Consider the following 288,358-nt stretch of genomic DNA (forward strand, 5'->3'; position numbering starts at 1 on the left):
TTTTTATAGAGTTTCTTGTTTGTAGTGCAAGTGTGCTCATTGCAGTGTCGCTGGAGAAAACATAAACTACAAGTTTTAGTGTTGCAAATAAGTTATTTTGAGAACGCAGCCCCCTTCAACATACATTTGGCAGTGGATACAGCAATTACAGTGCAGTCCACTTATAACGATATCGAGAAAACCTAAAAATATGATCGTTATAACCGGTGATCGTTATATCTGGACTGCCGCCAAAAAATCGTCGCCGGACGTACCTTTTGTAGCCCCAGGCTTCATTTCGCTATTTTCAACAATTAATAAATATTGTAGATAGTAGGATGTCAAAAACAAGACTATTTCTTACTCCGAAGGACGCATCACGGGTTCGCTGAGGAAGAGAGACTGACCGACGGCGGGGTGGGAGCAGTGGGAGGAAGAAAGCACAGCCAGAGGTACACAGCCGGAATGCCAACGAGGCCCCGCCCCGATGCCGCCGCGCCGCTTTGCTTTTCGCTTTTTTTATTTTCTCTCTCTTTCCCACTTTCGTTCGGCAAGCCGTTGTAGAAGGCGGGGAGCCGCGGAGCGCGGCGCTTTGCTTTTCGCATTTTTTTTTTTAAATTATCTCAGCCTCTCCGCGGTCGACGCGCGGCGAGGCGCAAAACGTGACACAGCTCGCGCCATCTGTAGCGCGTCGCGCCAACTCGCGATGCTCTCCTCGGCTTTTTGAACGGCCGGGACGCGCTGCCGGCGCTGTGCTGCAGTGGCGGCAGATACTACGTACTCGCCTACGCTAACTTTTCGTCTTGTCTCGGCATAGTTCGTTTCAGAGGAACTTATCAATCTAAATGTTACGATTATTCTGAATGAAACATGCCGTCCACGGCAAACTTTTCATCGTTGTATCCGATATGCGGTGGATAACATATCGTTATATATGGTTTTTTTCCCCATAGCCCCAATGCATAAAATGAGACTGTTAAGTCGACCCATCGTTATAACCGATATATCGTTATATGTGGTATCGTTATAAGTGGACTGCACTGTACGAACTATTTTTGTCATTTTATAAATCCTCCAGCCCCTCCACAAGGTTCAATTGAAAAATAATTTGTCTCTCATTAGGTATTTGTGCTATCGCCTCGAAATTTTTTTGGATGCATGGTGAGGCCATTCTTAGTGTCTGTGCCGATTTTCATCATCATCCGACCAGAAACAAGAAAATTCGTTCTCAGAGGCACGTCCCCCCTTAACCGTTATTACACCTTTATTGTTCTTATTCATTAAATGAAGGAGAGTGGTATGACGCTGATGTTGGCTTGTGCCCCACTACTGATTGAAGGTAATGTTGCTTCCATCACATCTACTCGAGTCAAGGAAAGCATCAAGTCAAGCGAAAGCCAAGTAAAGACTTTCTTGTTTGAGTGAATTCCGAATGCACGATCCAGTGCCTAGACATACAGGGTGGCCAGCGAACGGTTTTGCAGGGCAAGCGGTCCATTTTTTACTAGCCGACACTGCCTGCGTTGGCCTTGTGAGAGGAGAGAAGGGGAGAGAAGCGAGTTTTGCGGAAGTCTTCCTGGGCCGGCACAAATTGTGTGCATGCGGCACGACACGCGAGCATGCGCAGTGGGGGTGTGGACGGTGCAGTTGCCAAGGCGCGACATTGTGTAATTAAGAAATGATCCGCATTTAAAACTAAGCTTTAGGCAGCGACACTCAGCCTTGCCCAAAAAACTGGTACAGACTAATTGTATGTTGCTAATTGTATGTAGGCTAATTGTATGTTGTTCAGCAGCGTTGGCGGCCACCCACCACGGAGCCCAACGAGGGGACGCTACAAGTTTGCGGATGCTGAAACCTGCAGACGCCAGCCGTACAACGCCACTATAACCCAATGCGCCTAGACCAAGGTAGGCTATTTGCACAGGGTTAACCCTAGCCGCCAGGAAGTTTGGAAGTAAACGGAAGAGAGTAGAAGACAGGACAGATAAACAGTAGGAGATAAAGACGAAGATGTAGGGAGAAATAGATAGGAAAAGGCGACTGCCGATTTTTCCTGGGTGGGTCAGCCCAGAGGTGCCGTCTACATGAAGCCGGGGCCAAAGGGGTGTGTTGCCTCTGCCGGGGGGCCTTAAAGGTCCAATCACCCAGCGTCGGCTCAACCCCCAGGATCCCCTTTTCCCCGGACACGGCAAAGCCACGCACGGCTAGGCGAGGGAGGGAGCCGAAACCCCCCCGTTAGCTCGGGTCCGTGGTGTCACTACACACCAAACACTTACTTGCGCAGGCGCCCCTGCGGGCAACGATATTCAGTCAGCTGTGGTAATAAAATATAGCATCTATCCTTACACGGTCCGCTCGATCACGCATACCTGCAGTAAGGGAGGCAGCGGTTGCAATCGCCGCCACGCTTTCTGCGGCTGCGAGGTCTTCCGCAGGAACAGCGTTGTCCGCCGTCAGAATCACAAGGGGCGTTATTGTTTCCTGGCTGATCATTGGAGTATTATAGCTGAGCTCGCTTATAACGAAACTAAGCATGACGCGGCATCCGTTTGTTGTATCCCTAAGTTTGTAGTAAATGAAACCCAGATTTTAAAAAATGTTGCGAGTGAAAACACAAACGTTTTTTGGCTGAAAATGTTCGTGATGCACGTGTTTCCAAGAGCAGAAGTGATAAGGACGGTCTCGAATTCATTCAAAATGGCAGTGTGCTCGTTCACTGAGGTCCGTGCCATAAGCTGCACGAGGCCCTGGCTCCAAAGTTGCGTGTTCTCACAATCCGATTCCTCCAAATCCCTCTCTCCACGTACTTCATTCACGATGCCCCAATCCATGCACGGTTCCGCAGTGTCGGCATCATCATCGACCGTAATTAAACAATCGCAACAGATGTCCAACCCGCTCTCCCAGGTCGGAGTCGACGACGCACTGCCACAAATCGCCGCCGTAGTTTGGAAGTTTCAGACTCGGCATCGGGCCCAATGTCGACGAAATCGGCCTCGCAAAAAAAGTTTCGCGCGCATGTAGTCGTCACCGCCGCACACGAAATGTTCACCATCTTCACAACTGAATGCCGAGACTCCCGAAACGACAAGTTGGCTGCTAGGTGGTCAACAGCTATGAGCAAGCACTCCGCAACGTGGCACCTAACGCGCGGATCACGCTCAAGCCAAGTAGTCACACTTTTGACGTTTTGTTGAGCGGCAGAAAAAAGCGTGCTAGTGCTCCCAACGGCCATCATGACCACACACGCCCGACACACATGACGAAACGCGTGGAACAGCTCTGGGCTCGTTTCTAGTCAGAAAACGAAACTGATTCAAGCCAGTGTGGCAGGCGTCGCGGAGCGGCGGGTGGAGACTGGCAAAGGGGTTGTGTTCAAGAGAAAAGAGGAGAGCAGACTTGTGAGAGAAGGGCAAGAAGTTGCGATAAAGAGAGAGGAGGATGCGGCGGGAGGGTGACCTTGAAAATCAAAACACACGAGAAGGAGGCAGGTTGGGTAGCTTGCTTGAAAGGTCCGCGAAACTCGCACGTAGAAAAACTTGGAAAAAGTGCCTGCGCGTGCAGAAGTTAAAATAAAGCATGGCCGCCTGGATTGTGGTGCTCAGCAGTGTTCGAAGAATCGGCGGTCGTGCGTGGCCTCAAGAACTTCAATATTTCGCGATTTGCTCCGCACAAATTAACAGCAGTTTTCGCGCTTCCACACGCGAACGGAAGGCATGGTGAGTCAAGTGCGAAGTGAGGGAGAACAAGTCCTGAACACGAAACGAATTGCAAATTCGCTGTAACCGATCAGCGCCACTGATCTTGTTCCTAGTGGTACTTCAAACACTTTGTGGATGAAACCTTATCGAATTTTCTATGCACCCACAACGTGGCCTTAAGGGAACAGGTGCAGTACTGTGTGTGCCTTTTGTACCGATGAACCGGCTTTCAACCACGGAGCCATTACGATATTCACATATTCTGACGCCCATTGGCAATGGACGCTTGTATGATGCATTATTACTGCAATATTTCATGTTGCATTGTGAAGCATGTATACAGGATGCGTGTGTTTCTGAAGTACAAAAGCTACTTTCACTGCATTTCCAAGCAGAGGAAGTTCTTTTCAATGTTTTAACAAGCTAAGGTATGGCCGTGTGGCAGAACATCCGCTTGCCACGCAAACGACTCGGGTTCAATCCCCAGTTTAGCCCAAACAACCCTGGTTCGGTCTCCACTCTGCTCCAAAACTTTTTATCTTCATTTTTTTATTTGCATTGTTGTGGATTTTTCGGTCAGGCATAAGATTTTTCGCTCACAACCAATGACGCCGACACATATGCCAGAATTTCTGCAAAACAAGCTCTTTAACGCTGTCACGTTAAAATGTGTTCTGTCAAGTAGGAGCTTTGCTTACCAAGAGATAAGCAGTGAAACACGATTCCCAGTACAAAACCAATATTATTAGAGGCAGTTGTTCTATTTCAGCAGTATTACAATTTGAAGAATTTCATTTAATGAGAGTCTACTGTATATCTCCATGCGTAGAAAACATTTTTCATCTCTCAGCTCACCCATTGGCTGTTTGCTCCCTCTTTATTTTCTTGTGATGTTCCTTTCTGTTCTGTCACACAACACACACAAAATAGCACCCGAACTAGCTAGACCAACTTGGTTTTGAAAGAGCACGACTTGTGAAAAAAAATGCACACCTCTGGTGTCCGTTGCAGCAAGTTCCCTGCAAGATAGTGCGGGAGAGAGCTCCTCTTGCAGGGTTGCACGACTGGCCTCGTCCAGCTCAGAAACGGCTTGATGGGGAGGTGTCCTACGGAGGAACCTCGAGCACCCTGAAGGTCCCGCCTGGTCGCCTATGTGGCTTGGCCTGCGGCCGAGGTAACCCTGCGGCACGGGTGCACCTTCGTAGCCCAGGCTGCAGCTGGGGGAACTGCCACCAGTGGTTGACAGTGAGGGACCTAAGAAACCGTTGGTGTCTGCATGCAAAGGGTGGAATGAAGCGTTTGATGTATGCAGTCTTATCAATGCGGCCACTGCAATTTTACATACATGAAGTATAAAAACAAGCTGCTCAATAAGTTGCCCTTTTGTAGTGTTGTGTGGTTTTCGTGTTGTATCTCGATATTGACATAACGGTGGCGACCAGTGAACCACGCAAACATGAGTGCTGGGCAGCCACCCAAATTAGGAGGTGCGGATGGTATCTGGCCAACGTATCGTGTTCGCCTGGAGGTTTACTTTGAAAGGCATAACATCACAGATACTGTCGAGCCCACATATAACGGCCCCACTTAAAACAAACTTTTGCTTAAAACAAACAATATCCGCGTGACCGTAAAAATATACATTGGTTCAATGGCACAAAATCGCACTTACAACGAACGTCTCCCAGCGCCACTGATCGGTTACAGCGAACGGAGTCAGCGGTGTGCCGACTTCCCAAGAAAGCAATTTCGACCAACGATCAGGCATCGGCGACGTGCCCATACATTCTTATTGTGAAACGCCGATTCTGCCTCCGCGCCCCTCTAGTTGCTGCTCTCCCCAACCGCGTTTTGTTACGCACCCCTCCGTCCTTTGTCCCCCCACTACTTTGAGCGCCCTGCATCGCCGGAGGAGGCCTGTGTTTTCACACTGCCACCAATCTTGGGAAGACCAGTCCGCCACGTACCCCATTTTTGATGGCTGGTACTGTCGTTGACATTGCCGGCCTGGAGTGACCAGACCATTTGCCGAAATTATCGGCTACTGACTGTATCCGATAGTCTGCGTCTAGTGCACGTGCGTACGCTACCCCACAGATTCTGACAATTTGCTATCCGTTCCGTGTTTAGGATTTGTCCTCGCTCCCTTCACACTCGACTCAGCATTCCCTTCGCACGCGAGCGGAAGCGCAAAAATGGCTGTCCATTTGTGCGAAATGAATCGAAAAATATCGAAGATCGTGAGGCTACGCAAACCCGCCGGCGCAACAAGACGATTTTTTTTATCACAGCCGCCGATTCTTCGAACGCCACCGTGCGCACCGAATGTGCCGGCCATGCTTTGATGGCTGCGCACACTGGCACTCTTTTAAAGTTTCTCTACAGGCGAGTTTCGCGGACCTTTCAAGCGAACTACCCAACCTGCCTCCTTCCCGTGTCTTGGTTTTCAAGGTCGCCCGCCCGCCGCATCCTCCTCTCTCTTTATCGCACGGAGGAAGGAATTTTCATTCCCCCTTGCTTAATCGCAACTCCTCGCCCTTCTCTCGCAAGTCTGCTCTCCTCTCTTGATCACAACCCCTTCACCTGTCTCCACTGCTCTGCGACGCCCGCCACGCTGGCTCGAATTAGTTTCGTTTTCCGAATGGAAACGCGCCCAGAGCTGTTCCACGCGTGTGCGCGTCTTGCTCGCTCTTGGTGTGTGTGTGTGTGTGTGTGTGTGTGTGTGTGTGTGTGGTCATGATGGCCGGCGGGAGGACGGCGACGTCTCATGTCCACAGAAGCTATCGAGGGACCAGTATTATCCAGTGTGGATGCAGTGGACAGGATACCAAGGTTAGCGAATTCCTGGCGGACAACAGCCTGGATCAAGGCGACAGCTGGCGTTGAGGCGTCGGGCAACGTGGGTTTGATGGCAGCCGGGTAAGCGGCCTCGAGTTCACGTCGGACGATGCGCGTCACGTCTTCGGTTGTAGACGGATGACAAGGAGTGGCTTCACAAGACGATGTTTCCGCGGTGTTGGGTAGGCGCTGAAACTGCTGCAAAATGCGTCGACTCTTCGCCTGCTCGAGACGGCGGCACTCTTTGATCACGGCGTCGATGGTCGTTACGTTGGTAAATACAAGCAGGCTGAACGCATCGTCGGCGATTCCTTTTAAAAGGTGCGAAATCTTGTCGGCCTCAGTCATGTTGGGATCGGCCCTTTGACACAACGCTAAGACGTCTTGAATATAAGTCAAGTAGGGCTCAGTGGAAGTCTGTGTACGTACAGCCAATTGCTTTCGGGCATCAAGCTGTTGACCAAACGGGTTGCCAAAAAGGTCGCGGAGCTGTTGTTTAAACATTTCCCAGCTTGTGATTTCGTGCTCGTGGGTCTCAAACCATGTGCGAGGGGTCTTGTCAAGATAGAAAATGACATTCGCAAGCATAACGGTTGGGTCCCAGCCATATTGCTTGCTGATGCGCTCGTACATGCTAAGCCACTTGTCCACATTCGCGTTGTCTTCTCCAGTAAAGGTACCGAGATCACGGGGTTGCGTTAGGGCGACGTACCGGGTTGCTGTCGTTGCTGAGGTAGGTGGCGAAGCCGTATCCTCACCCGGAGCCATGGTAGCAGACTTGAGGCGTCCACTGCGTAGCTCCGTTGTCAGAAGAGTACCCAGCACCTCCACCAAAATGTTACGTGGAAAATAACAGTTGTCAGTCCGCAGCCACAACGCAGCTCACCGACAACTTCCACTTCTTCACTCTCAGTCTGAGGCACCTTACTTGGGTATGCCCCACTATGCCCTCTTTCAGTCAGACGAAATCACGTAACAATATGATAAACAGTCCGAAAATCGCCTGCCCAAATTGCCTGCCCATAAGAAGAGTGAGACACAATGTAATCACTATCACGCAATGGTGACAGACCACAAGCTTGTCTAGAATGCCTTAGTGCGCGACTTGTGCTATGTGCGTTGCAATTTGTTGCCCTGTGAGGTACTACTAGTGCTTTCTCCCTTTTATGAACGTTGACGTCGAGCGAAAGTAATTTTGCATCATAACAGCTATGTCACACTCTTATGCGAGTACAAGCCTGAGACTGTGAGTGTGAAAAAGACAAGATATCAGTTGTATGTTGAGTAGGCAAAGTTTTTACGAACCCAAAACGTGAAAATATCAGCTTTTTGGCTGGCTGAAGCTACTCTGAGTCGCTGGACCTCAACCAGGTAAAGACCCCAGATACGTACCCATGTGATCGGGGCTCATGTAGCATGAACTTCAAGGAGAGTAAATTTTCCATCCTAACAAGACATCCTCTCTCACTCGCTACTTTTCCAATCATGAACCTAGGGGAATACAAGTTCATATTTTGCACTCGTGAATATCAGAGTCAATGTTTGATTCAAGTGAAGGTGTTTTTTTTTCCTTTCGGATGAAATCTGAGGGTTGTAAGATTTGAAGTTCGCATGAAACTGGGCTTTTGAATACTTTATTTCTATGGGGAATATTGTCGAACTAAACCGATTCATCGTAAAGTGCCGGTCGTCGCCAGACCGGGGGACGTATAATCGACATTCGACTGTATTGTGATCTTGGTTGGATAAGGATCACTTGATTCCGATCGCACTAAGTTGCGATATACCGTATGATGAAGCCACGCAAGCTGGGACAAGAACTTTCCACCTGAAATTTTTTTTAAAGAAAATGTACTGTGTACTGGGTGAAATTGCACACACAAGCCTGACAGACAAAATACCACTCCCTAGTGTGCCCAGTGCAGGTGTCTTGATGGCACAGGGAGCGATGCCTGCCATCGTCAGCTGTTGATGCGCTGTGCTATGAGGCCATGCCAGTCAATGGACAATCTTTCGTGAGTCTCCTCTTTTTCCCCTGATTATGAATGAGATTGCTCCCCCTCCCCCCCCCCAAAAAAAAAACAGAAAAGAAATGTGTCTTCCATGCAGGAGCACAATATTAAAAAATTTACACATGATGCGCCACTGATTCCGTCTGCACAACTTCTACGGCACTCGCTACAATGGATGACAGCACCGCCTTTACAGCTGTGGACATTGCCTAGCTCGAGAGTGCACAAAGATGGCAGACTATAGCCAATTTAGAAACCATGGCGCGACCAAGCGATATGACTTGGATTACATTTAATTTCCGATAGATAGACTTTGTCTAGCCTGTGATATTTCATGAACACCGTTTTGTCAACACAGCTTGCTTTCATTGTCATTCTTGAGCAAAAGGGGCGTTTGAAATGAGCTAGAGGTTGTTACACAGCATTTCCACGGATAACAAGGAGTTCAGGGCATTCAACAAGTTTCAAGGGTCCTGGAACTGATATTGTCAATATCAATGATATTGAAGAATTTCAAGGGGCTGTGCGAACCCTGAGCAGAGCAAGCAAAAGTAAATCGACTACAGAAAGAAGGCTTAGAAAAAATGTAGTGTGTGTCACTGAGATGGCTTTACCAAAAAAAAAAAAATAATAAACAGTGAAACCTCATCACGGTTCATTAAACAGTGTGTTATATGACTATCGATGCATATGAAGTGTTTAGTTCTTAAACAAAACTTATTGTAAATAGAAAAGGCTTCTTTGTCCCTCTCAAGGGTAGAACAGTGTACATAGGTTTGGGAGTAGTCCTAGGAGCAGGCAAATGTGCCTTTTGTAGCAAGCTTTGAGGAGCCACAATGGCCTTCTTGAGCAGTCAGAGAGAACAGTCAGAGCATATGTCGCCCCATTTCACAGCACATAATAAGCAACATTTGTCGAATGCTTCATTTTTTTTTTAACACTAAGGCGAATTGTGCAATAACCTTATTATTGTTACAGCAATATCAACACACTCAACGGATTTCTGCAGTCGCTGCTACATCCCATGTCATGCCAAAACTGATAACATGCCATCACCCATCGTATACACTACCCACAGAGAAATGCTCTCGTGCAGGGGTGATGAACACAGCTGAAACAAAGATAACATGCCATCACCCATCGTATACACTACCCACAGAGAAATGCCCTCGTGCAGGGACGATGAACGCAGCTGAAACAAAGATATTACTAGCTGGCCCAGCTTTAATGCTCAGAGGGCACATGTAAACACCCCGCTTGGGAGGATTGCTGTCCAAGCAGAGAGGAAACAACCTGCCAGTCTTGAACAAACACGAAAAGACGAAAGGGAAGGGGTGAACTTTGCTTCTAAAGGCACTGGCGTGCGTCCTAGTTCCCAACGCACTGAACCTAGCGTTTTGTTCAGTGTTCCCAAAAGCAAGTACAGATGCATTACCACACTTTCCATATTTCAATTTTCCTCCAATGGAGGGTATTGAATTCAGGGCAGAGGGCATTGCCAAGGTCATTGACTCCCTGAAGTGTTCTTCATCCTGCGGTATTGATGGAATCAACGCAAAAGCACTAAAAAGTACAAAATATGCGTGCAGTGCAATTCTTTGTATTATCTTTCAGCATTCACTTGACACAGGTACAGTGCCAAATGATTGGAGGACAGGGAAGGTCATTCCAGTCTTCAAAAAAGGTGACCGGTCTTCCCCTGGAAACTACCGTCCAATTTCCCTCTCCAGCATATACTCCAAGATCATGGAACACGTCATCTACTCTTAAGGGGAGATGCGAGTCGAAAAATTGCGTTTTTAGCGAAATTTCTCGTATTTCTGATTTTTATTGCATTTTAATCTTCAAACCTTCTTCCATCTGTGAAAATTTCAAAACTAAATTCGAACCGCAAAATGCAAAAAAAAAATGTGTATGAAGGCATCGCGGTGGCTCAAAATTTCGTGAATTTGCGCCGATATTGGCCATCTTTGACTGCGCGCTGCTCCCCGTCGCAGTGCCGCCCGCCATCGCGATCGGTTGGGAAAGTTGCGTCCGGCCTTCTTCATACAGCTCCAACGACCGCCAGTTTCGTACGTGGGCAAAAAAAAAAAAAAAAAACGAGGCCTTTTTATCACGTGGTTTGAGCGGTTTGAAACGCACGGCACCCTAAGCCGCATCGCAATTGGCTACCGAGTCATTGTCAGCTGTGTTGGTGGCGGCCATCGGCATTTGGTCCGTCTGTTTTCTGTGCGTCTATGCATATTTCCGCGATGACAAGCCCGAAAAAGTGCAACGTGAGACCGCAGAAGTTTCGAACGAAGCACAAGTTCAAGGGAAGGCGGCGTAAAGCGCCCCGAACGATGGCGACGAACGAGAACGCGCCTACGTGTGCTAGGCCTGACGGCGGCATCGACGAGTGCACGAGCGACAGTGGCTGCGATGAAGGGATTGACGCTGCGCTTTCTTTCGTCAGTGCTTCGAAAAATAAGCTCGGCTTCTTCGAAAAAGACGAAAGACAGCGCGATGAGGTTTGTGCAACGACAGTTTTGTGTGACACCCTCTTGCTGACGGCACTTGTGGCAGGTGGGGCATGCCCTGCTTGTGGTATTCAAAAACTTTCCGTTCGAGAGCCGGCAGAAAAGCGCAAGGGACTTTCGTCGCTCCTCAAGCTTCATTGCGAAAACAGCTAATGCTCAGCGACTGTTCTTTCGTGCTCCTATACGTCACTGCATGTTACGGCGGACGGCAGCAGCCCAGTGAGCCAACGGTACGACAGTGGGAACTCCCGAGATAGTTTCGCTGTAAATGTGAAGGCGGTGGTGGCTGCACGCAATGTCGGCATTGGGCATGAGCAGTTGTCGAGATTTTGTTCCATTATTGGACTCCCAAAGCCAATACACCACCGAGGATTTTTTTCGATAGCAAAGAAGGTGCACACCACTGCCATGGCAGCTGTGAGTGATAACTTGCAGCCGATCCAGAGAGTTGACGAAAGAAGTAGCAGGCGAAACTGATGTGGCTGTTATGTTCGACGGCACTTCGCAGAAGAGGGGCCACAAAAGCCACAACGGGATTGGCGCAGTTATCTCCTTAGATACTGGCCTCTGCTTAGACTTCGAGGTCATATCAAATTACTGCCTGACATGCAGTAGGCACAAAGATATGGGCCCAGACGAGGAACTGTGGCAGGCATTCCGAGGCCCAGTCTGTGAAAACAATGCAGACTGTTCCTCCCATGCCATGGAAACGGAGGCTGCGATGCGCATTCGGCAGAGAAAAATGACTTATGACACCCCACTGCATTTCAAGACATTCTTGAGTGACTGTGACAGCAAAGCATATAGTGCAGTTGCAGAGTCAAAAGTCTATGGTGCTGTCAATATAGAAAAAGAAGACTGCACTAATGATGTGGCCAAGAGACTTGGCACCGCGCTACGGAAGCTGCATGTGCCATTACCACGAGGGCAGAAAATGAAAGAGCCAGCCATTCAGAAGCTCCAAACATACTATCAGATTGCCATAACAAGCAACAGGGGGAGTGTCCGGGATATGTACACTACAGTATGGGCTTTGTACTTCCACTCATGCTCTACCGACAATGCTGGCAGCCACAAGTTTTGCCCTGCAGGAACAGAGTCGTGGTGCAAACATCAACGCGCTGAAGCACTTGGTGAACCTGCACCACGTCACACACCTCTCCTGACAAAAGCACAGGGATTGGCTGTTTTGCCCATTTATAAGCGGCTAACGGATGAGAAGCTCCTTGCTCGATGCATCAAAGGGAAAACCCAGAACGCATCGGAATCCCTGAACAGCAAAATTTGGCTACTTTGCCCCCAAGACTAAGTTTGTCTCCCGAACGGTTGTCGAGACTGCCGCAGCTATGGCAATCCTGTGGTTCAACAAGGGTCATGCTACTTTCGAGCACATCCTGGAAGAGCTCAACATACTGCAATCTAGAGATCTAGTTACTTTCAGTGATTCCCGCGATGCGAGGCGCATCAAGAGATTGTCCGAGCGTCTGCCAGCAGAAGCAAGGGCCCACCGTCGTCGTGGAGTGAAAAGGGCACGGCTAGAGGAGAGTGCTCGCAAGGACCGTGAGGGCACAATCTAAGCTGCAGGACAGTTCTAGTAACTTGCAGTGCTTTTCAAAGTTCTGTTGAACATTATGGCCAAAGATTATGCATTTCTAAGAACTCTGTGATAAAAAAAAAGGTTTCACACTTTCAAATGCGTTTTTCTCCTTTTGCAGTTTTGTGTGATCTGTGCTTATACACGCTAGTTCGTATACTTAGAATGGTCATACCTCTATGAAATTTTGCACATAGCATGATGAAGGCCCATAGAGTGCAAGTATCTATTCAGATTGTCTGTGCTGCTTGATTATGTTTTTCAAAAATTACATAACATTGAAAGCCCTTGGCAACTAGAGGCATAGTAAATTTTTCTATTTTATTACAGTCGACTCCCGGTAATTCGAAGTCGCTTAATTGGAAGTTCCGGTTAATTAGAAATGAGCAAGTGGTCCCATCAGTTTTGCATGCAATCGTATAGAAAAAAATGCTCGATAATTCGAAGTTAAAAACCCATAATATTGGTTAATTAGAAGTTTTTCAATCGACAGCCTCGTCGCGACCGTAATTTTACAGTAAAATGAGGAACTTTTCATATGCCAAAACATCTGCCGGACCGCGCTGGTGTTTTCGTCATCACTACTGTCCGCAGCGCCACAGATCTTGAAGCGGCAATCTTTTTAACGCTGACGAATCGCATCGGCGGCATCGACCGACTCTTTAGTTGACTTTTGTCGAGACTCGAGTGTGTCACCGCGTCACCCGCGCGCTGGGTTGATTCCACACGTGTTTCCGCGCTTCTAATTTTGAGTGTTGTGGTGGTGACGTACGTTTGATAATGGCAGCTCGTGGCCCTTACCGAATGCTAGACCTAGCGACGAAAGTCGAAGTCTTGAAGGAAGTTGACCAGGGAGGCACCGCCAAACAAGACATTGCAAGAAAGTACGGCATTAAGCCTAACACGCTGTCGACTTTCATAAAGAATAAGCGCTCAATATTGGATGCGTTTGAAAGTGAAAAATTCAAGACATCGCGGAAGCGGATGCGCACCGGCGCCTACCCCGAGTTGGAGGAAGCACTGCTGATTTGGATCAGAGAGGCACGAAACAACAAACTTCCTCTCAGTGGTGAGGTCGTCACGGCAAAAGCGTCATCACTTGCGGAAATCTCGGGCATCAACGACTTCGCTGCTTCGGATGGGTGGCTTACGCGTTTCAAACATCGCCACGACTTGATTTTTAAAAGCGTGTGTGGGGAGAAGGCGTCAGTCGATGAGGAAACGTGCCCGACAAGGAAAGCGGGCAAGCTTCGCGAGTACCTCGATGAATACCAGCCGGCAGACATTTTTAATGCAGACGAGCTGCGCTTTTTTATCGGCTGCTACCGGACAAGACACTGACATTTAAAGACGACGACTGTTCTGGAGGCAAAAGAAGCAAAGAGAGAGTGTCAGTGCTAGTCGCGGCAAACATGACTGGCTTAGAACGGTGTCGCCTGTTTGTGATCGGGAAGGCTGCCAAGCCTAGGTGCTTTAAAGGCGTGAAGACGCTTCCTGTGGATTATGCCTTGAACAGAAAGGCGTGGATGACATCCGATATATTTAAGGACTGGATCACCAAACTCGACCGCAAGTTCGCGCAATCAAGCCGTAAGGTGTTGTTCCTTGTGGACCAATGTAGTGCCCACATGAACGTACCTGCCTTGAGTGCCATCCGTCTTGTGTACCTGCCTGCAAACGCGACGTCCGTGTTGCAGCCCATGGACCAGGGCATAATAAAAAATGTGAAGGTATTGTATAGGCAGCATCTCGTCAAGCGCATGCTTTTGTGCATGGACAACTCGTCGCAATACGAGGAGAGTTTGCTTAGTGCCATCAACACACTAGCGCGAGCTTGGACCCGCGTGAAAGAAGAAACCATCGCCAATTCTTTCCGGGCCTGTGGTTTTATGGAAAACTTGGGAGATGCTTCTCCTTGTGCGCCAGTGGAAGTGCAAACAAATGAGCTCGACGACGGTAGCTTTCGCGCCGCTGTCGGTGATGTCCGTTTTGATGAGTATGTCGCTGTAGACAGCAACGTCGAAACATGCGGTCCACTAACGGACAGCGAAATCGTGCAGATGGTTCGGCCCCATGACTGCATTTATGAAAATGACGATGATGACAACGACATCGGAAATGAGCCACCACCGAGGGCTGCCGATGTAGCTGCGGGTCTTGCTCTTGCGCAGCGGTTTTTTGTTGGAGAACACAACGCCGAAGAAGCACTTCGACACGTGTATTCCTTACAAAACTTGCTAGCCGCAGCCAGATTCAGCAAGCAGAAGAAGATGACAGACTATTTTTCCTAAAAACTGTCGCGCTTTTAAACCAATAAAAGTGCCGTTTTTAGTGCTTTTTGCTTAATTCGAAGTTCGTTTAATTCGAAGTTTTTTGCGGTTCCCGTGAACTTCGTATTAACGGGAGTCGACTGTATTGTATTTCACCTTTTTACACACAAAATTAATATAGTTTTTTGCACTCTACAGTTCCAAAGGATCATAGTCAGCTATATCTGCATGCTTTATCTCAAATTTTTATAGGTCAGAATTGTTGCATAACAATGGCCATATTTTGCAGTATCTGACCTGCAGAAAGAAAACCGAGCAATCTACATGAAAATAAATGACATATTTGAAAAGAGGAGAAAAAACTCTATTAGCATGCCAATTTGTGTTAAATTCAGACTCTTATTAAAGAAAATCGTTTTTCGGGTAGCATTTCCCCTTAACACCAAGAAATGTACCTTTGCTAGCAAGACAATCAAAGTTCTCGGCCACCTTGTCAGCAAAGAAGGAATTCGAGGACAGCGGCAAGCTTCTCGGGGTCGGGCCGATTTTCCTCGTCCACTACGTCAAAAGGACCTGTGCAGCTTTCTTGGGTTATCTTCTTACTTCCGGCGCTTCATACGTGGTTTTGCGGAACTTGCGTCTCCGCTTCATCAACTCCTCGCAAAGAACGTCCCCTTCATTTGGTCCGAAGACTGCGAAAGCGCTTTCACGGCATTGAAGCAAGCCCTCACGTCGGATCCGGTACTGTGCCACTTCGATTCCACCCCACCCACCATCCTTCACACCGACGCAAGTAGTCTTCACACCGACGCAAGTAGTACGCAATTCGTGCTCTTACCGCTCCAGAAAAGAACTACACCATCACCGAGCAGGAGTGCCTTGCTGTTGTTTGGGCAGTGCAAAGATTCCGACCATATCTTCACGGCCGTCATTTTACCGTCGTGACCGACCATAACGCCCTATGCTGGCTTTCATCTCTGGAAAACTTATCGGGTCGCCTTAGTCGCTGGGCGCTTCGCTTGCAGGAGTATGATTTCGATGTCGCCTACAGATGTGGGAAGAAGCATCCCGATGCTGATGCTCTATCGCGCTGTCCTTTGCCCAGCGGAAGAAATTCACCATCGATACTCCAAAACGACAGCACCTCCAATCGCAGCGCTAAGTTCACCTGCCACCCTATCCGTCCTTGTTTCACAACAACGTGTCGACCCATACTGCCGCACCATTGTTGACCGCTTGACCGGCTCTACTACTCCTCCAAACGCCAGACTCCGTCGACAACTTAAAGCATCACCGACAAGCTTAAATTGTTTATGTCGCTACATTTACCACATCGATGGCAACTGGCAACAAGTGGGTACCAGTCATCCCACGTTCTCTGCAACGTGTGGCAACAAGTGGGTACCCGTCATCCCACGTTCTCTGCAACGTCAAGTTCTGGAAGCCTTTCATGATGTTCCAACCGCTGCTCATCTAGGCTACCACAAGACTTACGACGAAATTTGAAGTCGTTTTGGCCTGGCCTCTCTTCAGCCGTCGCTAAGTACGTCGCCTCCTGTGTTTATTGCCAACGGCGAAAACGACCGACAACTGCTCCGGCTGGCTTCACGCAACCTCTTCCTTGTCCCGCCTCACCTTTTGAAGTCGTTGGAATCGACATGTATGGCCCTCTCCCTATATCATCCAATGGGAATCGCTGGATTGTCACGGCAGTCAACCACCTTACCCGCTACGCAGAAACAGCTTCTATACCATCTGGGACTGCCACTGAGATCGCCGATTTCTTTCTTCGCCACATCTTTTTGCATCATGGAGCTCCACGCATTCTCCTCAGTGATCGTGGCAAAGTCTTCCTATCTTCCATTGTCGAGCAAGTTTTGCGTGCCTCGAACACTGTTCACAAGACCACTTCTAGCTACCACCCGCGGACCAACGGATTGACTGAACGGTTTCATCGGACACTATCGGACATGATCGCCATGTACATTCACCCCAACCACACGAAGTGGGATGCAATTCTACCCTTCGTGAGATTCGCCTATAATACGGCTGCTCAACGCACTACCAGCTTTTCTCCCTTATTTCTCGTCCATGGTCGCTCGCCGAGTTTCACTCTGGATGTCTCTTTCCTTTTGGCCCCTGCTCCCTCGACGGCTCCTTTCTCTGAAGAATTCCTATCTCGTCTCGCACACTGCCGTCACCAGGCCCGTGTTAACACCGGCCTCTCTCAAGACACTCGAAAATCTCGCTACGACTCGTCTCGCCGTGTTGCGAGTTTTTCCCCTGGTGACGAAGTTCTTCTATGGACTCCACTACGCGTCCCCGGCCTATGCGACAAATTCATCAGTCGCTTCATTGGGCCATACACGGTGGCCGAACAGACATCTCCTGTAAATTACCGCGTTTCTCCTCTTAGCGCCAGTCCTGATCATCGTTGCCGAGGAACAGAGATAGTGCACGTATCTCGTTTAAAGCATTATGCGCGATGCATTTCATAATACTGTCAAGCGACCAGGCAGCCGCTTTCACCGCGCGGGGGGATTAGTGTGAGCGCGACAAGCGAATGACTCTTTATTCTCTTTGTAATCATCATCACCTGCACATCTTCTTCATCTAAAAATATCACCAGCGTGATTTAGCTCGAGCCTGGCCGAATTATACCGGTTCCTCACAATATTACTAAGTATTACGAAATTGGAATGTGACGGTTGTTCAGCTGTGCAGGGTCTAACTTTCAGTTAGAAACAGGCCGTATTTCAGCTGGTTCAAGCTGCAATAAAGCCTTCGGCTGACAATATGCAGCTCGAATTAGGCTTATTGCCTGCTTTGTTGCTTGGAGGTGTGCTTCATGTCGGCGAGTTACAAGTTGGCTGACAGCCTGCAACACTGCGCTGGAACCACCAGCTACTGGTTCCATCAGCTACTGGTTCCATCAGCTACTGGTTCTATCAGCTGCTGGTTTCAACACCTGCTGGAACCACCAGCTACTGGTTCCATCAGCTGCTGGTTTCAACACCCGCTGCCACCACCAGCTACTGGTTTCTTCACCTGCTGGTTCCATTACCTTCTGGGAATGTGCTAATAGACCAGCACTGCTGGCAGCAATAGCCAATCAGCAGGATAGTTTCACCTGGGTCCTGATGGTATGTGAAGCTCTGCAGGTGGTAACTGTCCAGAAGCTTCCACCAACCTTTACAGCAGAAATATTTGCATCCCCGTACGAGATGCTTGCTGCGATTTCTAACCAAAATACAGCTGCTTGCATTAGTTCTGAAAAAGCTTGACAAGTTTTTAGAGCACGAAATTGGATGACATCAGAGCAAAAGCTCATTTATTTAAATTCAAAACGTGCTTCAGTGTTCCTCAAAAGCGAGCAGCCATTCCGATTACTTGCAGTGCAAAACATTTCAGCCGGTCATCGCTAGGAACATGGTTGACCAGAACGAATGTTATACGAAAGATGTCCTCTCACCATGAGGTGGTCCCTGGCTGCGACGCTGGTCAGGACTAGCTGCCTCGGGATCCTCGGCGGGCTTGGCTTGCTCGGGGGGGCTCTCGAGGCGCCTCCTCTTGCCCCTGCTGTTCTCCCCACCGCTCGAGCAGCTAAGGCCCACCGCTGGAGCCTTGGCGGCTCGAGCGTTCACCGAGGCTATGCTGTGGGAAATGAATGTGCACATTTTTCTTTTTCTGCTTAACTCCGCTTGAGCAAGTGAAAGTGCAATGGCAGAATTTTGCTCTTTATAAACAGGCTCTCTCTCTTGCACTGGGTTTACTTAGCGATAATAGATACCAAGTTTAAGGTCCGGCCCAGGCAAATGACCAGCTTTAGAAAAGTACAGACGTAACATTTTCTGGAAGGAGCAAGTTTAGCACAATTATGCTAGCATGGCTACCATGGTAGATAAGTTCCTACCACACAGACTAAAACAGCATCAACATAAAAATGCCGAATGTTTTTAGATTTGAAAACAAGGATTGCGTCAGCTGCCCACTGCTGATGCAGAGTGCAAATGACTTCATTGCGGTGGCAGTCCTCTTGTGAGAACCGATCTACTTAAATGGGAGGCTACCCGGGATACCTAACTTCTACGAGCTAAGCTCCCTAAGGCGTGGATCTGTCCATTCCTTGTATGTACCTTACCGCCTATAGTTTCACCTTTGCAAACTGCCCACTACTTCGTACTTGCAAAGATCCCACAACACCCCATCACCAATCGACCACTTCATCAACCATGAAGCCGTTATAATGAAGGCGGAACAAAAGCGACATATAGCTACCACTTACAAATATTAAAATTATTTGTATAAACATATACAGTGTTTATCACGTCTTTTATGATGTAGTGGGCGATATTGGCGGATGGTTCATGGTTTAGCGAAGAAACCCTCCAGTACTTCACCCCACTCATCATTCACTCCTTGGATATGCGGCGATTTTTTTATTTGCTAAGATATCTTTATAAAGCTTTTGGAGTATGTTCATACAATAACTGTTGTGTAGTGTGACTGTGGCCGCTAGGTTTGGCGGCAACAGGAAAGACAGCTACGAACATGTGATGTGTGGCCGCTCCACCTGGCGGCGTTGAAGTGGTTCCGAGTTGTTTTTGATACGCATGTGGTCAGTTGGTGTTTGCCGGCGGAGTGTGGCCTGGCGTAAATAAACGTTCGAATTCCTCAACCCACAACATGTAACACTGGCGACGAGGATGGGATTGGTCGGCATGATGTCCAGCGCGGCAATGGAGGACGGGCGGAACCCCGGACAACGGGAGGCCTCCAGCAATGGCTCCCTCGAGCAATTCAACTTGTCACAGCCGGACGAGTGGGAAGACTATGCTCAGCGGTTCGAATTCTTCCTGGAGGCGCAGGGCACTGCGGACGCTGGAAAGAAAAGGTCGACGTTTCTCAGCCGTTGCGGGGCCGCGACGTTCCAGTTGGCCAAGGCCCTCGTCGCGCCGGACCAGCTGAAAGATACGCCGTACGAGGACATCATCGCTGCACTTCGAAATCATCTTTCGCCGAAACCACCGGAATTGGCGCGGCGATACGAGTTCCATCGCAGAGAGCAAGCAACCGGTGAGTCCGTCGCTGCATACCTCGCGGCTCTGCGAACGACTGCACAGCACTGCAACTTCGTTGACCTTGATAAGGCACTCCGAGACCATTTCGTTTTTGGCCTGAGGAACGATAAAGCTAAACGGCGCATTTTGGCGAAAAAAGAAGTGTCGCTCGCCTGCGCCGTCGAGGAAGCTACCGCCGCTGAGGCCATCGACCGTGAGACCAGCCAGTCGCGACTAAATGCAACCGCGCAGCGTACCGAGCCAGTGCACCAGGGAACGGTCGCCGACTGTGGAGAAGACCAGGACGGCCTCAAGGAATGTGTTCGTCAGTTACGTGCAGACACCAGTCAACGCAGGGACGCACGACTGGGGGGCGGATCTTGTGCCGGTTGTGGGGGGCCGCACGAGCGCCGGTTGTGTCGTTTCCGTGATGCCCAATGCCGAGGTTGCGGAAAAACAGGGCACATAGCCAAGGTCTGCCGGTCTCAACGAAAGCGGGACCGCCGTGAAAATTTTGAGACAAACGGCAGGACGGACAATTCGCGGACCACTCCGCGTGCGAGTACCTCGTACTGCGACAACCTCACGGAGACAGCCATCCACGATGTGCCCCAGCCCGGGACAAAGAAGATTCACGTTGCTGTCGAAATCGAAGGTGTGGAATGCGAGATGGAGGTGGACTCGGGATCCACGTTTTCGCTCATCTCCGAGGCTACGGCCAGGCAAATCTTCCCGAATGGGTGCATCCCTAAGTTGAAGCAACTCGGCGTCGTTATGAAGGACTATCAGGGAAACTGCATAGCAGTGCAAGGGATGGCCACAGTTACAGTAAAATTCAGGGGTTTTGCTGGCCCACTGAAACTTGTCATTGTCAAAGGGCAGCGTCAAAGCCTCCTTGGACTAGACTGGTTTCCAGCATTAGGAATTAAGGTCAGCGGAGTGCATCGCATGGACGAACTGGCCACGGCATTTGACAAGCTGTTTGAGGAGTTTGCTGTTGTCTTTGACGGGGGACTAGGGACCACCTGTGAAGTTGGCCTTGAACCCGGAGGTGGTGCCAGTCCGCCTAAAGGCAAGGAGGGTGCCCTTTGCACTGCGCCAAAAGATCGATGCCGAGCTGGACAAGCTGCTACAGCAGGGTGTTCTGGAGCCAGTGGACTGCGCGGAGTGGGAAACCCCTATTGTCACACCATTGAAGGGAAATGGAGACATCCGCATCTGTGCAGACTACAAGTGTACCATTAACAAGGCCCTCCAGCAGCATGCATATCCGGTGCCGGTGGTCAGCCACGTATTGGCTTCTCTCTCAGGCGGAACCATTTCTGCAAAGCTCGACTTGGCCCAGGCTTCCCAGCAGCTGCCTGTCACCAATGAGTCTGCAGCAGCAAACACATCGTGGGGCGTTCAGGGTACGCCGATTGCAGTTTGGTGTCAGTGTCGCACCCGGCATCTTCCAAAATCTAATGGAAACCCTCCTACGTGGAATACCAGGTGTAATCCCATATTTTGATGATGTGCTAATTGCAGGGGCGTCAGGTCAAGAATTGCTCTCTCGCCTTCGCGAGGTCCTTCGCCGTTTCCAGGATGCTGGGCTGAAGGTAAAAAGAGAGAAGTGCCAGCTGGGTGTCGCCCAAGTCGAGTTCTTGGGGTTTCGAATAGACGCCGAGGGCATCCATCCGACCCCAGAAAAAACACAGGCCATTCTTGGTGCACCTCGCCCGTCAAACAAGACCGAACTCCAGGCATTCCTGGGACTGGTGAACTTCTATCATGCGTTCTTGCCACACAAGGCCACTGTTGCGGAACCACTACACCGACTTTTGGACAAGAAGGCCACCTTTGTGTGGGGCCAAACACAACAAAAAGCGTTTGAAAGCGTGAAAGAACTCTTGGCATCCAATCAAGTCTTGACGCATTATGATGAGAAGCAACCTCTCATCCTTGCCTGTGATGCGTCCCCATACGGAATAGGAGCTGTGTTGAGCCACCGATTGCCCGGCGGCACAGAAGCACCGGTCGCCTTTTATTCAAGGACCCTGTCGAGTGCAGAGCGAAACTATGCACAGATCGATAAGGAGGCACTTGCCGTGGTTGCAGGCGTGAAAAAGTTTCACGACTACCTGTTTGGCCGGCCTTTTCAGATCCAGACGGACCACAAGCCACTGCTCGGGTTGTTCACGTCTGACCGCCAGACACCACAAATGGTGTCTCCGCGGATGCTGCGCTGGTCTATCTTCCTGAATGGATACCAACATACGCTGCTCCACCGGGCTGGGAGGCACTTGGGCCATGCGGACGGCCTCAGCAGACTGCCCTTACAGCACCAGGGCCACGATGACCCCTCTCCCGCAGAGGTTGTCATGCTCCTGGATGCGCTGCCAGAACCACCCCTCCATGCAGCGGACATTGCCACCCACTCTGCCAAAGATCGCACCCTTTCACGTGTTCTTAACTGGGTCTGGAAGGGGTGGCCAAGGGGCAGCATGGGCCCAGAGTTTTCTGCCTTCACATCAAGGCAGCACGAAGTGACTGCCCACAAGGGTTGCCTGCTCTGGAGTGACCGTGTGGTGATTCCACAAAAGCTGCGGTTCCGGATGCTGGAAGCACTGCATTCTGGGCACCCTGGTATTACCCGGATGAAGGCACTTGCCCGCAGCTATGTGTGGTGGCCAGGCATGGATGCTGCCATCGAAGAATGGGTCCGATGCTGCTCCTCTAGTCAGGAGACGCGGCCAGAGATGCCTCGAGCACCCGTCCACCCTTGGGAGGCGTCTCGGAACCCATGGTCCCGCCTCCATATGGATTTTGCCGGTCCCTTTCAAGGGCAGACCTTCTTAATCGTCGTGGATTCGTATTCAAAGTGGCTGGAGGTCATCCCAAGATCCTCTATGACGTCACAGACAGTAATCAGTGCATTACGGAAACTGTTTGCCACGCATGGTCTCCCAGACACCATTGTCTCAGACAACGGAGCTCAGTTTAAGTCCACAGAGTTTCGAGAGTTCCTGGACAGCAATCTGATCCGCCAGGTAACTTCGGCACCATTCCACCCATCTACGAATGGCCAGGCAGAAAGGATGGTACGAACTACCAAGGAAGGCCTATCTCGCATCATCCAGGGGAAGTGAGCACGGCGCCTGGCAGATTTCACACTGCAGCAGCACGTAACCCCACACACGACTACGGGGCGATCCCCGGCCGAGCTCCTGATGGGCCGCAAGTTGTCAACGATGTTGGACCGCCTGCACCCTGATCGGGCCCCAGAGAAGTCCACACGGTTGGCAGATTCCCCGTCCAAACCACGCACGCTTCAGCCTGAAGACCCTGTCTTCGCACGTAACTATGCTCAGGGGCCTCTGTGGATTCCAGCAGTGATCTCCCGTGCAACCGGACCAATATCTTATGAGGTCACGGCCTCTGATGGTCGAGTACTGCGCAGGCATGTGGACCAACTCCGTCGCCGGGCGGTCGGGCCTACCCAAACGGCGGGTGCAGAACTGGAAAGACCGCAGCCTGAAAGACGACCGACGTCAACGTCTACCCCTGAAGGCTCGAGTTCTGTCCCGGTGGCCCCTGAGGGCTCGAGTTCGGCCCCTGTGGAGCCAGACGCACCGGGGGAGCAGCCGACTCCTGTGGTTAGCAGTGTGCCCCCACAAGAGGGCGGAACCGTTCCACTGACTGTCCCGTTTTGGGAGCCGTTGCGAGCGGACGCGCTGCACATGCGCTCCTGCCTCAACTTTCACCAGAGCCCTATATTTCGACCGGATCTTCTCGATTTCTCCCGCTTTGCATTCGGGATGGTCAGCCGCCCACTTTGATCTCACCTGACTGTCGCTAGCCCGCCGGGATCAGTACCACGATCCGTGCTGTTTTCTTGTGTGCCCGTCGGAGCTAGGCCTACGCCAGGCCTCGCCTCCGTGTGGTCACCGCTCGCCTAGCCATGGAATACCGCGTAGATGGCACTGATATCGACGCAACCGAACTCGGAAATGGGGAATGGGAGACCGTCCTACGTCTCCGAAACAAATACCGCCCTGCGACGGCTGACAACTGTCTCCAACGCCCAGCAAGCTTGATCGGCCAATTGGAAATAAGTGGCAGCGACGGCCGCCGAACCGTTGGAGAATCGCAAGATGGGACGCCGACACCTTCAAGGCCGTCTCCTCCACCAGCTCCTCCTCGCCATTTACGACGCGCGCCTCTCCCGCAACTCCCGAGGGGAGACTTCAAGGTCGTTGTCCGACCCCGCGGCGGTTTGGACGTAACCAAGCAGACCCCTCGCACGCTTCTAACAGCGATCTCCTCTACGACAGCAGTTTCCCTGCAGGAAGCCCTCACCAAAGACCAGTTGCGGCTACATCCGACCAACAATACCTTCACACTCAGCACCCCTGTGGAGGCTCGGGCGCGGGCTTATGCCGAGCTCACTTCCATCTCTCTCGGCGCTAGCCGCACAGATGTCACCGCCTACCTCGCTCCTCCCGACGATGCCGTGCGGTGCATTATTCACATGGCCTACAATGATGAGCCACACAGAGAAATTTTGGAGGGACTTGTCCCCTACAGCGCGGACCTCCCAATAATTGATGCTCGACCATTTGGGAAAAAGCGATCCCTCCTCATCACCCTGGCCACCGGCCCTCTGCCCAAAGCTATCCGCTTTTGGGCGGGCATCCACACATGTTTCCCCCATCGACCGAAAGTGGAAGCGTGCTACAACTGCCGCCGCATCGGGCACCGCCAAGACGTTTGTCCGGCCCCAGCAAGCGGAAGATGTCATAATTGCGGCGATCAGCATGTTCCAACAGAGCCTCCAACCTGCCCACCGAAATGCATCGTCTGCTGGGACGGGCACCACACCGGGAACGTTGAATGCAAGTACCGCTACGCCCGCCGGCCGCCACACACGACCCAACTAGCGGCCGGACACCAGTCCAGATCCCAGGAGAAGAAACAACCAGCCCCTCAGAAGCCATCGCGCAATGCATCGCGCTCCGCCTCCCGTGACCGGAGCCTCAAACCCAAGCAGGACCTCACCTGGGCCGATCGAGCACAAAAATCGCCGCCAGCCCCCGTCCAGCAGACTCCGAACCACAACAACGATGGTGAGATCCGGGCCCTGCGGGAGGAGGTAAGCCGCCTTAAAGCTATAACACAGCGCTCACTAACCCCTCCCACCCCTTCTCTCATACCTTCACCACCCACTACTCAAACGCATGCTAACATCCCTCCCCATCCTCCACCCTCCAAAAAACAACGCACTGATCCCCCAACCCCCACCTCCGGATCGATCGATATCAACGCGAAGCTGAAAAATCTGTCCGACCAATTCGACATGAAGCTCCAGGAACTTGAAAGTCGCATCGAAAGTAAATTCAACGCCCTTATCAGTGACATAACTACGAAATTAGAGGCACGGATAGAACAATGCATGGAAACTATTCTCCAGAGGATGGTTTGCCTTCTAGAGACACGCCTCACACAGCTCCCTCCGCTTTCCACCCCCTTTCCCCTCACAGAACAACGTGCCGCCACAGATCCCCACACCTCTATTAACGAGAGTCTAACACCGCTCATACATCCCCCTACGCTCCATTATGGCAGTGCGGGCCAATAATAATTCCATTCATATCATAACATGGAACTGCCGTGGCTTTCGGGGCAAGCGCGCGCCCCTGGAGCTTCTACTTCCTACTCTCTCCCCAACGCCCCAAGTCCTTCTCCAAGATACTGCCACACAGGCCACACTTCCTAGTTACAGCTCCACACACTGACACCACAAACGCACCCAGAGCGTCTACCCTTGTGCACCGTGCTCTCACATACAAGACACATTACATCACATCAGACACACCCTGTGTAATAACAGAAATTATCCACCACACACATACCATCCCCTCCATATTTATTGCCAACATTTACCACCCCCCATCCCAACCGATGGCCTCGCTGGATTCCCTCTTCCGGGAGCTGCATCGACTGGCGGGGAAACATCCCTTGCTAATCGGCGGGGATCTCAACAGTCAACATACTGACTGGGGATACTAAACAACTACACATAGAGGTCGCAGGCTTTGGCTGCTCATGCAGAACCTCCAACTCTCCGTCCACAACAACTTTCAGACACCTACACGCATAGGCAACAGTGTCAGTATGGACACTAGTCCGGATCTGGTGCTTAGTCGCTCCCTCCGTACTGTCACATGGACGAGAACACAGCACACAGTGGGCAGTGATCACTACATTATACAAGTCACTGTCCCGTTCAAACCACCCCGGCACACATACATGACACACAAACTCATTAAGTGGGACGCTCTTCGTGCTGCGCGTACCACCCGCGCAGACAATCCCATAACCGACATCAACGACTGGGTGGAATCTCTTCAGACTGACATTCAACATCACACGCAACTAATTGAAACCACCACAGACACTCCAACACTAGACAACCGACTCGCTCACCTATGGGATGCCTACCACAGCCTTCTAGAGCGGTGGAAACGGGGTAAACATAACAGGACGCTAAAGAAACGCTTAGCCACTCTACAATCCCAAATCCAAATACATTCGGAGGAGCTGTGCCGCTCCAATTGGGGGCAGGTATGCGACAACATTGCTGGCAGACTGACCACCAAAAGGGCGTGGCATCTCCTCCGACACCTCCTCGACCCATCGCACACGAACACCACTACCCAGCACCACGTCACCCGGCTTATACACGCACACATGGACAACCCCAATGATCTTTTGGATACACTCCACGACACCTACACATCGCCCGGCATACCAACTTCTCTTCCCTCATACACAGGACAACCGAATGCCGAACTCGACACAGATATAACCGAGGCGTAGGTCAGAGCCGCGCTGTTGACTCTCCGCACTAAATCCGCACACGGAGCCGACTTGATTACCAACACAACACTCCGCAACCTGGATGACAAATCGATCACTCGCATCACGGAGTACTTCAACCAGTGTTGGAAGGAAGGAACGCTTCCCCAGTCCTGGCGTCACGCGAAAGTAATGTTCATACCGAAGCCCAACAAACCACTTACACTCCAAAACCTTCGCCCAATCTCATTAACTTCGTGTTTGGGCAAGCTTTTCGAACATGTTGTACTGGCGAGGCTATCACAGCATATGACAGACCGTGACTTATACCCTCACAGCATGGTTGGCTTTCGCCCCCATTTGTCCACTCATGATGCCATGCTACAAATCACTCACGACATCTTCGACCCGCTCATTCCGGGCCACACGAAGGCAGTGCTGGCTCTGGACTTATCCAAAGCCTTTGATCGCGTTGAGCATCATGCGATCCTGACAGCACTTTCTCCACTGAACGTGGGTACACGTACGTAGACTTACATTCAGGCCTTTCTCGCAGCACGCACGGCCGAACTTCAGTTCGGCCCGCTCACCCACCCAACATACACACTAAAGAGTGTCGGCACCCCTCAAGGGTCCGACACTCTCACCTTTCTTGTTTAATATCACCCTCATCCCCCTAGCTCGACAATTGGCAACTGTTCCTTATCTGAAACATACCCTATACGCAGACGACATCACGCTCTGGTCTACCCATGGCAGTGACGGTGACATACAGGACACCATCCAAAAAGCCGCCAACCTAACGCAAAATTATGCAGTTAGCGTAGGACTAACCTCTTCTCCAGAGAAGTCCGGACTGCTCTGCATCCGCCCCAAAAGCCGCAACTCCCCCTCCCCACCCATCGTCATCGAACTGGATGGCAGATCGGTACCAGAGGTCGACACCCTCCGGATACTGGGCATGCATATCCAGAGTGATGGGAAGAACACAAACACAATCCGGAGACTCAAGCAGGTTGCAGGGGCGATCTCGCACCTCATCCGCCGGGTCTCAGGCCGTTACCGAGGCATGAAGGAGGGCGACCTATGTCGCCTTATTCATGCCTTTGTACTCAGCCGTGTGCTCTACTGCACCCCCTACCTCCAACTCTCTCGCCGCGACACTGAAACATTGGACGCCCTCATCCGTCGGGCATACAAAGTAGCCCTCCACCTTCCCATAAGTACACCTACCGATCGACTTCTCAAGTTAGGCCTTCACAACACTATCGGGGAACTTATAGACGCGCACCGCCAAGCACAACACCTTCGTCTCACACAAACCGACACTGGTCGGCATATTCTACATTCTCTTGGAATCCAGATACCCGCCAATGATCCCACATTACTCCCCATACCAAGACCCCTGCACCGCGAACTCCTCATTACACCACTTCCCCGTAACATGCACCCCGACCACCACAATAAACGTCGCAGAGCTCGCGCTAAAACTCTACACCTATGTTACGGCGCCGAACCAGACGCCGTATGGGTAGACGCAGCCTGCGTGGGTGATGAAGCGGTCGCTGCCGTGGTGGATCACAATCTCTCTCCCATAGGTACACACACACTCCCTCCAGACACGTCCCCCGAAGCTGCAGAGGAAGCTGCCATTGCCTTAGCAATCGTAAACACAGAAGCACGGTACGTCTTATCAGATTCCAAAACCGCAATCTTAAATTTTGCACGAGGCCGAGTTCACGTCCCTGCTTTTTGCATACTGGATTCGCCCGCTGCAACCCCACCCCGTGAAGTGGAGTTGATTTGGGTGCCCGTGCACTGCGGGAATCCTGGAAACGAGGCCGCCAACCTCTTAGCCCGAGGTTCTTTAAACCGGGCTCCCGCGGCCTCCGATCTGGGATTCACGAAGGACCGCGCGCACACTTTCAGCGAGCTGACTCAGGTCTATAGGGCAGCACGTCAGCTATATCCTCCACCGCACAAGTCCCTGAGCAACCGACAGGCAACCCTCTGGCGCCAGCTACAAACTCACACTCTTCCCTCTCCTCTCATTCTATCGCACTATCACCCCCTTTTCCTCACCTCAGCCTGTACCCTTTGCCCTGAACCTCATGCTTCTGCTATACACATCCTTTCTCACTGCCCGGCGGATCCTCCCCCGCGGGCCCTAGAGCACCTAAACACTTGGGAGGATTGGGAGAACCTACTGCGCTCGGAGGACCCGGTTGAGCAGACCATGGCGGCCGACCGGGCTGCCAGCGTCATGGACCACCACCAAATGAACGCTTGAGCGCAAAGGGGTCGTGCGGGGGCCCGGGAGCCTGCGTGCTCCAAACTCCTCTGTTGAATAAAGTTTTTCTCCTCCTCCTTCAGTGGAGGCAAATGACGAGCCTTTAGTGCCACCACTGTGCTTTCGTCGCTCGCAGCGTGCTCGGGGAACCCCGCACCATCCAAGAGACTACGTACTGGCCCTGGCTGACTGCTGAGTTCAAACTTGGAGGGGAGGGGTGTTGTGTAGTGTGACTGTGGCCGCTAGGTTTGGCGGCAACAGGAAAGACAGCTACGAACATGTGATGTGTGGCCGCTCCACCTGGCGGCGTTGAAGTGGTTCTGAGTTGTTTTTGATACGCATGTGGTCAGTTGGTGTTTGCCGGCGGAGTGTGGCCTGGCGTAAATAAACGTTCGTGTTCCTCAACCCACAACATGTAACAATAACACTAAAGAAAGTGCACATTTTCATAAAATTCTGTTCAACGGTTGTAGAGTTACTGAAGTCTAGCCCAATGGCTCACAAGTGTGCCTGATAAAGAGCCGGCACAAATCCCTTAATGTAACAGCTTGCAAACTGGGCTAGATTCACAATGATGGGGCTACTTTCACAAAACTGGGCAAGTTTCGTGCTTTTTTACAAAAAAAACGTGACTGCAGATGCACTGCCATGGTCATATATAAGAACACAGCAATGTGCAACTTTAATATTGCTAACATCACACTGTGGTTGCAAACTCTAGACTCTAAAACACTGACACAAGCAGCGAAATCGGTAAAGTCTATGTTGCACAAAAAATTAGGACTGTGGCTCGCCGTATACCTGAGCTCTGATTGCAAAAAAAAAAAAAAAAAGACTGAAAAGCTTTTTATCAGTGTTCCTCGGCAAGTAAGCTAACACTGAAGAGACTCCTTGCAGCAGGAATTCTGTCGAGGAGAGCATGCCACTCATCATTGCTGATGACTAATGCGCATGTCTCGAACCCAACAACACCTCGCCCCCACTATACATGAAAAAAGCTTTTATGTAGACAGGGCCACACACAACCTCGTGCCCACGAGTTGCCATTGATGGATTCATTAAGAGCGTGCTGTGGTGCTTTCCTAATTTGTATCTGCCAGCCCTATGATCACCTTTACATTCAATCAGTGGGAATCCCAAAATGTGCTCACGGTGAGAAATACTGTCTTGGCACTGACTGGGCAGGTGGAGCTGCCTGTAGGGTGAACAGGTTCACGACACTACCCTGAATAGCAAGCCATCTGGAAGAGCCTGGCCTTCCAGATGAGGCGCTCGCGCCAGGCGAGGCATTCCTGTGCATGCATGATGGGCTGCAGAAGGCCAATTGGGTGACAGCACGGTCAAAGCAACCTTTCTAAATAAAAACACTGCAAACTATGAGAGCACTAAGTGCACTGTTTTTTATGCTGCACAAACCAACACATACCGTACCATTTCCAATTATTAACAATACGGAATGGCGATAAAGTGGTCAAAAAGTCAGCACAGGCTCTAAGTTGCTATAAGTGGCTGGCCAGTACAGAAAGGGCTCATTTCTTTTTGGAACTACATTCCTTCCATGCCAATAGCAGAAATGCCATAATGCAAGCCATCACACAGGATGAACATGCCTCTCAAGAACTCACGGTCAGGACAAGCTGGCAGGCAGCCTTACGATCCTTCTTCCAGAACGAACTCCCACCAAATGTACTGGTTTAGATCACTACTTATGGATACCATAATCTGGCTACGTTAGTAGGGCAACTGCCAGCCCCATGTTGAGGCTTCGGTACCTTTATGTTCACATACTTCCCAGGGTTGGCCTGTAACTTATCGGCCCACAGTGGACCACGCCGAATGCCATCAGGAATGAAGGGCCTACCTGGAATCCCTCCAAATAGCCTGACAGGAGCTTCGTAAACTGCCTGAAGCTCTCTGTGCTTGCCTAAAGAGTGCGATTGGTTTTCAAACACACTCCCTGCCGAATTACTTTACATTGCACAAAATACAACAAACTCCAAATAGACCTCATCGCCAAGCGTACGGTTCCATACCAACTCTAACTGGCACTGTCCCAGAGCCAATATTCCACAACGTCAATCACTCCAGTCTAACATACATGGGAGGCCTCGGTTAAGAATCTGGGCGAAAAAATCCTCTTTGACCATATACTAACCATCTAAGGGGAGGTCAGTACAGCCTCACTCTAGACGTGTGGCGGTTTGGGCTGATTGGTATGACATGACGATAGTTATAGCGCGAGAACAGAAGGACGACAAATAGTCTACTTCTTGTCCCTTTGTCGTTTTCCCGTTGCCGCGCTATAACTATCCTCACTCTAGAACTCAAACCCAAACAAGGCTTTCAAAATAAGTTTTTTTCTCTCTCTCCACAAAAATCTGAAAATAATGAAGCCAGATATGATATAGGGCACATTAATTGTACAGTCTAAATATTGTTTCGCAATTGGGATATGAGTGTGCGGAAAGTAAAGTAGAGGAGAACATCAGTGACCATGCAACCTTTGGCCTCGACTAACACTACCAGGCTTGCAAGAACATAAATGCCATATAAAGTGGACAATTACCATCATGGCCAGCGCTTGTAATTTACCACACCGACTAAACCTTGGAATTGGGGCATGCACAAAATGGCTGCCTTTCTAGCACGGGCGCTTGAATGAATGATAAAATGAAGGTTAAAGTGGTGGTACAAACCAGCTGGGATTTTCATTTTTGAGCACTTTACAGCTGCGAAAATTTCCATCTCAGAGCAGATTAGAGCAGCTAATTTTGCATCTGGAAGCACATTAAAGCAGCCAACTTCACATCCTCATTAATATGACATACATGAAACTGGCTGCAAGTGCGAAGTCTCTTCCATGGACTTCCCCAAATAATGGTCTTTAGATTATCATACCTGAACACCCGAACCTGTAGATAGGTGGCCAAAACTGCACAAGCATTCTTCTGTCTCTCTCTACTTTCCCATCTCTCTCACTGCAAAAATGCATGCTCACGACAGGGCACGAACTATTTTCTGCGTCAGAGGCGTGCGAAGGCCTGTCCTGTAAACAGTGCCCTTTGTTGGAGTCACCATATCTACGCTGCAACACATGCTTTGTTTTAGAAAGTTTATATTTCACCACTTATCCATCCTGTATTCCCTTGCGATCAGAGACAATATTTGTACATACGGCAAAATTCAAACTCGCTGTTGTAAAGCTTGCCAAGAAAACAAGAGACTCCACCAAGCCCTTCATCGTGAAGTTCTTAAGCGGCCCTGCAACACTTTTGGAGCATGGTCAGAAAAACCTGCCGATTGGAAGTAGAGGCTTCCCAGAACACGCGAGCCAAATGTTATAGCTCATCACGCGGCCTACAATTCTCAATAAATTAAAAAAGTCAGTTAAAAATTGCTTTCTCTTCCTTCGACAAATTATGAAAGACGCTCGAAAATCGCACATGGCAAGTCTATTTATCAGCCGTTGGCCGATTTGAACATGGCACACTCGGTCGTTATAGAGGTCGTCGCAAACGGCAACGACTTGTCCACGGGTGCAGGGCTCAAGGTCACGAAGCGCGCGTGACATACCTTGTTTGCCACTCCACTTCCTCCTTGCTTAGCTTCTAGCACTTTCCTCGGGAGGAGAAAAAAGAGGATGTGATTGCAGCGTATGACAAATCTTTGTAACTCCGCTCGTACTGGGTGGATTCTTAACATTTTTGCGGCATTGAATTTCTGAGGCAATGAGCTCTTCCAGTGAATTAATTTCATGATGACTCAAAAAAGTGTTTCAGAGCCCCTCAAAAGAGTGATTTTGCATACGAGAGAAAGCAGAAGAATGAGTGCTTGCTAATACAAGTTTCCTACAACTAACCCTTTTCAACTATATGTGAAAGCTTAGGTCCTCTTGTGTCGCTGTGTCATTGGACCTGCTTTTTCCTAGCATTGTCAAGAAGAGCTTAAAAACAATGGGGCACACAAACATGTCTTACCAAACCAATAACGATGCGCTTTGCACAGGCCACTAAAGCTGCCACGGCGATTTTCAAGAAGGACCTTTGTCAGCAATTCCAACTAGGCCATGCATAAGCAGGATTTCACTGGTTAAAGTACGATTTATTTTAGATAAATAAAGAAGTACACTTTGTATAGCTCCAAATTATTTTTTATAAAGTATGTAACAGGTGCGGTAGGACAAAAAAATAATTGTGAATTATTTCGAATGCATGTACAAAGTGTGCGTAATTTTCACACCCCTTTAGAGAAGGTCTAAAATTGCAAAAACAGTATGCAAATAAGTACAATGATTAACCTGTTTCTACTGACAATAAACATTTAGCAGAATTTAGCACTAATCGCACTGCGCCTTCCTCGTTCAGCCAGCACTATTGACAACTTCCCATTCAGTCAGTGTGAAGTCAAAATATGCCTACGTGGAGCAAGCAGAGCTCAGCATGCCCGGCGAGGGTCCTGGGCCAAACACGGCGGCAAGACGCCTCTGAATCCTCGGGAGTTCTTCCCGCCACAGCCGCAATGCGAGTGCGTCCTCCCGCCGCCGCCGTGAGAGTGCGTCCTGCCGCCGCCGCCGTGGGAGTGCGTCCTGCCGCCGCCGCCGTGGGAGTGCGTCCTGCCGCCGCCGCCGTGGGAGTGCGTCCTGCCGCCGCCGCCGTGGGAGTGCGTCCTGCCGCTGCCGCCGTGGGAGTGATCTACGCCGCAGAAGGACAATCGGATGACAAGGTTGTCAACCAATCTTCTCAAACAAAAGCCCTGTAGACTACATGACACTAACATAGAGAAATGGTTTATTCTATTTAGCAATCGGTACATTACCACTCCTGATAAGAAGCAGTATAGTACAGTATTAAAGTAGTCAAGAAGTTAGCACATGCTAAAACACAGCTGAATGGTATTGAAAGAAGAGATTTGTGAGGGCTCATTTTTTACTTTACCCAACCATTTTGAAAGCAAGCAAATCGCAGAGCAATAGAAGGTACAGAGAATGTTAACTGTACTGTGTAATGTTAAGTGTACTATGTTGACTGTACAGAGCTAGATGGCATTCAGCGTAACGAAACCAGATTTCTGTTCCTTCTACATGCCTTCCCGCTCTCTCTTCTATTACACAGCTTGGCAAAAGCGATCCCTGCGCCACAGGTTTTATTTTTCTTCAAAAAGAATTGAAAGCAAATTTTTGTACATTAAATACTATGACTATCTACTAAATCTCGTGAAAATAATTATGGACAAACAATTATAAAGAAAAGAAGCTTGATGAATTGTTTGAAAATGCTTGGGAAAGTTCTCTCCTCGTGGTACTGTCAGCTCTAAAAAGGTGAGTATGAAGTAAGAAATGTTTCAATTGACATCAGCAAGCAGGTGGCGTGCAAGTACAGCAGGCCATTCATTACATTGCATGGCCACAAAAAGCCTTTATCGCCACGACAGATTTCATGTAGTCTATGCCCATGCTCCTTTCGTATGCTGTCTGCAAGCCGCTAATAGTGTCCAGTGTGTTTCTTTTTTTCTGCTGATATACTGTCATACACCGGCTGCTTGACCTTACACCTGTGTCCCTACATTCGCGAAATAGAAAGTGTCGGGGTACCAGCACACTCTGGAGACTACTCGCCTGAATGCTCGAGTTTTTTTTTTTTTTGTCAATCGGACAGGTGAGTCATTCATTTCAGGGAGGCTTGCAAGATATGAGCTGGTCTGTTTTCACGACATCCCCAATCATCATAAACTAGAGTGGAGGGCTTACTTTCCCCCCTGCACAAGTAAGTCAACCAAGGCACAGGAATGCATCGGAAGAAACCTGCAGATGCAATTTTTCCAGCCCATATGTGCTGAGAAACATATCACCGGAAGATATTAAGCCAAATGCAAATGGTGCCACGGCCGGATACTATGCGTGATTGTTTCCCCGGGCAGTGGGAAGTTGTTGACCAGCTCAGATCCAGTAAGACAAGGGTCGTGGAATGGGCAACACAGGTTGCCATGAACAACATGGAATCATCTGCACCTGCCTTCTAATGAAAATTTTCCGTCGAGCCTTACTTACACCAGCAGACCACTACGACACTAAAAGCAGCTGTTGTGGTACAAGTATAGCTTTGAACCACTTTCCTATATTCGAGCCACCCATGCACGCGAAGCCGCTCGTGGTCGCCTTCTGGCCTCCCAAGAAAACCAACAGCGTCGATAAGATCAAGGACACCGCTATGTGCACTTTTCGCCCGGTTCGTTGGTTCTGCTCTGGTCTCCGACCGGGCAGGTTGGCCTGTAAAACTGCTGACTCAGTACACAGGACCATACAAAGAGCTTCGTGAGGCGACTCCCGTCACTCATGAAATCGCTCCTGCTGCCTCGTCGTTTTCATCCACCCCTCGAAACAGCGAAATCATACATGTCACACATCTGAAGCAGTACCACTCTCCCACTGACGTCCAGATGCGCCGGTACGGCGCCTTTACCGACGGTAGTTCTACAAGTAGGCTGCCACTGTGCAAATTGTCAATGCACGTATGTATCCGACGAATGAAGGTCGCTTGCTGCTCGAGCGACGAGCCAGACTGGCCAGTGCTGCAACCACTCTTGCAAATATATTTTGCAAGTAACGTGGGCATTTACAACACACTTCTTCATTACCTTTACATAACCATCATCACATGGTGTTCCTCATCTTCATCGTTGGTGCATATAACCCTTGAGTCTGTTCCGTGCCTCGATGCGACAGTTTTTGGCAACGTCTACCAGGCCTAAAAAGGCGTGTAAAGGACTACATCTCAAGTGATGGAGGTTACTCCTCGATTCCCTGTCCCTGCTCACCCGCTTTACTTCTTGGAGCTTCACTCAAGTCGTCGTTTGGGCTACGTGTCCACCAGCACGCCAAAGGACGAGCCCTTAGGTGCTTCTCCCTTTAACCCTCCAGCTACGACTGCCACAGCTACTCACTCTTGGATCGTCAGTTGACCCCCTTGCGAGCCCCCCCTGTTTTCTGGACTCTGAAATGAGGACACGGATTGGCTACACCAATATGACATAGTGAATGCAGCGAACTGTTGGGTCGATCCACACAAACTCCGCCACATATCCTTTCATCTTACTGGCATGACGAAGACTTGGTTTTTTAATTACCAGATCGACTTTCCCGACTGGGACGTCTTCAAAGAACATCTGCGACAAGACTTTGCTAGTCCAGCAGTTCGAGCCAGCCTGGCAAAGAGAACTCTTGATGGTCGCAAACAACTACGCGAGTTTTATACCGCATATATCGAGGATGTTCTCTCTCTTTGTCAACGCGTCAACACCTTCATGACCGAGACAAAGTGCACCATCTGTTCAAAGGCATAGGTTCTCTTGCCTTGAATGCTTTGGTCACAAACGACCCAACTACCGTTGCTTGATTGACGTTTTATTTTATTTATTACATACTGCCAATACCTTTAGGAATTATTGCAGGAAGGACACAAACTATAAACAAATAAGGAAAAAAGACAAAAGGAAAAACACTGCGAAATAACATAAGTGTTTTTTTCTTTTTTCCCCTTTTTTTGTGCTGAATGGCAAAGTTAAGATAAACAGGAAAATTCACATTAGCTAAACATTTATACACAACTGTGAAATCTGTTTAGTGCTGACACAATATATCAATATACTTGCGATTATACAATCATAGTTACACATTAGTACGTAAGCTTTACAAAAAATACGAAAAAAAATATACATTCTATGCACAAGTAGTGGAATGTGGGTAGCAGAATACCAATAGTAGTACACATCGCTAAGGAAAAATGCGAAATATTTGTAGTTTTATGTTTGTGCATCATGTAAGTAATTTTCAAGTAGTGATAAAAAGGTAGTTAGTGAGGTGGTATTGGTAGTAGTAGAAGGTAAGTCGTTCACTGTCGTATGGCTAGCGGAAAGAAAGTACTTAAAGCAATTTGTATGAAAGCGTTATTCATTTAGGGTGTATGTGTGCTTTAGTAGAGTTATTCTTGTGTCAGAACTAGAGATATACCGTATTTACTCACATAATCCTCGCACTTGCATAATTCTCGCACCCCCCACATCGCCCTAGAAAAATACGAAAAAAATTTTTTCCTCGAGTAATTATGGCACCCCCGAAAACTGCCGCAATAATGTCTGCTCGTTCCAGCCACTGATGATGATAGCGCGCGCCATTTGGCGCCATCTCTTAAGCATCAAGCGTACTATTGCACGGAGATTCAAACCAATCCAAGCCAACCGAAGTGGCCAGTGCGCGTTGCGGCGTGTTTTGTATGTTGCGTCGGTTATCTTGGCACGTTATGGGGCGATACTGAAGCCACACGGCTGCTTCAAGTTGCAAGTGATAGATCATACGCTAAACAACGGCAACAGGGCCGCCGGTAGGCCTTTCGGAGCCTACGAGTTTTGTGTTCGCTACTGGTGACGACAGCTGAAAGCCACCAAGACGCGTTGGGCCTGCCGTATGCCTAAAGCTGGGTTTGATGGTAAATTAGAAGTGTGGCAGCTTGGGCTAGTTGGTATGGCATGACGATAGTTATAGAGCGAGAACACAACGACGACACAGAGACAAGAAGGACACGAGCGCTAACTTCCAACTGAGTTTATTTTTATTGCGCAGAGCACGAAAATATATAGAGGAGACAGTAACCATTTGATAAAAACGATATGGCACAATGAGCAGAACACGAGTAAGAAAAAAAAAACACAAAAACAAAGGCACCGAAAAACAGCAAAGAAAAATCTAGAAGAAAACAAAACAGAAAGGTAAAGATGATATAACTACCTGCCCGCACCGAAACCTTCGAGGAACCTGCGTTCCTTCTCGGACAAAGCCACGGAAGGCTTGCTAACACAAGGCACCTGTTCGCGTGCCATCTGCGCGGCCTCGACAATGACTCGGGTGCTTTCATCTCCGTGTTTGCACAGAGTCGCTGTGTCCCTTTACCTCTACTCAGTGATCTTTTATTGGCAAAAATGGGCAAAAAACTGCAGGAAAAGTTAGAAGGCTCGCATGTCGTCAAAATATTCAGATACGTGGACGAGTTCTTGGTTCTTCTAAATTGTAATTCTTCTATGTTTCACTCGTTTGCGACTCAAACTATAGGTGTATTCAAGATTGTTTAAAGCCTCTTGTGTTGACACATGAAATGCCCGATAATGACAAGTTACGCTTTTTGTATTTAAATCTGGTTTTTAGCTCACAGGACATCTGTTGGTGTTATGAACCACGTGCGCAGAAACCTCTACTTCCCTTTTCTTCCGCTCACAGTAAGATAGTTAAGCGAGGCATAGCACAAACCTGCCTTGAGAATGCTTTAAATAGGTCGTGCGCCCACAATATCTCTGCGAGCTTCAAAGCTCAAGTTTCCCGGCTTAAGGCTTCAGGTTTCCCCGAGGCGTTTATCGCGTCTGTTGCCGAGACGATCCTGCGAACTAATAAGGAAGAGCAGAGGAAGCGACAGAATCTGAACAACACGGATACAAAACGTGAAAGGATAGCCGTGATTCCATACATACGCCAGATGTCACACAGGCTCAAAAAAATCGGAAAACAAGTTGGAGTTCGTGTCCTGTTCTCCGCACCATGCAAATTAATCAGCCTCACCAAATCTACAAAGCCCCTGAAAACGCAATCATCAACGGAATGCAGAGTTCAACATCGAAACAGGTATGCGGCCTGCTCCCGGGAAGTTGTGGTGCTTGTTATGTCGGAACGACCGGAAGGTGTCTGAACGATCGGCTGAGAGAACACGCGAACAATTTTAGAAACGGGAAAGATGGTTTTCTTGCCCAGCACTGCACTGAGTGATATTGTGCTCCCCTCTTCAAGAACACAGCGACGCTGTACAAACACAGACATGAAAGCACCCGAGTCATTGTCGAGGCCGCGCAGATGGCACGCGAACAGGTGCCTTGTATTAGCAAGCCCTCCGTGGTTTTGTCCGAGAAGGAACGCAGGTTCCTCGAAGGTTTCGGTGCGGGCAGGTAGTTATATTATCTTTACCTTTCCGTTTCGTTTTCTTCTAGACTTTTCCTTGCTGTTTTTCAGTGCTTTTGTTTTTGTGTTTGTTTTTTTTCTTACTCATGTTCTGCTCTTTGTGCCATTAGGTTTTTATCACATGGTTACTGTCTGCTCTATATATTTTCGTGCTCTGCGCAATAAACTCAGTTGGAAGTTAGCGCTCGTGTCTTTCGTGTCCTTGTCTCTGTGTCGTCGTTTTGTTCTCGCGATATAACTATCGTCATTGATGGTAAACTTTATTTCTTCAGAAGAAAACTTTTCAGAAGTATGCTTCAGCCTCGAGAGACTGTGGTTTCATTTTCAAACTATGAAAACACACCGTTTGATGTAGAATAGTGGAAATAGAGCAGGCTGTAGCACTATCGATCATTCAGCACAGCTGTCACATCACTGCCTTCTGTCACAGCCCTTGCGCTAGATGGCAAATGAGCTGTAGCACTTGACGCATTATCGATAACAGATTTCTATAAAGAAAAACTATAGAATACCATTGAATGTTCAGGTATCTCTAGCAAACACATGAAAAGTGAAGCAACATCACTGCAAAATAAAATAATTTAAAAACAATATGAAAGAATACATACGGACAGTCCTGTACAGATGACTCTGGGCTGCAATGGCGACGCCCACACCAGCGCGACGACGGCCGCCCTAAGAAAAAGTAAGACCGCAAGTTCAAGATGCTAAGCTGCACTGAATGACGAGAATGCTTTGACGACATGTAAAAAAAAACGCATTACATGATGTCCAAGCAGCCAGCTTTTCTATTGTTTGAAGAGGTCAATTTCTTTGTTACTATACAGGCGACACCTTAGGTGCATTAGAGTTGCTGACCACAGGTGCCGTGTCTCTGCCTTGCTATTCCAGGAGAAAGCGAACAAAGAAAGGCAAGAAAGAAAAAAGGTCGTGAGTATGTTCTACACTAGACTGTACAGACACAAGCAACACTGTAGTATAGACCACAAATGATGCTGGTAATTGTCTACAGACATAGCTTACAGCTACTAATGCACCATTCTAAAAAAATTATCAGTGAATTAACAAGGCACAGATACAGCCATAGTCTTCATGAGGCAAGCCGTCCTCATCGAAGTTGCTAGTTGCACCCGGACCACTGGTGGCACATTGTGTTCTTTGCACGGCAGCCATAACGCATAAGAAGGATCTGCAGCAATGGTGAATACACAGTGAAATTTCAATGCAACAAATCTCAAAGAACCGCTAAATATTATCCTTTATTGTGAAGTCTTTTTAAAGAAAGTAATAAAAATTTGCACAAAAATAGTAAACATTAACTCATGAGCCGCATACCCATGCTGTGTATACATTATCGAGCAACCACATTATGCTCAAATAAGTGCGAAAAAACGAACTCGAAGTAATACAGAACCAGTGCACGTTTATTTGAAAAAGAGGGCAGTCTATCTTGATGTGAGCAGCTCGACTGCTGGAAAATAAACTATTACGGTAAGCAGGTGCGTCCTTCTTGCGCACTGCGAAATGTTAGCAGTTAATACGAATTCTTCACGTTGGTTTGCGTGCACTGTTTCAACGTAGTCTTTACTCTCGTCGCAGTTTCCTTACCACAATGGATGATACGGATCTTATCGGTCATTAGCTAAGCTCGCATGCACGCTTTGTGGAAGCACTGTAGGTTGTGTGAGAGTTTGTACAGCATGAGCAAGTTATTATCAGAGACTTCAACCAATAGGTCTCGTATTGCATTTTTCACCGTCTAAGCATTCCTCTCGTGCCGTTTCCGTAGCTCATCTTGAATGTTCAACCACCAACAAAAAGGCTAGAAACCAGCCCGCATGTCAAGCTGCCTGACAAAAGCAAGGATGACGGGGTAAAGGCTAACTTGAAAAGCAAGTTCCAGACGATGATGATGACAACAGGGCTATCGCACAATTGAATAGTGCAGGCAAAGAGAAAAATGTCAGCATTCTCATCATGACGAGAGTGGCAGCTACGGAGCTGGGCATAATGTTAACAGCCGTGAATAGCTTCTTAAAGTCGTTATTCATCATTTTGGAGTGTTCTGAAAATGTAAGGGAGACAAAAGTCGATAAATTATTCTGAAACATGCAATATTCTGAAATTAGTAGTGGTGAAACATTTTTACAATAAACCAATGGACATTTGGAAGGGAATTTTCGAAAAAAAACATTATATTGAGGATTGCTATGACGAGATTCGACTGCACAGTGTACTATTTTTGGAGAAGTGCTAAAGGTTGATAATTTGAACAACCATGAAAAAAAGAAGATTAAAATGAAGAATCCACAAAATGAAAGTAAGCTCATGCTATGGAGACAAATAACAAAGAAGTAAAGTAGATCACCACCAAGGAGCCTTTGCAACAAGGTAATCAAGCCTGCCTCCCAACACACAAACAGCAGTATACAAAAATTCAAAAGCTCAGTTATTACGAAGTTTTATAAGATGTCCATGAGCAATACAGTAATTTGACAATGAAAAGTGGCAAAGGACTTCATACTTTAGCCAACAGATGATTCATTGGCACAGTCATTTCCCTTCTTCCTTGTGTAATGTGTTTTGCAAATTTTACTTGCTCTATTATCGCAGCAGCAGCTCAATATCTTCTTATTTTCCAGCATTGGTTTACCCTTGCACTCTGAGCACTGGGTGGGTAGGTGCCCATTTGTATGCATTTCTTTTACTGAGAAATCATGTTCACACGTGCACATGTTGGCACATCTTTCCATTTGTGCCACACAACTTTAGCCACATGACAAATGTATTTCATATACCCCTTTAGCACTGCATTCTGCATATGATTTCGTGTAGTGCTTCTTGCACCCTGTTTTCGTGGCCACCTATGAACGTGCACAAGACTGCAAGCTCCTTAAGCATAAAACTTCACCTCATGTCCATGTCGTTTCCCAACCTTCTTGTGGTGGTACAGCATTGTATACACATGGGCCACAACTATATATGTCTTATCGACCTTCACCCTTCGAGAAGGAACATTAGAGTTTCTGGCCTTCGACAAAGCCCCTGCACCCTCGTAGCACAAGCACAGCCAAACTTTTTGAACTGGGCATGCGCAAATGGGCATTGTCTAATACTGCTACAACAAAATTTTCGCCACGATGAATAATTTGCGATTCCCTGTCAGCTGCCCATCAAGTACACAGTTCGCCGGTGTGCCGCCGAGCTGGTGGGCTCGGCAGCACACCGGCGATGGGTCATCCTAACCCACTTGACTTCTTCGCTACGCAGTTCTTCGTGCTGCCCTGGATCCTGATGCTACTGCAGAACTTCGACTAGCCTACCCGGTCTCCACTACCATGCGGCGCTGACCACCTGCCTGTGAACGCGTCACCTCGCCATAACGGGGTGCGCCAGCCCGGCCTGTACTGTGCACTGGAATGCGCGCATCACCGCCAAACGCTCTCACTACGGTTGCCTCGTGGTCATCAGCTGGCATCTTGGATTTCGGGCACGCTATCTTCCGACAGCGCCACCGTTCCTTGGAGCACCAATATAAACCCTGGGCAGACGCTCACTGTGCCTAGTGGGCTCGGCGGCACACCGGCGATGGGTCATCCTAACCCGCTTGACTTCACTACGCAGGTAACGAATTACCACTGCCTTTACGCTAAGCGAACTGGATGCCGATCATTACTTGTTCTGCTGAGCCCACGGCGCTCCATCTCTGTAGTTCTCGATTGTGCCAAAATGCTGTTGAAATTGATATTAGCAGGTGATATTGAGACTAATCCTGGACCTAGGAATGAACACTGTGTGGTGTCTAGTGACATGCTTGATATACTGAAGACATTGCAATCTGGGCAGTCGGCCATGCTTGAGCAGTTAGGTTCAATCAGATCAACCCTTGATGAACATGAAAAAACGTTCAATGACCTGAGCTCGCGATTGACCAAAATAGAATCCGACTTACTATCACTTTCAAATGTTCAGTCTCAATTTGAAATCATTGAAAGTGTTGCCACTAACAGCGCTGCTCAGGTAACTAGGCTGTCTGACCGGATTAGCCACATGGAAAGCACATCCCGAAGGCGCAACCTGATCTTTTACGGGTTCAGTGATGTGCGAAACGAGGCGTGGCATGTTAGTGAATAACTGGTTACTGATCTCTGTTACAAAAGCCTGGGCATGACTATTCGAAGTCGTGACATAGAACGTGCCCATAGACTCCGAGCTTATCGTGAGGGGAAATGGCGACCGATAATAGTAAAATTTGCCCACTTCAAGGATAAAGAAGCACTCCTTTCGTCTAGCAGTAAACTGAAAGGCACAGATTACGGCATCAGTGAAGACTTTGCCCCGGAAATTCGTGTAGCCAGAAGGCGCCTCATCGAATTTGGAAAAGCACAGCACTCCCCGTTTAAGCTCCGTTATGACAAGCTTATCTGTGGCAGAAAAACATGCAGAGGGCATTGTCAAGGTCATTGACTCCCTGAAGTGTTCTTCATCCTGCGGTATTGATGGAATCAACGCGAAAGCACTAAAAGTACAAAATATGCGTGCAGTGCGATTCTTTGTATTATCTTTCAGCACTCACTTGACACAGGTACAGTGCCACATGATTGGAGGACAGGGAAGGTCATTCCAGTCTTCAAAATAGGTGACCGGTCTTCCCCTGGAAACTACCGTCCCATTCTCCTCACCAGCATATGCTCCAAGATCATGGAACACGTCATCTACTCTTAAGGGGAGATGAGAGTCGAAAAATCGCGTTTAGCAAAATTTTTCGTATATCCGAGTTTTATTGCATTGTAATCTTCAACCCTTCTTTCATCTTAAAATTTCAAAACTAAATTCGAACCGCAAAATACAAAAAAATGTGTATGAAGGCATCGCGGTGGCTCGAAATTTCGTGAAATTGCGCCGATATTGGCCATCTTTGACTGCGCGCTGCTCCCCGTCGCAGTGCCGCCCGCCATCGCGATCACTTGGGAAAGTTGCGTCCGGCCTTCTTCGTACAGCTCCGACGACCGCCAATTTCGTACGTGGGCAAAAAAAAAAAAAAACGAGGCCTTTTTATTACGTGGTTTGAGCGGTTTGAAACGCGCGGCACCCTAAGCCGCATCGCCATTGGCTACCGAGTCGTTGTCAGCTGTGTTGGTGGCGGCCATCGGCATTTGGTCCGCCTGCTTTTCTGCGCGTCTACGCATATTTCCGCGGTGACAAGCCCGAAAAAGTGCAACGCGAGATCGCAGAAGTTTCGAACGAGGCACAAGTTCAAGGGAAGGTGGCGTAAAGCGCCCCGAACGTCTGTGACGAACGAGAACGCGCCTACGTGTGCTAGGCCTGACGGCGGCATCGACGAGTGCGCGAGCGACAGTGGCTGCGATGAAGGGATTGACGCTGCGCTTTCTTTCGTCAGAAGCTCGGCTTCTTCGAAAAAGACGCAAGACAGCGCGATGAGGTTTGTGCAACGACAGTTTCGTGCGACACCCTCTTGCTGACAGCACTTGTGGCAGGTGCGGCATGCCCTGCTTGCGGTATTCAAAAACTTGCCGTTCGGGAGCCGGCAGAAAAGGGCAAGGGACTTTCGTCGCTCCTCGAACTTCATTGTGAAAACAGCGAATGCTCAGCAACTGTTCTTTCGTGCTCCTATACGTCACTGCGTGTTACGGCGGACGGCAGCAGCCGAGTGAGCCAACGGCACAACAGTGGGAGCTCCCGAGATAGTTTTGCTGTAAATGTGAAGGCGGTGGTGGCTGCACGTGCTGTCGGCATTGGGCATGAGCAATTGTCGAGATTTTGCTCCATTATTGGACTCCCAAAGCCAATGCACCACCGAGGATTTTTTTCTATACCAAAGAAGGTGCACACCGCTGCCATGACAGCTGTGAGTGAAAACTTTCGCCTGCTACTTCTTTCGTCAACTCTCTGGATCGGCGCAACTGATGTGGCTGTTATGTTCGACGGCACTTCGCAGAAGAGGGGCCACAAAAGCCACAACGGGATTGGCACAGTTATCTCCTTAGATACTGGCCTCTGCTTAGACTTCGAGGTCATATCAAATTACTGCCTGAAATGCAGTAGGCACAAGGATATGGGCCCAGACGAGGAAGTGTGGCAGGCGATTCCATGGCCCAGTCTGTGAAAAAAATGCAGACTGTTCCTCCCATGCCATGGAAACGGAGGCTGCAATGCGCATTTGGCAGAGAACATTGACTTATGACACTCCACTGAATTTCATGACATTCTTGAGTGACGGTGACAGCAAAGCATATAGTGCAGTTGCAGAGTCAAAAGTCTATGGTGCTGTCAATATAGAAAAAGAAGACTGCACTAATCATGTGGCCAAGAGACTTGGCACCGGCTACGGAAGCTGCATGTGCCATTACCACGAGGGCAGAAAATGAAAGAGCCAGCCATTCAGAAGCTCCAAACATACTATCAGATTGCCATTAACAAGCAACAGGGGGAGTGTACGGGATATGTACACTACAGTATGGGCTTCGTACTTCCACTCATGCTCTACCGACAATGCTGGCAGCCACAAGTTTTGCCCTGCAGGAACAGAGTCGTGGTGCAAACATCAACGCGCTGAAGCACTTGGTGAACCTGCACCACGTCACACACCTCTCCTGACAAAAGCACAGGGATTGGCTGTTTTGCCCATTTATAAGCGGCTAACGGATGAGAAGCTCCTTGCTCGATGCATCAAAGGGAAAACCCAGAACGCATCGGAATCCCTGAACAGCAAAATTTGGCTACTTTGCCCCCAAGACTAAGTTTGTCTCCCGAACGGTTGTCGAGACTGCCGCAGCTATGGCAATCCTGTGGTTCAACAAGGGTCATGCTACTTTCGAGCACATCCTGGAAGAGCTCAACATACTGCCATCTAGAGATCTAGTTACTTTCAGTGATTCCCGCGATGCGAGGCGCATCAAGAGATTGTCCGAGCATCTGACAGCAGAAGCAAGGGCCCACCGTCGTCGTGGAGTGAAAAGGGCACGGCTAGAAGAAAGTGCTCGCAAGGACCGTGAGGGCACAACCTATGCTGCAGGAGAGTTCTAGTAACTTGCAGTGCTTTTCAAAGTTCTGTTGAACATTATGGCCAAAGATTATGCATTTCTAACAACTCTGTGATAAAAAAAAAAAACTTTCAAATGCGTTTTTCTGCTTTTGCAGTTTTGCGTGATCTGTGCTTCTTATACACGCTACTTCGTATCTTTAGAATTGACATATCTCTATGAAATTTTGCACATAGCATGATGAAGGCCCATAGAGTGCAAGTATCCATTCAGATTGTCAGTGCTGCTTGATTATGTTTTTAAAAAAATACGTAACATTAAAAGCCCTTTGCAACTAGAGCCATAGTAAATTTTTCTGTATTATTATTGTATTTTACCTTTTTACACACAAAATTAATATAGTTTTTTGCACTCTACAGTTCCAAAGGATCATAGTCAGCTATATCTGCATGCTTTATCTCAAATTTTTATAGGTCAGAATTGTTGCATAACAATGGCCATATTTTGCAGTATCTGACCTGCAGAAAGAAAACCGAGCAATCTACATGAAAATAAATGACATATTTGAAAAGAGGAGAAAAAACTCTATTAGCATGCCAATTTGTGTTAAATTCAGACTCTTATTAAAGAAAATCGTTTTTCGGGTAGCATTTCCCCTTAACACCAAGAAATGTACCTTTGCTAGCAAGACAATCAAAGTTCTCGGCCACCTTGTCAGCAAAGAAGGAATTCGAGGACAGCGGCAAGCTTCTCGGGGTCGGGCCGATTTTCCTCGTCCACTACGTCAAAAGGACCTGTGCAGCTTTCTTGGGTTATCTTACTTCCGGCGCTTCATACGTGGTTTTGCGGAACTTGCGTCTCCGCTTCATCAACTCCTCGCAAAGAACGTCTCCTTCATTTGGTCCGAAGACTGCGAAAGCGCTTTCACGGCATTGAAGCAAGCCCTCACGTCGGATCCGGTACTGTGCCACTTCTATTACACCGCACCCACCATCCTTCACACCGACGCAAGTAGTCATGGTCTCGGTGAGGTACTCTTGCAGCATGACAAAAACTCACGCGAACACGTCGTTGCTTACGCAAGTCGTGCTCTTACCGCTCCAGAAAAGAACTACACTATCACCGAGCAGGAGTGCCTTACTGTTGTTTGGGCAGTGCAAAGATTCCGACCATATCTTCACGGCTGGCATTTTACCGCCGTGACCGACCATAATGCCCTATGCTGGTTTTCATCGCTGAAAAACTTATAGGGTCGCCTTGGTCGCTTCGCTTGCAGGAGTATGATTTCGATGTTGCCTACAGATCTGGGAAGAAGCATCAAGATGCTGATGCTCTATCGCGCTGTCTTTTGCCCAGCGGAAGCAATTCACCATCGATACTCCAAAACGACAGCACCTCTCCAATCGCAGCGCTAAGTTCATCACCTGCCACCCTATCTGTCCTTGTTTCACAACAACGTGTCGACCCATACTGCCACACCATTGTTGACCGCTTGCCCGGCTCTACTACTCTTCCAAACGCCAGACTCCGTCGACAACTTGAACAATTTAAGCTCGTCGGTGATGCTTTATGTCGCTACATTTACCACATCGATGGCAACAAGGGGGTACCCGTCATCCCACGTTCTCTGCAACGTGAAGTTCTGGAAGCTGTCATGATGATCCAACCGCTGCTCATCTAGGCTTCCACAAGACTTACGACAAAATTCGAAGTCGTTGTTTTTGGCCTGGCCTCTCTTGCGCCGTCGCTAAGTACGTCGCCTCCTGTGTCCATTGCCAACGGCGAAAACGACCGACAACTGCTCCGGCTGGCTTAATGCAACCTCTTCCTTGTCCCGCCTCACCTTTTCTAGTCGTTGGAATCGACTTGTATGGCCCTCTTCCTATATCATCCAATGGGAATTGCTGGATTGTCACGGCAGTCGACCACCTTACCCGCTACGCAGAAACAGCTTCTATACCATCTGGAACTGCCACTGAGATCGCCGATTTCTTTCTTCGCCACATCTTTTTGCATCATGGAGCTCCACGCATTCTCCTCAGTGATCGTGGCAAAGTCTTCCCATCTTCCATTGTCGAGCAAGTTTTGCGTGCCTCGAACACTGTTCACAAGACCACTTATAGCTACCACCCGCAGACCAACGGATTGACTGAACGGTTTCATCGGACCCTATCGGACATGATCGCCATGTACATTCACCCCAACCACACGAACTGGGATGCAATTCTACCCTTCGTGACATTCGCCTATAATACGGCTGCTCAACGCACTACCGGCTTTTCTCCATTTTTTCTCGTCCATGGTCACTCGCCAAGTTTCGCTCTGGATGTCTCTTTCCTTTCGGCCCCTGCCCCCTCCACGGCTCCTTTCTCTGAAGAATTCCTATCTCGTCTCGCACACTGCCGTCACCAGGCCCGTGTTAACACCGGCCTCTCTTAAGACACTCGAAAATCTCGCTACGACTCGTCTCGCCGTGTTGCGAGTTTTTCCCCTGGTGACGAAGTTCTTCTATGGACTCCACTACGCGTCCCCGGCCTATGCGACAAATTCATCAGGCGCTTCATTGGGCCATACACGGTGGTCGAACAGACATCTCCTGTAAATTACCGCGTTTCTCCTCTTAGCGCCAGTCCTGATCATCGTTGCCGAGGAACAGAGATAGTGCACGTATCTCGTTTAAAGCCTTATGCGCGATGCATTTCATAATACTGTCAAGCGACCAGGCAGCCGCTTTCACTGCGCGGGGGAATTAGTGTGAGCGCAACAAGCGAATGACTTTATTCTCTTTGTAATCATCATCACCTGCACATAATCTAAAAATATCATCACCAGCGTGATTTAGCTCGAGCCTGGCCGAATTATACCGGTTCCTCACAATATTACCAAGTATTACGAAATTGGAATGTGACGATTGTTCAGCTGTGAAGGGACTAACTTTCAGTTAGAAACAGGCCGTATTTCAGCTGGTTCAAGCTGCAATAAAGCCTGCAGCTGACAATATGCAGCTCGAATTAGGCTTATTGCCTGCTTTGTTGCTTGGAAATGTGCTGCATGTCGGCGAGTTACAAGTTGGCTGACAGCCTGCAAAACTGCGCTGGAACCACCAGCTGTTGGTTCCATCAGCTACTGGTTCTATCAGCTGCTGGTTTCAACACCTGCTGGAACCACCAGCTACTGGTTCCATCAGCTGCTGGTTCTATCAGCTGCTGGTTTCAACACCCGCTGCCATCACCAGCTACTGGTTTCATCCCCTGCTGGTTCCATTACCTCCTGGGAATGTGCTAATAGACCAGCACTGCTGGCAGCAATAGCCAATCAGCAGGAAAGTTTCACCTGGGTCCTGATGGTATGTGAAACTCTGCAGGTGGTAATTGTCCAGAAGCTTCAACCAACCATTACAGCAGAAATATTTGCATCACCGTACGAGACGCTTGCTGCGATTTCTAACCAAAATACAGCTGCTTGCACTAGTTCTGAAAAAGCTTGACAAGTTTTTAGAGCACGAAATTGGATGACATCAGAGCAAAAGCTCATTTATTTAAATTCAAAACGTGCTTCAGTGTTCCTCAAAAGCGAGCAGCCATTCTGATTACTTGCAGTGGAAAACATTTCAGCCGGTCATCGCTAGGAACATGGTTGACCAGAACGAATGTTATACAAAAGATGTCCTCTCACCATGAGGTGGTCCCTGGCTGCGACGCTGGCCAGGAATGGCTGCCTCGGGATCCTCGGCGGGCTTGGCTTGCTCGGGGGGGCTCTCGAGGCGCCTCCTCTTGCCCCTGCTGTTCTCCCCACCGCTCGAGCAGCTAAGGCCCACCGCTGGAGCCTTGGCGGCTCGAGCGTTCACCGAGGCTATGCTGTGGGAAATGAATGTGCACATTTTTCTTTTTCTGCTTAACTCCGCTTGAGCAAGTGAAAGTGCAATGGCAGAATTTTGCTCTTTATAAACAGGCTCTCTCTCTTGCACTGGGTTTACTTAGCGATAATAGATACCAAGTTTAAGGTCCGGCCCAGGCAAATGACCAGCTTTAGAAAAGTACAGACGTAACATTTTCTGGAAGGAGCAAGTTTAGCACAATTATGCTAGCATGGCTACCATGGTAGATAAGTTCCTACCACACAGACTAAAACAGCATCAACATAAAAATGCCGAATGTTTTTAGATTTGAAAACAAGGATTGCGTCAGCTGCCCACTGCTGATGCAGAGTGCAAATGACTTCATTGCGGTGGCAGTCCTCTTGTGAGAACCGATCTACTTAAATGGGAGGCTACCCGGGATACCCAACTTCTACGAGCTAAGCTCCCTAAGGCGTGGATCGGTCCATTCCTTGTATGTACCTTACCGCCTATAGTTTCACCTTTGCAAACTGCCCACTACTTCGTACTTGCAAAGATCCCACAACACCCCATCACCAATCGACCACTTCATCAACCATGAAGCCGTTATAATGAAGGCGGAACAAAAGCGACATATAGCTACCACTTACAAATATTAAAATTATTTGTATAAACATATACAGTGTTTATCACGTCTTTTATGATGTAGTGGGCGATATTGGCGGATGGTTCATGGTTTAGCGAAGAAACCCTCCAGTACTTCACCCCACTCATCATTCACTCCTTGGATATGCGGCGATTTTTTTATTTGCTAAGATATCTTTATAAAGCTTTTGGAGTATGTTCATACAATAACTGTTGTGTAGTGTGACTGTGGCCGCTAGGTTTGGCGGCAACAGGAAAGACAGCTACGAACATGTGATGTGTGGCCGCTCCACCTGGCGGCGTTGAAGTGGTTCCGAGTTGTTTTTGATACGCATGTGGTCAGTTGGTGTTTGCCGGCGGAGTGTGGCCTGGCGTAAATAAACGTTCGTATTCCTCAACCCACAACATGTAACACTGGCGACGAGGATGGGATTGGTCGGCATGATGTCCAGCGCGGCAATGGAGGACGGGCGGAACCCCGGACAACGGGAGGCCTCCAGCAATGGCTCCCTCGAGCAATTCAACTTGTCACAGCCGGACGAGTGGGAAGACTATGCTCAGCGGTTCGAATTCTTCCTGGAGGCGCAGGGCACTGCGGACGCTGGAAAGAAAAGGTCGACGTTTCTCAGCCGTTGCGGGGCCGCGACGTTCCAGTTGGCCAAGGCCCTCGTCGCGCCGGACCAGCTGAAAGATACGCCGTACGAGGACATCATCGCTGCACTTCGAAATCATCTTTCGCCGAAACCACCGGAATTGGCGCGGCGATACGAGTTCCATCGCAGAGAGCAAGCAACCGGTGAGTCTGTCGCTGCATACCTCGCGGCTCTGCGAATGACTGCACAGCACTGCAACTTCGTTGACCTTGATAAGGCACTCCGAGACCATTTCGTTTTTGGCCTTGCCGAGGTTGCGGAAAAACAGGGCACATAGCCAAGGTCTGCCGGTCTCAACGAAAGCGGGACCGCCGTGAAAATTTTGAGACAAACGGCAGGACGGACAATTCGCGGACCACTCCGCGTGCGAGTACCTCGTACTGCGACAACCTCACGGAGACAGCCATCCACGATGTGCCCCAGCCCGGGACAAAGAAGATTCACGTTGCTGTCGAAATCGAAGGTGTGGAATGCGAGATGGAGGTGGACTCGGGATCCACGTTTTCGCTCATCTCCGAGGCTACGGCCAGGCAAATCTTCCCGAATGGGTGCATCCCTAAGTTGAAGCAACTCGGCGTCGTTATGAAGGACTATCAGGGAAACTGCATAGCAGTGCAAGGGATGGCCACAGTTACAGTAAAATTCAGGGGTTTTGCTGGCCCACTGAAACTTGTCATTGTCAAAGGGCAGCGTCAAAGCCTCCTTGGACTAGACTGGTTTCCAGCATTAGGAATTAAGGTCAGCGGAGTGCATCGCATGGACGAACTGGCCACGGCATTTGACAAGCTGTTTGAGGAGTTTGCTGTTGTCTTTGACGGGGGACTAGGGACCACCTGTGAAGTTGGCCTTGAACCCGGAGGTGGTGCCAGTCCGCCTAAAGGCAAGGAGGGTGCCCTTTGCACTGCGCCAAAAGATCGATGCCGAGCTGGACAAGCTGCTACAGCAGGGTGTTCTGGAGCCAGTGGACTGCGCGGAGTGGGAAACCCCTATTGTCACACCATTGAAGGGAAATGGAGACATCCGCATCTGTGCAGACTACAAGTGTACCATTAACAAGGCCCTCCAGCAGCATGCATATCCGGTGCCGGTGGTCAGCCACGTATTGGCTTCTCTCTCAGGCGGAACCATTTCTGCAAAGCTCGACTTGGCCCAGGCTTCCCAGCAGCTGCCTGTCACCAATGAGTCTGCAGCAGCAAACACATCGTGGGGCGTTCAGGGTACGCCGATTGCAGTTTGGTGTCAGTGTCGCACCCGGCATCTTCCAAAATCTAATGGAAACCCTCCTACGTGGAATACCAGGTGTAATCCCATATTTTGATGATGTGCTAATTGCAGGGGCGTCAGGTCAAGAATTGCTCTCTCGCCTTCGCGAGGTCCTTCGCCGTTTCCAGGATGCTGGGCTGAAGGTAAAAAGAGAGAAGTGCCAGCTGGGTGTCGCCCAAGTCGAGTTCTTGGGGTTTCGAATAGACGCCGAGGGCATCCATCCGACCCCAGAAAAAACACAGGCCATTCTTGGTGCACCTCGCCCGTCAAACAAGACCGAACTCCAGGCATTCCTGGGACTGGTGAACTTCTATCATGCGTTCTTGCCACACAAGGCCACTGTTGCGGAACCACTACACCGACTTTTGGACAAGAAGGCCACCTTTGTGTGGGGCCAAACACAACAAAAAGCGTTTGAAAGCGTGAAAGAACTCTTGGCATCCAATCAAGTCTTGACGCATTATGATGAGAAGCAACCTCTCATCCTTGCCTGTGATGCGTCCCCATACGGAATAGGAGCTGTGTTGAGCCACCGATTGCCCGGCGGCACAGAAGCACCGGTCGCCTTTTATTCAAGGACCCTGTCGAGTGCAGAGCGAAACTATGCACAGATCGATAAGGAGGCACTTGCCGTGGTTGCAGGCGTGAAAAAGTTTCACGACTACCTGTTTGGCCGGCCTTTTCAGATCCAGACGGACCACAAGCCACTGCTCGGGTTGTTCACGTCTGACCGCCAGACACCACAAATGGTGTCTCCGCGGATGCTGCGCTGGTCTATCTTCCTGAATGGATACCAACATACGCTGCTCCACCGGGCTGGGAGGCACTTGGGCCATGCGGACGGCCTCAGCAGACTGCCCTTACAGCACCAGGGCCACGATGACCCCTCTCCCGCAGAGGTTGTCATGCTCCTGGATGCGCTGCCAGAACCACCCCTCCATGCAGCGGACATTGCCACCCACTCTGCCAAAGATCGCACCCTTTCACGTGTTCTTAACTGGGTCTGGAAGGGGTGGCCAAGGGGCAGCATGGGCCCAGAGTTTTCTGCCTTCACATCAAGGCAGCACGAAGTGACTGCCCACAAGGGTTGCCTGCTCTGGAGTGACCGTGTGGTGATTCCACAAAAGCTGCGGTTCCGGATGCTGGAAGCACTGCATTCTGGGCACCCTGGTATTACCCGGATGAAGGCACTTGCCCGCAGCTATGTGTGGTGGCCAGGCATGGATGCTGCCATCGAAGAATGGGTCCGATGCTGCTCCTCTAGTCAGGAGACGCGGCCAGAGATGCCTCGAGCACCCGTCCACCCTTGGGAGGCGTCTCGGAACCCATGGTCCCGCCTCCATATGGATTTTGCCGGTCCCTTTCAAGGGCAGACCTTCTTAATCGTCGTGGATTCGTATTCAAAGTGGCTGGAGGTCATCCCAAGATCCTCTATGACGTCACAGACAGTAATCAGTGCATTACGGAAACTGTTTGCCACGCATGGTCTCCCAGACACCATTGTCTCAGACAACGGAGCTCAGTTTAAGTCCACAGAGTTTCGAGAGTTCCTGGACAGCAATCTGATCCGCCAGGTAACTTCGGCACCATTCCACCCATCTACGAATGGCCAGGCAGAAAGGATGGTACGAACTACCAAGGAAGGCCTATCTCGCATCATCCAGGGGAAGTGAGCACGGCGCCTGGCAGATTTCACACTGCAGCAGCACGTAACCCCACACACGACTACGGGGCGATCCCCGGCCGAGCTCCTGATGGGCCGCAAGTTGTCAACGATGTTGGACCGCCTGCACCCTGATCGGGCCCCAGAGAAGTCCACACGGTTGGCAGATTCCCCGTCCAAACCACGCACGTTTCAGCCTGAAGACCCTGTCTTCGCACGTAACTATGCTCAGGGGCCTCTGTGGATTCCAGCAGTGATCTCCCGTGCAACCGGACCAATATCTTATGAGGTCACGGCCTCTGATGGTCGAGTACTGCGCAGGCATGTGGACCAACTCCGTCGCCGGGCGGTCGGGCCTACCCAAACGGCGGGTGCAGAACTGGAAAGACCGCAGCCTGAAAGACGACCGATGTCAACGTCTACCCCTGAAGGCTCGAGTTCTGTCCCGGTGGCCCCTGAGGGCTCGAGTTCGGCCCCTGTGGAGCCAGACGCACCGGGGGAGCAGCCGACTCCTGTGGTTAGCAGTGTGCCCCCACAAGAGGGCGGAACCGTTCCACTGACTGTCCCGTTTTGGGAGCCGTTGCGAGCGGACGCGCTGCACATGCGCTCCTGCCTCAACTTTCACCAGAGCCCTATATTTCGACCGGATCTTCTCGATTTCTCCCGCTTTGCATTCGGGATGGTCAGCCGCCCACTTTGATCTCACCTGACTGTCGCTAGCCCGCCGGGATCAGTACCACGATCCGTGCTGTTTTCTTGTGTGCCCGTCGGAGCTAGGCCTACGCCAGGCCTCGCCTCCGTGTGGTCACCGCTCGCCTAGCCATGGAATACCGCGTAGATGGCACTGATATCGACGCAACCGAACTCGGAAATGGGGAATGGGAGACCGTCCTACGTCTCCGAAACAAATACCGCCCTGCGACGGCTGACAACTGTCTCCAACGCCCAGCAAGCTTGATCGGCCAATTGGAAATAAGTGGCAGCGACGGCCGCCGAACCGTTGGAGAATCGCAAGATGGGACGCCGACACCTTCAAGGCCGTCTCCTCCACCAGCTCCTCCTCGCCATTTACGACGCGCGCCTCTCCCGCAACTCCCGAGGGGAGACTTCAAGGTCGTTGTCCGACCCCGCGGCGGTTTGGACGTAACCAAGCAGACCCCTCGCACGCTTCTAACAGCGATCTCCTCTACGACAGCAGTTTCCCTGCAGGAAGCCCTCACCAAAGACCAGTTGCGGCTACATCCGACCAACAATACCTTCACACTCAGCACCCCTGTGGAGGCTCGGGCGCGGGCTTATGCCGAGCTCACTTCCATCTCTCTCGGCGCTAGCCGCACAGATGTCACCGCCTACCTCGCTCCTCCCGACGATGCCGTGCGGTGCATTATTCACATGGCCTACAATGATGAGCCACACAGAGAAATTTTGGAGGGACTTGTCCCCTACAGCGCGGACCTCCCAATAATTGATGCTCGACCATTTGGGAAAAAGCGATCCCTCCTCATCACCCTGGCCACCGGCCCTCTGCCCAAAGCTATCCGCTTTTGGGCGGGCATCCACACATGTTTCCCCCATCGACCGAAAGTGGAAGCGTGCTACAACTGCCGCCGCATCGGGCACCGCCAAGACGTTTGTCCGGCCCCAGCAAGCGGAAGATGTCATAATTGCGGCGATCAGCATGTTCCAACAGAGCCTCCAACCTGCCCACCGAAATGCATCGTCTGCTGGGACGGGCACCACACCGGGAACGTTGAATGCAAGTACCGCTACGCCCGCCGGCCGCCACACACGACCCAACTAGCGGCCGGACACCAGTCCAGATCCCAGGAGAAGAAACAACCAGCCCCTCAGAAGCCATCGCGCAATGCATCGCGCTCCGCCTCCCGTGACCGGAGCCTCAAACCCAAGCAGGACCTCACCTGGGCCGATCGAGCACAAAAATCGCCGCCAGCCCCCGTCCAGCAGACTCCGAACCACAACAACGATGGTGAGATCCGGGCCCTGCGGGAGGAGGTAAGCCGCCTTAAAGCTATAACACAGCGCTCACTAACCCCTCCCACCCCTTCTCTCATACCTTCACCACCCACTACTCAAACGCATGCTAACATCCCTCCCCATCCTCCACCCTCCAAAAAACAACGCACTGATCCCCCAACCCCCACCTCCGGATCGATCGATATCAACGCGAAGCTGAAAAATCTGTCCGACCAATTCGACATGAAGCTCCAGGAACTTGAAAGTCGCATCGAAAGTAAATTCAACGCCCTTATCAGTGACATAACTACGAAATTAGAGGCACGGATAGAACAATGCATGGAAACTATTCTCCAGAGGATGGTTTGCCTTCTAGAGACACGCCTCACACAGCTCCCTCCGCTTTCCACCCCCTTTCCCCTCACAGAACAACGTGCCGCCACAGATCCCCACACCTCTATTAACGAGAGTCTAACACCGCTCATACATCCCCCTACGCTCCATTATGGCAGTGCGGGCCAATAATAATTCCATTCATATCATAACATGGAACTGCCGTGGCTTTCGGGGCAAGCGCGCGCCCCTGGAGCTTCTGCTTCCTACTCTCTCCCCAACGCCCCAAGTCCTTCTCCAAGATACTGCCACACAGGCCACACTTCCTAGTTACAGCTCCACACACTGACACCACAAACGCACCCAGAGCGTCTACCCTTGTGCACCGTGCTCTCACATACAAGACACATTACATCACATCAGACACACCCTGTGTAATAACAGAAATTATCCACCACACACATACCATCCCCTCCATATTTATTGCCAACATTTACCACCCCCCATCCCAACCGATGGCCTCGCTGGATTCCCTCTTCCGGGAGCTGCATCGACTGGCGGGGAAACATCCCTTGCTAATCGGCGGGGATCTCAACAGTCAACATACTGACTGGGGATACTAAACAACTACACATAGAGGTCGCAGGCTTTGGCTGCTCATGCAGAACCTCCAACTCTCCGTCCACAACAACTTTCAGACACCTACACGCATAGGCAACAGTGTCAGTATGGACACTAGTCCGGATCTGGTGCTTAGTCGCTCCCTCCGTACTGTCACATGGACGAGAACACAGCACACAGTGGGCAGTGATCACTACATTATACAAGTCACTGTCCCGTTCAAACCACCCCGGCACACATACATGACACACAAACTCATTAAGTGGGACGCTCTTCGTGCTGCGCGTACCACCCGCGCAGACAATCCCATAACCGACATCAACGACTGGGTGGAATCTCTTCAGACTGACATTCAACATCACACGCAACTAATTGAAACCACCACAGACACTCCAACACTAGACAACCGACTCGCTCACCTATGGGATGCCTACCACAGCCTTCTAGAGCGGTGGAAACGGGGTAAACATAACAGGACGCTAAAGAAACGCTTAGCCACTCTACAATCCCAAATCCAAATACATTCGGAGGAGCTGTGCCGCTCCAATTGGGGGCAGGTATGCGACAACATTGCTGGCAGACTGACCACCAAAAGGGCGTGGCATCTCCTCCGACACCTCCTCGACCCATCGCACACGAACACCACTACCCAGCACCACGTCACCCGGCTTATACACGCACACATGGACAACCCCAATGATCTTTTGGATACACTCCACGACACCTACACATCGCCCGGCATACCAACTTCTCTTCCCTCATACACAGGACAACCGAATGCCGAACTCGACACAGATATAACCGAGGCGTAGGTCAGAGCCGCGCTGTTGACTCTCCGCACTAAATCCGCACACGGAGCCGACTTGATTACCAACACAACACTCCGCAACCTGGATGACAAATCGATCACTCGCATCACGGAGTACTTCAACCAGTGTTGGAAGGAAGGAACGCTTCCCCAGTCCTGGCGTCACGCGAAAGTAATGTTCATACCGAAGCCCAACAAACCACTTACACTCCAAAACCTTCGCCCAATCTCATTAACTTCGTGTTTGGGCAAGCTTTTCGAACATGTTGTACTGGCGAGGCTATCACAGCATATGACAGACCGTGACTTATACCCTCACAGCATGGTTGGCTTTCGCCCCCATTTGTCCACTCATGATGCCATGCTACAAATCACTCACGACATCTTCGACCCGCTCATTCCGGGCCACACGAAGGCAGTGCTGGCTCTGGACTTATCCAAAGCCTTTGATCGCGTTGAGCATCATGCGATCCTGACAGCACTTTCTCCACTGAACGTGGGTACACGTACGTAGACTTACATTCAGGCCTTTCTCGCAGCACGCACGGCCGAACTTCAGTTCGGCCCGCTCACCCACCCAACATACACACTAAAGAGTGTCGGCACCCCTCAAGGGTCCGACACTCTCACCTTTCTTGTTTAATATCACCCTCATCCCCCTAGCTCGACAATTGGCAACTGTTCCTTATCTGAAACATACCCTATACGCAGACGACATCACGCTCTGGTCTACCCATGGCAGTGACGGTGACATACAGGACACCATCCAAAAAGCCGCCAACCTAACGCAAAATTATGCAGTTAGCGTAGGACTAACCTCTTCTCCAGAGAAGTCCGGACTGCTCTGCATCCGCCCCAAAAGCCGCAACTCCCCCTCCCCACCCATCGTCATCGAACTGGATGGCAGATCGGTACCAGAGGTCGACACCCTCCGGATACTGGGCATGCATATCCAGAGTGATGGGAAGAACACAAACACAATCCGGAGACTCAAGCAGGTTGCAGGGGCGATCTCGCACCTCATCCGCCGGGTCTCAGGCCGTTACCGAGGCATGAAGGAGGGCGACCTATGTCGCCTTATTCATGCCTTTGTACTCAGCCGTGTGCTCTACTGCACCCCCTACCTCCAACTCTCTCGCCGCGACACTGAAACATTGGACGCCCTCATCCGTCGGGCATACAAAGTAGCCCTCCACCTTCCCATAAGTACACCTACCGATCGACTTCTCAAGTTAGGCCTTCACAACACTATCGGGGAACTTATAGACGCGCACCGCCAAGCACAATACCTTCGTCTCACACAAACCGACACTGGTCGGCATATTCTACATTCTCTTGGAATCCAGATACCCGCCAATGATCCCACATTACTCCCCATACCAAGACCCCTGCACCGCGAACTCCTCATTACACCACTTCCCCGTAACATGCACCCCGACCACCACAATAAACGTCGCAGAGCTCGCGCTAAAACTCTACACCTATGTTACGGCGCCGAACCAGACGCCGTATGGGTAGACGCAGCCTGCGTGGGTGATGAAGCGGTCGCTGCCGTGGTGGATCACAATCTCTCTCCCATAGGTACACACACACTCCCTCCAGACACGTCCCCCGAAGCTGCAGAGGAAGCTGCCATTGCCTTAGCAATCGTAAACACAGAAGCACGGTACGTCTTATCAGATTCCAAAACCGCAATCTTAAATTTTGCACGAGGCCGAGTTCACGTCCCTGCTTTTTGCATACTGGATTCGCCCGCTGCAACCCCACCCCGTGAAGTGGAGTTGATTTGGGTGCCCGTGCACTGCGGGAATCCTGGAAACGAGGCCGCCAACCTCTTAGCCCGAGGTTCTTTAAACCGGGCTCCCGCGGCCTCCGATCTGGGATTCACGAAGGACCGCGCGCACACTTTCAGCGAGCTGACTCAGGTCTATAGGGCAGCACGTCAGCTATATCCTCCACCGCACAAGTCCCTGAGCAACCGACAGGCAACCCTCTGGCGCCAGCTACAAACTCACACTCTTCCCTCTCCTCTCATTCTATCGCACTATCACCCCCTTTTCCTCACCTCAGCCTGTACCCTTTGCCCTGAACCTCATGCTTCTGCTATACACATCCTTTCTCACTGCCCGGCGGATCCTCCCCCGCGGGCCCTAGAGCACCTAAACACTTGGGAGGATTGGGAGAACCTACTGCGCTCGGAGGACCCGGTTGAGCAGACCATGGCGGCCGACCGGGCTGCCAGCGTCATGGACCACCACCAAATGAACGCTTGAGCGCAAAGGGGTCGTGCGGGGGCCCGGGAGCCTGCGTGCTCCAAACTCCTCTGTTGAATAAAGTTTTTCTCCTCCTCCTTCAGTGGAGGCAAATGACGAGCCTTTAGTGCCACCACTGTGCTTTCGTCGCTCGCAGCGTGCTCGGGGAACCCCGCACCATCCAAGAGACTACGTACTGGCCCTGGCTGACTGCTGAGTTCAAACTTGGAGGGGAGGGGTGTTGTGTAGTGTGACTGTGGCCGCTAGGTTTGGCGGCAACAGGAAAGACAGCTACGAACATGTGATGTGTGGCCGCTCCACCTGGCGGCGTTGAAGTGGTTCTGAGTTGTTTTTGATACGCATGTGGTCAGTTGGTGTTTGCCGGCGGAGTGTGGCCTGGCGTAAATAAACGTTCGTGTTCCTCAACCCACAACATGTAACAATAACACTAAAGAAAGTGCACATTTTCATAAAATTCTGTTCAACGGTTGTAGAGTTACTGAAGTCTAGCCCAATGGCTCACAAGTGTGCCTGATAAAGAGCCGGCACAAATCCCTTAATGTAACAGCTTGCAAACTGGGCTAGATTCACAATGATGGGGCTACTTTCACAAAACTGGGCAAGTTTCGTGCTTTTTTACAAAAAAACGTGACTGCAGATGCACTGCCATGGTCATATATAAGAACACAGCAATGTGCAACTTTAATATTGCTAACATCACACTGTGGTTGCAAACTCTAGACTCTAAAACACTGACACAAGCAGCGAAATCGGTAAAGTCTATGTTGCACAAAAAATTAGGACTGTGGCTCGCCGTATACCTGAGCTCTGATTGCAAAAAAAAAAAAAAAAAGACTGAAAAGCTTTTTATCAGTGTTCCTCGGCAAGTAAGCTAACACTGAAGAGACTCCTTGCAGCAGGAATTCTGTCGAGGAGAGCATGCCACTCATCATTGCTGATGACTAATGCGCATGTCTCGAACCCAACAACACCTCGCCCCCACTATACATGAAAAAAGCTTTTATGTAGACAGGGCCACACACAACCTCGTGCCCACGAGTTGCCATTGATGGATTCATTAAGAGCGTGCTGTGGTGCTTTCCTAATTTGTATCTGCCAGCCCTATGATCACCTTTACATTCAATCAGTGGGAATCCCAAAATGTGCTCACGGTGAGAAATACTGTCTTGGCACTGACTGGGCAGGTGGAGCTGCCTGTAGGGTGAACAGGTTCACGACACTACCCTGAATAGCAAGCCATCTGGAAGAGCCTGGCCTTCCAGATGAGGCGCTCGCGCCAGGCGAGGCATTCCTGTGCATGCATGATGGGCTGCAGAAGGCCAATTGGGTGACAGCACGGTCAAAGCAACCTTTCTAAATAAAAACACTGCAAACTATGAGAGCACTAAGTGCACTGTTTTTTATGCTGCACAAACCAACACATACCGTACCATTTCCAATTATTAACAATACGGAATGGCGATAAAGTGGTCAAAAAGTCAGCACAGGCTCTAAGTTGCTATAAGTGGCTGGCCAGTACAGAAAGGGCTCATTTCTTTTTGGAACTACATTCCTTCCATGCCAATAGCAGAAATGCCATAATGCAAGCCATCACACAGGATGAACATGCCTCTCAAGAACTCACGGTCAGGACAAGCTGGCAGGCAGCCTTACGATCCTTCTTCCAGAACGAACTCCCACCAAATGTACTGGTTTAGATCACTACTTATGGATACCATAATCTGGCTACGTTAGTAGGGCAACTGCCAGCCCCATGTTGAGGCTTCGGTACCTTTATGTTCACATACTTCCCAGGGTTGGCCTGTAACTTATCGGCCCACAGTGGACCACGCCGAATGCCATCAGGAATGAAGGGCCTACCTGGAATCCCTCCAAATAGCCTGACAGGAGCTTCGTAAACTGCCTGAAGCTCTCTGTGCTTGCCTAAAGAGTGCGATTGGTTTTCAAACACACTCCCTGCCGAATTACTTTACATTGCACAAAATACAACAAACTCCAAATAGACCTCATCGCCAAGCGTACGGTTCCATACCAACTCTAACTGGCACTGTCCCAGAGCCAATATTCCACAACGTCAATCACTCCAGTCTAACATACATGGGAGGCCTCGGTTAAGAATCTGGGCGAAAAAATCCTCTTTGACCATATACTAACCATCTAAGGGGAGGTCAGTACAGCCTCACTCTAGACGTGTGGCGGTTTGGGCTGATTGGTATGACATGACGATAGTTATAGCGCGAGAACAGAAGGACGACAAATAGTCTACTTCTTGTCCCTTTGTCGTTTTCCCGTTGCCGCGCTATAACTATCCTCACTCTAGAACTCAAACCCAAACAAGGCTTTCAAAATAAGTTTTTTTCTCTCTCTCCACAAAAATCTGAAAATAATGAAGCCAGATATGATATAGGGCACATTAATTGTACAGTCTAAATATTGTTTCGCAATTGGGATATGAGTGTGCGGAAAGTAAAGTAGAGGAGAACATCAGTGACCATGCAACCTTTGGCCTCGACTAACACTACCAGGCTTGCAAGAACATAAATGCCATATAAAGTGGACAATTACCATCATGGCCAGCGCTTGTAATTTACCACACCGACTAAACCTTGGAATTGGGGCATGCACAAAATGGCTGCCTTTCTAGCACGGGCGCTTGAATGAATGATAAAATGAAGGTTAAAGTGGTGGTACAAACCAGCTGGGATTTTCATTTTTGAGCACTTTACAGCTGCGAAAATTTCCATCTCAGAGCAGATTAGAGCAGCTAATTTTGCATCTGGAAGCACATTAAAGCAGCCAACTTCACATCCTCATTAATATGACATACATGAAACTGGCTGCAAGTGCGAAGTCTCTTCCATGGACTTCCCCAAATAATGGTCTTTAGATTATCATACCTGAACACCCGAACCTGTAGATAGGTGGCCAAAACTGCACAAGCATTCTTCTGTCTCTCTCTACTTTCCCATCTCTCTCACTGCAAAAATGCATGCTCACGACAGGGCACGAACTATTTTCTGCGTCAGAGGCGTGCGAAGGCCTGTCCTGTAAACAGTGCCCTTTGTTGGAGTCACCATATCTACGCTGCAACACATGCTTTGTTTTAGAAAGTTTATATTTCACCACTTATCCATCCTGTATTCCCTTGCGATCAGAGACAATATTTGTACATACGGCAAAATTCAAACTCGCTGTTGTAAAGCTTGCCAAGAAAACAAGAGACTCCACCAAGCCCTTCATCGTGAAGTTCTTAAGCGGCCCTGCAACACTTTTGGAGCATGGTCAGAAAAACCTGCCGATTGGAAGTAGAGGCTTCCCAGAACACGCGAGCCAAATGTTATAGCTCATCACGCGGCCTACAATTCTCAATAAATTAAAAAAGTCAGTTAAAAATTGCTTTCTCTTCCTTCGACAAATTATGAAAGACGCTCGAAAATCGCACATGGCAAGTCTATTTATCAGCCGTTGGCCGATTTGAACATGGCACACTCGGTCGTTATAGAGGTCGTCGCAAACGGCAACGACTTGTCCACGGGTGCAGGGCTCAAGGTCACGAAGCGCGCGTGACATACCTTGTTTGCCACTCCACTTCCTCCTTGCTTAGCTTCTAGCACTTTCCTCGGGAGGAGAAAAAAGAGGATGTGATTGCAGCGTATGACAAATCTTTGTAACTCCGCTCGTACTGGGTGGATTCTTAACATTTTTGCGGCATTGAATTTCTGAGGCAATGAGCTCTTCCAGTGAATTAATTTCATGATGACTCAAAAAAGTGTTTCAGAGCCCCTCAAAAGAGTGATTTTGCATACGAGAGAAAGCAGAAGAATGAGTGCTTGCTAATACAAGTTTCCTACAACTAACCCTTTTCAACTATATGTGAAAGCTTAGGTCCTCTTGTGTCGCTGTGTCATTGGACCTGCTTTTTCCTAGCATTGTCAAGAAGAGCTTAAAAACAATGGGGCACACAAACATGTCTTACCAAACCAATAACGATGCGCTTTGCACAGGCCACTAAAGCTGCCACGGCGATTTTCAAGAAGGACCTTTGTCAGCAATTCCAACTAGGCCATGCATAAGCAGGATTTCACTGGTTAAAGTACGATTTATTTTAGATAAATAAAGAAGTACACTTTGTATAGCTCCAAATTATTTTTTATAAAGTATGTAACAGGTGCGGTAGGACAAAAAAATAATTGTGAATTATTTCGAATGCATGTACAAAGTGTGCGTAATTTTCACACCCCTTTAGAGAAGGTCTAAAATTGCAAAAACAGTATGCAAATAAGTACAATGATTAACCTGTTTCTACTGACAATAAACATTTAGCAGAATTTAGCACTAATCGCACTGCGCCTTCCTCGTTCAGCCAGCACTATTGACAACTTCCCATTCAGTCAGTGTGAAGTCAAAATATGCCTACGTGGAGCAAGCAGAGCTCAGCATGCCCGGCGAGGGTCCTGGGCCAAACACGGCGGCAAGACGCCTCTGAATCCTCGGGAGTTCTTCCCGCCACAGCCGCAATGCGAGTGCGTCCTCCCGCCGCCGCCGTGAGAGTGCGTCCTGCCGCCGCCGCCGTGGGAGTGCGTCCTGCCGCCGCCGCCGTGGGAGTGCGTCCTGCCGCCGCCGCCGTGGGAGTGCGTCCTGCCGCCGCCGCCGTGGGAGTGATCTACGCCGCAGAAGGACAATCGGATGACAAGGTTGTCAACCAATCTTCTCAAACAAAAGCCCTGTAGACTACATGACACTAACATAGAGAAATGGTTTATTCTATTTAGCAATCGGTACATTACCACTCCTGATAAGAAGCAGTATAGTACAGTATTAAAGTAGTCAAAAAGTTAGCACATGCTAAAACACAGCTGAATGGTATTGAAAGAAGAGATTTGTGAGGGCTCATTTTTTACTTTACCCAACCATTTTGAAAGCAAGCAAATCGCAGAGCAATAGAAGGTACAGAGAATGTTAACTGTACTGTGTAATGTTAAGTGTACTATGTTGACTGTACAGAGCTAGATGGCATTCAGCGTAACGAAACCAGATTTCTGTTCCTTCTACATGCCTTCCCGCTCTCTCTTCTATTACACAGCTTGGCAAAAGCGATCCCTGCGCCACAGGTTTTATTTTTCTTCAAAAAGAATTGAAAGCAAATTTTTGTACATTAAATACTATGACTATCTACTAAATCTCGTGAAAATAATTATGGACAAACAATTATAAAGAAAAAAAGCTTGATGAATTGTTTGAAAATGCTTGGGAAAGTTCTCTCCTCGTGGTACTGTCAGCTCTAAAAAGGTGAGTATGAAGTAAGAAATGTTTCAATTGACATCAGCAAGCAGGTGGCGTGCAAGTACAGCAGGCCATTCATTACATTGCATGGCCACAAAAAGCCTTTATCGCCACGACAGATTTCATGTAGTCTATGCCCATGCTCCTTTCGTATGCTGTCTGCAAGCCGCTAATAGTGTCCAGTGTGTTTCTTTTTTTCTGCTGATATACTGTCATACACCGGCTGCTTGACCTTACACCTGTGTCCCTACATTCGCGAAATAGAAAGTGTCGGGGTACCAGCACACTCTGGAGACTACTCGCCTGAATGCTCGAGTTTTTTTTTTTTTTGTCAATCGGACAGGTGAGTCATTCATTTCAGGGAGGCTTGCAAGATATGAGCTGGTCTGTTTTCACGACATCCCCAATCATCATAAACTAGAGTGGAGGGCTTACTTTCCCCCCTGCACAAGTAAGTCAACCAAGGCACAGGAATGCATCGGAAGAAACCTGCAGATGCAATTTTTCCAGCCCATATGTGCTGAGAAACATATCACCGGAAGATATTAAGCCAAATGCAAATGGTGCCACGGCCGGATACTATGCGTGATTGTTTCCCCGGGCAGTGGGAAGTTGTTGACCAGCTCAGATCCAGTAAGACAAGGGTCGTGGAATGGGCAACACAGGTTGCCATGAACAACATGGAATCATCTGCACTTGCCTTCTAATGAAAATTTTCCGTCGAGCCTTACTTACACCAGCAGACCACTACGACACTAAAAGCAGCTGTTGTGGTACAAGTATAGCTTTGAACCACTTTCCTATATTCGAGCCACCCATGCACGCGAAGCCGCTCGTGGTCGCCTTCTGGCCTCCCAAGAAAACCAACAGCGTCGATAAGATCAAGGACACCGCTATGTGCACTTTTCGCCCGGTTCGTTGGTTCTGCTCTGGTCTCCGACCGGGCAGGTTGGCCTGTAAAACTGCTGACTCAGTACACAGGACCATACAAAGAGCTTCGTGAGGCGACTCCCGTCACTCATGAAATCGCTCCTGCTGCCTCGTCGTTTTCATCCACCCCTCGAAACAGCGAAATCATACATGTCACACATCTGAAGCAGTACCACTCTCCCACTGACGTCCAGATGCGCCGGTACGGCGCCTTTACCGACGGTAGTTCTACAAGTAGGCTGCCACTGTGCAAATTGTCAATGCACGTATGTATCCGACGAATGAAGGTCGCTTGCTGCTCGAGCGACGAGCCAGACTGGCCAGTGCTGCAACCACTCTTGCAAATATATTTTGCAAGTAACGTGGGCATTTACAACACACTTCTTCATTACCTTTACATAACCATCATCACATGGTGTTCCTCATCTTCATCGTTGGTGCATATAACCCTTGAGTCTGTTCCGTGCCTCGATGCGACAGTTTTTGGCAACGTCTACCAGGCCTAAAAAGGCGTGTAAAGGACTACATCTCAAGTGATGGAGGTTACTCCTCGATTCCCTGTCCCTGCTCACCCGCTTTACTTCTTGGAGCTTCACTCAAGTCGTCGTTTGGGCTACGTGTCCACCAGCACGCCAAAGGACGAGCCCTTAGGTGCTTCTCCCTTTAACCCTCCAGCTACGACTGCCACAGCTACTCACTCTTGGATCGTCAGTTGACCCCCTTGCGAGCCCCCCCTGTTTTCTGGACTCTGAAATGAGGACACGGATTGGCTACACCAATATGACATAGTGAATGCAGCGAACTGTTGGGTCGATCCACACAAACTCCGCCACATATCCTTTCATCTTACTGGCATGACGAAGACTTGGTTTTTTAATTACCAGATCGACTTTCCCGACTGGGACGTCTTCAAAGAACATCTGCGACAAGACTTTGCTAGTCCAGCAGTTCGAGCCAGCCTGGCAAGGAGAACTCTTGATGGTCGCAAACAACTACGCGAGTTTTATACCGCATATATCGAGGATGTTCTCTCTCTCTTTGTCAACGCGTCAACACCTTCATGACCGAGACAAAGTGCACCATCTGTTCAAAGGCATAGGTTCTCTTGCCTTGAATGCTTTGGTCACAAACGACCCAACTACCGTTGCTTGATTGACGTTTTATTTTATTTATTACATACTGCCAATACCTTTAGGAATTATTGCAGGAAGGACACAAACTATAAACAAATAAGGAAAAAAGACAAAAGGAAAAACACTGCGAAATAACATAAGTGTTTTTTTCTTTTTTCCCCTTTTTTTGTGCTGAATGGCAAAGTTAAGATAAACAGGAAAATTCACATTAGCTAAACATTTATACACAACTGTGAAATCTGTTTAGTGCTGACACAATATATCAATATACTTGCGATTATACAATCATAGTTACACATTAGTACGTAAGCTTTACAAAAAATACGAAAAAAAATATACATTCTATGCACAAGTAGTGGAATGTGGGTAGCAGAATACCAATAGTAGTACACATCGCTAAGGAAAAATGCGAAATATTTGTAGTTTTATGTTTGTGCATCATGTAAGTAATTTTCAAGTAGTGATAAAAAGGTAGTTAGTGAGGTGGTATTGGTAGTAGTAGAAGGTAAGTCGTTCACTGTCGTATGGCTAGCGGAAAGAAAGTACTTAAAGCAATTTGTATGAAAGCGTTATTCATTTAGGGTGTATGTGTGCTTTAGTAGAGTTATTCTTGTGTCAGAACTAGAGATATACCGTATTTACTCACATAATCCTCGCACTTGCATAATTCTCGCACCCCCCACATCGCCCTAGAAAAATACGAAAAAAATTTTTTCCTCGAGTAATTATGGCACCCCCGAAAACTGCCGCAATAATGTCTGCTCGTTCCAGCCACTGATGATGATAGCGCGCGCCATTTGGCGCCATCTCTTAAGCATCAAGCGTACTATTGCACGGAGATTCAAACCAATCCAAGCCAACCGAAGTGGCCAGTGCGCGTTGCGGCGTGTTTTGTATGTTGCGTCGGTTATCTTGGCACGTTATGGGGCGATACTGAAGCCACACGGCTGCTTCAAGTTGCAAGTGATAGATCATACGCTAAACAACGGCAACAGGGCCGCCGGTAGGCCTTTCGGAGCCTACGAGTTTTGTGTTCGCTACTGGTGACGACAGCTGAAAGCCACCAAGACGCGTTGGGCCTGCCGTGTGCCTAAAGCTGGGTTTGATGGTAAATTAGAAGTGTGGCAGCTTGGGCTAGTTGGTATGGCATGACGATAGTTATAGAGCGAGAACACAACGACGACACAGAGACAAGAAGGACACGAGCGCTAACTTCCAACTGAGTTTATTTTTATTGCGCAGAGCACGAAAATATATAGAGGAGACAGTAACCATTTGATAAAAACGATATGGCACAATGAGCAGAACACGAGTAAGAAAAAAAAAACACAAAAACAAAGGCACCGAAAAACAGCAAAGAAAAATCTAGAAGAAAACAAAACAGAAAGGTAAAGATGATATAACTACCTGCCCGCACCGAAACCTTCGAGGAACCTGCGTTCCTTCTCGGACAAAGCCACGGAAGGCTTGCTAACACAAGGCACCTGTTCGCGTGCCATCTGCGCGGCCTCGACAATGACTCGGGTGCTTTCATCTCCGTGTTTGCACAGAGTCGCTGTGTCCCTTTACCTCTACTCAGTGATCTTTTATTGGCAAAAATGGGCAAAAAACTGCAGGAAAAGTTAGAAGGCTCGCATGTCGTCAAAATATTCAGATACGTGGACGAGTTCTTGGTTCTTCTAAATTGTAATTCTTCTATGTTTCACTCGTTTGCGACTCAAACTATAGGTGTATTCAAGATTGTTTAAAGCCTCTTGTGTTGACACATGAAATGCCCGATAATGACAAGTACGCTTTTTGTATTTAAATCTGGTTTTTAGCTCACAGGACATCTGTTGGTGTTATGAACCACGTGCGCAGAAACCTCTACTTCCCTTTTCTTCCGCTCACAGTAAGATAGTTAAGCGAGGCATAGCACAAACCTGCCTTGAGAATGCTTTAAATAGGTCGTGCGCCCACAATATCTCTGCGAGCTTCAAAGCTCAAGTTTCCCGGCTTAAGGCTTCAGGTTTCCCCGAGGCGTTTATCGCGTCTGTTGCCGAGACGATCCTGCGAACTAATAAGGAAGAGCAGAGGAAGCGACAGAATCTGAACAACACGGATACAAAACGTGAAAGGATAGCCGTGATTCCATACATACGCCAGATGTCACACAGGCTCAAAAAAATCGGAAAACAAGTTGGAGTTCGTGTCCTGTTCTCCGCACCATGCAAATTAATCAGCCTCACCAAATCTACAAAGCCCCTGAAAACGCAATCATCAACGGAATGCAGAGTTCAACATCGAAACAGGTATGCGGCCTGCTCCCGGGAAGTTGTGGTGCTTGTTATGTCGGAACGACCGGAAGGTGTCTGAACGATCGGCTGAGAGAACACGCGAACAATTTTAGAAACGGGAAAGATGGTTTTCTTGCCCAGCACTGCACTGAGTGATATTGTGCTCCCCTCTTCAAGAACACAGCGACGCTGTACAAACACAGACATGAAAGCACCCGAGTCATTGTCGAGGCCGCGCAGATGGCACGCGAACAGGTGCCTTGTATTAGCAAGCCCTCCGTGGTTTTGTCCGAGAAGGAACGCAGGTTCCTCGAAGGTTTCGGTGCGGGCAGGTAGTTATATTATCTTTACCTTTCCGTTTCGTTTTCTTCTAGACTTTTCCTTGCTGTTTTTCAGTGCTTTTGTTTTTGTGTTTGTTTTTTTTCTTACTCATGTTCTGCTCTTTGTGCCATTAGGTTTTTATCACATGGTTACTGTCTGCTCTATATATTTTCGTGCTCTGCGCAATAAACTCAGTTGGAAGTTAGCGCTCGTGTCTTTCGTGTCCTTGTCTCTGTGTCGTCGTTTTGTTCTCGCGATATAACTATCGTCATTGATGGTAAACTTTATTTCTTCAGAAGAAAACTTTTCAGAAGTATGCTTCAGCCTCGAGAGACTGTGGTTTCATTTTCAAACTATGAAAACACACCGTTTGGTGTAGAATAGTGGAAATAGAGCAGGCTGTAGCACTATCGATCATTCAGCACAGCTGTCACATCACTGCCTTCTGTCACAGCCCTTGCGCTAGATGGCAAATGAGCTGTAGCACTTGACGCATTATCGATAACAGATTTCTATAAAGAAAAACTATAGAATACCATTGAATGTTCAGGTATCTCTAGCAAACACATGAAAAGTGAAGCAACATCACTGCAAAATAAAATAATTTAAAAACAATATGAAAGAATACATACGGAGAGTCCTGTACAGATGACTCTGGGCTGCAATGGCGACGCCCACACCAGCGCGACGACGGCCGCCCTAAGAAAAAGTAAGACCGCAAGTTCAAGATGCTAAGCTGCACTGAATGACGAGAATGCTTTGACGACATGTAAAAAAAAAACGCATTACATGATGTCCAAGCAGCCAGCTTTTCTATTGTTTGAAGAGGTCAATTTCTTTGTTACTATACAGGCGACACCTTAGGTGCATTAGAGTTGCTGACCACAGGTGCCGTGTCTCTGCCTTGCTATTCCAGGAGAAAGCGAACAAAGAAAGGCAAGAAAGAAAAAAGGTCGTGAGTATGTTCTACACTAGACTGTACAGACACAAGCAACACTGTAGTATAGACCACAAATGATGCTGGTAATTGTCTACAGACATAGCTTACAGCTACTAATGCACCATTCTAAAAAAATTATCAGTGAATTAACAAGGCACAGATACAGCCATAGTCTTCATGAGGCAAGCCATCCTCATCGAAGTTGCTAGTTGCACCCGGACCACTGGTGGCACATTGTGTTCTTTGCACGGCAGCCATAACGCATAAGAAGGATCTGCAGCAATGGTGAATACACAGTGAAATTTCAATGCAACAAATCTCAAAGAACCGCTAAATATTATCCTTTATTGTGAAGTCTTTTTAAAGAAAGTAATAAAAATTTGCACAAAAATAGTAAACATTAACTCATGAGCCGCATACCCATGCTGTGTATACATTATCGAGCAACCACATTATGCTCAAATAAGTGCGAAAAAACGAACTCGAAGTAATACAGAACCAGTGCACGTTTATTTGAAAAAGAGGGCAGTCTATCTTGATGTGAGCAGCTCGACTGCTGGAAAATAAACTATTACGGTAAGCAGGCGCGTCCTTCTTGCGCACTGCGAAATGTTAGCAGTTAATACGAATTCTTCACGTTGGTTTGCGTGCACTGTTTCAACGTAGTCTTTACTCTCGTCGCAGTTTCCTTACCACAATGGATGATACGGATCTTATCGGTCATTAGCTAAGCTCGCATGCACGCTTTGTGGAAGCACTGTAGGTTGTGTGAGAGTTTGTACAGCATGAGCAAGTTATTATCAGAGACTTCAACCAATAGGTCTCGTATTGCATTTTTCACCGTCTAAGCATTCCTCTCGTGCCGTTTCCGTAGCTCATCTTGAATGTTCAACCACCAACAAAAAGGCTAGAAACCAGCCCGCATGTCACAAGCTGCCTGACAAAAGCAAGGATGACGGGGTAAAGGCTAACTTGAAAAGCAAGTTCCAGACGATGATGATGACAACAGGGCTATCGCACAATTGAATAGTGCAGGCAAAGAGAAATATGTCAGCATTCTCATCATGACGAGAGTGGCAGCTACGGAGCTGGGCATAATGTTAACAGCCGTGAATAGCTTCTTAAAGTCGTTATTCATCATTTTGGAGTGTTCTGAAAATGTAAGGGAGACAAAAGTCGATAAATTATTCTGAAACATGCAATATTCTGAAATTAGTAGTGGTGAAACATTTTTACAATAAACCAATGGACATTTGGAAGGGAATTTTCGAAAAAAAACATTATATTGAGGATTGCTATGACGAGATTCGACTGCACAGTGTACTATTTTTGGAGAAGTGCTCAAGGTTGATAATTTGAACAACCATGAAAAAAAGAAGATTAAAATGAAGAATCCACAAAATGAAAGTAAGCTCATGCTATGGAGACAAATAACAAAGAAGTAAGGTAGATCCCCACCAAGGAGCCTTTGCAACAAGGTAATCAAGCCTGCCTCCCAACACACAAACAGCAGTATACAAAAATTCAAAAGCTCAGTTATTACGAAGTTTCATAAGATGTCCATGAGCAATACAGTAATTTGACAATGAAAAGTGGCAAAGGACTTCATACTTTAGCCAACAGATGATTCATTGGCACAGTCATTTCCCTTCTTCCTTGTGTAATGTGTTTTGCAAATTTTACTTGCTCTATTATCGCAGCAGCAGCTCAATATCTTCTTATTTTCCAGCATTGGTTTACCCTTGCACTCTGAGCACTGGGTGGGTAGGTGCCCATTTGTATGCATTTCTTTTACTGAGAAATCATGTTCACACGTGCACATGTTGGCACATCTTTCCATTTGTGCCACACAACTTTAGCCACATGACAAATGTATTTCATATACCCCTTTAGCACTGCATTCTGCATATGATTTCGTGTAGTGCTTCTTGCACCCTGTTTTCGTGGCCACCTATGAACGTGCACAAGACTGCAAGCTCCTTAAGCATAAAACTTCACCTCATGTCCATGTCGTTTCCCAACCTTCTTGTGGTGGTACAGCATTGTATACACATGGGCCACAACTATATATGTCTTATCGACCTTCACCCTTCGAGAAGGAACATTAGAGTTTCTGGCCTTCGACAAAGCCCCCGCACCCTCGTAGCACAAGCACAGCCAAACTTTTTGAACTGGGCATGCGCAAAGGGGCATTGTCTAATACTGCTACAACAAAATTTTCGCCACGATGAATAATTTGCGATTCCCTGTCAGCTGCCCATCAAGTACACAGTTCGCCGGTGTGCCGCCGAGCTGGTGGGCTCGGCAGCACACCGGCGATGGGTCATCCTAACCCACTTGACTTCTTCGCTACGCAGTTCTTCGTGCTGCCCTGGATCCTGATGCTACTGCAGAACTTCGACTAGCCTACCCGGTCTCCACTACCATGCGGCGCTGACCACCTGCCTGTGAACGCGTCACCTCGCCATAACGGGGTGCGCCAGCCCGGCCTGTACTGTGCACTGGAATGCGCGCATCACCGCCAAACGCTCTCACTACGGTTGCCTCGTGGTCATCAGCTGGCATCTTGGATTTCGGGCACGCTATCTTCCGACAGCGCCACCGTTCCTTGGAGCACCAATATAAACCCTGGGCAGACGGTCACTGTGCCTAGTGGGCTCGGCGGCACACCGGCGATGGGTCATCCTAACCCGCTTGACTTCACTACGCAGGTAACGAATTACCACTGCCTTTACGCTAAGCGAACTGGATGCCGATCATTACTTGTTCTGCTGAGCCCACGGCGCTCCATCTCTGTAATTCTCGATTGTGCCAAAATGCTGTTGAAATTGATATTAGCAGGTGATATTGAGACTAATCCTGGACCTAGGAATGAACACTGTGTGGTGTCTAGTGACATGCTTGATATACTGAAGACATTGCAATCTGGGCAGTCGGCCATGCTTGAGCAGTTAGGTTCAATCAGATCAACCCTTGATGAACATGAAAAAACGTTCAATGACCTGAGCTCGCGATTGACCAAAATAGAATCCGACTTACTATCACTTTCAAATGTTCAGTCTCAATTTGAAATCATTGAAAGTGTTGCCACTAACAGCGCTGCTCAGGTAACTAGGCTGTCTGACCGGATTAGCCACATGGAAAGCACATCCCGAAGGCGCAACCTGATCTTTTACGGGTTCAGTGATGTGCGAAACGAGGCGTGGCATGTTAGTGAATAACTGGTTACTGATCTCTGTTACAAAAGCCTGGGCATGACTATTCGAAGTCGTGACATAGAACGTGCCCATAGACTCCGAGCTTATCGTGAGGGGAAATGGCGACCGATAATAGTAAAATTTGCCCACTTCAAGGATAAAGAAGCACTCCTTTCGTCTAGCAGTAAACTGAAAGGCACAGATTACGGCATCAGTGAAGACTTTGCCCCGGAAATTCGTGTAGCCAGAAGGCGCCTCATTGAATTTGGAAAAGCACAGCACTCACCGTTTAAGCTCCGTTATGACAAGCTTATCTGTGGCAGAAAAACATGCAGAGGGCATTGTCAAGGTCATTGACTCCCTGAAGTGTTCTTCATCCTGCGGTATTGATGGAATCAACGCGAAAGCACTAAAAGTACAAAATATGCGTGCAGTGCGATTCTTTGTATTATCTTTCAGCACTCACTTGACACAGGTACAGTGCCAGATGATTGGAGGACAGGGAAGGTCATTCCAGTCTTCAAAATAGGTGACCGGTCTTCCCCTGGAAACTACCGTCCCATTCTCCTCACCAGCATATGCTCCAAGATCATGGAACACGTCATCTACTCTTAAGGGGAGATGAGAGTCGAAAAATCGCGTTTAGCAAAATTTTTCGTATATCCGAGTTTTATTGCATTGTAATCTTCAACCCTTCTTTCATCTGAAAATTTCAAAACTAAATTCGAACCGCAAAATACAAAAAAATGTGTATGAAGGCATCGCGGTGGCTCGAAATTTCGTGAAATTGCGCCGATATTGGCCATCTTTGACTGCGCGCTGCTCCCCGTCGCAGTGCCGCCCGCCATCGCGATCACTTGGGAAAGTTGCGTCCGGCCTTCTTCGTACAGCTCCGACGACCGCCAATTTCGTACGTGGGCAAAAAAAAAAAAAACGAGGCCTTTTTATTACGTGGTTTGAGCGGTTTGAAACGCGCTGCACCCTAAGCCGCATCGCCATTGGCTACCGAGTCGTTGTCAGCTGTGTTGGTGGCGGCCATCGGCATTTGGTCCGCCTGCTTTTCTGCGCGTCTACGCATATTTCCGCGGTGACAAGCCCGAAAAAGTGCAACGCGAGATCGCAGAAGTTTCGAACGAGGCACAAGTTCAAGGGAAGGTGGCGTAAAGCGCCCCGAACGTCGGCGACGAACGAGAACGCGCCTACGTGTGCTAGGCCTGACGGCGGCATCGACGAGTGCGCGAGCGACAGTGGCTGCGATGAAGGGATTGACGCTGCGCTTTCTTTCGTCAGAAGCTCGGCTTCTTCGAAAAAGACGCAAGACAGCGCGATGAGGTTTGTGCAACGACAGTTTCGTGCGACACCCTCTTGCTGACAGCACTTGTGGCAGGTGCGGCATGCCCTGCTTGCGGTATTCAAAAACTTGCCGTTCGGGAGCCGGCAGAAAAGGGCAAGGGACTTTCGTCGCTCCTCGAACTTCATTGCGAAAACAGCGAATGCTCAGCAACTGTTCTTTCGTGCTCCTATACGTCACTGCGTGTTACGGCGGACGGCAGCAGCCGAGTGAGCCAACGGCACAACAGTGGGAGCTCCCGAGATAGTTTTGCTGTAAATGTGAAGGCGGTGGTGGCTGCACGTGCTGTCGGCATTGGGCATGAGCAATTGTCGAGATTTTGCTCCATTATTGGACTCCCAAAGCCAATGCACCACCGAGGATTTTTTTCTATACCAAAGAAGGTGCACACCGCTGCCATGACAGCTGTGAGTGAAAACTTGCGCCGATCCAGAGAGTTGACGAAAGAAGTAGCAGGCGAAACTGATGTGGCTGTTATGTTCGACGGCACTTCGCAGAAGAGGGGCCACAAAAGCCACAACGGGATTGGCACAGTTATCTCCTTAGATACTGGCCTCTGCTTAGACTTCGAGGTCATATCAAATTACTGCCTGAAATGCAGTAGGCACAAGGATATGGGCCCAGACGAGGAACTGTGGCAGGCATTCCGAGGCCCAGTCTGTGAAAACAATGCAGACTGTTCCTCCCATGCCATGGAAACGGAGGCTGCGATGCGCATTAGGCAGAGAACATTGACTTATGACACCCCACTGCATTTCATGACATTCTTGAGTGACGGTGACAGCAAAGCATATAGTGCAGTTGCAGGGTCAAAAGTCTATGGTGCTGTCAATATAGAAAAAGAAGACTGCACTAATCATGTGGCCAAGAGACTTGGCACCGCGCTACGGAAGCTGCATGTGCCATTACCACGAGGGCAGAAAATGAAAGAGCCAGCCATGCAGAAGCTCCAAACATACTATCAGATTGCCATAACAAGCAACAGGGGGAGTGTACGGGATATGTACACTACAGTATGGGCTTCGTACTTCCACTCATGCTCTACCGACAATGCTGGCAGCCACAAGTTTTGCCCTGCAGGAACAGAGTCGTGGTGCAAACATCAACGCGCTGAAGCACTTGGTGAACCTGCACCACGTCACACACCTCTCCTGACAAAAGCACAGGGATTGGCTGTTTTGCCCATTTATAAGCGGCTAACGGATGAGAAGCTCCTTGCTCGATGCATCAAAGGGAAAACCCAGAACGCATCGGAATCCCTGAACAGCAAAATTTGGCTACTTTGCCCCCAAGACTAAGTTTGTCTCCCGAACGGTTGTCGAGACTGCCGCAGCTATGGCAATCCTGTGGTTCAACAAGGGTCATGCTACTTTCGAGCACATCCTGGAAGAGCTCAACATACTGCCATCTAGAGATCTAGTTACTTTCAGTGATTCCCGCGATGCGAGGCGCATCAAGAGATTGTCCGAGCATCTGACAGCAGAAGCAAGGGCCCACCGTCGTCGTGGAGTGAAAAGGGCACGGCTAGAAGAAAGTGCTCGCAAGGACCGTGAGGGCACAACCTATGCTGCAGGAGAGTTCTAGTAACTTGCAGTGCTTTTCAAAGTTCTGTTGAACATTATGGCCAAAGATTATGCATTTCTAACAACTCTGTGATAAAAAAAAAAAACTTTCAAATGCGTTTTTCTGCTTTTGCAGTTTTGCGTGATCTGTGCTTCTTATACACGCTACTTCGTATCTTTAGAATTGACATATCTCTATGAAATTTTGCACATAGCATGATGAAGGCCCATAGAGTGCAAGTATCCATTCAGATTGTCAGTGCTGCTTGATTATGTTTTTAAAAAAATACGTAACATTAAAAGCCCTTTGCAACTAGAGCCATAGTAAATTTTTTTGTATTATTATTGTATTTTACCTTTTTACACACAAAATTAATATAGTTTTTTGCACTCTACAGTTCCAAAGGATCATAGTCAGCTATATCTGCATGCTTTATCTCAAATTTTTATAGGTCAGAATTGTTGCATAACAATGGCCATATTTTGCAGTATCTGACCTGCAGAAAGAAAACCGAGCAATCTACATGAAAATAAATGACATATTTGAAAAGAGGAGAAAAAACTCTATTAGCATGCCAATTTGTGTTAAATTCAGACTCTTATTAAAGAAAATCGTTTTTCGGGTAGCATTTCCCCTTAACACCAAGAAATGTACCTTTGCTAGCAAGACAATCAAAGTTCTCGGCCACCTTGTCAGCAAAGAAGGAATTCGAGGACAGCGGCAAGCTTCTCGGGGTCGGGCCGATTTTCCTCGTCCACTACGTCAAAAGGACCTGTGCAGCTTTCTTGGGTTATCTTCTTACTTCCGGCGCTTCATACGTGGTTTTGCGGAACTTGCGTCTCCGCTTCATCAACTCCTCGCAAAGAACGTCTCCTTCATTTGGTCCGAAGACTGCGAAAGCGCTTTCACGGCATTGAAGCAAGCCCTCACGTCGGATCCGGTACTGTGCCACTTCTATTACACCGCACCCACCATCCTTCACACCGACGCAAGTAGTCATGGTCTCGGTGAGGTACTCTTGCAGCATGACAAAAACTCACGCGAACACGTCGTTGCTTACGCAAGTCGTGCTCTTACCGCTCCAGAAAAGAACTACACTATCACCGAGCAGGAGTGCCTTACTGTTGTTTGGGCAGTGCAAAGATTCCGACCATATCTTCACGGCTGGCATTTTACCGCCGTGACCGACCATAATGCCCTATGCTGGTTTTCATCGCTGAAAAACTTATAGGGTCGCCTTGGTCGCTTCGCTTGCAGGAGTATGATTTCGATGTCGCCTACAGATCTGGGAAGAAGCATCAAGATGCTGATGCTCTATCGCGCTGTCTTTTGCCCAGCGAAAGCAATTCACCATCGATACTCCAAAACGACAGCACCTCTCCAATCGCAGCGCTAAGTTCATCACCTGCCACCCTATCCGTCCTTGTTTCACAACAACGTGTCGACCCATACTGCCACACCATTGTTGACCGCTTGCCCGGCTCTACTACTCTTCCAAACGCCAGACTCCGTCGACAACTTGAACAATTTAAGCTCGTCGGTGATGCTTTATGTCGCTACATTTACCACATCGATGGCAACAAGGGGGTACCCGTCATCCCACGTTCTCTGCAACGTGAAGTTCTGGAAGCTGTCATGATGATCCAACCGCTGCTCATCTAGGCTTCCACAAGACTTGCGACAAAATTCGAAGTCGTTGTTTTTGGCCTGGCCTCTCTTGCGCCGTCGCTAAGTACGTCGCCTCCTGTGTCCATTGCCAACGGCGAAAACGACCGACAACTGCTCCGGCTGGCTTAATGCAACCTCTTCCTTGTCCCGCCTCACCTTTTCTAGTCGTTGGAATCGACTTGTATGGCCCTCTTCCTATATCATCCAATGGGAATTGCTGGATTGTCACGGCAGTCGACCACCTTACCCGCTACGCAGAAACAGCTTCTATACCATCTGGAACTGCCACTGAGATCGCCGATTTCTTTCTTCGCCACATCTTTTTGCATCATGGAGCTCCACGCATTCTCCTAAGTGATCGTGGCAAAGTCTTCCCATCTTCCATTGTCGAGCAAGTTTTGCGTGCCTCGAACACTGTTCACAAGACCACTTCTAGCTACCACCCGCAGACCAACGGATTGACTGAACGGTTTCATCGGACCCTATCGGACATGATCGCCATGTACATTCACCCCAACCACACGAACTGGGATGCAATTCTACCCTTCGTGACATTCGCCTATAATACGGCTGCTCAACGCACTACCGGCTTTTCTCCATTTTTTCTCGTCCATGGTCACTCGCCAAGTTTCGCTCTAGATGTCTCTTTCCTTTCGGCCCCTGCCCCCTCCACGGCTCCTTTCTCTGAAGAATTCCTATCTCGTCTCGCACACTGCCGTCACCAGGCCCGTGTTAACACCGGCCTCTCTCAAGACACTCGAAAATCTCGCTACGACTCGTCTCGCCGTGTTGCGAGTTTTTCCCCTGGTGACGAAGTTCTTCTATGGACTCCACTACGCGTCCCCGGCCTATGCGACAAATTAATCAGGCGCTTCATTGGGCCATACACGGTGATCGAACAGACATCTCCTGTCAATTACCGCGTTTCTCCTCTTAGCGCCAGTCCTGATCATCGTTGCCGAGGAACAGAGATAGTGCTCGTATCTCCTTAAAAGCCTTATGCGCGATGCATTTCATAATACTGTCAAGCGACCAGGCAGCCGCTTTCACCGCGCGGGGGAATTAGTGTGAGCGCGACAAGCGAATGACTCTTTATTCTCTTTGTAATCATCATCACCTGTACATCTTTATATCTAAAAATATCATCACCAGCATGATTTAGCTCGAGCCTGGCCGAATAAACCAGTTCCTCAGAATATTACTAAGTATTACGAAATTGGAATGCGACGATTGTTCAGCTGTGAAGGGACTAACTTTCACTTAGAAACAGGCCGTATTTCAGCTTGTTCGAGCTGCAATAAAGCCTGCAGCTGACAATATGCAGCTCGAATCAGGCTTATTGTCTGCTTTGCTGCTAGGAGGTGTGCTCCATGTCGGCGAGTTACAAGTTGGCCGACAGCCTGCAACACTGCGCTGGAACCACCAGCTACTGGTTCCATCAGCTGCTGGTTCTATCAGCTGCTGGTTTCAACACCTGCTGGAACCACCAGCTACTGGTTCCATCAGCTGCTGGTTTCAACACCCGCTGCAACCACCAGCTACTGGTTCCATCACCTGCTGGTTCCATTACCTCCTGGGAATGTGCCAATAGACCAGCACTGCTGGAAGCAATAGCCAATCAGCAGGAAAGTTTCACCTGGGTCCTGATGGTATGTGAAGCTCTGCAGGTGGTAACTGTCCAGAAGCTTCAACCAACCATTACAGCAGAAATATTTGCATCACCGTACGAGACGCTTGCTGCGATTTCTAACCAAAATACAGCTGCTTGCACTAGTTCTGAAAAAGCTTGACAAGTTTTTAGAGCACGAAATTGGATGACATCAGAGCAAAAGCTCATTTATTTAAATTCAAAACGTGCTTCAGTGTTCCTCAAAAGCGAGCAGCCATTCTGATTACTTGCAGTGCAAAACATTTCAGCCGGTCATCGCTAGGAACATGGTTGACCAGAACGAATGTTATACGAAAGATGTCCTCTCACCATGAGGCGGTCCCTGGCTGCGACGCTGGCCAGGACTGGCTGCCTCTGGATCCTCGGCGGGCTTGGCCTGCTCGAAGGGGCTCTCCAGGCGCCTCCTCTTGCCACTGCTGCTCTCCCTGGCCTCAAGCTTTCGCTTCTCAGCCAGGTGCTGCCCCTGCAAGAGCTGCCGGGCATGGCTTCGCAGGAAATAGCGAGGCAGCTCGCTTCCTGCATCAGCCTGGCCCACCGCTGGAGCCTTGGCGGCTCGAGCGTTCACAGGGGCAGCGCTGTGGGAAATAAATGTGCACATTTTTCTTTTTCTGCTTAACTCCGCTTGAGCAAGTGAAACTGCAATGGCAGAATTTTGCTCTTTATAAACAGGCTCTCTCTCTTGCACTGGGTTTACTTAGCGATAAAAGACAACAAGTTTGAGGTCCGACCCAGGTAAATGACCAGCTTTAGAAAAGTACAGACGTAACATTTTCTGGAAGGAGCAAGTTTAGCACAATTATGCTACCATGGCTACCATGGTAGTAAAGTTCCTACCACACAGACTAAAACAGCATCGACATAAAAATGCCGAATGTTTTTAGATTTGAAAACAAGGATTGCGTCAGCTGCCCACTGCTGATGCAGAGTGCAAATGACTTCATTGCGGTGGCAGTCCTCTTGTGAGAACCGATCTACTTAAATGGGAGGCTACCCGGGATACCTAACTTCTACGAGCTAAGCTCCCTAAGGCGTGGGTCTGTCCATTCCTTGTATGTACCTGACCGCCTATAGTTCCACCTTTGCAAACTGCCCACTACTTCGTACTTGCAAAGATCCCACAACACCCCATCACCAATCGACCACTTCATCAACCATGAAGCCGTTATAATGAAGGCGGAACAAAAGCGACATATAGCTACCACTTACAAATATTAAAATTTTCTGTATAAACATATACAGTGTTTGTCACGTCTTTTATGATGTAGTGGGCGATATTGGCGGATGGTTCATGGTTTAGCGAAGAAACCCTCCAGTACTTCACCCCACTCATCATTCACTCCTTGGATATGCGGCGATTTTTTTATTTGCTAAGATATCTTTATAAAGCTTTTGGGGTATGTTCATACATTACCACTAAAGAAAGTACACATTTTCATAAAATTCTGTTCATCGGTTGTAGAGTTACTGAAGTCTAGCCCAATGGCTCACAAGTGTGCCTGATAAAGAGCCGGCACAAATCTTTTAATGTAACAGCTTGCAAACTGGGCTAGATTCACAATGATGGGGCTACTTTCACAAAAATGGGCAAGTTTTGTGCTTTTTTACAATAAAACGTGACTGCAGATGCACTGCCATGGTCATATATAAGAACACAGCAATGTGCAACTTTAATATTGCTAACATCACACTGTGGTCCCAAACTCTAACAGCAATGTGCAACTTTATATTGCTAACATCACACTGTGGTCCCAAACTCTAGACTCTAAAACACGGACACAAGCAGCGAAATCAGTAAAGTCTATGTTGCACAAAAAATTACGACGACTGTGGCTCGCCGTATACCTGAGCTCTGATTGCAAAAAAAAAGGACTGAAAAGCTTTCTATCAGTGTTCCTCGGCAATTAAGCCAACACTGAAGAGACTCCTTGCAGCAGGAATTCTGTCGTGGAGAGCATGCCACTCATCATTGCTGATGACTAATGCGCATGCCTCAAACCCAACAACACCTCGCCCCCACTATACATGAAAAAAGCTTTTATGTAGACAGGGCCACACACAACCTCGTGCCCACGAGTTGCCATTGATGGATTCATTAAGAGCGTCCTGTTGTGCTTTCCTAATTTGTATCTGCCAGCCCTATGATCACCTTTCCATTCAATCAGTGGGAATCCCAAAATGTGCTGACGGTGAGAAAGACTGTCTTGGCACTGACTGGGCGGGTGGAGTTGCCTGTAGGGTGAACAGGTTCACGACACTACCCTGAATAGCAAGCCATCTGGAAGAGCCTGGCCTTCCAGATGAGGCGCTCGCGCCAGGCGAGGCATTCCTGTGCATGCATGATGGGCTGCAGAAGGCCAATTGGGTGACAGCACGGTCAAAGCAACCTTTCTAAATAAAAACACTGCAAACTATGAGAGCACTAAGTGCACTGTTTTTTATGCTGCACAAACCAACACATACCGTACCATTTCCAATTATTAACAATACGGAATGGCGATAAAGTGGTCAAAAAGTCAGCACAGGCTCTAAGTTGCTATAAGTGGCTGGCCAGTACAGAAAGGGCTCATTTCTTTCTGCAACTACATTCCTTCCATGCCAATAGCATAAATGCCATAATGCAAGCCATCACACAGGATGAACATGCCTCTCAAGAACTCACGGTCAGGACAAGCTGGCAGGCAGCCTTACGATTCTTCCTCCAGAACGAACTCCCACCAAATGTACTGGTTTAGATCACTACTTATGGATACCATAATCTCGCTACATTAGTAGGGCAACTGCCAGACCCACGTTGAGGCTTCAGTACCTTAATGTTCACATACTTCCCAGGGTTGGCCTGTAATGCTCGAGTTTTTTTTGCCAATCGGACAGGCGAGTCATTCATTTCAGGGAGGCTTGCAAGAGATGAGCTGGTCTGTTTTCACGACATCCCCAATCATCATATACTAGAGTGGAGGGCTTACTTCCCCCCTGCACAAGTAAGTCAACCAAGGCACAAGAATGCATCGGAAGAAAACTGCAGATGCAATTTTTCCAGCCCATATGTGCTGAGCAACATATCACCGGAAGATAATAAGCCAAATGCAAACGGTGCCACGGCCGGATACTATGCGCGATTGTTTCCCCGGGCAGTGGAAAGTTGTTGACCAGCTCAGATCCAGTCAGACATGGGTCGTGGAATGGGCAACACAGGTTGCCATGAACAACATGGAATCATCTGCACCTGCCTTCTAATGAAAATTTTCCTTCGAGCCTTACTTACACCAGCAGACCACTACGACACTAAAAGCAGCTGTTGTGGTACAAGTATAGCTTTGAACCACTTTCCTATAATCGAGCCACCCATGCGCGCGAAGCCGCTCGTGGTCGCCTTCTGGCCTCCCAAGAAAACCAACAGCGTTAATAAGATCAAGGACATCCCTATGTGCACTTTTTGCCCGGTTCGTTGGTTCTGCTCTGGTCTCCGACCGGGCAGGTTGGCCTGTAAAACTGCTGACTCAGTACACAGGACCATACAAAGAGCTTCGCGAGGCGACTCCCGTCACTCATGAAATCGCTCCTGCTGCCTCGTCGTTTTCATCCACCCCTCGAAACAGCGAAATCATACATGTCACACATCTGAAGCAGTACCACTCTCCCACTGACGTCCAGATGCGCCGGTACGGCGCCTTTACCGACGGTAGTTCTACAAGTAGGCTGCCACTGTGCAAATTGTCAATGCACGTATGTATCCGACGAATGAAGGTCGCTTGCTGCTCGAGCGACGAGCCAGACTGGCCAGTGCTGCAACCACTCTTGCAAATATATTTTGCAAGTAACGTGGGAATTTACAACACACTTCTTCATTACCTTTACATAACCATCATCACATGGTGTTCCTCATCTTCATCGTTGGTGCATATAACCCTTGAGTCTGTTCCGTGCCTCGATGTGACAGTTTTTGGCAACGTCTACCAGGCCTAAAAAGGCGTGTAAAGGACTACATCTCAAGTGATGGAGGTTACTCCTCGATTCCCTGTCCCTGCTCACCCGCTTTACTTCTTGGAGCTTCACTCAAGTCGTCGTTTGGGCTACGTGTCCACCAGCACGCCAAAGGACGAGCCCTTAGGTGCTTCTCCCTTTAACCCTCCGGCTACGACTGCCACAGCTACTCACTCTTGGATCGTCAGTTGACCCCCTTGCGAGCCCCCTCTGTTTTCTGGACTCTGAAATGAGGACACGGATTGGCTACACCAATATGACATAGTGAATGCAGCGAACTGTTGAGTCGATCCACACAATCTCCGCCACATCTCCTTTCATCTTACTGGCATGACGAAGACTTGGTTTTTTAATTACCAGATCGACTTTCCCGACTGGGACGTCTTCAAAGAACATCTGCGACAAGACTTTGCTAGTCCAGCAGTTCGAGCCAGCCTGGCAAAGAGAACTCTTGATGGTCGCAAACAACTACGCGAGTTTTATACCGCATATATCGAGGATGTTCTCTCTCTTTGTCAACGCGTCAACACCTTCATGACCGAGACAAAGTGCACCATCTGTTCAAAGGCATAGGTTCTCTTGCCTTGAATGCTTTGGTCACAAACGACCCAACTACCGTTGCTTGATTGACGTTTTATTTTATTTATTACATACTGCCAATACCTTTAGGAATTATTGCAGGAAGGACACAAACTATAAACAAATAAGGAAAAAAGACTAAAGGAAAAACACTGCGAAATAACATAGGTGTTTTTTCCCCTTTTTTTGTGCTGAATGGCAAAGTTAAGATAAACAGGAAAATTCACATTAACTAAACATTTATACACAACTGTGAAATCTGTTTAGTGCTGACACAATATATCAATATACTTGCGATTATACAATCATAGTTACACATTAGTACGTAAGCTTTACAAAAAATACGAAAAAAAATATACATTCTATGCACAAGTAGTGGAATGTGGGTAGCAGAATACCAATAGTAGTACACATCGCTAAGGAAAAATGCGAAATATTTGTAGTTTTATGTTTGTGCATCATGTAAGTAATTTTCAAGTAGTGATAAAAAGGTAATTAGTGAGGTGGTATTGGTAGTAGTAGAAGGTAAGTCGTTCACTGTCGTATGGCTAGCGGAAAGAAAGTACTTAAAGCAATTTGTATGAAAGCGTTATTCATTTAGGGTGTATGTGTGCTTTAGTAGAGTTATTCTTGTGTCAGAACTAGAGATATACCGTATTTACTCACATAATCCTCGCACTCGCATAATTCTCGCACCCCCCACATCGCCCTAGAAAAATACGAAAAAAATTTTTTCCTCGAGTAATTATGGCACCCCCGAAAACTGCCGCAATAATGTCTGCTCGTTCCAGCCACTGATGATGATAGCGCGCGCCATTTGGCGCCATCTCTTAAGCATCAAGCGTACTATTGCACGGAGATTCAAACCAATCCAAGCCAACCGAAGTGGCCAGTGCGCGTTGCGGCGTGTTTTGTATGTTGCGTCGGTTATCTTGGCACGTTATGGGGCGATACTGAAGCCACACGGCTGCTTCAAGTTGCAAGTGATAGATCATACGCTAAACAACGGCAACAGGGCCGCCGGTAGGCCTTTCGGAGCCTACGAGTTTTGTGTTCGCTACTGGTGACGACAGCTGAAAGCCACCAAGACGCGTTGGGCCTGCCGTGTGCCTAAAGCTGGGTTTGATGGTAAATTAGAAGTGTGGCAGCTTGGGCTAGTTGGTATGGCATGACGATAGTTATAGAGCGAGAACACAACGACGACACAGAGACAAGAAGGACACGAGCGCTAACTTCCAACTGAGTTTATTTTTATTGCGCAGAGCACGAAAATATATAGAGGAGACAGTAACCATTTGATAAAAACGATATGGCACAATGAGCAGAACACGAGTAAGAAAAAAAAAACACAAAAACAAAGGCACCGAAAAACAGCAAAGAAAAATCTAGAAGAAAACAAAACAGAAAGGTAAAGATGATATAACTACCTGCCCGCACCGAAACCTTCGAGGAACCTGCGTTCCTTCTCGGACAAAGCCACGGAAGGCTTGCTAACACAAGGCACCTGTTCGCGTGCCATCTGCGCGGCCTCGACAATGACTCGGGTGCTTTCATCTCCGTGTTTGCACAGAGTCGCTGTGTCCCTTTACCTCTACTCAGTGATCTTCTATTGGCAAAAATGGGCAAAAAACTGCAGGAAAAGTTAGAAGGCTCGCATGTCGTCAAAATATTCAGATACGTGGATGAGTTCTTGGTTCTTCTAAATTGTAATTCTTCTATGTTTCACTCGTTTGCGACTCAAACTATAGGTGTATTCAAGATTGTTTAAAGCCTCTTGTGTTGACACATGAAATGCCCGATAATGACAAGTTACACTTTTTGTATTTAAATCTGGTTTTTAGCTCACAGGACATCTGTTGGTGTTATGAACCACGTGCGCAGAAACCTCTACTTCCCTTTTCTTCCGCTCACAGTAAGATAGTTAAGCGAGGCATAGCACAAACCTGCCTTGAGAATGCTTTAAATAGGTCGTGCGCCCACAATATCTCTGCGAGCTTCAAAGCTCAAGTTTCCCGGCTTAAGGCTTCAGGTTTCCCCGAGGCGTTTATCGCGTCTGTTGCCGAGACGATCCTGCGAACTAATAAGGAAGAGCAGAGGAAGCGACAGAATCTGAACAACACGGATACAAAACGTGAAAGGATAGCCGTGATTCCATACATACGCCAGATGTCACACAGGCTCAAAAAAATCGGAAAACAAGTTGGAGTTCGTGTCCTGTTCTCCGCACCATGCAAATTAATCAGCCTCACCAAATCTACAAAGCCCCTGAAAACGCAATCATCAACGGAATGCAGAGTTCAACATCGAAACAGGTATGCGGCCTGCTCCCGGGAAGTTGTGGTGCTTGTTATGTCGGAACGACCGGAAGGTGTCTGAACGATCGGCTGAGAGAACACGCGAACAATTTTAGAAACGGGGAAAGATGGTTTTCTTGCCCAGCACTGCACTGAGTGATATTGTGCTCCCCTCTTCAAGAACACAGCGACGCTGTACAAACACAGAGATGAAAGCACCCGAGTCATTGTCGAGGCCGCGCAGATGGCACGCTAACAGGTGCCTTGTATTAGCAAGCCCTCCGTGGTTTTGTCCGAGAAGGAACGCAGGTTCCTCGAAGGTTTCGGTGCGGGCAGGTAGTTATATTATCTTTACCTTTCCGTTTCGTTTTCTTCTAGACTTTTCCTTGCTGTTTTTCAGTGCTTTTGTTTTTGTGTTTGTTTTTTTTCTTACTCATGTTCTGCTCTTTGTGCCATTAGGTTTTTATCACATGGTTACTGTCTGCTCTATATATTTTCGTGCTCTGCGCAATAAACTCAGTTGGAAGTTAGCGCTCGTGTCTTTCGTGTCCTTGTCTCTGTGTCGTCGTTTTGTTCTCGCGATATAACTATCGTCATTGATGGTAAACTTTATTTCTTCAGAAGAAAACTTTTCAGAAGTATGCTTCAGCCTCGAGAGACTGTGGTTTCATTTTCAAACTATGAAAACACACCGTTTGGTGTAGAATAGTGGAAATAGAGCAGGCTGTAGCACTATCGATCATTCAGCACAGCTGTCACATCACTGCCTTCTGTCACAGCCCTTGCGCTAGATGGCAAATGAGCTGTAGCACTTGACGCATTATCGATAACAGATTTCTATAAAGAAAAACTATAGAATACCATTGAATGTTCAGGTATCTCTAGCAAACACATGAAAAGTGAAGCAACATCACTGCAAAATAAAATAATTTAAAAACAATATGAAAGAATACATACGGAGAGTCCTGTACAGATGACTCTGGGCTGCAATGGCGACGCCCACACCAGCGCGACGACGGCCGCCCTAAGAAAAAGTAAGACCGCAAGTTCAAGGTGCTAAGCTGCACTGAATGACGAGAATGCTTTGACGACATGTAAAAAAAAACGCATTACATGATGTCCAAGCAGCCAGCTTTTCTATTGTTTGAAGAGGTCAATTTCTTTGTTACTATACAGGCGACACCTTAGGTGCATTAGAGTTGCTGACCACAGGTGCCGTGTCTCTGCCTTGCTATTCCAGGAGAAAGCGAACAAAGAAAGGCAAGAAAGAAAAAAGGTCGTGAGTATGTTCTACACTAGACTGTACAGACACAAGCAACACTGTAGTATAGACCACAAATGATGCTGGTAATTGTCTACAGACATAGCTTACAGCTACTAATGCACCATTCTAAAAAAATTATCAGTGAATTAACAAGGCACAGATACAGCCATAGTCTTCATGAGGCAAGCCGTCCTCATCGAAGTTGCTAGTTGCACCCGGACCACTGGTGGCACATTGTGTTCTTTGCACGGCAGCCATAACGCATAAGAAGGATCTGCAGCAATGGTGAATACACAGTGAAATTTCAATGCAACAAATCTCAAAGAACCGCTAAATATTATCCTTTATTGTGAAGTCTTTTTAAAGAAAGTAATAAAAATTTGCACAAAAATAGTAAACATTAACTCATGAGCCGCATACCCATGCTGTGTATACATTATCGAGCAACCACATTATGCTCAAATAAGTGCGAAAAAACGAACTCGAAGTAATACAGAACCAGTGCACGTTTATTTGAAAAAGAGGGCAGTCTATCTTGATGTGAGCAGCTCGACTGCTGGAAAATAAACTATTACGGTAAGCAGGCGCGTCCTTCTTGCGCACTGCGAAATGTTAGCAGTAAATACGAATTCTTCACGTTGGTTTGCGTGCACTGTTTCAACGTAGTCTTTACTCTCGTCGCAGTTTCCTTACCACAATGGATGATACGGATCTTATCGGTCATTAGCTAAGCTCGCATGCACGCTTTGTGGAAGCACTGTAGGTTGTGTGAGAGTTTGTACAGCATGAGCAAGTTATTATCAGAGACTTCAACCAATAGGTCTCGTATTGCATTTTTCACCGTCTAAGCATTCCTCTCGTGCCGTTTCCGTAGCTCATCTTGAATGTTCAACCACCAACAAAAAGGCTAGAAACCAGCCCGCATGTCAAGCTGCCTGACAAAAAGCAAGGATGACGGGGTAAAGGCTAACTTGAAAAGCAAGTTCCAGACGATGATGATGACAACAGGGCTATCGCACAATTGAATAGTGCAGGCAAAGAGAAATATGTCAGCATTCTCATCATGACGAGAGTGGCAGCTACGGAGCTGGGCATAATGTTAACAGCCGTGAATAGCTTCTTAAAGTCGTTATTCATCATTTTGGAGTGTTCTGAAAATGTAAGGGAGACAAAAGTCGATAAATTATTCTGAAACATGCCAATATTCTGAAATTAGTAGTGGTGAAACATTTTTACAATAAACCAATGGACATTTGGAAGGGAATTTTCGAAAAAAAACATTATATTGAGGATTGCTATGACGAGATTCGACTGCACAGTGTACTATTTTTGGAGAAGTGCTAAAGGTTGATAATTTGAACAACCATGAAAAAAAGAAGATTAAAATGAAGAATCCACAAAATGAAAGTAAGCTCATGCTATGGAGACAAATAACAAAGAAGTAAGGTAGATCCCCACCAAGGAGCCTTTGCAACAAGGTAATCAAGCCTGCCTCCCAACACACAAACAGCAGTATACAAAAATTCAAAAGCTCAGTTATTACGAAGTTTCATAAGATGTCCATGAGCAATACAGTAATTTGACAATGAAAAGTGGCAAAGGACTTCATACTTTAGCCAACAGATGATTCATTGGCACAGTCATTTCCCTTCTTCCTTGTGTAATGTGTTTTGCAAATTTTACTTGCTCTATTATCGCAGCAGCAGCTCAATATCTTCTTATTTTCCAGCATTGGTTTACCCTTGCACTCTGAGCACTGGGTGGGTAGGTGCCCATTTGTATGCATTTCTTTTACTGAGAAATCATGTTCACACGTGCACATGTTGGCACATCTTTCCATTTGTGCCACACAACTTTAGCCACATGACAAATGTATTTCATATACCCCTTTAGCACTGCATTCTGCATATGATTTCGTGTAGTGCTTCTTGCACCCTGTTTTCGTGGCCACCTATGAACGTGCACAAGACTGCAAGCTCCTTAAGCATAAAACTTCACCTCATGTCCATGTCGTTTCCCAACCTTCTTGTGGTGGTACAGCATTGTATACACATGGGCCACAACTATATATGTCTTGTCGACCTTCACCCTTCGAGAAGGAACATTAGAGTTTCTGGCCTTCGACAAAGCCCCTGCACCCTCGTAGCACAAGCACAGCCAAACTTTTTGAACTGGGCATGCGCAAAGGGGCATTGTCTAATACTGCTACAACAAAATTTTCGCCACGATGAATAATTTGCGATTCCCTGTCAGCTGCCCATCAAGTACACAGTTCGCGGTGTGCCGCCGAGCTGGTGGGCTCGGCAGCACACCGGCGATGGGTCATCCTAACCCACTTGACTTCTTCGCTACGCAGTTCTTCGTGCTGCCCTGGATCCTGATGCTACTGCAGAACTTCGACTAGCCTACCCGGTCTCCACTACCATGCGGCGCTGACCACCTGCCTGTGAACGCGTCACCTCGCCATGACGGGGTGCGCCAGCCCGGCCTGTACTGTGCACTGGAATGCGCGCATCACCGCCAAACGCTCTCACTACGGTAGCCTCGTGGTCATCAGCTGGCATCTTGGATTTCGGGCACGCTATCTTCCGACAGCGCCACCGTTCCTTGGAGCACCAATATAAACCCTGGGCAGACGCTCACTGTGCCTAGTGGGCTCGGCGGCACACCGGCGATGGGTCATCCTAACCCTCTTGACTTCACTACGCAGGTAACGAATTACCACTGCCTTTACGCCAAGCGAACTGGATGCCGATCATTACTTGTTCTGCTGAGCCCACGGCGCTCCATCTCTGTAGTTCTCGATTGTGCCAAAATGCTGTTGAAATTGATATTAGCAGGTGATATTGAGACTAATCCTGGACCTAGGAATGAACACTGTGTGGTGTCTAGTGACATGCTTGATATACTGAAGACGTTGCAATCTGGGCAGTCGGCCATGCTTGAGCAGTTAGGTTCAATCAGATCAACCCTTGATGAACATGAAAAAACGTTCAATGACCTGAGCTCGCGATTGACCAAAATAGAATCCGACTTACTATCACTTTCAAATGTTCAGTCTCAATTCGAAATCATTGAAAGTGTTGCCACTAACAGCGCTGCTCAGGTAACTAGGCTGTCTGACCGGATTAGCCACATGGAAAGCACATCCCGAAGGCGCAACCTGATCTTTTACGGGTTCAGTGATGTGCGAAACGAGGCGTGGCATGTTAGTGAATAACTGGTTACTGATCTCTGTCACAAAAGCCTGGGCATGACTATTCGAAGTCGTGACATAGAACGTGCCCATAGACTCCGAGCTTATCGTGAGGGGAAATGGCGACCGATAATAGTAAAATTTGCCCACTTCAAGGATAAAGAAGCACTCCTTTCGTCTAGCAGTAAACTGAAAGGCACAGATTACGGCATCAGTGAAGACTTTGCCCCGGAAATTCGTGTAGCCAGAAGGCGCCTCATCGAATTTGGAAAAGCACAGCACTCCCCGTTTAAGCTCCGTTATGACAAGCTTATCTGTGGCAGAAAAACATACGTTTTTGATCAGGCTAAGCAGTTGGTTGTCGAACCTCAGGCCTAGCAACGGGCGCAAAAGCCACGAAGACCGAATCAGAGTGTTAAGCATGATCTCTCACTGCTTTACACTAACATTTGCAGCTTGATGCCAAAACGCGATCCGTTATACACCTTGATCTCTTCTTCTAGCAACGTCATTCTGTTGACGGAAACGTGGCTAACCTCTAACATACTTGATTCTGAGATTCTTCCTGATCTCTCAGATTTTGATATCTTTCGCAAGAACCACTTTGATGATAACCGTGGGGGCGGTGTGGCGATTGCCACACATCGCTTGCTTAAGTGCTCTGCTGTAAATGTTAAAAATTCTCTGGAAATGGTTTGGACGTGCTGCCATGCCACTTCACCGCACATGTTAATCGGCTGTTGCCACCGTCCACCATGTGCCGATAGCTCCTTTCTTTCGTCTTTTCACGAAGCATTGTTAGAACTAACAACAACGTATCCCAACACTCCCGTCTTATTATTCGGTGATTTCAATTTTTCTTCAATAGATTGGAGTAATGTTGCGTCATGTCTTGCACAAAATAACATGGGTGCAGAATTTGTAAACATAAGTTTGCTTTTTCGCCTCTCACAGCTGGTCATTACACCTACCCGAGTAACATAACACTCATCAACAGTCTTGGACCTCCTTTTCACGTCACATCCCGATAATGTGCCCCCCCCCCCCCTTCTTACGTATATCCGTGGTTTTACTGACCACAACGTCATTCATGCAACATTTCCTTGCAACATCTTAAAAAGCAAGAAATCTAAAAAAGTACTCACGCTATACGACAAAGCCGATTATTCCAGCATCAACCGTGAACTTTCTGTTTTTTCACGAGAAACTTGCCCTTACATATCGGCAGCATTCAACTGAGAGCATTTGGATACTATTCAAAGCCAAAATGCTGCGTTTAATGAATCTTTACATCCCAACTATCGCTATAAATGAATAAGCCCGTTCCCCCTGGTTTAACAAGTCTTTGAAAGACCTAAGTAATAAAAAAAGAGATTATTTTGAGTTGCTAAACGAACTGGTTCATCCTCGGCCTGGCAAAAGCATAATAAGGACGTTAAAGAATACAACTCAGTAAAAGTACGCGCCAAGCGTGACTACTATTCGACTACCATACCAAATATGCTGCAGTCTAACCCGCGCTGTTTTTGGAAAGCGATTAAGCCTGATATTAAAAGTGCTATTTCACTACGTGATAACATGGGGACGGACACCCATTGCCGATTCCGAAGTTGCCGACGCACTGAATCTAGCGTTTTGTTCAGTGTTCACAAAAGCAAGTACAGATGCATTACCACACTTTCCATATTTAAATTTTCCTCCAATGGGGGGTATTGAATTCAGGGCAGAGGGCACTGTCAAGGTCATTGACTCCCTGAAGTGCTCTTCATCTTGCGGTATTGATGGAATCAACGCGAAAGCACTAAAAAGTACCAAATATGCGTGCAGTGCGATTCTTTGTATTATCTTTCAGCACTCACTTGACACAGGTACAGTGCCAGATGATTGGAGGACAGGGAAGGTCATTCCAGGCTTCAAAAAAGGTGACCGGTCTTCCCCTGGAAACTACCGTTCCGTTTCCCTCACCAGCATATGCTCCAAGATCATGGAACACGTCATCTACTCTTAAGGGGAGATGCGAGTCGAAAAATCGCATTTTTAGCAAAATTTCTCGTATTTCTGATTTTTATTGCATTGTAATCTTCAAACCTTCTTTCATCTGTGAAAATTTCAAAACTAAATTCGAACCGCAAAATGCAAAAAAATGTGTATGAAGGCATCGCGGTGGCTCGAAATTTCGTGAATTTGCGCCGATATTGGCCATCTTTGACTGCGCGCTGCTCCCCGTCGCAGTGCCGCCCGCCATCGCGATCGGTTGGGAAAGTTGTGTCCAGCCTTCTTCGTACAGCTCCGACGACCGCCAGTTTCGTACGTGGGCAAAAAAATAAAAAATGAGGCCTTTTTATCACGTGGTTTGAGCGGTTTGAAACGCGCGGCACCCTAAGCCGCATCGCCATTGGCTACCGAGTCATTGTCAGCTGTGTTGGTGGCGGCCATCGGCATTTGGTCCGTAGCATGTCTGCGCGTCTACGCATACTTCCGGGATGACAAGCCCTAAAAAGTGCAACCTGAGACCGCAGAAGTTTCGAACAAAGCACAAGTTCAAGGGAAGGCGGCGTAAAGCGCCCAGAACGACGGCGACGAACGAGAACGCGCCTACGTGTGCTAGGCCTGACGGCGACATCGACGAGTGCGCGAGCGACAGTGGCTGCGATGAAGGGATTGACGCTGCGCGTTCTTTCGTCAGTGCTTCGGAAAAGAAGCTCGGCTTCTTCGAAAAAGACGAAAGACAGCGCGATGAGGTTTGTGCAACGACAGTTTTTTGCGACACTCTCTTGCTGACGACACTTGTGGCAGGTGGGGCATGCCCTGCTTGCGGTATTCAAAAACTTTCCGTTCGAGAGCCGGCAGAAAAGCGCAAGGGACTTTCCTCGCTCCTCAAACTTCATTGCGAAAACAGCTAATGCTCAGCGACTGTTCTTTCGTGCTCCTATACGTCACTGCGTGTTACGGCGGACGGCAGCAGCCCAGTGAGCCAACGGTACGACAGTGGGAGCTCCCGAGATAGTTTCGCTCTAAATGTGAAGGCGGTGGTGGCTGCACGCAATGTCGGCATCGGTCATGAGCAATTGTCGAGATTTTGCTCCATTATTAAACTCCCAAAGCCAATGCACCACCGAGGATTTTTTTCGATAGCAAAGAAGGTGCACACCGCTGCCATGGCAGCTGTGAGTGAAAACTTGCGCCGATCCAGAGAGTTGACGAAAGAAGTAGCAGGCGAAACTGATGTGGCTGTTATGTTTGACGGCACTTGGCAGAAGAGGGGCCACAAAAGCCACAACGGGATTGGCACAGTTATCTCCTTAGATACTGGCCTCTGCTTAGACTTCGAGGTCATATCAAATTACTGCCTGACATGCAGTAGGCACAAGGATATGGGCCCAGACGAGGAACTGTGGCAGGCATTCCGAGGCCCAGTCTGTGAAAACAATGCAGACTGTTCCTCCCATGCCATGGAAACGGAGGCTGCGATGCGCATTAGGCAGAGAACATTGACTTATGACACCCCACTGCATTTCATGACATTCTTGAGTGACGGTGACAGCAAAGCATATAGTGCAGTTGCAGGGTCAAAAGTCTATGGTGCTGTCAATATAGAAAAAGAAGACTGCACTAATCATGTGGCCAAGAGACTTGGCACCGCGCTACGGAAGCTGCATGTGCAATTACCACGAGGGCAGAAAATGAAAGAGCCAGCCATGCAGAAGCTCCAAACATACTATCAGATTGCCATAACAAGCAACAGGGGGAGTGTACGGGATATGTACACTACAGTATGGGCTTCGTACTTCCACTCATGCTCTACCGACAATGCTGGCAGCCACAAGTTTTGCCCTGCAGGAACAGAGTCGTGGTGCAAACATCAACGCGCTGAAGCACTTGGTGAGCCTGCACCACGTCACACACCTCTCCTGACAAAAGCACAGGGATTGGCTGTTATGCCCATTTATAAGCGGCTAACGGATGAGAAGCTCCTCGCTCGATGCATCAAAGGGAAAACCCAGAACACATTGGAATCCCTGAACAGCAAAATTTGGCTACTTTGTCCCAAGACTAAGTTTGTCTCCCGAACGGTTGTCGAGACTGCCGCAGCTATGGCAATCCTGTGGTTCAACAAGGGTCATGCTACTTTCGAGCACATCCTGGAAGAGCTCAACATACTGCCATCTAGAGATCTAGTTACTTTCAGTGATTCCCGCGATGCGAGGCGCATCAAGAGAATGTCCGAGCGTCTGACAGCAGAAGCAAGGGCCCACCGTCGTCGTGGAGTGAAAAGGGCACGGCTAGAGGAGAGTGCTCGCAAGGACCGTGAGGGCACAATCTAAGCTGCAGGACAGTTCTAGTAACTTGCAGTGCTTTTCAAAGTTCTGTTGAACATTATGGCCAAAGATTATGCATTTCTAACAACTCTGATAAAAAAAAAAGGTTTCAAACTTTCAAATGCGTTTTTCTCCTTTTCCAGTTTTGTGTGATCTGTGCTTCTTATACACGCTAGTTCGTATACTTAAAATTGACATACCTCTATGAAATTTTGCACATAGCATGATGGGGGCCCATAGAGTGCAAGTATCTATTCAGATTGTCTGTGCTGCTTGATTATGTTTTTCAAAAATTACATAACATTGAAAGCCCTTGGCAACTAGAGCCATAGTAAATTTTTCTATTTTATTATTGTATTTCACCTTTTTACACACAAAATTAATATAGTTTTTTGCACTCTACAGTTCCAAAGAATCATAGTCAGCTATATCTGCATGCTTTATCTCAAATTTTTATAGGTCACAATTGTTGCATAACAATGGCCATAATTTTGCAGTATCTGACCTGCAGAAAGAAAACCAAGCAATCTACATGAAAATAAATGACATATTTGCAAAGAGGAGAAAAAACTATTAGCATACCAATTTGTGTTAAATTCAGACTCGTATTAAAGAAAATCGTTTTGAGTAGCATCTACCCTCAACACCAAGAAATGTACCTTTGCTAGCGAGACAATCAAGGTTCTCTGCCACCTTGTCAGCAAAGGAATTCGGCCCGACCCCGAGAAGCTTGCCGCTGTCCTCGATTTTCCTCGTCCACTACGTCAAAAGGACCTGCGCAGCTTTCTTGGGTTATCTTCTTACTTCCAGCGCTTCATACGTGGTTTCGCGGAACTTGCGCCTCCGCTCCATCAACTCCTCGCAACGAACGTCCCCTTCGTTTGGTCCGAAGACTGCGAAAGTGCTTTCACGGCATTGAAGCAAGCCCTCACGTCGGATCCGGTACTGTGCCATTGCGATTCCACCGCACCCACCATCTTTTTCCCACCGACGCAAGTGGTCATGGTCTTGGTGCGGTACTCTTGCAGCGTGACAAAAACTCACGCGAACGCATCGTTGCTTATGCAAGTAGTGCTCTTACCGCTCCAGAAAAGAACTACACTATCACCGAGCAGGAGTGCCTTACTGTTGTTTGGGCAGTGCAAAGATTCCGACCATATCTTCACGGCTGGCATTTTACCGCCGTGACCGACCATAATGCCCTATGCTGGTTTTCATCGCTGAAAAACTTATAGGGTCGCCTTGGTCGCTTCGCTTGCAGGAGTACGATTTCGATGTCGCCTACAGATCTGGGAAGAAGCATCAAGATGCTGATGCTCTATCGCGCTGTCTTTTGCCCAGCGGAAGCAATTCACCATCGATACTCCAAAACGACAGCACCTCTCCAATCGCAGCGCTAAGTTCATCACCTGCCACCCTATCCGTCCTTGTTTCACAACAACGTGTCGACCCATACTGCCACACCATTGTTGACCGCTTGCCCGGCTCTACTACTCTTCCAAACGCCAGACTCCGTCGACAACTTGAACAATTTAAGCTCGTCGGTGATGCTTTATGTCGCTACATTTACCACATCGATGGCATCAAGTGGGTACCCGTCATCCCACGTTCTCTGCAACGTGAAGTTCTGGAAGCTGTCATGATGATCCAACCGCTGCTCATCTAGGCTTCCACAAGACTTACGACAAAATTCGAAGTCGTTTTTGGCCTGGCCTCTCTTGAGCCGTCGCTAAGTACGTCGCCTCCTGTGTCCATTGCCAACGGCGAAAACGACCGACAACTGCTCCGGCTGGCTTAATGCAACCTCTTCCTTGTCCCGCCTCACCTTTTCTAGTCGTTGGAATCGACTTGTATGGCCCTCTTCCTATATCATCCAATGGGAATTGCTGGATTGTCACGGCAGTCGACCACCTTACCCGCTACGCAGAAACAGCTTCTATACCATCTGGAACTGCCACTGAGATCGCCGATTTCTTTCTTCGCCACATCTTTTTGCATCATGGAGCTCCACGCATTCTCCTCAGTGATCGTGGCAAAGTCTTCCCATCTTCCATTGTCGAGCAAGTTTTGCGTGCCTCGAACACTGTTCACAAGACCACTTATAGCTACCACCCGCAGACCAACGGATTGACTGAACGGTTTCATCGGACCCTATCGGACATGATCGCCATGTACATTCACCCCAACCACACGAACTGGGATGCAATTCTACCCTTCGTGACATTCGCCTATAATACGGCTGCTCAACGCACTACCGGCTTTTCTCCATTTTTTCTCGTCCATGGTCACTCGCCAAGTTTCGCTCTGGATGTCTCTTTCCTTTCGGCCCCTGCCCCCTCCACGGCTCCTTTCTCTGAAGAATTCCTATCTCGTCTCGCACACTGCCGTCACCAGGCCCGTGTTAACACCGGCCTCTCTCAAGACACTCGAAAATCTCGTTACGACTCGTCTCGCCGTGTTGCGAGTTTTTCCCCTGGTGACGAAGTTCTTCTATGGACTCCACTACGCGTCCCCGGCCTATGCGACAAATTCATCAGGCGCTTCATTGGGCCATACACGGTGGTCGAACAGACATCTCCTGTCTATTACCGCGTTTCTCCTCTTAGCGCCAGTCCTGATCATCGTTGCCGAGGAACAGAGATAGTGCTCGTATCTCCTTAAAAGCCTTATGCGCGATGCATTTCATAATACTGTCAAGCGACCAGGCAGCCGCTTTCACCGCGCGGGGGAATTAGTGTGAGCGCGACAAGCGAATGACTCTTTATTCTCTTTGTAATCATCATCACCTGTACATCTTTATATCTAAAAATATCATCACCAGCATGATTTAGCTCGAGCCTGGCCGAATAAACCAGTTCCTCAGAATATTACTAAGTATTACGAAATTGGAATGCGACGATTGTTCAGCTGTGAAGGGACTAACTTTCACTTAGAAACAGGCCGTATTTCAGCTTGTTCGAGCTGCAATAAAGCCTGCAGCTGACAATATGCAGCTCGAATCAGGCTTATTGTCTGCTTTGCTGCTAGGAGGTGTGCTCCATGTCGGCGAGTTACAAGTTGGCCGACAGCCTGCAACACTGCGCTGGAACCACCAGCTACTGGTTCCATCAGCTGCTGGTTCTATCAGCTGCTGGTTCTATCAGCTGCTGGTTTCAACACCTGCTGGAACCACCAGCTACTGGTTCCATCAGCTGCTGGTTTCAACACCCGCTGCAACCACCAGCTACTGGTTCCATCAGCTGCTGGTTTCAACACCCGCTGCAACCACCAGCTACTGGTTCCATCACCTGCTGGTTCCATTACCTCCTGGGAATGTGCCAATAGACCAGCACTGCTGGAAGCAATAGCCAATCAGCAGGAAAGTTTCACCTGGGTCCTGATGGTATGTGAAGCTCTGCAGGTGGTAACTGTCCAGAAGCTTCAACCAACCATTACAGCAGAAATATTTGCATCACCGTACGAGACGCTTGCTGCAATTTCTAACCAAAATACAGCTGCTTGCACTAGTTCTGAAAAAGCTTGACAAGTTTTTAGAGCACGAAATTGGATGACATCAGAGCAAAAGCTCATTTATTTAAATTCAAAACGTGCTTCAGTGTTCCTCAAAAGCGAGCAGCCATTCTGATTACTTGCAGTGCAAAACATTTCAGCCGGTCATCGCTAGGAACATGGTTGACCAGAACGAATGTTATACGAAAGATGTCCTCTCACCATGAGGCGGTCCCTGGCTGCGACGCTGGCCAGGACTGGCTGCCTCTGGATCCTCGGCGGGCTTGGTCTGCTCGAAGGGGCTCTCCAGGCGCCTCCTCTTGCCACTGCTGCTCTCCCTGGCCTCAAGCTTTCGCTTCTCAGCCAGGTGCTGCCCCTGCAAGAGCTGCCGGGCATGGCTTCGCAGGAAATAGCGAGGCAGCTCGCTTCCTGCATCAGCCTGGCCCACCGCTGGAGCCTTGGCGGCTCGAGCGTTCACAGGGGCAGCGCTGTGGGAAATGAATGTGCACATTTTTCTTTTTCTGCTTAACTCCGCTTGAGCAAGTGAAACTGCAATGGCAGAATTTTGCTCTTTATAAACAGGCTCTCTCTCTTGCACTGGGTTTACTTAGCGATAAAAGATAACAAGTTTGAGGTCCGACCCAGGTAAATGACCAGCTTTAGAAAAGTACAGACGTAACATTTTCTGGAAGGAGCAAGTTTAGCACAATTATGCTACCATGGCTACCATGGTAGTAAAGTTCCTACCACACAGACTAAAACAGCATCGACATAAAAATGCCGAATGTTTTTAGATTTGAAAACAAGGATTGCGTCAGCTGCCCACTGCTGATGCAGAGTGCAAATGACTTCATTGCGGTGGCAGTCCTCTTGTGAGAACCGATCTACTTAAATGGGAGGCTACCCGGGATACCTAACTTCTACGAGCTAAGCTCCCTAAGGCGTGGGTCTGTCCATTCCTTGTATGTACCTGACCGCCTATAGTTCCACCTTTGCAAACTGCCCACTACTTCGTACTTGCAAAGATCCCACAACACCCCATCACCAATCGACCACTTCATCAACCATGAAGCCGTTATAATGAAGGCGGAACAAAAGCGACATATAGCTACCACTTACAAATATTAAAATTTTCTGTATAAACATATACAGCGTTTGTCACGTCTTTTATGATGTAGTGGGCGATATTGGCGGATGGTTCATGGTTTAGCGAAGAAACCCTCCAGTACTTCACCCCACTCATCATTCACTCCTTGGATATGCGGCGATTTTTTTATTTGCTAAGATATCTTTATAAAGCTTTTGGGGTATGTTCATACATTACCACTAAAGAAAGTACACATTTTCATAAAATTCTGTTCATCGGTTGTAGAGTTACTGAAGTCTAGCCCAATGGCTCACAAGTGTGCCTGATAAAGAGCCGGCACAAATCCCTTAATGTAACAGCTTGCAAACTGGGCTAGATTCACAATGATGGGGCTACTTTCACAAAAATGGGCAAGTTTTGTGCTTTTTTACAATAAAACGTGACTGCAGATGCACTGCCATGGTCATATATAAGAACACAGCAATGTGCAACTTTAATATTGCTAACTTCACACTGTGGTCCCAAACTCTAACAGCAATGTGCAACTTTATATTGCTAACATCACACTGTGGTCCCAAACTCTAGACTCTAAAACACGGACACAAGCAGCGAAATCAGTAAAGTCTATGTTGCACAAAAAATTACGACGACTGTGGCTCGCCGTATACCTGAGCTCTGATTGCAAAAAAAAAAAGGACTGAAAAGCTTTCTATCAGTGTTCCTCGGCAATTAAGCCAACACTGAAGAGACTCCTTGCAGCAGGAATTCTGTCGTGGAGAGCATGCCACTCATCATTGCCGATGACTAATGCGCATGCCTCAAACCCAACAACACCTCGCCCCCACTATACATGAAAAAAGCTTTTATGTAGACAGGGCCACACACAACCTCGTGCCCACGAGTTGCCATTGATGGATTCATTAAGAGCGTCCTGTTGTGCTTTCCTAATTTGTATCTGCCAGCCCTATGATCACCTTTCCATTCAATCAGTGGGAATCCCAAAATGTGCTGACGGTGAGAAAGACTGTCTTGGCACTGACTGGGCGGGTGAAGTTGCCTGTAGGGTGAACAGGTTCACGACACTACCCTGAATAGCAAGCCATCTGGAAGAGCCTGGCCTTCCAGATGAGGCGCTCGCGCCAGGCGAGGCATTCCTGTGCATGCATGATGGGCTGCAGAAGGCCAATTGGGTGACAGCACGGTCAAAGCAACCTTTCTAAATAAAAACACTGCAAACTATGAGAGCACTAAGTGCACTGTTTTTTATGCTGCACAAACCAACACATACCGTACCATTTCCAATTATTAACAATACGGAATGGCGATAAAGTGGTCAAAAAGTCAGCACAGGCTCTAAGTTGCTATAAGTGGCTGGCCAGTACAGAAAGGGCTCATTTCTTTCTGCAACTACATTCCTTCCATGCCAACAGCATAAATGCCATAATGCAAGCCATCACACAGGATGAACATGCCTCTCAAGAACTCACGGTCAGGACAAGCTGGCAGGCAGCCTTACGATTCTTCCTCCAGAACGAACTCCCACCAAATGTACTGGTTTAGATCACTACTTATGGATACCATAATCTCGCTACATTAGTAGGGCAACTGCCAGACCCACGTTGAGGCTTCAGTACCTTAATGTTCACATACTTCCCAGGGTTGGCCTGTAATGCTCGAGTTTTTTTTGCCAATCGGACAGGCGAGTCATTCATTTCAGGGAGGCTTGCAAGAGATGAGCTGGTCTGTTTTCACGACATCCCCAATCATCATATACTAGAGTGGAGGGCTTACTTCCCCCCTGCACAAGTAAGTCAACCAAGGCACAAGAATGCATCGGAAGAAAACTGCAGATGCAATTTTTCCAGCCCATATGTGCTGAGCAACATATCACCGGAAGATAATAAGCCAAATGCAAACGGTGCCACGGCCGGATACTATGCGCGATTGTTTCCCCGGGCAGTGGAAAGTTGTTGACCAGCTCAGATCCAGTCAGACATGGGTCGTGGAATGGGCAACACAGGTTGCCATGAACAACATGGAATCATCTGCACCTGCCTTCTAATGAAAATTTTCCTTCGAGCCTTACTTACACCAGCAGACCACTACGACACTAAAAGCAGCTGTTGTGGTACAAGTATAGCTTTGAACCATTTTCCTATAATCGAGCCACCCATGCGCGCGAAGCCGCTCGTGGTCGCCTTCTGGCCTCCCAAGAAAACCAACAGCGTTAATAAGATCAAGGACATCCCTATGTGCACTTTTTGCCCGGTTCGTTGGTTCTGCTCTGGTCTCCGACCGGGCAGGTTGGCCTGTAAAACTGCTGACTCAGTACACAGGACCATACAAAGAGCTTCGCGAGGCGACTCCCGTCACTCATGAAATCGCTCCTGCTGCCTCGTCGTTTTCATCCACCCCTCGAAACAGCGAAATCATACATGTCACACATCTGAAGCAGTACCACTCTCCCACTGACGTCCAGATGCGCCGGTACGGCGCCTTTACCGACGGTAGTTCTACAAGTAGGCTGCCACTGTGCAAATTGTCAATGCACGTATGTATCCGACGAATGAAGGTCGCTTGCTGCTCGAGCGACGAGCCAGACTGGCCAGTGCTGCAACCACTCTTGCAAATATATTTTGCAAGTAACGTGGGAATTTACAACACACTTCTTCATTAGCTTTACATAACCATCATCACATGGTGTTCCTCATCTTCATTGTTGGTGCATATAACCTTTGAGTCTGTTCTGTGCCTCGATGCGACAGTTTTTGGCCACGTCTACCAGGCCTAAAAAGGCGTGTAAAGGACTACATCTCAAGTTGTGGAGGTTACTCCTCGATTCCCTGTCCCTGCTCACCCGCTTTACTTCTTGGAGCTTCACTCAAGTCGTCGTTTGGGCTACGTGTCCACCAGCACGCCAAAGGACGAGCCCTCAGGTGCTTCTCCCTTTAACCCTCTGGCTACGACTGCCACAGCCACTCACTCTTGGATCGTCAGTGGACCCCCTTGCGAGCCCCCTCTGTTTTCTGAACTCTGAAATGAGAACACGGACTGGCTACACCAATATGACATAGTGAATGCAGCGAACTGTTGAGTCGATCCACACAATCTCCGCCACATCTCCTTTTATCTTACTGGCATGACGAAGACTTGGTTTTTTAATTACCAGATCGACTTTCCCGACTGGAACGTCTTCAAAGAACATCTGCGACAAGACTTTGCTAGTCCAGCAGTTCAAGCCAGCCTGGCAAAGAGAACTCTTGATGGTCGCAAACAACTACGCGAGTCTTATACCGCATATATCGAGGATGTTCTCTCTCTTTGTCAACGCGTCAACACCTTCATGACCGAGACAAAGTGCACCATCTGCTCAAAGGCATAGGTTCTGTTGCCTTCAATGCTTTGGTCGCAAAAGACCCAACTATTGTTGCTTGATTGATGTTTTATTTTATTTATTACATACTGCCAATACCTTTAGGAATTATTGCAGGAAGGACACAAACTATAAACAAATAAGGAAAAAAGACAAAGGAAAAAAACACTGCGAAATAACATAACTGTTTTTTCTTTTTTTTTCCTTTTTTTGTGTTGAATGGCAAAGTTAAGATAAACAGGAAAATTCACATTAGCTAAACATTTATACACAACTGTGAAATCTGTTTAGTGCTGACACATTATATCAATATACTTGCGATTATACAATCATAGTTACACATTAGTAGGTAAGCTTTACAAAAAATACGAAAAAAAATATACATTCTATGCACAAGTAGTGGAATGTGGGTAGCAGTATACCAATAGTAGTATACATCGCTAAGGAAAAACGCGAAATATTTGTAGTTTTATGTTTGTGCATCATGTAAATAATTTTCAAGTAGTGATAAAAAGGTAGTTAGTGAGGTGGTATTGGTAATAGTAGAAGGTAAGTCGTTCACTGTCGTATGGCTAGCGGAAAGAAAGTATTTAAAGCAATTTGTATGAAAGCGATATTCATTTAGGGTGTATGAGTGCTTTAGTAGAGTTATTCTTGTGTCAGAAATAGAGATATACCGTATTTACTCACATAATCCTCGCACTCGCATAATTCTCGCACCCCCCACATCGCCCTAGAAAGGTTGTCAGCCAATCTTCTCAAACCAGAGTCATTGTCGAGGCTGCGCAGATGGCACGCGCAGATGGCACGCGAACAGGTAGGTGCCTTGTAATAGCAAGCCCTCCGTGGCTTTGAAGGAACGCAGGTTCCTCGAAGGTTTCGGTGCGGGCAGGTAGTTATATTATCTTTACCTTTCTGTTTCGTTTTCTTCTAGATTTTTCCTTGCTGTTTTTCAGTGCTTTTGTTTTTGTGTTTGTTTTTTTTCTTACTCATGTTCTGCTCTTTGTGCCATTAGGTTTTTATCACATGGTTACTGTCTGCTCTATATATTTTCGTGCTCTGCGCAATAAACTCAGTTGGAAGTTAGCGCTTGTGTCTTTCGTGTCCTTCTTGTCTTTGGGTCGTCGTTTTGTTCTCGCGCTATAACTATCGTCATTGATGGTAAACTTTATTTCTTCAGAAGGAAACTGCGGACGATTCTGTTAAATAGCCATCAGCCCAATACTGACGTCCTACGCTTACCTTTTGAGGGCTCCTGTTGAGCGCCGACCGCTACCGCTACGCCCGCAACGCCCACAAGCTTCGCGTATAGTATTCTAATTCTCGACTATTTGCTTCCACTTTTCGTCTCAAATAAATCTTGCCTTGTGTTGAACCTCTGCTTTTATTGGTAAGTTCTAATTAGTACTTTGTAAAGCTTGCTGTAAATTGCTGGTGTGAGAATCCCGATTTGCGGCCACTTCGTTTTTTTTTTTTTTTTCGCTCTCTTTGTTTTCGTGGAAAGTTTTCCCCGCTTAATTCTCGCACCCCCCAACTTTGCATCAGGTTTCTGGCAAAAAATGTGCGAGGATTATGCGAGTAAATACGGTACTTAGAACTATCAACATTTAACTTGTTATGAATTAATTGATGAAGCAGTTTCAATCGGGCGAGCATAGCGCTGTTTTCAATTGCGAGTAATCCAGCCGATTTGATTAAAGCACTTGGAGAGTATGAGAGTTGATATTTATTGAAGATTAACCTTATTGCTTTTCTATGCACTCCCTCTATAATGGTGATTAATTTGTTAGTCGATGAACGTTATGCTGGGGTAGCATATTCTAATACTGATCTAACGAGTATTACAAGGTAGTAATTTAGTCTCACGGGGCGCTTGACGAAGGCGTCGCTTAAGAAAAAAGAGCCGCCCAAGTGCTGTTCAAGTGATGTTGTTCACATGGCAATCCCATCTAAGGTCAGACGTTATTGTTAGTTCAAGGTAATTGTGCTGCGCGACTACTGTTACCGGGTTATCGTTTATGGCATAAGAAAACTCATGTACGTGCCGTTTTCTTGTTATTCGCAAAAGAACCGTTTTTTTAACATTAAGGCTCATTTGCCAGTTAGCACACCATGCGAAAACCGACAGTGCACTATTCAATGCTACATGGTCAACTGGAGAAGTAATTTCTTTGTAGAGTATACAGTCGTCAGCAAAAAGACTTTTGTTGACTGGGATGTCCGTGGGTAAGTCATTGATAAAAATGAGAAATAGTGCAGGAGCCGAAACGCCACCCTGAGGAACACCAGAGGTGACATAAGTTTAGAACTGGTGTGGTTAATTTGTACAAATTGCGTCCGGTTGGATAGGTTGTTCTTTAACCATCCACTATGTGGGGTTTAACGTCCCAAAATTACCATATGATTATGAGAGATGCCGTAGTGGAGGGCTCCGGAAATTTCTACCACCTGGGGCTTTTTAACGTGCACCCAAATCTGAGCACACGGGCATACAACACTTCCACCTCCATCGAAAATGCGGCCGCTGCAGCCGGGATTCGAACCCGCGACCTGCAGGTCAGCAGCCGAGTACCTTAGCCACTATACCACCGCGGCGGGGCAACTACTGTTGCTGACAGTGTGGCTATGTGCCAGCGCCTAGATGAGCTCGAATCCGCACGGCTGCAGCTGGACAACTCTCCTGCAGCCATCCCTGACAACCCTGCTGCCAACCCCTCGTTACAAGCTACGATACGCGCAATGATATGAGAAAAACTGCAGTCGCTCGGTTTTTCAGCACGTCAGCTTCCTTCAGACACCCCTAGTACAAATTTACGGGGCGTCGTTAGGGAGGAGTTGGTGGCTATGACTGGTAATGCGTCCACAGACCCTCACGCCTCCAAAGACCCACTAACGTAAGCGCAAGTCGCCGCACTTACTCCAGCCTTCGTTCCATCGATGCCAACGACAACACACCAGCCTACCCGACGTCCCTGGCGCCCAGCACGCCAAACCATCCTTACTATGCACGACCGGCACCAGTACACCTGGCTTCCATAGTTCCCAACCCAATGAACCGACTTGCCCAACAAATCACTCTGCCAAATACCCAATCCTACTATCAGCCATGGCGCCCGACAAGACCTGCCTGCTACTATTGCGGATATCGTGGACACATCGCACGTTTCTGTCGCAAGCGTCAGCGAGACGAGCATTGTGGGTTTGACACTTATGACCGGAATGACTTTGCCACTGCGACCACTTTCCAGCACTGTCCTTACGCTATGCTTCCCGATCGCTCCTGCTCACCATCACCGACTCCTAAAATGGCTCCTCGCTACCGTAGTGCCAGGCATCGCTTGCCGTCTCCTCTTCATCGCCACTTTTACCTGTCTCAAACTAAATTACGCAGCTTCTGGGAAAAAAGCTGCATTTAGCGAAGTTCGAAAGATTCCTCCAGAACATCCTTATAATATAATTATCTGTTTTAGTGGAAGGCATAGAAGTGGAGGCATTAATATACACTGGTGCTAAATTGTTAATCATTCACAGAGATTTGTGTGCACGGCTCTGCAATGTTACTACGCCCTACGATGGACCAATTTCGCTCACTGCGCAAGAAGATGCCATTCGACCTTCTGCTATGTGCACTGTTTGCGTCTACATTGTGTACAATGTGCAATGCTTAGTTTGTGTGCTCAACAGCTAATATTAGGATGGGACTTTCTTTCAACGGCAACCGCGTTCATCTGCTGCCAGCAATGTGTTATCCACATGAACGATACCTCCTATTTGTTTCACGCAGATGACGCCACTTTGTTTTTATGCAGAAGAAGACACTGAGATACCTTCGCACAGTCATCGAATTGTTACACTTCCGTCTGATGTCACCGACAGCGGCGATGTGCTGGTACAACACTCCGTACACTGCGTCCACTGCGTCACCAGAGGGATAGCTTTCGCATCAGGCCTGGTACGTTTGGACGATACCTTCGCATTCGTTTGCGCATCAAATCTGACGTCTGGAAAAATTCTGCTTCAGAAGGGCTTAACGTTGGCTTGCGTTGCTCCACCAGATCCTGCTGAACGTTTCCCATTCATCTCCACCCTCAAAGCTACCATCAGTTCCAACCTGACCCCTTTGCAGACTCAACAGTTGCTTGCCTAACTGACTAAGCACGAAGCTTCGTTTGACGCCCATTCTCCCTATTGAGACAGACGTGCGTCACCACGCATCGGATTGAGACTGACGGTACGTCCATTGTTCGTCGTCAGCCATATCGCGTATCTGTAGCTGAGTGAAAGGTTACTGAAGAAAACGTTGACATGTTGAGACGGAACGTAATTCGCCCCTCTGCTAGCCCTTAGTCATCACCTGTCGTCTTGGTTTGAAAAAAAGATGGTTCTGTGTGCTTCTGCATTACCGTGTGCTGAACTAGATCACGCGCAAGGATGTATGCCCTATGCCACGTATAGATGATACCTTAGATTCGCTACAGGAAGCTCAATACTTCTCGAGTCTGGATCTACATTCGCGATACATGCAGATACCGATGCATCAGGATGATAAAGAAAAGATGACGTTTTCGACACTAGATGGACACACCCGCAACATCAGAGTGCATGATTGACGCCGTTCTGCATGGCCCGAAGTGGAAGACTTGCATGTGCTATTTGGACGACATCATTGTTCTCTCGTCAACCTTCTCTCAACACTTACACAGTTTAGACGAAGTCCTTATGTGCCTTGGTACCTCTGGCCTTCAGCTGAACGCGAAAAAGTGCCGTTTCGCCGGCAAGACAAGTAATGTTTAAGGCCACATTGTGAGTACCGATGGAATTCGTCCCGATTTCGATAAAATATCGACGGTTCTTCTTTTTCCTTGTCCCGAAAGGACATAGGACTTGCACAGTTTTCTTGGGCTGGCTTGATACTTCCGCCGATTCATACGAGACAATTGCGTCGATAGCGGCAGCTTTGCACAAATTACTCGATTGCGGTGTTCGCTTTGAGTGGTCTCCTGCCTGAAAATGAGCCTTTAGCCATCTTAAAAAATGCTCTCACATCTGAACCAGTACATTGCCATTTCGATGAAACAGCACCCACACTCCTGCATACTGACGCTAGCAGTTACGAAATCGGAGGTATTCTACTGCGATGAATCATCTGTGAAAGGGTCGTTGCATATGCAAGCCGCGTCCCGACCAACGCAGAGAAGAATTACACCATTACTGAACAGGAGTATTTAGCTGTCGTGTGGACGGTGCAGAAGTTTCGACCTTATCTACATGGCCGTCATTTTACTATAGTTACAGACCATCATGTCTTATGTTGGCTTGACATACTCAAGAATTTATCAGGATACCTTGGTCAATGGATTACACATATTCAAGAATATAACTTCACTATTACCTACAAGTACGGTAAAAAGCACCAGAATGCAGACGCACTTTCTCGCTGCACACTTCCTACACTGCCGTCCAGTGGTTCCGCTAATAACTTCAGCAATGAACACTTGCATAGTCCTACATATGTTTCGTCCTTAGCCCCCATTAATAAAACCCCTCCTGATGACCACGGCTCCATCATAATGCATCTACTCGCTGACGCTTACTGTAGACACACCATAGATCGCCTTCAGGAAAAATCACGACCGCCTAATGCTTGCTTTTGGTGATAGCTCACACAGTGCAATCTCGATAACCGCGTTCTTTATCGTCACAATTATCACCTCGATGGTCAACGCTGGGTGCAAGATGCTCGCTTACCTTGCAATGGTGAAGCCCTTGCTATTAGGTGACCGACGGGCTGACATCAACACACGAGGTGTCGCTTTACTTCTCATCTTGCTTCAGTCTGAAAAATTCGCTTGCCATCAGTTGAATATCGCAAGCACATTATGACTGAAACCACGCCATAAATGTAAAAAATAAAGTGCTAAATGTTGCGCATGCATATACAGCTGTCTGCACATGTGCACTAAACAAACTATGCAAGACACCAGAATGACTACCAAATTAGGCAACACGAAAAGGGTATTACTCCCATAACAAAAGCATACCTACAGAATACCTAGATAGGATGCTTAGAAATAATATGAAGCGATTTTAAGCAACTATGACCATTAATTTATAGAAGTGGCACAACACCTGTCCCACTATCTCACAAGCACACCAACCTGTAATCCATTATAGAATACAGGCTAGGAGGGGGCGAGTTGGTCTGGGTTCATACTGATGTATTACTACAGCATGGTAATAAATACAAAAAACGATATATGGACAGGACATGTACTGTACTCACATCTTCCACGTCAAATCTTTATCTTTTCCTTCATATACATTATCTCGCTGCAGTAATACATCAGTATGAACATTTCTCACACGAAAAGACTGAAACGAAGTAGTACAGAGCTATCTATGTCCAAATGTGCAAAGACAAAAGATTCTAGCAGAACTCACTTCCAGTCAGGATATACACAACACGCACCTATTAAGGTGTACAAGCGGCACAGCCTGACCTCTCTCGTACACCAACCATTCTAGTTCTTTTCTGTCTCTTCTGTCACTGCAGATGAAAATGGCCACCCAAGTTATGCAAATTTCTGTCCGTATACAAGATTGTGCAAGCCACATCAGTGTGGCATCACCAAATGCACTGAATTTGGTAAACCCTGTCTCAAGGTGCTAACTTTTCACGTAAATATTGTATATTCGTGGTCTCCCTTCCAGACTGTAGAGCACGACATGGCAAGCTACAGTTATCAGGGCAGTTTTGCGCGGTCCACCCCCCCTCCAATCAACCTCCCCCACTCCACAACGATACGATAAACACCTCCACATCTTTCAGAGCCTGTTGACGAGCGATCTTGATGTTGACGTTTTCACGAGATGGCTACAAATGTTGAGTACCGCGATTCACATTACATGAGTGGTTTCTGTTGTTGCTATATCATGCCCAATATTTGCAACCTTGTGACATGTGTGCTGCAAAGTTACGCCTTATATTCCACTTTTGAATGTCATAATTGACAGTTTGCCAAAATTTTTTTTCCCTGCAAAGTGCACATCCTCACCCAATTTTGCTGCGCACCCTACGACCATGTGGGCTTCACGCAACTCTGCCCTCTACCTCAAAACGTTGCCGACCTCTTGTCTAAAACATTGATCGCTTGATTATATTAAGGGTGAAGCTCCTAAAGCTGCGAGTCTGTCAATGCACGTTTTTTGCGACCAGTTCATAATCACCTGGTTGAATGACTCACTAAGAGGTGGCGCTAGTGTGAGTGACAGAACGAGAGAGACGGATGCACAGGGATGGACGGAAGCACAGACACTTTGCCCATTTATCATCATTCATTCCAAGGATATGGTGTAATTTTTTTTCTTGCAGCCCTCAATTTCAGGAACATTTCAGCCCCAGCCTTTGGTCTCACTGCCACTGGTACCATAGAGGCAAAAAAAAAAAGAATAGAGAATTTTAAGGCCTTTGTCATAAAGAGTTGTGCGACAATAGTGCCAATGAAGCCTGAAAAAAATTATGCATTCCTGTTATGTGGTTAGGCAAAGTACGGAACATAATTTGTTTTACTTAAGAGTGCTTCGACATGTTTGTTGTACAGAACTCTTTGACGTGATTATTAGACTATACAATACTCCAACTCTGAAACAAAATTCATCTTTTCATGCTAGTACTTATCTGAAAATTCTCAAAAGAAAAGAGAGAAGAAATTTTTATTAGCAAATGTATATACAAAAAGCCGTAGTTGAGTGGGGCCCCTGATATTGCTGCATTCAATCAGCAGGGAAGAGCTCGCACAGCAAAAAAGGAAGACAGTTCTTGGCTAGTGTTCTTCGCGAGTGCCTTGCATATAATTAAAATGCGCTCTCCTATATAAGACTTCCGCTGTTTCTGCGTTGTGAGACTGGTGGAGCTGCGAGGTACATGTCCAGGACACCTTTTAACAGCTCCAAATCTATTCCACAAAGACTTCCGCTCATCTAAACACCCGTTCACGGCGCCAGCCGCTGCCTGTGAGGCCTGAGCTCAGACTTCCTAACACCTACCGAAAAGTGCAACGCAAGAATCAAGATCGATGATTTATCAGTCACAATTTTCGTTACTCTTTCCAAGTGTAGTAAACAGGTCATCTTGGGTATGAATTTCTTGCAGGAGCACAGTGGCATGATAAATATACTCGTAGGTCTACTGACCTTCTCAGCAGACCATAGCGCAGGCCAGTAGTGCAAGTCCATGCACGTCATTGGCGTGAGTTATCATGCCGCCTCATCTCCGTCACGTGCAACACGCAGCATACTAGAGCTGATGTCATGGCACAAGTCTCGCTAGTGTAGTGTATGGGCAAGCAAAGGTCTTGCTGATGAACTTCTGCAACGAGGATCGACGAGGGTCGCATGCTTCGCATAAGGGTACGAGCACACTAGCGGGAAGCGTGCCGCCGCGGCATAACGCGCGTCTTCGCCGCCGAGCGGTGAAAAGCGGCACGCTGGCCACATCTGCGGGAGTCACGTGACAACAGTCTCGAGCGGTCTCACAGCGGCTAGCGAGATTTCGCGCGCTTTTTCGTCGTCTGTTCTGAGCTCTCCGACTTTACGGTGCAATCGTGTGAACAATGGCCGGCGACGACGACATCCTCGCAACGCTCAACGTTACCGTGATGGCGTGTCTGCTGTTGCTTCAGCGTCGCCGCTCTCGAAATGCGCCGCGAAGTGAGTGAATAAAACAGAGAATTCATTTGCGCTCAACACGCAATGAGCCACGCAATCCCCACTTACCTGTCAATCCAAACATAGATCCTATAATATCCCATCTGATCATTTTTGCTTCCTTATCTTTATAATCAGGCATCCTTTTGTCATATAAGAAGGGGTAGAGTCTAATCTCCTGTAAAAAGCGTTCGGTGTCCGTGGTGCCGTTGTCAGCGTGCTTCAGAAAACGACGGCGTGAGAAAAATGACAGACGAAAAAAAAAAAAAGAAAACAAGCTCCGTGCATTGCTATGGCGACAACCACGCATGTCGCTGATTGGCACTTTGCTTCGGCTTTATCAGCCAATTGGGCTGATAAAGACATTAGGTCCGAAGTCTAAGCAGGCTTTGAGAGAGGCAGTGAGCAAAATAATCATCGATGGTGAAGTTCCCGATGGATGGAAACTTAGCAGAATAAGCATGATCTATAAAGGAAAGGGGGACAAAGCTGACATAAACAACCATCGTCCCATAACAGTGACATCAGTGGTCTACAGGCTGGCGATGCAGATTATAAAGAAAAGACTGCAGGCATGGATAGAGGATGAGGCTACCGTCCTATAACAGTGACATCAGTGGTCTACAGGCTGGCGATGCAGATTATAAAAAAAAAACTGCAGGCATGGATAGAGGATGAGGGGGTGCTGGGGGAACTGCAGAATGGGTTTCGGAAACACAGGAGGTTGGAAGACAATCTGTTCTCACTGACGCAGTGCATCGAAATAGCAGAAAAGGAACACAGGCCCCTGTGCCTAGCATTTTTGGATATCAAGGGAGCGTACGATAGCGTGGTTCAAGAGGAATTGTGGGGAATACTGGACACACTAGGCGTGGAACATGTAGTCACTAATCTTTTGAAGGGCATCTATAAAGGTAACAAGGTAGTTATAAAGTGGGAAAAAAAGGTATCCAAGCCTGCAGAGGTAAAACGGGGGCTTAGGCAAGGGTGCCCCCTGTCACCCTTATTATTTATGATGTACCTACAAGGATTAGAGGCAAAATTAGAGGGAAGTGGACTGGGCTTCAACCTCTCTTTAGTCAAACAAGGAAAACTTATTGATCAGGCACTACCAGCATTAATGTACGCAGATGATATAGTGCTAATGGCCAACAACAAGGAAGATTTGCAGAGATTGATGGACATCTGCGGTAATGAGGGAGATAGGTTAGATTTTAGATTCAGTAAGGAAAAATCAGCAGTCATGATTTTCAATGACAACGAAGGTAGTGAGCTTAGAATACAGGAGGTCACGCTAGAGATAACAGATAAATACAAATATCTGGGCGTATGGATAAGCAATGGGACCGAGTACCTGAGGGATCACGAAATATACGTGACGACTAAAGGTAACAGGAATGCAGCAGTGATGAAAAATAGGGCACTGTGGAAAAATAGGGCACTGTGAAATAGGCCACTGTGGAAACAGCAGGTGGCCAACCCAAAAAGAACTATCGGTTAAAAAGAAAGTGAAGGAAACGAAGACTGACATGTGGAGAATGGGCATGATTAAGAAGTCCACACTATAGATCTATCGAACTTTTAAGGAGAAAATTGCCAAGGAAAGGATCTATGATAATACTCGGGGTAGTTCTCTACTGTTTGAGGACAGCACGAGAGTATTGCGAACCAAGACATATCGGGCCAAATCGAAGGGGTAGACACAGTATGCAGTGCGTGTGGAGAGGAAAAAGAAACTGCCGAACACTTGATAATGTTCCGTAAAGGGCTTCACCCTATAGTCCTGGATGATGGCGCAGAGTTTTTCAAAGCACTGGGGTTTAGGGACCGGGAGGGTAAAATAGACTAAGCGGGTAGACTTAACTAGAAGGAGGTTATGTGATTGGTGGCTAAAGTCAAGGCACGAGTGAAAATTAAACTCTTCACTGCAAAGTATGAATCCTCAAACTCACTTTTTAAGGGAAAAAAAAATATAGTGTTTGGTTTATTCAGTATTTCGGCTTGGTGGCGCTATCCACCGCCCGATCTAAAGAGTACAGCCATATCCATCCAGCGGCAGAAATAGCGCAAGGAGCGATTGGGTCGGCGGCAGATATTCCTCTATGCTCGGCAGAAAAGCGGCGCCGCTAGTGCGTTCGTGGCTTAACGCGGATTCCCACTTACGTGGGTTAGGTCGATTTTTTTTTAAGGCCACACGTGACAACTTCACTGTACAACAACTACATCAGCGCTGATATTTTTCAAGAAACCAACGTCAAATCACCTGCAGATATACAGCATATTGAAAAGGCATTGGTCATGATGTCGTCGATAGGTCTAAATCTCGTTTGACAACCTTACGCTAACGCTACGCCCGCAAGCTTTGCGTGCTATGTGCTGTTCAAATACCCATTCTTCTCAAGTTTGGTGCCTGCCGCAAATGAACTGTCTCGGCACTTGATGAACTAAACTTCGGGTAGCGCAGAGCATGCAGTCAAACACGCGACTGCCATTTCGTCTGTCCTGTTGCTATGGGCTACAATTTTGTTCAAAAGTCGTGAACCTACAAGCCCGAGTGAGTGAGTGAAACAACTTTATTGACGATCCGGCATAAAAGGGGAAGGGGTAGGGGGATTAAAGCGAGACACTAGCGTGCTCGGACGTCCCAGAGCAGCAACCTACTCGCGTCAATCCCGGGGGGGCGCCGCTTTCGGCCACTGGCGTTCCAGGATGCTAAGCACGTGCTGGACCACGTCTCTTTGGTTGCCTGGCTCTCGACTGATGATTTTGCTGCTTATGGCAGTTGGCATTACTTCTTGGTTACCCGGCGGTGGTGCACAGTCCCAGAGGAGGTGTCTCTGGGTGGCTCGCGCCTTCTTGCAGTGTTGGCATACATCAGTAGTGTAAACCTCCGCGCAAACGTGCTTTGCCCAGACGGGGGTCCATGTGGCTTGTACTTGCAACTGCCGTAGTGTGGCTGCTTCTCTGCATTGTAGGTCTCGATGAGGCGGTGGGTAGAGGCGTCTGCTTGTTCTGTACCACTGCAGAACGTCGGCTTAGGTTGTGATAAAATACTCTCCGTCTTCGGCATCGGGTCGTTGCGGCTCCGAGGAATGCGTTGACAGAGACCCACGGCTAGTTAGCGCGTGTGCCTCCGTATCTGCTTCCTCGTTGCGGTTCGGGCCCACGTCCAGCTCCCCGGCGTGCGCAGGGAACCACTTGACGGTAATGTTGGTTTCCGGTCTTGCTATAGTTGAACATACCCTTGCAGTGGTTCCATGGACGTTGTTTGTAGCAAAGTTGACTATTGCCGTCTTCGAGTCGCTGAGGGCCGTGCGGAAATCCGGGATCGCTAGTGCCAGTGCGATTGCAAACTCCTCGGCTTGCGTGGGCGACTTGCACCGTATGCTTCCCGACGTTGCGAGTACTCCAGTGTCTGCTGCGATGACTGCTGCTGCGTACGTGCTTGGCCGGTGGGGATACTTTGCCACGTCCACGTAGTACGCGCGCGGATCGTTGGCGTGACTATTTGTTGACACGCTGATTATGAAAGTGCTTTCACGGCGCTTGCACTTCCCGGTGACGATTTCGACCGTGCTGTGCTCGATGGCACCGTTGGGTAGCAGCTCGTGATCTATTGAAGTTAGATTCTTCTTTACCAAGGTGCAGACCCCCTGCCCTGCGCCTTTCCTAACTGTTCGTGCACAAGGGGGCTTCGCAAAGGATCTGTACTCCTGTAACGTCGGTGGGGTTTCACTGTGCGTTTCTTGTAGTATTATAACGTCGGGTCTCTCGGTGCTTTGCTGTATGTACTGTTGTAGCAATGCTTTTCTACCCTGTATGCTGTTGGGATTCCACTGCCATATGAGGAGATGATGCTGTTGTGTCTGTGCTCTGTTTCTGTGGTTAGCAGTGCCTGTTGCCATTGTCCCGTCCATTATTGCGGTAGGGTGAAGGCCTGTTGTGGGATTAGTCCTGACGCCATGAGCGCGTGTATTAGTGCATCCAACTTAGTCTGTATTCCTTGTATGGTAGACTGCATGCCATGTACGGGTGTCACCAATGTGTCGAGGCATGCATTGGTTGCATCGAGGCGATCATTAGTAACTTTGATGGCTTGGCTCAGGATTTCGTAGTTGGCTTTCATGGTCTGTTCTAGTCGATCTTGACGTTCTTCTAGGCTGTCCAGCCTAGCGTTGACTCTTCGTTCACGTGCGTATTCGAGCGCTCGCTTCTTGGGTGCCGGTTCGCTTGTCCTAGCAACGTCGATCGTTTCGGGTTCTGCGCTGTTAGCTTCCGTAGGAACTGGGGCTTGTACCTCCATGGCTGAGTGTGTTGTTTTCCGTTGGCGTTGGGGGTCTTGGTTGAATCTGCAGCGGCGACCTGTTGCTGCTGCACCTGTTGAGCAGTCACCTGTTGCTGCTGCTGCTGTGCATTGACGAGTTCGTTCAACTTAACGTTCATCTCTTGCATTTGAGCTCTCTGTTCAGCGATACATCGCTTGAGCTGGGCATTTTCATTGCGTAGTGACTGGATGGCGTTGTCCTTCGCTTCAGCTACGTGGTTGAGTGGATTGCGGTTCGCTGCTTGCGGGTTGACTGCCTGGGCCTCATTTATCACGTTGCCCGGTCGCTGCTGGTTGCGGTTGTAATTCCCTGCGCTTGCTGTCGGTGCTTCTGCCGTGGCTCGCCAATTGTCCCCTGCTTTTGTCCCGCTTCCTCGAGCGGCTGCGTCCTCTATTTGATAGACGTGCTTCGTTCTGTTGTTGCGGTGGCAGCTGCTGGAAGTCTTGCGACGAAAACGTTGACGCCGCGTTTCTGCGCTCCCATCTGCGCTGAGTAACTACGAAGGGCACCTTGTATTTGTTCGTACAGCCTTCCGTGCCCGTGGCGTGGGCTCCATTACACAGTTTGCAACGTGGCTTGCATCGCGCCGCGTGGTCTGCCGCCAGGTCAGGCGTGCCACACGCAAAGCAGATCTTGGTTTCCGGCGTGGGGCATACATCGGCTCGATGGCAAATTTTGCCGCATGTCTTGCATACGTTGTGTTGTCTGTATAATCCACACTTTACTATAATGGAGCCGTACTTTATGTAGTTGGGAACCTTTGTTCCTGCGAACAAAATGACGATGGAGGTAGTGTTTCCAATCCTGTGCGCTTCGAGGGCCTGCGGGTTTCCTTGGTTAACGATATTCTCATGCAGATCTTCGGCAGTGTTCTCTACTGCGATGCCACGGATTACTCCTTTCACTGTGCCGTGAGGCGCGGTGCAGTAGGCATGCGTTTCGTAGCTACGGCCCCCAATGTACAGGGAGCGTACGCTTGCGTAGTAACGTGCTCGTCCTTCATCGGGCTTGCTGATCACAATGATGTTCTGCGTGGGATTAGTACAAATCGTATCTGCTTTCACTGCAGTCTTGGGAACGTTGGCTGCTGTTATGACTGCGGGCATTACGATGTCAGCTTCGATTTTCGCTAGGAATAGCCCTCCTCTCGGTCGTATTACAATCTTCTGCTCTTCCCGCGGCAAATTCAGCGGCATGCGGGACGCTTTAGTGATTCTCGCTATCATACGTTTTGCTTGAGCTTCGCTAAATTGCGGAGTTGGCTTGCTGCTTTGGGTAACTTCGTTAAGCTGGGGCTTAAGTCGTTGGCTTACTTGTTTTCTGGAGAATTTCCATCCCGTGATGTCGCTTGGGTGTAAGTCGTTGCCGCGCACCGCGACTGCGGTGCGGCCGGTGCTGCTTAGCACCTCTTGGTCGTTTATCGTGTCGGTGGTCGTAGTCAACGTTTTTAGATACTTTTCAGTTTGCAAACTCGCTTCGAGAGGCGGTGTCGTTTTGTCGCCCTTGCGAAAGGTGGCGCTGGCGTTCCGTTGAGATCGGTTGGGAAGCAGTGAGTAGCGGCGACGCTTGCTTCAGACACGTGCTTTTGGTGTGTTGCTGGCGCTCGCACGTTCATCACGCCTGTACTTCCAGCTTGGACACGTTCTACAGTGGTATGAACTCTTTGCAGCGGATACCGTGAAGTGTCAGCGCGGATTCTCGACATGCCGACGTGCAGCGCGCCCGGCTGTCGTTCGGGGTATGCTTCGGCAGCTGCAAATCCCGGACCGCGACTTTTGTCAAGCCCCCAAAGGACCCCGACTTACAGAAGGCATGGCAAAACGCGATTCCACAGAATAACTTTAAGGCAACGCCAAAAACGTACGTCTGTGACATTCATTTCGAGCCTGTAGACATCATAAGCTACTACGAGCACACAGTGAACGGTCAAACCGTAACGATACCGCGAGGCAGATGGACACTGAAGGAGCGCGCTGTACCTCGAATTTTTCCGAACGTACCTAAGCATCTCTCAAAACCAACGGTGCCGAAGTCGGCAAGAAAGCCCCCCAAAGCGAGGTCAGTGGTTTCCGCCCAAGCTTCTTCCAGCCAAAGTGATAAATATTTGTATGACGAAACTGACGCATGTGATGGCATGGATGTTGATGAATGCACCGATGTTATCACGCTAGGAACTGCGCCCTGGCTTGCTGTTGTGCAGGGCAGCCCGACATTTGATTCGTGGAATGTGAGGGCTTCTACCATCCAAGTTATCTTCTACAATCTCGAAGAGTCTGGGGGCGTTGTGTACATTGAAAAGGCGGTTGTAATCCGGCAAGACTTGGCGACTGAAATTAGTTCAAGAGGTGTGCTTGTCCCGCCGTGCAGCTACATCGAGAAAGATGGAAACATTCCGACCCTGCTAACAAGCCAGAAGAATTTAACAATGTTTTTTCGCTACATCGATGCGCTCAAGATTTGCCCTGGGTGTAAATGTGAGCCGTTTCCAGGTATTTTATCGTCAAAGGCAGCCATGAAAAGGCAGGGTGTATGGCGAAACAAGAAATGCATGGTGCTGTCAGGTGAGCACTTGTGCCCTCGATGCAAAAAAAAACTTTGGTGATAGAATGAAGCGTCGTCCTAAAAAAAAAGCACAAAACAGAAGGCTGAACGTGAAACTCAAAACCTAAAGAAAAAGGCCATCAGGGCCACTGTGTTTCGCGAAAGAGCTAGAAGAGAAGCGTCTACACTGAGACGCCGTTTGTCTAAAGCTTCAGCGAGCAAAGTTGAAAAAGCAGTGGAAAGTCTTCCGCAAGCACAGCAACTTGCTTTTAGGTCAGCATTGAAAGTCGCAAAGGCGAAATCGCCGCGAGGAAGGCGTTATGAACAGGAATGGCTCACGACTTGTCTTCTATTGAGAATTTCAAGCCCAAGAGCTTATAGACTAATGTCAAAAATGAAGCTCATGCCACTTCCAACAACCACAAGGCTGAGACAAATGATGAAAGGAATGCCATGTGAATTCGGCTTCAACAAGGTATCTCTTGACAGTATTGGGGCCTTCATGATGAACAAAGCAGGAGTACAATGCTACGGAACGCTAGTACTGGACGAGATGAAGGTGCGAGAGGTTGTCGCATTTAACACGAGTACTTACAAGGTTGATGGCTTCGTTGATTATGGAGATGGTCATGACTCGGAAACAACAGCCGACCACGCTTTGGTAGTCATGTTTGTGCCTTTATTTCACTCCTGGGTGCAACCAATTGCAAGTTTTGCTACGAGACATGCAGCCGCTGGAAGAGTGCTAGCTAGGCTTGTTTTAGAAGCCATTTTGCAGTTACACAAGCACAATGCAACAGTCGTTGCTGTTATCAGCGATGGTGCCAGCACCAACAAGGCCATGTGGTCATGTTTTGTTATCAAAGGCAAGCTTCATGAAACGAAACACAGAGTTGACCATCCTTGTGTACCTGATCAGCAGCTCTACTTCCTGTGCGATGTACCGCACATCATCCAGTGCATAAGGAACAATCTCATGCACCACAAGTATGGCATGGTAAGTAGATTAGAATGTTTTTACTTATTTTTCATGCGTGAGCAACTCTGAATTAAGGAGTGGCTTCTGCAATGGAACACCTTTCTTCGTCTCATTGTTGTTTTTAAACATTGCAGATCGGTGAACATAAAATCAACTTTGACCACTATCGAAGACTCCAAGAAGTAGATGGGAAACAGCAGCTTCAGGTGGTTCCGAAATTGACAAAGAAGCACGTGAGCCCAGACAATCTGCGAAAGATGAACGCGAGTCTGGCTGTACAGGTAAACAAAAATGCCCTATCTACCATATTTAGATGCCTTTCATAGTTGACAACTGCTTGTTTATATGCATAAATGTTTGTTTATAAAAATAAAGCCGCAAATTTTTCATATATGTTGTTCTCAGCTTTTCAGCCGAAGCACTGCCATTGGGTTAAAAGTGTACCAGCCGTTAGAGGAGTCTGACCTGAAAGACTGCCATGGAACTGCTCAATTCACCCTCATGGTGAACAACCTGTTCGATGCCCTGAATGTGAAGCTTCCGAAGTTTGGAATAACAAGTTCGTCAAAGGAAGTTGAGGTAACGATAATACTTTACAGCATCTGTTGCACTGTTGTGAAATAGTACAGATAATGCTTCATAACATCTGTTGCATTGTTGTGAAATTAATTTGCTCACTGGCTTATTTTGAAGGTCATCCAGGAGTTCCTTGATGCTGTAAATAAGACCAAGGAAAACCATATCACCAATGGGACAGTGATGTTTACATCGCAAGTTACAATGGAGTCGCTTCATGTTACGCTTGCATCAGTACGGGACCTCATAACGGATCTCTCTAAAGGAGCGCGTTATGTGCTCACGGGCAAACCAAACCAGGATCCTTTAGAGGTAAGCCGTTTGTTCTTTTTGTTTATCACGTTCATGTTTGCACACATTGCTTTTATAAAAAAACACGTCTTCCTTTTTTTTCAGAGGTTTTTTTGATTTGACAAGAAGTTATGGAGGGGATGAGGATCACCCTACCCTAATCAGCTTTGCACACATATATAGGCTTCCGAGCCTGTATACACCAATCAGCACTTGTGTCACTGGGAACGTGAGTGATGAGCAGACTTTTGTGCTTGCCACTGTTGCAGACAGCATGAAAAGGGGAAGAAAGGACACACTGTCGTCCCACGAAAGACTCCAGGAGGCTATTCGAGCGAAGTTGGCTGAAATCTCTTCTACTGCACAGAATGAAACACCGACAGCACCTGATCATGGGTACTCCAAACCCACAAGCACAGGACTGTGTTATTTACTACTTGTGCGGCTATCTTGTCCGCTCTTACCTCAAGCATCAGAGGTGTTCTGACTGTGTATGTAATATCCAGTCCGAAAATGCGGAGTGCCCGGAGGCATTTCTCACTTTGGAGAGGGAATTTAAGCACGGGAGCCTCAAATTGCCTCTCCAAAGCACGGGAGCCTCAGAGACATTTTGGAGCCTCCTCGACGCTCTTGAGGACTGCAACATTACTAGTGTGGGCTGTTCTGTTCACAAGGTCACCACTACGGCAGAGCTGCTTCTCTTCTGTATGTTTCGAGGCATCTAAGCCAAAATTTCGGATGAGCTGCAAAAGAACCGGCTCTGCTCGGAGACATTTAGGAGCCTCCTCGACGCTCTTGAAGACTGCGACATTACTAGTGTGGGCTGTTCTGTTCACAAGGTCACCACTACGGCAGAGCTTCTTCACTCCTACATAGTGCTAACACTGCATTTCGCTGCCAGAGATACTTGTAAAAGCTTGAGCTCTTCAGAAAAAGTCGCATCTGCTAGAAAGAAAGTGAAGCTGATGTGAAGGCTTGCAGTACAACTGTGACCACTTAACCCTTGTAAATATGTCCCTGTAAGTAATGCAGCTGCTGCTTTCAGTTTCACGATGTCAAATAAAAATTACAAAACAATTTTTTTCTGGCTTCCTTGCTGGTTCTTGATTTTCTAAGCTTTTCAGCGGATTTTGGCCGTGTAACACATGTTCTGGTAAGGTTAGAATATCGCTGAGCATTACGGGATCCTGGGGCGATTTGCACATATACTGGCCAAAAATAAACGCCGGCTACAACGCGAACAGGAATGAAGGTAAGCGCGCTGTACAGTTTGCCTTTTCTTTTTGTCATGTCTTACGTGCTGTTTGTTTCTAGTTATAATGTTGCAAAAAAAACGAAAAAGCTCTTTTCGGTAAAAATTAAACGCGAGCGAAGTTTCACTTCTGCTTCTCAAATAAAAGAGTTAACCACCGCAATAGTCTCCTGTCGGCACCTTTCCCGTTGTAGCAGTAGCAGACGACGCGCCGAGATCGATCCTAACTAAGGTCCCTAGATGAAACAAGTTTCCAAGGTAGCGACACCTTTCCCTTTCCTCTTCGCCTATGTTCCTGAAGCGCCCCCTAGAAGGTTTAAAACTTTCATTCAAAAGCGAATGTTTCGATTCTGTTGCTACGGTGAATAGATGTAAATGAAACAAAATGGAACGAAATAAGACGTAGAATAAACAGTTACCTTTATGAACATATGAACATAAACGGCACAGCACAAGAGCAAGCGGGATGTGCGTTACTCAACCGGCAACGTTGTGCAGTTCTATACTGTACACCACTAGCCATGGCATCTCCCGTAGTACATTTTAATTCCACGGCCGCGGTATTTCGTCCAGTTTTAACTAGTCCACTTCTCAGATTGTGTTTTGTTCGTCTGTGACACAGTGAATGTGCTTCTTGCTGGATCCTGTAAGTGGACACAGGGCGCGACGTTGTGACGATTGATTACAACCGGCTTGTGCACACGCAAGAAAAACTACGACCAAACTGGTACGAACACTTGTCCAGCAGCACTGCGATGACGTTTTTTTTTTAAATGTGCCCATTTGGACAATCGTGATGCCAAGTGATTCTGATACGGTGCTGGGAACTTCCTGAAAAGTGAGAGTTCTACTGGTGCGGTGTCTCGAAGCAGCGCGTTTCGGCTCAAGCGGGAACTGGTCAAGAGTGAAATGTTTCTGAAGGTGCGTTGATTACAACCTACAGCTGCTCTGTATACGTGCATACCCACATGTATTTGTACCAACTGGCATGCACTAGACACGCATTAGACGCGCGCCTGGTGTTTCAATAAAAACCAACAAGTGAACTCGCTTCGCAGATCCGCGTCGACATACGTTGACGGAGTTGCACGAAAGCATTCGCGTGAAATGGTTCATAGTTGCACTTCATGGTGCGCTTCATCTTGGAAAGCATGAGGTAAGTTGAACAGAGCGAAACCATTTTCTGTTGTTTACGGCAACGCAACATTGCTGAAAAACGCAGATGTTGCATTGAACGAGCATGGCGAAACAATCTTGGTCGACTTAGCGCGCACCGAAACGCTCCTGCTCTTCAGTTTATGTTCTGGCTACGATTTTGTCTTTGGTCACGGCGAGAATCCGGCTGGGGCCATATACGCATGCGTGCTCGCTTTGAACCTTTTGCATATTAATAAATAACACCACCAGCCATTTGCAAGATCACGTGCAAGTAATGCACCAATTACAGACGCGGGGATGGCAGAGAAAAAGAGGAGTAATCGAGAGAGTGAGGAGGACGGATCGAGAACAATGAGTGACGCTACCTTGTTTCATCTAGGAACCTTAACTCTCCTTACCGCGCCTATTCAATTTCGGTCAATCTGATCGATGGGTTCAAGTTGAAATTCCCGCGCCCCAACGCGCCTAATGGACATGAGGCACCATCTGAAATGAAGCTCAGGAAGCACACAACCCATGTCAGTTTCGGTTTCCGGAGACCCGGTGATTTTTGACCTTGCTTGGAAGATAAGCGAGCGTCTGGCGATAGCGGCAGCCACGGCGTCGGCGTCGCGCGCTGGGTCTGAAAGGAATCGTCGTGTTTCTCGTTATTCTAGTGTTGTTACAGTAGATTTTTTGGATGAAAGTGGTAGCAGTGGCCCTGAAGAAGATTCCCTATCATCGGAGTTTAGCACAGACAGCGATGAGGCCCTCAACACACCGGGAACGTCTTCGTCAGCTCGACGGCGAGTTTTTTTTACGGGATTTATCGCGTTGTTGAGCGCCCGCGAGGGGACCGAGCGTGTTGTCACAGTTATTATCTCTATCCGCAGGGTCTCTACGTCCTATGGGCGCGATTCAATGCCTCCCGCTGCACAGCGCGTGCAGTTTTGTCCAAGACGGAAACCGGGAGTCGATCTGGGCATAGCGCGACGGAGCAGCGCTAGTCGGTTTCTTCGAGCCCTGGATGTTTTTCACAACGGAACTCGTCACAGCGATGTGCGAGAACACAAATAAATACGCCTGGGCGCACATTCTCGAGAAACCAACGTACTCGGAACGCGACGGATCGTGGAAAAATGTTTCCCCAGATGAAATGATGAAGTTCATCGGACTCCTCATCTACATGGGGATAGTGCAACTGCCTCGCCTGCACCTCTATTGGAGCACAGCAGAGTTGTTTTCTGGGCTAATCCCACGTGGGGTTATGCCAAGAAAACGTTTTTTCTCCTTCCTCGGTATGCTGAGCGTGACGGATCACGAAGCTACCAATCCCGCTACAGACGGCAAGCTGCACCGAATTGCTTTTTTACTTCGGCACATCAATGATGCATCTGCGCTCCATTTTCAGCCAGACCGTTACGTTTCGGTCGACGAAAGAATGGTGAAATCTAAAGGCCGTTCGGGAATACGACAGTATCTTCGCGACAAGATTGTCAAGTGGGGATACAAGCTGTGGGTCCTCGCCGACTCCAATTCCGGCTACACAGTGCAGTTTAGTGTCTACACCGGGAAGCGTGAGACATTGAGCGTAAATGGACTCGCATTTGATGTCGTGACTAGCCTGTGCGAAATGTATTTTGACCAGGGATACACACTATTCATGGACAATTTTTACACGTCCACGTCTCTTTTTTTACACCTCCTGGAGCGGAAGACTCTTGCTTGTGGAACGACACGGAAGGATCGTCGCACGTTCCCTGCGGAATTGAAGGACTCCACATGGGAGAAAAAGGCCAAGAGGGGAGATGTTCGCTGGCTGCGGCATCAAGGCGTCCTGTACCTTCAATGGAAGGACAGACGCGCGGTGCACATGATGAGCACTGCCCATACTGCGAACAGCCATGTGACTGCAACACGGAAAGTAAAGGTCGCTGGCCAATGGAAGAAAGTCCCAATTAGGAAACCAAGACTAATTGAAGAATATAATGCAGGCATGCTTGGAGTAGACAGGTCAGACCAGCTCATCGCATCGTACAATGTGTTGATGAAGTGCATCAGATGGTGGAAAACTTTGTTCTTCCACTGCATCGACATCGCTGTTGTGAACAGTTTTATTCTTTTTGAGGCCCATAGGAGAGAGCACCCCGAAATTCCAGAACTGCACCGAGCGCCTCGTTATGACCAGCTTGCCTTCCGAATGGAGCTCGTGAAGCAGCTACTGGGAATTGAAGCCACAGGTGTTGGCAGCGCCCCTCCCCCTCGAGAGTCTGCGCACAAGCCAAAAGTGATGGAAACGAGGCGCAACTGCAAGCTCTGCTATGCGAGCCGCAAGGTTGAGCACAAGACGAGTGTCTTTTGTGAAACGTGTGGCGTTTACTTGTGCTTCATCGCGACCAGAGACTGCTTTGGTGAGTGGCACCGCCACTACAAGGGATAACATTTTTGTGTGGTCTCGCAGTTGTTTACGCGTACTCTTGTAACCTCTGTGGTCTTTAGAAGTAACTACTACTACCTAACCAGTGTATATTCAGAATTTGTATTGCCATCTTTTCGCTTGTTACACCCACTTTTTTTGAAAAAAAAAAAAACTTGTGTCCTTGAGAATTTTTTGTTATTTTTTTATTCTTACTGTGTAATAAAAACTTGTTCTAAATTTATTGAAATAACTAGACCATTCATTCCTCTACATTTTCATGGGCTGCAGAACATCTAAAATATTTTTATCTGCGGATAAAATTTTTTTTCTTGCACCCTCAGAAAATTGTCCCGTAATCACAAGTGCTAACTTTTTTTTCTGCTGTGCTAACAATTTTTTTATGTGTACTGTTGAAACTTTTAGGATAGTTAGCTATGTAAATATGCCACAAAACGCATATCTTGAATTTTTTTTACCGAGATATTTGTGCCCACCATGCTTACTTTTCCACATTTTTTTTGCGGTTGGTGCGAAAAATTTGTTGTTTGGGATTTTTTTTCTGCTATTGTGTTGCAAACACATGTTTTGTATTTATATCATTAAAAAGTGCATTTATTTGTCTACATTTTGGTATACTACAATTAACAAAAAAAACATTGTTATATAACGATAAACTTTTTTTTCTGCACCACATGACAACGGGTCTTTTCCTGGCGGTAAGGAAAGAGTTAATCCTAACGCTACCGCAGCGCCACCGCCTGGTTGGCGATTGCGGTAAGCCGCCCCACACCAGTGGAATGCCGCGCGCTTTGCCAACTGAAGCTATCTAGGCAAGGTTCCTTTTGGCGTTGCTATAGTGCCTAGAATATACTGGCTAGTGCGCGGAGCGCGCGCATTCCGTACGAGAGAGGGTGGCCCCGCACGTGATGACTGCGCGCAGTGGCCGCAAGTGGCGCTGCCGGACGAGTGGGTGCATGAGAGCCGCCAAGCTCCTGTCGTCCCATGCTTTGCTCAGCGTTTGACAGCTGTCAGTGTTCGACCTGTTGTAGTGTCAAGTTCGTCGTCGCAAAATGTGGGCAGCAACGTCCCGAGATGTTGAAGGCTAAGCGGCAATGCAAAGAAAGGACGTGTTTTGTGCCGCTGTGCCGGAGCGGATATCGTTCGAACGAGGAAAAGGTGTCTTTGTTCACCGCACCGACGGACCCAGCACGGCTTGCAGAATGGGAGAGCAAAATCAAGAGAGCAGACAGGAGACTGACGCCGAAGGCTGTCGTGTGTGAAAGACATTTTGAGAGTGGCTACATCGAACGATATTTTCAGACTACGGTGAACGGTGTCGTCAACGAAATCGCCCGAGACAAGCCACGTCTGAAGCCCGATGCTGTCCCTACGGTCTTCGAAGATTATCCGACACATCTTGTACCTAAAAAGGCGGTGAAACGAAAGGTGAGAAACATTTGCGAGCAAGAACCGGCACCTAAACAACAGAAGCGAAATGTCGAGCTGGCGGACCCCGAGTAACCACAAGGGTGTGCTTGCAGACCACGGGATGGTTGTGCTGTTTCAGCCCTACACCGGTAAGTTGTTTTAAAAAGAGACTACTGTCAAACACATGACATAAGTAACATGGTAATCTTGCACCATCATTGTTCTTGCCCATTTTTTAGCGAGTTGGACAAATACTTGGCGTTTTTGCCTCGAAAGGCAATGTTCAAGCAGCTACACTTGCAAAAATCATAGTAGAGTACACCGTCCTGGCTGAACGAGCGGGCTTGTATGTTGACTCCGTGACCTGTGACGGGGCCAGCTGGAATCGCAGCATGTGGCGGATCTTTGGCATACATGGTGAGCAAATTATTAATTTCACTCACTTAGCATTGTCGGCCTGTGTGTAGGCATAATGGGCATTTGGAAAGCAATGTTTTAGCTACTTGAAATTTTCATGTAGTCATCTAAGAAGCTCTCTTCATCTATTGTGTAATTAGAAGCTCTTAAAATGTGTATAAATTATAGGTGGAAACAAATTCATAACACAGAATTGCGTATATTCAGATTTCTTGCCAATATATTCAAAAGCTTAAAGTTAGAGGTCCTGCACTCCTGCTACCGTGATTAAGATTTCTAAAATGTGCTGCTCTATTAAACTCAATTAAAATTCTGTAAGTGAAGCCTACATTGTGTCTTTCTCACGCTGGCTTTCAAAAGTCTTGTTCTCGCATCATTTCATACTTGACTAATGCACAAAATATGTTTTTATGGGTTCTGCTATTCACCTGAGGAGCAGCACGAAAAAAAAAAAAAAAAGCTTTGAAGCCTGGTAACCCAGATAAAAAGTTCCTGGAAGTTCCTGGGCAGACAAAAGGCTGAATCCGAAGGCTGTCGTGTGAGAAAAGCATTCTGAGAGTGACTCCATCGAAATACTTTTCGGATTAGGGTGAACGGTGTCGGGAATGAAATCGCCGTTTAGGCAAAAATTTCAAATATTATTTATCTAAAAAATTGAAAATCCATCCATCCATCCATCGTTGGATGGATGGATGGATGGATGGACGGACGGATCCATCCATCCATCAATTAAAACGGAGAGGCCGTTTTAATTAACGGAATGAACCGCACCTAGCAGAATTAAGAGGCTGTTTTAATTAACGGAATGAACCGCCTATTACAGAAGTCGAGGCGCGTTCTCTGGCTGTGTGCGCAGCTGTGCGATTAAGATATCGCGTCTCAGTATTAGGGATTACGGGGAAAACTGAATAGAGTCGCAGGAGGTGATGCGCTGCCCCCCTCCCCCTTACTTTTCTTTTTTTTTCTCTCTCTCTCAGCTTATTGTGTCGCGTTGACCGCACGCTACGACGGGGGACGCTACGCTTCCCCTAGCTGTGTCAGCACAAGACATATCGTTCAGACTCGTGTATACATGTGATGAATAAGCGTTCCAAGGCTGGTTAATCGGGGTATGTCGGATATGCTACAGCTATGTATGTCTGGAAGGCGAGCGATCACCTCCATTAATCGAAGGAAAGGGTCTTTCACGATGAGACGTGCAACGACGAAGTACGTCTCGAGAGGCAAAAAAAGGAGCCTTGCCCCTGTCTACCCTGCATCGTGAATGTCCCGCGGAGCTGGGACAGCTAGCTGTTTCCTGCAACCATTGTACCTGAAGTGTGGGTCTGCTCGTTTTTTTGCCGGGGCGATTGTACGTGACGACTTACTGCATCCTGGTTCACCATAATTAAGCCGAGGTCCTTGCAAATTCCCCATCACTCGGATGTCGGCGGCCGCTTCTGTGCTGTTCCCGACTGTCTGCAGGTCGAACTGCCGCTCAAAGCGGTGGCATCTTCGACAGTCCAATAGCGCGCAGTCCAATAGCGCGCGGTCCCGTCGTAGCGCGCGGTCGACGCGACACGATCAGCTGAGAAAGGAAAAAAAAAGTAAGGGGGAGGGGGGCAGCGCATCACCTCCTGTGACTCTGTTCAGTGTTCCCCACAATCCCTAATACTGAGACGCGATATCTTAATCGCACAGCTGCGCACACAGCAAGAGAACACGCCTCGACTTCTGTAATGGGCGGTTCATTCCGTTAATTAAACCGGCCTCTTAATTGCGCAGCAGCGCCACGCTCGACTTCTGCTAGGCGCGGTTCATTCCTTAAATAAAACGAATTCTGTTGTGCGCGGTTCCTTCCGTTAATTAAAACGGCCTCTTAATTGCACAGCCGCACCACGTGCGACTTCTGCTAGGCTCGGTTCATTCCGTCAATTAAAACGGCCAGCGTCGCTCATGCACTCGCGAAATGCACCACGGACAGCACCAAACTTTTATGGAAATGCCACAACTACAAGAGAAAAATTTTCAGCCAAGAAATGCACCGCGGATAGCACCAAACTCTTACGGAGAAGCCACAAGTACAGAAAACTTTTCGGCCAAATTTAGCGGCAATTTGGCAACAACCACCCTTCCAGTCTGGCAACCACTTATGCAACGCCAAAAGGAACCTAGCCGCTATCTAAAAACGTTGGCCGTAGTGTCGTTGCCGCCAGCACAAAAGTCCATGTCTTCCGTAGCAAGGGCCGCGAAACGGTTGTGGGAAACGGCGTTGAGCTGCGATGAGGCCGAGGCCATCTTCGGCGATGAAGAGTCGGGCCGGGCGGCCGACGCAGCTGCGCGCCGCGGCCGTACTCGTGCTAAGCCTAGCGTCGCACAAGTGAAGAAAACGTCGAAAATTGACGAAAAGTCCGGTTGACCGGACCAAAAATGGTATCAATCGAGTCCAGGGATGCTCACGGACACTACGATTGGAAGCAATTATACTCCGTTTCATAGATCAGGTCCAACGCTGTGAAGGCTAGGCAAGTTGTCCGTAAAGAAAACACGACATGTTGCTCCGCGCGGTTTCGTAGTCGAGTGGTCTGACGCGTCGCTCCGGAGAGTTCACCGTAGTTTTGAAGTGCATGGGTTTGAATCCACGTGGTGCCATTTTTTTTTATAATTTTTGCGAGTTCCATTCGAAATCTCGTTTTTTTTTTTTTTTCAGTAACTTCAACTTACTTGCACGCGGAAGTGAACTGCACGTATCTATTCATTTGTAGCATACCGTGTTCCCTTGCGAGGGCCGGAACCTGCCGAGCTGGCACCGAGGTTTGACCAGCATGGCGATTTTGTCGCGATCATACCGCATTGTCGGTTTACCTCGTTGATGTGAGCGAGTGCTGCGTGTAAGATGACGTTAATTCATAGATTATGTAGCATTTTTTCGAAGCTGTTGTGCCACAACAAGTAAAACAAAACGGCGGCGCGGAGAGCGAAAACCTGATACGAAAGCGACAAACATAAATTACCAACTCGCATATTTGGATTGTTTATCCGACAACACAGGCGTTTGTTTTTTAACATGATGACAAATATGTATGCTTAGAAGTTTCCCGAGAAGCATGTATTGATTCTCGTACACCCCAAGCGACGCACTACTTTTTCGTCGCGGCACTACACAGCGCAAACAAGAGCGCTAGCTTTGACAGCGTTGCACATGGTTTATGAAACGGAGTATAGGGCGGCACAATTAGCGAAAACTGCGAAGCTCATTCGCAGCACGTCTGCTCAGCTCGGCAACCCTCCCCCCCCCCCCCCCTACAAGCCCGAGAAAACGTTTCACTACATTTAGGGACTGCAGCCGGATTGCTGATGCGTCCGTCCCACGTGCACATAGGCCCTCGCTACATGTTCACATAGGCCCTCGCCATTTCGAAAGGTAAGTGACCACATTTTCTCAACACTTGGGCATTACTGCGCACATGCAATGAAGTAAGAGGCACTGGTACTCACAGCCGAGTGTTGCGTTGCTTTGTCACAGAGCGCTAGAGACCCGCGTCGATTACGTTGACACAGACAATGACTCCACCGACCACAACCACAAAATGTTGTCGAATGAACCTGGGCGGTGAAACTTCGCGGTTTTTCTGTCCCGAGACCGCAGCGATCCTAACGTTTGAGAGCTGTACTACCTAAATGAACGTTCTTGTTCTATTTTATATTTATTACTAGGTTACTCATTAGCTCCGGAGTTTTTACTACACAAGTGAACCTAAAGGTTGCAGTTCGAGATTACGAAAATAAGAGCGTCACCCGAAGTGGAAAACGGGAACTGCGCAGTCGTCCTACCCATGACCTACTACACTCCTGACCTGTTCAGATAGCGGGGTTCCTATGGGAGCGCGTGTCCCCGCTCTCGTTCAATCGCTCGCCGTAGGTGGCGCTACCTATAACCTGTTCGTCTGCTACTGTGCGGCCGGCAGGAGGGCGACGGACTGATACCATGCGTCTGCTTCTGTGACAAACTGCCTATACGTGCACGAAGGACTTCAATTATGTCATTATACCCGACCGCCTGCCAGCCCTATATAGAGTGAACAGTTAATCGCCACATTTCGTTACCGGCGTAACGTTTCTAATTACCTTAAGTAAGCTTATACAGAAACGAACAAAGCTGTATGGGAAGATAGAGGTTTGAGATGAGAAATACATTTGACCAAATTCGGTCGCTAACTTCAGTGACACCCAGTGTTCAAGAGTTGTCCATCGCTAAACACACACACACACACACACACACACACACACACACACACACAGAGAGAGAGACAAACTGTGGAGGCAGCACGTAAATATTTCATATCATTAATTTTTTTATGGATTTCGGCGGCATTTGTTGAGGCAGCCTTCGGGAAGGGTGCTCGAACCCCTCGCAACCCACCGCTACGCATTTTTACATAATTTACAGATTTCGTATATTTACTTTTTTCTTGTGTGCTATATTTAAATTTCTTGGCACTATTTGTGGAGCCTGCCATATTAGCCGCGGTACTTTAAAAAAGCTTTCATGTTTTTTAGCTCAGTGAATTAGCATAACACACGGAAATAAAGTTTACTAAAGCACCCTGGTGCTTCTTGCTAGCTTGCAACTCGTTCTGAATTGAAACGACTCTCAAAAACACAAGACTCACCTTTTCTTCCAATTGCCTCGATCCATTCTTCCCGTATGTCTGTGGCAGGAAACTCGTGAAAACTTACTTTACTTTGTTTGCCTTGTTCCGATTTGCAATATGGCACGCAGCAATACACCATACTTACATTTGAGGTGTCAGCTCATCTAAAAAAAAAAAACTGCACGCGGCCACTATTAGAGCTGACTACTGCAGCTATCTGCCGTCTGCAAGTTTCTGCACACGACCTACTGTGTTTCTGCGTATCTTCTGCAATTTGTGTATGCGTATCGTCTGGAACCATCGTGATTCAGTGTGAACAATGAATGCCTAACAATAGTTTTTTTATCTCGTTGGACTACGTTTTCATTCAAGAAATATTTTCATAATAAATTTTCCTTCATTTGTAGAAAAGTTCCCGTCTGCTTGCCACTGTGACCCTTTGTGTGCTTTTTTTACGGTTCTATTTCTGCTTCAAACGTCCACACGAATGCAGCCAACTCTGACGAGGAATCATATCGCTTTATTTGCCATATTTTACACATTCATACACAATTCATGCACAATAAGAACGATTTGCACTGCCACAGCGATGGCTGAAGCAGACGACAGCGAACAGGTGCTGCCTAGCGCCACGCCGCTCGTAGGTGACGGCCCTAGCGGCAGAAGGTATGAACTAGAACGTGGGCGCTGGAAGAGGTGCTCTCTGGGCAGGTCAGGAGTGTAGTAGGTCATGGTCCTACCTCTCACGGCGAAAAAGGGGGCGTTTCTTTTCGCGCGCCCATGTATGCTACAGCCTGCGGTGTCTCGAAGGCCGCTTTTACCGCTGTAAAGTTTGTTTTAGCGAAACCCATGCAAGATTCAGCCAAACAGACGCATCCATGGATTCTCGCCGTCATCACAAATCGTGCTGCGCTGAGTGGTGTCGGAATTCTTCACGACACACCGGCATAAAATTCTTTCGGATCCCGGCAGACGAAAGGTACGATCTGCATGCTGCTCGTTTTGTCTTTCTACACTTGCACGGCATATCAGGATGCGGTTGCTGCAGTAGCTGTGTAATTCAATTGAGCTACACGTACATGATTTATTCATTACATTCTGATTGCTTTTCGGCTTCAATTATACATGACATGCACGGCAGAGCATCTGGAAATTATTCCAGTGAATACATTTGCTACGCACGATTGTTTATACTTGCGTTTTCAATTTAATGCGTTTCGATCGTGCATTGCATTTCGATGTTGCACTTTGGCTCAAGGCATGTCACAAATGTACTGTAGCAGCATATACAGTAACTAATAGAACAGTGTAAGCTTATCCGCACTGTTTTTATTACCTTTTGATTGCCTGCGTTCAGTCTGTTCTCGTTGCATGCGTTATTATTATTCTTGAATATTATCAGCCTATTTATGTCCATAGCTGGAGGAAGGCGATTCCCATAATCTTTTGGCTATAAGGGAGGGTCCATATACGTTCATAGCATGTGTTGTTAGTACTATGTTAATTAAGTACTGAGTACATAAATTATTACACTTGCGAGTTTAGACGGATGTTATTACATTATTGCGTTTCAATTGTGTGTTTTCATTTTGGCCTCGCGTAAATCCACGGCATATTGCAGAGGAATTTAGCAATAAATTTATAAAGTAATATTTTATAATGTATACTTCTATTTCATGTTTTCAGTTTCAGCCTTAAGTACAATTACGATATATTTACAAGAATGCAATTGCAGCTAAAAGCCCATAAATAATTGGACAATGTAAACTTACGTGTTCTACTAATTTATTACCGGTTTTAATAAGTTTTTTATGAAAGATTTGCAGCAGGGCACGAGAAATACCCGAGGAATACGCAGTGCGCGAGGGTATATATGTACGAATAGTTGTTTAGAGATTTTGGTGTGGGATGATTGCTATTGTCTGCAAAAATATATTTTGAATTAGGAGGAAATTTGGGGTCGTTGCCACCAAACATTACTATCGCGCAAGTAGAAGCATGTATCCGCGTCTCTTAATAATAAAGACAGATTTTATTTTAAAGTTTGCTTTCAGGATTGCTATCACAAGTCGTCTTGGTTACAAAAATTCAATTAAGAAAGGAAGATGAGAAATGTATCAAATAACGCTTACTTCGAATAAAGATGCCAGTTTTCACTCAAAGCTATCCATCTACGCCTGAAAACAGAAATAAATTCATTCTAACCCAAATACTACACACGCACACATTGATTTTCCAGATCTCGCGCTTGGCTTCAGGATGCGAGACGGCAGGACCTGGCTCATTTACCACCTCGTCAGATCTACAGCAGCTACCGCCTGTGCTCTGCCCATTTCACCAGCAGAGACTACGCAGACCCTGGACAGACAGGGCTGCTAAGATGTGCTGTGCCAACAGTTTCCATCTTTGGCGATGGGCAGACACACGTCCAAAGTCCAGGTGGGAATACTGTAAAGTGATCATACAACAGCACAAACTTTCATGCCTCTACATCTATTTACAGAAATGTCTTAGTACTCAATATGTGTACCTGTCCGAGTTATCATGACTCAGTATTTTTAAGATTCTCGCGCAGATTACACTAACAATACCAATGCATGGTGTACACAGCATCCATGGATTCGCCGGCATGATTTTGCTGGTAGATATAACTAGCTAAGTAAAAAATTTGCCGGCTTCACAATCGTTAAATTTAGAGCAAACGCCTCACTCAGAACGCTCTACATGTAACCTCCTCGATTCTGATACAGTTGTCCCTGCTATTTTACCTGTGGTGTAGAGTTTTACAGGAAAAGGCGAAAATGACCTCATAATTTGAGAGAGTACTCCATGTGGCGCGTTATCAGCTATTTCGCACATGGCGAGTGAGTAGCGGCCAACTTGGTGTCGCTGTTAAAACAATTGCGCGATAGCTCTGACAGTGGGAGCAACAGAACTGGCCTTTTAAATATATATATATATTCTACGACACCCTAGTTCAAAGTCGCTCTTAAAATTAAGAATCCAAAAGGTACTTTATCTTTATCAGCTTTATTATTACAAAATTACTTTTATTTTCAATGGGCCAAATAAGTGTAATTGGCAAGAATTCGGTTACGCGCTAGGTCATCACGGGCACCACGATGTTAACCTGTTCTAGGCACATCGCATTAAGATTTTTAAAATATTGGTTTAGGACAGTTGGGACACCCATATATTTAGTGAGTGACACGTAGCGTTCTCTTTTTGTGTGTTTACACTTTTTTTATTACTCGTACTGAGACATAATACGCGAGGAGACCAATTAATAGTGAGAAAACGCCCTGAGTGATTGTAATTGCAAATATTTAATGTGACGCCTAATACCAGCTGTGTGTATGTCACGCTGAAATCTGTGCTCCGCCAATTTCTCTCCACAGGCTCTCGTCGGCCCGCGAATACCACTGCAATGCCCGCTCACAGCGCCGATGAAGAAGTTCAACAGACTGAGCCCTCATGTACGCAAATTGTATTGCTCTCTAAGCTCTTTAAAACTATTCCAGATAAATTAATGCCCTGCAGCTATCGTTTTAATGTCACGTACCATTTAACAGATCCTAAAGTGCACTAGGGTGTCAGCTGGGCGAGCTAGTTCATTGCTAGGGGACGAGAACCAGAGCGATGTATACCGAAAGGCAGGACGAGACGAGTGCTTGTCCGATCCCTTTCTTGCTTGTTTGTTGCCTCCCAAGAGGGATTAGTGCCCCGCCGCAGTGGTCTAGTAGTTATGGCGCTCGACTGCTGACCCGCAGGTCGCGGGATCAAATCCCGGCCGCAGCGGCTGCATTTTCGATGGAGGCGAAAATGTTTGAGGCCCATGGGCTTATATTTAGGTGCACGTTAAAGAGCCCCAGGTGGTCGAAATTTCCGGAGCCCTCCACTACGGCGTCCCTCATAATCATATCGTGGTTTTGGAACGTTAAACCCCAGATATTATTATTATAAGAGGGATTAGTGTTTTTTAAAGAAGACTATGAATTCGTTGTTTTTTTCCTAAACATACCATTTTAAACGTATACCCAATAATGTTTGTTAACAAGGAGTATGCTAATGATTAGGAAAAATTAGTTGACGCTTCATGTTGCCCACGATGCTTATACATGCCATTAGTAGGCTCAATGCCCAGCAGTGTGCTTATCAGAGGCCTGTTCCCAATGCCCCAAGTTTGAATAAGTGAAGGATCGAGAACTAAATATGACCAACTGATTACTCATGGAAGTAATCACTTCAATTCTAAAAGCCGCTAGAACTTTTACTAGGTTTAAAGATCATGGTCAGCTTTCACAAAAACACAGTATAAATGAGCTTTTTTTTCTAAATCTTTCAGGTTCCAATCCAGCGGGTCGACAACACAAGCCTTCTAGGTGCTCGCCCCGGACAGCCAGAAAAATGAAGAACCTGGAGAAGATAAATTCAAGGCTTCGGAAGGCACTGTCAAGAATTGGCAAGAGAAAGGTTAAAAAGCTTTCCCAGTCCGAGGCGTTGAATGCTATCAGGCCCTACGTCCGCAAGACATTCTTTAGATTGCTTGAGACTCAAGTTAAAATTAATGGCGTGAAACGTAGAGGACGGGGGTGGTCGCCCGAGCACCGCCAGTTCGCTTTAAACTTATACTTTCATGGTCCGAAAGCGTACAGACATCTGTCAAGACTGCTTGACATGCCAACTGTGAGGTCGCTAAAGCAGTGGTTATCAAATATTCCGATGACTCCCGGAGTTATTTCAACCGCTATTGAAGCCCTCGAAGAAGCTACCCGAAATAGGCATTTAACAGATCGTGCGTGCACATTAATATTTAACGAAATGTCCTTGAAGGAACATCTGCAGTATGATGCAAAGCATGACATTGTGATGGGATTCTCCGATGACGGTAGGCAAAGAACACCAGCCGTGGCAAATTCAGCGCTCCTGATACTTGTGGCAGGCATTTCAAAAACGTGGATTCAGCCTGTTGCTTACACAGTATCAAGGCCCAAAACGCCCGCAGATACTCTTCATCATCTGATCATAACATTAATCAAGCAGCTGCAGGGAGCCCGGTTGTTTGTGAAGGCGCTCATCTGCGACCAGGGGGGAAGCAACATCACTTTGGCAAGTAAGCTAGGTGTGACGCCTGAAGAGCCGTTTTTGTGCTTGAAAGCCGCAAGATTTATTTCCTATATGACACACCACACTTAAATGCGCAAGGAATAATCTCCGCGCACCTCACAAGCTCCATGTCGGGCAAGAAATTGTGGATTGGTCTTTTATTACGCAACTATACGAAAGCTCGCATCCTCTCAAACTCAAATTGGCGAAGAAACTAACCGACAACCACATTTACCGGAAGCCTTTCAATAACATGAAAGTTGAATATGCCAGCCAGGTGATGAGCGAATCGGTCTCAGTGGCCATTGATGTATTCATTGCTCTTGGCGTGTTGCCGGCATCCGCCAAACCAACAGCTGATTTTCTCGAGAAGATAGATAAGTTATTCGACTGTCTGAATAGCTCTTCCGTAAAAAAAGCCAATGACAAGTTACGTTATGCAATTTCGGAAGGGTCCGAACACCTAGCCTTTTTGCGGGAGTGCCTGTCGTGGGTTGAAAGGTGGAAATTTGACGGGCCTCGGCAACCACACACAGTTGAGGCATGGAAGGTCACCTTAAAGGCTACCCTTCTCCTCTGGGACGACCTCTTCCAAGATTTTGATTTTCGTGTTCTCTTGACTCGCTGGCTACAGCAGGACCCCCTGGAGAACCTTTTCGGGCTTCTTAGGTTAAAGCATTGCTGCAATGACAACCCAAATGTGCTTCAGTTCACATCAGGTCTGAAACACATTTCTGTTGGCAAACTGGTTGCCCTTTTTTCAGAAGGAAACTGTGAACAGGATCGCAGCACTGTGTTGGCACAAATGTCAGAGCCACCTCATTCGCTTCCTACTACTTGTGATGCAGCACCAACAGTCGATATGCTTCCTGATGAGGAACAGCCCGTTAGCCATGATATAGTAGAGGATAACGTTCTCTACTATGTTGGGGGCTATCTCGTACGGCAATTTTTGTTGCATAGGCCTCCACACTGTGTGTGCAACACCCTTTTGAAGAATGCCGACCGCCAGCTTTGTGCATCACACCAGTATTTTGCTATGTTTAAGGCAAGCAACATCTCCTCAGATTTATTTGGCAATGTAACAATGTCTTCTGACGATTGCTTTCAGGATATTAAGGCCATGGAAGCTTGCTTTTTGGAATATATCGGTGTTGTGGCGCACCTACCTAATGTGAGTGGAGTTTTGGCAGGCATTTTGCACAGTTGTATGGGAAGGCGAAAATTCTGCTCTGAAGAATGCAAGAAAGCCTTTGTGCACCTCTTTGCAAGGATTCGCCTGTTGTGGCATATTCGCTTCGTGAACATCTCCTTGGCTAAACAACGCACCAGAAAATCTGCTGCAGCACGAAAAATGCGGAAGTTTTTGTAACTTTTAGGATTTGTTTGCATATTTGAGGTCTTAAAAAACTGAGCGCTCAGAAAACACAGACGACAAAAAGACACACATATGCGCAAAAGTAGGCGCTACTTCCATATTTTTGAGTCACCGCTACTTCTATAGTTGAGCTCACCATTTTCTGCCTCTGAAGCGAACATGTGTGTGTACTATTTATCTGCTTGTATTTTGTTTTTGTTTTTTTCATTAAGCAATATAGGTATGTTACGCTGAAGAAAGCATAAACCCTTCGTGTTATTTTATGAGAACACTCTATAGTGGCTTCAGTATTTTGTAAATTTTTGCTTAAGCTTTTATAAAGAAACCTGATGCTGAATAGAAAATGTAGAAATGTCTAACTCCGGTACCTTATGGTTTTTGTATCATTTCCTCTTGCATCCTAAGTGTGCGGTGTGCCGTATTATCTTGTCCCACTCATGGGATGATTTTATATCGGGATACGTGCTGTGAACTTGTGTATAGTTATTACTGTTTTTCTTTTGTCTTTGTATATACGTATGTGCGGTAATGTGCACTGGATTGATACTAGGTTATTAGCATGCTGGCATGTGCGGTCCACTTTTGTATGCGACCAAAAACGTAAAACATTCAAGTTGTATTTGTACTGCATAAACCGTACGTTTAGGCAATAAAACATTCAAACAAACTCTGCTCTTTATTCTTGTCTAATTTATGTGTACACGTAAACGAAAACGTCTTACTTAGACTAAGTAGTGCACAAATAGGTGGATGGGCAGACCATCAATCAGAACGCAATGATGGCCGTTTTCATCATGTGGCGGGTTGCGCAACAGGAAGAAGGTCGCGTGCTCGCCATCTGAATGCCTTCCACTCGCTCAATTTGACTTGCTGGTGCATCCCAATTGAATTTGGCGCTAAATCCCCCCCCTCGCCACTCGGATCCTCAGTTCTCATCAAGATGGCGTCCCCCAGTGCATGTCTGCAATGCGCCGCCATGTTTTCGTACCGCCCCCAAACACAGGCGTTCGTCCGGCACTGCGAGCGAATATCGCGTTCCACGGAGGGTATAGGAAGCACAGAACGAAGATAAGAGAGGACACTCCGCCAAACCTGGCCTCGGGAAGTGCGTCACGACAACGTAACGAACTAGTGCTCTTACCAAACGTCAAAGGACGCAAGCGCAAAAAAACAAACAGTTATAATCAATGCAACCGAATTGTTTTTACAAAATAATAATTATACGCCCAAATTTGGCAGGTTTTTTATACATAAAAACACTTTATTCAACACACCTTACGCGATTATTTTTCTTCAGCCGTACTGTCATAAACACCATGCACCCAGCGACAAGCCCATGCATGACTGACTGTGCTATAGTGAAGCTTGTGTTGTTTTCCGCAAGCGCACATTTCGGTTGACCACGCAACTGTCTTTTTTTTTTCTTCTTTTTTTTTTTTTTTTGAGCTGGAAGTAGCGAAGCTGGGACGCTTCAGCTGCCACTCATATGTATTGCTTCGTTGCATTTCTTTGTCGCTCTTAAGGGCCGTCCTTTCCGAAGATTCGCAGCGAAATCGGGAATGGGCACATGGCACCCAAAGTTTTCGATTTAACCAGACTGGTCCTGACCGCCGCTTCAAGTTATCTGCTCACATTTAGATTGAGAAGTACGGGACCACCGAAGTGTTTCGAAATACGTGGGATTTTGAAATAACTGAGTTCCAATTAATGAGGTATTACTGTATAACAAACTTTTTTTGTTTGTAGTATGGAACTGTTCTAATACAGCTTTATGTTCTTCCAATGGACAGAACTGCCATGCGCGCTTTATTCATTTTTTTTTCGTGTGTGCATTTCTCAGTTTTATTAGCGCATTTATGTTGTTCCAGTGAAGAGAACTGCCGTGCGCATTGTATTAGATCATTTATGTTTTTTGTGTGTACATTTTTCAGTTTTCTTAGCTCATTTATGTTGTTCCAGTGAAAGGAACTGCCATGTGCATTTTATTAGATTATTTGTTTTTTTGTATGTACATTTTCTTTTTTTATTAGCTGATTTATGTTGTTCCAGTGAAGAGAACTGCCATGTACCCGTTTTTTGCCTTAGTCTATACAGTCAACTGCCGATTTTTCGGACACCTGAATTTTCAGACATGCCCGATAATACGGACATCTTCGCGGCACCACCACGAACCCCACGGAATCAATATATAAGGAAGTCTGAAATTTCGGACACTCGAACCCCCCGGAGTCCGATTTTCCCGACTTTTTGACGCGACGGAAGGTCGGAAACCATTACTGACCTCCAGTGGAAACCACCACAACTTTGTCACACACGATTACGATCGCATAAATGAGCGCGCCGGTCTACTGTGCCGGCATCTGTTGCTTGGACCTGTTGATCATTAGCGAAGAAACGTACACGGCCTCAGAGATTCCTAACACTGGCCGTGTTTATCATGCAAGAGTGCTTCGCTGACAATCAAAACTGTCCACTCGAAAAGTTTTTGGCACCAATAAAATTCCTTTTTCTTTAGCGCTTGTGCTCGTGCGGCTCTGGCTTCCCACGCAGCGCTTTCGCGAAGCGTTTCACCACTTCGAACTAGAACTAACCGTCACACACCGATTTGGCCTGGCCACGCTGGCTATCTTGAATGTTTACCAGCACGGAGGTTCCTTCCTCCGTGGTTTACTAGTGTCACCTCCAGAGTACCAGAGGCACCGTCGCGCCGTTTTGTTTACGCAACCCACATGGTGTTTGGCTAGCCTAGTGCGTGGTTGTGCGATTGTGTGAAGTGTGCTCTGCAATGCTAAGCCTAGGTGCTTCGACGCTCGTCAGCAAACTCCTTTGTTAACATCGTGAGGATTTCGCTTGCCTGCGATGGCTCCCACTCCGCCTTCGTCGTCCTCGCCGATGGCATCGAAGCGCGTAAAACAGTACCGTCGGTTAACGATGGAGAAGAAAGCCGCCATTATTAAGTTAGTGAAGAGTGGCCGATCGCAGGCTGAAGTGAGCAAGGAGTTCGGCATTTCCAAGCAAACAGTTTCCGATTTCCTGAGGAACAAAGACAAGATCTTGGAAGCGGCCGAAAAACCGTCTGGTGCCCAAAAGATGAATGCAAGCCGAGGTGTTCATCCAAAGCTTGAGGACGCTCTGGTCGTGTGGCTTAATTCAATGATTGCCAAGCGGTTTCCAGTCTCAGAGCTGCATCTTGAAACAAAAAGTAGAAACTCTCGCGCTTCGAATGGACATCACGGATTTTAAGTTCAGTGATGGATGGCTGAGAAATTTTAAGCATCGGAATGACCTCAAGTTCAAGAAGATGTGTGGCGAAAGCGGCGCCGTCGACAGTGCAGTTATTGCGGAAAACTCCAGTCTTTGTTGCAGCAGTTCTCTGCTGACAACTTTTTTTACTGCGACGAAACTGGCTTGTTTTACAAGCTGCTGCCGGAAAGAACACTCGCTTTTGCTGGTGACGCATGCCATGGTGGCAAGCATAGCAAAGAATGGCTGGCCGTTCTTGGTGGCAGCAACATGTTTGGCACCAAGAAACTTCCTTTGTTAGTAATCGGGAAGTCCAAGAGCCTGAGGTGTTTTAAAGGTGCAATGCTGCCAGGGTTATACGAAGCCAACAAAAAGGCATGGGTAACGCAGCAGTTGTTCAAGAGTTACGTCCGCAGGTTGGACAGAAGTTTGAACAACAAAACACAAGTGTTCTGCTCTTCGTTGACAACTGCGTTGCTCATGGTCACATCAATAACTTGAAGGCTATCCAGTTGGAATTCATGCCGCCCAACACGACTGCGATCCTCCAACCGATGGACCAAGGCGTTACCCGTAATCTGAGTCTTTTGTACCGTTCACGTATACTCAACCGCGTGGTGCTGTGCTCGGAAAGTGGGAAAGGCTACAGCATTGACCTTCGGTCTGCTGTCGAAATGCTTGCGGACGCATGGAAGGCAGTAAAGCAAGACACGCTTCGCAACTGCTTTCGCACACGGGCTTCGTATTTGACACAAAGGCTGCAGACTTGCCTGAAGAAAGCGACAGCGTGACTGACTTGTGCCTCTCATGGATGATATTATCAACGATCTCCGCCCTGCTGGTGCTTCCATGCCCACGGAAATAACTTTTGAGTGGTTCGTCGACGCTGACGAGCTCGACTTCTGCGCAGAGCTAACCGACGACGAAATAGTCAGTCAGGTTATGGCGGATTCAGACGACTCCGATGTCGAAAATGAGGAACCAACGCCTGCGCCACCTACGACCGCCGAATTGATGCGAGCATTGATGACGCTGTCATCGGTGTACAGTGATGACATGACCCTTGCTCAGATCGAGGCGAATGTGATCACATGCAAGTGGAACGCCGTTCAAAGAAGGATCAAGTTTTTCAAGCCACTGCAGCTCTAACACCGGCTGCCCTGACGGCACCCGCTGTCAGCTGCATGCATTTTTTTTAACAGCTCTTTTCAGAGCCACCCCACTGATGCTTCGGCAGAGTTCCGGAAGTCTGGTACTTCGACCTTGACCCTCTTGATCCGTGAAATATCAATGAAATGGTGCGTTTTCCGCTTGCATTGAGAAATAATAGCGAAATGGTGCGTTTTTTTTTTTTTTTTGCTTGCATTGAAAATTATCAGTAAAATAATGTGTTTTTTTTTGCTTGCATTCGTTTTTTCGGGCTGCCCGAATTTTCGGAGTTTTTCGCTGCTTAGAGGGTCCAAAAAATCTGCAGTTGACTGCACTCCGTTTGCCACGTTTGCCAAGCCCGTTGTTACACACCCTGTCAAGCTTGATCTAAGGCTTTTTTTCTTTACCCACCAAGCTCCATCGATTGTCTTTGAAGCTGAAAATAAATCCTTATTGATTGATTGATTGAGTGTAGTCCTGTTGACGAGCTGGCCTTGTCCATGTGCCAGTTCAGACTGCACAGTGCGCAGATGTATTTTTGACACTGGTAAAATCATGCTTTTTAAGTGGGCCGAATCTCTTGCTTGTGCCTGCTTTTAGGTCTGCATCAAGGAGTCAAATAGCGGTCCCACTGCCGTGTCTGCCACGTTTGGTGGTGTTGGACTGCTCTTCGGCTCCATTTTTTGTCGGCAGGCGCAGCCTCGGCTGCTGTTTCGATAGGGCAAGCCTCGATTGTTTTCGCACATTCGCTCTTGCAGGTGTGTCACTATATGGACTGCCGGTCTAAGAAGCAGCTGATAAACCGCTACCACTGGTCCCTGTATCCGAACATGCAGCGGGGCCGCTGGTCAGCGCAGGAAGATGTCATGCTGCTTGTCGCTGTGAAGCTGTGCGGGGACGTTAGCTGGTCCAAGGTTAGCCACTTGTTTCCCTTAATTTTGCTGTGGACCGGTGGGCACTGCCGGTTCGCTTGCCCTGTGTGTACTGTAGAATCCCAACGATAGTGGCGATTCCACTCCTGTGCCAAATGAGATTTATTATGCCCTCTTCTATAGCAATAATGGAAATTGTGCCAAACTGCAGCTAAGTCTCGAGTTTGAGGCTAATCGCCCAGCCAAGCTCTGGAACAGCCGCACTGCAAAAAGGAAGTTTGTTCTTAGTGTATTGCGTACTGAACACTGTTATAAGTCGCTCTTGCCACAGTACACATGCGTAATGCAAAAAAGCTCTCTGGTTAGGAGCAACAAGCAGTTGTGGGACACAGCATGTCTTTTGTCTTTAATTATTCACAATTGCAAGTGCTGCATAATAATAAGTACTACTGCAACCCCTAATGTCTAAAACATTTACATGCAATCATTCAGAGCTGATTGCGACATTGCTTTAACCCTGAGAAATAAAAAACAACAAACGCTACACGAGTTTTTATGTTTCCCCTAGTCATATGTATGAGTTCTCTGATAATTCGCACAAAATCCTGGCGTCCTTTCGAGTTTTGACCATCATGAACACACGGTTACGCTCTATCGAAGCCCATCCGTTCACCATTCTGAAGTGCACTCTTAATTAACCAGTGTCCTGGCCACATTTCAGGTGGCAAGCATGGTGCCAGGTCGTACACACAGCCAGTGCAGGGATCGCTACATGGACAACTTTGCCCAGCAGTTTGTCTTGGGGCCATTCACTTCGGATGAGGACTGCACGCTGCTGCAGCTGGTGCAGAAGTACGGAGCTGGCCACTGGGCCATGGTGAGATCGTTCATCAGTTTGCTACGCTTGCAGGGGAGCTGGCGAATCCGTGTAAAAATTGTTGCAATTAAGGTGAGTTTAACGTTAATCAAGCAGAAGTGCTGCAACTACACTGTTCTCAAGCTCATTCATCAAGTCGCAGTGACCTTAAGGAGCCAGGGTGCAACTGTGACCGGTTGTGATCCGCTGTGGAGAGGCATTGCAGCCGCACTAGCTCCAAGCATTGCCACTGCAGTAACACATGACTAAGCGAAGTGGCTACCTTGCCGGCCGGCACTTTGTTGGCCTAGATGCTTAGTACAAGCGTTCACTGCCATTGAGTGTACGAGCATGGAATTATAATAATGATTTAAACTTCCTGGCTTAAAGCCGGTCACCCACTACAGAGGCGCACACGTTGTTGCGCCTGTGCCTTTAACGGCCTTAGTGGCAGTGTAGCATGTTTTAAATGATTTCATTCACTAAGTTTTTAAAGTGGGCACTAGGGATAGGATATCGCCATCGCGTTGAACTCTCAAAGACGAAGCTTAAGGATCCCCCCCCCCCCCCTTTTTTTTCTGCAGTTTCGTTTTGAAGTTTTTAACAAATATTCTAGAAATATTAGACAGATATTTTATTCGATTAGCACTTGCACTTCAAATTCGCTTCACACACCAAGTTTCGCAATTCGCAAAGCTCCAGAAAAAGTCTCGACAGCCACTGAACAAGCTTTACTGTATGCAAATGAATTCCATCTCACTGCACCCATCACCGGAACAGTCGGCTGGCAGCCATTTGCCAGGGTGTTCTGAATAGGGCAGTCCTCAGCCATTCAAAAAAAAAATGCAATTTTTCGCTTTTACAACCAGGATTTCGAACAGGCTACTCAACAATCGACCACATTCATACTATCAATCAGGTAACAGAGAAATGCTCAGAATATAACCAACCACTATACATAGCCTTCATAGATTACGAGAAGGCGTTTGATTCAGTTTAAATATTGGCCGTCATGCAGACACTGCGGAATCAGGGCGTCGATGAAGTATATGTCAACATCCTGGAAGAAATCTACGGGGGATCAACTCTTACCATAGTGCTTCATAAAGAAAGCAACAGAATACCAATCAAGAAGGGTGTAAGGCAGGGGGACACAATCTCCCCAATGCTATTTACCGCGTGCTTACAGGAGGTTTTCAGAAACCTAGAATGGGAACAGTTAGAGATAAGAGTTAATGTAGAGTACTTTAGTAACCTGCGCTTCCCCAATAGCATTGCATTGCTGAGTAACTCAGGGGACGAATTGCAACTCATGATTACGAAGTTAGACAACGAGAGCAGAAAGGTAGGTCTTAAAATGAATCTGCAGAAAACGAAAGTAATGTACAACAACCTCGGAAAAGAGCAGCACTCCGAGATAGGTGATAGTGCACTTCTAGTTGTAAAAGACTATGTCTACTTAAAGCAGGTAATAACTGTGGAGCCGAACCACGAGATGAAGAATAAGAATGGCCTGGAGCACATTCGGCAAGCGCTCTCAAATTATGACTGGTAGATTGCCACTATCCCTCAAGAGAAAGGTATATAACAGCTGTATCTTGCCGGTACTTAGCTACGGAGCAGAAACCTGGAGACTTACAAAGAGGGTTCAGCTTAAATTGAGGACGACGCAGCGAGCAATGGAAAGAAAAATGATAGGTGTAACCTTAAGAGACAAGGAGAGAGCAGAGTGGATTAGGGAACAAACGGGGGTCAAGGATATCATAGCTGAAATCAAGAAGAAATGGACATGGGCCGGGCATGTAGCACGTAGACAGGATAACCGCTGGTCGTTAAGGGTAACTAACTGGATTCTCAGAGAAGGAAAGCGGGTTAGGGGGAGACAAAAGGTTAGGTGGGCAGATGAGATTAAGAAGTTTGCGGGTGTAAATTGGCAGCAGCAAGCACAGGACCGGGTTAACTGGCGGAACATGGGAGAGGCCTTTGTCCTGCAGTGGATGTAGTCAGGCTGATGATGATGATGATGATGTAGTTTATCGCTTGGATTACCTGTGTTTTGTGCATTGCCAAAGCTCGTAGTCGAGAAAGAAGCACGTAGTCGAGAATTCACCCGTCAGGCGCTGCAACAAGCCCCATTCAATTGGCTTTTAATGTGTAATTGTGCTTGCACAAATTTATTTTAAACATATCACTCCAATTTTAACCTATGTAATACCTTAATGTCCACTCTGTCATATACAATCTTTAGCTTAACCCATTCCTCGTATTTTGCATTAAAAAAAAACAAACAAAGCTTTTCGTACAATTCACACCGCCACTAAACAGGGTGCTCTGAAAAATGGCAGTGTGTGTCACTTGTTGCTGGTGCCATAAAGAGGGAGCTTTGAAAGTACAGTTACAATTGGTCTGTTTCAATAACATGCAATTTAGGGTTAATAACTACAGTCGAACCCCTTTATAAGAGATACTGGTATAAGAGGCACCAGTGTGCCAACAGTAAAGTACGGGTTGATAAGAAAATGCATATGGGGTACCCTGCTTATGAGAGACACCTCATATAAGAGACAAGAATTGCTGCCCGGAGCATGTCTCTTAGATAGGGGTTTAACTGTATAAGAAATTGAGTGCTCTTAATGCACGCGAATGAATCTGCATCAATGAGAAGGAGTTCACAAGAGAGTACAGGGTCTGTATTCAAAGTTGGTGGTATGGTCTTCACGCTGGCATGCTGTCCCATACCACATTAATGTATGTTACAGTCAACGTCCGATTTCCTGAACCTTCAAGAAACCGTGAAAATGTGTGGAAAATTGGGCAGTCCAGATAAACGAATGCATGTGAAACCGCACCTTTTTTTGTAGGTATTTTTCGCTAACTGAGAAGGTGACGGTGAGAGTACAAGATTCCGATTGCGATTCAACCAATGCATCGTTTAGATGGCTCTGAAAAAAGCCATTAATAAAAAAAAAAACCGAGGTGGCTGGCGTTATCTCATACGTCAGCGCTTGGGGGCAAATAAGTCTCCTATTTTCTTTTGCACGGCGTTCCGCTTGCCCGCGATCATGTCCGCCTCAATTTCAGTCAACGTTGTGTTGCCACTGTACACCGATGACAGTGTCATCAGTGCTCACGTCAACTCCGAACTCGTTGGCTGTGTTCGATGGCTCTTAGTTTTCATTGTTAGAGTCATCAGAGTCCTGCGTAACTTGAATGATTTTGTCATTGGTCAGGTCCGCACATAGCTCGAGGTCTTTGTCAGCGTCGGCGAAGCCCTCAAAGGTTATCCCGACTAAAATCGACTCGCCGGCAGCGCGCAGATTGTCGAGGGAACATCCGCGGATGGCAGTTCGTCACACACGCTGTCCACTTGGGGCGAGACGACCGTCTCGGCGTCGAGTCTGAAGCCCGCATGGAAAGAACAGTTTCGCAGAGTCTCTTGGGTAACCGCCTTTCAAGATTCTCCTAGCATGCCAACGGCAGACCTGAGGTCAACAGCGTAGCTTTTCCCATAGTGAACCTACGAGGGGGCTCTGTGCGCTTCGAAGGCGCAGACAAAGACGAAGGAGCAGTTGGTGCCATCACTGGAAACGGTGAATCTGCTTGACGAAAAGCGCAGCAGGAAACAGCTAGTAACTCGGTAAATACTGAAGGTCAGGAAACGAGATCACTAAAGATAGCGCGCAGCAGGAAACGATCAACCGCAGACACGACCGCAAAGCTGACAAAACAACACGTGAACGAACTGAGTGAGGTTTGGCTTACCTAAACTGTTAAGCTATGGCTGGCAACGGATTGACATGTGCGGTTTCGAGGTTACGGCAGCTGCGGTGCGGTGGTTGGTGACGCGAGGATATGAAAACAACTCAAATGGCGGCGTCTGTGGTGACTTTGGATCGGCGGTTCATAGTAAAAAGTCTGGGAAAATGGATGCCGAAGGCCATAAGCCTCCGAAATTTCTGACTTTTTAATACATTGACTCTATAGCGAACTTGGCAGTGCCACAGATGAGTCCGAGAAATCTAGCATGTCCGCAATTTCAGGCATTCGGGAAATTGGACGTCGACTGTATTTAGTTTGACCTGCGTCTGTACATCTTTATTTTATTGGATCTCGGAAATACGACAAATGCACTTCCCCGTTGTCGGTCACTGTTCTCGCCTTCAAAGCCTCTCCTTGTGACGCTTGTACAGGCGGCACGGGACATGCCCTGGCGTGCATCCAACACGCTGCTGATGCGCTACCGGCGACTGTACGAGACCCTGCGCACCAAAGAGCCCACAGTGGCTGGCGTGGAGCGCTCCCTGGCGGTACCCGTGGCTCCCATGACTGCGGTGCGATGTGCCCGTCTGACAGGAATGGACAAGCGCATGGACCTGTACCGGCGCATCAGACGCCTCCTCAACACAGATGTCATGAAGCGTGCCGCCCTTTCGCTGGTCAAGGTAGCCACGGCCACTTCTTTTGCCTGTTTGGAATGACGGAGACAGAATATAGTTGCCGCTGCATGAAAGAGCTCTCTCTGATCATTTGTGTCAAGCACTGCTCGCAAGTGCTCTTTTCTTTAGAGCTGTTTGCCGTGATTCCACTTTTGCGCAAAACTGTGCTAAGCTGCGCGAAATTGAGTTTACTGTGTCATTCTGATTATATCAATATAGATTGTGCTGTACTGCACCGGAGTCTTGGGTTTGATGAGTCGGCTATCACTGTTTATCGCACCGCCAGCGCATCAAAAATGCAGCTTGACCTTGAGGCCACCAGTGTCACTACCAATGATCGAGCATTACTCCCGATTGAGCCACGCCACCACGCACAGTGCAGACACAGCTTTAGTTGTGCCAGTCGATTGACTGAAGCTACATCAATACTTACAGTTAAACCTAGAGATAACGAAACTGATGCATTCCCCCCCAAAATTTCTTAAACACAAATTTTCGTTATATACAGTTTCAGTGTGAAATTTCGAAAAAAAAGATGCACAAATAAAGTGAAAATGGAAGGCAGGTCTTTTATTTATTTGGCTATCAAGAACTGAATTATTATTGTGATAGAAATTATATAGACTCTCTCGGCGAATTTTCACTGTCATGTTTCATATAGAGTCCAAATCGATAGCATCCCCCTGCGCATCGCAAGTTGTACCCATGGGTAAAAGCGTGCGAGTGGGGGCCCAAAGTGGATGCTGATATTTCGAGGAGCACCGTGCACTGCTTCTGCTCCTGGGGGTCCTTGTCTTCGTGTTGTGAGGGGCACCGCCAAAGCGCGTGCTCTAAATCGAATTTTCCCCCGCAGTTGCTTGGGTATAGATCGTACTTGAAAGCGGGATTCGGATAAGAAATAGTTGTAGCATTCTAAGAGACATTACTCTGGCTAAACAGGTGGGGGGATTGAATAACTGCGTATTCTTGAGGAGTTCGTTGTATGGATGCTCACTATAGGCAGGTTTAAATGTACGTGTTGTCAGTTGAGTGTTGGTTATGTGGTGTTCACTGGATTTGACTGCATCATTCATTAGGTGCAGGACAAGCTCTGCAGGCGTAGGGTTTGACTGGCTCCATACGCAATTGTTGCATGTGCCCATGTGAAACAGCTGAGTTTTCTTGGCAGAACTGGAACGAGAATGTGAGCCGGGAGACGTGCATGAGGCTGTACCGCAAGATGCTGCAGTTTCAGCAGGGCACTCGCCCACCGAAAAACTCTCAGATGCAAGGCCGTTCCCTGACCAAGGTCATTGCCAAGTACGCGCAGCCCCTGCATCAACCCATGCTGCCCAGCCTGGCTGCCTGCGAGCACCAGGAGTGGCAAGCTGTGGCCAATGGTATGCATTACCTTCTACAGCACTCGTGTGACATTGGAGCATACGTGATGTTTCCAGCTTAGCATTGGTCACCTAAGGAGGTCGTTGTTTAGAAAGCACCGACTCTAAATTTCGAAGGCGAGATGAGTGAGATGAATTTATGTGGAGACATACATATCTATCAGATATCACAGGCAAGTATAGCCAACTTTCGACAACTTTCTGTAGCAGCACAGCCAAGGCTACGAAGCCCAAGCGCATCTTTTCTCGCTACGCTTCTGCTCGTAGTCCATGAACACTTACTTTGGTATGCTGGGTAGCATAATGGAAAATATAAAAAGAAGAGATGTGAATATTACAAGATTGTTCGAATTATTATTACAAAGCATCACCCGTGTAGGTTTTTTGTTCTTTGCTGTTTCTAGTTTTCTTGTTTTTTGGTGCCGTTTCACTTTTCCCTGCCCCAGTAAACAACATATGGCATTGCTCGGTTGCAGCAAGTTCACATCGAACCTTATGAACGAGCATCAGTGCGTGTTCATTAGCTATTAGGTGATCTGTATTCATCGAGCAGGGAGAAACGTAGACAGTAGTACGTCATAAAATATTTTGTTTCCCGCACATGCACTCACCAAAAATTTGTGTGCTATTGATATCATCAGCGAAAGTTGTACTCGGATCGCTATAGCCGCCATAAAAGTGACACTGGCGACCTGCCAGTCTTCAACAACACCAGCTGCTTGGAAGAAAAATTGCACTTGGAAACTGTACGTTAAACCAATGACCCTATTCCTAAATTGCTTTGCATACGTGGTCAGTGTTTCAGCTGGCTAATACTGTTGATACGATAACACTGAAGATTGTGTACCGTAACATCGCTCCCGACTATGTCTACGGAGGTACCGTATTTACTCGCCTAATCCTCGCACTTTTTTTGCCGAAAAATCGATGCTAAGTTGGGGGGTGCGAGAGTTACATGGGGAGAACTTTTCACGAGAACTTACCGAGCGAAAAAAAAAAAAAAAAAACGAAGTGGCCGCAAACCGGGATTCTCACACCAGCAACTAATAGCAAGCTTTGAGAAGTACTAATTAAGAGTTACCTCAACAATAAAAGCAGAGGTTCAACACAAGGCAAGATTTATTTGAGACACAAAAAGTGCAAGCGAATAGTCGAGAATTAGAATACCATACGCAAAGCTTGTGGGCGTTGCAGATGTAATGGTAGCGTTCGTCACTCAACAGGAGCCCTTGAAAGGTAGGCAAGGTTCCATTTGGCGTTGCATAAGTGGTTGCCAGACTGGAAGGGTGGTTGTTGCCAAATTGCCGCTGATTGTGGCAGAAAATTTTTTTCCTGTAGTTGTGGCTTCTTCGCAAGAGTTCGGTGCTATCCGCGGTGCACTTCTTGGCTGAAAATTGCGGCTCGTCGGCTGGGTCCCATTTACAGGTACGCGCAAGTCGCGCTTAGTTCACTCCATCTGCTTCGATAAAGAAGCCTTCCAGGCGTACATAGCTGTAGCATATCCGACGTACTCCGATTAACCAGCCTTGGAACGCTTATTCATCACATGTATATACGAGTCCGAACGATGTGTCTTGTGCTGACACAGCTAGGGGAAGCATAGCGTCCCCTGTCGTAGCGCGCGGTCGACGCGACACGATCAGCTGAGAGAGAGAAAAAAAATAAAAGTAAGGGGAAGGGGGGCAGCGCAACCCCTCCTGCGACTCTAATCAGTTTTCCCCGTAATCCCTAATACTGAGACGCGATATCTTAATCGCACAGCTGCGCACACAGCAAGAGAACGCGCCTCGACTTCTGTAATGGGAGGTTCATTCCGTTAATTAAAACGGCCTCTTAATTGCGCAGCAGCGCCGCGCTCGACTTCTGCTAGGCTCGGTCCATTCCGTTAATTAAAACGGCCAGCGTCGCTCATGCACTCGCGAAATTCACCGCGGATAGCACCAAACTCTTACGGAAAAGCCACAACTACAAAAAAAAATTTTCTGCCAAATTTAGCGGCAGTCTGACAACAACCACCTCAAAGTCTGGCAACAAACTTATGCAACGCCAAATGGAACCTTGCTAAAAGGTAAGCGTAGGACGTCAGTATTGGGCTCATGGCTATTTAACAGAATCGTCCGCAGTTTCCTTCTGACGAAATAAAGTTTACCATCAATCCCAGTTTTAGGCCCACGGCAGGCCTAACGCATCTTGGTGGCGTTCAGCTGCCGTAACCAGTAGCGATCACAAAACTCATAGACTCCGAAGGGCCTACCGGCAGCCCTGTTGCCATCGTTTAGTGCCGTTGTTATCCATCACTTGCAACTTGAAGCAGCCGTGTAGCTTCAGTATCACACCATAACGTGCCAAGATTACCGACACAGCATACAAAACACGCCGCAACGCGCACTGGCCGCTTCGGCTTGGCTTAGATTGGATTGAATTTGCGTGCAATAGTATGCTTGATGCTTAAGAGATGGCGCCAAATGGCATGCGCTATCATGATTAGTGGCTGGAACGAGCAGACGACATTATTGCGGCAGTTTTCGGGGGTGCGATAATTACTCGAAAAAAAAAAAAAGAAATCGTATTTTTCTTGGGCGATGTGGGGGGTGCGAGAATTATGCGAGTGCAAGGATTACGCGAGTAAATACGGTAGTCGTTACTAGTGCTATGCCTGGGTAACAGACGCGTTAATGTATATTACCCTGTTGACTGTGAAAAAAAAAAAACGGCGTTCTTTGCCGAGTAAAAATTGCATTCCAATTTGAATTCGCTAACATCAGACGCCCACTTATGACCAATCGGTGTCATGACTGCTGCTTCCCGTCGCTGCCTTTGCGTCCCTTAAAAAAATATTATGAGCTTCTCCAGCATGTTCTTGCGTCTCTTAAAGAAGGAAAACAATGATGCTGACCAAGTATGCACTGCAATTTAGGAAATGATGTCTTGGCTTTGCGTTGTTCCAATCGCCCAGAATCTGCTCAGCCATACCTTTCTTTTTCTGAAATAAATCGCAACGCTCCAAAGATTCGTGCTTTATGCCTTTAAAAATGAACATTTTATTTATTTCCTCCCCATAAAACTTAAGATTTTTTTATAGTGGTCGTGCAAAAAAGTGCATGTTGGATGCGCTTGCGAAACTGAAACCGAAATTGCATGAAAACGGACTACTTGGCATAATAACACATGTGCAGAAGCTTCACCCACGTAGCTTTGGCTGTGCTGCCCCTGAAAGTTGTCCCCGAGTGTAGTTGCGCATGCTTTTCAGGCCTGGTTATATCTAGAAAAATGGGTCTGTAATTTCTGCGTCGTCGCACAATAAAACTGCACGTGAATACACTGCGGAAGTGACTAGCTGCGACTAGTTGAACTTACTGCATCACAGGAAAGGTAGCTTTACAATTATCATAGGGGTCTGTATAAAAAAAAAATTTTTAGAACTCTTTATTTTCGAATTCACACGCTATTGATGATTCGCCTCTCTACTTTTGACGCATCTTAGGTCATCGTTTTAGCCAGAGCATCAGTCGCTGAATTTTTTTCTTTGTTTCATTTCTCAAGCTTTTCACGGCACTTGAACGCTCAGTTACTAACATTTCTTGCTGTGTGAACACTGGGTGTTTGAGAAGCTCGAAAGTGTGTTAACTGTTATTTTTCAAGGTTTTGAATGTTTAAAGAGAGTGTAATTGGAGACTTACATTTTTTTTTCTTCAGTCATCCCCAGTAAGGTAATGAAAGATTTATAACTATTGTTTTTCAAAAGCTAGAACCATAAAAAACTGCTTAACATACATAGAATCCAGGGACACTTAATACAGCAAGATCTGTGCTGCCACTTCAATAAGAATCAGATCCTTATATGTTTTCATTAATTATTAACTTTCAGAAATTTAAGGGTACAATGTACATAAAAGCTTAACTTATATTTGGTATCAGTGCAACAAAATCTGTGCATGAAAAGTTCGAGTCGGTATAGGTCCCATTGAATTAATAGTGTGTGCTCCACACGCTCCTTGAGAGAACTAGTTAACAGAGAAATCTTGTGCAAGGACTTGGCGATACCAAAAACACTTATTTCATGAATGGCATTTGCTATTGGTTTGGTTGGCTCTTTTTATGTTCACCATGTAAGTAACTTGCTACGAGAGGCGCTCGGGTTATGCAGTGCAACTTTTTTGGGACCTTAGTGTAAATTCTTTATCATTTAGAAGAGACTTGGCCTACATGCACTCACAGAACACAGCATGAAATTTAGATATGGTACTTAGACCTTGATTTTCTCCTCTAATAGTAGACTTATTGATGGTAAGGTTGACATTAGAGTTCCCAGAGAACACTTGATTAATCTAAACCAATTCATTGTTTCACTTTGGTTTGGGGGGGTAAAAAGGGATCTGCTTGCACAAAGTAGGGTGACCTGTAAATTATTGTGAGAGCCCTTCAGTCTGTAGGGGATGCTACATATAAAAACAGGCTGACGATGATTACGCTTGGTGCGCTCAACGTTTGGTGTGCGTGGCTTTTGCCTTCCTCCTCAGTGCTGCACGACCTCCACGGCTTGTCGAGACCACCTCCGAACCCAGAAGTTGAGGAAGTGGGCACCGTGCCCATCTTTGAAAAGTTCTTCTCTAAGGAGGTGCTTGGCGTGCCAGATGCATTCGAGACCAAAGAAGGCTGCCTCGTGCTTCCGCTGCTGCTGCCCAACGAGGTATGGTTAGGCCGCGTTGTTTTGCTTGAAACGATGGCTAGAGAAATAGAAATTCCTTGCAGCTCAAAAATAATGAAATAAAATCGGGAAAGTTATAATATGGCTTCATTACTTTATTATAGTGTAAATTAGTTCTCGAGCTTGCGGTGCGAAGAAAAGTGCATAAAAAAGGGGAATTGTCATTTGTCATTCAAGTGTATTTTGATACATATTGAATGCATATGAAGTTTCATATGTACTTTCGTACACATGGCATTCATATGTGTTAAACGCAGATTTCATGCAAATTATATGAATGGTTATTCATATGGACTTCTCAATAAGAAAACTCACATGGTTGGTCTTGTGACCACGGGTGGAACAGCTGCGCCACGGTGCGCCAAACTTGCTTACCTGTGCCTTCTTGCGCCGAGCCTCCCCTGCTGTGTCAAACTTGCCTACCAGCACCTTACTGCACCGCAGCACCAGAATTTAGCCGCAAAGTATGAAAGCCATCAAGCACCGTGCCCGGAAACGTGGCTGAAACGTGGTATTTTCAGTTTGATCGTAATGGCTATAGTTTCGGTTTCGTGAACACTGTGATCGCTCCAGGCGCAGCTGTGGACTTTAATCACATGGGCATGGTTGTGATCGCTATGCGTGCACGATCCTGGCAGGCATCAGCGGGAGAGGCTCGTGGACCCTTGTGCATGCTGGGATCTCAACGCAAGCACACTGCGAGGAGAGCATCACTCCCTGGCAGGGCTGTGTTTTCTTACACGAGCATTTTTATAGAGTTATGCGATATCAGATCTAGAAGAGTTGGCTGCCAGCCTTACAATTTGTTGCTGTCCCATTCATTGCTTCGCCATTCCAGTGAAGCTGTCTTTCTTTCATAACTTTACGGCAGTGTTTGGAAAAGAAATAAACGTTGGAAGTAACGGTGCTGGAAAAATTAAGGCTGGTGTCAGTTTCCGGGAACAACTTAAGGCTGCTCTGCAGACCGTACTTTTTTATTTTTCAAGATATCTGGATGAAACTTTCAGGGCATATTGGCTACACTAAAACTAGAGGAACTGAATAGTTGCATGCAGCTGTGTTCTTTAGTTCCAGAGTTATGGATGTCTAACTGGGTTGTTCACCTGGGTACTTGAGGAAGAGTATCGAGAAAGCTCAGGACATAGTAGAAAGCTAAAATTCATTGTGGTCGTTTTTTGATAGATATCCCAGGATACTACAAAGCCGTTCCTTTTTTAATTTTCTCTCCAATAAATATTCATGCGACCTTGAATTCAGTGTAGCTAGTAATTACCAGGTTCATCAAAACTGAAATGTTATAAATTAACGACACCAATTTTCAGACAAAGAAGCCGCTTGTACTCTGGAAAAGTCATTCAAAAACAGGATAAAAAAAAGCACACAAATTTGATGAGCGGTCTTTGAGTTTCAGCTTTCCTCAGCATCACAACTAGCAAAAAAATTCATTCTGAGAAAACGGGCCTAGAAAGTTTGAAACTTGCATTTTCTTCAGAAAGCTTCAACAGAATAGCTAGAAGTATTTGGATGCACTCTTTTCTTCTTTCGCCTCGTCTACATCTTTTGGTGTCGTTGGTAATTTATTTTTAGGCATAAAGCGTCGAAGTGCTGGGTCCGGCAATCTCGGAAACACTCGGTGTCATGCTCAATACAGTCGCCCACCGATTTTTCGGGCCAGGGGGGGACCGAAAAAAAGTCCAAAAAATCTAACAGTCCAAGAAATTGGTTTTTGTCAAACATATGAACGTTATTCCATCAGGCAGGCTTAAAAATGTCCATGGTTCGCCCGTATTTGTGCCAAGGTGACATCGTCACCGTAAATGCTCGACAAAAGCGTCATCGCGGTGGCGATCTCCGCTGCCGACAGCAGCGGGCGATCATCGTCGTCATCCTCTGAACCGCTCTCCGACTGCGGTACAACCCGGCAGAGAATTTCTTTGTCTGTGGGCTCTGCACAAGAAATAGTCATCGTCCCGATGAACGAAGTCTTCATACAGGGAGTTTTACAATAACGTTTGCGGGTGTTGCGGGTATAGCGGACGCATTATGAGCTTTAGAATAGTGTTTGCTTCCCCTAGGGAAAAATTTAGGAACTTTCGCTTCGACCGTAAACTCAAATGCACGGAAGCTACAGACATCATTTTGAGGACCTCGCGGGTTGTTATCCCTGCACGCTATTTCGGATTTTCTGCGGGCGGGCCGCAAATGGCGACTCTCGTTACGACAAATGCACAGTGGCAGCGACCGCACCGCAAGGGCTCGCGACGCGCTATTTTAAAGCTCCCTAATGTCATTGTGGCAGGCACATTCACTTCGCCACTGCGTAGCTCCGCTTCCTCCCTGTGCGGTGCGATGACAACAGTGCTGACCACAATGGGTGAACGAAGACGAAAAAATGTCCCGTGTTGGTTTTCTAAAGCAGACACGGCTTCCGAAACTTGAAATATGACATTTGCTTACCAATCTTGGGGGCAGAAAAGCCATTTTAAAATTAAGCCACTAAGCTTAGTCAAGCCGGCGAAAAACCCAACATGGCGGCGTCCATACAGATTCGTAGTGCAGCCCGAAACAAGCGATTTAGTCCGAAAAATCGGGCGTAAAAATGCATTAACCCTTGGGGAACCCTGATGGTGCACATTTGAAGTACGAAATATCTAAAAAGTCCGAATTTTTGAAGTCCGAAAAATTGGTCGGCGACTGTAGCACTGATTCGGAGCACGTACTAAGTCCCGCAATTTCTGAAGCACTCAGTGAGATCGGGGCTTCAGCCTTACTCAATGTGTAGTATTCTTGACTGGGGACTGCTGAAAGCACTGTTCCGCCGCTGCAAGCATCCACGCAGTGGGCAGTCGCAGCAGAATAGTGGCATCGCGACGTTGTACAAACCGCATAGTGTGCCTCCGTGCAAAGGACCTCTGCACCATCTTTGGCATCGTTACCGGCATCGCATGCAACAACTAAGACGAAGAACACAGAACTAGTGGAAAAAGAAATTGATATGAGTGCAAGAGGCAAAGAGCGACGAAGAAGACGCCGGCCGAGGCAAATAACAACGGGGCGAGCGAGCGTCATCGGAGGAAGCGACCACCCCCACTGCTGCGCAGCTACCAATGACGGGCGTGCTTTCTCTCGCAAGATATGAATGCGCTGCTCTAGCCAATTAGCGCACCTCATTGCTTCATGGGAAAATGCCAATACCGTCTCAACCATGCTGACCACGCCATTCTGCAAGACTGCAAACGAAAAAGAATTCGCACTCAAAACAACACCAAAACGTTGCCATGCCCTGTATATATATGTGTGTCACAGAAAAGCAACGAAAAAATTCAGTAAAGTACTTTCTGGCGCGCGGAAGCGGACGTGCAACCTTTTGCTCCTGAGCGCACGGCATTAGTTACTGAGCCATGAAGGCACATGTCCCTCAACCCTTACACCACTTATCATTGCGGTGCCGATCTTGTGGGAAACAGCGTATTTTCAGTGTCATCGGCAAAATGGCAGAAAGGGCACACTCGGCGCCCTGCTCATTGCGACGCGGGAGCACACGCTCATTTTCCATGCGTAAGTTGCCCATCTGGGAGGAGGGGTGGGTGGGAGGTAGATGTTTGTGTGTGCGCAAGCTCATCTCGCTGCAGAGGAAAATCGCACACCTTGGACTTTCACCAGGACGATTGTGTTGTAGTTATCGGGTGCACAAAGGTCACTTCGCTCGCTGCACAGTGCCCATTTGTGAAAACATAGAGCTTTTCAGACACAGCGAAGTAATAACTGTGACACTTTTTATGTCGAACTCATCTGTACTTATGAATATGTGCATCATTTCTGCGTGAGCAGGGCACTGCACGTTTTGATCTGCTTACCATTCTTCGAGCGACATTTTAGTTTGTTGCTATAGTAAAACCCCGTTTATTCGGACTTCACGAGACCGGAGAGAATGTCCGAATTAACTGAAGGTACGAATTATCGCGAGTACGAACAAAATACTTCAAAAATGTCTCCTACACCATCAAGCTTCTATTTCTTAAAAAAAGTTTGTGATCGCGGTTTGCTTCACGGACGCAATGTGCGACGAAGTCACAATTTTGCAAAGTTCTTGCAGGTGGCTTAGTCCGCACACAGTGTTCGAGGAAAACATGCATATGTCTTCCAAAACGGCCAACGCATGCGCCGCCTCCGTCTTTGTGTGGCGTGGACGCGCGTCTGCATCACTTGCGTCCTCGTCAGCTGGTTCCCTTTCGCCGTCCAAGACTTCGGCGACGATATCGCTGTCTTTCACTGTGCCAGCTACGGCAACATCGCTGTCAATTGCGAAATAATCGCCAAGGAGCACATCAGCTGGCATGATGCTCACATAGCGGCTGTCTTGCTCCTCGCCGGTTTCTTCATCAGCCACCACACCCGGATCAGCAGCGCCGTGCACGAAATCGCTATGCCTAAAGCAGTTTGCGACTACTGTAGGTGGTGTGTTGTTCCACAGGTATGTCAGCATGTGGATTGTGCTTAGCATGCTTACTTCGTACTGCTTGCTTGACTCCATGCAGAGCAACATCCGCTCGAGTACCTGCCATCAATAGCGGCTTTTCATGAACTGTATGATTCCCTGGTCCCATCGGTGGCAGGGAAGCCGTTGTGTTCGGAGGCAGGAATAGCAGTTCAATGCTTTCGAGGCCGGACACCTTCGTGTGCACACTGCAGCTGTCTAGCTTGAACAACACCTTCCGAGACTTGGCCACAGAGTGGCGGTCGAGCTGACGCAGCCAAGCTTGAAAAAGTTCGGCAGTCATCCAAGCCTTTCTGTTGAACCGGTAGTCGACAAGCAGCTGCCTAATATTCTTAAAACATCTTGGCTTCGCGGGCTTCCCGATCAACAACAGCGGCAGCTGCTCTGTGCCGGTCATGCTAGCAGCCAGAAGAACTGTCACGTGCTCTTTACTTCATTTTCCACCGATGCACGAGTCCCTCTTAAACACGATTGTCTTGTCAAGCGGAGCCTTATAAAACAGCGCTGTCTCATAAGCGTTGAGAATGTTGCTCGGCTCGTACGTAGAAAGGCGCGCGGATAGTGCAGATCACCAATCCTGCACAACACTTTTGTCAACTGCACCTCTTTCACCACACACGTTGCGGAACACCAGCCCATGTCGCTTCTTGGAGCTGTCGAACCATCCTTCCGACGCACTGAAGGAGTCAATGTTTATGGTCACCACGCACTTCCTTGCTTGTGCACAGATGAGGGGGCCAGGCTGCAAAAGGCCAAACACGCATCGCGCGAAATGGCAATCCAGCGCAACATCGCTTTTTCTAGTTTGGGACGCGCTGCCGTTCGAAGCCTTTTCCTTTGGTCGCCAAACATGTCCCCGTCATACGCTTGCATAATCTGCTCTTTGTTCTTCATGTAAGTGCTCAGCGTGCTTTTCTTCACATTGAACTTTTCCATCACTTCTTTTCGAGATGCTCCCGCTTGCAACGCCTTTAATATTTTCACCTTTGCAGCCAAATCTTTTGCTTTGTACTTAGCACTTTTCGCTGCAGGAGTTAGGGCGGTTGGGGCTGCAGGAGACGGAGGGGAAGCCATTCTGGCGTTGCTCGCGCAGTGGTCACGCGCGCGTGCTCGAAGTAGACAACACAAACACACACACAAAAAAAAAGAATGCACTGTGATAAAAATGAAATAAAAACCGGCGAACTTGTCAAAAAACAACAAACAGTAAGACTGTAGATCGCACTGATCACTTACAGATAAATAATTTAAGAGGGCAGACTGGTCATTGGGACTGAAAAGTAACAAAAAAATTCATTTTTCTATATAGGCACATTTGGTTTCTGCTAGTATTTTTTCTATCTATCTGCAAATTTTCACACACCAGGAAGTGGTAATTTTTTTGTAATGTCATTCTAACTGTCCAGATTCTTGGTGCTGTTAACATGCAGAACCTGCAAAAAAATGGGGAACAGACTTTGAGGCTTCTATATAATTTGCCGGCACCTGTGTTAGAAGCTCTGCTATGATTTCATGAGCCCCTTTATGAAGATTGCAAACATGCACACCATGATTGTTGCTTTTTGAAGAAGCTGTGTGTTTTCAATTCTTTCCATGTTTCTCAGAGAAGTAAATTTACGGCTGTTCAATTTTGAGGCCTCAATATCTCTGCAGCTAGGGCAGATATAACTATAATTCTTCTTGCAACCGAAACCTCTATGTGTGTAGAATGCAAGTACGGGAGCATAATTTATAGCACGAGTCTTTTTAATTAATTACTCATCAAAATTGTAATATAATTTCAACTGCTTTTGAAGATGGATATAGTTTATTTTGTTGTAAACTAACCAAGAAAGGCCTAAAAACAAAAAAGTCTTGCATGCTTTGCATTTTAGCACTATTGAAAAGTATAAGGTTGCTTTGTTGCATGTACTCGTCAACTACGAGGCATTGTTGCTAAATCTTCATATGTTCACCCAACGGAAATGTGAGTGGTGGTGGTAGTGGTTAGAGGAGGAAGAAGGCACCTAATTTCTGCAGCTTGATAGGGAGCACGACGCAGTGCCTGCGGGGAATGGAGGAAAAGCGGATAGAACTGATGACTCGTGAATAGTTTAAGCGAATCGATAAATGTTCTGACTGAGCTTATAAATGTTTGCAGACATTCCTATCAAAGTAATGCAGGCATGTGCAGAATTGCAGTGCACAAAAATTTGGACAGCTGCCCGCTGTTGGTGCAATGACTGAGGTACGTAAGAGTGGCCTTCCCTTCTCCGATACTCGCATTAATCCTCCTCACTCCCCTTCCCCTTGTCCACTGTATACATGCTACGCTATGATATCCTTTCCCCCTACTCAACGTCGGTTACATTGCACACACCAATGCCATAGAGTTTCATACAATAGTATTATTGTATGAAACACTATGCCACATTGCTATCACAGCTGAGAAAAAATTGGCTGCGTATCTGCATCGCATTTTCAGCACAGCGTAGGAAACGCTAGGGTCTTTAGGATTGCATATTTATGCACTTTCTAGTAAAGGAACACACAACCTTGTAGTTACTTATTGATGTTGCGCGTCAGATATGCGTAACATTTGCTTTTTGATCAAGAATGCTCCCCGTTCAAGATGTCTGGGCGTTGCCGGGTGGCTGAATAGTGTGGCAGACCAACGCCTCCTCTAAAAGATGCCTGCCGCATTAGAAGAAAAACGGCTGCGACATTCTTTCCCTCCTTTATTTTAAAATGTTCTTGGTCGCTAGCGTCACTTATGGGGGACTATGCAACAACGCAACACTTTGCATAGCCTCCGAAATAGCGGTGTACAGTTGCAGGTCTCGAACAACTCTCAACTGACGCGCCCCTTTGGGCCGCAGATGAGAAACGCTTAGCTGGTACCTGGCCTCCGCGATCGACTGCCGGCGGCGCGCCGTTGCTCCGACCGTCCCATTTGGCGCAGAGGCAATGGGAGCGGTGTAATTTTGCTAACTCCGACACATGCCGCGAGGCGGCGCCGTTAGCCTAAGGCAAGTTTGGAAAAAACAGGTTTAGCTGGTTCAACTGTCGCAAGGCCCAGTTTCAGCGAGGTAGTGGTGGGGCTGGGAGGGGACAAAGCAGCCGGCGTCACAGGTGCGAGTAGCCCCCAGGTGCAGGACGCTCCAGCTGAAAAGTCACAGCATGTGATAATCGCTGGGGACTCGAATTTAAATCGATGCACAGAAGCCATCAAAGAGAGGGTAAGAGGTGACAAGAGGGTTGCAGTAGGGGCGTTCCCAGGACGCAAGCTTGAAGCAGTCATGAGGCAAGCGAGCGCAAAACTCAAAACGACAGCTGATAGACAAAACCTCGTGATAATTTCAGGCGGTTTAAACGATGTCTTAAATGAAGATACAGCAGGACTAGCAGCCACACTGGCGAAAGGCGTCGATGACATGCGCACCACTTCCTCTAAGGTACAGGTAGTGATATGCACGATACCAGAGGTACCGGTGCGTGATAGCAACCTGCAAAGAGCGGTTGTCAACGCAAACCAAGAGATATGGCGGATGAGTCAAGAGAAAGGCTTTGAGGTGGTGGAAATAAACAGAGAGGTGCATAGGTGGGGTGGTTTTCAACGAGACAGAATTCACTTCGATGGGCGGCTAGGTCATGAGGTGGGTTGGCGACTTGCAGGACACGCAGTAGCTTTTTTGGGGGGCAAGCGAGCCATTCAGGGCGCAGGATAGCTAGTAACGAGGAAAACAACCAGGGAGACTCTTCGACAGGTAATATGGACAGATACGATTCCAAACTGGCGCCAATATCTAAGATAGGTAGAGTCCGGGGCAGAAATAGACGTAGCCACGAGCGCCGAGCCAATTCCGACATAGGGTATATTAACATGCAGGGTGGTAGGAACAGGCTGAAGTCAGAAGAGATAGAAGAACCGCTAAGGGAAGAGAGGTCGATGGTATACGGTTTTGTAGAATCACATCTCGGGGACATAGAACAACCTCCGAACAATCCGGACTACGCGTGGGAATATTGCAATAGAACAGAAGGCAGCAGAAAGGGGGGTGGTATTGGGGCATTCATTCATAAAAGTACAGACTGGCAAAGGGTCAAGCAGGAGTGCAAGGAACATTTATGGCTAAAAGGGAAAGTGGCAGGTCAAATGACACTCCTTGGTTTTGTTTACATGTAGACGGGAGCAAAGGCCAGAGAGGAAAACCAGGCAATGGTAGAGTGTATATCAAAGGACATTCAGGAGTTAGAAAGAGAGTGCGAGATAATTATACTAGGAGACATGAATGTGCACATAGAAGATATAGATGGGTATACCGACCCGACAGGCAAAATGATCATGGATATGTGTGAAAGGCTTGATTTGATCATTTGCAACAGTACAGAAAAGTGCGAAGGGCAAATAACGTGGGAGGTAGGAAGGCTGCAGTCGACGATAGATTATGCACTGATGTCACATAGAATGTATGATAAGCTCAGGGGAATTCACATAGATGAAGGTGGCTCCAGAAGTCTGGGTAGTGATCACAAACGTATCAAGCTAAGTTTTGGAAGAGCAGTAAAAGTGAGAAGGAGACAAGATGAGCAACTACAGGAAAATTTTTATCCAGAAAGGCAAATTGAAATAGGCACTAAACAAATTGAGAAAGTACTCACGAAGGATAATAAGACAGTGTGGACATACACGAATCTAATTAGACTCTTTGAGCTAGAGCTTGCTAAGATGCGTGACAAGTCACCCCGGAAAAGAAGACACAAACCCAAAAGTTGGTGGGATGAGGAAGTTAAGAGAGCCATAGCAAAACGTCAGGAAGCCTCTAGGGAACACAGACATGCTAAGCAGCGGGGTGAACCGACAGATGATGTTGAAAGAAAATGGGAAACCTTTCTAAGCTGTAGAAGGGATGCATCCCTTCTGATCAATGAAAAGATTAAAAGAAAGGAAGCTCAGTGGCTGGCAGAAGTACATAAAGAAGATAGAAAGGCAGCTGCGAAATTTTGGAACCATCTAAACTCCCTAAGAAATGAGACGAGCCTAGAGCAGAGTTTTATAACTACAGCCCAAGGTGCTAGGCTAGAAGGGGACGAAGCTATTGAATATATAAGAACAAGGGTGACAGAAAAATTTCAACAAAGAAGTACTTTATGCACCACAATAGACAAAGACGAATCAAGTGGTGCAATGGCTCCATTTTCACAACAAGAGTGGGAAAGGGCTGAGAAAAGGGTTCCTAGTAGTACATCAACAGGCCCAGATGGCATTCCAATTAGGCTGATAAAGACGTTATGTCCGAAGTCTAAGCAGGCTTTGAGAGAGGCAGTGAGCAAAATAATAATCGATGGTTAAGTTCCCGATGGATGGAAATTTAGCAGGATGAGCATGATCTATAAAGGAAAGGGGGACAAAGCTGACATAAACAACTACCGTCCTATAACAGTGACATCAGTGGTCTACAGGCTGGCGATGCAGATTATAAAGGAAAGACTGCAGGCATGAATAGAGGATGAGGCGGTGCTGGGGGAACTGGAGAATGTGTTTCGGAAACATAGCAGGTTGGAAGACAATCTGTTCGCACTGACGCAGTGCATCGAAATAGCAGAAAAGGAACACAGGCCCCTGTGGCTAGCATTTTTGGATATCAAGGGAGCGTACGATAGCGTGGTTCAAGAGGAATTGTGGGGAATACTGGACATACTAGGCGTGGAACATGTAGTCACTAATCTTTTAAAGGGTATCTATGAAGGTAACAAGGTAGTCATAAAGTGGGAAAAACAGGTATCCAAGCCTGCAGAGGTAAAACGGGGGCTTAGGCAGGGGTGCCCCCTATCGCCCTTATTATTCATGATGTACCTACAAGGATTAGAGGCAAAATTAGAGGGAAGTGGACTGGGCTTCAATCTCTCTTTAGTCGAACAAGGAAAACTTATTGATCAGGCACTACCAGCATTAATGTACGCAGATGATATAGTGCTAATGGCCGACAACAAGGAAGATTTGCAGAGATTGACGGACATCTGCCGTAATGAGGGCGATAGGTTAGATTTTAGATTCCGTAAGGAAAAATCAGCAGTCATGATTGTCAATGACAGACAACGAAGGTAGTGAGCTTAGAATACAGGAGGTCACGCTAGAGATAACAAATACAAATATCTGGGCGTATGGAAAAGCAATGGGACCGAGTACCTGAGGGAACACGAAATATACGTGACGACTAAAGATAACAGGAATGCAGCAGTCATGAAAAATAGGGCACTGTGGAATTACAATAGGTTGATGTTGTGAGAGGAATATGGAAAGGGGTCATGGTTCCTGGGCTGACATTCGGCAATGCGGTCTTGTGCATGAGATCAGAAGTTCAAGCAAGATTAGAAATTAAGCAACGTGGAATAGGTAGGCTTGCTTTAGGAGCTCACGGGAATACACCAAATCAGGGAGTACAAGGTGATATGGGATGGACATCATTTGAGGGCAGGGAAGCTAGCAGCAAGATAAAATTTGAGAAGCGAATAAGAGAAATGGGGGAAGAGCATTGGGCTAGGAAGGTGTTCAGCTACTTGTACATGAAGAATGTCAATACAAAATGGAGGAAGCGAACCAGGAAGTTGACTGGTAAATACTTAGAAAACAGCAGGTGGCCAAACCAAAAAGAACTATCGGTTAAGAAAAAAGTGAAGGAAATGGAGACTGACATGTGGAGAATGGGCATGATTAAGAAGTCTGCACTAGAGATCTATCGAACTTTTAAGCAGGAAATTGCCAAGGAAAGGATCTATGATAATATTCGGGGTAGTTCTCTACTGTTTGAGGCCAGGACGGGAGTACTGCGAACCAAGACATATCGGGCCAAATACGAAGGGGTAGACACAGTATGCAGTGCGTGTGGAGAGGAAGAAGAAACTGCCGAAGACTTGATAATGTTCTGTAAAGGACTTCAACCTATAGTTCAGGATGATGGCACAGAGTTTTTCAAAGCACTGGGGTTTAAGGACCGGGAGGCCAAAATAGACTTTAAGCGGGTAGACTTAACTAGAAGGAGGTTATGTGATTGGTGGCTAAAGTCAAGGCCCGAGTGAAAATAAACTCTTCACTGCAAAGTACGAATCCTCAAACTCTTTTTTTTAAGGAAAAAAAAATATAGTTTTTGGTTCATTAGGTATTACGGCTTAGTGGTGCTAGCCACCGCCCGATCTAAAGGGTACAGCCATATCCATCCATCCATGAACGAGGCTCATTTGACCGACAGTGCCTGCAATTTCAGGTGTTCGCCAGTCTTCGTTGTCGAGTTTTCACTGCAGACAAACCTTGAGTATGCGCTCGATGTGTTTGTACTCGTTCCTGCGAGCAGTACAAAGTTAAGATACGTACGTTTTTTAAAAGACTTCGTTAAAAAAGTTTGTTTTGCTGCAGCCGGTGTGGTTACGTGAATCGAATGAGGCAGCCCAAACTCTTTTCGCATTTCCTGCAGATTGAATGCCAGAGTGCTGAATTGTTTTGTCACTTTTACGGCCTTTTCATGAGCTATCACGGCGGTTCACCTTGTTATGCCTTGCCGGCTGTTTCGAAAGTACTTGGCCACAGTGAGCTGGGCTATTTTGTGTGTGAGTGTGTGCGCGCGTGTTGTTTCACGGCGCGTGTGCTTGCGTGGGCGTTCGCTGCGCACGTGTGAATGTTACGTGGTGTGCGTGGGGGTTCGCGCGGACGTGCGTGTGTGTGTGTGGGTGTGTGCATGCGTATGTGAATGGGTTCGCGGCGCGTGTTTATGTGAGTGTGTGTAGGTTCCCACGTGCGTGCGTGCGTGTGTGCGTGCGCATGTGGGTGGGTCCGCGGTGCGTGTTAATGTGTGTGTGTGTGTAGGTTCACACGCGTGCGCTTTGAATGTGTGTGCGTGCGCGTGTGTGCGAGACAGAGTGAGAGAGAGCAGCGTAATATCGATAAGCGCTCAAGTGTTGTTTATAGGCAGGTGATTGCAATTGTTGAAAGCTCTAAGCTAGTCTTCCGCGTGAACGAAGCGACCACGCGTACGAAGCGACAATTTTTTCTGGACTCTTGGTTTACTATCACGTATATGTTGCAGGTGTGCTTAGCGGTCTTACGTAGCTATCGCAATTTCGCTGCCTCATTATTTGCTGTGAGTGAAAATTACACGGTTTTCTGGCGTGCATTACACACCGCTGTCCGCTCTGCTTCTGTATTTTTTCAGAAGAATGTATTGCAGCATGCCTTTCTGCAAGTCGGACAGGAAAAGAAAGTTCGGAATAAGTTTTCATGAATTTCCTACGAACGATGATTGTCGCCAAGCGTGGCTGAAGACGATATCAAAAAAAGATTTTGTCCCAAATGACAAATCATCGAGCAGTGTCGTCTGCAGCCTTCATTTTGCGAATTCAGACTACACTTTGGGGTCCACAAAGCTTCACCGCCTCAAACGGGATGCTGTTCCGAGCGTATTTTCGGGATACCCAACCTACATGCACCCGCAAAAACCACCAAAACGGCGTAACTTGGAGCGAAAGGTACAGGACTTCCCTTCAGACAAAAAAAAAAGGCATCAAGTTTATCAAGTTGCCATGCCAAAATGACTGGTTCAGCCTGTGACAGTGCAACCACCCCAGGCCATTCGTCAAATTCTGATGGCTTGTTGCCATCAGTCCCTGAAGAAAATACAGAGGCGAGTTTTCAAGGTGCGGGCCATGACGGAGGCCATCTGCCGCAGACTTCTGTAAGCCATGTGTCAATATTTAGCCCCAAGGAGGATCAGGTGGCTATAGGGGCGAAAACAAGTGCACAAGATGCAGTTGGTGAACTGCAGCGGCCTACTAACTCAGTTGAATGTTCAGCGCAAACTTGTGATGAATTCCTTCCACGCAGGCAGTCAGATGCAAGGGTAATCAACAGAATGAGGGTGCAATTGTTTAGAAAAGCAGATACTGTAAGGAGACTGCAGCGAGAAAACAGCCGCCTAAAAAAGAAGCTCAGTGGTTATGAGAACAACACCGTCCACTCGGCAATCAGAAAATGCTTGGAGAAGGTTGGCACGGCCCAGTTCTGCCTAGAAGATTGCTTAGTGGAGCAGATCACCAATGCAACAAGGCAACGACCCGCATGGTCGCCAGACTTTGTGCGGGAATGTGTACTATTGTACTACTTGTCCCCCAAGGCGTACCGTTACATACGCAACCGAGGCTTGCTTAAACTGCCGTCGAAAAACACCCTCCTTCGCTATGTCGGGAAGTCGAACGGTGAAAGTGGGGTCACACCACTAATGAAGGAACGCTTAAGGCAAGAGGTGGGCAACCTGAAAGAGCAAGCCCGGCTTTGCTCAATTATTGTAGATGAGATGTCCATCAGCTCCAAATACATATATGATCGCAAAATGGATTGCTTTTTCGGGCAACAAACGGCGAAAGAAAACAGTGGAGCAGCAGAGAACACCAGCAACATCATGCTTGCCAACAAGGTGCTATGTTTTGTTGCTACAGGATTGTCCACAGCATACAGGATACCTTGCGGCTTCTTCTTCATGAACCGTCTAAGTGGCAAGCTTTTGTACCATCTTACAAAAGAGGTAACCTCTGAAGTTGAAAAGTGTGGTATGTGTGTGCTCCGGATTGTCACAGATAACCACAAAATTAATGTTACGATGATGCGTCACCTGGGGAACGGCTCACTCAAGCCTGTTGTCACTCAAGCCTGTTGTCACTCAAGCCTGTTGTCACTCATTCATGTGACCCAGAAAGAAGCTTATTTCTGTCATTTGACCAGTGCCATATTATAAAAAATGTGCGAAGCCTTCTGCTTGAGGGGGAGATGACAGACGGAAGCCAACCAATAACGGGACAGTTTGTCAAGCAGCTGTATGAGCTACAAAAGAACGAGGTTGTCAAACCAGTTCGCTTCCTCACGCAGAAGCACGTAGAACCAATGAACTTTGAGAAGATGCACGTAGGCAGAGCAGTGCAGCTATTTTCAGACGATGTCATCTCGGCACTTTCCTTTTTGAAGGAATACCCGAGTCGCCACCCTCAGGCAGAGAAGTTCAGAAATGCAGAGGCGACAATCTTGTTCATGAAGATGATGCAAAAGTGGTTCGCCATCCACAATGTAGCAAACCGAACTGCGCATGTGCACATGAGACAGCCTGACCAGATGCACTTCTTTTGCACGACTGACCAACGCCTACAGTGGTTGGAAAAGGACTTTCCAGACTACCTCGAGGCTCTCAACAATGCCTGTAAAAGGAGTGGGAAGAAGTTTATAAGCGCAGAGACTTATGAAGCTATTTTGCTGACGAGCAAGTCTACGGTTTTGTGTGTAAAGTTCCTTCTCGAGAGCGGTTTCTTTTATGCTTTGACGAGGAACCTCTCAAGCGACCCTGTGGAACTCCTCTTCAGTTCTCTACGGCAAATGGCCGGTGGCAATGACTGCCTGGATGCAAGAGCCATGACGTTCAGCCTGGAGAGGATCTTGAGGACTGGCGACCTCTGCCCATCCCAGTCTTCAAACGTCGAGAACGGGCAGGCTGTCTTGAGGTAGGTACACGTGATCTGATGCTTTAGGGCAAGTGCTCATAGTTGGGCAGGTTGCCTTTGCTTTTAACAGGACCCCCATAATTTTTCATGGCCTCACACAACGCATAGCACGCGTTGTGTGCAGCTACTACTGTTGTAGCCTGCCTACTGATTGAGATTGTTGTGTTTGAGCCACGTGAGCACTCAATGTCATCTGCTCATATAGACAATGTTTCAGGAGTATAGAGGACTGCTGTTCACAAGTGATTGCGTTTATTTTACGTGTGTTTTGCAGCATGCATGGCGCTTCCATGAGCGTGACGTCCCCTGTACTGGATGTTCCAGCTGAAGCAACAGCACAAGCTGCCACACTTGTTTCGACTGAGACACCTCAAGTTGCCCTAGCCAGGTATGCCGCATCAAATGTTTTTCAAGACTTAATGCTTGCTTGCCTGGCTGTTCTTCTTTTCCAGCCAGCAGCCTTTTTTCTAATACATGTTTTGCACATCTTTTTTAGTTGCACTGTACCTGAAGATGTTGTGATGGAAATCGACGGGCTGTTTACACCACTGAAAGCACTGCCTCGTAAGTAGATGAGTAGAGGCTCATTGGAGTATTATTAAATGTAAGATAAAACAAAAAGCCACCATCTTCACTTGCTTTATCTGAAGGTTATCTGCCGATTGTTAGAAACGCAACAAAATTTATGTTGATGAGGGCTGGGTGGAAACAGTGATGCATTTGCATTACACACAAGATCTGTCTTTATGGGCTGTCTAAAATTTGCTCTGTTTACATTACTGCCAAACACAATTTTTATGCTCTCACTGGATACTTTTTATTCTGGTGTTTCTTTTTATATCTGCTTATTTTCTTTTTCAGTGCAGCGCCCACCGTCAACCATAGTGAATGCTAGCATTGCTTACATAGCTGGGTTTGTGGCAAAAGCAGTCGAGGAGCGGAGAACATGTACCTTCTGCCCTTCCCTCCATCAATCAGATGGATTCAGTCCTGTGCTAATGGGGCTAATTAGCCTGAAGTCAAGGGGTGGCCTAACTTTCCCAAAGCCTGAATTTGTCATGGTACTTGTGACCATTAAGAAGGCTGTTGACATTGCCCTGCCACACATAAAAAAGAGCAATGTACGTCAGCAACTGGCTGAACTGATTTTGCCTCACCTTGAATAGTGCCCCCTTTTTGTATGCCCGGCAAGAGATGAGCATGGTGCGAGCACAATGTCAGTGGTCTTCGACAAGTTTATTAAGCCACTCTTGTCCAATGTCGGTGCGGCTGTGACAGACAGGGCAGCTTACCGGAAAAAAGCTTGCATGTAAGCCACTGTACCTGAAAGTGCTGCGCGTGTAAACTTGTGCAACGCATCAAAAACATGGTGCATACTATGTGCCTCTGTTTTTGGGTTGTTTCTGTAAATGAAGTCTTATGTATAAACTTGTATGGAAGTCACTACTCTGCAATGTGCTCCGTGAACAGAATTGTGCAATGAAGAAAAACATGCTGCAAACCGTCCTTTTTTTTTTTCTTGCTGTAAATAAAGTATCATGCATCCTGGAATGAGTTTGTTTGTCCTCTTTTCTAGATGTAGCTTCGGTGCATTAGCCTCCAATGTTTAGGGCAACCGCGGTAAAAATTTTCTGCTGAGTTCAAGGACGCGGGTTTGACTCGCGGCCGCTTTTCTGCTGGAGGCGAAAGCGAAAGCGGTCCGTGTCTTCCAGATTTCGGCGCTCGTTAAAAATCCCCAGGCGTATGGGCGCCGAGGGGAGGGTGTGCAAAAAAAGGCACTTGCTCCCCCCTACCCCCCCCCCCCCCCAAATCATTTTAACACTTTACCTCATGCCCTCTCCCTTCCTTTTCCTTCGCGCAACAATAGATTTGCCCCCTCAAGGTAAAATCCTGCCGGCGCCCATAACCAGGTGGTCACAATTAATCCGGCACCCTCTACTACGCTGTGCCTCATCGCCTATGTAGCGTCGACGCGTTAAACCTCATAATCAAAATTGACCCAGTTCCAGCCAGGCAACTTCAACGGTAAGCATTGCAGGAAGTTTGTCTTACCCAACACTGGATTGTGACAACGCTTTGTAAAACACCTGCGCGCCGTGAAAGATTACACTCCACTTAACAATTTTTCTCTTAAATGAATGCGAACAAAAAAAAAATTGATATCTTTGGTACACACAAAAAAAAGTGGCACTGCGCTCTTTCTTTGTATCACGCGCTCTTTCACGTACTAAAATAACAAATACAAGCTTTCCAGAAATAAAACAAGACGGCTTATCTTTTTTTAAAAATGCGTGACCTTGAGCAGTGGGAGTCTGCGCTGACCAGCTCGGCGACGGAGCATCAAATCGCCCTGATGCAACGAGCCCTGCATTCGGCGCAGGATCGCGGCCTCCTGGAAGTAGGAGGCTGACGTCCCTTTCCAGCCCCCTTGGCTGCTCAATAAAATGTTTTTGCCACCACCACCACCACAAAAATGAAAACTACTGATGTGCAATGAATTCACTTACGCTTCACAGCGGCCCTAGTCTGCGTCAAAAATTAAACGGCTAAATGGCACCCGTAACTACTTCTATCTACTGCATCGATGAGCGGTTGTAATTTTTTTATTAAGCGTCTCACACAGGCTGCGAAGGCTGAGTTTGGAAGTGTTTCGGTTCCCCCGGTGGCACGAACCTTTTCGAGGCAAAAGTACAGTCTAGTACACTGTAGCAAAAGCGTTCGGTTCACCCAATAGCCGCTTAAAACCGGCTTGACTTGGCTTAAAATGTATGAGTAGATAGCGCTAGAATCGGTGTGGTGGAAAACATTTTTCAGACGATTTGGGCGTTCTTTATTCTGTGGTTCAGGTAGAGTTCCTCACTAGCTTGTGACACACAGTCTGTGGCGGGTTCATCGTATTCTAGTCGTGTTGTTTTTTTCTCCGATGTCGGTGTTGGATTGGACTGTAATCTGTTTGAAATGGCGAGAACCGCCTCTGCCCGTGGGGTCGTGGTCGCTTTCTGTTGTTAGAAAGTGATTCATACGCAAGTCGCTGCCGCTTTTCTTAATTCCTGTGATGTCACCGTGTTCAGGGGCTTCTTATCCGTGTTTATCGAGTAGTTAACGTCATTCGCCCGAAGCACAGAACACCTACCACCCCGAAGTGTTTGCCACCAAATCTACAAGCAATGATAACGAGCATAAAATAAAGGCCTTTGGATCGCGATTTGTGAATGTTGGTCTGACGCATGTATTACGCGGATGTGTGGTAGGTTCATGCGTGTTGCTTGAGGACCGATCATACAGCTGGTGTCACTTGGGAGGAAGTATATACTGCGCCAACGCTTTCGTTGAAGCTTGTTCTTGCGTAAGTGCGCGAGATAGGTACGGAATACACAAGTTGGAATTAGAGATTGTTCTTGTCCGAGTGGCTTTATTAAGCAGTCGCAGATGATGACAATTTGTTTGCTTAGCAGAGTGTGTTTAGATTGGGGTAACCAACAGTGAAGGTAGTTGTGTGTGGGTGAGGAAATTAGTTTTCTTTGTTGCGGTGCCTTCCAAACAAATCCGTTATTTCTTCTCTTCATTGCGTCGGTCTCTTGATGTGGCACTAAATTTTGCTATGTGTTCTTCGTGACACTTCCTCTCGCTCTAGAATGCTCTAGTAAATGTTGACGCTAAAGTTCAGCTGAAGTGTTTAAAGTTCTTTGCAGCTAACCACAGCAACGTTTCTTTGTCTATGTGCTCAGTTGGACGCACGTTATTTGGCATGCCTTTTATAACACAAAACGTTTCTTTTTTTTTTTTTCGTTTACTGAACAGTCCGGAAAAAATCGGGGACATCTGTCCCGACTGGGACAGCGCGGGCAAAGACTTGGACAGTCGAGCAAAATTCGGGACGGCTGGTAACACCAGTTTAGGCAAGTGTATAAAAATTTAAAAAAAAAATGTAATAAAATAGAAATTTTATTGCTGGGAGCATTGTCGAGCTTCAATTGCTAACCCGTAAAGGTCTTTTTAAAAGTTAACATTGCCGCAATACAGCACTGTCATGGGGTGAAGTGCTTGCAGTGTATTGCAGTAAAGCATACATTATGCGTGCGTGTGTGTGTGTGAAATGGAAGCGTAGCACTGCTATTAGTCCTAATGCGATGCGCCGTGTTTTGTCTCATTACTGGTCATGCGACAGACAGCATCAGCACCAACTTCAACCTTTGTAAATAGTCCATATGTTCCCCCATAATTATTTTTTTTAATTGTGGCAAGTTATTCACACTGCAGTAAACTTCTAGTATATCGCATGAATAATTTAAAATTGTTGCATGGCCCCCAATAAAGAAGTGAAAAATACCTGTGACAGACTCCTTGGTACTCCAGATTTTGTGCCATCAGATATGTGCTCTAAAATGAAAATGATCATTATTAGTGAAATATATACTCAGGCTAGGTATTGGAGATGATTGTGTATGTTTTGCAAATTTCCTTTTAAAAGCTCATGCTTCACTTTATCGGGCTTTCTTTAGTTATCAAGAAAAATAGCTCCCCAAGAATGGTCTAAAATTAAACACACAGTTTGTCATGGGGCAAGTTGAGCTTAACAAGAAAATGATTTATGAAAACCATTCTGTCGCACAACTAACAGCAAGCTGGTTTCAGGAAACATGTTGACCTGAGGTGATAGCACGTGTTCACGCATCTTACAAAGGCTGCTTGTTGTTATAATGTGGCTGTGATTGGACAAATGTCTGTCATCAGGTGTGGAGATACATCGCATCTCTGATGATCAAATTTTTAAAGAATGGGTTTTCAGGGGATGCTAAAACTTTTTTTGAAGGGGTGAGCATTAGAGAGCATTACTTTATTAAAGTCTCCAATTTCATTAGGTTAGCACTGTGGCTTGCAGGTATATTAAATGAGCATGGTCACTTGAGTAACACTCAGAAGTCAATAACTATAGGGTGAACAGCAAGGTATGTATAAAACAGGATTATGCAAATTGCAGAAATAGACATAATGAAGTTGTTGAGAAGACTTTGTTAACAGTACATTTACAGGCTTCATGCAGAATTTGCTTTCCAGCAGGGTGAATTTACTTTCGCTGATGCTTTCGATGGCATCATTGCAGTTCATAAGCACTGGTTTTACGGACTGCACGTGATGATCTTGTTTTTTCAAGGTTTATGTACTGATTAAAAAGTATAGGATCAAGAAACTTACATGCTGTCTTAAGGCATAGTCAGGCTCACCATAGAGGTAATTGGTGACATTTTAGTGAGTTGTATGTGGGAGGTCTGTGTACATAACATCATAGTAATCTTGCAATGCTGTAGCTTTATTTGTGTAACGAGTGAAGCTTCTTTTCCTGTTAAAAATTTCTGCCGAGCAAACAAGTGCCAACAGTAGGATTTGCCCTTGGGTAAAGCAGGTGGTATGAGTGAGCCTATTCAGAAGCCCTTCAAGAGTACCCACTGAAGGAATTAGTACCTATAGGGCAAAAATTCCAGTGCACCAAGAAGGGCAAGGGAGGACGGTGCAGGTTAACATTTCAGGAGGGTATCTCCTGGACATCATCCTTCTCTAGCCACAAGCTTGTATGGCCAATGTTTAGCAGACTCCTACTAACATAAACTAGGTATAAATGTTGCTTCTCTATTGTAAGATGACAACATATACCTTTTGAGAGTCTCCTCACCACAAGCCCTTACATTAGCCTAAAAATATTTTTTATACAGTGCCCTTTTTTTGTCTTAAACAGTTGTCTGAAGCAACAATATGCACATTGTGACAGTCTAGCTGGTGACCACAGAGATGGCTCCCGCCATCACGATGTATACTCCACTCAAAATGTAAGACACTGCAAAATCATAGTCCGGTGTGTGTACATACGACCTTGAACATGCAAGCAGTGACCACTTCTCTTGTGTTCTCTGTACTGGCGCATGCTTGTTGCACACCTGTTCAAGATTGTGACAGTGAAATTAGTTCTGGCAATGCTGTCTCAGAGGTAAGACTGTGTACACCCTTAGGAACACCATGGTGGAGCGAGCAGAGATTCATATCAAATGTAGTAATAAACTGGCAACACCATGGTGATATAAGCACACTTGCATTAATTTATTACATCTTTACTGAGGCAGACATCACACAGCTAAGCCTAGTTGTGATCTCTTTTCATTATTGTCTACATAGTTTTCCCGTTGGTCACAGCACAGGAAGAAAAATTTCTCTGTGGTAGCACCATATTTTAAGCTTGCATGACTCCAATGCAGCACTGTGTGAACAGATATATTGAAAATGTCAATACTTCGGGTCCTATAAATGATGAACTGGTTGTCACATTCAGCCAGTGATCCTGCAGGAGCTTTAGCATATACTCTAAGGTCATTTTGCATCAACAATGCCACATACAATAGTTTAACAATGGTTGTTAATGGGCAAGATGATGCATAGCTTCAGGGAGGTAATTAAGCTAAGGGGGAAAATTATACATGCCTAAGCACCACTGGAAAAATGAAAAAGCACAGAAAAAGAGCATCAGTCGCAGCTGAACTACAGAAAATATTTACACTGCCCCACACATTCGCATCGTCTAGAATTTTCCCTAATAATGTTATACCAACCTGTCTAGCAACAAGTACTTCCAAAGTAATAAAGTGCAGAATGACACTTGCATAAGACAGGAAGCAAAGGATGCGAGTTAACTGCCATCTATCTTTGTTTGTGGCTTTGGTAGAAAATATATAAGGAAAGAGGCACATGTGCAGAGTGACAGTGTGCAATGTCACAGTCATCAAAAACATCACTTAACATTGCCTGCTCAGAAATTTTCCTGGTTTTCGAAGTTTCAACAAATGTGTCATAATTAAATACACCACTTCTTTTCCAGCTTGAACTGCTTCCAACAGTTCACATCTATCAGGACTGCTGCCTGTAATCTTTGTCTGGTATTTAATCTGAACTGACATGCCCTAATACTTACACACAATTAGCCATATTTGTCTATCTACCCTTAACAGCCTGTAAGTCCACATGTAACAACACACGCTCCACCCTTCTAGTGGTCATAGTCCATACGGGTCATTATATCATTCAGTTAGCTGCCTAACTTTACTTTCATTCATTCACTTCATATTTCTTGAAAATAGAGATATGTGAACCCTACAACTGCTTTGCAAAAAACAAATGAATTACAAGTATAACACTTGCTATGATGGCTTAATTAAAAAAAATTATTTCACGATGATGGCCCAGAAGCTTTCTCTAGAAAGCATGTAAAGCCCATATGGAGAAGTATGTGTCCCAGGGAAATTCTGCAACTGCCAAATTCGAAGGGTGTGCAAAATATTCTACGATTTCACATACCAAGTTGAATACTGTTCTATTTGATTCAGTCGCCATTATTTGTAGAACTAAACATTTTTTACTAGTTTAATAAAATTTAAAATGTTAAGTGCACTGAAATAAAGAGAAAATGTGTAAAAGTATCATAAATTTCATCCCTGGCAGGTTATGCGCATTAAACATGACAGCTTATCTAGTGCAGCTGGCTGCTTCGCTCTAGGAAAGTGATTTTGCTACCTATACAATTGTCACTTACCCTTTCTTAACACTTCTGTAGACTTTAAGGGCTTGTTGTTTTCGCCAGATACTCGATTCCTACTTTTAAGATTTTTAGGAGCCCTTATCATAGCTGCAAAGGGAGATACAGCCAGTATTTGATGTACTTGTTTTTACATTGCAATGGAAATAATACATCAACTGGGAAATAGCGATGAAACATTTTGTGTTAAATTTTATTTCAAATTCGTTCTGCTGCACAACTTGTGTACCAAACAGTGACCGACAACCATTGGGTGTATTTGCGCCATGCTCTGCCATGACGAAGCACATGCATGAAACTTGAGAGACACGAGCTCATGCATGCAGGTGCAATTATTATGTAGTCGTCCCTTGAAACATCCTTGGTAATTTTAAATACTTGGCTGGGCAGATGTCTGTTAAATTATTCTCGAATGTCCAGGCTGGCTACAAAATGAGCAATTCTAATATTGTTCTTGGCTTCTGCCACAAATTTTTTACCACTCATTCTTTAAAAATATTTCCTAACGCTGTTGTTGTACAACCAAACAAGAATATTTACATGCTCTTTAGCACACTGTTATTCACAAACTAAATGTCAGTTCATTAAAACACAAGATAGTTAAACATTCATATTCCATAATTACGATCAAACTGCAGGTGAGTTACCACAACAACCAATCTTGCACTGATGTCATTATGTTTTCATTATGAATTTAGTAATTTGCATGCTTGCTTCTTTTTCACAGAGTATGCATATTATTATACAAGACACCACAACTAACTCATTTATCAACTTCAGTATTTTATCACTTTCAATCAACCATCTTGCAAAGTCTTGAAACAAATCACTTTTAAGACCCACAAGTTTTCTTGTGCCCTTACAGTGCATCGAAGGCCCTGAAGTGTCAAACAGGCCAAAAGGCATTGGTAAGGCTTTTTCATAGGCATCGGACAAATCTGTTTACAAAATGTGTTAAAGGCACATGCGTGCACATGTTTTGGTTTGATTGTACGTTAATATTAAGAAAAGAAGGAGTGGTGTGACATTTCTGGCACAAGCCAAGCATGTGGTTAGCATAGCTAACTTTCACTTAACTTTATTATCTTAAAGACCCCGGTGTGGGGGGTATTACATAAGGGGTGGGTTAACAAATGGAGGTTACAGAGAGTGATCTTCTGACAAACAATATGTATTTATATTTTGCGCAAACGTTGATGAACACGTGATGGCTGCAATGTCACGGGGAAGGCCATTCCAGTCCACTGCTGTTTGAAGAAAAAATGAGGCAGCAAAAGTAGTAGTGCGAGCGCATGCGCATGCGATTGAATAAGGTTGGGTTGTGCGGTGAGATATGCGCGTTGGTGGGATAATGTAAGGTGCTTGATTGAGGGAACTGTGAAAGAACTTGTGAAACAAACAGAGGCTGGCGATGCGGTGATGCACAGAAAGATTATCAATATCAATGTCATGTTTTAGGGATGATATGCTTATGTCGTATGAATATGAAGAGTGAATGAACCTAGTGGCACGATTTTGTACAGATTCTATTTCGTTTATTAGGTATATCTGGTGTGGGCTCCAAATGGGCGCTGCATATTCCAGTTTAGGTCTGATGAGCGATTTGTAAGCCAGAAGTTTTATGTCTAGTGGTGCATGACGCAAATGACGCTTTAGGAAACCGAGGGGTCTATTCGCGGATGATATGATGTTGTTTATGTGAGTGTTCCAGGAAAGGTCAAATGTTAAGGTGACGCCTAGGTATTTATGACTGAACTTGTTCGATAGTGGAATTAGAGATTAGGTATGAGAATGATAAAGGATTACACTGACGTTGAAATGAGGCGAGTTTGCATTTAGTGGAGTTAAGCTTCATTAACTAAAAATCACACCACTGTTGCACGAGATCCAGATCCTGTTGGAGTGTAGTTTGATCAGAAATGTTAGTAACTGTGCGATAAATGACACAGTCATCGGCAAATAAACGGATATGGGAAGATACATGAACAGGAAGATCATAAATATATATTAGGAACAAGAGGGGTGCGAGTACAAATCCTTGGAGGACGCCGGATGTTACTGGGAGGGAGCTAGAACGGGTATTTTTAATGGAGACGAACTGAGAGCGGTTAGTAAGAAATTGTGTGGTCCATGCAAGAATGTTGGGGTACAGGTTCAGCTGGGAAAGTTTTAACAGTAGGCGTTTGTGCGGTACCTTATCAAAGACTTTTGCGAAGTCGAGAAAGATTGCATCGGCCTGAAAGTGATGGTCGAGAGAAGAGTGTATATAATGAATAAATATAGCAAGTTGGGATTCACAGGATAATGATTTACGAAATCTGTGCTGGGAAGAATGAAAAAAATTGTTGGTGTCAAGAAAGTTCATGATGTGTGAATATATGATATGTTCCATGATTTTGCAGGGGACGCTTGTTAGAGAGATGGGTCAATAATTTAGGGGGGACTGTCTGTTACCTGATTTGTGGACTGGAATGACCTTTCCCTCCTTCCAGTCGTCTGGTAAAATTCCTTGTCAATGAGTGATGAAATGCCACTAACGGATAACACAACAGGGGCCATCACTGGTAATGTCGTAGTAGGTGGCGTAAGAAACGGTACGTTGGCTTCTTTAGTGAACACTGATAAGAACGCGGTGTTAAAGATATTGGCACAAACAGTGTCGCTTACGTCTTCATTTTTATCGTTTGTAAGCGTGATGTCTCGTGTTAGTTGCGAGTTTATGATTTCCCAGAATTTCCTGGGGTTAGATTTCAGAATTTTAGATAAATAATTGTGATAGAATGTCTGTTTCGCTTTTCTAATTTCAGCATAATAAGCATCTTCTCCAGCATAGTACTTGCCCCATGCGCACGCATTACCATTAAACTTCGCAGCTCGGAAGAGGCGCTTTTTTTTATTTTCAAGTGTTTTCAAACTTTTGGAAAACCATGGTTTATTTTTATTGGCAGTAAAGCTCACTGTGGGGATGAATTTTTTAGTCAAGTCAGTTATCTTGTCCTTAAGCATTAGCCAGCTGTCATTGAGAGAACAGGAACCGAGATTGAGTTCGAAGTACGGTAGGATATCTCGTAATTCACGAATAATTAATTCATAATTACTGTTATCATACAAGGGAATCGTTTTGCGGAAAATGGAGCGTATTTTCGGGGTGAAATTAAATATGGTATGGATGACTTTGTGATCGCTGATTTCACGTAAGTATGCAGTAGATTTTAAGCTTTTGGGGCTATTTGTTAATACCAGGTCTAAAATGTTTGAGGATTCACTAGTGACGTGCGTTAGTTCGGTTACCTGTTAGATGAGGTTAAAGTTGAGGCAAACATTGACGAATTCTCTTGCTTCAGTATTTCCCGAGGTTGGTGAAACCTGATTGAGCCAATTAATGGAGGGAAAGTTAAAATCCCCATAAAGCAGAACACGTGCGTTAGGGTGTTTATTAGTTAGCTGGGATAACATTTCGTAAAGTTTGCGGGGGAAGTCTGGGTCAGTTCGAGGGGGCCTATAGCATACGCCAAGTATTATTGCTTCGGGAGGGGCATGGCATATTACCCATAATGATTCTAGTTGTGAAGATGTGCTGATTAGAGAGCATGATAGTTCTTTTTTAGTGGCCATGAGTATGCCTCCTCCACATGCATTTTTACGATCGTGACGAAAGAATATGGTATTTATCCCGCACTAACTTTATAGTTAGTATGGGAGTTTCAGATTAATTCCAGCCTATTTTTTTTAGCAATATATCTATAACATGTGGTACAATAGTTTCTGTTCGTAATTTCACAAATAACAACACTATTATCAGCAAATCATGATGAAATTTAGATGTTAGCAAGGAAGGGGCATTGGCAGTTAAAATAAGAAATAAGCTGGGCTTAGCTGAGCACAAAGTGAGTTCAATTTCATGCGAAGCATTCAAAGTACTAAACTTTGTTCGGTAGTGCCAAGGTCCAGATGACTCAACTTTAAAGTAGATGTTTATGACTGACCTTGTGAAATGTGTTAGAAACTTCTAAAATAATTCAGTCTATGAATCACTCCATCAAGAGAATGGCACATTTTATGAGTAAATAAGTGGAGTCTAACTTTGAAGCGTAGTTTTAAATCTATACTGCGTAGTGTTGTATGAAATGTAAGGTGATATAGAGGTACTTAGCTGCTGAATAAGCTTTGTTAGAATATAATAATAGTAGTGGTATTACAACATATGTGCAAGTTAAAATGAGAAAAAATAATAATAAATTTTTTTTAATTCCAGAAGAAAAAAAGAAAATTAAAAAAAATTACAGCATATTCATGGAGTCATTGATGATGAGTGGGGTGAAGCGTCCGTCCATGCATGCGTCTATGCGTTCAATCACGTTCGAGAATGCAGATGACGCATGGGTAACACCAATGAGACGCGTGCCAAAGGAGCCGAGCGCAAGCGTCTTTAACGTGCCCACCACTCTGCTTCGTTCATGCCCCACCAACGATCCACTACGTATGATGACTATAAAGGAGACTGAGAGATCCGCTCGTTCTATGCATATCCAGGCACAGCCCCCCATGCAGCAAATCAGAGAGTAGGGGTACAGCGCCATCTAGTTATCTTTACCCAACTGCAGTTTCTATGTAATTCTTCAGAAAGCGCTGTCTATTATACTGTTCGGCAAATACTGCTTTCCTTTCTCTGTTTTCTCTCCTCTCGGTTATGCGTGATGCTTGTACCATATCTAAGGACACAGTGAAAAATGAGGCATCAGTACCAAAAGGGCCTATGGTTTGCATTCTTTTATGGTTTGGGGCAAGTATGAATATTTATAGCAACTTGATTTAAAAGTGCATTTATTATGTGTTTGTGAGTGCCTGTAATGTGTTAACTTAAAACTACTGAAAAAAGTTACTTTTGACGTCTCGATGTTTATATCACTATGAATTAATTGAAACAAAATCTTTGGTCTTGCTATTTTTGCCCTACCTTGCAGTGTCAATAGACCAGCTTTCGTTTGCAACTCAGTAGGATAATTCGTTAGATTGAATTTGGTATAAATATACCTCATTGCCTTCCTGTGCACCCCCTTTTAATCCTCGCAATCAGTTACTTTGTATGTGGAAATCCCACAATACTATTATAATCATGTTAGTAATATATTCATCATCATCATCATCATCATCATTATTATTATTATTATTATTATTATTATTATTATTATTATTGCATTAATAACATTGCACTTGATTTGCAGTTTACTCATTAAATCTGTATTTCACGGTTACACTGTTCAAGGCAGTATTTATAATGTCCTTACAAAGACCTACATATTTTAACTGCATTTAATGGACTCAGATATATCAGCCAGTCTTGTGGCACACCCTACAGGACAAGAATATTTCCGTCATTTCAGGACATCCCGGGGATGTTTTGGATTTTTGAAGGAGGTACGTATTAGGGAATGACTGATGCACGGCTACCTGTTTTTCATGCAAACTTACCTTATCTCCAAAAGATCAGGTGATGGCAGTATGAGGCAAAGCAGTTAGACCTTTTCAGAGTAGCTTTATGCCTTCCTATAAATAGCAGTGCCATGTCCTCCTCTGGCAGAGAGGTGCTAGGCAATAGGAGGTAAGGGAGTGCCAGACCGTTTAAGCTTCGATGCAGCACACAGCAATATTTGGTTGTGCATATGTCCTGTGCTTTACACAAACTGTTTTTTAGTTGTTTGCACTGCTTGAATTACACTGTGCCTTTTTGAAATGAAACTTGTACTGGCATACAATGAACTGTAAATGTTGTCAGCATTAGATGTACAAAAAAAAACCATCATGAAGGCAATGAGCCCTTATCACTTATTTGCCTTGCACTACAGCTATTCTGGGATGAAGAGAATGGCCATAAGGAAGATAATAATAATAATAATAATAATAATAATAATAATAATAATAATAATAATAATAATAATAATAATAATAATAATAATAATAATAATATAATAATAATTCACACCAACTGGTTTCATTATAACAAATGATTCCAGCTGATTCCATTTCCAGGCCAGCTGGTTTCATTTTCAGTCTCGAGTGGTTCATGCTGGGACCAACTGGAACATGTTGCTAATGTGTTGGCTTGTACTTAGTCCCAGCTGTATACAGCCATGGTTTCAGTTAAAGTGAACTGAAACCGTGGAGTATTTTCACCTGGAAAGGAAAGAATGTAGAAAGTGAATCATCCAAAGGCAGAAAAGAAAACAAAGAGGAAAGATAAAACATGGAACAGAGCAAGAAAAAAAAGGCGAGCTCTCAAAGAGAAAGAGAGAAGAAAAGAGAGAAAGAAGGAGGCACACGCACACAGAACTTCTCTCGCCCTCATTTTTGAGGGCTCCTCGTTTTTTCCCTATGCGTCACTTTTTTACCATTACCTGGCTAAATTTTCGCTCCTATACACAGATCGACTGAATTGATGGCGCACTCAGATTTAGCGTACATGCTCGTTGTCACATCCTGTCCCAAAATTCTCATGCCTATCGTTCCAGAAAACAGCTTTGCAATGCAAATCACTATCGTGCAGCTGAGGAGCTGTATCATGCACAGATCATAATGTAAGCCTGATCGCACGAAGTAACGGTAATAACTTAGTAGTACACCATGCATAACACAAACGCTCAGTGGGCCCTTAAGTTATGTCGTCTTAACTGCAAAAGTGCAAGTTGTGCTTTGCATGGCATTTTCCTCAACTGTGAGCCATACACTACAGCTGTGTTTTGTATGAATATAAAAGAGAGTACTGCCTGAAATGTTAAGTACACTGACTATACAATTAAAACTAGGTAATCGGTATTTCTAAGGGTTACATTTTCTTGTAAAAAAGTGACACATACTTATGTCAAGATTCGTGCCGAAAGTACGTCTTGCCCAAGGATATTTCTGAAAAATTCAGCATATTCCACATAACTCCGGAATCGGCATTATGCGAAGCATGCGGAGGCATGCTTAGCGTGACCATGCTGTGATTTTTTATAGCGGCACGTCATGAAATTATGCCAAATATTTGTCCAAATGTTCCACACACAGACATACATTGAAGAATTCCAAGTGTTTATATAACCAGTTGTTTGCACTTGTGCAATGATGCAAACATGAACTTGAGCATTAGGAACACCAGAATCAATAAGCTGGTACGAAGTGCTGGTGCTAGTGAGGATGGCAGCCCTGGACGCTGCTGCATAAATCAACTTCAGTGCATGGCACCTAGCAACAATTGACGTTAACCCGATATCACAGCTGCATCATAGGAGTACATATGTAATGTTTATAAAGCTGGATTGCCACCACTGCTACCACTATTAACATTTCATGACCATATTAAGGTATTAAGCTATTTGAAAAGTAGGTCCGAGATCTGGCGTGGCTTTGTTGTAGAATATGCTTGAGTGCCGCGCAGAATGCTTGGGTTCGATTCCTGATGGGACCGCGACATTTATTCTTTGCATTCGTCGGGTCAGCGCTGCCGATGTAAGGCTTTTTAGATGCGAAGCATCTCTGACTCACGTGTTTAACGCCGTACGTACGTTCGTGTGGACGCACCGCAGCGCGTTTCTGTCGCCGCAGGTATTGAAGCACTGCCAAGTAGGTCAAGTCGCAGCTGCGCGTTGACGTCTCACCCGCAGCAGCTGCCGGCTCCTCCACCCGCTCATAACACACATCTCTCCCACTTCACCCTCTCCACCACCCGCAACGCTCGACCACACGTCGAGTGGAAGCACTTTTTTAGCTCGTTATCTGCGATGAAACTTACACGAAACCCAACCTGCCTCCCATGTCTTTGCGTTTCAAACAAACCTTTACTCGAGTAAACATTACACCTAGTCCGCTTCCAGCCGTTCTTCCAGCACCCGCGTCGACGCCTGTTTCAACTGGGTTTAGGGGTCTAAAACAGTTGCATATTACTAACATGTATTTTGGGAGTGCTTTTAAAATCTCTTAGCTGTTGAGAGAGAGCGAACACCTTGTACTCAATGAATGTTCATCATGGACGTTATATTTCTTCATCGCTATGAGAACTTCATTCTTCGGGGCTTCCGTTATGGAGGGGTTCAACTGTAAATGTGCTCCTCTGTGTTCTAGTTGTTGGGGTGCCTGCTACGTGCAGCCATCAAGCAAGCAAACAAGGACCTTGAGGCAAGCCACAATGGAACATTACAGCAGCAGCACCAGAAAGAAAAGGACCACAAGAAGCTTCGATTCCAGTACAGTGATCAGTCAAAAGGGCTGGCACAGTATTGGAATGATGTAACTAATTTCCCAGCTTTTTCCACAGACCCTATGCTTGTTGTAGCCCCTGCATCTCCATGCAAGGAAATGTGGTCGGACGTTGCACGGAAGTCTGATTCTGCTAACATACAATGTCACAGTGCGCTGTCAGTGACACCTAAGGTCGCAGAAACAGACACTGCTCATGGGTACCCTTCACTGCCAATAACTGCAGTGGCATGCACCAGGGCTCCAGCTGTGACTGTTTTCGCTCAAGTAAAACGGCACCCCGTGCGTGCTCCTGCACTTGTCGGTGGTGTATGGATGCAGCACAAAGTGAAGAAGACTGGGCGTACTGCCGTGCCACTTTGCTCTGCTGCTTTTGAGCAGAGCCCACCTTCTGACTGTGGGCCACTCGACGCCTGCGGCGTAACATCCACGGTGAGCCCCCAGTCAGAAGGTGTGGTTCTGCGCAAGGGCAGCACTGCGGCTGACACCAGCGCTTCCACACCTCGTGATGATCCCCGTGTAGAAAAGAAGGTTAGAGTCGAAAATAGGAAAGGGCACAGTAACAAGAAACCAGTTTCTCCTGCTCTTGTCAGTGGTGCGAGTGTGCACCACAAAGTGACGAAGACTGGGCGTACTGCCGTGCCACTGTGCTCTGCTGCTTTTGAGCAGAGCCCACCTTCTGACTGTGGGCCACCCGATGCCTGCGGCGTAACATCCACGGTGAGCTTCCAGTCAGAAGGTGTGGTTCTGTGCAAGGACAGCAGTGCGGCTTACACCAGCGCTTTCACACCTCGTGGTGATCCCCGCGTAGAGAAGGGGCTTAGAGTCGAAAATAGGACAGGGCACAGTAACAAGAAACCAGTTTCTCCTGCCCTTGTCAGTGGTGCGAGTGTGCACCACAAAGTGACGAAGACTGGGCGTACTGCCGTGCCACTGTGCTCTGCTGCTTTTGAGCAGAGCCCACCTTCTGACTGTGGGCCACCCGACGCCTGCGGCGTAACATCCACGGTGAGCTTCCAGTCAGAAGGTGTGGTTCTGTGCAAGGGCAGCAGTGCGGCTGACACCAGCGCTTTCACACCTCGTGGTGATCCCCGTGTAGAAAAGGGGGTTAGAGTCGAAAATAGGACAGGACACAGTAACAAGAAACCAGTTGCTCCTGCTCTTGTCAGTGGTGCGAGTGTGCACCACAAAGTGACGAAGACTGGGCGTACTGCCGTGCCACTGTTCTCTGCTGCTTGTGAGCAGAGCCCACCATCTGACTGTGGGCCACCCGACGCCTGCGGCATAACATCCACGGTGAGCCCCCAGTCAGAAGGTGTGGTTCTGTGTAAGGGCAGCAGTGCGGCTGACACCAGCGCTTCCACACCTCGTGGTGAGCAGAAAGCAACTTCAGCAGAATTGTCACACAGCCATATTTGCACCGGCGGAGGAAATCTTTCTTTAGGGAGCACATTCAGCACTTATAAGGAGTTTAAAGCTAGCTTTGAAGGATGGAAAAGTGAAGGATTCCATCCGATGCGTATTGAAAAATCAAATAAAAACCCATTGTGTACTGAGAAAGATTTAAACAAAGCAGACTTTCCTTATGTTCGAGTTAAATTTGTCTGTTGCCACGCAGGGCATCCAAATCCGAGGTGACAAAATATTCGACCCAATCAACGCTTCAGCGGTACAGGTTGCAACGTTGAACTTAAGCTTGCGCTGCGGGTTTCTCTACAGTCCTATTATGAAGTTGTAAATTTAGCGGATGTGCCCAACCATAAAATAGGTCCAGAGATTTTTGTATGGTACAATAATAATCGAGCATTAAGTGCTTCTGAAAAAGAGCAACTTCGGGAGTTGATTTCTTGTAATGTGAAACCTAAAGGATGCCATTCTGAGGAAAACGGGAAAACATGTTACTTCTCGTGATATTATAAACATGAAGCATAGAACAGTTCAAAAAATTCAGGACAATGCTCATCATGGAGCCCTTCTGTTAGAAAAAATCAACGAATTGTTTTCAGAAAACTCTGGGTGGAAGGTTCATATTGAAAAGAATACAGAAAATGGTCTCTTGTACATATTGCTTCAATCAGAGTATATGGCCCAGTTACTAGAGAAATACCCTGAAGTGTTGTTCTTTGATGGTACGTATAAAGTTAATAAAGAAGAGTATATCTTGTATTCGATTCTGTATGAAGATGAAACAAGCCATGGGAGGCCTGTATGTTATGCTTTGTTCAGCGGGAGACATCAGAAATATCTAAGTCTTTCCTAGAGACATTCCTTTGTTTGAATCCTGTCGTAGAGGAGAAGAGCAAAATTGTGGTAATGGACAAAGATTTAAATGAAATGAATATAATTAAGCAGCTTCTGGCCAAGTGTAGAATCTTGTTGTGTTCATGGGACGTGTTAAAGTACTTACACACGAAAGTGATGCAGCATAAGTCAAACAGTCTAGATAAGAAGTATGTTAAAGATATAATTACGAAACTGGTTTTTGCACATACCGTAGATATATATCAAGGGCACTTGCAGGACTTGGAAAAAGCACTTGAAAATGACAAAGCCCTTCTGCAGTACTTTTACAAAAATTGGCTCAGCTGCAAGATCATGTGGGTTCATGCTTATCGTGCAAATGCGTGTAGTTTAGGAATTAATACTAGCAATCAAATGGAAAGCCATAATCAAAAATTAAAAAATTATCTAACACGTGACATGCACTTAGTGGAAGCAGTGAAAGCTCTGATAAGGTATGTGACCCACGATGCTCTAGCACTCAGCCATACGCAATATAAAGAAATGAGAACTTGCATTGACACCAGTAAGACTGATAAGTTTTGCATTGAGGTGTAAGCAAAATGCACCGATTATGCTGGAAAATTGGTATGTAAAGAATATGGGCTGTTTATGAAATATCCAGGAGACTGTGTTGTCTCTGATGGCAAATGAACCGTTTTTGTTGGCAGTAAGCTTTATGAAGGTACTAATAATATGAGGACATGCATATGCACATTTAATGCGCAGTACCAGCTGCCCTGCAGGCACATTATTGCAGCTAGATAAAAAATAATATGGAACTGTTTGATGAAAGTTGTGTGTCAAAGCGCTGGCTTAAATCTGATTTTGTGCAGACCGACCAGACAGTGTCACCAGACAAACTAAGCATTTTAACTACAAGCATGATAAATAAGGTACAGCCAAAACTTGATAACTCAGAGGCCAGATATAAATATGCATATGCACGTCTGTTGGAACTGTCAAAGGAAGCTGCTAATGTACTAGCCCAATGTAGCGCAACTGAACTTAGCGAAAAATTGAGCGAGTGTGAGGACTTTTTCCAAAATCTTGTTACTTACCCTATAAATAAGAAACATGATTCACCACTTCCTAAAATAGCACAAAGTAATGAACAAGTTAGTGGGGAAGGAAAAGGCTTAGAAAAGTCAAAAGAAGTAAGTAATTCGTGGAGTATAGACCTGAACGACTATCTATTGGCCAAGTCTGTAGATGATGACACTATGAAAAAGGGCTCCACAGAAGATAAATCGGAACTGAAAGTGCGATCTGGTCAACTTAAATCTGATTCAAAAGATGAAATTAACTTTACTATAGCCTCGCATGATAAGGTATGTCAGGTTCTAGCAAAGATATCGGACACTAGCTCTTCGCCTAGTAATTTTGCACAGCAACTGACAGCGCTTAGCATACCTCTAGTTAAATCCGCTCGCGGCCGACCACGTAAGAGATGTACACATGATACGAAGCGGGGAGAAAAAAGACTATATTAGCATGTTTTGAAAAACTCTCAATTTAAAGAGAAGGCACCTGTGACAGTCATTGGTAGAACAGTGGAAGAAATTAGTGACCCTATAGCTGACGCGATTTGTGGTCCAAATAATTGCAAACCATACAAAATAAGTTCCTCTGATTTAGTGGCCTTACGAGGCACGGGATGGCTGTCAGATGCAATCGTAAATGCAGTGCAATTTATTATTTCGCGTCAGTTTCCTGGTCTGTGCAATTATCAGGATGTTCTTCTTGGGGAGAGCTTGACATTTAAGAAGCGAGACAACTTTATTCAAATTCTGCATATTCCTGGGCATTGGGTTACAGTGACAAATTATGGTGCCCCTACAAACAGTGTTTTTCTGTATGATTCGTTAGACCAGGACATTATGCCAAGTGGTGCAACTCAAGTTATGAACATAATGAGTCTAGCTTCTAATACTCTCACCATTCACGCTAAGGCAGTACAGCGTCAAGAGAAATGTTATGACTGTGGCGTTTTTGCCATTGCTAATGCATTCACCATTGCATCTGGCATCGACCCGTGCACCGTTGCTTTTGATAAGACCTTAATGCGCAGACATTTAATATCATGTTTTGCAGACAATGAGATGGTGCATTTCCCTATTGCTCTAATGCAAGTGCCCAGGGTAAAACCAAAGTCAAGTTGCTTTTTTGTTCCAAAGTAATATTACATGTTTAAACCATTGAAAACATCAGCCTTAAACTGAAACCATGTAGTTCTATAGCTGCTGATTTGAGACTATCTATAGATTCCAACTCTAGGTTATTAATATATTCGGTCATCATCATTAGCATTCTTAGTTCTTCTGCCCCACAAAGAATTTTAAAATGACATTCTTTGGTCCGTGTTAACCAGCAAGATATAACTTTCTACAGGCGTTATTTATCCAGAAAATAATGCAAACCATTATACTATATGAACCTTGCTTTTAAAAACTAAGTGGTCTGAGGAAAAGTTGATAAATTTTGATGCCTATCGGTCAATAAAATGAACAGTGTAAATAACGCAGGCCAGAAAGTTATTATTTTTGCGGTATATTTTAGGGACCATGAGCATCCTAGCGTGTTGCAACCTTTTTAGATGTTTAAGTATATAAATGTGTGAAACCTTTTAAAGGGGCCCTAAAGGCATACTGTTGGTGCACTGTTTGTGGTGCACTGTTTGTTCCGTGCTAAGAAAATGCCTTGTTTAAAAAGAAGTTATATATTAAGTGGTCAGCATGCTACAACTGGTATTTAAACAACTTTCCAAGTATGTCTTCTTGACATTTTGTCCCTTAGGTGGCGTGAAATACAGTAGTAGCAGGCGTGGTAGAAGGAAAGTTTTGCTATTATGAGCAGACACCGGTCAGTAGCTTAGGAGAAGCTTCTGTGGCACAGCTAGTTAATTTGAGAGAACTTTCACTGCCCCCCCCCCCCCCCAACGTTTTTGGGGGATTTGAAGCTAGCCATGAGTCTTGTCGGCGGCTCTTAGTTCAAAGAAAAAAATAGAAAGAACCAAGCAGCATTTCATACCAGATTTGGGCGCACGTTAAAGAACCCTAGGGGGTAGAAATTTCCGGAGCTCTCCACTACGGCGTCTCTCATAATCATATGCTGGTTTTGAGACGTTAAACCTTACTTATAAAAAAATAAGCATTTCATACCATATTTTAATGCACTGAAATCGTCTTTTCTACTGTGGACAGTTTCAGTAATTACTTTATCTGGGACTCGACTACGTCATTTTATAGAGTTACAGAGTTTGCAGAATACGACATGGGTGACTGGAGCCTTATCATACATTTACTTCTTTCTTGGTGAACTAAGCCCTGTAGATAATACTGACGTTTAGGCATTCTTAAACTTTCACTCATTATTCGAACAAGAGAAATTTTTTGCCTTTAGCGTCCCTTTCAGATGAAGAAAATTTGTTCCTTTGTGATTGAATGCCTGACTTCATTTTCTAAGCTGTGCTCTGTGGAAACACATACTTCGGCAATATGAAAGCTAATGCGGGCAGGTGGTGAAAATTTACTTTTCCAACTGTAAATAAATTTTATGTGATTGTATTACAATGTAAGATGTTCCTAATGCATTAACAAATAGTTCATATTCTGAACATTCCCTAGAAAACAGCATCATTTCTCGTAAAAGTCTAAATGTTTGCTATGGCAAAGTTTGATTCCATTAGACTGGCTGCAGTTTGAGGCAGCAGTTCAGCATGGCCTGTATTAGTTTTATGCTGTCTAAGTCTCTGGGCAGAGCCTGACCGCTACAGAGCGCGTTCTCGGGTGGCGGATAGAGAAACGTTCCATGATGTGAAGTTGCACAAAGCTGCTTCATATCATGGTACAGGCAGTTATGCCCGCGGACCAACAGGCATATAGTCATGGTTTATATTAGTGACAACAATATTTTTGCTGCTGTTAGCGGCCAGTAATTTTTACACATCACCCAAATTTAAGTCAGTGCATATACTTAGACATTGTGATGTGCGTGTAACATCAGTGCAGTGCTCATGTTGGTTACCATTCACGAGACCATAACAAGGACCTGCTGCCAGCCATCATGTCCTGGTCCTGACCTGCCTTTGGGAGGCTGACTGAGCCGTCTAGGTTGGCGAGCGGGTTCCTGCCACGATGGTGCAGTGACCAGCCACCATGGTGCATGCGTGGGTAGATCTGTCTGATATAAAGTGTTAATGCAGGCTTGTTAATACGTCGTGAACTTGCTATAAACAGCACTACAACTAGACAAAGAAAAAAGAAACAGAAGCTGCAAGGGACATCCTGTCTCTTGCAGCTCTATCTATCAGATGTTTTGATCTCTCTGCTCACATTTGGAGATTGTTTTCACACTGTGACTAAAGCACTTCTGCCCATGACTTATGGGTGAATTGGGCTTCTCATCTGCTTCAGCCAACAAATACACCTGCAAAGAATGAGTCTGCCACTGTGGATGACACCAGCATTGGAACTACTAGTGACTGTATTTGTTTCAAATGTTCAGCAGAACTTCATTTAATTACAAAGCTTTGTTTGTCTTTGTAGTTTGGTAATGGGTGCAGTTTCAGTGTGATTGTTTTGCTTTTATTTAAAATTTTTTATTTTAAATGTTTGACATTTGTGTGTGAAAAACTGGCTCATCCTTTCCTGAAACGAGACCCTGCCTCAGTAAAACGATCCTGCATCGCAGGCATGAGGGCTGAATGGCTGCAGCTGCTTCAATGCTGCCCAAGGATTAAGTGTTGATGTTTGAGAGCAGCAGCCATAGGCCGGTAGAAAAAGTGGAACCTATTTAAACTCACTCAAGAAATACGTTTCACCATGGAAACTCACTTGGACTCAAATTCACTTAAACTTAGCTCTACAGAACTAATTGGGACTCGCTAAACTGTTTGTCAACCACTCTCACTCAGGCTCAAACTTACCAACATATTACTCAGTTCGGCACGCTCAGACTAGCGATTTGACCTGTGTCTGAGTGAGCGAACAGCTGTCACTAGTCGCAATCCAATAAGAATATTTTTATAAAATATGCAGCTCACATCAGAAATTTTTGCCATGAATGTCCCATGAGCGAGTTTGTGAAGGGAGGTCTTGGTGACCACCTTATCTCCTAACTTGCGCCTATGTGCAATAACCGCATGAACGGTTGTGTGTTGATCTATGCTTGAACAGACTTGATCAGCAATGTAAGCAAATATGACGTCGATAGTTATGCTGATGGGCGGGTATATAGGAACATAGGTCAGAAATAAAATGTGATGCTCACTAAGGCTCACCCAAAAAATACACGTTGAGCTTAGGGCTCACCACCTCAGACTTGCAAATATTTTCCTCACTCGGATTCAAGCTCATTAAAATTTTCCTTAGCCACACTCACTCTAACTCAAACTCATGTAATATTACTCAGCTGTACTCACTCAAACTCGCGACTCGATCATAGTCCAAGTGAGCCTGGCCTCATTAACGTCCAATGTGCCATGATCGAATCAGGCAATCGCTGATACAGTGGCTGTAATGGGTAATTTTTGAGCTTGTAGCGCAATTTGTCGAGTGAAAGGAAAGCAACTTTCAGGTGAATTTGAACATTTATTGAGAAATTGTGGCCTTGTGCTGCACAACAATATTTGGCTCACGTGTTCTCGGGAGTCTTGACTACCGATTGGCCGCGTTTTACGACCATATTCAATAAGAGTTGCAGTGCCCCTTAAACTTTGAAGAGGTTTTGCGGCAGTGCGAATTCTCTTGGATAGGTGCTTTCACAGCATAGCACTCTATGCTTTAGTGAAATCACCTTCACAGGAGGTTATGTGCAGATCAATGTTAACTATTTGTTCATTGCAAGTACTTCAAAATTTTAATAATTTAAAATCGAGTCGAAGTGAGTTTGAATACAGTACTGTTCCTTCAAATATTCGAAGCATTCGAATATTTGCACAACCCTGCTTTTTTTAGTTAATATATTTGTATTTTTTGCTCTTTCTACGCAATTGGTTTCTCCCCTTGTTTTTTTCTCTTTCTCTTCTTTCTAATGGTTCTCCCATCTTCTTTTTCACTCTCTCCTTTGCGTCCTCCCTTGCCTTTCCGACCCCCTATACTATTTACTATTTAAGGCTATGATTTCTTCTGTCACCATGCATAAATAGCTGAAGAGTTATTATGCTCAGCTTTCAATTCGCTGGTTCGAATATTGCCTCGGGTAAGCAAAAAAAAAAAAAACAAGAAGTATTCTTGTTTTCTTTTCTTCTGCTGCTAGGAAGTGGTTCATTGCAGATGGGACCCGTCTTCTAAAGCTGCACAGGTTCGGAGGTACCAGTTAGCTTGCCAGTATTCATTCAAATGTTATGACTGGCAGTGCAAGGACCAAGTCTGCAATAGACGCTCATTGGCGTACCAGCCAAATGTGGTACGCGTCCAGCAGAAACGCAAGAGGTGTCTGGGTGTGCTGCAGGGAACACGCAGCAGCGTTGCTGGGACAGACAATTTGTGTTTGAGGAGAGGCGCATGCACGGACCGAGGATATGAAAAGCGCGTTGCGTGTGCATTCAGGGCTCTCTCTGTGGCTTTCGTTACGGCCAGTCCTGTCTCCTGTAAAAGCGCATCTCGACGCCTTGTGTTTTTTACAATTGTAAATATGTAAATAAATCGTGTGTTTCTGTCGTCAAGAAGCCTCTCAAAGGTGTCTTCTTCCTTGGCACCTGGGTGAAAGCCTGTGCCCCTAACCTCGGTCACATCAAGGTGTGCTTCCCAAAAGTATCGCTGTGGTATGTATTGTGTGCTCACAATTGACAACAATGAAGGCATGGCTAAACTTGTTCCTGGTTTATCAAAAGCCTTCTTGCAATATGTGCCTGTTTCAAATATATGAGGACTAGGTTTTCTTTTTTTTCAAGTCCAAATTTGCTCGAGATAAAACTACAGCGAATTCAAGACGCTCATGTTTGGAAGATTTAAGTAGACTTTCCAGCTGCCCCTTTGCATAGTTGCCACTGCAATTAAGGCATCTGTTTTGGCCCTGTAGCAGTTCTTTTATGCCCCCCCCCCCCCCCCACAAACACACATTAAAGACAGCCAAGTCAAATCTGTATGCCACTCACTGTCTGTAGATTGTTGTCTACCCAACCTGCTTCAATATTTTTATACTGTTTTCACACTTTGCGGCCACCAGGGTTGCCACCTTTTCTTAAAAAAAAAAAACAGGCCGTTCAACGAGGGAAAGAGGGAGGGCCGAGGATACCTGGAGATTAATGTCCTACAATAGACACCATGTCAGGTCTCTGGCATACAGTGCCATTTGAAAATAATATTGCTTTCCTTGAGTCAAATAAACCTGACATAAACGCAAAAAAGGCTCACTGAGCTAACCTATTAGTCTAATTGCTGGCATGAAAATATTCATGGTTAGAATAATGCTTCATCACTTAAAAAAGAAAAATTGAGCGATCCTTAAAGTTCGCTTTCAAGAATTGAACACGATAATGATACCCTGGCCCTAGTGAGTACTTCAAGCACTTGGTGCATGAAATCTTTTCGAACTTGGTATGCACTCACTATGTGGCCTGAAGGAAATGTGTGCAGCAAAATGTGTGCATTTTGTTATGGCTGGCCACCTTTTAACTATGAAGTCCTTAAGATAATCACATGTTCTGATGCCTGATTACAATGCACACTTGTATCAAGAAATATTACTGTGATATTAGATATTGAATTGTGAAGGCAGTATACAGGACACATGTTTTTGCAAAGCCTAACATTATCTTCACTGCATTTTCAAGCAGATGAAGTTATTTTCCTTAATTTTCAAGCAGATGTGTGGCTGTGCGGTAGAACGCCTGCTTGCCATGCAAACGGCCTGGGCTTGATCCTTCCGCAAACTGGGAAATTCTTTATTACTTATTTATTTGCATCTTTCTTGATTTTTCCGGTTGCTCACAAGGTTCATCACTCACAATCAACGATGCCCACGAGATTTTTAAAACTATCGCGTTAAAACTGGCATAAAAGGGTAACAATGTATGACTGATTGAATAGGCTTTTACAGCTTATGCCAAATCACATTGATGTGATGTTGAAATCCCTAGGTCCATTGTTAGACTACCAAATCTCATGGCTTTCACTTTTATGTCTGTTTAGGGGTACAGCAATTAACTGGCAAGGAAGTGTAAATAGATCTTTCTTTATTTGGAAACATGCAGAAGTATGATAAAGTTAAGCTCCCTTTCCCCTGAGTAATTTGAGTTGTATATGTATTTTGAAATGGTGTTTGAAAATCACAGCAGCTGTGCCATTACACCGCTTCGTGGCAAAAGCTTAGTATCGTGTTCTGGAGAATTTCTGCACGTTGCCTGCTGCAGCTCAGAGAATTGTTGATCTAGTTAAAATTATATAGTATATATATTGCATTCTCACTTTCAATTTTGCTTTTTATGCAATTGAACTTACCCTTCGTGAATTCATCGATATTTTTCACATAGTAACAAAAATTTGCAGAACTTCATGCCTAAAAATAGCGTGACACAATCTTCACTAAAATATGGCCATCAATTTATGAGAAAAAAGTGGGACGCATGTGGCTCATCGACCCATGAAGCATCTTTGAATAAGTGGGGCAACACATGTCACATTGTCTCATAAGGGCACTAAGCTGTAATTCTGCTGCCAAATTTCTCGCCCAAAAAGGCCCAATGGAAGCAGTACAGAGGAACACTTCTAAAACTGTGGGAGAAAAATTGCAGTGAACCTTAATTTCAGATTTTCTATGCAATTCTGCGCCTCTGCCTGTGACATTGAGTCTAGCGGCTCTGTCCCAAGGTCTTCACATACAGGTACCCTTTCAGCTTGTGTCTGTCTTGTCGGTAGGTGGCGATAATATTGAAACTCATCGAAAACAAGGAGAAAACAGCAGGCATAGATGAGTGCACGCATTCATATGAAAACAAAGAAAAAGGAGAATATTGCTTTTCATTCACATTTAACGAAGCTGTGTCTATGCATGTCTTGTCTTGTATCTGCAATGGATAAGGGCGAACATCTCAGTTAAGCCTGCATTTTTGCAAATAATTAAAATTGTGGTAATGAATTATGGCCAGCCACTTTGACGTGGTGTCAATGCACTGAATGCTGTAAGTGTGTTGACAAAAGCTGCATCATATTCATGAACTCTATTCAGGTGTGACATATTTGCTTTTCTCATATATCTTGCATGATTTGATGATCTTGAAAATTCGTGTTCTCTTTGGCTTCCTGGCTGTATGAAGCAGCAATTTTGCCATATTTTTCCTTTGGCCCAAAATTTTAGCAACATTGTCTTAGCCACAGCTTTTAGTCTTATTGCCTCTCCTCATAATGATAAAAAATATCAAAGAATGTGCTGTTTTGTGGCATCCATCAAACACGAAAAAACAGTTATGCATGTATGTTATGTTGTTAGGTGGACGAGCGAATCATACAATAAACATATTAAAATCAGTCACGAAACAAGTTGCACGAATGATCCATAGAATAACATATCACAAACAGGGCATGAAGGAAGGAGACACAATTAGATTAGTACAGGCACTTGTACTGTGTAAGGTTACGTATAGTCTTCCTTTCCACGTGTTAAACAAATCAGAAGAAGAAACCATCGAGTCCATAATTAGGGGCGCCTACAAAGTGGCCATAGGGCTACCGGTGAGCACACCAACCCAAAAGCTTTTGGACCTCGGTATATATAATACATACCCTGAGCTAAAGACAGCGGTACTGACTGCGCAGAGAAACCGTCTAAGTCAAACGAAAGCGGGGAGAGAGATACTTTCTAGGGTGGGCTTTCCGCCATACCCCCAGAACATGGACGAGGTTCTTGTAGAAATCCCGGATCCCGTCCGCAGCAAGATCTCGATCTCACCGTTGCCCAAGAACATGGACGTAAAAACAAACAGAAAGCGCAGAGAGGAGAGAGTGCGATGGCTCCGAAAAACATTCAAAAACAAATCAAATGTTTTGTATGTGGACGCTTCAAGGTACAATTTTAAACGGTCAGTTGCATCGGTACTTAGCAACGACAACTGCATGGTGACATGTACATCACTGTACACGTCCTCGATCGCCAAGGCGGAATGCTTTGCCATTGCCCTTGCAATCAGGGCGCAGGAACAAAGAGATGAACCGCAGACAATTATCATTTCCGACTCACAGGAAGCGTGCCGTTTCTTTTTAAGAGGCCGCCTTCCATTAAAAATAAGCAAGTTCTTAGGCGGGAGCTTGAAGAACAAATACAGACTGATCTGGTGTCCAGGACACGCAGGCCTGGAGGGGAACGAAAGTGCTGACGCTTGTGCTCGAGGGCTCACGAACCGAGCAGAGCTTCGACAGCACATTCAATCCTTTGAAACACTCCAGGAGGAAGCTATCGAGGAGGATAATGACCCATCCAGAATGGCCCCTCGCGAAATTCTTGCTAACCAGCGAGGCATGCGACAAAAATACAGCGCCCCCCACAAATCATTAGAAAGGGAGGACGCAATTGACCTCTGCCGAATTCAAACGGGAGTCTTTCCCAATCTTCAAAGGTTACACAAAATTTTTCCAACGCTGTATGGGCGTGCTTGTCCGTGGTGTGGCGGCTCGCCATTGCTCTACCACATTTCGTGGGGATGCCTAAAACGTCCACCAAATTTAGATACCTTTCTAGGTCAGTACAAGCTTTGTAATACTTTCAAGCAATGGGAGGCACAGCTCGCCAGCTCTGACCCAGAGGTGCAGCTTGCACTTCTGCGGCACGTCAGACAGACGGCGGCAGCCAGTGGAACCCTGGACTTGGGGCCCCACCCATCAAGCTCATGACCCCTGTCCCAAACCCTTGCAAATAAAGTTTTTCCTTCCTTCCTATGTTGTTAGGCTATGCAAGGAACTGCTTCATTTTTCATTCGAATGCACTTCCACAATGATTTTAGGCAGATATAATTTTTGCAATTTAAAAAGAAAATCTATAGTTGCACGCTAAAATTCTTTAAAAAACCTGAACAGAAGAATACCATAAATTTGAAACTTTAGCTACCTGGTACGCAATATGACACCGGCTGAAAAAAAAAATTAACAGAATAAAAGATTTTAAACTCAACGTATCACTGATACCATGCATTGTAAATGTGCAATATATAGTTTCTCAGTTTCCTTAATGTTTCTGGTACACCACAACTGGAAGGTATTGTGCTGATGGCAACGTAAAGTGGCAGAGAAAGTTTTACTGAGGAAAAAGTGGGATGCATTCATCCTATTAACCATCAAAAGGTTAAGAAACTGATGCTCAGCAGTGGAGCTTCCTCCACAGCAACAAAAAACCTGCATTGAACCACAGTGCATGCACACACCATCTCTCCAGCACTTTGCTCATGCACTCTGTCATGGCAGAGTTTGGTACCAACGCAGTGGACAGCTGTAGGCCACTGTTTTCAACATGTGTTGCATATAAGACTCCATCAGCAACAACATTTGGTGAAAACTGTTTCATTGCCTTTTTTGTCTTGCCAATGCGTGATTAGACATTCTGAATTACGAGCTTTCCAGTGACATAAAATAAATGTACAGTAAAAAAATTGATTGGCCGTAGGAAATAATCAGGCCCTCAAAATCCGCAGAACCGTTAAGAAAGGGTAAGTATTCATTGGTACAAGCACATTCCTGGAGCTGAGTAGCCAGCTGCGCTACACAACTTCTCAAGTCTTTTCTTTTAATGTGCCAGGGCGGATGCTGTGTATCATACTGTTGCACAAGTTTTCTTTTATTTTGGTGTACTTGACATTTTAAAACATTAGTAAACTTTTAAAACATATACAGTTTTGCAAATCATGACTGTTGAATCAAACACAACAAAATTAACTTTGGAGTGTTAAATCACTTAATATTTCTAGAGATCGAATCACACTTGTCTAAAACACCCAGCCGACTGCTCCAGTTGCTGTTTTCTGCAGAAATATCTTAATGCCAACGCCGTATGAATATCTAACATGGCATATGGCGTGCTAGGCCTTTGTGCGATAATTTAAGCGTGAACAGAAGCATGTAGCTAAGGTGACGTAGAAGCCCTCACTAACAAGAGCCATGCGCTTCGCTGCTCTGGACAAGTGTGATTCCACCTGTACAGCTGCAGTGTTGGCATTTTTTTGGTGCATGAAATTCTCCATGTTCACTTTACACCTGGTATATTATATAAAAACATGGAAATAAAAAGAATAACAAATAAAACCTTCTAGGTCTGAGTGAGAATAGAGGCCAAGCTGCTTGTGTGGCAAGCAGGCATTCTACCACAAAGCCACGTGCCTGCTCAAAAATAATTTTCATGCTTTACAAATACACGCGTCTAGTATACACGCTTCACAATACAACATGTATTATCGCAGTATATTATGGTACAAATGTGCATTGCCACTGGCCATCAGAACGTGTGATTATCATAATGACTTCGTTGTTTAAAGCAGCCACGAAAAACAAAAGGCACAAATGCTACTGGAGTATTCTCTTAGGACCATGTACTGGGTGCATATCAAGTTTAAAAACATTTCATGCACATAGTTGCTTGTGGTTTAAAGAATACTACCCAGTACCTGTATTGCGTGGTCTATCTTGTGTCCCATCTCTGCGCTCTTCGAAGTAACTATGTGTACGTATCAACAAGCTCGCTTAGCCATCATTTAGAAATCTATTACGCAGACTGCAACTATATGCGAAACCCTTACTAGCACAAGCCACTTTAAACATCGATTACATAGTAATAATCTGCAGTATAAACTTTTCAAGTAATGTTACCCTGCAAAAAGTATGTACTAGGTGGTTGGGGTATGCACTAGGGATAGGATATCACTGTTGTGTTCTACTCAAACCTTGAGGGTCCCCTAATTTTTTTCACCAAACAATTGTAAGATTCATAGATAGTAATGTTCCACAAGCATGGTATTGTAAGTAATCACCCTTTTGGCCTATACTAGAAGAGTGGAGGGGGTGCTGTTAGGAGTGAATTTACAGGCTGTTAAGAGTGTATGGAAAATTTGACAGATTGTTGTGTAAGTATGCAAGCATTACGGCATGTCAGTTCATATTAAATACCTGAAAAAGATCACAGGCAGGGGTCCTGATAGGACTCTTGAAAGCATTTCATCCTAGGAAAGAAGTGATGTGTCATTGACACATCTGTTGAAACTTGGAAGGTCAGAAAAGTATTTCAAGCGTAGGTATGTGACTTTTCTTGACAATACATGACTGTGACATGACACACTTCCATACTGCACATGTGTCTGTTTCCTAACATACTTGCTAGCAAAGCCACAACAGGGTGTTTATCAATTTATTTTTTTAAAATTAAGTAATTTTTCCAGGTTTTTCACATAGATTAAAAGCAAACTCCATGACCATAATGTCTGCTTGGAAAAATGTGCGGTGGAAAGAACACTTTAGCAGTAAAAAATAAAATAAGAGGCACTCATATAAAACAAATGAACACATTTTACACACACACTCATAATGTTGTGAGTGTATGTGGTAAATATGAAAAAATGTGTGTAACTGGTGAAAACAAAACTTGTGACCCAGGCACTGAGAAAGTTGGCTGTTTGGTTTTTGGAACAACCAGAACACAACCACACAAATAAAATCAACTGCAGCTGCAAGTTTGAAGGAGCCTGCGATAGTCCAACAGTGCCGCCAATGCTGCTAGGAAACAAAAAGGTGGCGCTATCTCGCGGCATTCGTATAAAACAAGGATGCAACAGCCCGGCCAGTTGGCTTACTGGAGCACATTCTAGTTCACTATAATGGCTATAGCCTGCAGGCCATTTAGGATTGGATTAGATTACCTTGACCTAGACTGCTGTATTTAGTAATGATTTGCATCCCCGTCTCATTTGTACATGTCTAAAGTATACTTTTCAGCAAAAAGGAGTACTTACGTATTTTATGCGACCTTGTCTTGACAACGACTAACAACAATGTCGCAACAACGAAACCGTACAGCAAAATTTACTTTATCTTTTCTTTCACTCTCTTTTTTTTACACAATGCACACATGCTTGTTGGTGTTTTATTTCTCTGGGTTCTAACACGTGGAGCACAATGAAAGTACTCAGACACCTGCAATAAAAGCTGCGGTAGCGTTTGAAGTGCTGATGTTTGAATATGGGGTGGAAAAAAGGAATCTGTCAGACCGAAACTGCTTCCCCGATTCCATAAATAAATAAAAGATGCAGAATCGTGAGTTAGGCAAATTGGTGAGTGTTCACCGTAGAATATTTTACAAAGGAACGGGTTAGAAGCAGTCAGAGAGGATCACAGCGCTGATTTCACAACTGAAATTTATTCGAAAAAGGAAAGAACATATATAGAAAATATTGACTCATTAAAGCTATGCACATGTACACATGTGTTACAACACAGAATGATTCATGTCTTCTCTAAGACCTTATGTTCTTCATCTAGACAAGTGTTACATAAAATACTTATGCACTTGTTGTTAGATCTAATGAAAATGCTTTGGCTACTTCACACATGTGCTAATCAACATGTCAATATTTGATATTTGTTTTCTACAAGTGGGGCACACAGGGCTGGGTAGTATCGCAATAACATTTAAGAGATACTTTTGAGTGTCTGTATTGCTGTATCGAGGCACTTTTAAAAAATGTATTTGTATCTCAGTAGTGAAATACTTTTACGGTGTATCGCATGTATCGCGATACTATCCAGGACACGGGTATCTTGTTACTTTCTTTTTTTTCGTGAATGAGCTGAGACGTGTTGACAATGGGGAAAAAAAATTTCTGCTGTGACCTTGGCAGTCCACGGCAAGATATCCACCCACCATTTCTACATTTCTGCTGAGGGCAAAACTGACTCCTACCTTCTTGAAAGTGAGCTAGTTGCTTTGCTACCCGCATCCCATGATGTGTTTGAATGATGGCCTGCTTCAGCGCGACAACAATCTTATACTGCTATATTGAATTCCAGCACAGATATTTACATTCTGAGGAGTATTGCATACTGCACAATGGGCGCCATTTTTTAAATGTATTTCCTCATGCCAATTGAACGAGTAGTGTTTGTTTTTCTCGTTTTTTTTTCACTTTTCTTTTGCAGTGCCCATTTGAAAAACTGGAGCTTATTGCGGAAGCCACAAACCACCCAAAGAGAATTTGGTGCCATGTGCCATCTATGATACTTCTTTCTGCAGAGCATTTCTGAAAAACGCCAGTATGGCCAAACAGCGATTCTAAAGAGGTCTTTTTGAGTTTCCTTTCGCATTCCTTGTTTTGTCCGTTCTTAATTCTTTCTGCCTTTTCTAAGATGTTTCTAGAAAACACTAAACCTTCAACTGGAAGTTCGTTTGTTTATGGTTCCAGCACTTCGCTTGAACTATGCTCCTTCTAGCATAACTAATAGTGTTGCTGTTGAGTTCCGGATTTCAGTGTACAAGGCGTGTGACTGATGCTCTCATATGGCATAGTTTTTTATTGCAACTGATATCTGTAAATATGTGGTTATTAACAATTATGTGCAGCGTAAGCATCCTTTGTAATGCCTTAATGACACTCGGAGAATGGCGAAAATATAATAAATCAATTTTATTTGCAAGTTTCAATGTGCTGCACATTTTAAATATTATGCTGCACAAATGTTATTATGCTGCTATAACAAATGTTTGTATGGGGTATAACTATCCCCGACATAGACAGACAAAAGTATTTTAGTATATGTATTCTGGAATACTTTTTTGTCTTTTTGCAAACGTATCTCTGAAATATCCTGTCACATGAATTACGAATTTATCCCAGTATCTGTATTTTATGCTTCCAAACCACGCATTTCGATATCTGCATTCCAGAAAACTTTTTCGGGCCTCTCTGCCCAGCCCTGAGCACACATCCACATGGCCTACAACGAGCTGCCAAATTAGACGTGATTTTAGCATCTGATAGCATTAGCCCATGCTCTCTTAAGCACACGTTTATGTAATGCCCCATTTCACCTAAATATTCACAGCTACAAGACAGTGGAATCCCATAAGCCACGCCAGTAGTGCAAGGAGCATATCTGTGGACATGACTGGAGACACATTTGTTCCCTTTCCCTGGCTGCTGACACAATGCTCTATCCACCAAAGTACACACATTATGTACTTTATTACGTGCTGAGAATGACATGTTTATGCCATAACGAGCACCAACATTTTTCAAACTATGTGCTATCCTGTGTATGTATGGGATAACTGCCTGCCTCTTTTTCTTGCTTATTTCTAGTGCACTAGAATCACAATGATAAAACTTTTCGATCTTTGAAATAAGTTTTTCTGACAAGGAGCAAATCACGTCACTCGGAAAGCCAGAATTGGCAAGGCGAGCAACTTGCGCATCAAATGCATGCGCCATAAGGTGCTCCCGTAACTTCTTAAGAGCGGCACCCAGCACAGTTGTCGCAATGGCTCCCTGTATGGTTTTGAGTGGCCAGAATTAAAATTCAGAATTGGCTTTATGAATCTAGGCTGGTATTGCTGTATATGTGATCTTTGACAAAAGCCTGTCTTAAATCGAGAAACTGTAGCTCATCAATTTTTTTTGAAACTCCAAAGTGAAACACTGACATTTCGTTTTCCTTAACATCTTTCTCTATATTAGCAACCAGTAAAGAGCAATTGTTAATGTCCAGTAGAACTAAGAAGTCATGGACATATCAAACAGCATGTGATGATAACCAATTCAAATGCTTTTGCAGCTGCCCATCTACATACCCAAGAAAAATATAACTAATTACAGGTATATTCATGATTCAATGCAGATACCAGATTTTTGGACAAAATTATTTCCCTTCCAAGACACAATGGTAGAATTTAGATGGCCTGCATGAGCTCTAAAAACGACGCAATAGAGATGCCACACTGGCACTGAAACAACAACTCATCATTATCTTCTCTCATGCACTGCTTTATACAATTCAAATCTTCACATTGGGGCAAACCATAATGTAAACCTTTTACGTCTATACCGAATGCATTACGCCACAAAGAAGGTTGTTCACTTAGTGATAAGATGATGGATTCTGAGTTAGAAATTCTTAGCGGATCACAAGTCTTGAAACGCTCCGAATTTCTTTGAATATACTCTGAAACATTTATTTACCAAGTGTCTTTTTCTGAAACAACAGCTCTTAGTGGCAACATGAATCTTCACTGAAATAAAAACTGATAGTTTTTGCCTTTTTGCTTTTTTCACACTTGCCGCTACGCATTCCTGATTAAGCGTTAGTAACAGGGCATAAACTTATTCGTTCAGTCACCCGCTTTTTGCATCAACACTTTTTTTTATTAATATATACCCTAAAGGCCCATCCAGGCATTACGCAGGGGGTTTTAGTTATACAATAAATTTGCAAATCAGAACATTGCCATTATAAAATTAAAGTGGTAAACAATGTAAAATATAGTTCCATAGACAAAGATGGTAAAGAAAAAAAATTGTGGCAGGAATGAAAACTCAATAAGAGAGACACAGCTATAATGCAAAAAAATATATATACAGAAAATTGCCATGAAAAAAATTGCCCCCTATCTGCATATTTGACCAAAAATGTCGTCGAAAGACTATTGTATTTCGCCTGAAAAGAGTGAATAGACAGGAATATTTATTTGATGTTTTGCACGAGAAAACTGGTGAATGGGATTTTGGAGGTGTTGCGTGAGACTTGAGTGCTATCTGGCGGTAATTTCAGAAAACGAAAGGATGGCCTTTGTTATAGCGAGCACGCAGCACGCAGCATGCGTGCAATCTTGGAGGCCATATTTTGTAGATTTCAAGACAGGTAGCAGCACAGTATAGTCTTAGCAAAGCGTAGGAGATGCCTTTCCATGCGAAGCGTCGCATTGTCAGCTGCAGTGCTTAGAATTACTTATTTATACCTTTTCTAGTATAAATAAACACAGTGCACAATATCGACATGTTGATATTGTGCCTCAAATATGCTCAATATTTGCTTTTTATTGACAATCGTACAAGTATGAATGCAGAAACTTGAGCAATACTGGTGGATGCTTTGGATGTGGTCGTACTTGAGCCTTTTTGCTGACAGACAGACCAAAATTTTTGCGTTGGAGTATCCCAAGCAAGACTATCATCTTTAAGGAGAAAATATATTTACAATGAAAGAAGAGTAAAAATAAGCACATACATGCACTTACAAACTCACACAGATAGGTAAGTCATATGTCCAAGAAAATATCGAATCGGTTTACAAAGGCGGCACGATCAATGAATCAAGCGATGTCGCCCGGCAGTGTGTTCCAGTGATGTGTGCTTCGAAGTAATGGTGAGTGTTGATACATAATTGTGCGTGCCAAAAAAGGGTGTATTTTGAATTGGTGATCAATATGTTTCAAATTATTATGAGGTGTGTTTGTACAAGCTTCATGAAGGCACATTTACTATGATAAAATGTACGAAAATGCAACAACAGTGACGACAGTCTACGTTTTTCAAGAAGGGGTAATGAAAGTGAGTGTGTAATATCTGTAGTGCTGCAGTTGCGAGCGAGAATACTACTTGGTGATAAATCCTGCTGCTTCATTTTGTTTTAATTCTAGTTAATCGATGAGATATGGTTGATGTGGGTTCTAGATGATGGATGCATATTCTATTTTTGAACGGACAAGTGTAGTGTATGCTAGCCTTTTAGAGGTATAGTTCACCAAGTAAAGGTTTCTTTTAATAAATCCAAGTGCTTTGGACACCTCACTAGTTATGATATCGATGCGCTTATTCTAAGGCAGGTCAGAAGATAAATGAATTCCAAGATACTTAAATAGGGATACTTTTTCAATGGGGAGAGCTTGAATTTCATATTGACTCATTTCTGTTTTATGTGCTCTGGTAAACGTCATGGCCTTTGTTTTGGAAGTGTTATTTGCCATGGTGACACCAAAATGCGAGTTTATTAGGGTCCAACTATAATGACTCGTTAGCTTGGGCGCTGTCAATTTTTCTATAAATGATGTAGTTGTATGTAAATAATTTGATAGTAGATGACAAACCATGTCCAATGTCGTTGATGTAAATGAGAAAAAAAAACTGGTCCCATGATTGATACCTGGGGAACACCAGACTTTGCATGTGAAAGTCAAGATGCATGTCCATCCACATAAATTGATTGGCTGCAGTTGCTCAGAAAATAATTTATTCCGCTTTTTTCCAAACCAGTGGCAACCTTATCATTATACATAGAGCCATCTAGAGTTGAAAAGAAGCCTTTCTTGTCAGCAACCAAAACATGCAACTTAGCTTCCAGATGCATATGAACATAATGATAAAAAATACTCATGGATTTAATAACACCATCTCAAGGAAATGAAATGAGAAGAGAGGGTGCTACTCTTGAAATATCTGCAATGAGTGCATAGCTGAGGACGTTTGCAGCTGCATCACCAATAATAATAATAATAATAATAATAATAATAATAATAATAATAATAATAATAATAATAATAATAATAATAATAATAATAATAGCAATAAGATTATACAAGGCAAGACATAGCTCAGCAAACCTCTTGTGATGGCAGTTCTAACATAAGCACCAAACTAAAAGGCTTTCAAGGCAAGCCGAATTTGTGGCCACGACAAATATGCACAAATTTACCGATGTGAGAAATGCTGTGCTTGGAAAGTCAGATATGATATGTAATATGTAGAAGGAACATACATCAAAATAGTGCATGTACCAACATGGAAGCTAAGGAATGCTTTAGTCAATGGGAAAAATAAGCTGTCGAGCGGAACTTTCTGTAGTCTTCTTTACACTGTAGTCTGCCACGAGTGTGACAACATGTCAGTCTATGAGACCTGTGATTTCAATGAAAGAGTTAAACAACACAAGAGTTCAAAATGAAGTCACCAAATCATGGGTGGCCTTGGATGCCCTCGCTGAACATGCGGAATATACAGGCTTTAAAATTGACTGGTCAAGCAACCGTGTTCTGGTCGAAGAAAACAAGCTTGCATCATGCCAGCACCTAGAATCCCTGCACATTCACACAGCTGCACATATACTCAATAAGATTTATGGAACGCTGACCATATACTTTTGGTGCTTACATCACGCACCTAGCCATACTTAAATACGATGTACCTTTCTTATGGCTGTCATTCAGAACAATATCAGGTGCCCAAACATCGATAAACTTTGTGTTATTTTGGTCAGTGTATCCATTTGTTTGTACACTAAGAAGAAACAGTTATGCATTGCCTTTTTTTAAGGCCTCTTCTAGCTGTTCACTGTAGTGGCAGTCGAAGGAGTGACTTTTTGAGTATTGATCAAGGGTAATGCTTATTTTTGTGATGGTGGCACAGACTGCCGCCAGTTTCTATGAATTAGCCAAGTTTTACCAAAGTTCCTACAGTTTTCCAGCAAGGCCCCAATTCCCCGACTTTCCCAGGTTGGTAGACACCCTGCACAAACAAAGATAGATGGCAGTTAACTCACGTCCTGTTTCCTGTCTTATGCAAGTGTCATTCTGCACTTTATTACCTTAGAAGTACTTGTTGCTAGGCAGGTTGGTATAACATTATTAGGGAAAATTCTAGACAATGCGAATGTACGGTGCAGTGTAAATATTTTCTGTAGTTCAGCTGCGAGCGATGCTCTTTTTCTGTGCTTTTTCATTTTTCCAGTGGTGCTTAGGCATCTATAATTTTCCCCCTTAGCTTAATTACCTCCCTGAAGCTATGCATCATCTTGCCCATTAACAACCATTGTTAAACTATTGTATGTGGCATTGTTGATGCAAAATGACCTTAGAGTATATGCTAAAGCTCCTGCAGGATCACTGGCTGAGTGTGACAACCAGTTCACCATTTATAGGACCCGAAGTATTGACATTTTCAATATATCTGTTCGCACAGTGTTTCATTGGAGTCATGCAAGTTTAAAATATGGTGCTCCCACAGAGAAATTTTTCTTCCTGTGCTGTGACCAACGGGAAAACTATATAGACAATAATGAAAAGAGATCACAACTAGGCTTAGCTGTGTGATGTCTGCCTCAATAAAGATGTAATAAATTAATGCAAGTGTGCTTATATCACCATGGTGTTGCCAGTTTATTACTACATTTGATATGAATCTCTGCTCGCTCCACCATGGTGTTCCTAAGGGTGTACACAGTCTTACCTCTGAGACAGCATTGCCAGAACTAATTTCACTGTCACAATCTTAAACAGGTGTGCAACAAGCATGCGCCAGTGCAGAGAACACAAGAGAAGTGGTCACTGCTTGCATGTTCAAGGTCGTATGCACGCACACCGGACTACGATTTTGCAGTGTCTTACATTTTGAGTGGAGTATACATCGTGATGGCGGCAGCCATCTCTGTGGTCACCAGCTAGACTGTCACAATGTGCATATTGTTGCTTCAGACAACTGTTTAGGACAAAAAAAGGGCACGGTAGAAAAAATATCTTTAGGCTAATGTAAGGGCTTGTGGTGAGGAGACTCAAAAGGTATATGGTGTCATCTTGCAATAGAGAAGCAACATTTATACCTAGTTTATGTTAGTAGGAGTCTGCTAAACATTGGCCATACAAGCTTGTGGCTAGAGAAGGATGATGTCCAGGAGATACCCCCCTGAAATGTTAACCTGCACCGTCCTCCCTTGCCCTTCTTGATGCACTGAAATTTTTGCCCAATAGGTACTAATTCCTTCAGTGGGTACTCTTGAAGGGCTTCTGAATAAGCTCACTCTTACATCCTGTTTTCCCCAAGGGCAAATCCTAATGTTGGAACTTGTTTGCTTGGCAGAAATTCTTAAGAGGAAAAGAAGCTTCACTCGTTACACAAATAAAGCTACAGCATTGCAAGATTACTATGATGTTATGTACACAGACCTCCCACACACAGCTCACTAAAATGTCACCAATTACCTCTATGGTGAGCCTGATTATGCCTTAAGACAGCATGTAAGTTTCTTGATCCTATACTTTTTAATCAGTACATGAACCTTGAAAAAACAAGAACGTCACGTGCAGTGCATAAAACCAGTGCTTATGAAGTGCAATGATGCCATCGGAAGCATCAGCAAAAGTAAATTCACCCTGCTAGAAAGCAAATTGTGCGTGAAGCCTGTAAATGTACTGTTAACAAAGTCTTCTCGACAACTTCATTACTTCTACTTCTGCAATTTTCATAATCCTGTCTCTTCATATCTTGCTGTCAACCCAAAAATTATTGACCTATGAGGTGTTACTCATATGACCATGCTCATTTAACATACCTGCAAGCCTCAGAGCTAACATAATAAAATTGAAGACTTTAATAAATTAATGCTTTCTGCTACTCACCCCTAAAAAAAATTTTTAGCATCTTCTTCAAACCTGTTTTTTTAAAGACTCAACAGGCACAGTGACGTGACTCATGAAAGGCATATCCGGAGCTTGTGGTGCAACTAAAATCTTTTTGGAGCAGCATAAAAGCTGCGTGAAGTTTTTAAGCTAGAGCTGTTGCACCACATGTTACAGGGAACTAGTTCATGAACATATGCATGCATGTTCACTTGGACTTCTGCTCAACATAAACGTAAGCTTCTTGTTTTTTTTGCAGACATCCCCAATTTATATAAAGCTACCTAGCACTTTCCGGGAATTCAGATGGCATTTGTAAATGACTCTGGCTTTCAACGATAGTTTAGCTACAATATTGAATCACGGACTGGTAAGACTATTTATGCATTGTATTTACTTTCCAAAAAAAAAAACGAGTCTGATTATATTAATGCTTTTATTAGTACAACCTAATCGTTCAATCTGTGGAGAAGTGGTTGCTGTCATCTTTTATATACAGAATTGTTAGGTCCCTGATTAATGAGCACTTAATAAAAAAAGGGTTTTGTAACTGGTCCTTACTGCCAATTATTTATTATGGCTCGACAAAATTTAGAGTTATGGGGGAGTAAGTAGTTACACTTGGCAAACTGTTTGACATGTACAGTCGTCGAGGTCGAGAAGCCCAGCCGAGACATACCGGAATAGTGGAACACCATGCTTTCTAGGAGAAGTAAAAGTGATTGTACAGCATGCAATACTGCTGATAAAATTTGCCCACTGTATGGACTTAAAACTTAACCACCTTCTATGAAATATTTTGAAAGTAAACTGTAACAAATAGGACCACAAATAAAAAAAAATAACTAAGTGGTCAGTTCTATATGCAGGTACTAAATTACTGTATTTTAATACAGTAAAGCAAGACTGTTGTCCAAGCAAAACTAGCTCATTATTACTTTTATCTGACAGTAACCACAACAGTTAGAAACTATTTGGCTGAAGTCACGCGGTAACTCTTGTAGCATAAGCGGGTTCAGATTGTTGAGAAAGTTGGTGCCCAGCAACGTTTTCAACTACATTGCACGTTCATGTCCACTGTAATAACATCTTCAAATCGCAGGGGTAACGTATGGATTTCAAGCGTATGCCATATACTTGCTCCCTGAGAGAACACAACAACGAAGAGTGCACGCATGCTTGACACAAATAATGAAATTTATGAAAAAGATGTAGCAGGTTTCGTCTCTTGGTGCAGATCCCTGCAGGCACTTACCTAATTCCCACCCCATTTTGCCAACAAGCAGCCCATGTAAAACGTTCGAACATGTGCTATTATGTCGGGTCATAACCAGTTTCCTGTAACCACCTTGCACTTAGTTCTGGCACGACATATGTTTCAAAGATCTATTTTTTGCAAACTGTGTGAGTAATTGTAGACCATTCTTCAACAGTTATTTTTGTGCTTACTTGATAGGAAAACATGAGCTACAAATTTTCTAAGTTTCTAAAATATGAATGGTAATTGAATTGTGAATGGTAATCTACACCCAGCCTTGGCATATATTTCCTTTTTAATCATTTTCAATTTGAGGCATGGCACAAATTTTGAAGTACGACTGAAGCCTCTCATATGCATGTTTCGTTTATTTGAAGGTGCCATTTAACAATCTTGAATTAATCCTGCAATGAACTAACATCTGAATGCCTTGCGAATTGCCTGCCACAAAATATATTTTACTAGGTAAATTGTTCTGTGCTTGTTACACAAGCTGAAGACGATGACGATACTGACTGTCGCATCGTCACTGATGAGGCAGAGGATAGCGCGTGTACAATTTAGGTGCACACACGAGGCCCAATGTCAGTGCTACATTTCCAATTTAAACACGAGCGCGTGCAATATGTATGCTTTACCGCAATACACAACTTGCACTTCACCGCAAGGCACGACTGCCTTACGGCACTGTTTAATTTTAAGAAGACGTTTAAGGCGGCAATTTTGAGCGAATATTTATAGTGCTCCCAGCATATCTTCAACTTTATTTCTTTTTTTTCTTTGTATACACCCACAAGAAAAGACATAGCTTAGAAAACCGATTATCGTAATCGGTGACAACATATTTAAGCCACTTGGAAAATAACGTCGTGTGAGCGCCTGGTAATATTCCATCACTTCCAACTTGTGCATTTCGTATCTGTCTCACGCAGTTACGCAAGAAGAAGCTTCAATGAAAGTTTTGGCACAAGCATACACTTCACCGAAGCGACACATCGATCCTTACGCTACACACGCACTTACCAGACATACACGTATGGCATACATCCACAAATAGCATAACACACGGTGTTCATGATCGGGCAAGTCGTTACCACATTGCTTATAGACAGTATTAGAGAACGAAACCACGTATCCATGCGCAGAGGCGATTCTCGCGAATGCATAAGGCTCCCGGCCAAGCAAAGACCACGGATAAATAACTACCGCACGGTAAAGATCCTCACAAGTTAGTGAGGAACCTTAGACCTTTCGTTCCCACCACCTGAACGTCCCCCAAAAAATGTCCAAGACGGCGATTCTGTCGCCGTCTATTCATATGTTTTCAGCCAAGTCAAGCCGGTTTTAAGCGGCTATTCGGTGAACCCACGGAGGTGGGGTGAACCGAACGCTTTTGCCTGGAAAAGGTTCGTGCCACTCGGTGGCAGCAGACGCAGCCGCTGAGTTATCGTCCTCTGCGCCCGCCTGCGCCAGAAAAAGCCAGAGAAAGCGATGGATGGATGGATGAATGGATATGGCTGTACCCTTTAGATCGAGCGGTGGCTAGCGCTACCAAGCCGTAATACCTAATGAACCAAAAACTATATTTATTTTTTTTCCTTAAAAAGTGAGTTTGAGGATTCGTACTTTGAAGTGAAGAGTTTACTTTTCACTCGCGCCTTGACTTTAGCAACCAATCAGATAACCTCCTTCTAGTTAAGTCTACCCGCTTAAAGTTTATTTTTCCCTCCCGGTCCCTAAACCCCAGTGCTTTGAAAAACTCTGCGCCATCATCCTGAACTATAGGGTGAAGCCTTTTACAGAAAATTATCAAGTGTTCGGCAGTTTCTTCTTCCTCTCCACACGCACTGCATACTGTGTCTACCCCTTCGTATTTGACCCGATATGTCTTGGTTCGCAGTACTCCCGTCCTGGCCTCAAACAGTAGAGAACTATCCCGAGTATTATCATAGATCCTTTCCTTGGCAATTTCCTGCTTAAAAGTTCGATAGATCTCTAGTGCGGACTTCTTAATCATGCCCATTCTCCACATGTCAGTCTCCGTTTCCTTCACTTTCTTCTTAACCGATAGTTCTTTTTGGTTTGGCCACCTGCTGTTTTCTAAGTATTTACCAGTCAACTTCCTGGTTCGCTTCCTCCATTTTGTATCGACATTCCTCATGTACAAGTAGCTGAAAACCTTCCTAGCCCAACGCTCTTCCCCCATTTCTCTCAATCGCTTCTCAAATTTTATCTTTCTGCTAGCGTCCCTGCCCTCAAATGATGTCCATCCCATATCACCTTGTACCCCCTGATTTGGTGTATTCCCGTGAGCTCCTAAAGCAAGCCTACCTATTCCACGTTGCTTAATTTCTAATCTTGCTTGAACTTCTGATCTCATGCACAAGACCGCATTGCCTAACGTCAGCCCAGGAACCACGACCCCTTTCCATATTCCTCTCGCAACATCATACCTATTGTAATTCCACAGTGCCCTATTTTTCATGACTGCTGCATTCCTGTTACCCTTAGTCGTCACGTATATTTCGTGTTCCCTCAGATACTCGGTCAAATTGCTTATCCATGCGCCCGGATATTTGTATTTATCTGTTATTTCTAGCGTGACCTCCTGTATTCAAAGCTCACTACCTTCGTTGTCATTGAAAATCATGACTGCTGATTTTTCCTTACTGAATCTAAAATCTAACCTATCTCCCTCATTACCGCAGATGTCCATCAATCCCTGCAAATCTTTCTTGTTGTTGGCCATTAGCACTATATCATCTGCGTACATTAATGCTGGTAGTGCCTGATCAATAAGCTTTCCTTGTTTGACTAAAGAGAGGTTGAAGCCCCGTCCACTTCCCTCTACTTTGGCCTCTAATCCTTGTAGGTACATCATGAATAATAAGGGTGACAGGGGGCACCCCTGCCTAAGCCCCCGTTTTACCTCTGCAGGCTTGGATACCTGTTTTTACCACTTTATAACTACCTTGTTACCTTTATAGATACCCTTTAAAAGATTAGTGACTACATGTTCCACGCCTAGTGTGTCCAGTATTCCCCACAATTCCTCTTGAACCACGCTATCGTACGCTCCCTTGATATCCAAAAATGCTAGCCTCAGGGGCCTGTGTTCCTTTTCAGCTATTTCGATGCACTGCGTCAGTGAGAACAGATTGTCTTCCAACCTCCTGTGTTTCCGAAACCCATTCTGCAGTTCCCCCAGCACCCCCTCATCCTCTATCCACGCCTGCAGTCTTTCCTTTATAATCTGCATCGCCAGCCTGTAGCCCACTGATGTCACTGTTATAGGACGGTAGTTGTTTATGTCAGCTTTGTCGCCCTTTCCTTTATAGATCATGCTCATCCTGCTAAGTTTCCATCCATCGGGAACTTCACCATCGAATATTATTGTGCTCACTGCCTCTCTCAAAGCCTGCTTAGACTTCGGACCTAATGTCTTTATCAGCCTAATTGGAATGCCATCTGGGCCTGTTGATGTACTACTAGAAATCCTTTTCTCAGCCCTTTCCCACTCTTGTTGTGAAAATGGAGCCATTGCACCACTTGATTCGTTCTTGTCTATTGTGGTGCATAAAGTACTTCTTTGTTGAAATTTTTCTGTCACCCTTGTTCTTATATATTCAATAGCTTCGTCCCCTTCTAGCCTAGCACTTTGGGCTGTAGTTATAGAACTCTGCTCTAGGCTCGTCTCATTCCTTAGGGAGTTTAGATGGTTCCAAAATTTCGCAGCTGCCTTTCTATCTTTTTTATGTACTTCTGCCAGCCACTGAGCTCCCTTCCTTCTAATCTTTTCATTGATCAGAAAGGATGCATCCCTCCTACAGCTTAGAAAGGTTGCCATTTTCTTTCAACATCATCTGTCGGTTCATTCCGCTGCTTAGCATGTCTGTGTTCCCTAGAGGCTTCCTGACGTTTTGCTATGGCTCTCTTAACTTCCTCATCCCACCAACTTTTGGGTTTGTGTCTTCTTTTCCAGAATGACTTGTCACGCGTCTTAGCAAGCTCTAGCTCAAAGAGTCTAATTAGATTCGTGTATCTCCACACTGTCTTATTATCCTCCGTGATTACTTTCTCAATTTGTTTAGTGGCTATTTCAATTTGCCTTTCTGAATAAAAATTTTCCTGTAGTTGCTCATCATGTCTCCTTCCCACTTTCACTGCTCTTCCAAAACTTAGCTTGATACGTTTGTGATCGCTACCCAGACATCTGGAGCCACCTTCATCTATGTGCATTCCCCTGAGCTTATCATACATCCTATGTGACATCAGAGCATAATCTATCGTCGACTGAAGCCTTCCTACCTCCCATGTTATTTGCCCTTCACACTTCTCGGTACTGTTGCAAATGATCAAATCAAGCCTTTCACACATATCCAAGATCATTTTGCCTGTCGGGTCGGTATACCCATCTATATCTTCTATGTGCGCATTCATGTCTCCTAGTATAATCATCTCGCACTCTCTTCCTAACTCCTGAATGTCCTTTGATATACACTCTACCGTTGCCTGGTTTTCCTCTCTGGCCTTTGCTCCCGTCCACGACTACACGAAACCAAGGAGTGTCATTTGACCTGCCACTTTCCCTTTTAGCCATTAATGTTCCTTGCACTCCTGCTTGACCCTTTGTCAGTCTGTACTTTTATGAATGAATGCCCCAATACCACCCCCCTTTCTGCTGCCTTCTGTTCTATTACAATATTCCCACGTGTAGTCCGGATTGTTCCGAGGTTGTTCCATGTCCCTGAGATGTGTTTCTACAAAACCGTATACCATCGGCCTCTCTTCCCTTAGCTGTTCTTCTATCTCTTCCCACTTCAGCCTGTTCCTACCACCCTGCATGTTAATATACCCTATGTCTGAATTGGCTCGGCTCTCGTGGCTATGTCTATTTATGCCCCGGAGTCTACCTATCTTAGATATTGGTGCCACTTTGGAATCGTATCTGTCCATACCACCTGTCGAAGAGTCTCCCTGGTTGTTTTCCTCGTTACTTGCTATCCTGCAACCCGAAGGGCTCGCTTGCCCCCCCAAAAAGCTACTGCGCGTCCTGCAAGTCGCCAACCCACCTCATGACCTAGCCGCCCATCGAAGTGAATTCTGTCTCGTTGGAACCCCCCCCCCCCACCTATGCACCTCTCTGTTTATTTCCACCACCTCAAAGCCTTTCTCTCGATTCATCCGCCATATCTCTTGGTTTGCGTTGACCACCGCTCTTTGCAGGTTGCTATCACGCACCGGTACCTCCGGTATCGTGCATATCACTACCTGTACCTTAGGAGAAGTGGCGCGCATGTCATCGACGCCTTTCGCCAGTGTGGCTTCTAGTCCTACTGCATCTTCATTGAGGACATCGTTTTAACCGCCTGAAATTATCACGAGGTTTTGTCTATCAGCTGTCGTTTTGAGCTTTGCGCTCGCTTGCCTCATGGCTGCTTCCAGCTTACGTCCTGGGAACGCCCCTACTGCAACCCTCTTGTCACCTTTTACCCTCTCTTTGATGGCTTCTGTGCATCGATTTAAATTCGAGTCCCCGGCGATAATCACATGCTGTGACTTTTCAGCTGGAGTGTTCTGCACCTGGGGGCTACTTGCACCTGTGAAGCCGGCTGCTTTGTTTCCTCTCTGCCCCACCACTACCTCGCTGAAGCTTGGCCTTGCGACAGTTGAACCGGCTAAACCTGTTTTTTCCAAACTTGCTGTCTTTTCCTTCTCCACCGTTCTGGTGGCCGGTTCCCTACTGTTCTCTCGGTAGGTCGCTTCTTTGTTCAGCTTCACTAGCGCTTCCTCGGCAGACTTCAGTCTTTCTCCCATTGCCCTCGTTTTCTCTTGCTCTGTTGCCAACGCAGTCTCGAGCTCGGCGATTCTCATCAGCAGTTCACTCTGGGCAACCATCATTTTCTCCATGTTTTCCTCGACCTCACATTGCCTACACTTCGCGTCAGCCTCTTCTCCATCCGCTTCTACGCTTGGGTCTACTTTCAAACCCACTCCACATCCGGAACACTTTACAGTCTTTTTAACCATGCCTTTCTGACACCAATTGTCCCTATACTCGATAATTACTAAACTCGAGCCCTGCACTTCGCAAAAAAAAAGAAAATGTAAGCTTTACTACAAAAATTTGCGTGTTCAATGTACGCGCACCTCCCCCACGGGGTGGCAAAAGAAAAAAACAACAACAAAAAAATTTCAAACAAACCCACCCGCACTAACTAATAAATACCTGGTGTCTGGCCCCCAAAAAAGCCGTACCATAAAATAAGTGCTACGAAGATTTCAACCGCTGCCTTATAATTATAAAGACAAGGTCAAAGCATGCAAAAACACTTATCTGCGCAGTCGATCCGGAGCGCTCAAAAAACACGTCCATCCGCCTTGACAGCCCGAACTGAGAATGGCTGGATGGATGGATGGATATGGCTGTACCCTTTAGATCGGGCGGTGGCTAGCGCCACCAAGCCGTAATACCTAATGAACCAAAAACTATAATTTTTTTCCTTGAAAAAAGAGTTTGAGGATTCGTACTTTGCAGTGAAGAGTTTAATTTTCACTCGTGCCTTGACTTTAGCCCCCAATCAGATAACCTCCTTCTAGTTAAGTCTACCCGCTTAAAGTTTATTTTGCCCTCCCGGTCCCTAAACCCTAGTGCTTTGAAAAACTCTGCGCCATCATCCGGAACTATAGGGTGAAGCCCTTTACAGAACATTATCAAGTGTTCGGCAGTTTCTTCTTCCTCTCCACACGCACTGCATACTGTGTCTACCCCTTCGTATTTGGCCCTATATGTCTTGGTTCGCAGTACTGCCGTTCTGGCCTCAAACAGCAGAGAACTACCCCGAGTATTATCATAGATCCTTTCCTTGGCAATTTCCTGCTTAAACGTTCGATAGATCTCTAGTGCGGACTTCTTTATCATGCCCATTCTCCACATGTCAGTCTCCGTTTCCTTCACTTTCTTCTTAACCGATAGTTCTTTTTGGTTTGGCCACCTGCTGTTTTCTAAGTATTTACCAATCAACTTCCTGGTTCGCTTCCTCCATTTTGTATCGACATTCTTCATGTACATGTAGCTGAAAACCTTCCTAGCCCAACGCTCTTCCCCCATTTCTCTCAATCGCTTCTCAAATTTTATCTTGCTGCTAGCTTCCCTGCCCTCAAATGATGTCCATCCCATATCACCTTGTACTCTCTGATTTGGTGTATTCCCGTGAGCTCCTAAAGCAAGCCTACCTATTCCACGTTGCTTAATTTCTAATCTTGCTTGAACTTCTGATCTCATGCACAAGACCGCATTGCCGAACGTCAGCCCAGGAACCATGACCCCTTTCCATATTCCTCTCACAACATCATACCTATTGTAATTCCACAGTGCCCTATTTTTCATGACTGCTGCATTCCTGTTACCTTTAGTCGTCACGTATATTTCGTGTTCCCTCAGATACTCGGTCCCATTGCTTATCCATACGCCCAGACATTTGTATTTATCCGTTATCTCTAGCGTGACTTCCTGTATTCTATGCTCACTACCTTCGTTGCCATTGAAAATCATGACTGCTGATTTTTTCTTACTGAATCTAAAATCTAACCTATCTCCCTCATTACCGCAGATGTCCATCAATCTCTGCAAATCTTCCTTGTTGTTGGCCATTAGCACTATATCATCTGCATACATTAATGCTGGTAGTGCCTGATCAATAAGTTTTTCTTGTTTGACTAAAGAGAGGTTGAAGCGCAGTCCACTTACCTCTAATTTCGCCTCTAATCCTTGTAGGTACATCATGAATAATAAGGGTGACAGGGGGCACCCCTGCCTAAGCCCCCGTTTTACCTCTGCAGGCTTGGATACCTGCTTTAGGCTACGCGCGCCGCGGTGCGGCGAAAAACGCGGCCACACCCCCTTTTCACTTTACGCTCACTCCGGGCGATTGGGACGGCCGGAGCAACGGCGCGCCGCCGGTAGCCGATCGCGGAGGCCACGGCTGGTACTAGAGGTGTGCGCCGAGGTGATTTCGACCGGCGGCGGCGGCGGCGGCGGCGGCGCGAAAACCGAAACTAAAAATTGAAAAGGTTCTTCTGCCAGAGGTTACTGAATTAGTTGAAATTCAGGAATTTTCCTTCAAATAGCACTAATGACACTACACAGATGTGTCGACATCACGATGAATGCAAAGCGTTTTGTAAAGTAGTTTTTTATTTCGCTTTCATAATAAAAAACACGTATTTCAATCTATGTCCATGTTCTACCACTAATGTGCAGCACTTTGTTTGTTTATTTTTTAAATTTAAGATGCAGCAGTTTGTTTCTGTTGTTGGCTACGTCATACTTCATGAAACCTTCTTTAATTGAGCAAGCACCGACGCACGTCACTCAGTTCGCTTTTTCCGAATTGGATCTCACTTTTACATTGCACGCTGCACGAAAAAAGAAGCACCTCTGCAACGAGTTTTCTTATTTTGATTGCAGGAAACCGCTATTTTAAGTATCTGTCATGCATTGAATGTTACTTTCCTTCGAACGAATCGAAATACCTACTTTTCACAATATGAGAATGTTTTATGTAGCGGTATAAGATGCGGAAGAAAACAAATCTGCGCATTTAGTCAACTAGACCTCACTGTTGTGTTCAATGAATGAAGTGTAGACATAAGCGTGGTGCAAAAGGGGCACTTGACCCCTTCAAGCCGCACCAGCACTTGCTATCCACTCTAGCGACAGCAACACGACCCCCTCCCTCAGCCATGATGCAAGTTGAAAGAAGGGTTTCCTCACCCCCGAGACAATAACCTGTCGATGGCCATATGTGAAGATGAGAGCAAATGCAATATTTTCTCAGATGCACAGTTCATACTGGTCACTAGCTGGACGCCCGTTAACCACGCCTGCAGAGAACGTTGACGCCCCGACCTCTTTGTGCTTGGTCAGGAGAGGAAGACACCCGATGCAAGTGCGCTCCCTTAAAATTTCTCTTACAAAACGTCACAAATAAGTATAAGCATATAAGTATAAATAAGTATAAAACATTCAACTTTTCAATGCTTTTTTTTTGTAGCGTGTACACGTGCTCAATACCTATCAGATGTGTGAGACAATTGAAATCGCAACTGCCACTCTCGACTGGTTCCGGAAAAGACTCAATAGAAGAATGCAATAACGAGTGCTTGGGAACCTATGTTCGTTTGTCAATTTGATTTCTAGGCATGATTTTAAGTTTATATAAACAAAAATAAAACCTGCAGAATATTAAAACAAACTGGCTGTTATTGCAAGATGTGTGTGCCCCTTCGTGATTTTTCTAGACTTACCCGTCTGCAAGCCACATCTGGTGTCACAAACTTGCAAGTGTCCCCCTCCTCCCCACGACATCTCCCAATACCCCCCCCCCCCCCTCCCCATTAAAAAGGCACCAATGTAGGCTTCCGTAGGCCTCCATGACGGCCTACTGGCGCGCAGCGGGCCATTTCGGTCGCTAGGACCCACAGTACCGACTTCGACATGCTTTATTGAAGGTGCTGAAGGATCAACAAAAGGCCGATTGTAGTAAATTTCTTGAGAGCTCAATGATAGCTTCTTTGTGAATACCGTAGATTATCGAACCTCACTTCGTGTATAATGCTCCAATGAAAAAAAAAAAGTTTCACCCTGGCTCACTGCAGAGTCAGAAGCCATCACACGGGCAGGCGTCATTAAGCCTCTATATAACATTGCTAAGGTTCAGCACATTTGCACAAATAACTCTCGTTAATTGAACATTGAGTATAATCCTTGCTTGGGTTAGTATGTCTGGAACATAAATTTGAAATTCAAAAATTCTCATTGTGGGTTTTTGCAGCAAAGACACACTGATTAAAACTGATGATTCTGGAGCTACGGCAGAGGTAACATACGTTATGTTTTTTTTTTTCGGTTAAGGTAATGGTAATGCGCTACATTTTTTATGTATATATAGAACGTGGAGCCGTGAAACGTTCCCTTTTTTATTATAGTAACGAGTAACGTATTTAGTTACTTTTTTCTGTAACAGATACAACCCTAAATATATAGACTTACAGAAGTGATGTCGGCCCACACCGCCAGTTGCCAGCTATAGGCTGGCTGTAAACATTACATAGATATATTCCTTTGATCCAGCACGTGATAGTGAAGGTTTGCTCGAACATTGATGTTCTCGACCTTTGAGGAATACACAACAGCTTCTTAATAATATGCATATCATCCAACCGAAGCATGCACTTTGTTTCGCTAAAATTTACAGTCAACGTGAGTGCTGTCGTCGCGCCGTATGTTTTAGGTAGAAACTTAGCCTACTCGAAATACCCAAAGACGTCGATCCTCCTAGCAACGCGTGGCTATCCGCTGACAGTTCTGTATGAAAATAGCATCCACAGTGGAGCCTGTGGCATATGCTGAAATTTTATCGCAACATTATTATACTGCCACTCCGCTTGTATTTTTATGTCACTGTCTTGCGCAAAGACACCGCCATTGTGGTTTATTATAGGTAGTCGGCTGCTGACCCGCAGGTCGGGCGATCGAATCACGCCTGTGGCGGCTGCATTTTCGGTAGAGGCGAAAATGCTGTAGGACCACGTGTTCAGATTTGGGTGCATGTTAAAGAACCCCAGGTTGTCATAATATCTGAAGTCCTCCACTTCGGCATCTCTCATAATCACATGGTGGTTTTGAAACGTTAAACACCTCATATTAATCAAATGCCTTGCGCAAAGCACGCTTGGCAGTCTGCGAAAATTCTAGATTATTTTAGAATCTTCTGATAAGCTTGAGACACCTACAATATTGATGATGTTCGATGCCACGGGTGTATATGGCGACGTACCTTCGCGCAAACCATATTACCAACGACCAATGCTCTGATCACCGCTCTCTGCGTAAAGCGTGAATTTGTAGCACTTTGTACTTTTCTAGGCACATGTTCACGAAATAAAAAGGGTCGTCTTGAGCAACCCAAGTACCATATTCTTTGCCGTCGCAACCACGTGGCAATAAGGTAAGTAAGATGAGAACGGTGAAATGATTGATACAAAACAGTGAGATGGGGTGAAGTGCACGGCCAAGTTTTATTGAAGATGCGTATACCACAAGCTGTTTTCTTCTATAGAACCAACGTAATGTGGATTTTTCAAATTACTGTGAAATTGAATGTCAAGAAAGGAAGAACGCGAACCTAGAAAGTGACAGTGGAGACGAAAAGTGATATGCATCGACGTAAAGTTTGATCGCTCATTCTACGCCAAACGTCCAAGGTGTTTTGGCGGCTACCTCAGGTGTATTCAAAAAATGTCGGGATGATTTACTCCATTGAAAGCAGTCTATTGCAAAAATGTTTTGCAGAGAAAACTATTTTTGGTTACCTATATGTGACCAAAAAACCGGCTATAGTCTGGGCCCAATATTGAGTCCTAAGATAAAAGCACATTTACTGAGCTAGTCTATGTAGGCTCTATTTATTTTGCCGACCCATGGTTCCGAATATTTAAAACCTCCTACTATGGCGTCCCTTATGGTCAAATTGATGTTCCCGTTTGTAAAGCCGAAAAATTTATTTTTCAAATAATAAAACTGTTCATATCTCTCCCTCCCCGGAACTAATTCTAGGTCCTTTGATAAACACCAATCATATATATATATAAAAAATACTTTGATATCAACTATTCATAACTCTCAATTAACGATGTGGAAATGAAATGACCGTCACTAAATGACCGATGAGGTGAAATATTAACATTAAAAAGCATAGTAAACGTGACTAAACAGCTAATTCTACGCTAAAACAATGTAACCTGAACTATTGATGTCCCCACACATCTAAAACCTCATGCAATGTCTATTGCACACCTGAAAGGTGCAGTTATTCAAGCACTTTTTGCAGTGAAATTCGGCCATGGAGTTAATGCCGTTCATGGTGGTGCTCTCTTTAAATTTGACGTTTGAATATATAACGAAGCAATAGAAAATTCTTTCCGTGAAACCCGTATTTTTTTTGGCGATGTAATTTAGGATTGTATGCATTGTGTTGGCACGAAGTTTAATGTAGGTGATGTGCTTGTAGAGTGCACCGTTCGTTGACTCTGGTGAAATAGAAACAGCACTTTATGTTAATTCATCACGTGATCTGCTCCCAGAGAACAGAATACATAACGAAGTGCGTTACTAACGAACCGAGGAATTGAATATTTTTCGGTCTTTTAATGTTGTTTCTGTAATCTAATCTACAAACGTTTGTATTAAACGAGCATGACGGTACGAAGGGATGTAATTGGGTTCTACAGCTTGTTGTGACACATGTGCCCCTCCAGGACATCTTTATTACGTGACATCGGAATCTACACTGAGCTTGATCTATAATTATGTACCTAATCAACCGAGAAGAAGTGCTAAGCTCCAGATTCATTATTAATGTGGCTTCAAAGACGAGAAAGCAGCACGATTCGTGAGCAATCGAGCACCCGTTCTCTCTCTATTGCGTTGAACTGCTTGTGCCCTCAGATGCAACTTCAGTTTTTTTCTTGAATAAATGTGGTAATTGCGATAGTTGTGAGCGCTAAACAAGGCGTTAAGAAGAACGAGAGAGACAGGATGGGTGCTTGTGAAAGTCGTGAGAAAGCATTAGTTTGCGCTCAAAATTTCCCGATAGCAATGAGGCCTCTGGCTGGATTTCAAGTTTTGTTAAAATGTACGGTGACACAGACCATGGGCTTTTTTCATGTCATTTGCTACAAATTAAACAGTGGCTGCGTAATTTAGGGTACCATGAAAATTCTCGCGGCCATATTTCAAGAAGGAAGGAGGCAAAACCGCACCGTTCATGCCATACGTAATCCTTCATCACTTGCTGAAATAAATTTATTCAAGCTGAAACGTGGTCGAAGAATTCTTTTACCTCTCGGCAATCAGAGAGGCTTTTAATTCTCGAGTCTCTTTATGAGATATTGCTGCCATCTTTTTCCAACAGGCCTGCAGTTCTGTTGAACCGACACAACATAGAAACGCCCGTGTTTTTGTAGATTTTTTTCATTCCCATTTAAACACTTTTCCATTCATAGTCATCTTTGAAGCGCGTAAGAACTTCCTGTTGTCCCTCACCCATCATTGCGTTTTTCCAGTCCACACTGCAAAAGGCTTGATGGCAAGGTCGTGTTCCACGCTCAAGTTTCTCGTACCCAATCTTTCGCGCTCTTTGTGCTCTTCAAGGAATGCAGATAGACTACAAATCGCAACGAGCTCTACACCGTGCCTTCGGGACTGGTATGGGGCAAACATGTTGCGAGTAGTGTCGCAGTGTTCTGCCATTGTGCTCCGTTCGCTGTTCCCTGCGCTCAATTTGGGTCGATATGCGGCGTCGTTGCAGTGCCATTGGTGTCGTGTTTCCCGTGTCTTTTCTGATACACAGCGTTCTGCGAATAAATGCCTCTGTGTAGCCGCTGGTGCCGAGGTCACGGATTACGTTTTTCCTTCCTTCCGCAGCTGTGGTGACAATCGGTGGTTGGATTATCGGTTGTTTATTTATTTTAGTTTTCTCGTTTAGCTAGTTTTCTGTATTCTTGCCAAGAAAGGTGATCTAGGACTTTTTTTCTTGTGGGAATGGCCATAGGTATGTGCGTACGTGGTTGAAGTTGCACATTTCCAAGTCCTACGACTCGGACTGCCCTGCCAACGGCCCCTATTCTCTTTCTGCTCTGGCAGCCTTGGCCATCACGTTCTTCCAAACCTTCTCCTCCTTCCTACTTCTAAACACTTCTCTCCACTCCCCCCCCCCCCCCCCCCCCTTCAAGCCACTGAGCCCCGCTCTCGCAAGGAAAGATAGCGTCTTTTTCCTGTTTTCCAACCACAGATTCATTCATTCAGGGGAAGCTTGCATGCAGTAACTGGTTTGGAAGGCAGGTAAGGTTCGCGGAAACTCACCTCACCCTGAGCTACCGAGCACAAAACAAAGCTTAGCCGAGAGTCATGAGAAGGCTATAGGAGATTACACAGCAAGATGAAAAGAGAACATATTTTGCCTAATGAAGTATTGTGAAAGCCACCGGGGCCATCCTTTCCTTTACCACCATCCCTACTTCTATTCGTACATTGATGTAATGAGAAAAGTCCAACCAAAACATATAGAAAAAATGACGTTTTGAAGCCAATCTCTCACCCCTGAGGAAGAAGCCGGACCAACTTCAAAACATCATGTTTTTTTGCTTAAATATATTTTGGTTGGAGTTCTCATTCCTTCAGTTTCTATCCAGAAGAGACAGGCTTATGTCGAATGTTCACCTTTGATTCCTGTCGTACATTATAGACTCGCTGCTCCGATAAACCCCCTCAGACCGAAACATTTAGAGAAGCAATGACAGGTGCGCAACCGTTAACAGCCCCTCTTCCTTCTTGGATGCTTATAGCTCTGGTGTGCGTGTGTGTGCGGGGGGTGCGGGGGCAGAAAGAGGAGTACTTAAAGAAAAAAATGTTGCATCTTGTTTTTTTATTTGTTGCAGCAGGTAGCTAACGACCTAGTCATTATTTTCCTTTTGAGGAAGCAGCATACAATACAGCACAATCATGCCCACCTAAAAAGACGCAAACACAGGCACTGTATTGCAACTGATGAGTTATTGTCGAAAGGCTCAGCTTATGTAGGATAACACGTACATGTGCACTAACCACAGGTCCTTCCAATGAAGACAAGTTTTTCTTGCAGTGTTTTGCAGAAAGACTTGATGAATAATGAACCATGAATGCACCTTACCTGATATGAAACTCGGGACAGGTAACAGACTTTTTAAAGAACGCCACCCTGTCAAGTCATGGTTCTCAGATTTTCTGCTGACAAAAATTTTATATTACAGCATTCCGCACAATGACCTAATTACAAGCGTGGGCGAATATATATACCAGCATAGTATCACGAAATTTCAAAATTGCACAGGTATTTACAGCAGCCAATTCATATGGTAATTATTGTATTTCTGTTCTGTTTTAACTGTTTTGCTGTGGAGAGGTTGAGGTGCCTATTGCCTCGGCTACTCCATATCACAAAGTTCTGCAGCTTAAAATGAAAGAATAATACAGAACGATACCCAAAAATTAAACATACGGAAAAGAAAGAAAAAAAAAGAAACATATTAGCACACTGAAACCAGTTCAAGTATCTCGCCAATACGCAGTTTTCTTCACGCAGTTCGCACAGTCATAAACTACTTACACGCACACCTTACTACTCTAACGTCAGTATATACATGACCACACTTTACATTGTATTTAGTGTTATCAGCGCGCATGTGCCTGTCGCGGAAATTGCATGTATTGTTAAGTTTCTGTTTATTAATATTCAGAGGCAGTAGAAGTAACTTGTTTTTGTATGTTGAAAGCTATTATATATATATATATATATATATATATATATATATATATATATATATATATATATATATATATATATATATATATATATATATATATATATATATATATATATATATATATATATTGTCACGCAGTTTATTCACGTACAGACCTACTGGAAGGCCGAGGAACGCCAGAAGAGCGAGAAACGCCAACAGGCCGAAAATACAAAACAAACGCAAGCTCGGGTCGCGCGTGCACCAACGCTGTGGCTTGCCGTTTCATGCTGCTTCGTCGTCGTTCGCATAGTTCTCTACATTGGCCCCCGGTGAATAGCGTAGCCAACCTGGCGACTTAAGGCGTAGTCACTATAGCGGGGTCGTAATACGGCTTCAGGCGACTCACATGCACAATTTCTCGGCCACGACGGCGTAAGTCATGAGACTGTGTCAATGGCTCAATCTCATAATTGACGGGTGACGTACGGGCGAGAATGCGGTAGGGCCCTTGGTATCGTGCCAGTAATTTCGACGAAAGGCCAGGAGTGCTCGGTGGAACCCAGAGCCAAACGAGAGCACCAGTCGTGAAAGTAGAGAGATGTCGGTCGGTGTCAAGCCGTAGCTTCTGGTGGCCTTGGTCCTCGGTTGTCAGAGAACGGGCCAATCGTCTGCAATCTTCTGCGTACCTGGCAACATCAGAAATTGCAGTGTACTCAGAGGAGTCAGGCGTGTATGGGAGGATAGTGTCCAGCGTGCACGATGGTTCGCGTCCGTACAACAGAAAGAAAGAGGAGAACCCTGTTGTCGCGTGCGTAGCGGTGTTATACGCATACGTGACGAATGGAAGGACAGTGTCCCAATCAGTCTGGTCTGAAGCTGTGTACATCGTCAACATATCACCGAGAGTGCGATTAAATCGTTCTGTGAGGCCATTCGTCTGCGGGTGATATGCTGTCGTCAGGCGATGAACCATGTTGCACTGAGCGAGCAACGCTTGAATGGCGTCAGACAAGAAAACACGCCCCCGGTCGCTCAAAAGTTCGCGGGGAGCACCATGGCGAAGAAAAAAGTTGCGCAGGATGAAAAACGCAACTTCCCTCGCGGTTGCTGCGGGTAGTGCTGCCGTCTCCGCGTAACGGGTGAGGTGGTCCACGCCGACAATTATCCACCTATTTCCAGAAGACGACGTGGGAAGTGGTCCGTATAAGTCAATACCGACGCGGTCAAACGGACGCGCTGGACAAGGCAGAGGCTGAAGTGTACCGGCAGGGCGTTGAGGTGGGACTTTACGTCGCTGGCATGCAGTACAAGCACGTACGTACTTGCGGACAAATGTGTACATGCCGCGCCAGTAGTACCGCTGACGTAGACGGTTGTACGTTTTGAGAGCGCCAGCGTGAGCGCTTTGCGGGTCGTTGTGGAAAGCAGTACAGATTTCCGAGCGCATGTGGTTGGGTATAACTAACAGCCACTTTCTACCTTCAGACGTGTAATTCCGCCGATAGAGTAGGTCGTCTCGAATAGCGAAATGTGTGGCTTGACGGCGGATAGTTCTTGACACTAAATTAGCTAACGGATCAGTCAAAAAGGCGAGGAGTTGGGAAATCCACACATCTTTGCGTTGTTCCGATGCCATGTCTGTGAAGTCGATTGGTGTTATGACAGCTGAAGAAGGTGACGAGGAGGCTGGGTCAGCCGGTAGCGGCGAGCGGGATAGCGCATCAGCGTCGGAGTGCTTGCGGCCGGATCGGTATACAACACGAATGTCGTATTCCTGTAGGCGAAGCGCCCAACGACCAAGGCGCCCCGACGGGTCTTTGAGCGATGATAGCCAACATAGAGCGTGGTGGTCCGTGACGACTTCGAAAGGGCGGCCATAAAGGTATGGGCGGAACTTCGTCAAAGCCCAGACAATTGCGAGGCACTCTTTCTCCGTGACGGAATAATTACACTCGGCTTTCTTGAGGGTTCGACTCGCGTAAGCGACCACGTATTCTTGGTACCCTGGTTTTCGTTGAGCCAATGCAGCACCAAGACCGACACCACTGGCGTCGGTGTGAACCTCCGTAGGCGCATCAGGGTCCAAATGACGTAGTATTGGAGGTGATAATAATAACCGCCGAAGCGCGGTGAAGGATTCGTCGCACTCTTTTGACCAAGCAGAAATGCCTTTGGAAGTTGTCAACAGGTTGGTAAGAGTCGCGATGATGGAAGAGAAGTTGCGCACAAATCGACGAAAGTATGAGCACAGGCCGATAAAACTTCGAAGCGTCTTGATGGAATTGGGCTTCGGATAGTCGGCCACGGCGCGGAGTTTCGCCGGATCCGGGAGAACACCCTCTTTGCAGACGACGTGACCCAGTATAGTGAGCTGACGTGCGGCAAAATGGCACTTCTTGATGTTAAGTTGAAGGCCAGCAGAGGTGAGGCACGTGAGAATAGCACGAAGACGAACAAGATGAGTGGAAAAGTCCCGAGAAAAAACGACGATATCGTCTAGGTAGCAAAGGCACGTGTTCCACTTGTAGCCGCGAAGGATGGTGTCCATCATCCGTTCGAAGGTAGCTGGGACGTTGCAGAGTCCAAACGGCATGACGTTAAACTCATACAGCCCATCAGGTGTTACAAATGCAGTCTTCGATCGGTCAAGATCAGCCATTGGAACTTGCCAATATCCTGAGCGTAAATCTAAGGAGGAGAAATATTCTGCCCCTTGCAAGCAATCAAGAGCGTCGTCGATTCGTGGCAACGGGTACACATCCTTCCGACTTATCTTATTGAGCCGGCGGTAGTCGACACAGAATCGTATAGACCCATCCTTTTTGCGCACAAGTACAACAGGGGACGACCAAGGGCTCTGCGATGGCTGGATGACACCACGCTTGAGCATATCGTCGACTTGTTCGTTGATAATACGGCGCTCTTCCGCTGAAACTCGATATGGTCGTTGGCGTAAGGGAGCATGAGTACCGGTGTCAATGTGGTGCGTGATGTTCGCTGTGCGACCCAAAGATGGTTGAGCGCAATCGAAGACAGAACGGAACTCTCGAAGAAGGGACAAGAGTTCGCTTCTTTGTGTCGGCGATAGCTCAGCGGCAACAGAGGGCTGGAATGAGTCTGGCGCGGGCAGTGTGGCCACAGGTGGCGTCATAGCATTGAGCTGGAGGTGAGGTGCGTGTTCGGCGAACTCTAGAGGGCGCAAAAGGTCAACGTCTTGTATGTTACCCAAACATTCTCCACGAAGTAAGGTAACTGGCGACGATAGCGAGTTCGCGACGAGCATGGCGGTAGCACCGGATTCCACGGTGAGTACGGCAAAGGGCAGGTGTAGGCTACGGCGGCGGGTAAATACGTCAGACGGAGTGAACAAAACAGTTCCGGCAGGAGCGGCCGTACAGGTCAGGGCTACAAGGGCGGATGTTCTCGGTGCTATTTCCGTGTCTGCAACAACGACAAGTTTGTAAGCTTCAGAAAGAGAATCCACCAAACAAGAGGTTGGCAGCGGTGTAAGGGCAACTTCTGCACGTGAGCAATCTATGATGGCCCGATGACGCGAAAGAAAGTCCCATCCAAGAATGACTTCGTGGGAGCAGGATGCCAGCACAAAAATTCAATGGCATAAAGTTCACCTTGAATAATGACACGTGCAGTGCACACAGCTGTAGGTTCTATGCACTGCGAGTTGGCCGTGTGGAGCATCAGGCCCGAAAGAGGCGTCGTAACCTTTTTCAACTTGCGGCATAAGGTCTCACAGATTATGGAAACGGCGGCCCCTGTGTCGATAAGCGCTTGTGCGGCGGTCCCCTCAACATTGACGTCAATAACGTTTTGCGGCGAGAAAGATGGAGGCCTTAAGCAGTTTGAATTGTATGCAGCCTCCGGAGCTGCAGCGATCAGTTTCCCTCTTCCATAGCAGGTCGGCGACGCATAGGTGACAGGGAGCGTCGTCGTGACAATGGTGACCGATGGTTTGCGTAGGGTCGAGGACCGTCAGTGGTGTACCTTCATGGCGTCCTAGACGACGACGCCATTGGCCTGCCCACGGCGTCGACTGGAGGGGGATCTCGGCGACAGTGGCGGGCGACGTGTCCAGCGATACCACAGGCGAAACAGATGGGCCTATTATCCGGCGTCCTCCAAGCGTCTGAGCGACGGTAAAATGGAGCTGAAGATCTCGCGTAGGGATACGGCGCCGCAATTGGGGTTGTAGGCACGACATAGGGTGGCGTGGCAGGTTGAGCATACGGCATACGCTGTTGCGTAGGCCGAGCAGCGACGGCGGCGTACGTGAGAGGCGTTGTGACTGGTGGTTGCTGATGCACCGGCGGAAGGGCTTCAGCGACTTGGGTCCGAATGACGTGTTGGAGGTCCGGTGCCAAAGCTTGCGTGGGCTCATGTGTCAGTGGCAGCAGTGACAGCTGGCGCGCTACCTCTTCGCGGACGAAGTCCTTGATTGTCGAAAGCAGCGGCTGCTGGTCGGTAGGATGGGCAGCTAGGTGCTAGCTTGCGAGCGTGTCTGGCGTCGTGAGGGCTTGACGAGCAATTGCGCGCTGCCTACGCAATTCATCGAAGCTTTGACAGAGGGAAACGAGGACAGCAATGGTGGGGGGATTTCTCGCGAGCAACATCTGAAAGGCGCCGTCGTCAATGCCTTTCAATATGTGCCTGATTTTTTCTTCCTCAGGCATGGTAGAGTTGATGCGGTTGCATAGATGCAACACATCTTCAATGTAGCCCATGTAGGTCTCGCCTGGTTGCTGCGCACGGTGACGTAAACGGTGCTCGGCTTGAAGCTTGCGTGCCGCAGGTCGTCCAAAGACATCCGTAATAGCCGTCTTGAATGCAGACCACGTAGTAATGTCAGCTGCGTGGTTATTAAACCACAGTTGCGTGGTGTCCGCAAGGTAGAATGTGACGTAGCCCAGCTTACTTGGGTCGTCCCATTTGTTACTTGCGCCGACTTTGTCGTACCTCGCCAACCAATCTTCGACGTCCGACTCAGTGGAGCCCGTGAAGATAGGAGGGTCTCGTTGAGGATACACGGCACCGCAAGTGACATGGACGGTCGAAGGTCCCACCTGGAGAGGCGTCTCGGTGGCCATGTTCGTGTCACGTAGAGGGGGAAGCTTACGGGAGCGAAGTTCCAGGTTTGTACGGGAGTCCACACACCTCCACCAGATGTCACGCAGTTTATTCACGTACAGACCTACTGGAAGGCCGAGGAACGCCAGAAGAGCGAGGAACGCCAACAGGCCGAAAATACAAAACACGCAAGCTCGGGTCGCGCGTGCACCAACGCTGTGGCTTGCCGTTTCATGCTGCTTCGTCGTCGTTCGCATAGTTCCCTACAATATATATATAAATATATATATATATATATATATATATATATATATATATATATATATATATATATATATATATATATATATATATATATATATATATATATATATATATATATATATATATATATATATATATATATATATATATATATATATATATATATATATATACGTTGCGTGGCAATTGCAATTCTTTCACGTGTTTTTCAATGGTACTCCTTCGTCGTTTATTGTATGAGCCGGACCAAGTCGAATATCGCTCATTTTCAGTCCAAGTGCATCTGTTTTAGAAACATTTCGCGAGTCTATTAATCCGAGTGAGTCCGCTGGAGGAACGTTTTGATCAGTCTGAGTATGAGTGGGTATATTTGAGGAAAGTATTAGTGGATCCAGCTGACAAAAAACATCGGTGAGTCAGAGTCTGAGGGAGTTTAAATAGAGAAATTTTGTTAGTCTCAGTCCGAGTGAGTCCGAAGCAAAATATTTTTATATATGGTTTTGTTACACCGACCGTACAGACATCAGCATAGAGGCTTTCACTTGCCGTCTTCGCGCTCGCGATGATCAAGAGTTTCAATTTGGAACATCTGTGCACCGGGCCCCAGTGCATAAACCGGGTTTTCTGCAGAACACCAAAGTCTAGATGGTGATGGTCTACAAGTCCTTCAATTAGCAGAAGTGGTCTCTTACAATGTGCTTTACTTTTCCAAGTGTGTCAGGCGTATAGTCTTCTATGCAGCCCCATAGCATAGGTTTAATTGAAGGACTCATTGAAGAAGCGATCCAAACTAGTTCTCTTTTTGTACCAGCACCAAATAGCACATCGGCACTACTGCCGCGTGCTCCACATAGCCCAAGTCAGTTAATAGATAAACGCCATGATGAAAAATAGCAATGGGCAAAGTGCATGGTTTAACCCAACACCCTCAAGACTGGAAGGTTTCGTTACACTGACCGTACAGACGTCAGCATGGAGGCTTTCACTTGCCGTCTTCGTGCTCGCGAAGATCAAGAGTTGCAATTTGGAACATCTGTGCACCGGGCCCCCGTGCATAAACCAGGTTTTCAGCAAAAATGTGTCGCTTCCTTCAATCAAAATATGCCGGAGGGTAAATTCCTGGTGATCGAATGCTATAGTCTGTAGGAAATCCTGTCACTGTGTTGATATGGCTTATCGTACATCATTCTATAGCAGCAGCAGTGGGGCTTAACACTCATGAACCATGGAAAAGCGCAGACAGAGAACAAGTACTCCCACGTGCGAACTTAGTTTAAAACATATTGGAGCGATTTACTTTTTTTGGAGTATCATTTCTAGAAGTCATGCGCGGCGAATAAATATTTGTAGTACTTTAACTCAAATATATGCGAGTAACAACCGCCTCATACCTCGGCTATCTAATGAAAATATACTAGAATTAGAAGACCAAAAAAAGCTATCGCATACACTGCACGCCTTTTTATAGTAGATGCACGTTACGTACGTCATTGCAACCACTACCAATTCCGTCTCGGAGTGAAACTGTGCGTGCCTATGTGCGTGTGTCTGTAGAAGATGTTAAGAACGGCCTCTGGCTGGGCGCCGCTTGGACGCGGGGGACGATTGCAGCTAAGCCTACCCTGATTTGTTCCGGATCAACGCTCTCGAGGTGCGCCAGAAGCGACGACAACAAGAAAGTCATACTTCGAACTCTTGAGGGCTGTTGGCTCCCCTCGTCAAAAGCTCTTTGGACACGCCTGACTGACTGACGGCCTAGGAGGAGCTGTTTGAAATCGAGGCTGCTTGATTTGTTCGACGTGCCAAGAGACGCACTGAAAAATTAGCCGAAAGCTTGGGATCCCTCGTCAGATATGTTTCCCACACTCTGTGGTGCTTGCAAGTCTTCCATTCTCACGAGCCTAGCCTGCCTAGCGCTGCAGACCCTATTCTGCAGATGCGATGCAATGTTATTGCAACTGTGATGTGTTGTGCGTATTATTGCACTGTGACCTACGTTATGTATCTCTCTCGCCGTGTGACAAACTGAAAGTGCACCTTCTCTCTTTCCTTGGTTGAAAAGAAGGCAGTGTTTGACTTTCTCTCTCTTTCTGCCTCTCTCATTTTTTTAAATCCTTATTCGCTGCTCCTTGCGCTCCCTGCTGGGCTGCAGAAATTAGGCACCTTCTTATAACCACTACCCCCCCCACCCCCATTTGGCGGATGGAGATGAAGACGACAATTGGTTCGGACTGCCCTGAACTGAATTGACATGCACTCTGTGAGTTTACAGTGATCTGCAAAACGGGTTTCTTGTAAGGTTTGTTTTTCAACCAAAAACTCTCGTTCACAGACTGCTTTTATTTCTCATTTTAGCACGCGAGTACAAGAAAAGGTCACCTCTCCAAATTCCAGTGAAGGCACGCGAGCACAACAAGATCTCAAAAAAAAAAAGGAATGGAAAAAACGAAATGAGCGACAAAAGCAGCCTGTGAACGTGAGTTCTTGGTTGAAAAACTAACCTTACAGAAAAGCTGCCTAGCAGATTATTGCAAACTGTCCACTCTTTCCTCCTGCAGATAATTTTAGGAAGACCAGGGCGTAAAGCGTGAGCACCGAGACGCTCTGAACCATCCCTGAGAAGCTCCCATCAGGCTTCCATGACGCTACCATCAACATGTAGCTACCTTTAGTGTGTAAATAATGTATATGACCGTTCCTCCTGTCAGCCCCGGCTACTCTGCTCGACTTCTACTCGAGACTTGGCTAGCTCCTTCGAATACATCACGAGCAAGCAAAAGGGCACGGAGTTGTACAGGCGAATATGTGCGACATCACATCGCTTTTATTACGTGACATATTCGTTCTCCGCTGCATTCGCCCGCTAGTGTCCGCAGATAACGTTCCAGTTTTATAGCGACGACACACCGTTGATTGCAGTCACGTCATTGAATATCAATTAAACAGAGGTTGCATTATTTATTTGCAAATTACTTCAACATAAAGTATCGTGGAGTAATTTATTACTTAGCCACCTGAGGAGCTTTCTAACTTGACTAACTTTTCTATCAAGACCTGATTATAAAGTCAAGGTTTATTTGCTTAGTTTTGAACATTACCTTCGCAATAGAAGTACATCATCATTGTCCACAACAATTATTATTCATATTTTACAGTGCCAGTAGGTCCGTTCAAGTTACGTGATGAAAACATATTTGCTGGACTACGTCATATATGACATGTCGCTCAAGTGTCTGTCTCCGCATTATTGACGAATCCAGCCGTCAGTTGTAAACTTTTTGCTGGCAAGTTTTTTTAAAATTTTATTTTGTTCTTTTTAAAACTGGTGGTCTCAGACAAGCTTATTACGCCTCTGCTCACCACTTATATAGCGTTGTTACAAGCGGTGCCTGGGCCAACGGGGAAGAGCGGCGTTCTTTGTTCGTGAAACGAGTCACCGAAGGTTTACCAGCCTGCTGTCCGCCGTGTTTTGTCCATCTTAGCCGGGAAGTGAGGTGGAATTCCGACACCATAAGACGTTCGACGTGACGACCATGTGCACAGTGGTTTCTTGGTGTCACAGGTGCAGTGTGGCGGCCACGCTCCAATCAAAGACGTTGACTTGAGCGAGTGTGAGCGGCACCGTCAGAAATGGTGTGTGTCCCCCATGATTCAACAGCGCATTCTGAACCCATTCCCTGATTTAGTCAAAACCCACACTTTATAATGAGCCACCCAGCTAATTCGCAAGAGATCTCTCGCCCTGTCTGTACAGAATGTAATAAATCCTCTGTTAAGTCTGCCATCCTACTCCTGAGTGCACATGCGTTTTCTTTTCTGTCTCTCTACACCCCTTTCTTGCCCCTATTTCTCCACCCCCGGTACTGGGCAGCAAACCGGATGCCTAGATCTGGTTATTCCCCCAGCCTTCCTTTCTCTCTCTTGCCATCTTACTGGCTTGGCATCTTCATCCCGGATATCTGATGCCTGGATCAAAAGGCATCAAATATTTTCTGCATCATGTTGAGACGCTGCATATGAGTGGTCATCCTCGAAAATTATCAACTTTAACACCACGGACAGGTGATGATACACCCTGAGCAGGTTCGAGCATGTATTACGCCTCGACGCTTCTAATCTCCATTAAAGTTCTCCCTTTCGATTTCATTCTTCGGGGCTTTTTGTAGGTCTTCACCTAACGCGCTGCATTCGTGCTGCACTACCACCATTTCATTTCTTTCGTGTATACGCCCTGTTTCGGGCACGATCATAGGCTGCCATCTTGGACTGATTATGATGCCGTTTTGCATTCATATGAATATTCGAATAGTGCTACAGTGAACTCGCACGCATCAACACGCTGGGCCAGTACATTCAACGTTGTATGACCAAAATCATTGCTAATTACGACATAGAAAACCAGAAAAAATTGATTTTAAGCCTAAGATGGCAGCGTCTATGCATTACTGTAACTGCTACATTTGTTTTTTGTCAATTTGTCCAATATGTCATTTCATGCTGTGGCCGCCGAACTTGTGCCGCTGTTCATAGTGTGGTACTCTCGGTCCCTGAAGCTGGATGAAGATAACTAAGAAGCCTGTTTTTAACTGGCTACATAAATGTGAACTGAAGCTAAAAATCAAGATCAAAAAGAAAAAGACAAGATTCACATAAAAAACAGCGCCAAAAAGACAAGCTGTGAAAATTTGGTACTGGTGCATAAATGGCGCACCAATATTGCGCCGATATAAAATGTCGGCGGCGGCGGCGCGCCGATCAGTCGGCGCACACCTGTAGCTGGTACCACCCGCTTCCGTGATAATGGATGGATGGATGGATGGATGGATGGATATGGCTGTACCCTTTAGATCGGGCGGTGGCTAGCGCCAGCAAGCCGTAATACCTAATGAACCAAAAACTATATTTTTTCCCTTAAATAGTGAGTTTGAAGATTCGTACTTTGCAGTGAAGAGTTTAATTTTCACTCGTGCCTTCACTTTAGCCACCAATCACATAACCTCCTTCTAGTTAAGTCCACCCACTTAAAGTCTATTCTGCCCTCCCGGTCCCTAAACCCCAGTGCTTTGAAAAACTCTGCGCCATCATTCTGAACTATAGGGTGAAGCCCTTTACAGAACATTATCAAGTGTTCGTCAGTTTCTTCTTCCTCTCCACACGCACTGCATACTGTGTCTACCCCTTCGTATTTGGCCCGATATGTCTTGGTTCGCAGTACTCCCGTCCTGGCCTCAAACAGTAATGAACTACCCCGAGTATTATCATAGATTTTTTCCTTGGCAATTTCCTGCTTAAAAGTTCGATAGACCTTTAGTGCGGACTTCTTAATCATGCCCATTCTCCATATGTCAGTCTTCATTTCCTTCACTTTCTTTTTAACCGATAGTTCTTTTTGGGTGTGCCACCTGCTGTTTTCTAAGTATTTACCAGTCAACTTCCTGGTTCGCTTCCTCCATTTGGTATCGACATTCTTCATGTACAAGTAGCTGAAAACCTTCCTAGCCCAATGGTCCTCCCCCATTTCTCTCAATCTCTTCTCAAATTTTATCTTGCTGCTAGCTTCCCTGCCCTCAAATGATGTCCATCCCATATCACCTTGTACTCCCTGATTTGGTGTATTTCCGTAAGCTCCTAAAGAGAGCCTACCTATTCCACGTTGCTTAATTTCTAATCTTGCTTGAACTTCTGATCTCATGCACAAGACCGCATTGCCGAACGTCAGCCCAGGAACCATAATAGTCTCGATCACGAGCGCCTCCGCGCGGCGTTTGCTGAAAACTGAAGGCAGGCCAACTCCGCTGGGAGCGCGAGCAATTCCCCAGGCATTGTTTATAGGAGGCGTTGGACAGACATACAGACAGAATGGCCGGAATTTCTGCGTTCAAGAAAGACTGTGAAAAAACACCTACACACTGGCCTAATTTCGCGTAAGCGCATTAGGCACTAGACACCCGTTTCAGAAGGAACAACCAGATCGCCGTCGCCATCCCGTTGATCAAATCTGTAGCGCTTCTATCGTTTGCTGTAACGCATTTAGTCGAACTCTAGACTGATTGCGTTATGTTAACTACTTCAAAAACTCTACTTCAAAAGACACGGCGGTTACTTCAAAACTACTTCAAAAGACACGGCAGTTGATGTAAGTTGTGAAGTTGCGCAGACCGCCTACGAGATGCTGTAAAAAAGGAGGACGAGTCGTGGATTTCCGTAGTGCGCCGAACTAGTAAGTATATTTGCTGTAGTCGGAGTGTATATTTATATATATATATATATATATATATATATATATATATATATATATATATATATATATATATATATATATATATATATATATATATATATATATGGGATATGGCACAACGGGAGCGTTGTCAACAAGGATAAATATATTTATTTCCCAAAAGTTTCGGGAGGGGTCCTCCCTTCATCAGGGGACGAGTTATACTGACATGAACTTCCAAACTTCGTTGCTGCCGCGTTCTTCTCACCTTGAAAGATGTTTGCGAGAGTGAGAGGGAACTAAAACAAGAAAAGAAAGAGAAAAAAAAGAGAAAAAAGAAAAAAGGGAAGAAAAAAGACGAAAAAATAAAAGAAAAAAAAGAAAGAAAGTAAAAAAAAGGAAGAACCACTGTCAACACTGATAACGAAACTAACTGTCCGTGTACGTCCACATCCGGTTTTTATCACGTGCTGTTCAGTTCTCGACATGTGTCTGGCCACCCAAGATTGTCGCCGCGTTGGCGGGAGGGGTCCATGACGGCGTGCGTAAAGAAAGGGTTTCCCCTTAATTGGTCGGTCGGCTCTTTACCTTTAATCTTCGTCCGTTTCCCTTCAATGGTCATCAAGTGGTAGGCGAACATAAACACTTTGTATGTGCATGTGAAAAAAAAAGGAAAAAAAAGAAAAACAAAAAACAAGAAAGGACAGCGTACACGTACGAGGAAGTCAGAAAAAACAAGCATGGTCTCCAGTTATCAATCTTTGTCACCAATTTCCTCCTGGCTTACTTCTCGGAGGCAGGAGCGTTTTCCGGGGTCCTCGTTGATGCCGGCAAATTTGAAAATAAAATATGCCTCACGCTGTTCGCGCTCGCGCCTGTTTGAGAAACCGGACTGCAAAAGAGTTACGCTGATATTTTCAAAACTGTGGTTTGGCAGGTGCATATGTCTAGATAAAGGTAGCTTCGGCAGTGAAGTGGCGTGGTACCGGTGATTATTGAACCGCAGCCGAAATGGCGTGTCTGTTTGGCCGATATGTTCTTTATCCGCAGATGTTGCAATGTAGCAATATATATATATATATATATATATATATATATATATATATATATATATATATATATATATATATATATATATATATATATATATATATATATATATATATTGCGATGATGTTTATTAGAACAGAGGAGTCGCAACGAGGTCGCGACGGAAAATGGGCGAACAGCAAGTCTGGCAAAGGCGGCACAGGTTCTCGCGCAATCAGAGCACGGGCTTTTCGTTGTCTTCCGCAGGCGCATACGCGTTGGTGCGTATGCTCCACTACAACACCCCCGGGGTGAAGGGTAGCCATCCTGGCGACTCAGGGAGTAGGCGCAATGAGGGGGTCGTAGTAGGGCTTGAGACGGTCGACGTGTACGGTCTCGCGTCCTCGATGGCGCAAATCTGGTGATTGTGTTAATGGCTCGATGACGTAATTCACCGGGGAGGTCGCGTCAATGACACGGTAGGGACCATGGTAACGGGCCAGAAGTTTAGAAGACAGGCCAGGAACGTAAGGGGGCACCCGAAGCCACACAAGGGAGCCAGCACGAAATGTAGGAGCTATGCGGTGAGCATCGTCGTGTCGAGTCTTTTGTAGGCCTTGAGCCTCACTTGTCAGAGACCGAGCCAACTGACGGCAGTCTTCAGCGTATCTGGCGACTTCCGAAAGCGGGGAGCACTCAGATGCATCAGGGCGATACGGTAGTATAGTGTCGAGTGGGTGGGAAGGTTCGCGGCCGTACACTAGAAAGAACAGGGAAAAACAGGTAGGCGCTTGCGTCGCGGTGTTATAAGCGAAGGTAACAAAGGGCAATACAGCGTCCCAGTTAGTGTGGTCGGAGGAGGTGTACATCCTCAGCATGTCGCCAAGTGTGCGGTTGAACCACTCAGTAAGACCATTTGTCTGTGGATGGTATGCGGTAGATTTCCGGTGGACAATGTTGCACTCAGCGAGGATAGCTTGGATGACCTCCGACAGGAACACTCAACCCCTATCACTGAGTAATTCCCGCGGAGCACCATGACGTAAAATGAAGCTGCGGAGAATGAAGAGTGCAACTTCGTGGGCGGTCGCTGCCGGTAGAGCTGCAGTCTCAGCGTAGCGTGTCAGATGATCGACTCCGACAATAATCCACCGGTTTCCAGAGATACTATATGGGAGGGGGCCATAGAGGTCTATACCCACGCGGTCGAATGGGCGAGCCGGGCACGGGAGTGGCTGTAACATGCCAGTAAGGTGCCGCGGAGGTGTCTTGTTCTGTTGGCAAGTGGTGCAAGACTGGACGTATTTCTGCACAAAGCAATACATTCCTCGCCAGTAATAGCGTTGGCGCAGCCTTTCGTAGGTTTTCAGGACACCTGCGTGAGCACTTTGGGGATCTACATGGAAATTCATGCAGCTGTCAGAGCGCATATGAGTTGGGACAGCAAGGAGCCACTTCCGACCACCAGGCATGTAGTTACGGCGGTACAGAATGTTGTCTCGTAAGAAAAAGTGGGCTGCTTGCCGGCGTAGCGCTCTCGTGGAAGGGACAGCAGACGGATCGGTAAGGTAGTCGACTAACAAGGCAAGGTGTGGGTCTTTACGCTGCTCCGAAAGCATGTCAGTCGTGTCGAGCGGTGACAAGGTGGTAAAAGGGGGAGACAGAGAAGCCACATCTGGTGTTAATGGCGATCGCGAAAGTGCATCGGCATCCGCATGCTTGCGATCGGAACGATATACGACACGGATGTCGTATTCTTGCAATTGAAGTGCCCAACGCCCCAGGCGTCCGGATGGGTCTTTCAAGGTGGACAGCCAACATAGAGCGTGGTGGTCTGTGACCACGTCGAAAGGACGGCCGTAAAGGTACGGGCGAAACTTTGTCAACGCCCAGATTATGGCCAAACACTCCTTCTCTGTCACGGAGTAATTCAATTCAGCCTTCTTGAGAGCGCGACTTGCATAGGCGACTACGTATTCAGCTTGGGTGCCTTTCCGTTGTGCCAAAACTGCACCAAGACCGATGCCACTTGCACCGGTGTGAATTTCTGTGGCCGCAGCAGGATCGAAGTGACGAAGAATAGGTGGTGAGGTCAGCAGGCGGCGGAGCTGGCGAAATGCGTCGTCACATGCAGGTGACCATGCCGATATGCCTTTGCTGTTGGAAAGCAGCCTCGTGAGAGGTGCGATGATGGACGCGAAGTTGCGCACGAAGCGACGAAAGTAGGAGCAGAGACCGACAAAATTCTTAGGGCTTTCAGTGATGTGGGCAACGGAAAGTCAGCGACAGCTCGAAGCTTATCGGGATCCGGAAGAACACCGTCTCTGGTGATGACATGTCCCAAGATGGTTAGCTTTTGTGCTGCGAAGTGGCACTTCTTGGAGTTAAGTTGTAGGCCTGCAGAAGTTAGACACGTCAGAATCTCGTGGAGGCGAGCAAGATGTGTCGGGAAATCAGCTGAAAAGACTACAATGTCGGACAGGTAACATAAGCAGGTTTTCCACTTGTGGGCACGCAAGATGGTGTCGATCATGCGCTCAAATGTGGCAGGCGCGTTGCAGAGCCCAAATGGCATGACTTTGAACTCATATAGGCCATCCGGCATTACAAAGTCTGTTTTAGGGCGATCACATTCAGCCATTGGCACCTGACAATACCCACAACGCAGATCCAAAGATGTAAAGTACTCGGCGCCTTCTAAACAGTCAAGAGCATCGTCTATTCGTGGTAGCGGGTAGACATCTTTTTTCGTAATATTGTTTAAGCGGCGATAGTCCACGTAAAATCGTACGGTGCCATCTTTTTTCTTGACCAGAACTACAGGTGATGACCAAGCGCTTTGAGAAGGCTGTATGACTCCACGTTTAAGCATGTCATCTACTTGCTCCGTAATGACGCGGCGCTCTTCGGCGGAAACGTGGTAAGGACGCTGTCGCAGAGGCGAATGTGAGCCGGTGTCAATAGTATGAGCGATAGTCGTGGTGCGGCCCAAAGCAGGTTCTTGAAAGTCGAAAAAAGAACGAAACTTGTTAAGGAGAGCAACAAGTTGGCGGCGATGCGAGAGGGGAAGGTCTGCGTCAATAGCATTGTCGAAGGCTGACGAACTTGATGGCTCAGATGCATGAGTGTTTGCAGCAATGTGACATGGCGTTTCGTCGGGAAGAATAATATCATCGATATGGTCGACAGGTTGCACATATCCTAACGTTTCACCACGAAGTAAGCCAATGGGGTAGTTGTAGTGGTTGGTGACCAGCATTACGGTTAAACCAGACGCACTTGTAAGATCACCAAATGGGAGAACGATGCCCTTGCGTTCAGTAAAAACCGGAGATGGCGTAAAAACCACCATGCCGTCTGGTTGCGCCAGACATGAAAGGCTAATAGGGACCGAAGCTTCAGGAGGCAAGGTGATGTCGTCATCAGCGATGACTTTGCAGAGCAGAGGAGAGCGGTCGGGTGGTGGAAATTCACATGTTGGCACAAGGGACACTTCGGCACGGGAACAATCGATGATAGCTTCATGACGTGATAAGAAATCCCAACCCAGGATAAGGTCATGAGAGCAAGATGGTAGAACAAAAAACTGTACGACGTACAAAACGTCTCGGATGACGACGCGCGCCGTACACACAGCCGAGGGATGAATGCGTTGCGCGTTAGCCGTGGACAGCACCAAGCCACTGAGAGATGTGGTCACTTTCTTCAGTTTCCTACAAAAGTTTGCGTTCATCACAGAAACGGCGGCCCCGGTATCAATTAACGCTAATGTGGCGACTCCTTCAACATCGACATCAACAACATTTTGCGGCGAAAATGGAGGCCTTGGTAATTGCGCACAAGTTGCAGTTCTTGCCTCCGGAACTGCACTGATTAGTTTCCCTCCTCAAGAGGTGGTCGACGACGCATAGGCGATGGCGATCGGCGACGAGGTGATGGGAAACGAGCAGTCGATGGGTGGCGATCCGAGTCGGAGTGCCTCTGTTCATATGCAGACGTGGTGGTCTGCTGCGGTGCGTTGGTAGGAGCTCCTAAGTATGCGTGCACAGGCGTGGGACGGCGGCGGCAGAAGCGTGCAATGTGGCCAGCGATGCCACACGCCAAGCGGATGGGACGATTGTCTCGGGTGTGCCACTCATTAGATGGATGGAAAAAGCGAGGTGGGGGCCTGTAGACTGGAGGCGAGGCCGGAGGAGGTGGAGCCGATAAGGCGACTGGATGCGGTGGGGGCCGCGCGGCCACAGCTGCGTAGCTGAGAGGTGAAGGCGGCGCAGTTGGTGCGTAGCCAGCAGTTGAGAGATCAGACGGCACCGAAGTGCACGGGTAAGAGACCGGAACTGAAGGGAGTGCATTGCAAATTTCAGTGCGTATGGCCTGCTGCATATTCGAAGGGAGGCTTGTCGTGGGCGCGTCACTATGCGGCAGCAGAGAAAGCTGTCGGGCGACTTCCTCCCTGATGAAGTCTTTATTCTGGTTCGACAGAGTTCCTTGGTGGAAGTTGCCATTGGCGAGTGCGACGGCCGAGATCGAATCTGGTGATGGAACACTCTGTCGGGCGATGGAACGCTGACGACGCAATTCATCGAAGCTCTGGCACAGGCTTACGAGGACTGCCACCGTGGTCGGGCTCTTCGCCAGCAACATCTGGAATGCGCCATCCTCGATGCCTTTGAGAATATGTCGAATTTTCTCTTCTTCAGGCATGGATGAGTTAACACGCCTGCAGAGGTCGAGCACATCCTCAATATAGCTAGTAAAGGTCTCACCAAGTTGCTGGGCTCGTTGGCGCAGACGCTGGTCAGCGCGGAGCTTGCGGACCTCTGGTCGGCCGAACGCTTCAGTCACGAGGGTCTTGAAGGTGGACCAGCTGGCGATGGCGGTTTCGCGGTTGGTGAACCATAGCTTGGCGATGTCAGCCAAGTAAAAGATGACATAGGCAAGCTTAGAGTCGTTGTCCCATTTGTTGCTGGCACTCACGCGTTCGTACAAGGAGAGCCAGTCTTCGACGTCTTGCTCACCACTGCCGCTGAAGATTGGTGGGTCCCGCTGACGGGTAGCACCGGTGCAGGTCGACGGGGCAGCCGATGGTGCTGGCTGTGCTGGGATGGGCTGGTTGGCGACTGCGTCAGTCATGTTGTACGGTAGTCTTTCGGCCAACTTGCGAGAGCGGAGCTCCAGGTCTGCTTAGGGATCTCAGCAGCCTCCACCAAATACGATGATGTTTATTAGAACAGAGGAGTCGCAACGAGGTCGCGACGGAAAATGGGCGAACAGCAAGTCTGGCAAAGGCGGCACAGGTTCTCGCGCAATCAGAGCACGGGCTTTTCGTTGTCTTCCGAAGGCGCATACGCGTTGGTGCGTATGCTCCACTACAATATATATATATATATAAATATATATATATATATATATATATATATATATATATATATATATATATATATATATATATATATATATATATATTTACATTCCATTGATTCTAATAACTTCCACTGTACATTCCTTGCCATTAATGTCCGTTAGATCTCATTAATATTGTGTCAAAACACGGAAAAACGATCGTTTAGGTATACACGTCTTTCCCATATATATATATATATATATATATATATATATATATATATATATATATATATATATATATATATATATATATATATATTCCTTTGAATGCCAAAAAGTGTCATATGTGACAAGTGTACTGACCGCTACCGGAGTTCCTTTCTGTGTCAGCGCTGCAGTGGTCGAACGAGTTACGCGCCTTTGTCGCACTGGCACCGATGAAGCGCGCTGTCAACTTTCCGTGTCTTGACAGCTACATCGGTGTCACACTACTGGCATCTACGATCGAGATCAGCCCCGTCCGGGTTTAAGAAGATCCAGCATCTCCGCCAATCTCAGCCAGAATGAGTTTGGACTGCGACGTAGCGAACGTTCGTGATCGTGATGAAAAAAAAAAGTAGATTTGTTCTCTACGCGATTAAAAGTGCTCGTGTGACACTGGTATCAGAAATTACGAAAACGATTGCGCTGTCAGTGCTATCCTTTATTGTAAGGGTTGCACTGGTTAGAATTGTGTACACAAGCTTTTGTGCTGTGCAGCTACATATATTTTGCATATTTACTTACACATCTCATGAAAGTGTGCAGTCCCCACTGGAGAGGACATTGTAGCATGGGCATCGGCACGGGAGCGCAAAAGAGGCACGCGGTCATCCCTCCTCTCCTCCCCAGAAGTGACACTAGTACTTGCCCCTCACCCAAGCTACACCAGTGCGCATTGCCCCATACCCCACCGCCATGCAACAAGGGTTTGCAGCCTCCACCACAAAATCCTGCCAACGCTCATGCATTGTAGCAGGCATTTTGTGGAACAGTCGCAAACAGCTGTAGTGAACACCATTCATCTTACAAGCCACTGATTTTTTTGGTGGCGACCAAGAAAGGCACACACAACACAGAAGGGGCACAGAGCTACGATGGTCAGTAGAGCACTGTGTTCAGTATGTGTTTCTTAAGATTCTTGCCAAGACTGATAGTTCGACCCTCCATGCTCTGCGTAGACGTGTTTAATGTGCGTACGATTGTTTCGTCATTTGCAGCCTATTTCGTTCGACTCTAGGACAAAGGCCTTGCACAGTGATCTCCACTTTAATCCGGCATGTGTGAGTTGATTTCATTGTAATACTGCGAATTCCTTATTTTTTGTCACCCAATCCACTACGCTGAAATCCTCAATCACGTTTCCTGTCCCTTGATTACCATTTCGTTGCTCTAATCGACTGCACCGGTTGTCTCTCCTAAGCATTCATTGCTTGGTCCGTCTCCACTTTTTTTGCTTAAATACTGCATTTCGGATGGAGGCGGAAATGTTGTAGGCCCGTGTGCTCAAATTTAGATGCACGTTGAAGAACCCCTGGTGGTCGAAATTTTCGGAGCCCTCCACTACGATGTCTCTCAATCATATGGTGGTTTTGGGACGTTAAGCCCCACATTTCAATCTTTTGCTTGAATATCACCTGAAATATTCAATGACCCCATTTTCCTGACCTATTTGGCAGCCTAATCTCTTAATGTCACTCCTGCCATTTTTTGTTCTGTTGCACGCTATGTGTTTCTAGCCTTTTCTCTAGTTTCTGTCAGTGGCAACATGTAGTGATTGTACACCTTTCGTTTGAAGGTGCACTGACACAAAAGTTTTGCTCCTTGTTTTTCTTTTTGCAATAGGGAGTCTTATGACCCACTGATCACACCTGAAAACCTGGAGTGCGCAAAATTATATTTTTTTAGAGTTGTTCCTAGAGCGCCCGGTCACAGTTTTGGTTTCAATGAGCAGTGGGCTGGACAGGAGCACTTCCGGTAGCAAAGTAAAGACAACTGGTCATGTGACCATGCAAAACTGACATGAGCGCCGCGCGTAAGAAAGTGCCGCATTGACAATGACTGCAGTCTGCAGGTGCAAAGCCACAGACCCAGAAAAGGAAGAAGCACATAGTGCAAACGTAGGGCATTCGCCATGCAAACAGCCAACACAAACTAGTGACGTAGGTTCGTTTGCACTCCCCCCACGTTGATGTTGGCATCGCGAGGGGCTCTGCATCTTGCTCAGTCGGATGGCATGTACTTAAAGATTGCTTTTATATATGTTCTGCGCTATGCTTGCCCCTGATATTTTATAGATGTTCTTTACATCTCTAGATAAATCTATCTCACTCATTATCTTAACATTGAAATATTATGTCGAGGCTCCTTTAAGGACAGCAGCATTGATCCGGAGTGCTTACCATATGCACTCCTGCCCATGCTTATTCTTTAAATGAATCCTTTTTCATGAGTGTGATCGCCTGTTAGTAATTGACCTAGGTATACATCTTCCACCGGCTGGTTACCAATCGCGAGCTGTTTCTCTTTCACCAGTTATCTTTGTCTTCATTATATTCTTTTCCAATTTGTTACCATCATTTATAGAGAGCACCATGTCATCTGCCATTTGTATGTTGCTGAGATAATTTCCATTAATTTTTTACGCCTGTTTCAGATACAACTTTAGAATTCTGCAGCCTCCTCTAAGGCGAATGAACACAGGCCTGCACAAAGGGGAGTGCAGTCATTACTGATTCAGGAGCTGGATGGCTGGTGATTCTGCCTTCGGAAAACATTTGTGTGTTCATAGGTGAGACTGTTTTTTTAGTCGTAGACCCGATCAGCTGCTGTGCTTCATTTGTCGGGGCAGAGCCCCTCCGGAATTCATAAGTTGTATATTACTATAGTTAAGCTTAGATATTTTCACGCATTCAGGGAACAACATTCGGAAGATTGCATCACCTTTCTGTGTTGTAATTTGACAGATTTTTTTAGAGGGGAGCAGGGGGGGCTTCAAGGTAGCTGTGCCGTCTTCGTAGATGTCAACTAAGGTATTTATATATACTTCAAGTACTCCTTGAAGACATGCGAAATTTGTTAACATGGCGTGTCGCTGGAGCCGTTTCCAGAAGAAGACTTGTCTTCTTCAAGGATGCTGTGTCGCTGTAGCTGACATTTCGACAAGCACACTTGTTTTCTTCAAGGCTCAGCCTTGAAGAAGACAAGTCTTTTTGTGGGTATGTCACTTTATACTCAAGTGACAAGTCTTTCTGTGGAAATGTTTATTTAGCGGCACACCGTGTTCACAAATTCTGCATCCCTTCACGCATCCATCTTTCCCTAAACCTCTGCTTAGTACTCCTTTGTGACTCTGCTTTCAAGGCTGCCGGTATTGCCACTGAGTCGAAGGACTTTTCATAGTGTATAGACGCTAATCTAAATAAAGGTGTTGCTGTTGACGAAACGGGAACGCATGAAATATTGTACTTTGACATTAAATTTTTCATTGCCTAGCATGTGCAGGTTACGTGCCAACATTGTCTGATGAAGGTATAAATCCCGCGGAAAAAGAAAGCAGGTCATGACGTACTAGAAGTGACTCTGGCCTCTACCGTCAGTTCCACGTAAGCACTTATGAGCGAATTTTTGTCCAGCAACTTCGGGATCGATTCTGATGATTTCGGGAACATGCAAGATGCAGAGCTCACAAGCCCAGTGAACTATGCTGACCCATCATGATAGTGTCCATTGAAGTGGCGCTTACCTGCACATGCTAGGCAATGAAAAATTTAATGTCAAAGTACAATATTTCATGCGTTCCCGTTTCGTCAACAGCAACACCTTTATTTAGATTAGCGTCTATACACTATGAAAAGTCCTTCGACTCAGTGGCAATACCGGCAGCCTTGAAAGCAGAGTCACAAAGGAGTACTAAGCAGAGGTTTAGGGAAAGATGGATGCGTGAAGGGATGCAGAATTTGTGAACACGGTGTGCCGCTAAATAAACATTTCCACAGAAAGACTTGTCACTTGAGTATAAAGTGACATACCCACAAAAAGACTTGTCTTCTTCAAGGCTGAGCCTTGAAGAAAACAAGTGTGCTTGTCGAAATGTCAGCTACAGCGACACAGCATCCTTGAAGAAGACAAGTCTTCTTCTGGAAACGGCTCCAGCGACACGCCATGTTAACAAATTTCGCATGTCTTCAAGGAGTACTTGAAGTGTGTATGAATACCTTAGTTGACATCTACGAAGACGTCACAGCTACCTTGAAACCCCCCCCCCCCTGCTCCCCTCTGAAGAAAGCTGTCAAATTACAACACAGAAAGGTGATGCAATCTTCCGAATGTTGTTCCCTGAATGCGTGAAAATATCTAAGCTGAACTATAGTAATATATAACTTGAGAATTCCGGAGGGGCTCTGCCCCGACAACTGAAGCACAGCAGCTGATCGGGTCCACGACTAAAAAAACAGTCTCACTTATGAACGCACTAATGTTTTCCCAAGGCAAAGTCACCAGCCATAAGGCTCCTGAATCAGTAATGACTGCATTCCCCTTTGTGCAGGCTTGTGTTCATTCGCCTTAGAGGAGGCTGCAGAGTTCCAAAGTTGTATCTGAAACAGGCGTAAAAAACAATGGAGATTATCTCAGCAACCTACAAATGGCAGATGACATGGTGCTCTTTATAAATGATGGTGACAAATTGGAGAAGAATATTATGAAGACAAAGATAACTGGCAAAATAGAAACAGCTCGTGATTGGTAACCAGCCGGTGGAAGATGTATACCTAGGTCAATTACTAACAGGCGATCCCACTCATGAAAAAGGATTTCTTTAAAGAATAAGCATGAGCAGGAGTGCATATGTTAAGCACTCCGGATCAATGCTGCTGTCCTTAAAGGAGCCTCGACATAATATTTCAATGTTAAGATAATGAGTGAGATAGATTTATCTAGAGATGTAAACAACATCTATAAAATATCAGTGGCAAGCATAGCGCAGAACATATATAAAAGCAATCTTTAAGTACATGCCATTTAACTGAGCAAGATGCAGAGCCCCTCGCGATGCCAACATCAACGTGGAGGGAGTGCAAACGGACCTACGTCACTAGTTTGTGTTGGCTGTTTGCTTGGCGAATGCCCTACGCTTGCACTATGGGCTTCTTCCTTTTCTGTGTCTGTGGCTTTGCACCTGCAGACTGTAGTCATTGTCAATGCGGCACTTTCCTACACGCGGCGTTCATGTCAGTTTTGCATGGTCACATTTACTTTGCTACGGGAAGTGCTCCTGTCCAGCCCAGTGCTCATTGAAACCGAAACTGCGACCGGGCGCTCTAAGAACAACTATAAATAAATATAATCGTTGCGCACTCGAGGTCTCCAGGTGTGATCAGTGGGTCATAACCCTACCTATTGCAACAAAAAAAAACAAGGAGCAAAACTTTTGTGTCAGTGCACCTTCAAACGAAAGGTGTACAAACACTACATGTTGCCACTGAGAGAAACTAGAGAAAGGCTAGAAACACACAGCGTGCAGCAGAACGAAAAATGGCAGGAGTGACATTAAGAGATTAGGCGCAAAACAGGTAAGGAAAATGGGGTCACTGAATATTTCGGGTGATATTCAAGCAAAAAATTGATATGTGGGGCTTAACGTCCCAAAACCACCATATGATTGAGAGACACCGTACTGGAGGGCTCCGAAAATTTCGGCCACCGGGGGTTCTTCAACGTGCATCTAAATTAGAGCACGCGGGCCTATAACTTTTCCGTCTCCATCCGAAATGCAGTATTCAAGCAAAAGAAGTGGAGACGGGCCAAGCAATGAATGCGTAGGAGAGACAACCGGTGCAGTCGATTAGAGCAACGAAATGGTGATCAAGAAACAGGAAACGTGATTGAGGATTGCAGCGTAGTGGATTGGGTGACAAAAATTAAGGAATTCGCAGTATTACAATGAAATCAACTCACACACGCCGGATTTAAGTGGAGATCACTGTGCAATCCCTTTGTCCTAGAGTCGAACGAAATAGGCTCCAAATGACGAAACAATCGTACGCACATGAAGCAAGTCTACGCAGAGCATGGAGGGTCGAACCATCAGTCTTGGCAAGATACTTAAGAAACATGTACTGAAGACAGTGCTCCACTGACCATCATAGATCTGTGCCCCATCTGTGTTGTGCGTCCTTTTCTTGGTCGCCACCGAAAAAAATCAGTGGCTCGTAAGATGAATGGTGTTCACATCCGGTGTTTGCGATTGTTCCACAAAATGCCTGCTACAATGCATGAGCTTTGGCGGGATTTTGTGGTGGAGGCTGCAAACTCTTGTTGCATGGCGGTGGGGTATGGGGCAATGCGCACTGGTGTAGCTTGGGTGAGGGGCAAGTACTAGTGTGACTTCTGGGGAGGAGAGGAGGGATGACCGCGTGCCTCTTTTGCGCTCCCGTGCCGATGCCCATGCTACAGTGTCCTCTCCAGTGGGGACTGCACACTTTCATGAGATGTGTAAGTAAATATGCAAAATATATGTAGCTGCACAGCACAAAAGCTTGTGTACACAATTCTAACCAGTGCAACCCTTACAATATAGGATAGCACTGACAGCGCAATCGGTTTCGTAATTTCTGATACCAGTGTCACACGAGCACTTTTAATCGCGTAGAGAACAAATCTACTTTTTTTTTCATCACGATCACGAACGTTCGCTACGTCGCAGTCCAAACTCATTCTGGCTGAGATTGGCGGAGATGCTGGATCTTCTTAAACCCGGACGGGGCTGATCTCGATCGTAGATGCCAGTAGTGTGACACCGATGTAGCTGTCAAGACACGGAAAGTTGATAGCGCGCTTCATCGGTGCCGGTGTGACAAAGGCGCGTAACTCATTCGACCACTGCAGCGCTCACACAGAAAGGAACTCCGGTAGCGGTCAGTACGCTTGTTACTATATATATATATATATATATATATATATATATATATATATATATATATATATATATATATATATATATATATATATATATATATATATATATATATATATATATATATATATATATATATATATATATATATATATATATATATATATATATATATATGTATATATATATGGGATATGGCATATAAATATATTTATCCTTGTTGACAACGCTCCCGTTGTGCCATATCCCATACCTTCACGAAGACTAACTGGCCCATTGAATTATTACTCCCACTATATATATATATATATATATATATATATATATATATATATATATATATATATGTGACTCTGACGAAGGCCGTGCCACGGCCGAAACGTTAGTAAACACTATCCTTTTCTTATGTGCTATCTGCAAGTTATTTCAATATAGAAAATACCCGGACCTGTCGTGCTTTCCCTTCAAGTCCTATATATATATATATATATATATATATATATATATATATATATATATATATATATATATATATATATATAAGGGAAAGAAGTGTATACCTAAGGCCTCGTTTGTCCGTGTTTTGACACAATATTAATGAGATCTAACAGACAGTAATGCCAAGGAATGTATAGGGGAAGTTGTTAGAACCAATAGAATGTAAATAAGAAAGAAAAGTGGATGAAGAAATAACCAGCTGTCACAGGTCCCGTTAATTAGGGAGGCGATCGCCAGGCTAATTCCAAGGGCCGAAGTATCGGCCCCCCGAACCGCACCACGAAAGCGTGGACAATTTAGAAGTGGTCCTATTTGGCGCGCCAGCGGACGCCGGCTGTGGCCCAAAGAACAAGTCAGAACCGAGAGTTGATAAACAAAACAAAATTATATTCTCAGTTATGGCAGATCAAAACGATACACAAGTATGCACACTCGACAATAGTTGAATACAATGTGTCACCAATCAATGTACTACACAGTACAGTCAGCCACACGTGAAACAACGGACACAGACAACAGTACGCACTACAATGCAGTCGCATGAATTGAACAACCAAGACACTTAAAGACTAAAGATTTAGAAAACTTATTCAGTCCAAAGTTCTTGGAACAAAAGTCGGAATGATACTCTTCTGAGAATTACTCACTCAAAGTCCAGAAAGTTTCTCTTCCAGGAAACCTCGCGTCTTCAATTGGCCACTCTCCAAGCTTCAAACTTCTTCGCCGGAAACACGTCGGCTTCCCACACCCAGCTATTGCCACGCGTCTTCTCTCGATAGCAGTAGACACACACTCTTGCCGGTAGCTCGAGTCTTCACCCCTCAGGTGGAAATCCTCTTCTTCTCCACTTACTTCTCCTCCTTTGTTACAGAAGACAAAAGGCTTCGCCCACAAGGCGGTACACCCTACGCACTCTGGCGTTAACTTCCTTCTTCGGCTAATCTCCCATCTCCGCTGCTCGGTTAAATACCTTCCGCGCGAGATTCCAGAAAGTTCTCATCATTTCGTCGGCGCGATACGCAGCGAAGGCTGGGGAGAGGGCGAGACGGTTCGAAGGCCGTCCGCGACGGATGACGCAACCCGGCATCACCCCGCCCCTTTCCGTCTAGAACATTCCAGGGCTTGCTCGGGCGCCGATGAGAGGACGTTCGTCGGCGAACGGACGCTTCCGAGGGGAGAAGGACGCGCGCCCGGGGAGTTTTTGGATGCTTCTTTTTTTTTATCGTTGACCTCTCGGCGCTTCGTCGCGAGAATTTGGCGGCGCGCCCTTTTTTGAGCGCTCGGTTTGTGACACTGCCCCCACTTTAAGAATATTATCTCATAATATTCAAAACCACACAAACGAGCGCGAATAGTCTCCACACCCTCAGAGACTGCAGCATAGTCCGTCGCTCATGACACGTCACGATTACAATAGATCACTCAATACAATTGTACATTGTAATTCAATCTCACAACACATGAAATATAGCCACAGGTACAAGAGTACAACACTCCACCACATATTCCAAACAATAAAAATGTACAAAGTTCTCTCATTACAATTGTACAATACTATACATCACGTCACAGCACAAACACTTCGACACTTGTGACACAGGATAAAACAATAACAACACAGCCAAACGTATTCTGATTTGACCTCAGCACCTATCCTAAGTACTTCGAGCTGCACTTGCGCCCTTTCTTGCGGTGCTCGCTCAATCTTTTCTTGTTTTCCTCGTTTTGTTCCGGCGAGCCCTTTTCACCGATGGTATCTGAGGCGGCGTCTCAGCCATCGTTGTCACTTCCGACGATGTTAGCGGGTCATGGCGCTCAACCGATCCTGTCCGGTCATTCACCCGCTTGTTCATGTCCCGACACTTGGCCTGGCTGGCCAACTCCGTCACCTTTACATTGTCGGTCGGTTGAGGTCGTGCCGACGTAAGTCCAGCTGCCCAGCACGTGAACTCATTCAACACGATCATCTTCTCATTCACTGTCTCTTGCACCACGGCTTCACCTTGGGCTCGAGAGAGGTCCATCACGGAATGCTCCTCCACTGTATCTCGCGGTCGCTGGATTGGCGAGGGCTCTATCTTAGGGTCTTTCCCATACGTTCTGGATCACATGGCCCTCGCGTTCCGTCGATGTTTCCGACGACGAGGTCGTACAGCGGGGTCGTCATGCATAGAGCAGTAAGTAACCTTCCGCTGAAGTACGGGGTTTCAACCTCAATTTCTGCTTCGGGAAGCATCCGAACCGTACTGTCAATTATACAGACCGGTTTCGATTTGCCTGTTAACTCACTTTCCCGTACCAAATTTCTCCGCACGATAACAGTGGAGCTGCCGGTATCTTCCAACACCGTAACCTTCTTGCCCACAACTTTTCCAGGCAGCGTTGGCATTCCCTTCGTAACACCGGTTGACTGTTTTGTCATTACAGCACCCACAATTGGAAGTTTCTCGCCATTTTTCAATTCTACGAATCCATCGGTGACGTCATCAACGGTTTTTGGTGCCACTTGCGCACAGGATACCTGGTGAGTTTGACTCACTCCGTTACGACATGCGTCTGCCTTGTGCCCAGTCTGACCACATTTGAAACATTTTACAACCGTAAAGCTCGTAAAGATCGTTCGACAGTTGTTCGCGCGATGACCCACTCGGTTACACTGAAAACATCGCGGAACACTCTCCGGTGCACGCTTCTTTTGTTCGGGTGCCGAATTTTTAGAATCTTCGGGACACTCCTTCTTGACTTTGGCTAAATTTGCGCCACCTTGCGCTTCCTAGAATTGATCAGCTAATTCAAACGTGTCTTCTAGTGACTCAGCCTTCCTCTCTTTCAAGTACAGCGACAGGCTTGGGTGACAACTGGTAAGAAATTGCTCTCTTATTAGGAGCTCTCTAAGCTCATCGTACTCCTGCACTGTCCCTGAAAGTTCAATCCATCTGTCGAAATAATGGCTAAGTCGGGCGGCGTACTGCGTAGCCGTCTCACCATAAGCTGGCTTTCCTGTCCGAAATCTGTCCCGGAATCCTTCCACAGTAAATCTAAATCACTTCAGTAAAGCAGTTTTCACCTTTGCATAGTTGGCTGCATCGGTCGGCGTCAGCCTACCGTACACACTGAGCGCTTCACCACTCGAGCAATTACTCAAAGCACTTACCCATTGATGTTCCGGCCAATTCTGGCTTTTTGCAATCGTCTCAAATCTGTGAAGGTACGCGTCAAGGTCGTCCTTCCTTTCATCAAACGCTACGAGGAGCTTGCTTGGGTTCAAGCGGAAGCCACGATCTTCCTGTTTGCTGCTTTCAACTCTAGCTTGGACTGAAGTTTCACTTAGCTGTTGCAAACGGAGCCGCTCGAGTTCCATCTCGTGCTGTCGCTGCCGTTCCCTTTCCTCTCTTTCTTCTTTCGCCCTCTCAGCTGCCAGTCTTTCTCTCTCCAGCTCCAACTTCAACTACTGCTCTCTCTCTTCTCTCGCCTTTTCGGCTGCCAACTTTTCTCTCTCCAGCTCCAACTTCAATTCCTGCTCTCTTTCTTTTTTCGCTCTCTCAGCTGCCGACCTCTCTCTCTCCAACTCAGCTGATTTTCTTCCTTGGCTCTCTCAGCTGCCAACCTCTCTCTCTCCAACTCAGCTGCTTTTTCTTCCTTGGCTCTCTCAGCTGCCAACCTCTCTCTCTCCAACTCAACTTCATTTTCCGCTTTGGCTCTTTCGACCACTAACCTTTCTTTTTCCAGCTCAGCTGCCTTTTCTTCTTTGGCCCTCTCTTTCTCTTTTTTTTCCTTCTGGGTGACCCACTTCCGTAGTTCGGCGCCAGAAAGGCCGATCTTTTTACCAAGAGATACTAACTTTTCGAGATTCATTGTGTCTCGCAAATAAAACCTTGCCGCATGCAAAAAATATCTGCTAAATCAGTCTATCGCAACACTCTCTTGGAGTCGTTAACGAGAACACTGAGCAACACACAAAATCGTTCCGATAGCCCTATCAACAACTCGAGGCTCTTTCTCACAACTTTGGACACACTGTGCACCAAAAAGGTCCTGTCGCGGACGCCAGATAAATTGTCACAGGTCCCGTTAATTAGGGAGGCGATTTGTATTTGTATTTTACGTCACGGTCTTGCGCAAAAACACCGCCATTGTGGTTCAGTAGCTAAGGTACTCGGCTGCTGACCCGCAGGTCGCGCGATCGAGTCATGCCTGTGGCAGCTGCATTTTCGATAGAGGCGAAAATGCTGTAAGCCCATGTGCTCAGATTTGGGTGCATGTTAAATAACCCCAGGTTTTGTCATAATTTCTGGAGTCCTCCACTTCGGCATCTCTCATACTCATATGGTGGTTTTGAAACGTTAAACACCTCATATTAATCAATTGCCTTGCGCAAAGCACACTTGGCAGTCTGCGAAAATTCTAGATTATTTTAGAATCTTCTGATAAGCTTGAGACACCTACAATATGGATGATGTTCGATGCCACGGGTATATATGGCGACGTACCTTCGCGCAGATCATATAACCGACGACCAATGCTCTGATTACCGCTATCTGCGTAAAGCGTGAATTTCTAGTAATTTGTACTTTTCTAGGCACATGTTCACGAAATAAAAAGTGTCATCTTGAGCAACCCAAGTACCATATTCTTTGCCGTAGCAACCATGGGGCAATAAGGTAAGTAAGATGAGAACGGTGAAATGGGGCTTAAGTGCACGGCCAAGTTTTATTTAGGATGTGTATACCACAAGCTGTTTTCTTCTATAGAACCAATATAATGCGTATTTGTTAAATTACTGTGAAGTTGAATGTCCATAAAGGAAGAACACGAACTTAGAAAGATACAGTGGAGACGAAAAGTGATAGGTATCGACGTAAAGTTTGATCGGTCATTCCACACAAAATGTCCAAGACGTTTTGGCGGCTATCTTTGTTGTATTAGAAAAATGTCGGGATAATTTACTCTATTGAAAGCAGTGTATTGCGGAAATGTTTTGCCGAGAAAAAATATTTTTGGTCACCTATATGTGACCAAAATACCGGCTATAGGCTGGGCCCTATATCGAGTCCTAAAGTAAAAGCACATTTACTGAGCGAGTCTATGTAGGCTCCATTTATTTGGCCGACCCATGGTTCCGAATATTTAAAACCTCCTACTATGGCGTCCCTTGTTGTCGAATTGTTGTTCCCGTTTGTAAAGCCGAAAAATTTATTTTTCAAATAATAAAACTGTTCATATCTCTCCCTCCCCGGAACTCAATCTAGGTACTTTGATAAACACCAGTCATATATATTTAAAAAATGCTTGGATATCAACTATTCATAACTCTAATTTAAGGATGTGGAAATGAAATGACCATCACTAAATGACCGATGAGGTGAAATATTAACATTAAAAAGCATCGTAAACGTGACTAAAAAGCTAATTCTACGCTAAAACAATGTAACCTGAACTAATGATGACACCACACATCTAAAACCTCATGCAATGTCTATTGCACACCTGAAAGGTGCAGTTATTCAAGCGCTTTTTGCAGTGAAATTCGGCCATAGAATCAATCCCGTTCATGGTGATGCTATTTTTGAATTTGACGTTTGAATATATAACGAAGCATTAGAAAATTCTTTCCGTGAAACCCGTATTTTTTTTGGCGATGTAATTTAGGATTGTATGCATTGTGTTGGCACGAAGTTTAATGTAGGTGATGTGCTTGTGGAGTGCACCGTTCGCTGACTCTGGTAAAATAGAAACAGCACTTTATGTTAATTCATCACGTGATCTGCTCCCAGAGAACAGAATACATAACGAAGTGCGTTACTAACGAACGGAGGAATTAAATATTTTTCGGTCTTTTAATGTTGTTTCTGTAATCTGATCTACAAATGTTTGTATTAAACGAGCATGACGGTACGAAGGGATGGAATTGGGTTCTACAGCTTGTTGTGACACATGTGCCCCTCCAGGACAGCTTTATTACGTGACATCGGAATCTACACTGAGCTTGATCTATGATTATGTACCTAATCCAACGGAGAAGAAGTGCTAAGCTCCAGATTCATTATTAATGTGGCTTCAAAGACGAGAAAGCAGCACGATTCGTGAGCAATCGAGCACCCGTTCTCTCTCTATTGCGTTGAACTGCTTGAGCCCTCAGATGCCACTTCAGGTTTTTCTTGAATAAATGTGACAATTGGGAAAGTTGTGAGCGCTAAACAAGACGTTAAAAAGAACGAGAGAGACAGGATGGGTGCTTGTGAACGTCGTGTGGAAGCATTAGTTTGCGCTAAAAATTTCCCGATAGCAATGCGCCATCTGGCTGGATTTCAAGTTTTGTTAAAATGTACGATGATACAGACCATGGGCTTTTGTCATGTCATTTGCTACCAATTAAACAGCGGCTGCGTAATTTAGGGTACCATGAAAATTCTCGCGGCCATATTTCAAGAAGGAAGGAGGCAGAAACGCACCGTTCATGCCGTACCTGATTCTTCATAGCTTGCGGAAATAAATTTATTCAAGCTGAAACGTGGTCGAAGAATTCTTTTACCTCTCGGCAATCAGAGAGGCTTTTAATTCTCGAGTCTCTTTATGAGATATTGCTGCCATCTTTTTCCAACAGGCCTGCAGTTCTGTTGAACCGACACAACATAGAAACGCCCGTGTTTTTGTACATTTTTTTCATTCCCATTTAAACACTTTCCCATTCATAGTCATGTTTGAAGTTCGTAAGAACTTCCTGTGATCCCTCACCTGTCATTGCGTTTTTCCAGCCCACACCGCAAAAGGCTTGATGGCAAGGTCGTTTTCCACGCTCAAGTTTCTCGTACCAAATCTTTCGCGCTCTTTGAGCTCTTCAAGGAATGCAGAAAGACTACAAATTGAACGAGCTCTACACCGTGCCTTCGGGACTATTATGGGGCAAACATGTTGCGAGTGGTGTCGCAGTGTTCTGCCATTGTGCTTCGTTCGCTGTTCCCTGCGCTCAAGTTGGGTCGACATGGGGCGTCGTTGCAGTGCCATTGGTGTCGTGTTTCCCGTGTCTTTGCTTATTCGCAGTTTTCTGCGAATAAATGCCTCTGTTGTAGCCGCTGGTGCCGAGGTCACGGATTACGTTTTACCTTCCTTCCGCAGCTGTGGTGACAATCCGTGGTTAGATTATCGGTTGTTTATTTATTCAAGTTTTCTAGTTTAGCTAGTTTTCTGTAGTTTTCTGTAGTTTAGCTAGTTTCTGTAGCTAGTTTTCTGTTTAGCTAGTTTTCTGCCCAAGAAAGGTGATCTAGGACATTTTTTTCTTGTGGGAATGGCTATAGGTATGTGCCTACGTGGTTGCAGTTGCACATTTCCAAGTCCTACGACTCGGACTGCCCTGCCAACGGCCCCTATTCTCTTTCTGGTCTGGCAGCCTTGGCCATCACGTTCTTCCAAACTTTCTCCTCCTTCCTATTTCTAAACTCTTCTCTCCACTCCCCCCCCCTCCTTTCAAGCCACTGAGCCCCGCTCCAGCAAGGAAAGATAGCGTCTTTTTCCTGTTTTCCAACCACAGATTCATCCATTCAGGGGAAGCTTGCATGGAGTAACTGGTTTGGAAGGCAGGTAATTAAGGTTCACAGAAACTCACCTCACCCTGAGCTACCGAGCACAAAACAAAGCTTAGCCAAGAGTCATGAGAAGGCTATAGGAGATTACACAGCAAGATGAAAAGAGAACATATTTTGCCTAATTAAGTATTGTGAAAGCCACTGGGGCCATCCTTTCCTTTACCACCATCCCCACTTCTATTCGTGCATTGATGTAATGAGAAAAGTCCAACCAAAACATATAGAAAAAATGACGTTTTGAAGCCAATCTCTCACCCCTGAGGAAGAAGCCGGACCAGCTTCAAAACATCATGTTTTTTTCCTTAAATATATTTTGGTTGGAGTTCTCATTCCTTCAGTTTCTATCAAAAAGAGACAGGCTTATGTCGAATGTTCACCTTTGATTCCTGTCGTACATTATAGACTCGCTGCTCCGATAAACCCCCTCAGACCGAAACATTTAGAGAAGCAATGACAGGTGCGCAACCGTTAACAGCCCCTCTTCCTTCTTGGACGCTTATAGCTCTGATGTGCGTGTGTGTGCGGGGGGTGGGAGGGGCAGAAAGAGGAGTACTGAAAGAAAAAAAATGTTGCATCTTGTTTTTTTTTATTTGTTGGAGCAGGTAGCTAAGCACCAAGTCATTATTTTCCTTTTGAGGAAGCAGCATACAATACAACACAATCATGCCCACCTAAAAAGACGCAAACACAAGCGCTGTATTGCAACTGATGAGTTATTGTCGAAAGACTCAGCTTATGTAGGATAACACGTACATGTGCACTAACCACAGGTCCTTCCAATGATGACAAGTTTTTCTTGCAGTGTTTTGCAGGAAGACTTGATGAATAATGAACCATGAATGCACCTTACCTGATACGAAACTCGGGACAGGTAACAGACTTTTTAAAGAACGCGACCCTGTGAAGTCATGGTTCTCAGATTTTCTGCTGACAAAAATTTTATATTACAGCATTCCGTACAATGACCAAATTACAAGTGTGGGCGAATGTATATACCAGCATAGTATCACATAATTTCAAGATAGCACAGGTATTTACAGCAGCCTATTCATATGGTACTTGTTGTATTTAGTGCTATCGTGTTAGTGTATTTAGTATATATATATATATATATATATATATATATATATATATATATATATATATATATATATATATATATATATATATATATATATATATATATATATATATATATATATATATATATATATATATATATATATATATATATATAGTCCAGTAGATCCTCCGAGCCGTCACAACGTGGCTTATCTCGACGTTTCGGCCAAGAGTTTGGCCTTCATCAGGATTAAAGATACAGTTTGTTTTGTGGGTGCTCAGCTTTATACAATCTCAAATCAGAGGGCAAGGAAAGAGGAAAAAAGACAGAAAAGAAAAAAGAAAAAAAGGGAAAAAAAGAAAAGAAAAAGAAGAAGAAAGAGAAGAAGAAGAGAAAAAGAATATACCGTGGACTCCCGTCGGGTGCCCCCCTTCCACTCTTCCTTCCACTTCCCCCCTCCACACATCTCCCTTCATCTCTCTCCCCCTTTTCCCCTTCACCTTTATGATGTCAGTGGTCTGTGTATGTTTCCTTTCACTAACGCATTCCTCCCGATCAGACGGCGCCTCCTGGCAATGGCGGTTCAGCGTGGGGCAAAAAAGAGCTTTTTTAGGAAGTCCTAAGCCTTTGACTACTCTTTTTTAGGAAGTCCTAAGCCTTTAACTACTCAGAGTCCCGTAAACAATTCGTCGTAGGAGGAGGGGTGCCGCGTATTGTGGCAGAGGCTGAACTGAATTGACATGCAGTCTGTCAGTTTACAGTGATCTGCAAGGCGGCTTTCCTGTATGGTTTGTTTTTCAACCAAAAACTCTCGTTCACAGACTGCTTTTATTTCTCATTTTGAGCACGCGAGTACAACAAAATGTCACCTCTCCAAATTCCAGCGAAGGCACGCGATCACAACAAGATCTCCAAAAAAAAAAAAAGGAATGGCAAAAACGAAATGAGCGAGAAAAGCAGCCTGTGAACGCGAGTTCTTGGTTGAAAAACTAACCTTACAGAAAAGCTGCCAAGCAGATTATTGCAAAGTTCCACTGTTTTCTCCTGCAGATAATTTTAGGAAGACCAGGGTGTAATGCGTGAGCACCAAGACACTCTGAACCATCCCTGAGAAGCTCCCATCACGCTTCCATGATGCTACCATCAACTTATAGCTACCTTATTGTGTAAATAGTGTATATAAACGTTCCTCTTATCAGCCCCGGCTACTCTGCTCGACTTCTACCCGAGACTTGGCTAGCTCCTTCGAATACATCACGAGCAAGCAAAAGGGCACGGAGTTGTACAGGCGAATATGTGCGACATCACATCGCTTTTATTACGTGACATATTCGTTCTCCGCTGCATTCGCCCGCTAGTGTCCACAGATAACGTTCCAGTTTTATAGCGACGACACACCGTTGATTGCAGTCACGTCATTGAATATCAATTAAACAGAGGTTGCATTATTTATTTGCAAATTACTTCAACATAAAGTATCGTGGAGTAATTTATTACTTAGCCACCTGAGGAGCTTTCTAACTTGACTAACTTTTTTATCAAGACCTGATTATAAAGTCAAGGTTTATTTGGTTAATTTTGAGCATTACTTTCGCAACAGAAGTACATCACCACTGTCCGCAACAATTATTATTCATCTTTCACAGTGCCAGTAGGTCCGTTCAAGGTACGTGATGAAAACATGTTTGCTGGAGTACGTCATATATGACATGTCGCTCAAGAGTCTGTCTCCGCATTATTGACGAATCCATCCATCTTTTGTAAACTTTTTGCTGGCAAGTTTTTTAAATTATAATTTGTTTTTTTTTAACTGGTGGCCTCAGACAAGCTTATTACGCTTCTGCTCACCACTTATATAGCGTTGTTACAAGCGGTGCCTGGGCCAACGGGGAAGAGCGGCGTTCTTTGTTCGTGAAACGAGTCACCGAAGGTTTACCAGCCTGCTGTCCGCCGTGTTTTGTCCATCTTAGCCGGGAAGTGAGGTGGAATTCCGACACCATAAGACGTTCGACGTGACGACCACAATGGTTTCTTGGTGTGACAGGTCCAGCGTGGTGGCCACGCCCCAATCAAAGACGTTGACTTGAGCTAGTGTGAGCGGCACCGTCAGAAATTGTGTGTGTCCCCCGTGATTCAACAGCGCATTCTGGAACCATTCCCTGATTAAGTCAAAACGCACACTTTATAATAAGCCACCCAGCTCATTCGCAAGAGATCTCTCGCCCTGTCTGCACAGAATGTAATAAATCCTCTGTTAAGTTTGCCATCCTACTCATGAGTGCACATGCGTTTTCTTTTCTGTCTCTCTACACCCCCTTTCTTGCCCCTATTTCTCCACCCCCAGTACTGGGCAGCAAACCGGATGCCAAGATCTGGTTATTCCTCCAGCCTTCCTTTCTCTCTCTTGCCATCTACTGCCTTGGCATCTTCATCCCGGATATCTGATGCCTGAATTAAGAGGCATCAAATATTTTCTGCACCATGTTGAGACGCTACATATGAGTGGTCATCCTCGAAAATTATAACTTTAACACCACGGACAGGTGATGATATACCCTGAGCAGGTTCGAGCATGTATTACGCCTCGACGCTTCTAATCTCCATTAAACTTCTCCCCTTCGATTTCATCCTTCGGGGCTTTGTGTAGTTCTTCACTTAACGCGCTGCATTCGTGCTGCACTACCACCACTTCATTTCTTTCGTGTATACGCCCTGTTTCGGGCACGATCATAGGCTGCAATCTTGGGCTGATTATGATGCCGTTTTGCATCCATATGAATATTCGAATAGTGCTACGGTGAACTCGCATGCATCAACACGCTGGGCTAGTACATTCAACGTTGTATGGCCAAAATCATTGCTAATTACGACATAGAAAACCAGCAAAAATTGATTTCAAGCCTAAGATGGCAGCGTCTATGCATTACTGTAACTGCTACATTTGTTTTTTGTCAATTTGTCCAATATGTCATTTCATGCTGTGGCCGCCGAACTTGTGCCGCTGTACATAGTGGTACTCTCGGTCTGTGAAGCTGGATGAAGATAACTAAGAAGCCTGTTTTTTACTGGCGACATAAATGTGAAATGAAGCTATAAATGAAGATGAAAAAGAAAAAATTGCCCGCAGCTTCCCTCGGGGGAACACTGAGGAGGATGCGGAGCATATAATTGGTTAACAGGGTGTTAAAGTGCGACTTACTTGGGTCGATGGCTAAATTGGTTAACGTGGTTGTGAAATGGGGTGTTAAATTGCGACTTACTTGGGTCGATGGCTAAATTGGTTAACGTGGTTGTAGGAGGGGGTGTTAAATGAGTGAACACGTACACACGTATGCGAAAGGGCGGCGCTGGTCGAAGGGACGTCGATAATTGTGTTTGTGGATTCGTTGGAATTCATTTCACCGCGACCTTGGACGTCGACGCGCCGTACAAACCAACCGACGAGCGGCAACTGAGCGAGCGAGCGCCGACCTTGAGTATATATACAGCTCGACGGCGCATGCACTGTCAGCTGTTGAATGTTCTCGAAGCGCGACGCTACATGCGCGTCCACTGGAGAATCAGGAGAATTGTAGATGTCGAACGCGGTGTGTAGAGGAGGAAGGGTGCACAGTTGGCGGAGGAGTGAAGCACGCGCGGTGTGTAGAGGAGGAAGGGATGCACAGATGGTGAAAGAGTGGGCGACGGCGCGACGGCGCATGCGCGCGCGTCAGCTGTCGAATGTTCGAGAAGCGGTGCGGACGGCGTGGACGGCGCGGACGGCGCACTACAAGGCGCGAGTATAAGATGCTCCGCATCTAAAAGACAAATCTGAAAATTCGCCACTGGCGCATAAATTGCGCGGCGATTGCGCCGATGAAAAACGTCGTCGTCGTCGGCGGCGGCGGCGGCGCGCCGATCAGTTCGGGTCGGCGGCGACAGCGTGGCGAAAACTCTCGGCGGCGGCGCGCCGACCAGTCGGCGCACACCTCTACTATTATGAATCTCGCGACTATAGGTGTGCGCCGACTGGTCGGCGCGCCACCGCCGAGAGTTTTCGCCACGTCGCCGCCGCCGACGTTTTTCATCAGCGCAATCGGTGCGCCATTTATGCGCCAGCACTGACTTTTCACAGATTTGTCATCTTTTTCAACTTGATTCATAGCTTCGTTTCACATTTTATGTAGCCAGTAAAAATCAGGCTTCTTAGTTATCTTCATCCAGCTTCAGAAACTGAGAGTACCACTATGAACAGCGGCACAAGTTCGGCGGCCGCTGCATGAAATGACATATTGGACAAATTGACAAAAAATAAGTGTAACAGTTACAGTAAGGCATAGACACTGCCATCTTAAGCCTAAAAGCAAGTTTTGATGTTTTTTGTCCTAATTAGCTATGATTATGTTCATATGACGTTGAATGTAATGGCCCAGCGTTTTGATGCGTGCGAGTTCACCATAGCTTTATTCGAATATTCATACGGATGCAAAACGGCATCATTATCAGTCCAAGATGGCAGCCTGTAATTGTGCCTGAAACAGTTCGTATATACAGAAGAAATGAAGTGGTAGCAGTGCACAACAAATGCAGCGCGTTAGATGAAGAGCTACATAAAGCCCCGAAGGATGAAATCGAAAGGAAGCAGTTTAATGAAGATTAAAAGCGTCGAGTCTAAATACATGCTCGAAGCTACTCAGGGTACATCAGTACCTGTCCACGGTGTTAAAGTTGATAATTTTCGAGAATGACCACTTATATGCAGCGTCTGAAGATGCAGAAAATATTCATAATATGTTTTATTCTTTAACTTACCTATTTGTACCAGCCTTTTAAGAGATTGGATATCCGGGATGAAGATGCCAAGGCAGTAAGATGGCAAGAGAGAGAAAGGAAGGCTGGGGATTAACCATATCTTGGCATCCGGTTTGCTGCCCAGCACTGGGGGTGGAGAAATAGGGGCAAGAAATGGTGTGTAGAGAGACAGAAAGGAAAACGCATGTGCACTTAGGAGTAAGACAGCAAACTTAACAGCGGATTTATTACATTCTGTACAGACAGGGCGAGAGATCCCTTGCGAATGAGCTGGGTGGCTCACTATAAAGCGTGCGTTTTGACTAAATCAGGGAATGGGTTTAGAATGTGCTGTTGAATCACGAGACATACACACCATTTCTGACAGTGCCGCTCACGCTTGCTCAAGTCAAGATCTCTTATTGGGGCGTGGCCACCACACTGCACCGGTGACACCAAAAAACCATTGTGATCGTCTCGTCTAACGCATTATGTTGTCGGAATGCCACCTCAGTTCCCGGCTAAGATGGACGATACACGGCGGACAGCTGGCTGGCAGCCCTTCGGTGACTTGTTTGATGAACAAAAAACGCGGCCCTCCCCCGTCGGCCCAGTCGCCGCGCGTAACAATGGCTATCCAGTGGTGAGAAGCGGCGTAATAAGCTTGCCTGAGGCCACCAGTTTTAAAAATAACAACACAAAATTTAAAAAAAACTTGCCAGTAGAGACTTTACAAAAGACGGCTGGATTCATAAAAAATGCAGAGACCGAAATTTGGGCGACATGTCTTATATGACATGGTCCAGCAAACTGGTTTTCATCACGTAACTTGAACGGACCTACTGGCACTGGGAGAGGTTAAGAATGATTGTCGCTGACAGATGTACTTCTGTTGCGAAAGTAATGCTCAAAATCAACCAAATAAAACTTAACATTATATTCAAGTCTTGATAAAAAAGTAAGTCAAGTTAGAAAGCTCCTTAGGTGGCCAAATAATAAATTACTTCACCATACTTTATGAAGAAGTAATTTGCAAATAAATAATGCAACCGCTGTTTAATTGACATACGATGACGTGACCGCAATCAACGGCGTGTCGTCGCTATAAAAACTGGGAAGTTATATGTGGACACGATCGGGCGAATGCGGCGGAGAACGAATAGGTCACGTAATAAAAGCGATGTGATGTTGCACATTTTCATCTTAACGACTCCATGCCTTTTTGCTTGCTCGTGATGTATTTCGAAGGAGCTAGCCAAGTTTCAGGTAGAAGTCAAGCAGAGTAGCCGGTGCTTATAAGAGCAACGTTTATATACACTATTTACACACTAAAGGTAGTGTAATACTGTATGTTGATGGTAGCATCATGGAAGCTTGACAATAGCTTCCGAGAGCTCGTTCAGAGCGTCTCGGTGATCGCGTTTTAAGCCGTGGTCTTCCTAAAATTCTCTGCAGGAGAAAACAATGGACAGTTTGCAATAATCTGCAAGGCAGCTTTTCTTGAAGGTTAGTTTTCCAACCAAAAACTCTCGTTCACAGACTGCTTTTCTCGCTCATTTTGTTTTTGCCATTCTCCTTTTTGAGATTTTGTTGTGCTCGCGTGCCTTCGCTGGAATTTGGAGAGGTGACATTTTGTTGTACTCGCGGGCTCGCATGCATTCGCTGGAATTCGAAAAGGTAAAGGCACAATGACGGAGAAAAGCAGTCTGTGAACGAGAGTTTTTGGTTGGAAAATAAACCTTATAGGAAATCCGCTTTGCATATCACTGTAAACGGACAGACTGCATGTACATTCAGTCCAGGGCAGTCCAAAGAAATTGCCGTCTTCATCTCCGTCCTCCACATGGGGGTAGTGGTTAGAAGAAGGCGCCAAATTTCTGCAGCCCCGCAGGGAGCACGGCGCAGCGAATAAGGATAAAAAAAAAACACGAGAGTTAGAAAGAGAGAGAAAGTCAAAGACTGCCTTGTTTTCAACCCAGGAAAGGGAGAGTGTGCACGTTCAGTTCGTCCCATGGCGAGGGAGAAGCACAACGTAGGTCACAGCAGAGTGCAATAACGTTGCATCGCACGTGCAGACCACGTGCAGACACTGCACGTGCGTTGCATCGCACGTGCAGTGTGACCACTACCAGTTCCCTCTCGGAGTTTCACTCCGAGAGGGAACTGGTAGTGGTCACAATGACGTACGTAATGTGCATCTCCTATAAAAAGGCGTACAGTGTATCCCGTACCTTCTTTTCTTAGTCTTCGAATCCTAGTATATTTTCATTATATAGCTGAAGTATGAGGCGGTTGTTAGTCGCATATATTTGGGTTAAAGTACTACAAATATTTATTCGCCGCGCATGATTTCTAGAAATGATATGAATGATCCGCCAAGAAAAAGAAAACCGCTCCAACATTTTTTTAAACTAAGCTCGCACGTGGGAGTACTTGTTCTCTGTCGGTGCTTTTCCATGGTTCATGAATGTTAAGCCACACCACCGCTTATATAGAATGGTGTACAATAAGTCGTATCAACGCTGTGACAGGACTTCCTACAGACTACCAAGCATTCGATTACCAGACATTTTCCCTCCGGCATATTTTGATGAAAAGAAGCGACATATTTTTGCTGAAAACCTGGTTTCGACACTGGGGCCCGGTGCACAGATGTTGCACACTACAACTCTTGACCATCGCGAACACGAAGATGACAAGTAAAAGCCTTTATGCTATTGTCTGTATGGCCGGTGTAATGAAACCCTCTAGTCTTGAGGTTGGTGGGTTAAACCATGCACTTTGCTCATTGCTATTTTTCATCATGGCGTTTGTCTATTCACTGAGTGGTGCTATGTGGAGCAGGCGGCAGTAGTGCCGATGTGCTTTCTGGTGCTGGTAAAAAAAGAAAACTAGCTAGCTTGTATCTCTTCTTCAATGAGTCCTTCAACTAAACCTATTATAGGGGGCTCCATAGAAGACTATACGCATGACGCAGTTGGAAAAATAAAGCACGTTGTAAGAGACCACTTCTGCTAATTGAAAAACTTGTAGACCATCAGCATCTAGACTGTGGTGTTCTGCAGAAAGATGTTGAGCCAATGACGCGCCGCATTAGGTTCTAAATTTAACATTGATGTGTCCAGAGCATATTTGCTAGCAGCCTGCCCTGTGTACCGACTGTAAGTTTTTTTTTTCAAAAAGGCTTTTTTTTAGTCAGCTAGACAATTTTAAATTGGCGTCCTACTGATCTCAGTCCTCGCATGTCTTTATATTAAGGTGGTTCGTTTTAGTGGTTCCTAGCAATAAGTGCAATCCTAGCATTAAGTACAAGCTGAGTGGATGCGAGAAACATCTAGACAGTATATAGAGCTCTCTAAGTACTTATTCAAATTATTTCCGCGCGAGTATTAGCTTTGGTCATCGAGGAATTCGAATACTTTTAGAGTGCACCACGTGGATCTCTTGTGACACTGTGAAGGAATACTGACGTGTAAAGCACCTGGTTAATTACATCTGAAGAATAATAAATTGATAGAGAACAACGAGCAAAGAATCCGCAAAAATAAAAAAAAAGATATGTCTCGCGGCGGATGAGTTGCAATTATAAATCAACGCATGATTAGTGGTTAATTAAATATGGTCCCTCAAATACTATTCAGTTAGTTCATAACTGTGACTTTGCTATGCAATATTTTTTTTTCATGGGTTATTTGCTTTTGTCGCGCAGGTTGGTATCACTTCCCGGTAAGCGGAGCGCTGCACGTGGTTTAAATGTACCTGAGTAGAGTTCGCATTTTTTGTTGACTAAAGCTATAATAATGTGGCACTCGAAACGCCGAAAATCGAAATGACGAACTCTTGGAATGCTGAGTGTTAGTACACCGAAAAATCAACAAGCCGATTCAACAAGATACCGAAAGTGTAAAATGTCAACGGCGCTGTTCTTTCTTCTCTTCTGTTCTTCCTGCTTCACGATAGGTTTTTTGCGCCTCAGTCTTCTGCACCAAGTAAAAAAATCAAAACACCTAACTACCGAAACGCCAAAATATCAAAATGTCTGCGCCACCTCGTTATACTGGAAGATGAGGTACCTACCTAAATTAGAGGTTACGCCAGCAAACTCTTTCACCCTCATTTCCAGTTGTCCCTTTACATTTATCTCAAGCCTTCATACAAATAGCAAACTATATATTTTCCACCTCCAATCGCACATCAGAGTGATTTCTTGTCTATCGCAAACAGCTTGTGCGCAATTCGTTGTGGAAAAATTGAAACATCGTCTTTTTCCGGGTTGCTCAGAGCAGCATCACGCGATTTTGCAAAAAGGACGCAAACAGAGCATTTCGGCAAGATTTCTGGATGCTTGTATGGCAGAAAAATAGCAGCAATATTGTTAAGCTTTTAACACCTGGAACAAACGATTTTGCTTAACATGAAAACTAAATTCGCCATTCAAACGAGCAAGGTTATGGTAAATTTCGCAAACAACACTCAAACTACACCCTGCGGATTACGGAAAGATCCCATGTACGGCATAGGTTGGCAAAATAAATGGAACTCACTCAGACTAACTCAATAACAATATATAAAAATATTTTGCTTTGGACTCACTCGGACTAAAAATGAGCGATATTCGACGTGGTCCGGCTCATACAATAAACGTTGAAGGAGCACCATTAAAAAACACATATGAAAGAATTGCAATTGCCAAGCAACATATATATATATATATATATATATATATATATATATATATATATATATATATATATATATATATATATATATATATATATATATATATATATATATATATAATCTTTCAACATACAAAAACAAGTTATTTCCCGTGCCTCTACATATTATTATTAAAGAGAAACCTAACCTAACATGCAATTTCCGCGACAGGCACATGCGCGCTGATAGCACTATATACATTGAGTACCACATGAATTGGCTGCTGTAAATACCTGTGCTATTTTGATATTTGGTGATACTATGCTGGTCAATACATTCGCCTACGCTTGTAATTTGGTCGTTGTGCGGAATGGCGTAATATAAAATTTTTGCAGCATAAAATCTGAGAACCATGACTTGACAGGGTCGCGTTCTTTAAAAAGTCTGTTACCTGTCCCGAGTTTCAAATCAGGTAAGGTGCATTCATAGTTCATCATTCATCAAGTCTTCCTGCAAAACACTGCAAGAAAAACTTGTCTTCATTGTATGCTCTGGTGTTAGTGCACATGTACGTGTTATCCTACATAAGCTGAGTCTTTCGACAATAGCTCATCAGTTGCAATACAACGCCTGTGTTTGCGTCTTTTTAGGTGGGCATGATTGTGTTGTATTGTATGCTGCTTCCTCAAAAATAAAATAATGACTAGGTCGTTAGCTACCTGGTGCAAAAAAAACAAACAAACAAACCAAGATGCAACATTTTTTTGTTAGTACTCCTCTTTCTACCCCCCCCCCCCCCCCGATCACACGCACACGAGAGCTATAAGCGTCCAAGAAGGAAGAAAGCTGCTTACGGTTGCGCCTGTCACGCCTTCTCTAAATGTCTCGGTGTGAGGGGGTTTGTCGGAGCAGTGAGGATATAATGTACGACTGGAATCAAAGGTGAACATTCGATATAAGTCTGCCTGTTTTGGATAGAAACTGAAGGAATGAGAACTCGAACCAATATATATTTAAGGGAAAAAAACCCGATTTTTCGAAGCTGGTTCGGCTTCTTCCTCAGGGGTGAGAGATTGGCTTAAAAAAGTCGCTTCTTTTAAATATGTTTTGTTTGGAGTTTTCTCGTTACTTCAATGTGCGACTAGAAGTGGGGATGGTTTTAAAGAAAAGGGTTTCCCTACTGGCTTTCGCAATAATCCATTAGGCAAAGTATCTTCTCTTTTCATCTTGCTGTGTAATCTCCTTGCCTTCTCATGACTCTCGGCTAAGCTTTGTTTTGTGCTCGGCAGCTCAGGGTGAGGTGAGTTTCTGTGAACCTTAATTACCTGCCTTCCAAACCAGTTACTCCATGCAAGCTTCCCCTTAATGGATGAATGTGTGGTTGAAGAAAAGAAAAAAAAGACACTATCTTTCCTTGCGAGACCACGGCTCAGTCGCTTGAAGACAAATGGGAGAGTGGAGAAAAGAGTTTAGAAGTAGGTAGGATGAGAAGGTTTGAAGAACGTGACGGCCATTGCTGCTATAGAGCAGAAAGAGAATAGGGGCCGTCGGCAGGGCAGTCCGAGTCGTACGACTTGGAAATGTGGAGCTGCAACCAAATATGCACATACCTATGGTCATTCCCACGAGAAAAAAATGTTCTGAATCACCTTTCTTGGGCAAGAATACAGAAAACTAGCTAAACGAGAAAACTAAAATAAATAAAGAAATAACCGATAATCTAGCCACCAATTGCCACCACAGCTGCGGAATTGATTTGATTTGTGGGGTTTAACGTCCCAAAACCACCATATGATTATGAGAGACGCCGTAGGGGAGGGCTCCGGAAATTTTGACCACCTGGGGTTCTTTAACGTGCACCCAAATCTGAGTACCCACAGCTGCGGAAAGAAAGAAGGAAAAACGTAATCCGTGACCTTGGCACCAGCGGCTAAACAGAGGCATTTATTCGCAGAACACTGTGTATAAGAAAAGACACGGGAAACACGACACCAACGGCGCCGCAACGACGCCGCGTGCCGACCCAACTTGAGCTCTGGGAACAGCGAACGGAGTGCAATGGCAGAACACTGCGAGACCACTCGCAACATGTTTGCGCCATGCATACCAGTCCCGACGGCACGGTGTAGAGCTCGTTGCGCTGTTTTTTAGTCTTTCTGCATTCCTTGAAGTGCACAAAGAGCGCGAAAGGATGGGTACGAGGAACTTCAACATAGAACACGACTTTGCCATCAAGCCTTTTGCAGTGTGTACTGGACAAACGCAACGACGGGTGACGAACGACAGGAAGTTCTTACGTGGTTCTAAAATGACTATTAATGGAATTGTTTTTGAATTGGAATGAAAAAAAAATCTTCAAAAACTTGGGCGTTGCTATGTCGGTACAACAAAACTGCAGGCCTGTTGGAAAAAGCTGGCAGCAACATTTCATAAAGATACTCGAGAATTAAAAGCCTCTCTGATTGCCGAAAAGTAACAGAATTCTTCAACCATGTTACAGCTTGAGTAAATTTATTTCCGCGTGTGATGAAGGATCATGTATGGCATGAATGGTGCGTTTCTGCCTCCTTCCTTCTTGAAATGTGACCGTGACAATTTTCATGGTACCCTAAATTACGCCACCGCTGTTTAAATGGTAGTAAATGACATGACAAAAGGCCATGGCCTGTGCCATCGCCACATTTTAACAGAACTGGAAATCCAGCCAGTTGGCGCACTGCTATCGGGAAATTTTAAGAGCAAACTAATGGTTCTACACGACTTTCACAAGCATCCGTCCTGTCTCTCTCGTTCTTATTAACGTCTTGTTTGGCGCTCACAACTTTCCCAATCGCCACAATTATTCAAGAAAAAAATGAAGGGGAATCTGAGGGCACAAGCAGTTCAACGCAATAGAAAAACAGAACGGGTGCTCGATTGCTTGTGAATCATGCTGCTTTCTCGTCTTTGAAGCCACAATAATAATGAAACCGGAGTTTAGCACTCATTCTCCGTTGATTAGGTACATGATCATAGATCAAGCTCAGTGTGGATTCCTATGTCACGTAATAAAGGTGACCTGAAGTGGCACTATGCTTCAACACATGCTGCAGAACCCAATTCCATGTCTTCGTACCGTCATGCTCGTTTAATACCAACGTTTGTAGATTGGACTACAGAAACAACATTAAAGACCGAGAATTATTTATTTCTTCCTTTCGTTAGTAACGCCCTTCGTTATGCATTCTTCTGTTCTTTGGGAGCAGGTCACGTGAGTTTTGTAGCATGAATTAACATAAATTGCTGTTTCTATTTTACCACAGTCACCGAACGGTGTACTCTATAAACACATCACCTGCATTAAACTTCGTGCCAGCACAATTTATACAATCCTCAATTACGTAAAAAAATACGGGTTTCACGCAAAGAATTTCCTTATGCTCCGTTAGATATTCAACCGTTAAATTTAGAAATAGCACCACCATGAACGGGATTAACTCCATGACCAAATTTCACTGCAAAAAGCGCTCGAATAACTGCACCTTGCAGGTATGCAATATACATTGCATGATGTTTTAGATGTGTGGTGACATCATTAGTTGAGGTTACATTGTTTTTGTAGAATTAGCTTTTTAGTCACGTTTACTATGCTTTTTAATATTAATATTTCACCTCATCAGTTATTTAGTGAGGGCCATTTCATTTCCACATCTTTAATGAGAGTTATGAATAGTTGATATCCAAACATTTCTTTAAGATATAAAACTTGTTTTTATCAAAGGACCAACCCTAGAACGAGTTCCGGGGAGGGGGGCAGATATGAACAGTCTTATAATTTGAAAAATAAAATTTTCGGCTTTAGAAGCCGGAAAGTCAATACGACAAGGCACGCCATCGTGGGAGGTTTTAAATATTCGGAACCATAGGTCAGCAAAATAAATGGAGCTCACATAGACTCACTCAGTAAATGTTCTTTTATCTTAGGACTCGTTATAGGGCCCAGCCTATTGCCGGAATTTCGGTCACATATAGGTGACCGAAAACATTTTTCTCTGCAAAACATTTTCGCAGTAGACTGCTTGCAATTGAGTAAATCAGCCCGACATTTTTCGAATACACCTGAGATAGTCGCGAAAACGCCTTGGACGTTTGGCGTGGAATGACCGATCAAACTTTACGTCAATACCTATCACTTTTCGTCTCCACTGTCTCTTTCCAAGTTCATGTTCTTCCTTTCTTGACATTGAACTTCACAGTACTTTAACAAATCCGCATCATATAGAAGAAAATAGCTTGTGGTATACGCATCTCAAATCAAACTTGGGCGTGCACTTACGCCCCGTCTCACTGTTTTGTATCGAACATTTCAGCGTTTTAATTTCACTTACGGTATTGCCACGTGGTTGCGACGTCAAAGAAGATGGTACGTGGGTTGCTCAAGACAACACTTTTTATTGAGTGAACATGTGCATAGGAAAGTGCAAAGTACTGAAAATTCGTGCTTTACACAGATAGCGGTAATCAGAGCATTGGTCGTTGGTAATATTATCTGCGTGAAGGTACGTCGCCATTTATACACGTAGCATTCATATCGTAGGTGTCTCAAGCTTATCAGAAGTTTCTAAAATAATCTAGAGTTTTCACAGACAGCCAAGCGTCTTTTGCGCAAGGCAATTGGTTAATATGTGGTGTTTAACGTTTCAACACCACCACATGATTATGAGAGATGCCGTATAGTGAAGGACTCCAGAAATTTTGGCAACCTGGGGTTCTTTAAATGCACCCAAATCGCCGCACATGAACCTACAGCATTTTCGCCTCTATCGAAAATAAAGCAGCCACAGGTGGGACTTGATCCCGCGACCAGTGGGTCAGCAGCCGAGTACCTTAGCTACTGAACCACTACGGCAGTGACTTTGCGCAAGACAGTGACATAAAAATACAAGCGAGCGTGGCAGTATAACAACGTTGCGACAAAATTTCAGCAGATCCAACATGTTTCACTAAGGATGCCATTTTCATACAGAACCGTCAGCGGGTGGCCACGCGTTGCAAGGTGGATCGACGTCTTTGAGTATTTTGAGTAGGCTAAATTTCTACCTAAAACATACGGCGTGACGACAGCACTCACGTTGACTGTAAATTTTAGCGAAACGAAGTGCGTGGTTCGGTTGGATTATATGCATATTATTAAGAAGCTGTTGTGTATTCCTCAAAGGTCGAGATCCTCAATGGTCAAGCAACCCTTCCCTATCACGTGCTGGGTGAAAAGAATATATTAATGTAATGTTTACAGCCAGCCTAAAGACCACAACAACAACTAACGGTGTGGGCCGACATCACTCCTGTAAGTCTATTTAGTGATGTATCCGTTACAGTAAAAAGTAACTAAATGCCTCACTCGTTACTCTAATAAGAAAAAGGGGAACGTTTCACGGCTCCACGTTATATAAATACATAAAAAAGGTAACGCATTACCGTTACCGTAACCGAAAAAAACATAACAAATGTTACCTCTGACGTAGCTCCGAAGTCATCAGTTTTAATCAATGTGTCTTTGCTGCAGAAACCCACAAGGATAATTTTTAAAACTCAACTTTATGTTTCACACATACTAACCCAAGCAAGCATTATACTATAAATGTTCAATTAAGGAGAATTACTTGTACAAATGTACTGAATCTTAGCAATGTTATATATAAGCTTAATGATGCCTGCACATATGATGGCTTCTGACTCTGCAGGGACACAGGATGAAACCATTTTTTTTTCATTAGAGCATTACACTCAAAGTGAGGTTCAATAGTCCACGGTATTCAAAAAAAAACTATCACTGAACTCTCAAGAAATTTAAAAATATCGGTATTTTCTTGATCTTTCAGCACCTGCAATAAAGCAAGTCGAAATCGGCACTGTTGGTCCTAGCCACCGGAATGGCCCGCCACGCACCAGTAGGCAATCACGGAGGCCTACGGAGGCCTACATTGCCTTTTTATTGAGAGGTGGGGGGGGGGGGGATCGGGAAATGTAGTGGGGAAAAGGGCGGACGACACTTGCAAGTTTGTGACACCAGATGTGCCTTGCAGTGATGTAAGTCTAGAAAAATCACGTCTTGCAACACACATCTTGCAATAGCAGGCTTTTTTTAATATGTTGCAGGTGTTATTTTCGTTTACATAAGAATTTATATCATGCCTAGAAATGAAATATACAAACGAACTTAGGTTCTCAGCACTCGTAATTGCATTCTTCTATTGAGTCTTTTCCGGAACAAGTCGAGAGTTGCAGTTGCTATTTCGATTGTCTCACACATCTGATGGGTATCGAACACGTGTACACGCTATAAAAAAAAGCATCGGAAAGTTGAATGTTTTATACATACTTATCAAGCATTCTTATTTGTGACGTTTTTAAGAGAAATTTTAATGGGGCCCACTTGCAAGGGGTGTCCTCCTCCCCTGACCGAGCATAAAGGGGTCGGGGAGTCAACGTTCTCTGCAGGCGTGGTCAACGGACGCCCAGCTCGTGACCGGTATGGGCTGTGTATCTGAGCAAATATTGCATTTGCTCTCATCTGCACATATGACCATCGACAGGTTTTTGTCTTGGGGAGATGCGAACCCTTCTTTCAACTTGCATCACGACTGAGGGAGCGGGTCGTGTTGGTGTCGCTAGAGTGGCTAGCAAGTGCTGTGGGAGCTTGAAGGGTTCAAGTGTCCGTGTTGCACCACCCGCCTCGCCCACGCCCATGTCTACACTTTATTCATTGAACACCGTGCTGAGGACTAGTTGAATAAATGCGCAGATTTGTTTCCTTCCACATTCAATACCACTGCGTAAAAGATTCTCACATTGTGAAAAGAAGGTATTTTGATTCGTTTGAAGGAAAGTTACATTCAAAGCATGACAGATACTCAGAAAAGCGGTTTCATGCAATCGCAACAAGAAAACTTGAAGCAGAGGTGCTTCTTTTTTGTGCAGCGTACAGTGTAAAAGTAAGATCGGTTTCGGAAAAAGCGAAATGAGTGACGTGCGTCACTGCTTGCTCATTGTTCAATGAAAGAAGGTTTCATAAAGTATGACGTAGTCAACGACAGCAACAAACTGCTGCATCTTAAATTAAAAAAAAGCAAAGTGCTGCACTTTGCGGTAGAACATGGACCTAGATTGATATACGCGTTATTTTTATGAAGGCAAAATAAAAACTACTTTACAGAACGCTTTGCATTCATCGGGATGTCGACACATCTGTGTAGTGTCATTTATGCTATTTGGATGAAAATTCCTGAATTTAACGAATTCAGTAACCTGTGGCAGAAGAGCCTTTCGAATTTTTAGTTTCAGTTTCTGCGCTGCCGACACCGCCGCCGACGACGAAAATTGGCCGCACGCCGCCGCCGATGAAAAAACCGGCGTGCGCCGAAAACGCCGCCGCCGCCGACTCTGGACGATCCCCACGCCGACGCTGGTCGAAATCGCCTCGGCGCACACCTCTACTCGCGACCGAGCCTTAGAAAACAGCAGGTGGCCAAACCAAAAGAACTATCGCTTAGGAAGAAAGTGAAGGAAACGGAGACTGACTTGTGGATAATGGGCATGATTAAGAAGTCCGCACTAGAGATCTATGGAACTTTTAAGCAGGAAATTGCCAAGGAAAGGATCTATGATAATACTCGGGGTAGTTCTCTACTGTTTGAGGCCAGGACGGGAGTACTGCGAACCAAGACATATCGGGCCAAATACGAAGGGGTAGACACAGTATGCAGTGCGTGTGGAGAGGAAGAAGAAACTGACGAACACTTGATAATGTTCTGTAAAGGGCTTCACCCTATAGTTCAGAATGATGGCGCAGAGTTTTTCAAAGCACTAGGGTTTAGGGACCGGGAGGGCAAAATAGACTTTAAGCAGGTAGACTTAACTAGAAGGAGGTTATCTGATTGGTGGCTAAAGTCAAGGCATGAGTGAAAATTAAAGTCTTCTTGCAAAGTACGAATCCTCGAACTCACTTTAAAAAAATTCTAGTTTTTGGTTCATTAAGTTTTACGACTTGGTGGCGCCAGCCACCGCCCAATCTAAAGGGTACAGCCATAGCTATTCATCCATCCATTCATTATCACGGCAGCGGGCGGTACCAGCTAGAGGTGTGCGCCGACTGGTCGGCGCGCCACCGCCGAGAGTTTTCGCCGCGCCGCCGCCGCCGACGCGAACTGATCGGCGTGCCGGCGCCGACGTTTTTCATCGGCGCAATCGGCGCGCCATTTATGCACCAGTACCGAATGTTGACAGATTGGTCTTTTTCTTTTCATCTCGATTCATAGCATCGTTTCACATTTATGTAGCCAGTAAAAAACAGGCTTCTTAGTTATCTTCATCCAGCTTCAGAGACCGAGAGTACCACTATGAGCAGCGGCACAAGTTCGGCGGCCGCACATGAAATGACATAATGGACAAATTGACAAAATTTAAATGTAACAGTTACAGTAATGCATAGAAGCTGCCATATTAGGCTTAAAATCAATTTTTTCTGGTTGTCCATGTCGTAATTAGCAATGATTTTGGTCATACAACGTTGAATGTACTGGCCCAGCGTGTTGATGCGTGTGAGTTCACTGTAGCACTATTCGAATATTCATATGGATGCAAGACGGCATCATAATCAGTCCAAGATGGCAGCCTATGATCGTGCCCGAGACAGGGCGTATACACGAAAGAAATGAAATGGTGGTAGTGCAGCACGAATGCAGCGCGGTAGGTGAAGAATTACACAAAGCCGCGAAGGATGAAATCGAAAGGGAGAAGTTTAATGGAGATCAGAAGCGTCGAGGCGTAATACATGCTCGAACCTGCTCAGGGTATATCGTCACCTGTCCGTGGTGTTAAAGTTGATAATTCTCGAGGATGACTACTCATATGCAGCGTCTCAACATGCTGCAGAAAATATTTGATGCCTTTTGATCCAGGCATCAGATATCCGGGATGAAGATGCCAAGGCAGTAAGATGGCAAGAGAGAGAAAGGAAGGCTGGGGGAATAACCAGATCTTGGCATCCGGTTTGCTGCCCAGTACTGGGGGTGGAGAAATAGGGGCAAGAAAGGGGGTGTAGAGAGACAGAAAAGAAAACGCATGTGCACTCATGAGTAGGATGGCAAACTTAACAGAGGATTTATTACATTCTGTGCAGACAGGGCGAGAGATCTCTTGCGAATGAGCTGGGTGGCTTATTATAAAGTGTGCGTTTTGACTTAATCAGGGAATGGTTCCAGAATGCGCTGTTGAATCACGGGGGACACACACAATTTCTGACGGTGCCGCTCACACTAGCTCAAGTCAACGTCTTTGATTGGGGCGTGGCCACCACGCTGGACCTGTCACACCAAGAAACCATTGTGGTCGTCTAGTCGAACGGCTCATGGTGTCAGAATGCCCCCTCACTTCCCGGCTAAGATGGACAAAAACACGGCGGACAGCAGGCTAGCAGCCCCTCGGTGACTTGTTTGATGAACAACTTGAATGCCACTCTCCCCCGTCGGCCCAGGAACCACGTGTAACAACGCTATGTCAGTGGTGAGCAGAAGCGTAATAAGCTTGTCTGAGGCCACCAAATTAAAAAAAGAACAAAATAAAATAAAAGAAAGAACTTGCCAGAAAAAAGTTTACAAAAGGCGGCTGGATTCGTCAATAATGCGGAGACAGACACTTGAGCGACATGTCATATATGACGGAGTCCAGCAAACTTGTTTTCATCACGTAATTTGAACAGACCTACTGGCACTGTGAAAGATGAATAATAATTGTTGTGGACAGTGGTGATGTACTTCTGTTGCGAAGGTAGTGCTCAGAATGATCGAAATAAATCTTAACTTAATGTCAGGTCTTGATAAAAAAGTTAGTCATGTTAGAAAGCTCCTCAGGTGGCTAAGTAATAAATTACTTCACCATGCTTTATGTTGAAGTAATTTGCAAATAAATAATGCAACCTCTGTTTAATTAATATTCAATGACGTGACTGCAATCAACGATGTGTCGTCGCTATAAAACTGGAACGTGATCTGCGGACACGAGCGGGCGAATGCAGCGGAGAACGAATATGTCACGTAATAAAAGCGATGTGATGTCGGACATATTCGCCTGTACAACTCCGTGCCCTTTTGCTTGCTAATGATCTATTCGAAGGAGCTAGCCAAGTCTCGGGTAGAAGTCGAGCAGAGTAGCCGGGGCTGATAAGAAGAACGTTTATATATACTATTTACGCTCTAAAGATAGCTACATGTTGATGGTAGCATCAAGGAAGCGTGATGAGAGCTTCTCAGGGATGGTTCAGAGTGTCTTGGTGCTCACGCTTTACGCCCCGGTCTTCCTAAAATTATCTGCAGGAGAAAACAGTGGAAAGTTTGCAATAATATGCTAGGTAGCTTTTCTGTAAGGTTACTTTTTCAACCATGAACTCACGTTCACAGGCTGCTTTTCTCACTCATTTCGTTTTTGCCATTTCTTACTTTTTTAGATCTTGTTGTGATCGCGTGCCTTCGCTGGAATTTGAAGACGTGACATTTTGTTGTACTCGCGTGCTCAAAATGAGAAATAAAATCAGTCTGTGAACGAGAGTTTTTGGTTGCAAAGCAAACCTTACAGGAAAGCCGCCTTGCAGATCACTGTAAACTGACAGACTGCATGTCAATTCAGTTCAGGGCAGTCCGAACAAATCGTCGTCTTCATCTCCATCCGCCTAATGGGGGAAAAGTGTAGTGGTTATAAGAAGGTGCCTAATTTCTGCAGCCCAGCAGGGATCGCAGGAAGCAGCGAATAAAAAAAAACGAGAGAGGGAGAAAGAGAGAGAAAGTCAAACACCGCCTTCTTTTCAACCCAGGAAAGAGAGAAGATGCACGTTCAGTTTGTCACACGGCGAGAGAGAAACATAACGTAGGTCACAGTGCAATAATACGCACAACACATCACAGTGCAATAACATTGCATCGCATGCAGGAATAGGGTCTGCTGCGCTAGGCAGGCTAAAGCTTGTGAGAATGGAAGACTTGCAAACACCACAGAGTGTGGTGGTAGTGGTTAGAAGATGAGAAAATGCACCTAATTTCAGCAACCAGGTCGGGAGCACGGCGCAGTGCTCCCGACCGGCATGTCAGGTATGTTTCCCCCAGAGTGTGGGAAACATACCTGACGAGGGATCCCAAGCTCTCGGCTAATTGTTCAGCACGTCTCTTGGCACGTCGAACAAATCAAGCAGCCTGAATTTGAAACAGCTCTTCCTAGGCCGTCAGTCAGTCAGGCGTGTCCAAAGAGTTTTTGACGAGGGGAGCCAACAGCCCTAAAGAATTCGAAGTATGACTACCGTGTCTTCGCCGCTTTTGGCGCACCTCGCGAGCGTTGATCCAAAACAAATCAGGTTAGGCTTAGCTGCAATTGTCCCCCAAGTCTAAGCGGCGCCCAGCCAGGGAGGCCGAACTTATCATCTTCTACAGACACACGCACATAAGCACGCACCGTTTCACTCCGAGAGGGACTTGGTAGTGGTAGCAATGACGTAGCTAACGTGCATCTGCTATAAAAAGGCGTGCAGTGTATGCGATAGCTTTTTTTTGAAAGTCTTGTGATTCTAGTATATTTTCATTATATAGCCGAGGTATGAGGCGGTTGTTACTCGCATATATTTGGGTTAAAGTACTACAAATATTAATTCGCCGTGCATGACTTCTGGAAATGATACTAAAAAAAAGGCTATTGCTCCATTATTTTTTAAACTAAGTTCACACGTGGGAGTACTTGTTTTCTGTCTGTGCTTTTCCACGGTTCATGAGTGTTAAGCCCCACTACTGCTTCAATAGAATGGTGTACGATAAGCCATATCAACACAGTGACAGGATTTCCTACAGACTACCAAGCATTCGATCACCAGGAATTTTCCCTCCGGCATATTTTGATTGAAAGAAGCGACATATTTTTGCTGAAAACCCGGTTTATGCACTGGGGCCCGGTGCACAGATGTTCTAAATTGCAACTCTTGATCATCGTGAGCGCGAAGACGGCAAGTGAAAGCCTCTATGCTGTTGTCTGTACGGCCGGTGTAACGAAACCCTCCAGTCTTGAGGGTGTTGGGTTAAACCATGCAATTTGCCCATTGCTATTTTTCATCATGGCGTTCGTCTATTAACTGACTTGTGCTATGTGGAGCACGCGGCAGTAGTGCCGATGCGCTATTTGGTGCTGGTACAAAAAGAAAACTAATTTGGATCGCTTTTTCGATGAGTCCTTCAATTAAACCTATGCTAGGGGGCTGCATAGAAGACTATACGCCTGACACACTTGGAAAAGTAAAGCGCATTGTAAGAGACCACTTCTGCTAATTGAAGGACTTGTAGACCATCACCATCTAGACTTTGGTGTTCTACAGAAAACCCGGCTTATGTACTGGGGCCCGGTGCACAGATGTTCCAAATTGCAACTCTTGATCATCGTGAGCGCGAAGACGGCAAGTGAAAGCCTCTATGCTGTTGTCTGTACGGCCGGTGTAACGAAACCCTCCAGTCTTGAGGGTGTTGGGTTAAACCATGCAATTTGCCCATTGCCATTTTTCATCATGGCGTTCGTCTATTAACTGACTTGTGCTATGTGGAGCACGCGGCAGTAGTGCCGATGCGCTATTTGGTGCTGGTACAAAAAGAAAACTAATTTGGATCGCTTTTTCGATGAGTCCTTCAATTAAACCTATGCTAGGGGGCTGCATAGAAGACCATACGCCTGACACACTTGGAAAAGTAAAGCACATTGTAAGAGACCACTTTTGATAATTGAAGGACTTGTAGACCATCACCATCTAGACTTTGGTGTTCTACAGAAAACCCGGCTTATGTACTGGGGCCCGGTGCACAGATGTTCCAAATTGCAACTCTTGATCATCGTGAGCGCGAAGACGGCAAGTGAAAGCCTCTATGCTGTTGTCTGTACGGCCGGTGTAACGAAACCCTCCAGTCTTGAGGGTGTTGGGTTAAACCATGCAATTTGCCCATTGCCATTTTTCATCATGGCGTTCGTCTATTAACTGACTTGTGCTATGTGGAGCACGCGGCAGTAGTGCCGATGCGCTATTTGGTGCTGGTACAAAAAGAAAACTAATTTGGATCGCTTTTTCGATGAGTCCTTCAATTAAACCTATGCTAGGGGGCTGCATAGAAGACCATACGCCTGACACACTTGGAAAAGTAAAGCACATTGTAAGAGACCACTTTTGATAATTGAAGGACTTGTAGACCATCACCATCTAGACTTCGGTGTTCTATAGAAAACCCGGCTTATGTACTGGGGCCCGGTGCACAGATGTTCCAAATTGCAACTCTTGATCATCGCGAGCGCGAAGACGGCAAGTGAAAGCCTCTATGCTGTTGTCTGTATGGTCGGTGTAACGAAGCCATATATAAAAATATTTTGCTTTGGACACACTCGGACTGAGACTAATGAAATTTCTTTCTATTTAAACTCACTCAGACTCAGACTTACCGATGTTTTTGTCAGCCTGATCCACTAATACTTTCCTCAAATATACCCACTCATACTCAGACTTATCAAAAAGTTCCTCCAGCGGACTCACTCGGACTAATAGACTCGCCAAATGTTTCTAAAACAGACGCACTTGGACTGAAAATGAGCGATATTCGACTTGGTCGGGCTCATATCATAAACGTCGAAGGAGCACCATTAAAAACACATGTGAAAAAATTGAAATTGCTAAGCAACCTAGAAATATATATATATATATATATATATATATATATATATATATATATATATATATATATATATATATATAAGCTTTTAACATACAAAAACAAGTTATTTCTACTGCCTCTAAATATTAATAATAAACAAAAACTTTATATTACATGCTATTTCCGCGACAGGCACATGCGCGCTGATAACACTAAATACAATAGGTACCGTATGAATTGGTTGTTGTAAATACCTGTGCTATTTTGAAATTTGGTGATACTATGCTGGTATATACATTCGCCCACGCTTGTAATTTGGTCATTGTGCGGAATGCTGTAACATAAAATTTTTGTCAGCAGAAAATCTGAGAACCATGACTTGACGGGGTCACGTTCTTGAAAAAGTCTGTTACCTGTCCCGAGTTTCGTATCAGGTAAGGTACATTCATGGTTCATTATTCATCAAGTCTTACTGCAAAACACTGCAAGAAAAACTTGTCTTCATTGGAAGGACCTGTGGTTAGGGCACATGTACGTGTTATTCTACATAAGCTGAGTCTTTCGACAATAACTCATCAGTTGCAATACAGCGCCTGTGTTTGCGTCTTTTTAGGTGGGCATGATTGTGTTGTATTGTATGCTGCTTTCTCAAAAGGAAAATAATGACTAGGTGCTTAGCTACCTGCTGCAACAAATAAAAAAAAACAAGATGCAACATTTTTTTTCTTTCAGTGCTCCTCTTTCTGCCCCTCCCACCCGCCGCACACACACGCACACCAGAGCTATAAGCGTCCAAGAAGGAAGAGGGGCTGTTAACGGTTGCGCACCTGTCATTGCTTCTCTAAATGTTTCGGTCTGAGGGGGTTTATCGGAGCAGCGAGTCTATAATGTACGACAGGAATCAAAGGTGAACATTCGACATAAGCCTGTCTCTTTTTGATAGAAACGGAAGGAATGAGAACTCCAACCAAAATATATTTAAGGATAAAAAAAAACAAGATGTTTCGAAGCTGGTCCGGCTTCTTTTTCAAGGGTGAGAGATTGGCTTCAAAACGTCGTTTTTTTTAATATGTTTTGGTTGGACTTTTCTCATTATTTCAATGTACGAATAGAAGGGGGGATGGTGGTAAAGGAAATGATTGCCCCAGTGGCTTTCGCAATACTTCATTAGGCAAAATATGTTCTCTTTTCATCTTGCTGTGTAATCTCCTATAGCCTTCTCATGACTATCGGCTAAGCTTTGTTTTGTGCTCGGTAGCTCAGGGTGAGCTGAGTTTCCGCGAACCTTACCTGCCTTCCAAACCAGTTACTGCGTGCAAGCTTCCCCTGAATGGACGAATCTGTGGTTGGAAAACAGGAAAAAGACGCTATCTTTCCTTGCGAGAGCGGGGCTCAGTGGCTTGAAGGGAGGGGGGGAGTGGAGAAAAGAGTTAAGAAGTAGGAAGGAGGAGAAGGTTTGAAAGAACGTGACGGCCATGGCTGCCAGAGCAGAAAGAGAATAGGGGCCGTTGGCAGGGCAGTCCGAGTTGTACGATTTCGAAATGTGGAGCTGCAACCACGTACGCACATACCTATAGCCATTCCCACAAGAAAAAAATGTCCTAGATCACCTTTCTTGGGCAAGAATACAGAAAAACTAGCTAAACTAAAAAAGTAAAATAAATAAACAACCGATAATCCAACCACAGATTGTCACCACAGCTGCGGAAGGAAGGAAAAACGTAATCCGTGACCTCGGCACCAGCGGCTACACAGAGGCATTTATTCGCAGAAAACTGCGAATAAGCAAAGACACGGGAAACACGACACCGATGGCACTGCAACGACGCCCCATGTCGACCCAACTTGAGCGCAGGGAACCGCGAACGAAGCACAACGGAAACACTGCGACACCACTCGCAACATGTTTGCCCCATAGTAGTCCCGAAGGCACGGTGTAGAGCTCGTTCGATTTGTAGTGTTTCTGCATTCCTTGAAGAGCTCAAAGAGCGCGAAAGATTTGGTACGAGAAACTTGAGTGTGGAAAACGACCTTGCCATCAAGCCTTTTGCGGTGTGGACTGGAAAAACGCAATGATAGGTGAGAGACCACAGGAAGTTCTTACGAGCTTCAAAGATGACTATGAATGGAAAAGTGTTTAAATGGGAATGAAAAAAATCTACAAAAACACGGGCGTTTCTATGTTGTGTCGGTTCAACAGAACTGCAGGCCTGTTGGAAAAAGATGGCAGCAATATCTCATAAAGAGACTCGAGAATTAAAAGCCTCTCTGATTGCCGAGAGGTAAAAGAATTCTTCGACCACGTTTCAGCTTGAATAAATTTATTTCAGCAAGTGATGAAGGATTACGTATGGCATGAACGGTGCGGTTCTGCCTCCTTCCTTCTTGAAATATGGCCGCGAGAATTTTCATGGTACCCTAAATTACGCAGCCACTGTTTAATTTGTAGCAAATGACATGAAAGAAGCCCATGGTCTGTGTCACCGTACATTTTAACAAAACTTGAAATCCAGCCAGAGGCCTCATTGCTATCGGGAAATTTTGAGCGCAAACTAATGCTTTCTCACGACGTTCACAAGCACCCATTCTGTCTCTCTCGTTCTTCTTAACGTCTTGTTTAGCGCTCACAACTATCGCAATTGCCACATTTATTCAAGAAAAAAACTGAAGTTGCATCTGAGGGCACAAGCAGTTCAACGCAATAGAGAGAGAGAGAACGGGTGCTCGATTGCTCACGAATCGTGCTGCTTTCTCGTCTTTGAAGCCACATTAATAATGAATCTGGAGCTTAGCACTTCTTCTCCGTTGATTAGGTACATAATGATAGATCAAGCTCAGTGTAGATTCCGATGTCACGTAATAAAGCTGACCTGGAGTGGCACATGTGTCACCACAAGCTGCAGAACCCAATTCCATCCCTTTGTACCGTCATGCTCGTTTGATACAAACGTTTGTAGATTGGATTACAGAAACAACATTAAAAGACCGAGAAATATTTAATTCCTCCGTTCGTTAGTAACGCACTTCGTTATGTATTCTGTTCTCTGGGAGCAGATCACGTGGTGAATTAACATAAAGTGCTGTTTCTATTTCACCAGAGTCAGCGAACGGTGCACTCTACAAGCACATCACCTACATTAAACTTCGTGCCAGCACAATGCATACAATCCTAAATTACATCGCCAAAAAAAAAAAAACTACGGGTTTCACGG

At 45.9% G+C, this 288,358-nt stretch overlaps 2 protein-coding genes and 1 long non-coding RNA gene across 13 annotated transcripts; 1 reads left to right on the forward strand and 2 right to left on the reverse strand.

Moving 5' to 3' along the window:
* Window positions 1–2,666: 2,666 nt before the first annotated feature.
* On the reverse strand, window positions 2,667–131,796 carry LOC142791309 (uncharacterized). Its single transcript, XM_075885473.1, has 12 exons — window positions 131,634–131,796; window positions 109,834–109,921; window positions 99,848–100,113; window positions 88,315–88,381; window positions 80,813–81,078; window positions 70,748–70,814; window positions 64,590–64,835; window positions 49,777–49,958; window positions 39,706–39,772; window positions 33,522–33,794; window positions 18,389–18,570; window positions 2,667–4,955 (listed from the first exon to the last, which is right to left on the reverse strand). The coding sequence occupies exons 2-12, from the start codon at window positions 109,908–109,910 to the stop codon at window positions 4,561–4,563; spliced, it is 2,088 nt and encodes a 695-aa protein (XP_075741588.1). The 5' UTR covers window positions 109,911–109,921; window positions 131,634–131,796; the 3' UTR covers window positions 2,667–4,560.
* LOC119167809 (uncharacterized) lies at window positions 130,911–195,694 on the forward strand. 11 transcript variants are annotated; one of them, XR_012890151.1, is made up of 12 exons: window positions 133,536–133,769; window positions 135,030–135,229; window positions 136,189–136,266; window positions 137,136–137,263; window positions 144,425–144,580; window positions 145,260–145,415; window positions 149,585–149,836; window positions 150,999–151,209; window positions 155,730–155,899; window positions 186,610–186,774; window positions 193,030–193,192; window positions 195,283–195,694. XR_012890151.1 is itself a non-coding variant. In XM_075885466.1 (10 exons), the coding sequence occupies exons 1-10, from the start codon at window positions 133,669–133,671 to the stop codon at window positions 188,380–188,382; spliced, it is 3,225 nt and encodes a 1,074-aa protein (XP_075741581.1). In that variant the 5' UTR covers window positions 133,536–133,668; the 3' UTR covers window positions 188,383–193,187. The 11 variants fall into 11 exon arrangements, 6 of the variants coding, with proteins under 6 accessions (XP_075741583.1, XP_075741581.1, XP_075741584.1 ...); XR_012890152.1 differs by having other exon boundaries at window positions 195,287–195,694; XR_012890155.1 differs by lacking the exons at window positions 186,610–186,774; window positions 193,030–193,192; window positions 195,283–195,694 and adding exons at window positions 171,205–171,318; window positions 171,427–171,494; window positions 171,792–171,860.
* An 11,311-nt stretch (window positions 195,695–207,005) lies between these two features.
* On the reverse strand, window positions 207,006–213,882 carry LOC142791310 (uncharacterized). The gene is made up of 2 exons (XR_012890156.1): window positions 213,656–213,882; window positions 207,006–209,488 (listed from the first exon to the last, which is right to left on the reverse strand). It is a non-coding gene; the product is annotated as an uncharacterized LOC142791310 (long non-coding RNA).
* Between the last annotated feature and the right edge of the window lie 74,476 nt (window positions 213,883–288,358).

The sequence above is a fragment of the Rhipicephalus microplus genome, unplaced genomic scaffold, assembly GCF_043290135.1.
Source record: "Rhipicephalus microplus isolate Deutch F79 unplaced genomic scaffold, USDA_Rmic scaffold_160, whole genome shotgun sequence".
Taxonomy (NCBI): Eukaryota; Metazoa; Arthropoda; class Arachnida; order Ixodida; family Ixodidae; genus Rhipicephalus; species Rhipicephalus microplus.

What these genes read in the sequence shown, in the direction of transcription:
- LOC142791309 (XM_075885473.1), bottom strand. Translation starts at nt 109,910, where the DNA reads ATGAGAAGTAAAGCGACACCTCGTGTGTTGATGTCAGCCCGTCGGTCA. An exon ending in TCATCTGTACAGGACTCTCC is followed by an intron (nt 81,079 to 88,314) that starts GTATGTATTCTT and finishes TATTTCCCACAG; the next exon opens with CGCTGCCCCTGTGAACGCTC. An exon ending in TCATCTGTACAGGACTGTCC is followed by an intron (nt 33,795 to 39,705) that starts GTATGTATTCTT and finishes TCTGCGGCGTAG; the next exon opens with ATCACTCCCACGGCGGCAGC.
- LOC119167809 (XM_075885466.1), top strand. Translation starts at nt 133,669, where the DNA reads ATGGATTCTCGCCGTCATCACAAATCGTGCTGCGCTGAGTGGTGTCGG. An exon ending in CGGATCCCGGCAGACGAAAG is followed by an intron (nt 133,770 to 135,029) that starts GTACGATCTGCA and finishes TTGATTTTCCAG; the next exon opens with ATCTCGCGCTTGGCTTCAGG. An exon ending in CAAGAATTGGCAAGAGAAAG is followed by an intron (nt 137,264 to 144,424) that starts GTTAAAAAGCTT and finishes TCGCTCTTGCAG; the next exon opens with GTGTGTCACTATATGGACTG.